This window comes from Calliphora vicina, chromosome 3, assembly GCF_958450345.1.
Source record: "Calliphora vicina chromosome 3, idCalVici1.1, whole genome shotgun sequence".
NCBI classification, from domain to species: domain Eukaryota; kingdom Metazoa; phylum Arthropoda; class Insecta; order Diptera; family Calliphoridae; genus Calliphora; species Calliphora vicina.
The window spans coordinates 64,196,288-64,474,472 of NC_088782.1; the positions used below are offsets into that span (position 1 = coordinate 64,196,288).

The 278,185-nt window shown below is 28.7% G+C and overlaps 3 protein-coding genes across 12 annotated transcripts; all 3 read left to right on the forward strand.

Moving 5' to 3' along the window:
- The first annotated feature begins 246 nt into the window (after nt 1-246).
- On the forward strand, nt 247-77,806 carry Pdp1 (PAR-domain protein 1). Of its 9 annotated transcripts, none has more exons than XM_065506402.1 (7): nt 247-450; nt 7,551-8,871; nt 54,105-54,146; nt 65,887-66,041; nt 70,437-70,662; nt 72,041-72,297; nt 72,364-77,806. In XM_065506402.1, exons 2-7 carry the CDS (start codon nt 7,872-7,874, stop codon nt 72,448-72,450), a joined length of 1,767 nt encoding a protein of 588 aa, XP_065362474.1. In that variant the 5' UTR covers nt 247-450; nt 7,551-7,871; the 3' UTR covers nt 72,451-77,806. The 9 variants fall into 9 exon arrangements, with proteins under 9 accessions (XP_065362474.1, XP_065362475.1, XP_065362479.1 ...); XM_065506403.1 differs by lacking the exon at nt 247-450 and adding an exon at nt 906-7,275 and having other exon boundaries at nt 65,887-66,032; XM_065506407.1 differs by lacking the exon at nt 247-450 and adding an exon at nt 913-7,275 and having other exon boundaries at nt 72,170-72,297.
- On the forward strand, nt 3,226-5,613 carry LOC135955503 (uncharacterized). Its single transcript, XM_065505852.1, has 2 exons — nt 3,226-4,012; nt 5,414-5,613. Exons 1-2 carry the CDS (start codon nt 3,226-3,228, stop codon nt 5,611-5,613), a joined length of 987 nt encoding a protein of 328 aa, XP_065361924.1.
- A 38,826-nt stretch (nt 77,807-116,632) lies between the features above and the next one.
- Nucleotides 116,633-209,820, forward strand: LOC135955916 (uncharacterized). Of its 2 annotated transcripts, none has more exons than XM_065506339.1 (7): nt 116,633-117,519; nt 141,471-143,716; nt 204,030-204,148; nt 204,213-204,350; nt 205,145-205,607; nt 205,683-206,578; nt 209,222-209,820. In XM_065506339.1, the coding sequence occupies exons 2-7, from the start codon at nt 141,868-141,870 to the stop codon at nt 209,795-209,797; spliced, it is 4,041 nt and encodes a 1,346-aa protein (XP_065362411.1). In that variant the 5' UTR covers nt 116,633-117,519; nt 141,471-141,867; the 3' UTR covers nt 209,798-209,820. The 2 variants fall into 2 exon arrangements, with proteins under 2 accessions (XP_065362411.1, XP_065362412.1); XM_065506340.1 differs by having other exon boundaries at nt 116,633-117,269.
- Nucleotides 209,821-278,185: the final 68,365 nt, after the last annotated feature.

Sequence of the window (278,185 nt, forward strand, 5' to 3'; positions counted from 1 at the left end):
AAAAAATAAATAATAAAAAATGCAACTAAAAAAAATGATTTAACAAAAAAATTAATTTAATATTATTAAAAAAAAACAAAGTGTTAGAAAGAAACAACACAACAAATAAAACAATAATAAATTAATTAAAAAAAACGGCGGTAGTTCAAAAAAAATATTACGCATTTAAAAAAAATAAAATATTTCATAAATAAATCAAATTAAATATAAAAATATTCTTAAATAACTAGTGAAATATCAAAATTATACTACTTTATGTGGTATAAGGTGTTTAATTAAATGAAATAATAGAAAAATAAATATTCAATTGCAAAAGTTTTGAAATTAATTATTAATTAATTAAACAAGAATTCAAATAAATGTGTTTGTTATTGCACAAACTAAACATATTGAAGTCATCATTAAAGCGGCCTAAGTTATGGAACTTAACACAAACACAAAATAATAATTGTTATCATTCATTATTAATTAAAAAATAATTTAATTAAATTCCCAATATTGAAAATTGAAAACAAAAACTATCTCATACTTCCTCTACATGTCATTTAATAATTTCTTCAACTAAATATTTTCACTTGCACAAAAACTCAACTCATTCATTTTAATAAAAAAGCAAAAAAAAAAATAAATTAAAAAAAAAACGGAAAAAATATTTTTAAATTTATATATTTGCATTATTATTAGACAAGTCATTTTATATACAAACACCACAACAACATCAACAACAAAATACTCACATTTATTTATTTATTTAGTTTTTTTTTTTTTTGTTTAACAAGAAAAGGTATTATTTGCAACGTGACCATTTAATGAAAATTTATAAAAAAAAATAAAACTGAAATAGTGTGCATTTGTTGGAAATTTTTCAAGTGTTTTAGTTTTTTTTCTGTTGTAATTGTATTTGTTGAATATTATAAACTTATCAGTTTAATGACGACTTTTGTTTTTATTTTTTTATAAATGTTAAACAAATTCAAAAAGAAATTTCGTTCTATATATTTAAACAAGTTGTAAAACTCATGTAAACTATATATTTTAAAACTATTCAAAGATTAGATTTCTTTTATATAAAAATTTCCCGACGGAAATCATGCACACTTTTATACGCATTGCGGGATCCACCTAACCGATTTATCAAAAAAAAAAATACAAGTGGACTTATGATAAAAAATTAAGCAGTAAAATCGGATTTTCGGCTTATCGACTACTACTGAAACCCTTAACCGATAATGGACAGTATTTGGATAAAAATAAATTAAAAACAATTGAACTATCCTTCATTGCCATAAAAAAGTCACAACTCGAAATCTACTATTTTTGAATTGATTACTACTGCGAAACATTTCTCTGACAAAATTATTGCAAAAATAAATTAGAGGCACCCATTTTTAATTTCCATCCAATTAATGATTTAATGTAATTTCGGGTAAGTGGCCGTCCTGGATAGCGCGCACATGGAAGCACTTACCCTTTACCTCTCAGTAATTCGGATTACTGTTCAATTCCGCCTATTTTTAAAATTTTTAGCTTTTCTGAAACATTTAATCAATATAAATGACCATTTCCGGAGGCAAAAGATCTGCTCATCTTTTGAGGCCAAAAACTAATCAAACCAATTACGGATAGTCTGTACTGAAGTGAAGCGTATACCAGAGAGAGCGTTAAGTATCGATCGAAAGAAATAGTAGACGGACTATAAGGTGGGATATATAACCACCAAGTAGTGCTTAGAAAGGGGGCTGACCATTAACCCAGCCAAGACAATTCTTGTACCATTTACGAAACGGAGAATTATTAGACTCATAGAACCTACATTGAATGGCTCATCTATACACAGAGAAAACAGATTCGTTGTTGCAACCGAATTTGTCGCCAATCGAATTTTGTCGGTTGCAAGTACTATCTCATAATTCGATTGGAATAACTGATTATATATGGTACTCGTAACCGTTTTCAAATACAATTCGGTTAAAGGGAAAGTACATATAAATGACTATTGTGAATTAATTGCAAAATAATTAGATTTTGTTTTTAATATAGTTTATTTAATTTGCACACAGTTAAACAAAGATACATCTGTATATATACATATAAATTATAATTGTTTTATGTATGATGTGAGTTAAATCCTCCATTCCAAATTGATGTAATTACATAGATAGAAACTTGGTCTTGCCTTGACAATCACAGGCTTTTTTCAGGAGTTTCATATAAACACGATGATTTTATCACAACCAGTTCAATAGCCGACAACCACCTGCAGCGGATCTGCAATAGAAAACTCTCTAATGTTATACATTCTCTGGTTTCAGTTTAGGCGCTGGTTTATAGTTACACGATTGTTCGTTTATAATTACAGGATTTTTATTCATATTAAAAGAACTAAAAGAATATAAAAAAGTCATTACCACAACAGACATAGATTTAGGGAAATAAATTCATTAAGATGTTACTTATCTTACCGTTACATAAACATTTGTTGATTAATGTTTATAATTCAATTTTTCCTGCCCAAAATTTGTACACAAATAAATTATTTCTGTTTCTCAATTTATTTTATTTTTTCATAAATGTCAATAAAACCAATAATTTCATTATTTTATGTCGGAACCGAATTTTTCGATTACAAACCCTAATAATATTGATTGTCTTTTCCGAATGAATAAAAATCATATTAGTAAAGACACAAACCGACGTTTTACAGTTATTGCAACCGTAATTCAATTACAAAAACGATTTTACAGTTTTAAACACCAAAAATCGATTAGATATATAGTTATTTAATGATTACAATAAAATCTTGATTAACTTAACTAAATTTTATTAATTACAACCGATTTTCAACCAATCTGTTTTCTGTGTGTAGGGTTTTCTAAGGAAGTAAAATATCTTGGGGTTACACTCGATAGGACTCTCACTAGGAATTCTCATTTATCCAACACTATCAAAAAGGCCACTAGGGCAGTATATGCCTGCCAGCGTCTTTTTGGTAGAACGTGGGGGTTAAAACCGAAGATGATTTACTAGTCTTTTATTACGGTAATTAGGCCAATAATTACTTATGCTGCATTGGCATGGTGGAAAAAGGTAGAACATGTGACTGCAAGAGCTTTACTTGATAAGGTTTATCGCCTCATCTGTGTCTCTATTACCGGGTCCATGAGGACCTGTACCACTCATGCTCTGGGTGCAATCCTACACATCCCACCCTTACATTTATTGGTAATGGAGGAGGCCTATAGGAGTGCATCCAGATTACCGGGAATATCCCATGTAATGTCGGGAGATCTGGTTGGGCATATGCGCATTCTAGGCATCTTTGAAAATTATCCTAGTATTGCAATATCTGACCATATGTCACCAACTCTGGTGTTAGATAGGAAGTTTAGGGTCCTTATACCTGAAAGGGACGTGTGGTTAAACCAAACATGGCGGCAAAATAATGCCGATCAAGTATGGTTTACTGATGGTTCCAAACAGGCTAATGGTGACACTGGGGCTGGTATCTATGGTCCCAATTTTCAAAGGTGTATCCCAATGGGTACATTTTCATCAATATTTCAGACGGAGATTTACGCCATCCTTATATGCTCCAATGAGTGCTTAAGAAGGAGACTAAGGAATAATATAATATTTGTTATGTCTGATAGTCAGGCTGCTCTTAGGGCATTATCATCATGTGAAGTGAGGTCTGGTGTGGTTATGAACTGCTGGACATCCTTGAATGAACTCAGCGCACACAATGAACTTACACTGTGCTGGGTACCTGGCCATGAAGGTCACGCTGGCAATGAACGTGCTGATTGTCTTGCTAACAGAGGCGCTCGACGCTCGTTTATAGGTCCTGAACCGTTCTTTGGCATCCCACGTGGATACACTATGGAACGTATTCGTTTTTGGGTTGAATCAGAATTTGCCCGTTTTTGGGGTAATCTACCAGGTCTAAAACAATCCCAACGATTCATCACCCTATCCAGACGTAGATCCCAGTCGATGCTTTCGCTAGGAAAGGGTGACTTGAGGATACTTACTGGGTTATTCACTGCACACTGTGGTTTAAAGTATCACCAATGTCTGTTAGGTAACGTTGAGAATGAACAGTGCAGGTTCTGCGGACTTCATGCCGAAACCTCTGAACATGTTCTATGCGGCTGCCCAATGCTGGCAATATGCAGAACTAAATGGCTCGGAAGGGCCTTAATGGCCCCGGGAGCCTAAATCTATTAGGATGAAATAAATATAGGCTGCACAAAAGATCATTTGGGTAGAGCCTCACTAATAATAATAATAATAATAAGTTGGGAGAGGCAAATATCCCCAACCATTGCATTCTTAATACTTTCGAAGAGGTATTGAAACATGTGGCCCAGCGTTATCATTATTGAATGTTTCATATCTGATAGCATTTTTTGGCGTTTTACGGAATGCTAGCTTCGAACGAATCAGTTGCGATCGGACAGGTTCCTTGTATTGGTCTTGTCAGATTTCAGTAGCTTATAATAGCTGGAACCCTTTTGCTAACACCAAATCCAGAGAATTACCTTAGCTCCAATGATATTTGACTTTGGTGTCGATTCGGCTGGTTGGCCGGCTTCACATACGATCCCTTACACTTCGGGTTATCGTAATGGATCCACTTTTTATCGCAAGTAATGATTCGGTACAAACATTTCAGCATTTCGGACATGCAAAATTGTATTTCAATGTCTCTCGGCTTAAATTCGTATTGTACCCAATTTCCCTGCTTTGAATCCTGAATGCTTGCAAACGTTTTTAAATTGCTGCTTGAATAGCTCCCAATAATTTTGCAAGCCCTTTTTTCAGTTTGACAACAATCTTCATAGAGTAATGCCTCCAATTCTTGGTCTTCAAACTTTTTTGGCTGGCCTGGGCGATCTTCAAAATCATCACACTTCTAAACCGCACAAACCATTTATCGCACGTTGAAACTGATAGAATACATTCACCATAAGCTTTGGTGAACAAACGGTGTGCTTCAGCGGTACTTTCTTTTAAATTAAAGAAGTAATGCCAAACTTCCCGTTTTGTTGGCACAAAATTGGACATTTTCGTGGCAAAAACAACTTTGTTTTTTATACAATAATATTCAGAATGACAGATATGTACCCTTCAAAATGACATATAATTAGTAACTTAAACAAGAACCGCATTCAAAAGATAGGTTATTGATGGAGAATTTAACTGTTTTTGGGATTAGTTCAAAATTAGGACTATTTGCACTTTGGCTTTCTCTATGAAAATGCAAACGCTGGCAAAGAAATTACTATATGTAGCTGCTATGTTCTTTCTGATTCCACATCTAAGTTTCTTGAGAGTTGTCCTAGCAGTGGAATTGTTGTTGCTATGATGAAATGTTCACATTTCCAAATGCTAATATGTTAAATTATTCTAGGCTTACAATCAGATTTCGAAACTAATGAATTTAATGAAGGGCCAACACAACACCTTCTACCTTTTCTAACTTCATACCCCGATAAGTATGAAGATGAAGCTTTTGTGCCTCTCAGTAGTTCGGATCACTGTATCATTTTCGCCTCCTTTTTGCTCTCCGTAAAGTTTCACGAACATCTACGAAACGTTTTATTAAGCTAGGGATCTAAACCTTCATTCCATCGTAGAAAAATTTCATTAAAACTAAGAAAAAGTCTTGGTTTCATCATAAGTGCAAAATTACAATCGGATCAAAATAGGAGCATTACGAATAATAACTAATATTACAAGTTTTGATATAAATTCACTTGGCAAAAGGCAGAGATCTTTGGTGCCAAAGAGCTGACTTGAGAAAGTCTCTAAGAGCTGAAGGGTTGTAAAACCTTCTGGTCATTTCTTAAAATAGTAAAAGGCAATGCTAGTTGCCTACCTCCTACTCCTTTAAGGAATGGTCAATCATTCACTGACCCAGATGATAAAGCAAACCTTAATTGAATTTAAATAATTCGAACTTATTGGAAAACAATGAAAATAGTATCAATAACTATACCGAAAATGTTGTAGCGGATCTCTCTCTACCCAAATAAGTCTCCTGATTTGGATGGAAAAACAATCCCTGGTCACGAGTTTGTCCATTAGCTCTATACCATGTCAGTGACTTCCATATACGGAAGATTTGATCGTTGTTTTGTTTCTGGCACTTTTATAGAATCTCATTGCCTTTGCTCTCGATTTAGCTAGAACTTTCTCAGATGTCGCAATATATGAATTGTTATAGATGTGATCTCATCAGAGGCTCTGTCTGATCCTTTGAGTTTATACGTAAATTTTTCAAACCCATCTATTATTTTTCAGACATTTGGCATAGAGCCCATAGAGTCGGAGATTAGGGAAATGTGGCAAAACATGAAGGACATTTTTAATCGACACAGATCATCATATTAAGGAATCAGCAGATGTAGATGTTCTGGACATGAGAATTCATTGTGGTGTCCGCTAGACTAAACACATTTTCAAATAAGCTAAAATAGTATACAATACAGAATACATTTCGATTTCACCACGTTGGAACTCAGGGTCTTAATTTTTTCAAGACTGTGCAGTGGAGTTTACCTAATTCCGAATGACAATTTAACGGTTCCACGCCCCAAATTGGCCAGTTCATGCTGTTTAGGATGGTGTTATGTCGAGTACGATATTCTGCTTCAATTCGTCTGACTCTTTGCCTCCTAGAGCCGGCTTAGCAGTAGTTTTTCTAATAAAAATTTCAATAATAATGATATTTCCACTATTATTGATTTGAGAAATACGAAATAAAAAAGTATGTTTTATCCTTTTTACACTGCTATCATATCCTGAAACCACATGAAGATAATTTCGGTCAAGTGGTTGTTTTTCATAGCACTTTCAAGCAATAACTTTTACGATAAGTTCTAACGCCATTGTCCCTTTCTGAGCTTCCAGTTGCATGACTTTGAAGAACCCAAAGAACAAAGTAAGAAATTTAATGAATTTAGAATTAAAATCAATCAGTCATTGTACTTAATCGGTCATTGGAGTACTTCACTACCATTTAATTGTGAATTGTAATGAAAAAGTGCAACTGTATTGAATTTGTCATTTCTGAAAAAGTAGAATTTCGGGTTTGTTACTACTCTATGGATGGGGTGGATGTGTACTTCGGAAAAGATATAGTGGAGTTGAAGGCAATTCGATAATAATCAAGTCATTACTACACTACTTCTATGTAATGCAGACGGTAGTTAGTAGTCATAGAACAGTATTTTGATAAGTAATTGCAAAGCATTACCAAGTTTTTGCTGGGTATGTATAAAATTCGTTATTAAAACTAGTTTGTATTTAAAATAAAACTTTTCTTGTTAAGACTAGCATAAAAACTTCTAAAGTCATACAGACATATTACAAAATCATTATCATTTTTCCAAATTAACGTTATGTTTTTAAAAAAGGAAAGAATAAATAGTAGAGAATTTTGTAAATTCCTTTCTTAAAAACTGCACATAAATGTAAGATCTAATGATCTTTAACAACGGCTTCAAATAATCTTAAACTAATATATTTTAACTTTGAAATAAAAGCAAACAATTTCTAGATAAGGCCATGGTAAACTTTGAATAAAGTTAACAAAATATAAAGAACAAACCAATATTTGTTAAATAAAAACTAAAATATTCACATTAACCATAATTTACAATGAAAACAAACCATTACAACTTTTTGCAACTATTGTGGAAACTGAAAAAATATAATTTTATAGAATTAAAGGTTTTGAATACCTAAAGAAAAACTCGCAAATAAATATAGAAATTGATTTGTATAAAGCAAAACAACAAAAGATTGCAAACAATATAAAAACAATTTATAAACTAGAAGTGAAACACTTAAAAATTAAGAACAACATGACTTCGGAAACCAGTTCGTGTGCTGGATTTTTCCAGGATCATGCAAATACAGCAGCCATTAATCAATATTTCCAGCAGTTGAATTCCCAGACAACAGCGGCCTCCTCTAACAATAATTTGGCCAATAGTAACAGTGACAGCGGAAATGATGGCAGCATAACGGGAAGAAGTACTTCATCGGGGGATAGCACACGCAGTAGTGTTAGTAGCAATGATTCCTCCAAGTCTGGCCGAAATAGTGGCAGTGGGGCAGCAAATGGAAATGTGATAACAGCGGGAAGTGGTAACAGTAATACTAATCAGTGGTTGAATATGCAACAGCAGCAGCAACAACAACAACAAAACCAACAGCATTTACAGCAGCAAACACATCATCAGCAGCAGCAGCAACATCAGCAGCAACATAATAACCAGCAGCAACAACAAAATCATAATCATCAACAGCATAATCATCAGCAACATCAACAACAGCATCAGCAACAACAACAACATCTGCATCATCAGTCTTTGCATCAAACGCATCACAGTAACAGCCAACACCAACAACAACTGCAACAACATCAGCAACAGCAACAACTGCAGCATCAGCAACAACAGCAGCATCAACAACTATCAGCCGCTCTTAGCCAATCTCTACAACAAAATTTAGCTGCCGCCAGTGCCTCAGCAGCTGCGGCGGCGGCTGCTGCATCGGTAACCACAAATCCTCATTCCATTTTTGGCTCAGGTAATTTCCACTACAAAACCAATAATTCCTGGTCCATACCATCGCTGTCCTGCTACCAACGTATCTACAATGAAAATGCTCATTACCAACGTAATTTTAACAATAATACTAACAACAACAACAACAATAATAATAACAATGACTCAGCCAATGTGGCACAAAATGTAGCCAATAATTCAAATAGCAACAATTCCAGTAGCAATAACAATAATAATAACAGCAGCAGCAACAACAATTCATCAAATAACAGCAACAACTCTAATAACAATGGTAATAATAATAATAACAATATTAATATATTAAATTTTGGTAATACTTCCTCGGCTGCTGCTGCTGCAGCATCAACGGTACAACATGTGGCAAATGCTGTAGCGGCTGCCGTTATTGCCAATGAACATCACAATCATTTCAATAACTTAAAGACTCGCTTTCAGCCATCAAGTTCAGGTGGGTTAGCTATAGAAACTGAGTTTTAGTTTTGAATTGATTTAGCCCAAAAAAATATAAAGGATTTGAAGTTTTAAAGGGGTGTAAATTTGAAAGCACAGTATGACATTTAACAATTTGAAATTGATTAGTCAATTAATTATTTTTTAACTGAATATTGGAAATTGGTAGCCTGCTATAAATAAATACAGAGATTTAAAATTCTGATATACAATTAGAACCTCTGAACTACAGTTTGGAAAACGTGTAAAAACAATTTTAATTTCCACATTTTCTTCTTAATTAAATCAATAATTACAACTAACTAGAATGAATTTTTCAATTAACTTAATCTCGTTGTTGCCCAGCAATTGTGACACGGTAAAATGATCCCTTTGTATATGAGGCAAACAAAAAAAAAAAATAATAATAATACAAAACTAATCACATTATAAGCAAAAATCCAATAATGAAAAACAAAAATATAAAAATGGAAAAATCTCAAACAAAATGATACATTTAGAGTATAGAGTATAGATAGAAATCAAATCATCATTCATCTGAATTGATAGAAACACTGAATATAATTTGAATAAAGAAACAATTAGTAAAGATATTTCAAAAATATATAAACTTTCCATCGTAATATAAGCAACTTAAAAACTGAATCTAATGGCGTTTTCTATTCCGGCATAAGTTATATCTGCCTTCTTACTTTTACCCTTCTTTGTGTTCTTTTCTGAAGAAATTTTGTTGAGTAGACGTAGAACGTGTTCTACTCAAATAATGTTGCCCTAAAACCCCTAATATATGCTACATGTTTCACCCTCAATAGTTAGAAAGGCACCACTTTTTAAACAGCTTTTCTTGTTATTGTTTTTGAAGTTCTAATTTTATATACTATTCACAAAGATAAATATTGTGTGAAAAAAGTCTTTGAAATGCCTATGATTGGATATCCATATTGGATATCCAATCATGACTTAGTAATTGAAATAAAAAAATCTGCTTAATCATGGTTTTTGCTAATATCTCAGCCCATTTTATTTGGGGTCATTGGATAGTTGATTTCAACAGATATCTCACTCCGCTATCTATAAAGATCCAAAATATATAACTTATCAGGTCGCAAATGAAAAGTGTGAAATTCGTGCCAAGTGAACCAGCTTTTGAAATCGATGTCTTCCGATCGGGATAAAATAGATAAAATAGCTTTCTTTTGAGCAAAAAAAAATTGTGGAAAAAAAGTTAGATTTTGCAAAAAAAAAAATCAAAAGTAACAAAATATTTATTTTAATAGATATCCCACTCGCATCCCACTAAGCGACCAAAAAGTTCATCAAGGAAAATATCTAAGCTTTCTTTTGAGCAAAAAAAAAAATAAAAAAGGTTCCATTTTGAAAAAAAAAGTCAACAAAGTTTTTGATTTTGCAAAAAAAAATCAAAAATTTTATGTTTTGAGTTACAAAACATTTATTTTGATAGATATCCAATTAAGCGACCGAATAGGTCTTCAAGGAAAATAACTAAGATTTCTTTTGAGAAAAAAGGGCCCATTTTGAAAAAAAAAAAATTAAAAAAGTTTTGCAACAGGTAATAAGTAAATGGATGAGAAAAAACACCTGCGTGGTCAAATTTTGACCCCCTATAACTCAGAGAGTTGTATGCTTTGAGTTACAAAACATTTATTTTGATAGATATCCAACTTGCATCCCACTAAGCGACCAAATAGGTCTTCTTGATTTCAAAAGTTGGTTTACTTATATATCCATAGTGTAGGTTATTACAAATGTTTCAAATTATAATTGATTTCATTAATTACAACTTTTAATTCTAGTCTTATTTTATTGATTGTAAGTATAAATGCATTGACATGCGATACCTATGACTGTGTTTAGATTACTGCAAAGAAAATTGGGTTGAAAAAAATAATGATATTGCCAGGAAAAAACAAAACAAACACAAACAAAAAACTTGGACAAATATTTTGGCCACATTCCGTTTACTGATACAAAACCTAAATACAAATAATTGAAACTTCACAAATTAATACAGAAATTTTTAGAATTTTAATTTAATATATAATTTTTATTTACTTCCAACAAAAAATAAGAACATAATTAAGTAAAATGAAAAAAAACAGTTTGCCAGTTTACGGCTACTTAAAATTCATTCTTGAACAATATTTCAAAATTAATGAACTGAGCAAAATCATCCTGTATGAAGAGAATTTTGGGCTGTAGGCATTTCCTCTCTCATTTTGGTGATCAGAACTCCTCGATAGTGTGATTTAACACCATGAACTGTATTTTATGGGGTTATTTGAAATCAAAAGTCTATGGCAATAAGCCCACAACTAACCGTGCTTTGAAGGAGAAAACTCAACGATTTCTTTTGGAAAATGATAATTGACAATTTGAACAAGTAAGAGAGCCGAATCTTATATACCCTTCACCAAATTATACTTCAAAATAAAAATTTTAATTATCTTTAGGTAAACAAAATTTTTTTTAATTTTTTGGAAAAAAAAAATTTAGAATTTTAAAAAGTTCAGAATCAATTGTTTACATAATTTGAAGCTAAAATATGAGCGAATATTTGGTGTAATTCGCGTGCTCCTCTCGTGAAAACGAAACGATATCTTAAAAATCAATGTGCTGTTTTTCTATAGCGAACGAGTACTTTGAGTGGAAATTTAACATGTGTTTTGTTATTGTAACAAAACCAAAATACATGTAAAACTTTCACTCAAAGCACTCGTTGGCTATAGAAAAACATCACATAAATATCTGCTATATAACTCGACTGCACTACTTGCACAATAACATTGTAACTCATTATTCAAACAATGGAATTTTTTCCCGGGAATTCCCGTTAGAAATATTCGGTCATTAAGACTGAATCATTAGATTTACAATATATACGGTCATCACAACCTAAACAGTTTTCTTCTTTGAATTTTGAACGGTTTGCTAACTATGGACCTCAACAGGAGAAAAAATGTAAAAAAATCGATTTTTTTTAAAGTTTTTTGCGATTTTGATTTTGAAGATTTTTATATGTTCTTTACGACAAGGGCTACAACTATGCCTCAGAGAGTAAATCAAAATTCCGAACTGTTTGCAAGATATGAGCCTGAGAAAATGAACACTTTTTTTTGCAAAAATGACACCGAGGCACCAAATCTTTGGGGGCTCATAAAAAAGTGCATGGCATGGTCTTTTATCTTTTTTGGTATCCGTATATGGTGATTTTTCCATGACTCAAAAAATTACTCACAGTGTAAGTCATTATTTGACTTCTCCTAAGTAATGCTGGCGGTATGTAGTAGTCATTGAAATGTATGTTTTCACTATTTGCTAGTCATAAAATGATTTTGTGTGATATATTTTTGTAAGCATAGTTTATTTTACAGAATATAAGTATTACAAAACAACTGAAACATTAAGTGGACTACACGAGGTATGCGTAATATTGTTCTAAACATTAAATTCCATTTATTGCAAAAACACGAGATGATGAAAACTGCCTTAAAATAATTTAAGAATATAAAAATTTCCCTATTTCAATGTCAATATAATGTTAATATAATTAAATTTTGTATTGATTTTAATAAGTGATTTTAAAATAATTTATTTTTTTTCTTTATTGTTGACAAAAGTCATAATTAATATTGATGTAGGTCTTAAAAAAAAAATTGTGAAAACGTCAGCAAAATTATATTCAAACATTTATTGAATTTAACCTTTAAATGCCTGCTTATGCAGGTACACAAACATGCACAAATATTTATTAATAACTATAAATACATATAAATATGCATTTAAAATATACTAAATATTATTTAAATTGTTTGCTAGTATTAGTTTATATAAATTTATAATATTGATAATGAACTTGACACTACATTATTTTTCTGGTTTAGTTTCTGGCTCTTTTGCGTTTTTTTATTATTAAGTTTGATTCTCAGCCATTTATATTTAATTCAAACTAGAGAAAATTTAATAAATACTCACCAATACCTTAACATATCATTGAATACTCATATTATTGTTATTATTTTAATGAGAAACTTTGAGATATTTGTATGTATTGAAATGGGGTTTCTAGTGTTTAGAATAAATTCTCAGAGAGTAAGGTACAGTTAATATAAATAATGCAATCTCAATAGTTATAAATAGGAGAGCTTTACAGATTGCTAAATGAGGGATCTAAAAAGAAAATTAGCAAGAAATTGTAGGTTTTATACAATTGGGGTCAAAAAGTATAATAAATTAAAGTAATTTAGATTTTATCTTTATTGAACCTTAAATTCAAATCCAGAGATCTGAAAAAATCAATTATTAATATTTAATAATAGAAAGACAGTTTGAAAAGTTTTCATTTAATTGTTTAAATTTACATTTAATACTGAAATTGTTTTAATTATATCTTAGTTTGCCATTCAGTCTGCAAAAAATTCAAATATGTTGCTTATAAATCAATACAGAATTTAACTAACCTAATTAGTCAGTTACAATTTCCCCCCTCTCCCTTACACCCTTTCTGCGTGTAATTGTTTTGTAAATAAATTTAAATGTTATTGTTATTTTTATTTTTAAAACTCATGTCATTTAATCCTCAGATTTTCCACACGTTTTATAAATAAATAAAACTACAACGGCTTAAACGAATTGCTTTGTTGTGGAATAGTTGTGGTCTTTGTTTTAAAGTAAATTTAGAGGAATTTTACAGTTTAGATCACTGTTTGCAGAACTTGAAATTGTAAAAAATAACAAGAAAATTTTAACTAAAAAAAAACTTTTTTGATTCGAAAGATCAATACATGGCACTAATATTTGAAAATGATTTCGGGCATAGCGCCATTGCTGTTGTTCTTAACGAAGCTCGTTCTGCTCGTCCAATTTTGGACCACTTACGAGCATTGCTGGCCGTATGTCACGATTAACATGAACAATGTTGGCCTCCAACGCGTCAATTCTTGTTGGTTTATCAGCATAAACCATTGACTCTATGTGGTCCCTCAAGAAATAATCGAGAGGTATCAAATCTCATGACCTTAGAGGTCAATTGACAGGTCCATTTCTCCATATCATGTTATCGCGAAATTTTGATTTCAATAAATCGATGGTTGTGGTTGCAGTTGGAAACAGACCTTGTCCGGTTCAATGTCATCTATATTTCAAACAATAAATCATTTATTGTAGTGCATTAACGATCTCCATTGACCGTAAGCTTGCTACGGCTTCAGTTTTGAAGAAATAAGGTCCGATGATGCCAGTAATCGCTGCATATCTCTGGATGTAATGGGGTGTATAGGGTGTGTTTTGGATTGGCCGCATTCCATATGAGGAAATTTTGTTTACTAAAATCCCGTTAAGCCAAAAATTTGCCTCATCGCTGAATACAATTTTGCCATTAAACAATCGTCTATAAGTTGCACGAATCGATGACTGAATTTCAAAGTAAATTTTGATAATTTTAAATATTTATAGGTAAACCAAATTTATCTTTTTTTTCCAAAGTTGGTTTTTTAATTTTTTGGAAACAAAAATTTTTCGAATTGTTATTTTAAATTTAATTTTTTTTTTTTAAATTTAAAAAAATTGTTTTTTGTTATTTCAATATTTTTTTTTTGGTGAACAAAATTTGGGGTAAAAAAAATATTTTTTCCGATTTTGACCCATTGTAGGTCCAACTTACTATGGTCTTATATACGTCGTTGCAAAGGTCTTTGAAATATCTATCATTAGATGTCCATATTGTCTATATTAATGACTTAGTAATCCAGATATAGGTCAAAAATAGGTAAAAAATCGAGGTTGTCCTGGTTTTTTCCTCATATCTCAGCCGTTTGTGGACCGATTTTGCAGATTTTAAATAGCAAATTTCTCGAAAGCATGTCTGACAGAATTATTGAAGATTTGGATCCCGAAGATATCAGGGGTCTTTAGAAAATTGATTTCAACAGACAGCCAGACGGACAGACAGACAGACGGACATGGCTTAATCGACTCCGCTATCTATAAGGATCTAGAATATATATACTTTATAGGTTCAAAAAATTATATTGTGGAAATTACAAACCGAATGATAAACTTCTCACGGAGGTGAAGGGTATAATAAATACGTAAATTCTAAACTGTAAGTCCGATTTGAATGAAATTTCACATGCACAATGAGTTTAAGTCTTGAACTTGTATCTCATGGTTACTCAAAGTAGGACACCTCGAGTATGTTACGATCCTATTTCAACGTTTGTGATCCGATTTCAAAAAAATTACATTCATAGAATCTCCAGTGGAGCAATATAAAAACCGTAGTCGTAGCTATCAATTATCTCTTATAACTTAGTAGATATTCACATTTGAAAAATAAATTCTCAACATTTTTACTCACCCTACTCCAGTTTTTTGATAACTGCGAATCCAAATATTTCCCGATTTTCTCCAATTTTCCTTCATTGGACTAACAACACATGTATGTGTTAAATAGGAAAAGAATTGTTTGAAAATAATGACTAAGTCCAAGGTTATACACATTTGAATTTAAAAATTTAAAAAAATTTGCTAGTTTTTTGGAAAAAAAGTACTTTTGTTCTTTTTAAGTTATCTAAAAAATGTCTAAGAAGATTTATAAGGAATTTATACTTTTTGAAAAGCTAATTTTATAACAAATATTTTAAATGAAAAACAAAAATAAAAATCAATGTTACCGAGGGGACCAGGTCCATCCAAAAAATTCCTATTTTTTATGTAAAATTCAACTTTAGAGCAAAAATTCTCAAATCCCATAGTCGATATCAAAATATAGTAACCCATTTTAGATGACCCAGTATGTTTTTAATTATCTTGTAAAGGGTTCCGTTAAGCCCGCTCCTGGTATGGATATTATAGCCAAAAAAAAACTATAAAAATCCGTTTTTTGGGATTTTTCAACAGGTTTTTAGGAATTGCGGTATTGCTGATTACAAATTTCAAAATATGTTATTGTTTTTCCATTTTCTATAGAAAAATCTATTTAACTGTAAAATTTTATTAGAACTATTCATAAATTAAAATTTAATTTCAATTTGAAAAATTTGTATCTCAATGAAAGGCATTTTTTGTCATATTTTTCTAAAAAGTATTCCATGAATTTTATAATTGTCAACAGTGATATATATTTTTGAAAAATATACAAAATTATCTATCCATTGATATATAGCATGTCCAGTATATGTTTTTACGTGGAAAATTAATCAGGGAAAACTTAACAACTCGCTCGCAACTGCGACCATAGAGAAACAACAAGAGCGGAAACTAGAAAAAAACCTCAAACAAAAATTTTACTCAACATAATCACATATACGAGTGTTGTTTTTGTTTTCTCACAGTTTTTTTTACTAATACATTCGCAGCACTTAGGTTTTTGACAACTGAGTTAGGTCTTTGATAGGAGAGTTTCTGCTTTATGTATATTTCTCTATGACTGCGGCTGTCAAACTTCTATTATTTCTTTCAGTTATGAAATTCAGTTAGTCTCTCTTGTAATGCTCCATTTTTAATAAACCTAATGTGTCAGCTGTCAAACTGTCTTTGTTGGCAACACTTTAGCGCACAAATGGCGACTGTCCGTCCGAAGGCTCTAGATATCTTACGGCCCCCAATTTTTGTATCAATGTATTAGAAAAACGTTCAAGAATTTTGGTTGACAACACATTACAACACAAATGACGGAATATGCAAATATACGATTGTTAAACAAGGCATATACTAAATCAGTGATCGGCACTCATTGCTTCCGGGCACCGAAGTTGATCGGTTATTTACCTGTTAACAAAATACATACAAAATATAAAAAAAACACAAAAAAAAGCTGGTCAGAGACAACTGATAAAGATAGATCGTTATTATAATCCATATTTCATGATCTCTTTATGCCGATCATTGAAGTAAATGGCAATTTTTCCCAAAAGAAGGAAATCATTACTAGTTCTATCTTACATGCAAATAAATAAAGCAACAACCATCAGTTACTCTTCAAATATCAAATTTTTAAATCTACAGTTACCAAAATGTATTCCAAAAAAAAAAAACTTCAGTCAAATATTTGATCTTTTAAAAAAAAGCAAACTTAAATGTGAAAAGTTGTTCGGCGTTAAATATAGAAACAAAAAAAAAAAGAAATGAAACAAAAAATGCTCATAAATAAAAATAAAAGAAAGAAAGACAAAAAGAAATGCTTTCGATTTCATTTCAAAAATTTAAACCTCCAAAAAAATATATACAAAAATAATAAAATAAAAACAGTTAAAACAAATACAAAAGAAATGGCCATAATAATAATAAAAAAAAGAAACACACACAAAAATTTATGTTTAAAATAAACTTGATTTTAATTTTATTTCTTTGTAGTTTTAGTAATTTTGTTGGTTGTGTTTAAAAAAAACCATTGAAGAATTATGATGTTTTTTTTTGTCTCAGACGTCATTTGTTGGTTTTTGTTCGAAATTTTGTTTTTTATTTTTATTGTTTTAAGACAAGTTTGAAATGGAGCTTTTCGGTTGGTGATTTAAATTTAAATATTTTTATTATTTCTTTCATCTATTTTTGAGCGAAATTAATGCAAATTATTTTCTTTTTCTTGATTTTTTTTTGTTTTTGTGGTGTGTGGGTGGTTTTTTGGTTGTAGTACTTGTAGCCAACACTAAACTTAATTTTGTTTTATTCATTATTACTGGCTTTAACTTGATGATAATGATGATTGTCATGTTGTAGGTAATGATCGTGATCATCGCCGTCATCATCATCATCATTATCAAAGTGATGATCAGTTTGTTGATGATGCCATCATTGAAGGTGAAATTCATGTTAATAGCAGGTTTATTTTTATTTTATTTTACAAAAAAAAAACTAACAAATTTAAATATTTTCCTTTTCTTTCTGGTATTCATCATCGCATTTAGTATATAGAAAATTACCATATTTGTTGAAAGTATTGAATTAAAATGGAAACAAAGAAATTTCTCTGGGGGTGTGTGTATTTTTGGAAATTGTGAAGAGAAAAATTAGAATAATATGTGGAAGAAATGAATTTAAAAATAACATATTTAGTTATTTCCTTAGACTCAGTGTAATTGTTTTCCTTCTTTAGCCTTAAAACTCGTACAACTCCCTATGAGTTTCATATAAAATTGGCTAAATGTTTTTTCCACTTGGTGACAGTTGACTCTCCAATATATCTCAAGTTCAATACAAACAAAATTTAAAGTGACTACATCTTTGATTACTTAGAGACACTAAAGTGACAATTGACTTCACGCTAGTTTACATGGGATATATAAAGTAATCACTTGATTTATAATTGCATTGCAAAGATCAAATATGTGACAAATGACCCAAAAATATATAATCTGGAGCCAGCCAGACATGAGTGGAAATGACTGTGGAAGAAATAAATTTAGATTGTAATCGAATTATTTATTTAGTGGCAAATAAAGTTTAAATTTAGTTATTTCCTAAGACTCAGTGTAATTGTTTTCCTACTTTATCCTTAAAACTCGTACAACTCCCTATGAGTTTCACATAATCAGCTTATGACAATTGACTCTCCAATATATTTCTTCTGGTAGGCACAATAACTTCATTCTCAAGTGCAGTACAAAAATGGTTTATAGTGACTACATCCTAGATTACTAGTGACAATAGACTTCACTCTAGTTTACTTGGATTATATAAAGTAACCAATTGCATTACAAACAGCACATGTATGACAAATGACCCAAAAATATATAATTTGTAGCAGGCGCGGATCCAGGTCAACCATTTGGAAAGAGGGGAAATTAAAATTTGTTGTACATTTTTATTATTCGTGAGAGGGGTATATATAAGTTTGTCATTCCGTTTGTAATTTCCACAATATAATTTTCCGACCCTATAAAGTATATATATTCAGGATGCTTATAGATAGCAGAGTTGATTAAGCCATGTCCGTCTGTCTGTCTGTTGAAATCAACTTTCCGAAGCCCCCAAATAACTTACATACATTATTCATATATCAATATCTCCGGAACTCTTCCGGCTCGGTTGATATTTAAAATCGAGAAATTCGGTCCACAAATGCCTGAGATACATATAAGGAAAAAACCAGGACAACCTTGATTTGTTTACCTATATCTGTATTACTAAGTCATTAATATAGACAATATGGATATATAATGATAGATATTTCAAAGACCTTTGCAACGACGTATATAATACCATAGTAATTTGGACCTACAATGGGTCAAAATCGGAAAAAATAATTATTAGCCCGAATTTTTTTTTCACAAAATTTTTTTTTCGCTAAATACTAAACAAAAAAAATTTTAAAATTTAAAAAAAATTTTAAATTTAAAAAATTTTAAAAAACAATTCAAAATTTTTTTTCCAAAAAATTAAAAAAACAACTTTGGAAAAAATTAATTTTTTTTAACAAAAAATATTTAAAAATTTTATTTTGAAGTATAACTTGGTGAAGGGTATAAGATTCGGCACAGCCGAATATAGCTCTCTTACATTGTTTTTTTATTTTTATATAAAAACTTTTCGTTTTTTTTTTGGGGGTGAATTCCTATTTCCTATGTAATTAGCCAATAACTAGAAATGTCAGTCTAAAAAAAGGAATTATTTGTAAAACTGCTGGAATATAACTTGAAATTGTTTAACGTCTCTTAAATTTGATTTATCTTAATCCATACAATCTATATTTTTTATTAAATTCTTTCTAAATCTCTTTCTTTTTATATCTTTGCAGGTAAGCATCTGTCTATGGCGCATTATCCTTAAAAAAAAATACACATATTATGTGCCTGGCTTCTATATGTTTCTCATTTGTTTCATCATTTGTAACATTGTGCTAAAAAAAAACAGAACAAATCGCGTTATTCTTTATTTTAAATCAATGAAATAATAAATTGTTATTTTAGGTAAGTGTTTCTTAAAATAAAGTTCACAAAAACTGGGCTCAATTAATAAGAAAACCAAAATTTTTAGTTAATAAAACCCTAAATAAAAGTAACTTAAATAGCAAAAAAACTAAATTATGATTTCAACATGGTAGACTTGGCAAAATGTTTGTAAACTCAACTAATAAAAAGCATTCTCTTAAAAAAGCTTTACGTTTTAAAGTTTAACAAAGCATTCCCCTAGCAAAGTTTCCCAACAAAAGTGAATATTACCTTAAAGAAAGCTCGTTAAATCCTGATAAAAGCTTAAACTAAAAAATGTTGCAAAAGCTACTTAAAAGACCTTATTTTGTGCTTGCATGAATAATTTGATATAAACTAAAAAAAAACTAAAAATAGTCTTATATTTCTTTGAAAATAAATTTGATGATTTCTAATTTACATTTTTTTTTAATTTCAAAACTTAATGAAATTCTTTATAATACAGTTAACTGTATGTATTATAACTTTTAATTAAATCTTTATGAAAAAAATAGCATAAATTTAAAAATAAATTATAATCAAGCAACAAAATTTCTAAACCTCAAAAAAAAAAACACCAGCTAATTATGAACTAATCAAACTTTAAAATTAGGATTTCTAAGATAAAACCCTCTTTAAATTAAAATAAAACTCAAAACCATTCCACTTTAACTCAAAATGCAAAAAATCACTCAATAAAGAAAGCTTTTCTTTACTGTTGCTAACAAAAACTTTCACTCACACCAACAGCTTAATGTAACAAAAAAGCAAAAACACAAATTACACTCACTCCCACTCTTAATAAGCACAAACCACTACAACAACAAACAATTTTAGCACAAAAAGCAAACAAAAAGAATCAAAAAGTAAAAACAAAACAAACTAAAAGTAACGTAATATGAATAAAACCAGAAAACACACACAACTCATACGAAAAAAAATAAACGCTTCCGCATGCTACGGCTGCTGTAATAATAGTTAGTAACGAATGGAAACAAAAGTTTCCCACAATGATTTTGTGTAAAGCACAGCCCCATGAAAACCATAAAGAAGAAGCATTTCAAAAAAAAGCTTTAAATTATTACGAGTTTTCTTGGGGATGTCGTTTGTGTTTGTGTGGGTAACATAAACAATCAAGAGAGAGAAAAAGCTTTGCTTACTAACCCATGCAGTTGGCGATAGTTATTTTAGCCACAAAGCAAAACACAGCAAAAGCAATAACATGAGTAAAAACAAACAATGTTTTTTGGTTTTGTTTGCGATCGCAGAGTGAAAGAAAAGAAATGCGCAACTAAGCTGGTTTCAAGCAGTAGTGGGAAGGAATGCAATCGTTATTTGTAAATATTTTATTTGTTTCACATTTATGAAAAAGTAAGAGAGCTATATTCGGCTGTGCCAAATCTTATATACCCTTCACCAAATTATACTTCAAATTAAAAATTTTAAATATTTTTAGGTAAACAAAATTTTTTTTTTTTCCAAAGTTGTTTTTTAATTTTTTGGAAAAAAAATTTTTCAAATTGTTTTTTTTAATTTTTTAAAATTTAAATTTTTTTTTAAATTTTAAAAAATGTTCTTTTGTTTATTAAATTTTTTTTTTAATGTTTAGCGAAAAAAAACTTTTGGTGAAAAAAAAATTCGAGTTAAAAAATATTTTTTCCGATTTTGACCCATTGTAGGTCCAACTTACTATGGTCTTATATACGTCATTACAAAGGTCTTTGAAATATCTATCATTAGATATCCATATAGTCTATATTAATGACTTAGTAATCCAGATATACATTAGAGTGACAGCCGATTTTTTTTTTTTAGATTTCAAAGAGTGCCGGGTGGAATATTGTGACACTAGGCCTAAATGTTAAGTGCTGAAAATTTGAGCCAAATCGGGCAACGATTTCTGGACGCGCATCGAGGTCAAAGTTCAGATATATGCAAAATTTTACTGTTAATATGGAATAAATAGGTGAAACTCGTTAACTTTCTGCATTTTTTTCTAGAAATATGTAGATTTATTTATATTAATGAATATTACATTAAAAAAAAAGTTTTGGAAATTAACCCTGTATCTCCTTTGGTTCAAAATGACCCAAAAACTGTATTATCGCCAAAATTAGAGAAAAATGCAAATTTTTCAGTTTTTGAAAAAAATTTGCTACTAAATAAATACTTTTGCAATTGAATGCAAAAGAATCGAAATATGTACGTAATTATCGTTGTAATGAGATATAAATGACAAAATTTGATTAAAAATTGTTAAAGTTATTACAAATTCGCCAGACCATTAACGTGTTTCAGGCCACTTGAACAAAAAATTTAGGAAAAAAATTAAGAAATTTCGAGAAAAATTAAAATAAAAGCTCATTTCTACTTAAAATATGTCCATATGTACTTGTATATGAATTTTTGTCTTCGTAGGATACCGTTAACCTATTCGCAGGTATGGTCAAAAAAAAAAATTTTTTTAACGGCTGTTTCAAAACTCCATTTTCAAATTTTTAAAAATTTTGTTAAACAAATTTCAGATTTTTTCGATCATCACATTGGGGTTTATTGAGATTAAAATAGGGAATAAAAATATGAAAAAATTATGTCAATACCTCTTACAGTTTTTCCGTACCTGCGATTTAAATTTTGCGTTTTTCAAGAAAAAATAATTTTTTGTCCATATTTAGGCGAATGAGTCCAATTTCCTTACTGTTATAAATTTTAAGTAAAACTTATTCATAGTATTATAACCCTGGTAATTTTAAATATGGTCTGAAAGTTTTACTAAAATCGGAAAACGTTAACCTTTAAATCGTGAAGGTCAAAGGTCAAATTTTTCAATATTTGGAATTTCTAATGAAAAGATAGCGAAATGTTATATATTTTTGGGCCGATTTTAATGTAACTTAAGGAAAATATAACATAAAGTCAAGAATTTAAAATAAAAGCACAAAAATGGAAATTAACCCTTAGCAGCACTTGGGGTCCAAATTACCCTCAACTTTTAAAATCACGCAAAACACAACCATTTTGACCCCAAGTCCTCTTAAAGGTTAAAATTAATTTTTGCACTGTTGTTGTAAATGCTAGACCCCAATATATATTTTCCTCAAGTTTCATGAAAATCGGCTTAAAAATATATAACATTTCGCTATCTTTTCATTAGCAATTCCAAATATTGAAAAATTTGACCTTTGACCTTCACGATTTAAAGGTTAACGTTTTCCGATTTTAGTAAAACTTTCAGACCATATTTAAAATTACCAGGGTTATAATACATGAAATTAAAATTTAATAAAATGTATAACAGTAAGGAAATTGGACTCATTCGCCTAAATATGGACAAAAAATTATTTTTTCTTGAAAAACGCAAAATTTAAATCGCAGGTACGGAAAAACTGTAAGAGGTATTGACATCATTTTTTCATATTTTTATTCCCTATTTTGATCTCAATAAACCCCAATGTGATGATCGAAAAAATCTGAAATTTGTTTAACAAAATTTTTAAAAAATTTGAAAATGGAGTTTTGAAACAGCCGTTAAAAAAAATTATTTTTTTGGCCATACCTGCGAATAGGTTAACGGTATCCTACGAAGACAAAAACTCATATACAAGTACATATGGACATATTTTAAGTAGAAATGAGCTTTTATTTTAATTTTTCTCGAAATTTCTTAATTTTTTTTCTAAATTTTTTGTTCAAGTGGCCTGAAACACGTTAATGGTCTGGCGAATTTGTAATAACTTTAAAATTTTTTAATCAAATTTTGTCATTTATATCTCATTACAACGATAATTACGTACATATTTCGATTCTTTTGCATTCAATTGCAAAAGTATTTATTTAGTAGCAAAATTTTGTCAAAAACTGAAAAATTTGCATTTTTCTCTAATTTTGGCGATAATACAGTTTTTGGGTCATTTTGAACCAAAGGAGATACAGGGTTAATTTCCAAAACTTTTTTTTTAATGTAATATTCATTAATATAAATAAATCTACATATTTCTAGAAAAAAATGCAGAAAGTTAACGAGTTTCACCTATTTATTTCATATAAATAGTAAAATTTTTCATATATCTGAACTTTGACCTCGATGCGCGTCCAGAAATCGTTGCCCGATTTGGCTCAAATTTTCAGCACTTAACATTTAGGCCTAGTGTCACAATATTCCACCCGGCACTCTTCAAAATTTTAACAAAAATTTTTTTCCATACAACTGATTGTCACTCTAATATACATAGGTAAAAAACTGGCAAAAAATATCTCAGTTATTTGTGAACCGATTTTCTCTATTTTAAATACCCAGCAATAATTTTGCGAATTTTTGTAATGACAACTAGTTATTTCATGCATTATTTTGTAATGAGTGGTGGTTACCCAGCACATTATTTTATTTACTAGATTAAGTACTTATTTTTATACAGGTTGGTAATGAACTTTTGCATTTAGCACAGCTATCTAGTGTGTTTTACTGGAAAACGGGTGGTTAGTGGTTCGCCACCTGTCAAAGCCATTAATTTTTTTGTTCATATCATATTCATTTATATGTTGATTCTAAAACTATTGTTAACTTACAATAAAATAACTCGTAAATGGAGCAGTGAGTTAGCAGCTTGACTATCAAACACAAGCAAATAATGTGACTGTTCGATTCCCACACAAGGTAATATTTTTTGTGTTTTTTTTTTTAGCTACATATTTATTTTTTTTTTACTACTTATTTCTTAGCTGATTGTAAGTACATTTGTAAGCTTGACTCATGAATTTTTTACAAATCTCGAACAAATGTATGTAGTGTTTCAGTCAAATAATAAGTAGTTATGCCTTGGCTCTAATATTACTTGCTGGCTTACTAAGTAAGTAAAGTTTTTTCTGGGTAGCAAAAGAGCCTGAAGATTTCCGGAGATATTGATGTATGAATCGTGTATGTAAGTTATTTGGGGGCTTCGGAAAGTTGATTTCAATAGACAGACGGACATGACTTAATCGACTCCGCTATCTATAAGGATCCAGAATATATATACTTTATAGGGTCGGAAATGAAAAATGTAGAAATTACAATGTCAAACTTATATATCGTCCCCTCATTGCATAATAAGAATCTACATAACTGATTCTATATGTGAACAAAATTTGATGAAATTCTACTTCCACAAAGTGGGTCAAAAGATCAATTGAAATATTACTTTTGTTCTAGATGTCTAGTAACACAAAAATTTTAAACTCAATTATTTCGAAATGGCAAAAAAATTATACACTATTGTTTTACTAAGGGGACGATATACCCTTCTCACGAAAGTGCCCAATAACTCAATTTTGGATTATTTATTGCTTGACTGGATTTTGAAATAAACGCTTAAATTCTGTTGAGTAAATTCAATTATTGAAATCAAAAATTTGTATTTTAATAATTTAAAACTACATATTTATAAAATAGCGGTTACTTCCAATTAAAGTTTTGAAAGAAAATGCTCCATCGAACACTAGAAGTAATAAAATTCTTCAGAAAGGAGCCATTTGCAAATTAATTTCTTAGATTTTTATAAAAAAAATCTAGCATATTATTGTTTATTCCCAATGAAAGTGTCGATACAATTTAATGCTAAAAGCGATATTTCCGAATTATCGCTTTTAGCATTAAATTGCTACACTTTTGATAGATCGATGTTCTAAGAACATGTTAACACGATCTTCGAGTGCAGTTCATTTACAGACTTGGAAATAAATCGTCTCAACCTCTCCTTCATACCAAGTGTTTATAGAGAAGTCATTGATTTTAAATGCTTCAGAATTTCAACATGTCTACCATATGTTTTTTGCGTGGCAAATTAATTAGTGAAAACTCACTCTCAGAAAATTTACCTAGAACTGTTATCTACATTCATAAAATACTTTTCATGAAATAATTTTTTGAAAAATATAACAAATAATTATTTTTATTGAGTTTTTGCGAAGATACAAATTTTGCAAATTGAAATTAAATGTTTATTTATGAATAGGTTTTCATGAAATTTTGTAGTTATATAGACTTTTCTATTGAAAATGGAAAAATAAAAACAAATTTTAAAATTTGTAATCAGGAATCTCACAATTCCCAAAAAATGTGTTGAAAAATCCCAAAATATATGATTTTTTTGTTTTTTGGATATAATATCCATACCAAGTGCAGGGTTATCGAAACCCTCTACAAAACAATTAAAAACATAATTGGCCATCTAAACTGGGTTACTACATTTTGATATCGACTATGCGATTTGAGAATATTTGCCCTAAAGTTGAATTTAAGATAAAAAATAGGGGTTTTTTGTATGGACCTGGTCCCCTCGGTATCGACAATTTTCAATTTTTTTTCATTTAAAATATTTAATGTAAAGCTAGCATTTAAAAAAGTATAAATTACTAATTCACCTTCTTAGAAAATTTTTTAGATAACTTAAAAAGGAAAAAAGTACTTTTTTCCCCAAAAACTAGCGAAAAATCGCATTTTTTTAAATTTTTAAATTCAAATGCTTACAACTTTGGAGTTAGTCACGATTTTTAAACAATTCTTTTTTCTTTGACATATTCATTTGTTGTTAGTAAAATCCAGAAATATTTGGACCCGCTGTTATCGAAAAACTGAAGTAGGATGGTTAAAAATATTGTAAATTTAATTTTCAAATGCGAATATTTCCTAAATAAAACAAGATAATTGATGAGGTTTTTTGTGCTGCACGAAGAGGAGATTCATTCTATATACATATTGTTACGTTTTAACCTTTTCAAAACGCTGGTTTATTTCCTTTAAATAAACCGGATACTTTTGATTGCAAATAAAAGCCGTTTAGTAGTTTGAAAATGGTAACAACTCTTTATTTATTTAAAATGTACAACAACAGAATTAAATAGTCACTCACTCAATGTTTTTTTATACACGTTTATAAATTCTCAGAAATACAGACACAATTTATAATGTACACGAATTTACTTGAAAATTACAGCACACTTTAAGGCACTCAGTTGATGTTTATTCGAAAAGCGTCTCTGATAAACTCACTAACAACTGCAACCTCTGCCACTATTTATAACACTGCCATCTGCACTCTAGATTGCTCTTTAACTGTCAAAGTTCGAATATTCTAGATCATACGCCATCTGTGGTGTACTTTCTACAATGTTCTCTAACTTAATATTCGAATTCAAACAGCGTTGCCAACTTACGATCAATGGTCAACTGAAAGCTTTTATTTAATAATGCCCACAGATATGTTGCTATTACAGCACTGTTATTTGAAAGCATTATGCTACTTTTAAATCAGCCCTTAAAATCGTTATATTTGAATTCAAGTACAATTTCGTAACAATATGTATTTTTTTTAAATTGGATTTCAGACTAAGAAATGGGATCGTTTTCAAAATTGAACATACCCGAGGTGTCCTACTTTGGGGATCCCTAGCCGCACCCCTGATGGTGCCATCCGCTCAAAGTTCAAAACATGAACTCGACAATACTTCATATTTGCGCATGTCAAATTTCATTCAATTCGGATTAAGGGTTTAAAAGTTAAAAGTTACAAAATCTTGTAGGGAACTGAAGACCTAATTTTTTTGGAAACTAAAACAAATAATTCAGAAAAATAACTCTCAATTATTTTAATTAGACTTATTTTCAAACTTCTAAACAAAAATTAACATTATTTTTTAACACTTTTCTGAAAGTTTCAAATTAAGATAGGCCTCCAGGTTTAGCATTTGAAATTGAGGAATTTTTAATGAAATTCTGGGACAGCAAATTCAATATGACATTTTCCATAACGATTATTTTTTTAACGAAAAGTTTTGTTCTGCAAAAGCTTTTTTCAAGTTTATATCCAATGAATTTATTCTTTTAAGCTACACTTTGGGCACACTAAAAGCGGGAGAAATAAAAGCAAAAACAAAAGAAAGAAGACATGACTTTTCAAAATAATAACAACACAATTGGGGAGTGAGTGTGTTTTATTTTTGTGTTTTTTCAGTGTGTGATGGCAGCGGTATTAATGAAGCGTTTGGTTTGGTGTGCGCTTTTTTCATACTAGTTGTTGTTTTTGTCTTTCTTTCTTTTACTTTTTGTTGTGCTTTTGTTTTTGTTTTGCGTTCAAGTTGGGTTTTCAAAGCGTATACCCTCTGCACACTATAGTGGGCTAAATGGCTCTGGCTGGCTGGCAGGCAGACTGGCTGTATGAAGAGCATTAAGCGTTTTTCGACAACATACGGACACTCACTCTTAAAGCGTTTAGCAACGTTACCGGTGTTATTAACGGACTGGGAATTTTTTAACCGCTTAAAAATAACGTTAACCCCAATATTAAAATTTGAACAAAAGAAATTTTAATAAAAAATTAAGAAAATAAAAGTAAAAAATATAAACGTGTGATTAGAAAAGTTTTTTTTTTTTAAATTTGATAAATTTTGATAAAATTTAAAATTTTAATAAAAGTGATATTTAATAGATTTTATTTTTAAACAAGAATTCAATTCAAATAGATAAAATCATGATCTCATTTAACATTAGAAATATTTTAAACAATCTGCAGCAAATTTTTTAAGCAAAATAAAAAATACATTAATCACGAATCATTTGACAAAATTAAAAGTGTTTAGAATTCTAAGAGCTGCAAAATAAAAATAAAAAAATTAAAATTCATAACCTGCTTGAGAGCCGAGTTGAACAAATAAAACCCGAATAAATGTTCTACTTAAAGTGATTTTTAAATATTGCTAAAAAATTTAACAAATCAAGGTTAAACTTTTGAAAAAAAAAGTTTAAAACATATTCAATCTGTGCTACATACATATTAAACTTGAACCAGAAACAAAAATTTTTGATAAATTATTTAAAAAATAAATACAAATTGTATAAGAAAGTTCTAAAGTGTAAAATTACATAAAAAGTTTGTTAAAGCTTAAAGCTTTATGTTTCATAGATCTGCAACTAAATAAGAAAAATTAACTTAAATGTACATGATTGAATTACAATTTACAATTTATTAAACAAAAAAAAAAGAAGAAAAAAAAATACACAGAAACCAGAATCTGTAATTGAACGTGTCTTTTATTTATGAATGAATTTTTTCATGTACGAGTTTTAACAAATTTATTTCCGAGTAATTTTATTAATGTTGAATGAATGTGCGTGATTTATCAATGAAAATGGATTATCAATTGCCACCGCAAACTTTACAATTGGCTAGCAATGCAGTGGTGGGCAGTCTAATGAACAGCAATGGCAACAATAATGCTCTAAGCCAGCAGCAACAGCAGCTAAATCAGCAACAAAATGCTCAACTACAACTGCTGCAACTCAATCACCAACAGCAGCAGCAGCAACAACAACAGCAACTTGTGAATAATCAACAGCAACAACAATTGCTGAATCACATGACTTCTGGGCAACAAACGTTGCCCTCTTTAAGTAGTCTACCCCTGCAAGTTGTCAACCAGCTGCCACATTTGCTGGCCAATAATGGTGTAACGCTAAACAACAACAATAGCAGCAACAACAACAACAACAACAATACAAATATAAATAATTTAAATATACTCAATAATAATTTAAACAACAATTCCTCCGCACTCAACAATAACAACAACAACTCTAATAATTCAACTGTCAATACAAATCTCACCTCCAATAACAATAACAACAGCAATAGCACGAACAATGTATTACTACGTAATACCATGCAACATGTGGCAAATGCTAATCAACAATTGCAACAAACCATTAATAGTTTAAGCAATAATTTGGTTTCCTCTTTGCCACCCAGTACACAATTGTTGCAGCATCATCTACAACATTTAGCCAATGTCAATAATGCGGTAGTACAGCTCAACAACAATAACAATACCAGCAGCAATAACAACAGCAACAGTTCGTCACCCAGCAACAATTCTGCCAACAATAATATGTTGTTAAATAATAACAACAACAATCCCTCCACACCAAATAATAATCTGGCCACACATTTAAGTGACAATGTGGTGGCCCACAATATTGTCAATGGTCTGGTGGGAGTTTTAAATAATGTCAACAACAACAACAATAGCAATAATAATAACAACAACAACAGCAATACGAATTTAAATAATAACATTTTAAACAATGGGGGCAACCAAAATTCTGCGGCATCTAACTTGGAGGACAACAGTCGCTGGACTCAGTTTCAAGTGCAACAATTGTGGAAACAACATGCATCGTATTTGAATGGTATGATTAGAATAGAGAAAGTGTTTAAAATGGATGGGATGAAATTCCAAAAATAAACTTTAATGATAACATATCCAAGGTGTTGAGAATGGACCGTTTTTCATTGAACAACTCCTCAATTCAAGTGTTACAAGTGCTTAATTTTATAATTAAAATAAATATTTTTATTAAAAACTTTACTTAATGAACAATTTTAAAAATATTTATAAACATGTTCTTATTCTAAATGATAAACATTTGGGAATAAAGTTATGTTCAATTAATAATATTGATTAAAAAATTCATTGCAATTACGAATTTATTTTTGCTGTGTAATGATAGATCTTTTTTTTTTAAAACATCAAAGATTTCTTCTTTTGTTTACAAATTGTTTTCAAAATTATCACAATATATATAGATTAGAGTTAATTTCAAAAATTTTATTTGCGGGTATCATCATTTTTCTGAAGATTGTTTCGTAAATAAAAATAATGGCGTCCTTTTTTTGGAAAATTTTCACTCCTTGTGGTGGTTCAACGCACCTCAAGACGCGGATTTTAAGCACATTTTTCTGTAGATCAAAATCGGTTGAATATATTGCAAATCTGATTTCACCAATGGATTCTGCATCAAAAATTAATACATTTGATGCTTTTTGAATAGTTACTCTAACCCACAACACACAGTGGTTTAGAAACTTTTTTTTTTGGAAATAATTCGGTATCTCGGGAACTATTGGAGATATATTAATTTCACATGGTTAGAGCTGAGGTGTTTTTGAGTTGAATTACATTTGTTCAGCTTCCTAGGGGTAATACTTGCCAGTTTGTGCCCCCTCAAAGTTGGTCACCTCGGGTCTCAAAATTTTTAAAAAAATCCCCAAAACTTCATTTATGATCCGAATGAGCCGAAATTTAAAATATAAATAGTCCTTGAGAAGATCTACAAAAAATACGCTTACATGTGTAGGTTATCTCCTTCAGTTGAAGAGATATTTAGGTTTATTTATTTTTTATTTTTTTAATTTTGCTCGATTTTTTTTTTGTTTTTTAGATATGGCGGCCCTACGGAGGGTCGAATTTTTTTTTCAAAATATCAGCTATATTGGCAATAAAATTCTAAATAAAATAAAAAAACTTGGTAATAGTTATATCGTCCGTGTAATAAGTTACACGCATCCAAAGTTGGAACATGTAAAATGGGCCTAATTTTTTACGATTTTTCCTAAAAAAGTCCCTATATTTTTTCTTTTGTAGAAACAAATTTTCTTTGGGACTATATACAATTTTTATATGTTCCGGAAAGAAAACTTAATGCAAAAGCATGTAAAGTAAAATTGGGCTCACTTAAGCGGACACAGTATCCCTCAGACCTATCCAAACTTGGACAATTTTAAAAAAAATATTTAGGTTTCAGTAAAAAATTCTAAAAAGGCAAAGCACCGATCCTCGAAAAAGTTCCGTATTTGTATAACCCTATATGTTGTTTAAATACTTAGAAAGTTGTTTTACTATCACACGGTAAATAGCGTCACAGTAGGCACTTTTCTAAAAAAACTCAGTTTTTGGAACACATTTTCCCCGTTTTAGGAATTTCGGTATTTGAAAATAAAAAATGTCAAAACTTATAATGTCATTAATTTAAGGACATTTGGATCTAAATTAGTTCCCAATTTTGTTATGATATCTTTAACCGTTAAAATTTTACATTAAATCAAATTTTATATTTTTATTCGTGGAAAATCACCATATGAAAGTTTTTTTAGTTTTTAAGGTAAATGAAGTCCCAAAATTTTATAAAATTATTTAATTTTACTAAAATATCAATCCTCAGGTCATAATGTTTTCAACAGTATCAAATACTTATATAAAAAGCCTTTATTTACTCCTCAGAAGTTCCACAAACCTTGCCCGCTTTGACAAATTTGTACATTTTTTCATATAATGCGTTCAAAAATCAGGGAGCGCAAATCTCATAAAAAAATAAAAAAAGGATTGAAAGGCATTTTAAGCTTATCAAAACGGTACCAATATTTCCTTTCTATGACAACCCATTAAAAAGTTACAAAAATTATTTTTTATATTTTTTATGAGATTTGTAGTTTTGTGAAACTATTGAAGTGGAATTGTCTAGAGCTAAAAAAAAGAAGTAAATGAATACTTCCTAACCAAATTTGCTACCGAAGGTAAAATAATAGAGATATTAGTGATTTTTAGTTAAATATTAACTATTTTTTTTTCATGCTAAATTTTTGCGGTACTTAAAAATAAAATTCTTAATAAATGCGAAATTAACCCTAAGCTCTCTTTTGTTGTGTCATATTTCTGACTTTCTGGTTGAATTTTTCGTTTTGGTGTATTCAGGGACTTATAGTAAAATTTCATGGTTAATATTTTTGCGGAACATTTTAACCCCTTAAATCCCTGTTTTAATGGTGTTTTTTGTTCTTTTTTAAAAGAAGGACAATAAAGACCCATGCCTTGAGGTTTTAGAGGGTTAATATATTCTACAAAAATGTTCTCTGTAACATTTTACATAAATTTTATGGTTTTTTATGACGATTAACAATAACAATGTGCCAGAGTTGGGAAACTTTAACCCCCCCTCAAATGAAATACAGATGTAAACTTTCAAAACGCCGATACACGTGTCTTTTTTTTTTGTCTCCTCTATCAAAATATATTGGTACAATCTTGTAACTTTGGAAAATATTTGATTTTGTTGTATAGTGTAATTTTTCTTTTAAACATTATTCAATCCCAATAAGCAGTTTTCCAGGAATTCAAGTTGAAAGCAAGTGTAATTCAAGCCTTGAATTATAGTCAAGCAATTGAATTACATTTATATTACACTTTATTTCAATAGCATTCTCCAGTAAAAAGGAAACATAAATTCAAGACTATGTTTTTTGTTTGAAAATTATTTATTGTTTTTACAAAATTATGTAATTACATTTGCATTCAAGCCAAATTCCAACAAAATGTTCAAGTGCTTGAATTTTTGTGACTATGGTGCTTATTGGGATATTATGCATTTTTAAATATTTTGTTAAGTAAACCTTCATATTTTGAGTTGAAAATTGATTTATGTTGACTTTATTAAATGCAGTTTTATTCTGAAAATGATTTAAAAAATACGAAAATTTTAATTTTTTTTTGTTTTAAATATTTTAAAAAAATATGTATTTGATTCGACTGAAGTAATTTTTAAGTATTATACTGGCAGGTTAAACCTCCTATATGCCACTACTATAGGCTGATATTCGAAAGATTCCGGGACTCTATGAAACAATCCTGGTGTAATAAGGCGGATTGGTTGGATGCAAAGGCAACCAGAATAGAAATTGTGTTGGGTACATAGGATGCATAGGCAGCCAGAATACTAATTGAGTTGGATAGGAAGCGTCTCAGGTCTTTAATAGGAGTGATAACCGGGTACTGCTCATTTGAAGCATTCATTTGTAAATGGGATCGCTAGGGGAGAGATTTCATGATGATTTGGGGTATATATAGATATGATCTAGGAAATATATAAGGTTTTATCAGGGAAATAGGCTGGCTATTTTAGGTAGAGGGACTCTGTGAACACCTGACATCTTTCTTTTTCTCTTCAATTTCATTTTTTCTCTTCACATCTAGTTCTCTCCTGGTTATATTTCAAAAGGGAATCACAATGGATTCTTTGGGTATCCGAGTGGAAGTGTACTTCTATAGTACACACCCCTTCAAAACCTTTTATATATCGAAGTATTGTATGCTTAAAATTTTCCGGTTTATAATTTCTTTTTTGGAAGTGGTTAAAAATAGCTTCCAAAATGCGTCAGAATATAGTAGTTGATGTTGGCTTTAAAAAAAAATTATATGCAATTCTGGAAGAAGTACTTCACTATTCCTAGAGGCTAAAGAAACTGACAATGAAACTAGTCATGTAACAGGTTCGTCGAGGATGGAGACCGGCTCGAGACTATATAATTTATAATAGGTCCTTTTGTCCATTATTATACCTTTAAATATATGTGTGTATAAATAAAATCGCTTTCCATAATTTGGACGAGATTTTAGATCATGGAGCTCTCTTGAGAACCATCAGGCACTCCTAAAGAATCTTACTTTCTTTAGACAGTCCAGATAATTATATGTTAGTCCGCAAAGTTAGCAGACCTATAAGAAGTTTGATCGACTTCCTACTAAAAAAGCCTTGGTATTTCTCGCGCTAAGAAGATCCAGAGCATTCTGGATATTCAGCAACAGGTACATCGTAGACCATTGGGATGCCAACTCTTTGAATTCCCAATGATCCTTCATTTGCGATATCGCAAAGAAACGGATGCGAATGTCGCTGTACGTCACATATTCTTCTAAGGACATCCATCCCGTTTGTTGCCAATTAGTGCCTTCATGTAACTATACCCTTCTTAGCTCACTGTGGCGATGTCCAAGCTGGTTTAGAGAATCTATATAATTCAGTAGAAAAATTCTTTGGAACAAACTGTTCACGTAGCTATAAAAAGTCTAACGACTCTAAATTGAAATTCTGTATCATTTTCGCAGCCGAAAAACGGTGCATATGTTTAGACAGTCTCTGCAGTGTGTCGATATACAAGAACCATGGTCTGGATCAAGTTCTAATACAGTATATGAAAGGAACCTGTCACTTGCTATTAAAGTGCTGACAATTTCATTAAAAATTGTGAAATCTTTAATTTTATTTTTCTGAATATTTACTTAAATTTAACTTAAAATGTGATACATTAACAGATATTGAATTGAAGTATATTCTAAGTATATTTAGATATGACCGTCTTTATGTGTGTGTAAAACATGGTCACGTCCAAACTAAACAACAGATATTATTGAGATTTACCCAAAGTATTTACAGTTGGCATAAGCAGCTTGGTATTGAAAATCCGCAGAATCGGTTTGGCAGAAACAATGTTATGGACCTAACTGTGAGACAACCTCCAAAACTGTGGAATATTTTCATAAAATAATTCCAACATTATACCGTTCGTTAGCTTATACTTTTTTTGTAGTATTAGTTTAGTATATGGTAGAGGGTAGTTTCGATTCGACACTAAATGTCGTTGGTAAAACTGTTTTTCATTGCACTAATATACCAAACTTTATAGAAAACAGCTGACATCTGTCAAACAAAAAGTGCTAAAAAAAATTCGGCCATATTTTCCCAATTTGTTAGCCTCATTAGCCTTTATAACTATTATTATTTGTTCAGATATTAATACAATTAAAATTTAAATCATTAATTTCCTATTAACTAGTCTTTCCTTAAATTTTATTTGAAACCTTTTAAAAAGAAATTGTTGACTTAACCGAACAATGTAACTAATACCGGGAAGTAAAACATGAATATAACAACAAAAACAACAACAGCAGCAGCAAAAAAAACCTTCACTACAACCCAAGTTAGTTAGATGTCAAAGTCAAAGACAAAACAGGCTTAAATTGATTTATTGGTAACAGAAAATCAAGCAACAGCAACAAAGCTAATAATAACAATAATGACAGCAAAAACAAAAGAAATGTTTTCAAATGTCTATTACCCAAAAATAACAACAACAAACAAAATGGATTAAACAAATGTTGAGACAATTTTTGAAGCAAGTAAGCAAGCAATCAGACAGACATATACTGAGGGACAGACTAAAAGTAGTTTATTACTTTTACAAGAAACAAGCCAAAGATTATCAAAAAAGAGAAAAACAAAACTAAAACAATCACCTTCACCATGACATGTTTTTTTTGTCATTATTTTTTTTGGTGGGTTTCTCTACTGCAAATTGTGTTTAAAGCCCCCAATAAAACTGAAATAAAATTTCAACCAAAATAAACCAATAAATGTCAACATTCACAATAAATGAAATAAAATACATACAACAAAAAACAAACACCCAGAAATTATTGTCTAAAAGAAATTTTAGCAACAACAGACAACCGAAAGTCATTCATTTCATTCATTCACTGATATAAAATTTAAAGGGTTCGACGTTAACAAAAATTCACTTCACATTTCTCCGCACAAAAAAAAATCAACTTTCGATTTTATTTCATGTTGAGCCAGTTTATTTAGTGTCAATAATTGTATGATCTTGTAGTTGTCATTAAATTTATAGTTTTTTCTCTCTCTATATTAAACGTCATTTTTGACATTTGTAACATTTTAACAACAAAAAAATAAAAATATTTTTATCACTAACAGTTTTTTTATATTTTTTGTTTTTATCTTTTTAAAACAATCATTTTATCATTTATTTTTAACATGAACTTCAACTTAACCTACCTAAATAAACGTCATTATTGTTGAGTTTGTGTTATTGTTGTTTGTTTTACCTGCCTGCTTGCCTGTCAGTTGATTACCAGTCAGTTGCTCCCATCGTAATTCGTCGTAATTCTCCCTTTTAAATGCCATTGAAAACGCTGTATGTTTATTTCTAAATGATGCTTAAGAAGAAATTTTCCTTAGCTTAAGTTTTTACTTTCATTGAGCTTAAATAAAACATTTCAAACAAACTGAAACTATGTAATATTAGTAACTAGCACCCAGCTAACAATTTTGTAGGAGAAAATTTGCTTACACAGAATCAAGCAGTTCCATGTAGTTTCAAAATAATAGAGAAATACCTAGGCTATCAATATAAATCACAAAAAAATCAGACAATATCGTTAGAAAGGCCAAACATATTTTCAAAAATAGGGATAGTTTTAGTTTTTTATCTCCGCTATTTATGAATCGATTTTGAGGATTTTCATTACCAAACTGTTGGAATGTTTATCTGATGTATTGATATAAAAGTTGGACCAGTCTACTGTAGCCTTCGGAAAATTGATTTAAACCAACTTATGGATATCGTTATGAGAGCTGTCCTATCTATAAAGATCCAGAATATAAGTATAAAGGGCCTAAAATTCGTATGGTACCCAATTTCCCTGCTTTTGGGTGAATGTTGCTGCTTGCAAACGTTCTGAAATTGCTGCTTGAGTAGCTACCAATGATTTTGCAAGCTTTTGTTGGGTTTTATGGAGTAATGCCTCCAATTCTTGCTCTTCAAACTTGTTCGGCTGGCCTGGGCGATCTTTGTGTTCCATGTCAAAGTCAACACTTCTGAACCTAACGAAATACCTCTCGCACGATGAAATGGATGGAACACATTCATTATAATCTTTGGTTAGCAATCGGTATGCTTCAGCGTCACATTTTTTTCAAATTAAAAAAAATTCCCACATACGACGCTTTGCTGGCACATAATTGGACATTTTCAAAGCAATGTACCCTTCAAAATGAGTTAAAAAGATACGCTATCTATTGCAAATCCCGCTTTTTAAGTCGTACACCCAATATTTAAAAGAGCTGTGATTGTAGCTTAAATTTGACTCTAAAAGTACTACGATTTCAACTTAAATTTCACTATAAAAAGAACTCCAAATGTATTTTAAATTTGACTTTAGAAATAGCTACAATTGTGTTTAAAAGTGACTTTGCAAAGTCCTCTGTTTGTAGCTTAAATTTGACTCTAAACAGAGCTACAATTTTAGCTTCTATTTGACCATAAAATTAGCTACGATTTTAGCTTAAATTCGACTCAAAAAAGAATTACATTTGTAGCGTAAATTTTACGCTAAAATGAGATACGATTATTGCTTAAGTTTTACACTAAAAATGGAAATGAATATTGCTTAAATTTGACATTAAAAATAGCTACGATTATAGCTAAATTTTACTTTCAAATTAGCAACGATTGTAGCTTAAATCAGACTCTTAAAAGATCTACGATGGTAGCTCAAATTTAACTCTAAAAAGACCTATGATTGTGCTTAAATTTGTATCCAAAAATAGCAGCCTAAATTATTTTAAAAAGAGCTTCTATTGTATCTTAATTTTGTCTATAAAAAGAGCTACATTTGTAGCTTAAATTTTCCTATAAAAACAACTGCGATTGTAGCTTAAATTTAAAACGGAATGAGAAACTTAAATATTTATATCCTGATGAAGACAAAATTCTGCTCATCCTAGAACTTTTTCTTAGAAACGAAACTTTGAAAATAAAGTTAATTTTTGGCAAAATTTAGTTCTTCCTTTATAGATCTCACTTCATAATATTGGCTTTTCTGATAATGTCAATAAGTCCCCTTTTACAAAGCGGAAATTGAAAGGTAGACAGACGAAGTTTGTTGGCGAGGGGTTGAGGAGGTAGAGTAGTAGTATATAGGTTAGTTCAAAAGAGAATAAGAAAAATGTCTGCCTTTAAATTTCTGCATTGTAAAAGGTGTTTAATTGAAAAATAGCCCTCATTTTCGGCGATCAATTTTGACATTGTGCAAAATCCTTTTGATCTCCTCTATACATTTTATTTATTATTTTTTCGTCAATTGTTATATTGAAGAATACCTCTTTAAAATCCATTTAATTTAATTTAAATCACACACAAAAACTTAAAACCAAACTTTGACACTAACCAAGAACACAAACAACGTGTTTGTGATTTTATAAATTCTTATCATAGAATAAATAAAACAAATTCGAAGCAAACTGGGTCAAGGTCTGAGAAAAAAAGTGTAAAAAAACATAAACGTTTATTCTAAATTATAATTCACACACACAAAACGGCAGGCTTTCACTATAAAATTAACACTTTGGTTTGCTGGGTTTCAAACAGCAACAACAATAACAACAAAAACAACACCAGTCAACACAAAACAACGTCATCGTCGTCTTCATCATCGGCTCACACACTCTCGTACGAACCTATAAAAACAATGTGAACGACGTAATATTGGTTGATCGTAATTTAAACATTGTTGTTGTTTTTGTTTTGTTTGTTTGTTTTTGTTGTAAATGCTGTTTCTGGTTTTTATTTTGCCGGCTTAGCAACTTTACCCCCCTCCACCCAAAACAAAAACAAAAAAATAAAACATTTATTTATGTTTGGTTATCTCGTCTGTCTGTCGGTCGGTCGGTGTGTGTCTTCTGTATGTTAAATTTTTGTTGTTTTGTTTGTTTATTTATTTATTCATACATTCAGTTGTCTATCTGACTGTCTGTCTGTCTGTCTTGCTGACTTTGTATCATTTTTTAAGTTGTATTTTTATGCTGCTCAAGAGTAACAAAAATTTAAAATAAATTTAAAAAAAAACTACGTAAAACTTTCACTTTTTTCGGCAATTTTTTGTGTGTACGTTTTTTATCAACTTTTTTTTATTATTACAACAACATTTTAAATACGTATATGTACATGTGTTTGTTGGTATTTTTATAGAAATATATAAAAAAAAATAATCATTTATTTGAAAGTAACTTATTAATGTTTATGACTATTTTTTGGCAAATTTTTATTTCTCATTTAATGTCTTTTATCTATAGATATTTTTACGAGGAATAACAAAATAAATTGAAATGGTGTAAGATTTATGACACCTCCTTTTCCGTGTTTCTTTACAGCTTTTGAGAGAAATGTCTGAAATTCCTTTTTTTGACTAAAAAATGCTGGATTTTTTTTTAATTTTTAACTTTTAGTACTGGCCATTGTTAGCTATGATCTTTTACTTTCATTCTGGTAACATATGGATTCCGAGCCAAAAGAACTGCTCATCTTTTGAAGCCAAGAACGAATCAAGCCAATATCGGATACTATATTCCAAAGTGAAGCGAATCCCAGAGAGCGCTTCGATCGAAACAAATAGTACTCGGGCAAGGCAAGGTCTGGTCTATAAAGCGGATGAGGCAAAACTTCCAAACGACTTCATTCTAAATAGTTTTTAACAGGTATTGCAACATGTGGCCGAGTGTTGTCTTAATGGAACATGTTTGACCGATGCTCGCTTCAAATGAATCAGTTGTGTTCGGTACCGATTCCCTCAGATGGTCTTTTGGTCCCACCAAATACAGAGTATTAACTTAGCGCCATGGATATTTGGCTTTGGTGTCGATTCGGCTGGTTGACCGGGCTTCACGTACGATCTCTTATGCTTCGGGTTATCGCAATCAATCCATTATAGCGTGTAAACATCATTTCGGACATGCAAAATCGTCTTTCAAGATCTCTCGACTTCAATACGTATGGTTCCAAATTTCCCTGCTTTTGGATAATCCTTGAGTAGCTCCCAATGATTTTGCTTGATCTGGCTGAGTTTGACAACAATCTTCATGGAGTAATGCCTCCAGTTCTTTATATTTATTTTTCGAAATAAATCAATATTTATAAAAATATCTATAATTTTATACTTTATATGTCCAGGTTCAATGACGAGTATTAAGAATTTTTTATAAAAAGAGGGCAGACAAATGGCATCATTCTTTGTATATCAACTTTTTCTGAAAGCTTAACAAAACATAGAGGAGTCTTACGTAACTATATTTTTAATTTGACCAACAGTTTATATGATTCAAATTCATGCATATATATATGTAATTCCCCCACTGTACCATGTTATAAAACAACTTTTCTTTCTCACTGCTTTTTGGCGCCATTTTTTTTCTCTCTTGTTGGCCATTAAGGAAATTACTATTAAATTTCCATGAGTGTAGCGAAATGTTACGTCATACATAATTTATTTACAATTTATAATAAATCGATCAAATTTTCAGCATTTTCCAAACTGCAAACTCGTAATACAAAGCAGACACAACATTTAATTCCTTAAAAGTGAAGAAGAAAATAATAAAAAAAACAGCAACATAAGAAACTTAATAACCCAGTTTTTAACAACAAAAAATAAAACAACCACCATAATTTGATTAAAACAACAACGAAAGCAACAAAAAAAAAACAACAATATAAATCAAAATAGAAAATGTAAAAGAAATCAAAACTGAAACAACTTACTAAACTAATTACGAGTATTAACAAAAAACAGAAAATAAGGAAGTGACCAATATATTTTTGAGCAAAAAAAAACGCAAAAAAACATAGTTTTCTTTTAGCAAAAAAAAAAAAGAAAAGAAAATTGGCTGCCAAATGGTGGCAACAACATGCAACTAAAGAAAATTGTTATTATAACATTAAAACGCTTTTAAAGTGGGCTTTTATTATGTTATTTTTTATAAATATTTATACTCCGTATGAGAGCATAAATATGTAACTACTACTACTTTATTATTAAATTTTGTTTTTCATAAAAATAAAAACAATGCAATTTTATCAAGCCTAGCTATCTCTTTCACAGTTCGTCTGTCTGTCTGTCCGTCCTTTTCATTATTAAATACTAAAAACCTATATTGCCTCAAATTTATTTATTTGTGATAAAAATTCATTTGAATTTTTTTTTTGTTTAAATACAAAAAATTTATGTATTTACGATCAAATTATATATAACGTGCTTTGTTTAATTTATAACATTTAATTTGTTTTAACTACAACAACAATATTAAAAAAAAAAAAACTTTATAAAATAACACTAGCATATTAAAATTCAGCTTAGATGGTACGTGTAGTGATTTTTTTAAACATCCCTGTGAATAGCTCATAAACAGTCGATGGTTTTAGCATTAGGAAAAAGCTTATCGTAAAGAAAAAGCCCTAGAAAAACTATAGAAGAAAGACTTAAACTTTGAAAGATTTTGTTTGAGAAAAAAAAATACTGTTACACACAAGATTTTCTGTATAACAGTATTTCCTATAGAAAATCTTGTGTATAACAGTATTTTCTATAGAAAATCTTCTGTATAACAGTATTTTCTATAGAAAATCTTCTGTATAACAGTATTTTCTATAGAAAATCTTCTGTATAACAGTATTTTCTATAGAAAATCTTCTGTATAACAGTATTTTCTATAGAAAATCTTCTGTATAACAGTATTTTCTATAGAAATCATGTGTGTAACAGTATTTTCTATAGAAAATCTTGTGTATAACAGTATTTTCTATAGAAAATCTTGTGTATAACAGTATTTTCTATAGAAAATCTTGTGTATAACAGTATTTTCTTTAGAAAATCTTGTGTATAACTGTATTTTCTATAGAAAATCTTGTATATAACAGTATTTTCTATAGAAAATCTTGTGTATAACAGTATTTTCTATAGAAAATCTTGTGTATAATAGTATTTTCTATAGAAAATCTTGTGTATAATAGTATTTTCTATAGAAAATCTTGTGTATGACAGTATTTTCTATAGAAAATCTTGTGTATGACAGTATTTTCTATAGAAAATCTTGTGTATCACAGAATTTCTTATAGAAAACCTTGTGTATCACAGAATTTCTTATAGAAAACCTTGTGTATAACCGTATTTTCTATGGAAAATCTTGAGTATAACCTTATTTTCTATGGAAAATCTTGAGTATAATAGTTTTTCGTTGGAAAATCTGGTATATAACAGTATTTTCTATAGAAAATCTTGAGTATAAAAGTTTTTCTTTGGAAAATCTTGTGTATAACAGTATTTTCTATAGAAAATCGTGTGTATAACAGTATTTTCTACAGGAAATCATGTGTGTAACAGTATTTTCTATAGAAAATCTTGTGTATAACAGTATTTTCTATAGAAAATCTTGTGTATAACAGTATTTTCTATAGAAAATCTTGTATATAACAGTATTTTCTATAGAAAATCTTGAGTATAACAGTTTTTCTTTGGAAAATCTTGTGTATAACAGTATTTTCTATAGAAAGTCGTGTGTATAACAGTATTTCTTATAGAAAATCTTGTGTATAACAGTATTTTCTATAGAAAATCTTGTGTATAACAGTATTTTCTATAGAAAATCTTGTGTATAACAGTATTTTCTATAGAAAATCTTGTGTATAACAGTATTTTCTATAGAAAATCTTGTGTATAACAGTATTTCTTATAGAAAACCTTGTGTATAACCGTATTTTCTATGGAAAATCTTGAGTATAACCGTATTTTCTATGGAAAATCTTGAGTATAATAGTTTTTCGTTGGAAAATCTTGTATATAACAGTATTTTCTATAGAAAATCTTGAGTATAAAAGTTTTTCTTTGGAAAATCTTGTGTATAACAGTATTTTCTATAGAAAATCGTGTGTATAACAGTATTTTCTACAGGAAATCATGTGTGTAACAGTATTTTCTATAGAAAATCTTGTGTATAACAGTATTTTCTATAGAAAATCTTGTGTATAACAGTATTTTCTATAGAAAATCTTGTGTATAACAGTATTTTCTATAGAAAATCTTGTGTATAACAGTATTTTCTTTAGAAAATCTAGTGTATAATAGAATTTCCTATAGAAAATCTTGTGTATAAAAGAATTTCCTATAGAAAATCTTGTGTATAAAAGTATTTCTTCTAGAAAATCTTGTGTATACCAGTATTTTCTATAGAAAGTCGTGTGTATAACGGTATTTCTTATAGAAGTTTTGTATGTAACAGTATTTTCTATAGAAAATCTTGTTTATAACAGTATTTCTGATAGAAAATCTTGTGTATAACAGAATTTTCTTTAAAAAATCTTGAGTATAACAGTTTGTCTTTGGAAAATCTTGTGTATAACAGTATTTCATATAGAAAATCTTGTGTATAACAAGATATAGTTTAACCGGCATTTAAACAACTCTTTAAACAATATGCTGAAATCATAAACTTTCCTTTAGTAATAACCCAATTTTTCTACCAATCCCCTTAATAGTTTAGAAGTTCTTTAATAATTAACATTTACACATTTTTTTCAAACGGCCTTGCTTTTTTTAAAACTACCCCAGCCACTCACTGTAACAGTTGTTGTTGTATTCCCCCAATGTTGTTGTTACAATCTGCATAATTGTGTTTTAATATTTCTTTCCTCTAAATAGTTGTTGTTGCATTTGGTTCGTATTCAATTCGTTTACTACATACATACATACTCGTGCATACGCGAGCACATAAATAGTTTGTGCTAAAAGACAACAACTACAAAAAAAAACAAATTATTACACTTTCACTGATTTTTTTTGTTTAGTTACTTTATACGTGTTTTTTTATTGCTGTTGCTTCTCTTTTCAAAACAACAACATAAAAATGTACCTGTTGTTGTTCTGCTCATGTATTTTAATGTTTTTTGCACGTTTCGTTGCATTTCTTTGGCGATTGCGCAACCGACTGAGTACTTGTTTGAAAATAAACTCGTCTGTCTGTCCGTCCATATTTGCTTCTGCCTGTCTGTCGGTCCGTTTTGATATGTGTGTTCGGCCAGTGGTAGTGATTTGTATGCAGTGTAACTTCCACTGTACACTGTTAAATGTGTATGAAATAATAATAATCATCATACTCATATGTACTTCTTTTGTTCACTTGTGGATTTTTTTTTATTATTATTTTTAGTTTATTTGTGAAAAAGTACCAATATTGGCTGCTCACACGTTTTTTGACCAATTTAGAAATTGAAGTAAGCTGTTTTTTTCGGTTAAAATTTACATACATCAAATATTTTTGTTTTACATAGAGTAGTAAGTATAGTAGTTCTGGTAATTTAGTTTTACTAAGTACTAGTGCGCTTTAGGGAAAAGGTGGAAAGGTGTTTTAAGCACGTATTTGTTTATTTTTTTAAAATTTGGTATATTTCTTATGAATAACTATTTCATGAGAAAATTTTATGTTTGAATGTTGTCTGCAAACTAGAATTATTTATTATTTAATAGTTTTTGTTTTAAAGAATTGGAATATCGTAATTTTAATAAATAAAGACAGATTTTAGTGATTCTTTTCTTTTGGCAAATAAGACATATGGGATAAACAAATAATATTTGCAGAATAATTCATTAAATGCCTTAGTATAAAAAATATTTAAATTAATTTGCTTTTATATTTTTTAAATAAATTATGAGTAATGGTTTTTTCTATAGACAATTTTGAATATAGCAATATTATCTATAGCATTTATATATAACAGTTTTTATTCTATAGAAAACTTTTTATATGACTGTTTTTTCTATATAATATTTTGTTTATAACAGTTTTTATCTATAGAAAATTTGTAAATAAAAGTTTTTTCTATAGAAAGTTTGTGTGTATAACAGTATTTTTTATAGAAAATTTTGTGTATAACAATTTTTTCTATCGAAAACTTTGTGTATAACATTTTTTTCTATCGAAATTTTGTGTATTACAGTTTTTTCTATCGAAAATTATGAGTATTTTCTATAAAAACTTTTGTGTATAACAGTATTTTATATAGAAAATCTTGTGTATAACAGTATTTTCTATAAAAAATCTTGTGTATAACAGTATTTTCTATAGAATATTTTGTGTGTAACGATATTTTCTACAGAAAATGTTGTGTATAACAGTATTTGCTATAGAAAATTTGGTGTATAACAGTATTTTCTATAGACAATTTTGTGTATAGTAGTATTTTTATAGAAAGTGTTGTGTATAACAGCATTTTTTGAAGAAAATTGTGTGAATAACAGTATTTTCTATAGAAAAATTTTAGTGTAACAGTTTTCTCTATAGAAAATGTTGCGTATAACAGTATTTTCTAAAGTAAATTGTGTGTATAACAGTATATTCTATAGACAATTATTTGTATAACAGTTTTTCTATAGAAAATTTGTGTATAACAGTTTTTTCTGTGCAACATACTATATAGAAAAATTTGTGTATAACAGAATTTTCTATCGAAAACTTTTTGTATAACAGCTTTTTCTATCAAAATGTTTATGTATTACAGTTTTCTCTATCGAAATAGCCGTATTTTCTACAGAAAATTTAGTGTATAACAGTTTTTCTATAGAAAATTTGTGTATAACAGTTTTTTCTGTACACAATTGTGTGTATAACACTATTTTCTATAGAAAATTTTGTGTGTAACTGTATTTTCTATAGAACATTTTGTGTATAACAGTTTTTTTCTGAAAATAATTAAATATTTAGATCTTAGTATGTGAGACTAAAAAAAGTACCTACTATTTGAATATTATATTGATACTGATCAAAAATTAAATTTTCAATCCCCATTCATATTCCCCCAAATCATATTTTCTCAAACATTCCCACATTAAATAAGGACCTTATGGAAAAATTTTAGTATTTTTTACCTACCTAATGCGGAATAATTACAATTTAATATTTTATTAACAATTTTGTGCCACCGAAAGCAGAAAATAGCAAAGACAACAAATAGAAGCGAAAGAAAAGAGACAAAAAACTATTTAACATGATTATAGCATTACTTTTTTTAATGGGAGAGTATGTGTATGGCATACTAAAATAAAACAGTAACAAAAACAACAAAGAAAAATCAAAACTGCATAATACTCCTCGTATAACAGTAACAATAACAGTAGCAGCAACAACAATAAACAAAACCACCAAAACAATAACAAATGAATGAAAGTGTAACACTTTCTGTTTGATAAATAAATAAACAATCAAACAAGTCAAGACAACCAAAGCAAACCAACCGAAACAAACAATAACAACAACACACATTCGCTCTCACAAACACAACAATGCATTAAAGTGCATGTTCGTATGTATGTCTGAATGAGAGCCTCAGACAGTGATGTATATGAATGAAAATTAATATAAAAGTAATGAAGTAATGCTAAAAATAGCAACTATAACAACAACAACATGCATAATATTATATTAAATTAAATCTGCTGAAAAATGTTTGTTGTTTCTTTCAGTTTTTTTAATTTATTACATAATAATTTCTTTTTGCACAATGCATTCATAAAAACAATGCAATTTTTTTATAAACAAAGAAAGAAATTAAATAAATAAAACAGAAAAAAATGTTACGCATACGCTGTGTATGGCAAACAATTGAAGTGCATTATTTGTTCGCACTCAACAGGGATGTAGGAGTGGGTACTTTTTTTAGGTACCATTGAAAATGGGGAAATAAGTACATGTTAAAATATAACATATAAACTTCTTAATAATAAAAAGTTTATATGTAAAAATATTTAATAATTTAGTTATTTCATGAGATCTTATAAACTAAATTTGATCAATTATTTTCAAGACTGAAAATATATGGGTACTTTTTCGAATTGCCCTGGTACAATTTTAATTTCTTTACCCAACCCTGTTATATTCGCATTATTTTGTCCAGCTGACTACAGTTTATGTTGTTGCTTGCTGGCTGCTTGTTTGTTTTCATTATTGTTTAGCTAATAATATTTTTTTCTTTGCCTTGATAGCAAACGAGGCTAAATCTGCTCACGTTTATTATGTACATTGCAAAACGTACGTGTGTAACAATGAACAGTGGCGGCCAACAGAATCAATTGTAAAATGTAGTTCATGTTTTTGCGCATGTGCACATGATGACTATACTACAGTGTGCTTTTTTGAATGTATTTCACTTTCCATTTTATTTGTAGACCAGTAGGTGCATTCTAGTGGGGTATTTCTATTACTTTTATTATGAATTACACAATTTCTGTGGAAATATGATGAGCTACAATATGTTAAGTGAATAATAGCGGTGTTCATGATACGATAAATGAGTAAATAGGAAATTTTGCAACTATACATTTTGAAATTGGAAATGTACCTTCTTAATATTATTAATTTTGCCTTACAGAACTTCAAGGTTTATAGATGGCAACAAAATCGAAAAAATTTTAAAGGCTTTTTAAACCACTACACAATCTTAAAATATTGTGGTTCCAGTAGTACAAATATGGTCCAAATTTTTAGTTCTATGGAGAGGATTTTTTTAAAAATAAAATTTTATGTAAAATTATAATTTTTTTTAAATGTTTCTCCAATTAATAACATCGGGTTAGTCCTCTCTAAAATTGAAGCAAAAACTATATTTTATACGTGAAAATAGCAATTTTTTTTGTTTTAAAAAAATTATGAAAAATCGAAAACGGCAAAATTGTTCAGGTTTATTACTTTATCGCAAAGCCACATGTACTAGGAACAAAATGAGAAATTAATCATAAAAATCGATTGATCCTTTTCGAATTTATTCACAATTAAGTGAATTCGCTCATTTTCACAAAATTTTAGTTTTTTGTTTGATATACATAAAATTGAGTAGTTAATGTTCTTCTTTCGATTGATTGAATTTTGAAAACATTTTATCCATGCTATATATAATTATTCACATATATATTGCGTTTCAATCGACTCAGTAGTTTCGGAGTTGTAATAACAAAATGAAGAAAAAAATATATTTTGTACATGAAAATATGAAATTTTTTTGTTTTAAAAAAATCATGAAAAATCGAAAACGGCAGAAATTGTTAATATTTATTACTTTATCATAAAGCCACATGTACTGGCAACAAAATGAGATATTAATCATAAAAATCGATTGATCCTATTCGAATTTATTCACAATTAAATGAATTCGCTAATTTTCACAAAATTTTAGTTTTTGTTTGATATATGTACATACAATTGGGTAGTTAATGTTCTTCATAAAATTGAATAGTTGATGTTCTTCTTTCGATTGACTGAATTTTGAAACATTTTCTCCATGCTATTTACAAATTTTCACATATATATTGTGTTTCAATCGGCTGAGTTGTTTCGGAGTTATAATAACAAATTCAAGCAAAAAATATATTATTTAAGCGAAAATAGCAATTTTTTTGTTTTAAAAAAATTATAAAAAATCGAAAACGTTAGAAATTATTTAGATTTGTTACTTTGGCGCATATCTACATGTAATAGGAACAAAATGAGATATCGATCTTAAAAATCTATGGATTATTTTTAAATTTATTCAAAATTAAGTGAATTCGCTCACTTTCACAAAATTTTATTTTTATTTTTAGATATACATAAAATTCAGTAGTTAATGTTCTTCTTTCGATTGGCTGAATTTTGAAACATTTTCTCCATGCTATCTACAAATTTTCACATATATGTTACGTTTCAATCGGCTCAGTTGTTTCGGAGTTATAATAACAACTTCAAGAAAAATATATATTTTTTACGCGAAAATAGCAAATTTTTTTGTTTTAAAAAAATTATGAAAAATCGAAAACGTCAGAAATTATTTAGATTTGTTACTTTAGCGCATATCTACATGTAATAGGAATAAAATGAGCTATCGATCTTAAAAATCTATGGATTATTTTTGAATTTATTCACAATTAAGTGAATTCGCTCATTTTCACAAAATTTTAGTTTTTTATTTGATATACATATATAAAATTGAGTAGTTAGCGATCTTTTTCGATTGATTTTATTTTGAAAACATTTTCCCCATGCTATGTATAATTATTTACATATATATTGCGTTTCAATCGACTCAGTAGTTTCGGAGTTGTATTAACAAATTGAAGAAAAAAATATATTTTGTACGTGAAAATAACAAATTTTTTTGTTTTCAAAAAATTATGAAAAATCGAAAACGACAGAAATTGTTCAGATTTATGGCTTTATCATAGATGCACATGTAATAGGAATAAAATGAGCTATCGATCATAAAAATCGATGGATTTTTTTCGAATTTATTTACAATTAGGTGAATTCGCTCATTTTCACAAAATTTTAGTTTTATGGTAAATAGTATCAAAATTTCGTTCAGAACGAATTAAACTAAGCATACAAATTATAAAAATATGCTAAATTACAACCTTAATTATTTAAAATTGAATGACGTCAAAAACACAAAATAAATTATAAATTAATTAGCAAAACAGTAGTAGTAGTAGTAGTATATATTTGAAACTGAAATTAATATACATACCAAATAAGTGAAAGTTTAATTCCGCATTCTTCTTTATTTCACTCAATTTTATACATATTTTTTTTGCCATGGTTCAGTTAAAATCAAATAACCAAAAAACTATACTAACGCAAAAAATATAGCTGAAAACTGTAAAGAAACAATGATTTAAACAAATGACCGAAAACAAAATCTAAACAAATACATGAAAATGTTAATGATGATTTGAAATTAAACATTAAAGGGGGAAAAATAACAATAATTACAGGCCAAAAGACATGAAACAATACTTTAAAAATTATATTTAAATGTTAAGGTAGTCCTCACAATCATTATCACGATTATAATGGTTAATGATCATTCATAATCGTTAAAAAAAAACATTTCCAGCCAAAAAGAAATAATGATTTACGGTTCTAGTCAATGAAAGTGAAAACTAATACCAGTTTTGAAATGAAATGAAAACAAAACAACCATAAAACCGGTAAAACAAAAGCAGGGCTTTAACAAAATTATGTAAATTATATTTAATTATTAACACAAAAAAAAAAAACAAAAGCTCTTTTATAGCTACAATTATAATTCAACCAGTTGTTGCCAGCTACCAAAAAAAAAAAATCGCTGCCAAAGTAAAAATTATAAAACACCATAAATTATTAAGATTCTTCTGAATCTGAAACTTCTTTTGAGTTTCTGTTTCATCTTGATATTTATTTCTTGTGGGTTTTGTATGAGATTTTTATTTTTATTTTTTTTTTTTGTTTCAAAGTAGTTGACCCAATTTTAACAAGTCTGTTTCAGTTTGTATGTATTTCTTTCGTAGGCTTTACTTTCTTTAAATGGTATTTTTATTGAATTCTTTTATGGTTTTTATTTGTATTTTCTTTTGCTGCCTGCGTCAGACTCTTATGGGATTCTTTGAATGCTAAAAATAAATTTGGTGTGTCATTTCAATAAAGTTAAGATACAGTGGAGGTTAAAAAGGAAGACAAATGTTCATTACTGGCATTAAAATTAATTCACAATAAGCTCCAGGGAACAGTTCCAGTTGCACTTTTGATATGAATACACTGTCGTTTTATTTCATTCAATATGTGTTTGAGATAACGGAAACATAATTTTATCGCTACATAAAGATTAGAGTCATTCAGCTTACAAGTATTAATAAAAATGGACATGAAAGACAGAACATTATTGTAAAAACCATCCGGATTTATTTTGTTATGTGTGAGGCCAATATATTCCCGGGAAAAAACGGAACTGTTTTTTACCATCATTGCAAAAGCCATATCAATAACATTGGACACCGAGTACTACATGCATTTAATGTCGAAAGAATCATTCGAATCATAAGAATATACTACTTAATTTTAAGTATATCAAATAAAAACTAAAATTTTATGAAAATGAGCGAATTCACTTAATTGTAAATAAATTCGAAAAGAATCATTCGATTTTTATGATCGATATTTCATTTTGTTCCTATTACCTCTGACTTTGCGGTGAATTAATAAATCTGAACACTTTCTGCCGTTTTCGATTTTTCATGATTTCTTTAAAACAAAAAAATTTGGTATTTTCACGTAAAAACTATATTTTTTGCTTAAATTTGTTATTATAACTCCGAAACTCCTGATTCCATTGAAACGCAATATATATATGAAAATTTGTACATGGCATGGGGAAATTGTTTTCAAAATTCAATCAATCGAAAGAAGAACAATAACTGCTGAATTTTATGTATGTCAAACAAAAAAATAAAATTTTGTGAACATGAGCGAATTCACTTAATTTTGAATAAATACGAAAATAATCCATCGATTTTTATGAACGATATATTATTTTGTTCCTATTATATGTGGCTTTGCGATAAGTAATAAATTTGAACAATTATTGTCGTTTTCAATTTTTCCTAATTTGTTTAAAACAAAAAAATTAGCTGTTTTCACGTAAAAAATATATTTTTTGATTCAATTTGTTATTATAACTCCGAAACTACTGAGCCGATTGAAACGCAATATATAAATGACAATTTATACATAGCATGGGGAAACTGTTTTCAAAAATCAATCAATCGAAAGAAGAACATTAACTACTCATTTTATGTATATCAAACAAAAAACTAAAATTTTGTGAAAATGAACGAATTCACTTAATTGTGAATAAATTCGAAAACAATCCATCGATTTTTATGACCAATATATCATTTTGTTCCTATTACATTTGGCTTTGCGATGATTTAATAAATCCAAACAATTTCTGCCGTTTTCGATTTTTCATGATTTTTTGAAAACAAAAAAAATTGCTATTTAACGTAAAAAACATATTTTTTGCTTCAATTTGTTATTATAACTCCGAAACTACTGAGCCGATAGAAACGTAATATATAAATGAAAATTTATACATTGCATGGGGAAAATATTTTCAAAATTCAAATGAATTTCAAACTAAAAACAAAAATTTTGTGAAAATGAGCGAATTCACTTAATTGTAAATAAATTCGAAAAGAATCATTCGATTTTTATGATCGATATCTCATTTTATTTTTAACATATGTGGCTTTGCGATAGGTTAATAAATCTAAAAAATATTTGCCGTTTTCAATTTTTCATAATTTTTTAAAACAAAAAAATTATATATTTTCAAGAAAAAATATCTTTTTTGCTTCAATTTGTTATTATAACTCCGAAGCTACAGAGTCGATATGTAGGTTATGTAAATCTCAATTTTTCTAAGTTTATTTTAATAACATCGGACTAAGATTTTATGAGTTATCATTAATTATGTGATGAAGAAAAGTCTAACAGACTTTTTTTTAAAAAAATTAAAAATACCTCTTCATAGAATTTTAAATTTTGGACCATATTTGTACTACTAGAACCACAATACAGCAAAATTGTGTAGTGGTTTAAAAAATCTTTAAAATTTTTTTTGATTTTGTTGCCTTGTATAACAGATAGGACCATTTTGCTCCCACCAAATACAGAGAGACCCTGAAAGCAAAATCGTCTTTCAGGGTCTCTCAGCTTCCAATTTCCCTGTTTTTGGGATGAATCCTGCTGCTTGCAAATGCTGGTTGAGTAGCTCCCAATGATTTTTCAAGCTGCTGTTGAGTTTTACAACAATATTCATGGAGTAATGCCTTCAATTCTTGGTTTACAAACGGCACAAACCATATCTCGCACATTGAAACCCATTGCGATGTGCTTCAGCGTTTTTTTTTTTTAAAAATTAATGAAATAAGCGAAACTTCCCGCATATGATGCTTTGTTGGCGCAAAATTCGACAATTTCGAAACAAAAAAAAAAAAAAACTTTTTTGTTTCCACTATAATGTTCACTAAATAAGTAAGAATAAATGACAGATATCCTTCAAAATAACATATAAATTATTAAAAACAAAAATTGCGTTCACAAGATACGCCATTTAGTGTAATATATAAAAAATATATTCGAAAATTGTCTCAAACACATTTATGCTCTACTGTATAATGATACAGCGTTAATACACCTTTATTACCATTACTTTTTTCTTGTCTTGCTAAGTAGAATGTAAAAACAATAATAAAAAGTAATTTTTTCTTAAGTTTATGGCAGATCCCTTTATAAGACTATTTCAATTTGTTGATCTTTTTTACAACACATTTCAGCATCTTTATCTTAAGAGATTTTTTATTAAAAAAACCAAATAAAGTAAAAAAGAATTCATAAGTTTTTTCTTAAATTTCTGAGTGAAAGTGTTATTAAAAGTAAAAGTATAACAAGGTTTTTTTTTTGATAAATTTACTACAGACATTTTACAAATGTGGTAGTAAAATGTGCGTGTATCTTTTAACCAATTTTATTTTTGGGGTATTTTGAGCATTATTTGCTTAAAATACTTAATTCATTTTGTTGCTGTGTATCTGTAAAACTATAGCTGTTTCATTTAAATGTATCTGTATCTGTGTTTTAAACCTAAAAAAAAAACTTTTGCATATTAATTTATATGTGTTTATTTGTGTGCTTTTGCTTTTTAACCTTTATTTTATTAAGTCTCAACAAAAAATCCCTTGTCATGCTTAATGTTTCATCTAAATAAAACAAAAAAAATTACTGCTTCTTTTTTTTCTACTTCATATTTTCTTTACACTGCTTTTGCTCATTAACGTTTCTTTTCCGTTACTTTTAATATTTTCTCTGTTTCTGTTTTTTTTCTCCCGTTATTTTTTTTCTGTTTGTTCGTTTTTTCGCCAAAAAAAATTCAAAATCACCAATTTTTAATTTCATCATTATATTTGATTTTGTTTTTCGTTACTTATCTTCTTTTTTTCAAATTCTTTTTTTGTTTTCCAGGCAGGAAATCTCCATTTTTGGGGTTCATTTGCAAAACAAACGGTAAATTTATCTTTTTTTTCTTACTTCAAATTCTTCTTGTGCTTGAGTTTCTATTACTTTATTGTTTCTTTGTGTTTTTTTAAAATTATTTTCTTTACATATTTCTTTTGTTTGTTTAATGATTTGCTATGCTGTTTTTTACAAAAATATAAAAAATAAGTTTATATGTGTTGTTGTTGTTTAAATTAATAGTTTTTGGATAAATTAATTAAAATTTGTAGTTTTTAAGTACATATATAGCCCTCAGGCTTGCCATCATCATTAATCAAAATTGGGGAAACTTCCAAATTGAGCCCTAGAAAGCAATTCAGAAGCTGTTAAAGTTTTTTTATTATTAATAATTTAAATTTAGTTATTTTTGGAATACCAGCCAATATATTGGTTGAATGACTTAAAAATGCGAGATTTTTTTAAGTTTTTAGCTTTTATTTTGAAACATTTGTACTTTGGCCATTGTTAGCCATGATTTTTATCCCATCTTTCTGCCAACATATGGATTCCGAGCCAAAAGAACTGCTCACCTTTTGAGGATAAGAACGAATCAGTCCAATTTCGGATACTCTATTCTGAAGTGAAGTGTGTCTCAGAGAGAATGTTCTGCATTGATCAAAATAAATAGTAGCAGGACAGAGCAAGGTCTGGATTATAAAGTGGGTGAGAGTTCCCAAACACTTCTCTCTAAATAGTTTTTAACAGGTATTGCAACATGTGTCCGAGCGTTGTCATGATGGAACATTACGGTCTGGGTGTTTTTCGGCAAATACGAATCAGCTGCGTTCGGTACAGATTCTCTATGATTCTGTCTGATCAGATCTCAGCAGCTCATAATAGACCCTTTTGCTGCCACCAAATACAGATAATTATCTAAGCGCCATGGATGTTTGGCAGTGGTGTCGATTCGGCTGGTTGGCCGGACTTCTCATACGATCTCTTACGCTTCGAGTTATCGTAATGAATCTATTTTTCATCGCAAGTAATGATACATTGCAAAATCATCTTTCAAGATCTCTCAGCTTCAATTCGTATGTTACCCAATTTCCCTGCTTTTGGATGAATACTGCTGCAAACGTTTTGAAATGCTGCTTAAGTAGTTCCCAATCATTTTGCAAGTTCTTGCTAAGTTTTACAACAATCTTCATTGAGTAATGCCTCCAAACTTTTTTGACTGGCCTGGGCGATCTTTGTCTTTTGAACCGAACAAACCATCTCTGGTACGGCGAAAACCATGAACACATTCACCTAAAGCTTTGGTGAGCAATCGGTGTGATTCAGCGGCACTTTTTCGAAATTAAAGAAGAAAGCAACACTTCCCGAATATGACGCTTTGTTGGTACACAATTCAACATTTTCAAAGCAAAAAATAACTTTGTTGTTTACACTATAATGTCAATAACTAAGTAAGAATAAATAACAGATATGTACCTTTCAAAAGATACGCCATCTATTGTAATTCCCGTATTATTAAGTCATACGCAAAATAATAAAACTTTTCAAATTATAACTATTCTCAGTTATTTGTGAAAAAGTACCTAACAAAGTAAATAATTGTTTGTTTTTCTTTAAACTACTTTTTAATCCAAGACCTCCAAATAAGTCCTCAAATAAATTATATTTCTAATTAGGGGCTTTGCTTAAAAGTACCTTTACAAAATAGTACTTTTAATTTAAAAGTTCAAATTGCAAAAATGTTAATTTTTGGACAAAAAAAAACTATTTCAAATGTACACAAGTATCAAAAAATTAGTACTTCATTTTTTCTTAAAAAAGTACTTTTTTACGCCATTATATAAAAAAAGCTATAAAAAGTCACAATTTACTTCACAAAAGTACCATTTTGATATAATTGTTTTTAAACGATTAAGCGAGTACTTTTATGTTAGCTTTCGCAAAATAAGTAGGAATAAAAATAAAGTACTTTTTTTAAAAAAAGTACTTTTCATGAACTTTTTACTAAAAACAATTAAAAAGGCCTCAAATTAGGTGATATTAGAGACACTAAACTTAAAATATTCATAATATTCTTTTGTAAATATATAAAGCCACAATTCATGTTATATTAAAGAATCTAAAAACTAATTTTACAAAGTGCTTTTTTAAAAAAGTACTTTTATTAGGTCATTATGTAAAAAAAGCTATATAAAGTCACAATTTGCGTCAAATAAGTACCTTTTTAATATTATTATTTTCATATGATTAAGCGAGTACATTATTGTTTGTGTTTTAATAAAATAAGAATGAATTATAATAAAGTATTTTTTTTCAAAAAAAGTACTTTTCCTGAACTGAGCTTAAAATATGAAAAAAGTACGTTTTTAAAAAACTAGTTTTTTTAATCAGTTTCAGAAAAAACTATATAAATTCAAAAAGTAAAACGTATTAAAGATTCTAAGCACAAATTAAAAAAAAGTACTTTTTTATAAAAGTACTTTCATAAGTCCGTTTAGTAAAAACAAAATAAGTTTACAATTTAAGCCATATTAAAGAATCCAAGTACGATATTTATGAAAAATATTACAAATTTCAAAAAAAGTACTTTCTTGAAAAAGTAATTTTATTACTAACTTTCTTAGAAACATGAATAGGCAACTCTATGTTGTATTAAAGAATCTAAAGGCCGGGACGCAATTATACTGAAATTAGAGAGACATTTCTTATGTAAATCACTTTGAAAGGAATCATTCCAATGTATATGATTTATATAATTGAATTGCTAGTGAAACCTGAGGTTGGGAAATCTCTTTTTGTAAATTTTTAGACATTAGGTGTCCACCAACAAAAGAAAAACGAGAAACATTTATTAAAGTTATATTTAGCAAATGTAATAAATAATACAAAATACGTTTTAAAATCGTAGAGAAATACTCAAATTCAAACAAATCTTTCTGGAAAGTACCTTTGTTAACACAAAATCCAAAACAAGAGTCATATTCCAAAATACCGCTCATATCTATTGAATACAACAAAACGTGTTGTTTAATGTTTATTCATGGAAATACAAGTACTCGTACATTTTTATGTTAGAACAAGAAAATTTAAATAAAAGAAATAATAATAAACAAAAAAACCATAATAAAAAAGTGTTAAAATGCCAAAAACAGAAGACGTCAATAAAAATCGTAACATTTGCCTAAAATAAAAAAAAAACAACCGTAGTAGACAAAACAAGTCCTCATTTCTAAGCAACAACACAACACAACAAAAGTGTTACTTCACCTCAAACACGTTCCACTGAAAAATACTGATTATTACTCAATTGTTGGTTAAAGGCAGCAACACAGTCAGTCAATTCTGCACAAACGTTTTTTAACGCAAAAGAAAACATAAACGTAAAAAGAAATTTTAGCCAAAGAAATGTTAATGGTGGTAGCAACAAAGACAAACAGCAAAAACAAGCAACAACATAAATTTATGTCATATGGATATAAAAAAAAGCTAAATTTCGCAATAGTTTGTAACTAAAGAAGAAAGCATTTTTTTAAATCATAGATACACACACACTTATGCTAAACTCATACATAGATACGAATACTAGTTACAGACTTAGTACGAGTATTATTGTGGTATGAAGCAGTGGTAAAAGTAAATACATAGCTGCTTTTTAGCAAGAGTTTGTGAATCATTTTATACCCTATATTTACAGTTTTACAACTCTTGGAAGACCTCGATTTCCCTGAAAAACAAAATCACGTTTTCAATAACTGCCACAAAATTAGGACTAATTCATTTTCGATACATTTTAAGGCTGTAGGACCATAGGATAGGATCAGCAATGATGGTACAATTGAGCCATTTTTATGCACTTTTTGTAAATTATTCGAAAATAGTACTTCTATTAATCCATTATCAAAAAAAGCTATATATGAAAGTCCCAAATTATGACATGTTGGAGAATCTAAGCTGAGGATAGTGATTTTCTAGTGTATTTCGTTTTTTATCATACGCAATGTAGAAAAGTACTTTTATTACACAGTTTAGTAAATGAATATAATTAATGACACAATTTAAGTTGTTTTAGAGAATCTAAGCATAAATTTTATAAAAAGTACTTTTGTTAACTTTTATTAGATTGCTAATGAAAAAATCTATCCACATAAAGTCACAATTTAAGTCGTATTAAAGAATCCTAACCCAAATTGTACAAAAAAGTACTTTCAATAGTCCGTTATATAAAGTTACAATTTATGTAAGCTGAAAAAAAGTAAGATTTTCACACAATGTAGCGACTAAAATAATAATTTCTTATTTTAGCAAATTAAAAAAAGTACTTTTATTAGCTTGTTTAGTAAAATGATAAATTAGACCACAATTTAAGCTGTATTTCTTGATAAAAAGTCCTTTTATTAGTCCGTTATGGAAAATGTCTATATAAATTCTCAATTAATGTCGTATTAAAGAATCCAAATTATGCAAAAAGTTCTTTTTATAGAAATTAATTTCAATAGTCCTTTATATAAAGTTACAATTTATGAAAGCTGAAAAAAGTACCTTGATAGTCTAATGATTTTCACACAATGCATACTTTGTAAAAAAGTACTTTTATTAGCTTGTTCAGTAACATGATAAATTAGGCCATATTTTAAGCTGTATTAGACAATTTAAGCACACATTTTATAAAAAGTACTTTTTTGAAAAGGTACTCTTAATAGTCCGTTAGGTAAAATGTCTATATAAATTCTCAATTCGTATTAAAGAATCTAAACACAAAATATACAAAAAGTACTTTTTTGACAAAAGTTCCATAATCACAATTTTTTTGGCAAAATAAGTAAGAATTATTATAAAGTACTTTTTAAATAAGTACTTTTATTGGCTGTTTTAGTAAAACAAATAACAAGGCCACAATTTAAGTTGTTTTAGAGAAAATTAGAAACTAATTTTGCACAAAGTACTTTTTTGAAAAAGTAGTTTTATCATTCTGTTTTTGAAAAAACCTATATAAGATCAGATTTTAAGCCGTATTAAAGATTCTATGCGAAAAATTTACAAAAAGTACTTTTTTGAAAAAGTACTTTTAGTAGTCGGTCACATAAAATCACAATTTAGATCATGTTAGTCTTATTGTTTTCATACTTTTAAGCAACTACATTATACCAGAGAAATTTTACAAAAAGTACTTTAAAATTTCACAAAAAGTACTTTTATAAGTTCCTTATATAAAAAATCTATATAAAGTCATTATTAAAGTCGTATTAAACATCTTAAGCACTATTTATATAAAAAAATACTTTTTTAAAAAAGTACTTTTAATACATTCGGTACATAAATTCACAAATTATGTCATGGTAAAGAATCTATGCTAAAAAAAAGTACTTTTTCAGTCTAATAAACATGCACTTTTATTAACCTGTTTAGCAAAAAGACAAATAAGGTCACAATTTAAGCTATATTAGAGAATCTTAGGATATATTTTACAAAAAGTACTTTTTGAAAAACTCAAGATAAAAAGTTAAGTGACTTTATAAAAGGTTTATAAAACAGAATTTCCATACAAAATTTGTTTTATAAACCTGTAATTGATTTAAAAATTGATTATGAATAAGGCCATAGAGAATCAACATAGAGCGGAAACTCTCCTGTCAAAGACCTAACTCAGTTGTCAGAAACCTAAAAGTGATGAGAATGTATTAGTAGAAAAAACTATATAAAAACAACATAACACGTATATCTGATTATTTTGAATAATTTTTTGTTTGAGTTTTTTTTTCTAGTTTCCGCTCTATGTTGTTTCTCTATGAATAAGGCCTTTAAAAATTAATCAATTAATTTTGAACAAATTTGCTAAAAAAAATATCAATTAATTTCAATCCAATTTTGACAATAGGAAAAGCAAAAATACTTCATTTGGATTAGTTCAGTGACTCGTAACAGAATGAGAAAGGTATTAATTTACCAATTTCTAGGCCAAAAGTAGGTCTCTTTCATATAAAGTTTTACAACTAGAACCGGTCCCTACCACCGAGGAACCAATCACTGAATCTGTTTTGTATGGGATCCCTTACGTCTAGGGTTATATAAAATTTAAGCTACAAAATCATATCTATATATCCAAAATTTTTTACCCCAAAAACTCAACTAATCTTAAAAACAAATGCACCTATTGTACAGACCTAAAAATTCACATAATTTATCCCTGCAAAAACCAAAAACAAACAAACTCTTCAACAAGTCTTAAGAAAACTTCAAAACAAAGAAGTGCAAAAAACACACAAAAAAAACAACAATAAATATTACAAAAAGAGGAAGACAAAATCACAACAACAGTTTAGTTTGAAAGTGAGAGTGAATAAGAAAGCGGAAACTTTCAAAAAGATCTCAGCGAGATACTAAAATTACATGAAAGCTGCTGCCATGACTTAAGTCATTTTTCTTATTTACTATTTTTGTTGTGGTTGTTATTGTTGTTGTCGTTGTTAAGTCTGACTTGACTGGCTGCATGACTGAGCTCAGGTTAGGTTATCATCGTCGTCGTCGTCATCATCATCATTAGCATGGTATGAGAAAACAACAGATCTAAACACAGACACACACACATACATAGCTATTTGGTTTTTAAAGAAAAACTGGTTAAATGTTTTGGTGGTTAACAGAGTTGCAAAGGAATAAGTTCTTTAAAAGGAGGTGGATTTTTATAATAAAATAACTTTAAATATATAACCGTGACCTGCAATTTATCCCTCCCACTTTCAAATTTAACAAAGTTGTTAGAAAATGAGTTGTTAGATTTTAAGCATGTTGTAAAATTGGTTGAGATTTTCATATTTTTCTATACCCCAAAAAAAAGTTCCATACTATGGATTTTTACAATCGATATACATCAATGATAGCTGATTTTATTTAGAATAAATATGGCTTTTAGTTTTGAAATTATTTAGCTTCAAAATTGCAAAACTTAGATACAAATTTTAACATTTTTCTATTTATAAAAAGATATTCTTATACTTTTCGAAATTATATACAAATGATCATATTTGTAAGAAGTTCTATTGATTTTCTAAATTCGTAAAACCTCAATATTTAATTATAACTCAAAATTCCACATATTAGTCATATATTGAGTAACTTGGTTTCAACCGAAACTTCCAAGTCACTGTGATGGGTTCTGGCTCTATCTTTGAATGTCGCATTATGCATTATTTATTTCTTATTCACAAACTATTTGCTACGAGACGCCCAATTGACATCGCCAAGCAGCTCTTCTCCTAAAGGGAATGTAACTAATGCAGAACTAGTAACAAGTCTGTTTTATTGGGAATATGGACATAGGCGAAACACTTTATTAATTGTTAAAAATTGAATAATTGTTACAAATTTCTCCCAGCTCAATTCCTTTCAGATTTTTATGCTAATGCATAGTAATTATCATTTTGTAAACTGTAACAAATCAACTGTAGGGTATTTAATAAACAGGTTTCCTTAGCTATTTCCTTTTTCTGCAAGTTAAGCATTAGTTTTTTTTACCAGTCCATTCAATTGGTCATACATTCAAGTGATGGGAAGATAAGAAGTAGCCAATGCCGACACAAAATGTAAATGTTGCTTTTGTTATTTTAACTATTTGTTTCTTCTGCTTCTTCTTCTTGTTTTTTTTAACATAAAAATTAACGAAAAATTTTCCTTTTGCCCTCTGCTGCTGGCAGACAGCATGAATCAGTTAAAAAGAACTATGCAGCAATACAATACAAGTCAAAAGAGATGGCCAAACAAATAACCAGACTTACAATGAACAAAAAAAAAACATAAAATTTCACTTTCGCTTTTATATACAAGTTTCTTTTTTTTCTTGTGTTTATTCTTCTTTTTTTCTTTAAAAAATATCTTTAGACGATGACTTAACTTTTAGTTTTCTTAAAGTGTTTATTGTTGTAGTTGCGGGTTTTTTCAGTTTGTTTTTGTAAAATACATGAGATATTATGTTATTTTTACACACTCAAATAAACCAACAACAAAAATCAACCGAAAATTTATTCGTAAATGCTCGTATGCATGAGAGCGTATGAGAGATTTTATTTGGTTTGTTTGTTTGAATGTTTGTTTGTTTACATATTTACATTTACAATGGTGGGGTTTTGCATGTGCCTGAGTGTAATGCTTTCTTTACCTTCCTTTTGATAAGCAACAACAACAACAACTACACTTTGTATGCACAACAAATAACTGGTTTTCTTAGGTTTATTGCATTGTTGTTGTTGCTAGTTTGTTTGTTGTATGTCTGATTTTGTTTTTTTTGTAAAACACGGAAATAATGTGCAAAAATTTCATGACTTTTGTACCTTTTTTTTGTGTGTGACTTTTCTATGACTTTGCATGTGTAAGTTTTGGATTTTTAAATGAATTGATTATGTATTTCATTACAAGAGGCGTAAGAGAGGAGGGTAAAAAAATATGGAGGAGTGTCGGATTGTAAGCCATATTTATAAACATGTTTGTAAATATGGATTATTATTTACACTTCCAAGCACAATTTAGTTATGAAAAACTAGTAAAATATTGTTAAAATATTATAGTGAGAAACAAAGAATTTACAAAGCTGTTTTCAAAATTAATCTCTTAAAATCTCTTTAACTCCAAAATTATAACAAAGTGAAAATTGCTAATTCTTTTTTTATATTAAATTGTTGCTACAATTGTCATTCTCATAAATTTCAAAATTTATATGATAAATTTAATATCACCAAATATTGTACACATTTCCCTAAGTTTCCATCTCTGTTTAAAAACTATTTTTACTTAGTATGTACTATAAAAATATATGTTTGTGAATTGTTATTGTTTTACAGTTTTATTATTATTTATAACTCAGACTTTGCGTGTTGCGATTTATTTAATTTTTTTACATTTTTTTTTTTGCAAAAACATCTTTTTTTATAGTCAATTGTTTTTATAGCGTTTTTTGCTATTGTTTTTTTTTACACTTATCTATTTGTTTTACTGTTACTGTTTTATTAAACTAGGAAAACTTTTTAACCCAATTTTTAGTATGTATTACAATTTTCCATAGTTTTTTTAAACATTATAAATTTTAGCAATTATGTCTAGTCTAATTTAACAACTTTGTATTGTTTGGAAAGTATTTAAATTATTTATAATGGCATATTAAATACATACTATTTATGTATGCATACACAGTGTGTTTTTACAGTTTTTTTTTTTGCAATAATTCAGGAATTATTAATTTTTGTTAAGTTTCAGAATAATATTGTAATTTTTTGGTGTTTTTACAAGATTTGAGAATTTAGTTTAGAATGTGAAATTTTTAAACTTATGTAGATCGGCACTCATAGCCAGCATGGGGCGAACGAAATCGCTCATGTTCTCTTTATGCCGACCATCTGGGAGCAAAATGATATTTATAATATTTTAACTCTTACAATTGAGGCCATCAGTGCAAAAGTGGTGTAAGCCACAATTTTTATTTGTTGCTGTTCTGGTGTTACATACTTACCTTACATTACCAACTATCAATATAAAGTGGAGTAAGCCACATTTTGGTATTCAAAAGCAGATGTAGCTAAAAAAAATCGTTTTTGCAAAGAGCATAGAGCAAAAGAGGTGTAAGTTACCCCTAAGTAAATAGGTTGGTATTATACCACTTTTGTGCTGATAGCCTCAATTATGAACACAGTGTAATTTTTATTTTTGGACTTAAAATATTAGTTACGCGTTTTAAAGGCCTCTCAAATGTGACTTAATTCACTAAAATTTAATAACAACTTATCATGCATAATCATGCATAAAGTTACACATTTACCAAAAAAGCTCAAGGTTTATTTTTTAAAGAAAGCTTTTTTGGAGGAATCGATTTTACATCTTTTAATCTATTTTATTCGATGTTGCCTTCGTGTTTATATTTATTTATATAAGGTCAGATTTATATACACAATGTAGTAGCAAAATATCGGAAATAAATATGAAATAAAAATTTTCATAATTTTGAAAAATGGTTTATTTTTTGGAAATTAATGACTGGTTTCTGGACCTCGAACGAAAATTAGTTACTTGAAGTCGATTGAAATTGGACTCCTTCCAGAAATCTGGCCGACCATATTTCACGTCGGCGACTTGAAATTGGCGTCAGTCGGCAAAGAGAGTCGACAAAGACAAAAAATTACTCAAACTTTTAAACATTTAATGAAATTACGAAGGAACTAATACCGAAAATTTGTTATTTTTAAGAATAAAAAATTGTCTGCTTTCAAAATGTGTTCATCGCCAGATTCAGTCGTTCTATACTGGTATTTGATGACAAATTTACGTTTCCGTTAGACTTGACGTTCCATTCATCGTTCGCAAAGAAATGGAGTTAATGGAACCATATCAGAATTCGTTCGCTTAGAAAGAGTACGAATTAGTTCGAATAAGCGATTTATTCATTAAATCCAATAATTTAGAAAATCTAACAAAAGCATTTGAAAGATATAAGAAATGAGAAAGTGAAAGTGAAAAAAGCATTTGAAAGATATAAGAAATTGTTTGTAAAAAATATTTGATTTTAATAAAGAATGTTTATTTTGTGAAGAAAACTTGTTTTAAAAATCCCTTTCTGTGAATAACCGTTCCTTTATGGAGGATTTGTTGCCAATAGAATGATGGATTTAACAAAAAATCAAGCAACTGAAAATCAGTTGATAAAGAAGAATTTCGGTTGAAGCATTCGAAATTTTGTTAACCTTTCTAAAATTTTGTGGCCACAACTGTAAAATTCGGCAACTACAATAGAATTCTTCGATTGGCAACTATGTAATTAATTCGGTTGCTAGACAATATTTCCAATTATTAAAATGTCAGTGAATTATTTTCTAATTGATTTCCCATTTGATTAAATAATGCACAGTGCCAGAACATGATATCTAAGAAGTATGCCTTTGTATTTGGATTCACAGATAGTCGCTTCCCTTGATCAGCTCACATATACAGCAGATCCGTTTGCATGACCTCTTTGGGCTGCCTGAAGGTCATTTTGAGTAGTTAAGAATTATATATTTTTTTAAGTTTTAAGGAAATTCCCTTCTATGAAATTAATTTTAAAGTTCGTTGCCTGCTTGTTTAAGTAATTCAACATTATTTGTAGTTTATTTTGCGCTTGTCACATGCTTTGCAAATAAATTGTCTGTTTTTCAGTATTTATTTGTTTGTTTATTAAAATAATTAAATTAGTTTTTACAAAAAAATATTTAATCAAGTGCAACGCCAAATATGTTATCAAGGCGCCTGCACTTGGGAATAATTAAATTAAATAAAAAAATAACTAACTGCATTTTACAATAGTCGCATAAAATTGCTAAAGGAATGATTTGTATAAAGACATAAATAATAATGATAAGAAAATAATAGGGCTAGTTACAGATTTAGCAGAAAATTCAATTTAATTACCAAAATAAAATTTGAAAAAAAAAATTACTTGAACTTGAATTATATTTAATAACTATAAATAAAATGTATGACATGTCCCTTAATTTTCTTACAAACTGTTAATAGCCTTACTAAACACGTGTCAATAACTTAAAGTGTGTAAATTCTGGCAAAATAAAAAAATAAACTTAAGGAATTGTCGCTGTTTAAATAAAACTAAACAAGAAACAATAACAAAAATAATAAGTATTTTTTAACAAACAATAAACTATTAAATAAATAAAGCTATTTTTAACACAAACAATATACTGCAGCAGATAAATAAATAAATAAATTCAAATGTTTCATTAAAATACTAATATTTATTTTTTCCCCTTTTTTCAATTTCCAGGTAAATCCACATCGAATAGCAAAGAAGTAATTTGTCCTGATGACAAATACAAAGAAGAAGGTGATCTCTGGAATGTTGAGGCTCAAACGGCCTTTTTGGGTCCCAATCTATGGGAAAAAACCCTGCCGTATGATGCTGACCTTAAGGTAACACAAGTTAGTATCACATCATCTCGCTATGTAGTGGCTGCGTCAAAATAAAAAAAAACTACATAAACCAAACAACAAATTATTGTTAACAATTTAAACACAAAATGTCATTTTAATAGTCTACAAACAAACACCCAATACACCCACCCACCCACACTCCCTCCCTCTCTCTCAAAATCCAATTAAAAAACAAAACAAAATGTTTTTCAGTGTAAACAATACAAAGTATGTCTGTGTGCGTGTGTTTCATTGGAAAATCATAATATTTTTTCTCAGTGTATCAATATTTTATTAAAATTGTTGGAAATTTATTTTACACAAATTTTACTAAAACTTCTCTCATTGTTGAAACTCTTTTTTTAATTTCGGTGCTTTTTGTAGTGGCAAAACCATTGAGCTGTCATAATTTTTGTTTCTTTGATTTAAGTTTTAATGCTTTCAATTACTAATTCTATTAGTTTATAATATAAAATACTTGGATTTCAAAATTATCAGCCTAACCATAAAAGAAATTTTTGTATAAAAGTCTACTTTGTTTTAAAATAGAACTTTTGTTTTTTTCGTACCATAAGAATTATTTTTAAAAAGCTTTCAAAACTTTTTCAAATAAATGAAAACATTTTTTAATAATCTATATAAATAAAAATCAAATGTCGTTCGTTGGTAATTACATCAGTAGAGAGCGGCCGGACCGCTTTAGACAAATTTTTTTTTAAAAATGTTGGTCATAGCCCAACTTAGGTTTTTACGGAATGAAAAATGTACCACGCCTACTTTTACGCCCACTTTTTTCGATTTATCTAAAATTGGAAAACGGCTACGATTTGGCTAATTTTTTGTTTAAATGATCATAGTAATCCAATTTAAGTTTTTAATGAAAGAAAAATTTACCACACCAATTTTTTTTCGATATATTTAAAATCGCAGGACGCCTGGACCGATTTAACTATTTTTGTTTTTAATGTTCGCAATACATAGTCCGCAAAAGTTTTTACATAAATAAAAACCAAAATTCGATTACTAATATAAAAATCACAATAGCTTAAATCGATAATAACTTGGCCAAAAAGCGTTTAATCAAGAAAAAGAGCTCGACCTGTGATCACTCAAATTTCTGACCAAAATTCTATTTTTTATATAAAAACTCAAAATATCTAAATTCGCCAAATTGGCCAAGTTTTTAGCGAATTTAGATATTTTGAGTTTTTATATAAAAAATCGATTTTTGTTCAGAAATATGAGTGATCACAGATCGATTTTTTATATAAAAACTCAAAATATCTAAATTCGCTAAAAACTTGGCCAATAAGATTTTTTATATAAAAACTCAAAATATCTAAAATCGCTAATGACATGGACAGGACAACGTCTGTCGGGTCAGCTAGTTGTAAATAAAAAAAAAAATTTCACAGAATTAAAGAAAAACAAAATAAAACGACAAATTAAATAATATTTGAAATTTATTTAATGGTACGAAATTTAAAATAATAGTCAACTTTATGGGACTTAAAATCGACTTTAAGGCTTTTGTGGTTAGGCTGTATGTGTTAAGGAAATAAAATAATTTTAGTCATTTGTATCTAAATAAAACAATATTAATGTTAAATTAATCTTTTATAAGAGAAACATAATATTTGTGTTATAACGAAGTTTTAAATTGCGGGATTTTTTCCAATTTTTAGCATTTATTTTGAAACATTTGTACAATAGAAATTTATTCAAGGTATTGGCCATTGTTAGCTATGACCTTTTCCCATCTTTGTGACAACATATGGATTCCGAGCCAAAAGAACAGCTCATCTTTAGAGGTCAAAAACGAATCAAGACAATTTCGGATGCTCAGTTCTGAAGTGCAGCGTATCCCAGAGAGAGCGTTCTGCTTCAATCGAAACAAATAGTCGGACAGGGCACAATCTGGAATATAAATGGGATGAGGCAAAACTTCTCAACCACTTCTTTCAAAATACATGTGGCCAAGAGTTATAATATGGAATATTACGGTCTTGCCTCGTTTTCTGGGCGTTCTTCGGTCTATGCTCGCTTCATACGAATCAGTTGCGTTGGATACAGGTTCCCTGTGATGGTCTGGTTAGATATGACCCTTTGCTGCCACCAAATACAGAGCATTACCTTAGATCTGAGGATATTTGGCTATGGTGTCGATTCGGTTGGTTGTCAGGGCTTCACGCACAGAAAAAAACTATTTCTTAAACCGTTTCAATTCAAATATTTGTCACATATTGAACTGGTTTCAATTATTTCATAATTAAATCAAGTATTCATTTGCTCAAAAACAAAATTTCTTGATATTTTCTATTGAATTTTGAGATTTGAATTTGATTATTTTGACAATTGAATAAACAATTTTCGTTATTGGTTGAATTTCAAATATTTAAATTTTTGTATTTGAAATTCAACCAATAACGAAAATTGTTTATTCAATCGTCAAAATAATCAAATTCAAAACTCAAAATTCAATAGAAAATATCAAAAAATTTTGTTTTTGAGCAAATGAATACTTGATTTAATTATGAAATAATTGAAACCAGTTCAATATAGGATAAATGTTTGAATTGAAATATAATTTTTTCTGTGCGTACGATGACTTATGCTTCGGGTTATCGTAATGGATCCATTTTTTTCATTGCAAGTAATGATTCGGAGCAAAACTGATTTTCTTTAATAGCGTTCAAGTATTATTTCGAACATGCAAAATCGTTTTCCAAGGTCTCTCGGTTTTAATTCGTATGGTACCCAATTTTCCTGATTTTTGATGAATCCTGCTGCTTTTGAAATTTCTGCTTGGGTATTTTCCAATTATTTTGCAAGCTCTTGCTGAGTTTGACAACAATCTTCATGGAATACTCACTCCAAAATTATGTTGGCTTTAGTGTCAAAATCACCACTTCTGAACTGTACAATCCATCTTTCGCAATTTGAAACCGATGGAACACATTCACCATAAGCATTGGTGTGCTTCAGGTGCACTTTCAAATTAAAGAAGTAATGCTAAACTTCCCGCATATGACGCTTTGTTGGTACAAAATTAGACATTTTCGACAAAATGTTCAATAACTAAGTGAGGATAAATGACAGATATGTACCCTTCAAATGACATACAAATTATTAAAAATAAAAACCGCAATCAGAAGATACACCATCTATTGTAAATCTCATAGATGGACTATATCTATATTTTATTTATATTTGTACTGAAAAAGATAACAAAATCTTCAACATTATAGCAAATCTATACTTGGAATTTGATCTCTAAAGATTATTTTATACAAATTTTGAAACTTCCATAACACAGTTTCGAATTCAATAGATTCTAATTATCGAGAAGAGTTTTGTTCATCACATACCCTCTTGCAAACTTAGAAAAAAGCCAACTCCAGGAAACTGTCATTATATCTGAGTCTTTAGCACGGCAGATTCATATGTATATCTCAGCTAATGTCAGTGATAACTGGACCCTGTCTCCTTGGTCCTTCCATCAGGGTTGAACCTTGATTTTTTTCTGCTTCAAAAAATATATTCTTGTTTACAGTGAGAGCCAAACAAAGGATGTTTAAGTTGAACAATTGTTTTTATACGCTCGAGGTTTTCAACATTTACGTCCTGTTTTCAAATCACAAGATTACTTATAAATTTAGAATATGGTGGATCCAACAACTGCGGAAAGATCCAGCAGATCCAAATAGTTGGATCTGAACTCGGCGGTCCATGTCACTAATGCTGTGTTTTTTTAATGAGATGACGGGACATATGATGTGGTTTTCTCGAGATTGGCTGCGGGTTCTTTTAGCTGTGATATGTGAGTGTATCTACATTTTAATGATTTGTACAGAAGTTGTCATGATGAGGAGGAATATGTGAAACATCTCTTCTGTTCATGAGAAATATTCATTGATGCTTATGAAATTCTAAATCGATTTAGTTGCCTTCGTCTTTATGTTTGTGTAAATCACGCTCACGTCAAAAATAAACAACAGAAATTAATGAGATTTGCCCAGAAGTGTTTATCATTGTCATAAGTACTTTGGTTTTGAAAATCAGTAAAACCGATTCAGTAGAAAAAAAGTTATATGCGAAAATGTGAGACGTCCTCGAAAAAATGTGAAGAATTTTGTTTTAATTAGACTTATAAATCAATAAAATTTAAACCATATTATTAAAAACATGTAGTGAAATAATGAATATTTGAATATTTGAAAGAATTTTACAAAAATAAATATCCAAGAATTTTATAAAATCCACATTGAATTTACACAACCAGCAGCATGCTTTGATTTACACTTAGATTCATTTATTTCTTACAATAAATGACTATAGACATATTTGTGGCAACATATCATTAGAATTGAAACTAATTTCATATTTTGTTTTTCTTCCGCACAGTATGCCGATTTAGATGAATTTTTATCGGAAAATAATATACCTGATGGCTTGCCGGGTACCCATTTGGGTCATTCAAGTAGTTTGGGTCATCGTTCAGATTCCCTGAGTCATGCAGCTGGTCTGTCACTGGGACTTGGACATATAACAACAAAACGCGAACGATCACCATCACCTTCAGATTGTATTAGTCCGGATACCTTGAATCCACCATCACCAGCTGAATCAAGTGAGTAGAAAAGACAACAAATAAAAAAATAAATAAAAAAGAATTAACAACATTTAAGCAAAAAAAGAAACAACATTTGTTTAACAAGAAAAAGTCATATAGAAATACACTCACCTAACTCAGTTGCAAACAAACTATGTGGAAATAATAACAAAACTCATATGTGTGATTATTTTGAGTAATTTTTTAGATTGAGTTTTGTTTCTAGTTTCCACTCTATGTGTATTTCTCTATGTTTAAAGTTTTTATTAAATCTAACATATTGTTTATTCTTTTTTTAAATTCTGTTGTTTTTTAACTTAAATTTATTTGAATTAAATTAGAAAAATTAACCCTTATTATAGTAATTTAATTACATTATCTATAAAAAAACATGATTGGTATGGACACAATTAATACAAACTCTTTTTTTAATTTATTTTTTTTATATAATTTAGAAAATTTTATTTTTTTTTGGTTTCTTTTAATGTAAATTTCCAAAATAAATCTGTAGTTTAAATAAATTTATATTAGTTTTGTTTGTTTTGTTTTTTTAATATAACTATTTATCTAACTATTCTATTCTATTATTAAACATTTTATACATATTTGTGTTCTTAAGTTCTAACAATCATTATAAAAATTTTGTTGACAAGAATCATACTGAATTAATCAAATGCTAAATGTTAAAGAAAAAGACGAGAAACATAAAAAATATTTAATTGAATGAAAAGAAAGAACTGTTTTTTTAATAAATTTTATTTGGATATACAACATACAAAGATTTGTGTCCATATCATTTAATATATATCTTAAATAAAATATTAAACATGTTGCTGCAACATTTAAACAAAACAAATGCTGCTAGCAACAGCCAGCAACATTTGTTTAGATGTGTTTAAATTTAAATATTTTGTTAATAATACAGTTGTTGTCTTTGCAAAAATAAGAGCGGAGATATTGGTATTGAAATGAGAATATCTCCCATAATTGCTACAAATACTGTCCATTTATTATAGTTTTAGAGAGAATTTTTTTAATGAAATTTTTGTAAACTTATTAAATTTGCTTTGTGTTTAGCAACATGTTGCAGCAACATTTTTGAAAATTTAAACTCGCCTAATTATTGAATTTTTAAGCTTTTCTTTTTTGATTTTCAACACAGAAATGTTTAAAAAATCAATTTTGCTAACAAAATTTTATTTTTCCAATTCATTTATTTCTCTTTTTTGGGTTGTTTTTTTGCCATTTTTTTAATGTGTAATAATTCTTATACTTTTTCCTTTCTCATGATTTGTTCAGTTGTTTTTCTTTTACGATATCTTCTTTTTTTTTTGCATTAAGTTGAAAATTATTTTAGTTTTAAATGGACAGTTTGTGAAACATTGTTAACATTTAGTATTTGATATTCCAGCATTTTCCTTTGCATCATCGGGGCGGGATTTCGATCCGCGCACTAGAGCATTTTCCGATGAAGAGCTCAAACCGCAACCCATGATAAAAAAATCACGCAAACAATTTGTTCCAGATGAACTTAAGGATGACAAATACTGGGCCCGTCGACGAAAGAACAACATTGCTGCCAAACGTTCACGAGATGCCAGACGACAAAAAGAGAATCAAATCGCCATGAGGGCGCGATATTTGGAAAAAGAAGTAGGTTTTCGTCTTATATTCTCTAAGATTCCTAATTAACTTGTTATTTTTTTTTTGTCTTGCCAGAATGCTACATTACACCAAGAGGTAGAGCAGCTAAAACAGGAGAACATGGACTTACGTGCACGTCTCTCAAAATTCCAGGATGTGTAATGCTAAATAATTCTTCTTCACACTTTGTTACTAAATAATTAATACTTCGTTTAAACATGATTTATAATTCGCCAACCAGAAAAACAACACACCTCCTAAAATTTGTTAAATTTAAAACAAAGTTTTATTTTTTTTAAAAAAGAAAAAACACACACAAACACATAATTGTTAATAATAATTTTTAAACACATACAAACATACATTTACATATATAAATTTATGTAATCTAAAACTTAAATTTAATTTCCCTTTTCAAAACCCTGTAAACTTAACCCCTCCCCCTCCTACACATCTCTGTAAAATACCAGCTACACAACAAAACAAAAACTCAATTTTAACTTTAGTTTATATTTAAAACAGCAATAGTCTTTTTGTTCTAAACACTCTCCTTCCCTCCCCCTTTACAAAAAAAATATTAAAAATCTAACTTAAAGAAATTTTGAAAAACAAAAATAAATAAGTAAAACCTAAATAAATAAACAATGCAAGTTTCATTAAAATGAATTCTAAAATATTATTAATTATTACAATACAAAAAAAAAGCATAAAAATTATATTATAAACAAACAAAAGGTTATTGGAAACATTAAAGGTTTTATATAGAGTTGAAAATAAACAAAAACTTGCATTAATTAAAAGTTAATTGGAGTTTTTAATTATTATTATACAAATAATGAAATAAATTTATTTAAAAATCTTGCAAACATAAAACTGAACTACTGATTGATATAAATATGAAATATGTTTAACAAAAACAAAGAAATAAGAAATTATTATTAAAAACAAAAACAAAAAAAAACATAAAATTTAATACTTAAGAGACATAACTACAGCAACATTATTTAGTTATTTAGTGTAATAAATAAACAAACAAACAAAAAAACCAAACAAAACCAGAAAAAATAAATGAAAAAATTAAAAAAAAAATACTGAAAAATTATTTAGAAATAAAAAAAAATACAAAATAAATGTTGCAGCAACATGTGTTACTTAATATACAAAGTATATAAACATAAGTGTATTTATTATAAATAACAAACATAAGGAACAAAGAAAACAGTTTTAAAAATGTTTACCAAGGCTTTAAATTCAATGGCAACATTGTTGCTAAACATTTTTTGAAGAAATAAGTTTTTAGAAACATGTTTTATTAATAAAGTTTTCGAAAGTTAAACAAATCTGATTACATGGCATAAAAACATAGCAACATTGTTGCTAAACATTTATAAAGCAAAATTCTGTAAATGTTTTAATTGAAATTACACGTTAAGGTTTCGAAATTGTTAGAAAGTTTTTAAATAATTGACAACATTGTGGCTCAAAATGTCTAACAAACTGCTGCAACATGTTTCTATAAATGTTAAACTATAATTAATATTTTTAACTTGAAACAGGTAAAGTTTTTCATTAGTGTTTAACGTATAATGTGTTTTTTGCGACAAAGTTGCTAAACATTTCATAAGAAAAAATTTCTCAATATTTTTAGAAGAGTTTGAGCCAAAAGGCAACATTGTGTAGCTCCTCTGATTTATATGATTTTCATTATTGTCTAGAGGAAAATTTGTCAGTGCAACTTTGTTGCAGAGCAAAATAAATCTTATAGTCAATTTCATTATTTTCTATGAAACTATTTTTCAACATTTTTTCTAAACACATAGGAAACATATTTCCATGTGTTTCAAAATAATATTTAATTACCTTTTATTTAATAAAGAATTTTTTGATTAACGATTGTTGGCCAAGTTGTATAAATATTTCATAATATTCCTTAAATGAATGCGTTTCTAAAAATGTTGCTACAGTTTCCAAGCCACTTTGTTTCCTAAGAGCTATGAATTCAAAAATGTTTAGCAACATACCAATGATAAAATTCATAACAATTAAAATGTTTACATCTTGTTTAAGGAGGCTTTTAAATATTTAGCAACATTGTTGCTAAACTAAGAAATATTTAAAATGCTTCATCTAGAAACTAAGCTTAAATTCCATTTCCAAATTAAGCATTTTAATATTGCTTAGAGAACCTAAAAATATTCAGCAACATTGCGAGCAAAAATATTCAAATAATTTCTATATTTTGCTATAAATGAAGCTAAAAAGTTTCACATTTCAAATATTTCAATATTTATAGATATCTGAAATATATTTAGATGACTTGTGATAGAAAAAGCTTTCATTAAACTTAATTTTATAAAAATGTATGTTTGCAGAGCTTCAAAATATGTTTAAACTGCATTTTGCTAGATGCTTAAATATAAATTTAGAATTTCACGATTTCATGCAACATAGTTGCTAAACACATATACGAATATTTTAATAGTTATCTATCTATCTATTTATAAAAAATTTCAAATTAAATTATCTAGCAACAATGTTGCCAAACACTTAGGTAATGAATATTTAAGATTAAAGGGAAGAATAAGGCGTAACATATTTGAAAGCAAATGCAATGAAAGCCAGCAACATTGTTAAGATAAGAACCAGGCCTTTAAACTATTGCTAAATAAGACAGCTACACAACTTTTTGTGTCAAAATGAACCAAATAACTGAGAAATGAATTACATACTTTTTTGGGTTCCAGCAACAATTGGATAGTTCCTAAAACGATTTTCACAAAAGCAAAAAGGTATTTTTGGTAAAATTAATCATTTATAAAAAATGTTACTTGGGAAAAGCAAACACTGACCTTAAACTGCAGCAATAAATAATATATTAACAAGAACATGTCCCTACGAATTTATTTTTCATAATGTTTCGCAACATTGTTGCCCAAAACAAAATGTTCCTTAGAGTTTTTAAAACAGATCTTATAGATTAAAAATTTACTTACTTCTATTAAAACATTTGAAAAATTAATAAATTTTAGATTTTTCAATATTCAGCAACTTGTTGCTAATGTTAAATTTCTTTGTTAAGGTCTTCCAATGTTTAAGTTTCATTTAGGACTTGAATTTTACTTATTCTTTGTGATATCTTTAAACAGCTGTTGTGTTGGCATTAAGGATTGTTTTTATTACAGAAAAATATTTAAAATAAGTTCTTTACCATAATAAAAAAATCTAAAAGAAGTTCCAAATTTAAATAAAGTACATAATTAGTAAACAAATACAATAGTTTTGTTGAAACTACAACATATGAAACTAGCAATACAGTAAAGAGTTTAGCAATATTTAAAGCATATACACTTTGTTGTCAACGTTTATTTATAAACAAGTATTGGAACATTATTAGAAAAGTTGGAAACTTGTAATATAATGTTTAGTTAGAAATAATATTGCAACATTAGTAATATAAGTTTCTTAATGTTTCAATAGTTTTATTTAAAGCAATATGTAACAACATGTTGCTACAGTACTTGACTATAAATATTTGATTATTAATATTACTGTCTATTTTACAAAAAAGAAAACCTATTTTCATGTTAGTTATTAATATTTAATTATCACCAAGAATTTAAAGATTAACATGTGTTAGCAACAATGTTGTAGTGGTGCAAAGATTTAAAATGTTTAGCAACATTTATGATTAATCCATATACAAACTTCTGCAACATGTTTATTTAAACCATTCATTTATGTATATAAACATGTTGTTTATTATTATGTTGCCAGCAATTAAGAGAATAAATATTATCTTTTTTAATAAATTTCGAAAGCTTTAACTTTAGATGTAATGTTGCACATAGTCTAGATTTTAATATGGAATTTTCAGCCAAATTTTATGAAAATATGTCTTAAATTAAACAAATAAATTTAGATTTTAGATCTCAATTATATTTTACTTTTTATTGGCCAAAATATTTTAGATTATATACAAATATATTGAAATGTTTTAAAGGCAATGAATCTTGGAAATCTTTAGGATAGCATAAATACTAAATGATCTTTTTTACATCCCCACAAGCCTTTGAAAAGCCTAAGAACTAAAGTCTTAACACCATTGAAATTACAATATATTATTTAATATTTCAAGAAAGAAGTGGATCAATCAGTCGGCAACAAAGTAATTTGAGACTCTTACGCAACATGTTGTCTTTTACAATAAGATTTTAAAACAAACATGTTTAATAATATATTAACAGCAACATGTTGTTGCTGGCCACAAAAGTTGAATAAACATCAGATTTTTTCTTAAAATTTCAGTTGTTTGGAAAGTTGCTAACACTTTTAACAGCATTATCCTATAAAATGTTTTTATTTATTTGAAATAAGACACTATCTAACAAGTTTTCTTATCATAAAACAAATTTAATTCAATTTAAATATGTTTAAAACCGTTTTCTTTGAAACACAATGCTGCAACATTTATTGACAAAAAAAAATAAAATAAAATTAATAAATAAACAGCAATACTTAACAAGAAAAGAAAATACAAACCAGCTTATATAAAATTTAATTTCATTAAATAAAAAAATTAACTAAATTAATAATATAAAAAAAACACACACACATACACAACGCCTAGCAGTGTAGAGGACCTCATTACTAAACAACAACAAAATAAATGTTTAGCAACATTTTGCAAACAGAAAGAAAGAAAACATGTTAAACTAAAACTAAAAACAAAAACAATATTATTAAAAAAGTACCTTAGTTATTACAACAATACGATACAATACAATACAAGAAACATAAAATGTTGCAAATATATTTTTTTTTATTATTATTAATATTTAATTTTCTTTTTAAATTTTATTTTTAAATAAATATTAATTAAAACTTAGTTTACCTATTTCATGAGCAGAAGCTGAAGAAATTGAAAACTAAACTTTATTTGTAGTAGAATTTGTTAATAGTTTTAACATGAATTGAAATTATTTTTAAAATATTGTTTCATCTAATTTTTATTTTATTTTTTAACTTTTTTTAAAAACAAAAAAAAAAACTTTTAATTTTAATGGATTTCCTTAAGAAAACAAAAAAGCAAAACAATTAAATCAATAAATAAATATGTATATTGTTTATAAACAATAATAAAAAATATTATAAAAACGGAATAATTTACATAAATAAATTAATTAATTAAATATTTAATTAAGCCTAATCAAAGTAGTGAGTAGTAGTGCAAGTGTTTGTTGTTAGTTTGTATTTTAGAAAAGTTTTATTTTTCAATTAATTGTTTTTATTAATTATTATTATTATATTATTATTATTTTTATTTAGTTAAACTACAAAAACAAAACAAAAACCCAACATGTTTTTTTTCATCAAAACTATTTTTAATTATTATTATTATTTTGTTTAAATATTATTAAGTAACTATTATTATTTCTTTTTTGTTAAATAGTAAAACCGAACAGAAAATAATAAAAAAAATATTGTAATTTGAACAAAAAAAAAAAAAAACTCCCGAAAATTGTGTTTTTGTATTCTTTATTAATAAAAATACATCCAAATCCATATGAGTCAGCAGCATGTTGCTAAACACTCTTAAATACGACCAGTAAAATGTAAGATAATTTAGTCGGCAAGGCCATATATGGATCTGTATTCACCATATTTGGTTGTGTGAATTTTATTACTTTTAGAACAATTTGCACAGAATTTTGTCTAAGTTTTATTTTCGGAAATTGATCTAATATGAGAGCTATCGTCAATATTGTTTCGATATCAGAAAGTTTTATGCAGTTTTTTTTATAAGTGAAACGTTTAAAAAATTTTGTGGACTTTTCAAATAAGATGTGTTCACTTATAGAATGTTCCGAATAAATTTTGGTCATCTAATTTATATACCCACCATCAGCAAATATGGGGGTATAATGATTTTTTATTTAGTTTGTAACACATCGAAATATTCATTGCAGAAACACTAATAAAACCTACATTATTAGTAGCTGTTTAATTATAATGTTAGAAATTTATAATATTTAGCAACATTCCTCTAAACAAACCGTACTAAACAGTTTAAATAGTCACACTCTTTTTTTAAACACACTTATATTACATACATACTTAAAAAATACACTGGTACTAAGGTTGATGTTAACTCGAACAGCGTTTACGATATACAGACTCCTTAGCAACTGGCAGTTACTATTTATATACGCACATCAATCTTCGAGTAGTTTCATGAATTATTTAACCAAAAAACGAGAATATTCTATTTCCACAATGATCACCTGAAGCTATTAAAGCTGCTTTACAGTTAATGTTGTCATACTTTTGAACAATGTTGATAAGATGCTGTTATCAATATTGTTTAGTAGAAGTTTCTACTGATGGAAATGTTTATAAATATGTTGAGTGTTGCAAGCAGCCGTTAAATTCAGCAACATTCTCTTAACCCTTAAATGCATGATTTTTACTTTTATTTTTCTATAAATTATCAAATGTTTATTTGATTTTTATTTATTATATAATTTGTTTTATAATTTCTTTAGCAGAGACTTATCGTACTCCATTTGATTTTACTGAAGGAGAATCTGAATTAGTATTAACACATTGACTGCCACGTCGGACACATATGTGTGACACTGCACTATGCGGTTTACGCCATGTTGTCTGGAAGTTTCTCATCAAAACTGTAATCTTCACATTCTTCATCACTTTCAGAACTTGTACTGAGTATTTTTTCTAACTCAGTATCCCATAAAAAATTCCTTTTCGCCATTTGGTAAGACCCATAAAAAAAATCTGTTTCTAAACAGTAAATATTACTGACAGTAGTCTAAATTCGAATATTGACGTTTTCGAAGAGATTACGCAAAGAAAATGCTGTGGCCCCCAGCATCTTATTTGCTGAAAGTCCCTTGGCAGTCAATGTGTTAAGCTTATATTCGTCTAAAATTAAGTGGAACTGGAATGTAGACAATTGGCAACAATATGTATTTAAGGGTTAATAGCAATGTGGTGTTTCTGCTAAAATTAATAATGTTTAAACAATATTGCTTGTAAACACAAGAACTGACTCTAAGGGTAATTTTTTCAATAAAATATCTTTAAAAAAAACGATTAGCTCTATTATTTATCCTATTTTTCACCAAACTTTTTATTTTATAAATTTTTTATTTCACCATTTTTTTCAAAATTATCAAAGTATTCTTTGGTGAGTGCTTTTTTAATGAAAACAATAAAAATGTTCCTCTGTCACTATAGACTATAATGTAAACCAAACCAAAAATTTTACATTTTTTTCGATATATAAATATTGTACTAAGAAGAACTTTATTATGTGGCCTAAGCGAAAAAATAGACCGATTTCGTTGTCACAAACAGTTCCGTTGTGTCAACCGAATTTGTTGCCAAACGAATGGTTCAGACTTCTTCAACGAATTTTCCATTTTTAAATCTCCATGAACCGACTTTCAGTTGACAAGACAGCAAAAACTGTGTACGCAATCCAATCATTAGATTGGTAACACATTTGCGAAATCCACTACGAATCTGTTTTTTCAATGTTAGTATTTTTTGTTGCAGCATTTTTTATATGAGAATCACATAGATAAGTTTCTTCTACATATATTCTAAACTAATTAGCTAAAATGTAGAGTATATGTAAGACCAGTAATAGAGAACTATCGAATTTGGTGGAATTAATGTTTAATAATTTTTTATGTAGAGGTGTAAGCTATATGAAAAATGTGTCAATGACATTTTAGAACTGAGATATAAAATATGTTGACAATGGCGAATATTACCATTGAATGTAGTCAATGTGAATTATACCGCGTGCGTCCCAAAAGGGTCACCATGATATTATTCGCTGACAAACCCACCTTGGCCTTCTTTCGCGACGCGCCGACTTTTTGCCCAAAAGTTCTTTGAAGTACACTATCACCTATGGAATAAAATTTTTTTTTGCCTATTGGCAAACTCGCTTACCCAGAATAACGATGAATTATTTCATGTTTTCATTCTGGCGTTTATTTATATTGTAATGACAAAAAATTGAATCATAATAGAAAATGTTATAAAAGTTGCAAAACCAATACATATTAATAAAATGTAAACAAAAATCTATGAGTTTTTTTATCTTTTGGCTGATGCTGACCCAACGGTACCAGGTACCTTGCAGGTCCTCCACAAAGTTAAAATTTTGTAAATAACTTCCTGATGTCCTTATTTTCAATATTTCACAAAAAAAAAAAAAAAACCTTTTCAACGATTTAAAGCCTTGGTCCACAAGGGGTTAATTGATGTTTGTTCTCTGGTGTATTGTGGTGGATCCATGTTTCGTCCATGGCTGCGAAGCGGCACAAAATCTCATTCATATTGCGGTTGAACAACGCCAAACACTCCTGCGAAGTTGTCACACGATTGCGTTTGAGGTCGATTGTTAACAAACGTGAAAAGCTTTCTCATACCCAAGAGATCATTCAAAATGGAAACCACTGAGCCATATGTGATGCCTATAACATCCACATTCTCTCGCACTTTCAATCTCTGATCGCCCAATACAATATCGTGATCAACTGGGCATCCATAACGTTCGGCATCTTCCGTACTTGTACAGCCACAACGAAATTTAGTATCCACTATTTGAATATTAAAATTTATGGTGCAGAGTTCCCATAATATTTATCAGGCTTAGCTTTGGTTTAAGTGAAATTCACTTTTTAAATTTTCTCCTCAAGTCACTTAGTAGTCTGCTATCAATGGTTGTCAAACACAAACAAAATGACGCAGCTGGTTAATATTTTGAGAGGAGTCAACGACAGATGCCTGTTCGCAGCAGCAGAGACAGGAAATTCAAAAAGTCACGGACTTAATAAAAAATCTTCCTTAGTGTTATAATTTTAAGTTCGATATAACATTAGCCAGTTTTTCTATGGGATTGAGAACTGGCATACCTTATAGGACCGAGTAGTTACACGGTTACAACCCTAGATGTGGTGAGTTTGGGGTCAGTGGACTGGATTCATCGTATGTATACATAACATAGATCTGCATCCAATTCCAGTTATAGTTTATTTTATGATATGAATTGAATTGAAGCCTTAACATCATAATATTGCCACCTTCAAACTTGACTGTCTTTTTTGTGTAATTGGCGTCCAGTATCTTTTCCTACGGCTGCCTTTAAATGTTCTTCCGTCATTGTTTTTTTTAGAAAGAACAAGATTTTTTATGGGGCTATAGCAACCAAGACCAGCTAACAGTTGGAGAACTAATTTTGAATTTGAGATTATAGATAACCTCCGGAGTGTAATTTTTTTTATATTTTTTGAAACTTCTGATTTAGCACTAAAATCGTTTGTTATTTTGGTATTTGATTTTCACAAGTTTTGACTTTATCCCTTTTTGCTATATTTTTATTCATATATTTTAGAAATCTTCATATAGTATGTTTGGTAAAAGATCAGGTTTTTGTTAACTGAAATTAAGGAATATACAATAGTTTACAATAGAAGTTTCCATTGTATTGTTACTCTCTATATATTTGCATATCAGCTAATTTAGAAAAGTTACTTAACTATAGAGTGAAGTTTAATCTGATAAATTCGATTGTGTTTGGGAACTAAGATGATTTAAAATCAATTTTTCCAATATTAAACTCCGATCTAAACTCATATGTAGATACTAATTTATGTACTTCAATTGTTTTTGGTGAAATAGTGCCTGGGGAAAATTTTGTTTTATTATTATTCACAATGTCTATTACAAGGTTTTGTAAATCTTCATTATTGTTATATAAAAATATTTAAATTAAATTATAAAATATATGATTTCAAAAGTTTTGATTTTATTTAACAAACTAACAGCTTACTAAAACACATACAACTTGATCTCATGATATAATAACAAATTTAATTTTAAACGCCCACAATTAACAAAAAAAAATATTCCCTTTACCCAACTGAAAAAAATTAAAACAAAATATTGAAAAACCAAAAATTACAACGAACTACATTTATTTAGAATTAAAAAAATAATTTCAGCTTTTTCCCAAAACAAACCAAAATTAAAAAAATAGAAAAAACACTGCAAAATAAAACCAAAATATAAAAAAAAATAGACCACCTAATAAATAGTATGAGAAGAAAAACTTTAAATAATAGAGTCTGTCAATGTTTGAGCTTTGGTTGTTAATAAAAAAACACAAAAACATCTATTAAAAACCATAATATTAACAACAATTATAAAAACAAAATCAACTTACGTTTTACAATTACAAGCAATTGTAGTAAAATATCAATATTTTTAAGAAAAAAACCAGCAAAAATATAACAAAACAATAAACATTATTATAGAAATGTACATTATTATTATTATTATTATTATAGTATTTACAGTTAATTGTTATTAGTGTTTACAACAGAAAAAAATACTAAAAAAAAGTAGAAGATAAAGTTTAACATTTTTAAAATTAAATTTAAGTTTATTTAGTTTGAATTTTAATTTTGTTTAAATTTATAACGTTTTTTTTAGTTATTCGCTTTGTTTTTATAGCATTAGTAATTAAAGGTTACTAAACTGTTGCATGTTTTTAGGCTGTTCATTTTATTTTTGTTAACAGGGTGACACGTTGCGTTGCCAACTTTTTAAAGAGAAATACTATGGTATTTGAAAATGATTAATAAATTTTGTGCGATCTTTACACATTTGAGGTTTCCTTGAATTTGAAAAATTTTATTTTGCTCTTTAAAGACTTTTCAAAATAACATTATTTTTTTTTAAAAAAATACAAGAAATTACTGAAAATGTTTCCTAAATATTTTAATAAAAAGTTTAACAATGTTATTGTATTATTTTACCAGCATTTTACCAGTCATACTCTTAAGAAATAACTTGTCAACTAGACCTTGTTTAATTTGTCTTTCTTTTTACAAATATTTGTTTGGCTTTAATTCAAAAAGAATGATTTGTTATTTGTTAAAATGCATTCTTTTTTTAAAAACTAGTTACATATTTTTTTGAATACGTTTGCAATCGAAAAGATTTAAAATTAAAATAAAATGTTCCATAAACTAGACTATAGCATTAAATATGTATTAAACAAATATTTATAAAACCAAAAATTTAAATAAAATTATATAAAAAACAACAACAAGAAAATTAAGAAAACACCTAAAAATACTACATAAACATACAAAAGCATATTTTTAAAACACAAACAATAATTAGTGAAAAAAAGTAATAAAAAAAATCAAGAATATGCATGCATTAATTTTTAGTTAAATAACAATATTTAAAAAAATAACAACAACAACAATTCTTTCATATTAAATATGTAGTTATCGAAATGAAAATTGTAGATGTTTCCTTATTTTTAATTTCAATTATTTAAATAAATAAAAAATACATATTGTAGAAGATAAAAACCACAACAAATTTAAGAAAAAAAAAGAATAGTAATTAAATAAAAGCAGGAATGAAACCAAAAAAAGTCTTAAAAGTTTAAACATTTAAAACCAAAATTAATAATATTTTTAGTAAGCAAATGAAGAAAACATAACATTGTAGTTGTTGAATATTAAATTTAAATAAAATATAAACAAATTTAAACACTAAATCATAATACAAATTAAGAAAATCTATCATACACTACTCGACACATTTTCAATTTAACATATTACAAACAAAATATTCGACCAATTTTTATATTGGACCAATATAGCAGGCATTTTAAACATGTTTACTTCAATAACGGCAATTAGGTTCGATGGTGTTAGTAAAGTTTGGAATTTTTTAAGGATTTAGTGTAGTCGAGCGTTAGTTAGTTATTATTAGTAAAATAGTTACTTGTAGTTCAGTAGTTTGGCGACATTATTTGAAATATTTATTTATATGGATCCGGTAAATATCTGAGAACAGTCAGAAGGAATGGGGATGCACAGCGGTGCAGTATAAAAAATATTTTAATAATAAATCTTCCATTTCTAACTGGCTGATCCGATTGACATGCAAAGGAGTAATTGAATATACAACGGACCCCACAGAACCCTTAGAACTGGAGCTGTGGGGTCACAAATTATGGCACCTCAGACATGCAAAATTTTTGAACTCTTGCGAATTTGTGGTTTTTCTAACATTAAAGATTTAATATACTTCTAAAACCCTCAATTAGACTATAGAAACATGTGGCGTGTGCTATTTATCTCTTACAGTTATTGAGTTATACGCTTTTGAATATTTAAATCTGCCCAAAGCTTGGCATAGTTTTTTCATAATATCGAACATAATATATATACGACCGATTTCAATAAGAATGTTTGTTATTAATCAATAAATAATGAAATAATATTTTTCAAAGCAATATATCGTCCCCTCAATAAAAGAATAGTATATAAGGATATACACCAATTTGGTATAATTCAACTCCACAAAGTGGGTCAAAAGATCAATTGAATTATTACTTTTGTTCTAGATGTCTACTAAAAATATACACTATTGTTTTATTAAGGGGGCGATATTTTACAAATCCAAAAATAATAGATTGAGAATTTAAAAAAAGATAAAAAGTTGAATTTTTTTATATTTTTTCACTTGTACTTATAGTCTTACGATGTTGCCATTAGATCCAGTGTTATTGTTATTTTTGTATCAGTTTCGGTTGTTGTTCCAGCTAAGTAGATGATTGGTCTGCTGTAGCTGGTCCTGCGATACATGTACGATGTTGCCATAAGATCCAGTCTGTTGTTATTTTTGCCTTGTATCAGTTTCGTTAATCGGTTGTTGTTCTAGCTAAGTACATGATTGGTCTGCTGTAGCTGGTCTAGGATAATGGAGCTGCCATTTGCCGTTGCCTATAAACAACGCCCTACCTTCTATAGGGAGTGGTGGCGGTGTGTCTGACCTTTACCATGATTTTATCCTCTTTTCCAGGTGGAGGTGTGATCAGGGGGCTTCTTGGAAGGATTGTTTAGAGGTAGGTTAATTTTTAAAAACTCGAAAACCATAATGAAAATTTATCTTCCACTACCTGAGATCGAACCTGGGTTGCTTGGTTTTGTAGGCAAGTAGTGGTTAATACACCATACCGCCACATTCTTAATGGACTTATAATGCTTTTATATATTTTGAAAGGTATCTCAACAATGATAGCTTGTCTAAATATGTCAGAGGTTTTTTTATGAATTTTTTTTTTTAATTTATGCTATAAAGTTCAAAATAGGGAAAAATTCCAGTGAATATTTATTTAGAAATTTCTGTATTTATTTCCGCACAGATTCATTTTGATTTGTTTTCCGATTGCATGATTTGATCCATTACTTAATACTCGAATTGTTCTCGCGACTGTATCAATGGTGTAGATAACAGAGCAGGTATCATCAGAGAAGTAAAGAACCAGTGCCCGTTTCGCTCTTTGAACCGTCACTGTTGACTGGAATCTCTGCAACCCAGAACACATTGTTTAATGGTTCTGCTCTTCAGCATATCAGGAGACTTATGCTACATTCTCGCAGCCATTTGAACATAAAATGTTCCTTTTAGCTTAGATCGCTATCAAAACATTAACAGGATAGGCTGAAGCAGTGATTTTTAGCGTTTGATGCCAAAGCTGATCTGCAGTGTTTCTTTATTGACAAAATGGTTAATACTAAAAGCCCAAAATCAAGATGAGTTTTTGGACAAAATTCGCATTAACACTCAGACTTAATAACATTTAAATTTTCGCATTTTAATGCAGATAAATAACATGTTTGTGGTAAACATAATCTAAGAGCAACATATTATGATAATATTTAGGATTGTAGTTTAAATATATTATGATCATTATTAGTATCCTAAAATATCATATTCTGATCAATTATAGTCGTAATATAATGGTTGTCATACATGATACATGTTTTTAAGTAACATGATAATATGACCATGTTCATACATGTTTTTAAGTAACATGATAATATGACCCAAAGTAATCATATTATGACCCAATGAAAATTTATTATGATCCAACATAATCATGTTTATTGTTTTAAATTACAGTAATTAAAATATTGTTGAAATTAAATTAAGAATTTTTTGTGTACCACAGTATAATTGTCGTCATCATTGCGAACCAAGTTTTTTCTCTGCGTGTGGATTGTTGCTATTGAATTATCCTGATGTTCAAGAAATCGTAGTGTATATCGTATGTATAAGAAATTTGTCAAAACGCAATTAGATAGTCAGCAAAATAATATTTTTGGAAACAAAATATTCATTCTAGTAAGTTTTAGTTATTAAACGAGTTTTTTTTCCCAGTTATAAATTTTATTTGGATAAATACTCTGAAATTTATTGTTGGGGTATAAGCTAGTTATATGTGCATTTTACTGGTTGCTTAGCCCAGAGTATCGGGAAACCTTTTCAGAAAGAATTTAAGAAAGCTAAAGATGTTATATACGAATAAAACTATAGCGCCGAATAAAACTATAAAAATATCAAAGCTTAGTTACTGTACTTTGTAACTGGGTAAAGAAAAATTATGTTGGGAGTCAAAATATTCATAGTTCCACTACTGTCTCAGCAAGAAGTAATTTCATAGCTTCTGGAGGTTATTTCGCACTAATTTTCATAAGTTTATCTGTTCTACTTAAAATAATTTAATGGCCGCATCCTCTTACCTTTCGATTTTGTTGAGTGCACTTGCGTTATGGGTAGGGTGATTCGGCTCGGTTTTTAACAACCGGTTATAACCGGTTTTTTTTTGTCAGGTTGGTTTCGGTTTTTTTGAAAAGCTCACATTTCGAATATCGAAGAAACTTAGTTATTCTCCTCGAATAGTCGGTTTTTTCTAAAAGTTTGTTTTCATGAGTTTTAGTGTATTAAAAACTTAAAAAACATTCAAAATTCATAAAACTTTTTTAAAATAAATACTCTAACTATTTAAGAAGACTTTTTATATTTAGACAAATGTCACAAGTGATCTGGAAGGCCTGAAAACTTGCTCAATGCATTGTTATGTATATGTTCTACAAGTACACTGAGTGAAAGATCATTTTCAATGTCTAGTTTTATAAAAACAAAAGAAAAAATGTGTTTTATTACTAAGAGATTATTTTAACCTTCATAAGTTCTTCAAATGTATTGACGTTAACGATCTTCTGGTCAAATTTGACCCAAATAGAAAATAAATTTTTTTTGCGAATTTAAACAAAAAAAACCTGAAGAAGTTGTTGCCATTTCAAATTAAATAAATTAAATTTTTAGAAAAAAATTAAATTTTAAATTCAAAATGTGTAAAATTGGGAAGAACTTATGAAGGATAAGAAAAACATAGCTTTGGTATAATGTACAGCAAGTATGATGAAAAATTCAAGAGTTTTGCTCCAGGCCAAATATGCCCAAAGACTTTAAGTCCAAAGATGTTTATAGATATTTTTTGCCAATTTGAACCGAATACCTTGTGAAGGTTAATAGAAGTAACCAAAATTGTTTTTATCACTATTATTTTAATAAATAGAACTGTTTTTCTTGTTATTTCTAGGCGTTTTAATATTTTACCAAAAAACCGGTTAATTATTAAAAAACCGAAACCGGTTTATATTAAATTGCAATTTTTCGAAGAAACCGAAAACCGGTTTCTAAAAAATGTCGAAGAATCGTTCACCCTAGTTATGGGTTAGAATAGACTATCATACGTGACAGCAAACCTTAATACCAATGGTTATTTCAACATTTTAGGTTTACGTACTCTTCTCGTTCCGATAAGTTTGAGACATGATTACATTGATTTTAAAATTATCCCTATAAGTTTATTATTAAATATCATCTCATTTTTCATTTAGATATGGATCCTAATCTCAATACCCAACCAGTAACTTCAATTTTCAACTTTAAATTGCAAGAGTTTTTTAAAGCTAGTCTGCTTTTACACAGGGCAAGTTTTCTTGCGCAAGTCTAGAGTTTATAGGAGAGAGAGGCAAGAAGAAAGAAGAGGGGTACACACTTGCTTGCACTGGCAAGTCTCTTCAATTCTCTTTTGTTTTCTCATTTTCACTATGGCGTCTATTAGGTTTTGACATACAAAATTGAACACAGACTTGCTGTGTGTAAACAGTCGAGCAAGTTTAAAAGGGAATCGAAGAGACTTGCTTCAAGTAAACTTGCTGTGTGTAAAAGCTGACCTACAGTTTTAAATTTATGAAAATAATTTATTCTTAAGTCAAATATTAATAGAAATGGCGAGATTATCCCACCTTATTTTTATTGTAAAGCATGTCCCAGAATTAACTTAAGTAGCTATTTGGTTAGAACACATAGGTTTTTAACTATGAATAGATCTAAAAGCCAACACAAAAGCCCACCAAATTATTTTGATGTTGATTTTTTATATTTCCGATATTTTTTTTCAGTATAAATAGCTCTCCACCTTACAAGTCCTGAAATCTGCCAAAAGAGTACAAATTTAAATTGTAAAACATAATTAATATTTGTTTTTATATTTTTTTTATGATCAGTTTCATTATTATTCTATCTCAACTTTGGATAAAAAAATATATAATCTTATAATGTGTGGTGAAATATGAAACAGTTAATTATTTCTCAGTTAAACGGCTATAGTTCCGCTACCATATCGAGTCTTTATCAGCCTTAGTTTAGCGTCCGCCGATCTTTAAGTGATCAAGAGCAGATCAGTAGTTAGGGAGTTCAAGTACTGTATTCTCATTTTCATTCTGATTTCTTCTTATATCGAAGCCGTTGGAACTTTATAAAATGAGTGTTAAGGCCAGGATGTTCATGATTCTATGCTCATAGGGTCTAGTAATTCCAATATCAGTCACCTGATTGTTTAAATGTACACGATTGCCCATCTCGTGAAATGCACATACAACATGCTTATGAATTCCAGATAAATGTACTTACTTGAGTGTCACTGTTGAATATTTTCCTATTTTATTCAGGAATGTACATCCATTTTTAAAGACACTGTTGCCACTATTAACATACAACTTATCAGAATAAAATTCATCCAAGAAACAGATGTGTCTGGAGATTTCCTAGCAAAATCCTAGTCTGAGTAACAACAAATGCACAAGTAGCCAATGTAGCTTTGGGCAGTGTGACTATAAGAGTTCCTGTTGTCAAGAATACATTCATAGGACATTCTCAAGATGTGATCGGTTGATAGTATTCTGTAGTATCAAGTTCTAATAGACAGTAACTCCTTAAATAAATATTAATTTGATACAAGACTTATTAACAAAGAGTCAATCCGTATTTACGAATTTGATACAGACATACATAGATCTTCTTTCGAAGTACCTCACAATATTCATTCAAGTTATACGATGGTTTTCTTCACAGTTTGATTCCTAGAAATTTGCAAAATCCCTTTAGTATTACGATCTTGTGTTTTACCTGAATTCATTTCAGTATACCCTCCAGTTTTTGGAACAGTGATTTCAAATCAATCCCAGATATATCCAAAGGTTCTCAGTGTAGATGAGAGTTTTGTAATGTGTTAAGTTCTGTGGTGTTTTCAGTTAAATCGAATTTAACTGAAATTTAAATTTGCCAAAATAATTTTAAACCGAATAATTGCATATTAATTAAATAGTTTCTCCACTTCCCCTACTACCAGGGGCCTATTTCACTAAGCTACAAGTTCACAATTACAAGTGTTTTTGTCTGTAAAATTGTGAACTTGTGAATAATTGTGTTTCATCAAAATACAATTACAAGTTTGTAGTTACAAGTGAATTTTACAAGTCACAAGTCTACAAGTCATACTTCTACAAGTGGTTTTGTTTCACTAAACTAAATTTGCACTTGTACACTTGTAGAATTGTAGAAAAAAGCTTAGGGTCGACGGAGACCCTCAGAAAAATTTTCCAAGTTACAAGTGAATGATAAATTGAAATAAAATTAGATTTTTAACTATTTTTCAATAAAAATTAGTTAAAATAAACAAAAAATCCAAAAATTTTAATATTAATTAGGATGTGGTTACATTAATATAGAAAGGCCCTAATTCGTGTTTTTTTAAGTCGATTTTTTTTTGCTAAATATGATATATGAAATAATGAAATAATAAATCTGGGCTTATAAAAACAGGTTTTTTTTTAAATAACAGAAGTCCACCTAATTTTAAGGCGATTGATGTAGGGATTCAACGACTATACTTTATTACTTGTTTTTTTTTTTTGCTTTTGGGAATAGCCACTTTGGAAATCTAAACATATATAGACAATTCTAAATTAGTACCCAAAATTGCAAAAGTATTTATTTTTATCAGTCCCCGCATATTTTCCGATAGATTGGGTATAAACAAGTAGAGAGCTATATTCGGCAGTGCCGAATCTTATATACCCTTCACCAAATTATACTTCAAAGTACAAATTTTAAATATTTTTAGGTAAACAAAATTTGTTGTTTTATTTAATTTTTTGGACAAAATATTTTTCAAATTTTTTTGTTTTTTAAATTTTAAAAAAAAATTTTTTTGGTGAAAAAAAATTCGGGTTAAAAAACATTTTTTTATAAAAGAAATATTATTGAAATATGTTATATTGCGTTTTTATAGGATATTTTATCATTTTGAGTAATAATAAATAAGAATTTTAAAATTAATATCACAATATACATATATGAACAAGAACTTGTAATTGTAGAAATTGTAGTTTACAAGTGCAAAAAGCTACAAGTGTTGTGCAAATCTTAATGAAACACAATTCATCAGCACTTGTAAGAATTAGACTTGTAATTGTAACTTGTAAACTTGTAGAATTGTATTTTAGTGAAATAGGCCCCAGTTCTACTAAGATATTTGATATTACTAACACACGGTTGAGTGCAACCCAAACAGCCATTTAGAAGTATAAACTTATGGATTCGTATACCTTTGATTCTTTGGAGCGTTAAAATTAAAGCTTGATGATAAGATATAGTGGTAATACTTTAACTGTTGATAGCTATTGATGTCTCCCGATCAGTAAATTTTTACTGGTGTTTTTCATTGTCACACAATATCTTCTGATTTCATTTCTCGCATTTATCTAAAAGATAAAGATCTTGATTGACAACTTATTATTTTATTCAACTTATAAAAAAAGCTGTAATAAATAAGTATGAAATCAGTTTAAAGATGTTGAAAAACTGAAGACAGTTTTATTTTTATACCCTTCAACTTCGTGGGAAGGGTAGATATATATAAGTTTGTCATTCCATTTGTAATTTCCACAATATAATTTTCCGACCCTATAAAGTATATACATATGTATATTCTGGATCCTTATAGATAGCGGTGTCGATTAAGCTATGTCCGTCTGTCTGTTGAAATCAATTTTCTGAGGATCCCTGATATCTTCAGACATGCTTTCGAGAAGTTTCCTATTTAAAATCAGAAAAATCGGTCCCAAATGGCTGAGATATGAGGAAAAAACCAAAACAACCTCAATTTTTGACCTATATCTGGATTACTAAGTCATTAATATAGACAATATGGATATCTAAAGATAAATATTTCAGAGACCTTTGCAACGACGTATATAAGACCATAGTAAGTTGGACCTACAAAATCGGAAAAATTATTTTTTAACCCGAATTTTTTTTTCTCCAAAAATTAACAAACCAAATTTTTTTTTAAAATTTAAAGAAAATATTTAAAATTAAAAAAAATCGAAAAAAAAAATTTTCAAAAAAATTAAAAAAACAACTGGAAAAAATAAAATAAATTTTGTTTACCTAAAAATATTTAAAATTGGTATTTTGAAGTATAATTTGGTGAAAGGTATATAAGATTCGACACAGCCGAATATAGCTCTCTTACTTTTAGTTTTTATTCTTTTTGAATGTTCGGCTCATTGTGTAACATGCAAAGGGCTATATTAGGTATAGGTATTGAATGGTCATATTAGGTATCTCAATCAAATAAACAACGTATATATTGTTACATCATGAGCCGTATATAGTGTGTATGAAAAACTGTCCAAGGTCCCAGGAGTTGCGACAATAGCTACAGAAAAGCAACCATGTTTAAATGTTAGCGACCCAATAAGCGACATTTATTCTCAGCTCTTTCAGGTGTCTAAAGATTTCAGTGTTACGTGTCGCTGTAGCGGTAAAAATGATGGATCATCTCAATTTATTATTACCATTTATGCGCTCATTACCATTTATGCGCAGAGACCCAAACTAGGGTACTGATAAATAAACGGCCCAGTTTTTATAATACTGAAACTTGAAATTATGTCTTTGAACTAAAATGTCTAGTAAAGTATTTGACTGTTTTCCATACAAACTTGTTTGACTCACTATTCTTTCAACATCAGAAAATAGGAAGTAGGTTTTGTGAAATATGTTCAAATGCATTTCAGAAGTCTGATCTTTGTCTGAAGACTTATCATTTATATAAATGGAACCAGAGTATTACAACAAACAAAAGTTTGTTTCAAATGATTTAATCCATTTGAATATGATACCATCTTAACCTCCAATTATGATTGTCCCTCATTCATTAATCCACTAGGGATACATTTAAAAATAAGTTGAGTAGTGTTAGAATTTAATAAAATAAAAGAAGCAAGGCACTTAAAAACTGCATAAATATTTATATAAATATAAAATGAAATGAAATAAAAAATCATAAATATTTTGGAGTCTTTATTTTTAAAGAATTTTGAACAAAAGCGTAAACAATTATTTAAATTTGTTTTGCTAATAAAAATAAAAAAATATATATTATATTAATCCGATAATAAAAATATAAATTATACAATAATTCTTAAAAACTAATAAAATAAATGAGAAAACAAAATATAAAAAATACACCCCTGAAAATGCATGCCTAATACAGCTGAAAATAAATAGTACGAAAATAAATTTATATGATTTATTACTAAATAAATATTAAACAAAAAGAAATATTATTAAAAAAAAATGATTATACAAATTGCAAAGATGTAAATTAGCTAAAACGTCTAAACATTTTGTTTAAATTGCTAAAACAAAACAAAGACAAGTTTAATTATACAAGATTAAGAAGAAGAAGAGAAAGATTAAAACAAAAACAACAAAATAAATATGTACCTAGAAAACAAAGACAGAGTTGTCTGCAAATAAATGTAAACAAACCTAAAAGACAGAGATGTAAAGACAATTTGAAATATTTGATGCGTAATTTATTGTGTGTAAAAATGAAATGATTAAAATATTAAAATAAAAATAAAAAAGAGCTGCTGCAAATTGCTGCAAAAATTCAATAATTTTTGATATGACTAAATGAATAAACAGGATAATATTATTTATAAATAAAATATAAAAAAATAACAATAAGAAATTTAGCCTAAAAATATTTTATAATTTCATTATTTAAAAATGCCCCTTTTGGCTTGTTCCTGTTTCCGTTACAATTTCAAAACCCACATTCATGTCGATCATAATATTATTCACTTAATTTGACACATTTTGTTAACATGAATGAAAATGATTTGAAATCATTTAATTTATACTTGTTCAAAAGTATTTTAAGTATATTTTTTAAAATGAATACAATTATGTTAAAAACAAATTATTGTTAAATACTGTCATCGTCTTAATTTATTATTAAAACCGACAAAAGAAAAATATAAGTATATATATTCTATTGTACATTATGCATAAATAATTATTGTATTTAAAAAAGAAATGGAAAAATAAACAGAAAATGAAAACAGAATTAAGAACACAATAATAAACAATAATTAATAAAAAATTATTAAATAAACTAAACATGATTATTGAATTAAATAGTAATAAAGGTTTAGATACAAATTTTAAAAATGAAAGTTAAAACAAAAGATATTGGCTAAAATGTGTTTTATTTGATAGGTATGGAATTTGCTAAATTATTGAAGGCAGAAAGCAGGAGTTGCTCACTGAACTTAATAGAAAGAATATAAGGAAACATGTATCCTGAAAACTACCGACCTTTTGGAAAAACATTGTCAAACGTGTTTGTATAAAACGTAAGTTACAGGTTTTAAAATTTGCCCCCATCGAGTGCGATCACTATGATAAATTATGTATTCAATGAGAAGACGTTTATTTATTTTTAATAATTCAATGAATACGTGGAAAAGTAATTTAGACACCTAGCCGACCGGCATGCTGCAAGCGTCCTCAGCCATCTTCAGTCGTCCACGATCTTCTGTAAACATTATTTTACTCACCTTTACAGACAAAATTAGAATTCGTTATAGATTTCTGCTTCATATTTTAAAAATTTTTGCAACTTAGGGAGGAAGACAAAGAAAAACAAAAAGTACCCAGCAGTTCTAGCGAAGTGTCATGTAATTTTACCCGTCATTGTAGTCAATATTAATTACATATGCGTACCTTAGGCGAAAGTCAAATGACCATACATAAACTACAAAGAGTAAACTCTGCATATCAAAAGAATACCCTCCAATAGACTTTACAGTGATTACATCCTACTTAGAGACACTAAAATGACGACTGACTTGCCAAATTATCAAAAAATATATAAATTGGATTCAGACAAGTAATTAGACACGGAAAATTACTCAATGCAGAACTGTTGGGTAATAATAATAATGAGAAGAATAAACAAACATATTGTAAATCTCGAATTCTGTTTCTGTGAGTTAAATATATGTATGATATTTACAAGAGATCTTGTAAATAAGATTGAAGATTGCTGAGGATGCACCTAGAGGGGCAGAAAATTCACTCCAATCTGCTAAGTGCCAAACCCTCTTTTTCGAAGTGTTCTTGGAATTATTCAAACAAATAAGCAATGATCAAAGATAAAATCTACTATAATTAAGAAGAAACTTAGACTCGAGAGGTCATTCGATTGGACTTATGCCAACAATTGAAGTTTATCTTACAACCTGATTACTATTGGGACCGATGCCGACAAGCGACTGTCGATGGACATAGCTAGATCTTTTTAGAATTATACAAGGACCATTTTGGGTCGACGCACTGTGGCTCATATCTCAATTTCATTGGCCAAATGTCCAACTTTTTGTTAACTCCGATTTCAAAAATGTTAATGCCATTTAATAGTAAACACATTGAAACTAAAGTAGCCAAAAAATTAGATAAAAATATTGTCAATTGTGTGCGTGGCATGCCGTTAAAGTCAAATATTTTATGTCATTTTTTAAAAAATGTGATTTTTGAAAATATGTTCAGAAGTAAATTATCATTACTCGCAAACTATTATAGATAATTGGATGAGTTTTTTTTGTTATGTTGGTAAGATAATAGTCTTTAAGAACTGTACCGTTTACACCTGCTGTATTATTAAATTTTTTCCCAGGTACTATTATTTAGTCAAATTTGAATTTCAGTGGAATAAAAGAGCTTAGGGTCAAAAGGGGTTAAAAAATTTTACTACCAGTAGAAAGGCCAAAGTATCCTCTTTAAGCCGATATATACTTGTTGACCTGTTTGTTGAACACTTTTTTCATTTGAATGAAATTACTACCAAATTTTTTTTCTATTTTTATTTTACCTGTTCATATGACTGGCGCAAAGTACAAATCGCAATTTTGAAGATATTTCGATAAAATTTGGTACATACATTTTTTTTGTCCGAGGACAAAGGCTATTGAAAGTGACTGAAATCGGTTCATTATTTCATCTAGCACCCATACAAATGTTCTCCCTAAATTATACTTTATCGGTCGTAAATGGTTAATTTATATAGGTATCTACACAAATTTTGCTCTAAATAAGTTTTATATAAACTGTATTAATGTCACCTAATTTTATGATAATCGGTATATAAATCACTTTAACGATCATAAATCTCTTAAAAATGTTGGTATAAACACAAAATTCACCACAAATATATTCCATATAGACATAAATCACACGACCTAATTTCATGGCGATTAGTCCGTAATTAGTCATAGCTCCCATATAATGCCCTCTTCCGAAAATCATTCAAGAAAATAAATTATACTGTAGGGTATTATATGTTCGAGCTTGACCGAACATACTTCCTTACTTGTTTTTATCTGCTTACAACTTTTTTATAAGTAAAGCTGATACAAAAAATATAAAAAAATCCGCTTTTTCATACTAAATGCTATAAAAAATTAAAAGTTCAACTTTAACCTTAAATTGCTCAACAACTGCTGAACCGATTTTAATGAAATTAAAACTGGAGAAAAATTCAAGAAGTTATCGGTGCAAAAGTTACAGAGTTTTGGCAGATGAAAAACGATAATGAGCCACTGTGCGACGGCCGATATTTCGATATGTTCCAAACGGATTTACAAAATCACTATATCTCCATCTTTTTGGTGGTGGGTCTAAAAAATTACAATTGAAGCATGTTAAACATGAACTACAAACATTAATACGATCTAATAAAACCTACTTTGGAGCTACATTTTGAAATGCTATAGCTGAAGAAAAAATACAATTAATGCTAAATTCGGACCCATAGTTAAATCAAAATTGAGGCTGTAAACAGATCCATGATTAAATCTAATTTTGGACTCCAAAAAGATCTACGATTGGTGCCAAAATTTGAAATACAAAAAGTGGACTACACCACAGCGACGATACATTGAACCTTTCAAATATTTTTGCATTCCCTTATATATGATTCCCTTTTTATATGATTGAGAATGACGATTAAAAATATGTAAAATATGTAAAATAAGCCTGTCTGGGGTCATTGTCATGCTTGCATAAATACATAACATCGTTTAAAATGGATCTGTATCCAATTCCAGTTATAGTATATTTTATGATATAAATAGAATCCATACTTGCCTTGATAAACAGCCCCACACAATAATATTTGTGTACTTTGGGTCCAGTTTCTCTTCCTTCGGCCGGCTTACAATTTGAGAACTAATTTTAATTTTATATTATTGAAAACCTCTCGGAGATCTTCTTGTCTTGTAGTGGTTTTACGAGGTATTCCTCCCAAATGTTTTAGTTTTACAGTACCTACCTCACAACTTTTTTTTATCATTTTTGAGACTGATTTATTAACCCCGCCAATGGTGACCTATATGTCTGTGAGACCGGGTGTGTTAAAAAATTCGAATAATTTTATTCACCGTTATTGTTTTTAAAAAATTGTGTGAATTTTAAAATTGAAGGAAAATAACTTAACTTGAATAAATATCTTTGTTTTATTCTCAAAAAGCAAACATTTAAACAAAAAGTTTACTTTAATGCGTTAGACCAGGGTCATCATTTATGAAAGTACAACTTGCATCACCACTGGCGGGTTAATTGAATATTTATCATATCGCACACCCAGTTCAAAAGTGACACAACTCAAAATTTTAATTTTTCAGAAATCGAAAATAAATATATACCAATTGAAACATAATGAAAGACATTAGTGTTTTTTTTAGCCACAGTTAACAACAACAGAATACACTGATATCTTTTGTATAGATAAACAAGAGTATTGTGCATAGTTTAAGCGTAAAATTCATTTTTCGGGTTTATATTAATTTTGAGTTGTGTCACTTTTGAACTGTGTGTGCGACATATAGCACACACAGTTGTGTAAATCATGACTCTAGTCAGTTTGACTAACTATTATGTGAAAAAATGTGAAAAAAATTAAAAAAACAAGTAAGAGATCTATATTCGGCTGTCCCGAAACTTATATACCCTTCACCAAATTATACTTCAAAATAAAAATTTTAAATATTTTTAGGTAAACAAAATTAATTTTTTTCCCAAAGTTTTTTTTTTTCATTTTCTGGAAAAAAAAATTTTCCAATTGTTTTTTAAAATTTTTTAAATTTAAATTTTTTTTTTTTAGTTTTTAAATTTTTTTTAATATTTAGCGAAAAAAAGTTTTGGTGAAAAATTAGTTTTCCATATTGTCTATATTAATGACTTAGAGGTTGTCCTGTTTTTTTTCCTTATATCTCAGCCTTTTGTGGACTGATTTTCTCGATTTTAAATAGCAACCGGAAGAATTCCTGAGATATTGATGTACATATGAATCATGTATGTAAGTTATTTGGGGACTTCAGAAAGTTGATTTCAACAGGCAGACTGACGGTCATGGCTTAATCGACTCCGCTAACTATAAGGATCGAGAATGTATATACTTTATAGGGTCGGAAAATTATATTGTGGAAATTACAAACGGAATGACAAACTTATATATACCCTTCTCACGAAGGTAAAGGGTATATATATCAAAATAGATTTGCAACATATTCAAGGTTTGCATGGGTAGTTTGTTACGAATAATGATTTCCGCTAATATTTGACAACTGACATCAATTTAAAGTAAAGCATTAAAAATAACCTACAATTTCAAGACATGCGGCATCGTGCAACTTGTCCTATCTCGTTTGCTTCTGTACGCATCTAGCTCACAAACAAAAAATTTGCTGCACTTTATCGCACGAAAAGTTACCAGTGTAAATATGTAGGCTATACTACCAAAATATTTGTTATATGCAGTGTTCATAGCTGTTAAATTTGCATTCAATGTTGTGAAAATGTTATCAAGCACTAAATTTATAAAATGAAAAGTTTCAAAATACTAGACATTTTTATGAAGAATACGGGGAATTTTTTTTTAATTTGAATTTTTTACACAAACATTTGTTCAAACATGAAAGGCGAAGTTCGCTAAAATAATATCGTCACATCCATACTTTAGGGACTATAATGTTAATCCTTGGAGGACGAATGCCAACTTTTGGATTAAATAAGCCATAGGTATATAAGTACAATTAAATAATAATATTTTTTAGGAAAATTAAATCCAACACTATTTTGTTTGTAGTATACAAGCCATAATATGAACAAATACAAAAATATAAAATATTGAAAATTGTTTGTAACCCTGTGTAATTTACAAAATGCAGGTAAAATATAATTGAAATCAGAAATGGCAATTGAATGCTTTGCACTTTTACATTAATGCTACCTATTATTTTGTTCAATGTTGTTGTGTATGTGTGTCTTAAGAAACCAAAACGTTACGTATATTTTACGTCGACCCACTTTTACGCATAAAAACTATAAAATACAATAAAATGACAAGCACTCAGGTTATGACGTTACTTAACACATACACAATTACATGAACGTATACGTATTATTATTTATTCATATATGCAAATGTATGTACACAAATTAACCTCTTATTTCACACGATATAACTGTAACTTAAATTTTACTTGCAGATACAAACATATGTATCTATGGGTGTGTGTGGACCCGTATGTGTAAGTGCGTTTGAGTTGTCGTTAGTGTCATACATACTTAGATACGCATTAATTCTATAACATTTCATTTACATACTCGTACCTGATTTCCGGCTTTTTTCTCCTTTTCTTCTCTTTCTTTTCAAAATGAAAACAAAGACACTTTAAGATGCTCTTTTATATTCACAGACGTTTTAAACACCTAACAAAAAATGATGACAACAACAACAGCAACAACGCAAAAAAATACTAGGGTATTCAAATTATTAGATTTTTCTCTAGTTCGAATAATTCGATTAAGAGATTTTAACTTTCTCGAATAATTCGATCATACGTTTAAAATTAATCGAATTATTCGAATAATTGTTTTTTTTTTAAAGTAAAAATAACTATAAAGTTAACAATACAAATATTGATAATGTTAAAAAAACATTCGAAAACAAAGTCCATTAATTAATTGTCATCAGAAATATTCTGATCAGATTACCTCCCGAACAATCTAAAAAATTGTTTTATATGAAAGACAAATTATGTATAAAGTAATCCTTTGTGATAACTTAGATGGAGAATATTTTTTTAAAATAAATTTTTTTTTCAAAGTTAACGAAAATGGCTAAAGTTAAGATTTGTCAAGACTTAAAAAATAAAATAATTAACGATTTAAAAACTGGTTTAAAACAAAAAAGTATCTGTGACAAATATTCAATAAATAAATCAGCAGTTTTAAAAATTATAAAGAAATTTCGTTAGACCGGTTCTGTAAAAACTCAACATTTAGGTGGAAGACCTCGTAAGACAACTCCTAGACAAGATAATTTAATAGCGAGAGAGTTCAAGAAATTCCCAAAAATAACTCCTCGAGAGGTTGTTAATAGCCTAAAATTACAAATAAGTACCCGAACAGTTAGTCGCAGGGCACATGAGGCTGGTCTTGGTTGCTATCGTCCTGTGAAAAAATCATTAATTTCTAAAAAGAACCGTTCTGCTCGTCTACAATTTGCCAGGGATCATTTAAACTAGTCGATACAGAAATGTTTTTTCAGGGCAAGGTATGGGCCCAATTCATATTAAAAAAGATACCATGACGGGTATAGGATACATAACCATATTAAAAGATGTTATGTATCCATACGCTGAGAAAAATATGCCTCTAGTTTGGAGATTCCAACACGACAACGACCCGAAACACACCTCTAGGGTTGTAACCTAGTGGTTACAATTCAACGAAGTACGTGTTTTGAAGTAGTCTGCCCCATCGCCAGATCTCAATCCCATAGAAAATCTATGGGAAATTGTAGATCGTATAATAAGAAACCAAAATTACACCAGGAAGGAAGATTTATCGGAGGCGGTTATAAGGGAATGGCAAAATATTTCAAAGAAGACCATTGACTCTTATAAAAAATAAGGGATACCCAACAAAATATTGAGTTATTGCAAAGTTTAGACCATATTTGTTAAAATAATACCTAAGTTTCCATTGTTTTGTCAATGCTATAATAAATAAATCTTTTAATTTTGTTTTCTCATTTTTAGAATTTAATTAATTATGTCCTTTGTTTTTTGTTAAATTAAGTGTTAAGTGTAGTATTTTATTTGTATACTTTTATACAAATAAAATACTAGAAAAATGTTAAAATTTTTTAAAAAATTATTTCAGATTTTAGGCCACTTATGAAATATTTGGAAAAGTTTCCATTGTTTTGTCAACCACTGTAGGTCTTAAAGTATATAAATATATAAGCTTTATTTTGAGGAAAAGAGGCCCATTTTGAAAAAAAGTCAAAAACGTTTTTCATTTCGGAATAAAATGTAAACATTTTTTTATTTTTTTAATTTATTTTTTTCGAAAGATTGAAGAAATAGCTATCTAAACTACACACATTTTGCTAAAAACAATAGGTAATAATTTACATGGATGAGAAAAAACACCAGCTTGACCGGAATGTCAAATTTTGACCCCCTCTAACTCAGACCACCGATCTTGGTGGCTTGTTTTTAGAATTGTAACTTTTTGCAGTAATATTTATATATTTATAGAATAATCTATCGGACAAGTGATCGAAAGACTCCCTTCATCTTTAGTTATTTGTCGAATTTCAGAAACAATACAATTATTGTAAGCCATTATTACATATTAAAATTTGGAATTATGACGAATTTTAAGCAATTTAATAAATTTAAATATATTAATCGTTTTATTCGATTATTCTACATAAATTTGTTTGAATTATTCGTTATTCGAAAATGGTAATTTTTAGATTGTTCGAATAATTACTCGTAAGAGATTATTCGATTAATCGAACGATCATTACTCGAATGAATGCCCTACAAAATAAAATACTCTACGTACGAGGTAAACAGTAAAAATATGCTACTTACATTGTTGTTATGTCAGTGGTAATGAGTTTGTATTTCATGTTGTTATTTTTGCTTTTGTAATTTAACTCTTACGTATGTAAGTTTGATTGTATGTAACAACAACTTGAGAAAGAAAGCATGAAAGCTTTTCTCTTTGATATTGTACTTATACAATTGTTTACATACATAAATAATAATTATGCATGTATGAATGTATGTATGTATGCATTTACACTGTTTGTCTGTCTGTCTTTCGGTGGACTCGTTTTTATGTTTGAATGTTATTCGCACTCGTATTTTAAAAGATGTACGAGTATTTCTTGTTTTCTCATTTACGAGTACAAGTTAATTTCCCGTTAGGTTTCAAGCTCAAGTTCAACACATCCAGTTTGACAGCAAGAAATCAACAGCCATGATGATGAGGTTTTTGATTCATAAATTCATGTATGGTTTTTATTTTCGTTTGTTATGTGAATACAGTGTACACATGTGTGTTTACTTTTATGTAAGAGTTACTTACATACATAGTTTTGTGTTATTGGATTTTACATAAATTTATCTATGTACCTATATACATATGTTTGTTAATGTAAGGAGAAGATGGTAAACATCATATTTGTCTTTGGAATTTGTTAGTTGTTCACTCGTAATGAAGTTGTTAACATTTTAATGTGAAATAATTGAAGCAGGTTAATGCAACATAGGAAAACACTGAAACAAGAAAACATAACGGAAAAACATTAGACTTGCCCTTAAATATAGATTTGCATTGGAAGGGTATTTTGTTCAATTTTGTTCAGCAGCAAAAACTACTAACCATTGGTAAATATAAGTGCAATCGGATAACTAGAATCCGTGTCGAAAATCAATTAAAAATTGGGAAAATTATGGTACTGTTTTTGATTTATTAAAAAATGTATTGGGTGTATTTTTAAAATTTTTTACTTTTATTTTGTAGAATATAAATAAGGACTGATATCGAAAAACCCAAGTATTATTTGATTTTTATTTTTGATCAAGCAATATGCATTTGGGGCACAAGAAGCTAAACATTTATTACAAGAGATTTTTAAAATCCGAGATTTTTATCAAAGAGTGTATACAAAAGAGGATGTTCCATTCATAAGACTTCTTAATGTGTCCTCTTATTTTTGGCCTGATTTGGCATCCTGTCACTATAGTAAGCAAGGTATTGAGTGGTACAAGAATAGTAATGTGGTATTTGTACAAATAGAGGAAAATTCTCCAAACTGCCTGGAGCTAAGGCCAGAGGATCTAGTTAAAAGAGAATTGTATAGCATAAAAAAGGTGTCCAAAAGTGTGGTAGATTTTAAACGGAGGTGGACGAACAAAGTGAACGAAAGCTCAATAATAACCTTAATGTATGGGTTTCCGGAAAAGGTTCATAAATTCATCATTATTGATTAGAGCTATAGAAATAATATTTTTTGTAAATTGTAGTAATAATTTCAATTAAATATAAAAAATCAAATCTGTAAGTTTAGTGGTTCAATTTTTATTAACATATACTATGTATGTTAAGATTTTTCGATATCAGTCCTTTATTCAAATTATTGGTCATTGATAGCTTTGACCTTTTCCCATCTTTCTGGCAAGATTTGAATTCCGATCCAAAAGAACTGCTCATCTTTTGAGGCCAAGAACGAATCAAGCCAATATCGGCTACTCTGTTCCAAAGTGAAACGTATCCCAGAGAGCGTACTGCATCGATCGAAACAAATATTAGTTGGACTGGCATGGTTTGGACTATATGACGAGTGAGGTAAAACTTCCCAACTGTTCATTTTAAATACTTTTTAACAGATATTGCAACATGTGGCCGATCGATGTCATGATGGACTATTATGGTTTCATATCTGGCTGCATTTTCTGGGCATCTTTCGGACAATGCTCGCTTCAAACGAATCAGATGCATTCCGTAAAGGTTCCCTGTGATGGTCTGGTTAGATTGCAGCAGCTCATAATAAATAGGATCATTTTGCTCCCACTAAAAAAGAGAATTACCTTTGCGCCATGAATATTTGGCTTTGTTGTCTATTCGACTGGTTGGTCGGGCCTCCTCTACGATCTCTTACGCTTCGGGTTATCTAATGGGTCAATTCTGCATCGCAAGTAATGATTCGGTGCAAAAATTATTTTCTCTTATATAGCATTCAAGCATCATTTCGGACATGCAAAATCATCTTTCAAGGTCTCTCGGCTACAATTGGAATGGTACCCAATTTCCCTGCTTTTGAATGAATCCTGCTGCTCGCAAACGTTTTGAAATTGCTGCCTGAATAGCTCCCAATGATTTTGAAAGCTCTTTTTGAGTTCTACAACAATCTTCATGGAGTAATGCCCCAATTCTAAGTCTTCAAACTTTTTTGGCTGACATGGGCGATCTTTGTCTTCCGTGTTAAAATCACCACTTCTGAACCGCACAAACCATCTCTCGCACTTTGAAACCGATGAAACACATACACAATAAGCTTCGGTGAACAATCGGTGAGCTTTAGCGGCACTTTTCTTCAAATTAAATGAGTAAAGCAACACTTCCTGCATATGAAGCTGTGTTGGTTCAAAATTCGACATTTTCGAAGCCAAAAAAAAAACTTTTTTGTTTACACTGTAATGTTCAATAACTAAGTTATAATTAATGAATGATATGTACCCTTAAAAATGACATATAAGTTATTAAAACCAAATACTGTGTTCAAAAGATACGTCATCTATTGTAAATCCCGCAAATCAAAGAGCGAAACGTGCACTGGAATTCTCTGATGATCTTAAACTATTATCTTAGACAGGGTTCCCAGATTTTTTTTCGAGACTTATCCCCAAATTAAAATTTTTCATCCCCGAAATACCCCAAAAAACAGTTTGTGATATCCCCAAAAATCCCCAGTGAAAATACTAGTTTAATTTTAATTCATACATATTTATATGTACTTTATATGTTCTACAATTCTTTTTATTTAAGTTGTATGTATGTATAATAATTTAAAAAATATAATTTATAATACATATACATGTAAAGGTTACTTATTTCAAAAAAAAAAAAATAAAAATTACACAAAAAGTTGTATTTTTAACAAACTATAACCAATTTTAAGAACTCAGTGTAATTTTCCATTTAATTTTGAAATGAATACCTTTCTTTATATACATTTAAATTTCAGATTTTATTCCATAAGAAATACCTTGAGACCAATATTTCAATTTGCAGTTTTATTTTTTGCCATTTTTAACGTTACAAATTCTTCTTCTAAAACAAACATTCACGTTTATTGATAACACATAATATCAAGGATTGCCAGTATAAAATGTCAAATAGCATATTGTTGAAATTTTACGACTTATCAGACTTAAAGTTCAATGTTTTCTTTCGATTTTAAAATAAACTCTTGCATAAATTAAATAAAACAATTCAGTAAATACGAAAACTAAAATGAAAAAATAAAAATCCCCAAAAATATTCCAAAAATCCCCAAAACATACAATATTTCCCCAACTGTTCCCCATATCCCCAAACCAAATTATTTATCCCCATTTACAAAATAAAATCCCCAATTTGGGGAAAAATCCCCTAATCAGACAACACTGATCTTAGATTTCATGATAAATGCTCTGTTTTCCACACTATCGATACTGCCGCGAGAGCAATTCTAGTATTAAAACTTGAGATGTCGACCACTAGTATCTATCTATATCAGTGATGTTCAAAAATAAAAATTAAGATGTATTGGTGAGAGAGCTACCCAGCAAACATAATGTCAAACACTTAAAATAATAACAAAATGAAGAAAGTTTAGATTTAGAATTTTTGTCAAATAAAACCAATTTATTAAATGAATGTAATTTAAATTTTAAGGAAATGAAAAAATAAACATTGTAAGTCCGAAATTCTCTTAAATTTTGTATTTATTTTTGACTTTATTTTATTGTGTTCAATTGTAATTGAAACGCGTATGTTGGCTATGTTCCGTCTAAAAACCAACCAACAACAATGCTTAATGAATTTCTTAAAAAAATTAGACATTTGTTATGCTCTTTTAAAGAGAATAAGAATATGTGTGTTGTTACTCAGCGCGAAAGCACAATGAAATGAACATCATTGATCTATATACACGGCTCTCAACCTCAATTTAATACGGTTGAAATGTCTTCCATTTATTCCCTTGCCCAGCTCAGACAACACATTGTTCCGTTGTTTATATATGGGCATTTCCCCTGAATGGCCTACCAGGATCGAAAAATAAAATGTCGATAATCATCGTGTTTTATTTTTTATAATTATGGTTTTTATAATAGAATGGTTTCATAGCATATCTCAGCTGTTTTAATTGAGAAATTTCGGCTGGAAACTGGAAAATTTTATATTTTCTTTTTAAGCTAGTTCTAAAGACAATTTTATATTTAATTATTTTACATGTAAAAAATATATTATGTTTGCACTCTTTCTTCAAAATCACTCTATTACAATCAATTAAGAAGAGAAAAGTGTAAGGAGAACAACAAAAGTTCGATTAACGGTTGATTTTTACTTTGTTTCTTATCTATGTTTTAATCGTACGTTCGCGACCGAAAACATCATTTTATTGTAATTGCTTTGCATTAAACGTCAACTGGAGCCAGACAGAACACATTTTAATTAAGTTCGGTGTCACTAATTTGTAAATAAAAAAAAAATTCTCGGTTACAATTAAATAAAGTTTTTTTTATTTGCAAAATTTCGTACGTTCGTGACCGTAAGTAAATTTTTTTCATAAAGAATGCATTTATTTTCTTAACACGTATCAGAATGATGAATTCGATCTTCTGTGATTTTCTGTGACTCAGAATAACTTTCTGAGTCGATCTGAAACGATATTCGTCCGTCCGTCTGTCTGGCTGTCCATGTAAGCATTGTGCGCACAGTACAGGTCGCAATTTTGAAGATATTTCGATAAAATTTGGTATATATAATTTTTTTGACCCAAGAACGAAGGCTGTTGAAGCTGGCTGAAATCGGTCCATTATTTCACATACAAAATTACACTTTATCGGTCATAAATGTTTAATTTATATACATAGGTATATACACAAATATCGTTCCAAATAAGTTTTATATATACCGAATTCATGTCACCAAATTTTGTTACGATCGGTCCATAAATAGTCATAGATCCCGTTAATTTAAGTGCATTGTTCATACCTGCATATTTAAGATAAGTGCATAATACTTTTGGAAGCTATAACTGGTTTTCATGAAAAAAATTTAATTTAGCTGCCTAATACAAAATTAAATCAAAACAAATAAGAAAAATACGATTTTGAATGAAAAATATATTGTAAACTTCTTAATAATTTTAAAAGTAGCTAAAATATCAATTTGACGTTATTTTTAGACGGAAAAATCACAAAGCTTCATGTAAATTATTTGCCGTTAGCTGCTTTTTTGGGCAGTAAACTGTAAATGCACTTAGCAGCATCAATGAGCAGGTAAGTGCATTGAGGTTAACTGCATTTTTAACTTACCTGCACAAAATATCGTGCAAAGTTGATTGAGCAGGTAAGTCAAAATTACTGTTCCATTTTTCATCGTAATTTCTTTTGAGTAGCTCCCAATAATTTTGCAAGCTCTTGTTGAGTTTTACAACAATCGTCATGGAGTAATGCTTCCAATTCTTAGTCTTCTTTGGCTGGCCTGGACGCTCTTTGTCTTCGTGCCAAAATCACCACTTCTTAATCGCTCAAACTATATCTCGCAAGTTGAAACCGATGCAAAACATTCGCTATAAGCTTTGGTGAATAATCGGTGTGCTTCAGACGCACTTTCTTGAAATTAAAGAAGTTAAGCAAAAGTTCCCGCATATGACGCTTTGTTGGTACAAATATTCGACTTTTTCGAAGCAAAAAAAAACTTTATAATATTCAATAACTAATTGAGAATAAATGACTGATATGGAATCATCAAAATGTTATATAAGTTATTAAAAAGAAAAACCGCTTTTAAAAGGTACGTCATCTATTGTAAATCCTGCATTTATAAGTCATACATCAAATCAAATTTGTTTATTGAAAATTTGTTTAAACACCCAAAGTTTTAAGCTATTATCAACAAGCTACTTTTTGTGGATGAATAATCGCTGCTGAACATCGTGTTAGTTGACGTAGCTAAGTATGATTTTTCTGCCAAAATTGGAGTCCTATTGCATACGTTCATTTGGGATTATCAATCATTTACTTTTCCATGGTGTCAGATTTGACAGATGCCGCCAAAATACCAAGGCACGCCCTTATTGAAAAACACTTTAGAAGCATAGTCACGATATATTCGTTTATTGACCCCGAGATCATGTCACATGTTCACAGAGAAACCTATTTTGGATAACCGAATTTGTAGCTAATCGAATCATTCAGTCTTAATGACCAAATTTGTCTGTTCTGGCTCACAAATTAAGTTGGGGTGACAAAAATTAGGATATTTCAACTCTCTCTTGCAAGAACCGAAAAATATGTAAATATTATCGATTCATTTGATTGGCTATAAATTTGGCCATGACAATGAATCTGTTTTCTCTGTGTAGCTATTACTCAAGCACTGCATAGAAAGGGTGTTTTGGATATTAGAAGGAACTGGATATGCTATCATCTGAAGTTACGAAGTTGGAGTTGTGTGGATCATCAAAGACCATACCAGCAACCAGGGGTGTCTATAAGATGTTGAAGTTGTACACAATCCCTCGTGAACTGCTGGAATGAGATAAGAATTTTGGCTTCCTAATAATATCGTTAATGATGTCGCAATGAAAAGAATGCAGCTTGTTCTGAATATAATTACCAAGTGATGCGGGGAAACCTATTACTGTGCCATTAACCAGACATAGAGTTCTAAGACACATCGAACCAACGTTGAATGGTTCACTTATTGTGTTCTCGAATTAGGTAAACTTTCTTGGCGTTTACTCTTGTAAGGATCATCACTTGAAATACTTAGTCATATTTCCAACACTACCAATCTAGGTCTAGCAGCGTCTATTTTGTAGAAGATTACCTATACTTACATATATATTCCGAATTAGTATTGTGGGATATTTGTATCACTTCATTTGTATATTAATCCTTTCAGTAATTTGGTAAATGCACTCTTTGTATTTAGACTACCAGTTATATCAGTAGACAAATTGGGCGACCTAGTTGGACATATTCAAATTCTCTAGATGTTTGAGACCGACCTTTGCATAGTGATAGGTGGTCAAGCTTTGTGGAATATTAATATCTATCAGTTGTTACGAAACGCGTGACACTGGGGACGGAGTTTATGACACCAACACTCAAACGGTATTACTATGGGCTGTCAACGTCAATCTTTCCTCAATGATGCCGGCGGATGTATTAGGTCTTTCATTAAACTGGATTATTTGCTTCATATGATTTAGGGCTTCACAAAATATCAAATTCGCAGTGCATAAAGTCTCACTAGTTGTTACACTATTCTAATTTTACAAAATTATAAGGTCCGACCAATAAATTTTGACAGATGAGACTTTCTGACTTTCTGGTGGAATTTTCCGTTTTGGTATTCAGGGACTTATAATAAAATTAAATTTCCTTCCTTAAATTCCTGTTTAATGGTGTATTTTGCTAATTTTTAAAAGAAGTACAAAAAAGACCCATGCCTTGAGGATTTAGAGGGTTAAAATATTCTACAAAAATGTTCTCCGTAACATTTTACATAAATTTGCTGAATACATTTTATACCTAAAATGTAAGTATCAAATGGTTACTTATGCCGATTAACAATAAGAATGTGGCAAAGTTGGGAAACTTAAACCTCAAATGAAATTCAGATGTAAACTTTCAAAACGCCGAGGCGCGCCGATACGCTTGACTTTTTTTATCTCCTCTATCAAAATTTATTGGTCGGACCCGGTAATTTTTTTTGTATTATACAGTGTAATTATAGTTATGATAATGTCTCACTTTAAACTAATTTTTGAAACTAACTCTATTTTTATAAAAAAAAGCTGCCTTTGACAGGTATTCACAATATTTATCAGATAAAATATGGAGAAGCTTTCGATTTTTATTCTCTAAGCAACTCCGCAGTCTACACTGATGGCGTCTGAAATTGAAATTGGCGTCTTTGGTTTGGAGAATTGAATCTGGAGACATCGATCATTGATATCTAAGTACGTGAAAAGTTTTGCATCAATCACTGATCTCCACTACAATGTATTAACGAAGAAAGGTCTTCTCAATAGCATTAATGCATTGGTCCAACTTGGACAATACCTAGTCGAGTTAGTTGGTGTTCCATATTCTGGAACACCCACTAATACTGCATTCATATGAACTTTGTTGCGGTATCGATTATGTTGGATAAAGGGGCATTGGAAGAGAAGGAAATTAGGTAGGGACAATTAGTGTCTTATATATTGGTTGGAACTCGACTCGACACTGTATGATTTGAAATATATCAAAACGTTTGGATTATCCAAGTAATTGTTGTCTGTATGACGAAGAGAAGGAAACGATATACTGGTTTGGACTAAAATATCTTGGTATAAGCCTCCTTCGTGATCTGGACTGTCTCAGGGTCAAATTTGTCAGAAATATCGGGTGGTTCTCACAGTACTACAATATTAGTGTGAGAGACTTTTATGGACCTGCAAGCTTTGTTTTCAACATAGTAAAATTTGATTTTAAATTCCTATTGTCAAACTTCAATGTATCATATCTATTGATTGACCATGTTTTGTATTATATTTGAAACCGTATATAATTAAAATATTTATATTACTTAGTAACGAAATTTTTATCGGATCGAAATTGTAAATGTTTGGGTGCAATTAGTTTTTATTATTATTATTTGTGGCAAGTATACAAATACTTTAAAGAATGCATTTAAATGAACATTTAATCTAAATAAAAATTTATGTGAGATTTCGTTGGCTCTATATACAAACAAATGAACTGCAAATTTTATTGAAAATATTTAACAAATTTGTGGATGAGTGAGTGGGTGCACAAACGAATATCTACTAGTATTTTATCAATAATTTTTAAAACAAGAAGAATACTATATGTATAAAGACCCCAACATGGGTGATGAGTAAGAGTAAATTCAATTAAAACAAAATGATGACTGTGTCAAATAATTGCAAATAATTCTTTAAGATTTGCAAACTCACTGATTTTGTCATTGGGTCCACACAGAAAACGTGTCGACATGATAATCTCATACTGACACCAACGCCACCACATCACCCTCATTCAATCATAACAAAATTTGTATAGTACGAGTACGAGTAATTGTGTGATTTCTTCCCACCACGATATAATCAAAATCAAACTCAAGTTTGTTTTCTTGGCCAACATGAAAAAGAAAAAAAATAAAGAAAGAAAATAAATAAATTAAATAAACCACAACAAAAATATCTCACACAAACAAATAACTTTTTTTGTTTATGATGCCGACCGAAAATTTAGCCGGTAAAATTAACAAACAGTTAATGTGGGAAACAAAAGTGAAAGAGCTAAAATGTTAAGTCAACACAGAGAAAAATGTATCTAACAGATTCACAGAGACCAAGAGTTAGACTATTTCAAAGAGAATTTTAAACACACAGTTATGGAGCTGCTTTGAATTAGAGAATTTTCAAAGTTGAACGAAATAAAATATGTTGTTTTTTTTTCCTATGTTTTCTTTGAATTTCACAATACTCTTTACACAACAAATATTAAAATTTAAATACAAAAAAATAAAACATCAAGCGGTTTATGTGTGACGTAACATACAACCAACAAATAAAACACAACTTAAATAGCGAGCTGCCATATGGTGGCTGCTTCGAACTTTACAAATATCATTCGAACTAAAATTCAAATTTTTCAAAAAATAACGTTCAATTTATTAAATATTTACCTATTCTAATGAAGGATGTACAACTTTTAAGCACATGCGGCACTAAGTCGGACGAAATTTGGTCAACTTATATTGAAAAAAAGGCTTGAAAAATAAGGAAATACAAAAAAGAGCAGTTTCACGTTAAGTTTTCCAACTATTTTTATGATTCGTGAAACAGTTTCAAAAAATCTGGTGATTATCATTTATTTTGTATTAGTTATAGACACTAGATCGTTCAATATGTCAAAGTTCCCATAAGGAATAGTTGCCATTTTACAAAGCAGGACAGTGGAATATTCTGTATTCTCTACTTCATTATAATTTCCATAGCCACTGTAGATGTCCTTATATTAAGCGTGTCGATCAATTCAAGTCTGTGCAATTACCACATACGATAACACAATTATACATCCCCTGGCCATCGAAAGTGATAAGTAAATTGTGATATGGTAAATTGTTTAACCAAAATCCGAGTTACATACCAGATCTTGTGGAACTATTAAAGTAATATCAAATATTGTCAGTTCATTTACGCTAATATTCCCTTGTAGGTTCCTGTATTCAGGGAGACAAATAACCCTAATGTTGGGTTCAGTCACCTGTTTGAGAGATGTCCTGCAGTCGAAGTGAATTTTTATTTCTTATATTTATATGTACGATGTCAAGTACATTGAACACAGGTAGTGTTTAATATCACATACGCTCCTCATCATGGTCGTCCACGATTACATACCTTATATGACTTTGTACCCATCACGCATTCAATGAGAAATGTTCGTTGAAAGCCTGAAGTTCTCTGCGACTACGACTGACTACTCAGATCTAATATTCGTGTACCTCTGTAGCTTGACTATATGTATGTATATTGTGATATACCTCCTAAATAGTGGTTTCGCATTTGCTTCAGCCACAACTTATCATTGTTTCTGAGACTTTATCTAATACCAAACTTTTCCACAAACAAGACCACTGCTTAAGCCATCATATTATTCATATTGTGATTTTTGTTCTCCAGTTATCTCTCGGTAATATGATTTCCTCATCCCGAAAATTTTTAGATAACTGGTGATAATGAAAGTCTGTAATTAATAATGAGTGTCCAGGTTCACTGATTCTCAATTATCTATTCTGGCTAACATAATTTGAATTCATATGAAGATGAATCCCACACATTGTCCCAGTAGCAGTAGATCTTCGTAAAATAAGACATGTATTAATGCGAGTTTGCATTAATGATAAGTTTCTCAAATGTGTAAATAACAGCATACGCATTCTTTGCTATTTTCTTTAGATTCGCCATTTAGATTTCCCCAAAAGTTTATCAAAGGAGTAAATAGCAACATACGCTTTCATTTAGATTCCGTGTTCATTTTCATTTATAATCGAATATTAATCCAAAAAATGTTTCCATTTATACCCCATTTTTGAGTGGTTAAATGTGTGAAAAGCGCCATATGTTTTTGATAATGGTTAATGCCAAGTTCACATGTAGCGACCCATTGATTCAGTAACTTCAGATCAGATTCCATCATCTCCTTAATCGTATTTGGAAACTTTCCCCTTATTACTATCAATACATTACAACTCGTAAGCTCGAGTTATATTAGAATTTTATTCAGATCAAGAACTACCAGTTCCCACGGCATTCATGAGTACACCAGCCTAAATATGGAATTATGTGAATACCTTAATAATCCAAGCGCTTACCTCTTTGTTAGTTTCAATGCCTTCACAACTCAGACTTGATATTGTTAAAAGCGAAAGTTGATATATCAAGGATACAAGTGCATATTCTCCTCGGTCAAGAGATTTGTCTATTCTCGATATTAATGAAGTGTAGTTTCAATAGATTTGCCTTTAATTTATGCATAATTAAAGGGAGATAATTATTTAACCATATATATGGTTGATACAATCATGTGAATCGTAAATTAACCATATTATGGTTACCACAATCATGTAAATAGTTACTGTGACTATAATATTGTTAAAAAAAACTTTTAACAATATTGAAATGGTTACAGTAAATATGCACAACTATATTATTTCTCTGCGTTACTTTACACACAACAAAAACGATCAGTTGTTGCGTTCCGTTAAAGATACACTACGTTACAGTCGGCTAACCCATCCTTTATTTGTATTTTTTACGCTCTTGCTGTGTGTTTTTTGTTTACATTCGGATTGTGTACGTGATTGAAGAAAATCTTCGTAATCTGAACAATATGAACGCGCATCGCTGATCTAAAATCCTCTCCACAGACTTCATCTGGAAAGATGACAAAATGATTGGTATGTAGTCCTTTGTTTCACAATGATACATTTTACCTAGAATTTTTTGACATACATATATGTATATATTTTATAAAATTTTTTTGGCAAAAACAGAAAAAATAAATTTTTCCCATTTCTTAACGCGGGTTTATATAATCCTATTTTACTCAAATAGGTGTCACGATATAACAAACGATTCCCGTCAGAGAATCTAGGAGTATCGGCAGATATGCCAAAAACTTGGTAAAAAAATTATCATGGGAGCCAAACTTTAACCATAATCAATGACTTTCTTACAGTAGTAAGTTTCGACTGTAGGCATATTAATCCGTTGCTTACTATCACGAATAATACTAACAGGCCAAGTGATCCTTACTTATTCGTAAAGTAGACAAGGACTAACCCTCCGTTAGTCGCAACTGATCTGGTTGATATAGGCAAAAAATGTTATATTGTACATTTTTTTAAACACCATAAATTTTAAGCTATTTGTCGATAAAAATATATTTTTACTGCAATTTTACTTTTATCACTCTTTTAAATACTTTTTTTTTAATATTATTTTTATGTTTTCGAAATAAAAAGTGAAGAGATTATTTTCAAACGCGCCTTTTTTTATTGATATCAGTTTGATACATTGCGACTAATCTCGATTGAAAATTATTGACGTATTAAAGACATATAGATAGATTTCTCTAAAATATTTTTTAATTAAGTTTCAAATGATATCTTTCAGATATTTCAGCTGTTGCGGCGGTAAGGGAATTTTTGTGTTGAATTTTGTTGGGATATTTATATAATTAAGATATTTTTGAGAGCTTAACTTAATATTGCAAACCCTTAGAGAGCATAGTTAGTGGAGATAATAAATTCTCACACCTAAAAGATCAAATTGTAGAAGCAAGAAACATATTACTTAACATTTTATAGATCAGCTTTCTGATTAAAAAACTTAATTCATACCTCAAAGTTTTTTATTTGTCTGGAATACTGTCTGAGTTTATTTTTTTTTTGATAGCCCCATCTTAAAATGTATTTTTTTTTTATTATCTTTAAATTTCTGTCTTTATACGAGCATTGACCCCTAATCTATTGCAATACAGTTTGCGAATTTAATGTTAATTAGACGATTACATAGCTCTCTCAATCGCGAAAATATTTGCAAATTTCTCTGACACTTTGACAGCTGCCCGTTATATAGTTGGTATGATAATAAACAGATGAAAAAAGAGTAACTGCTATATTCCGCAGTGCCGAATCTTATATACACTTCATCAAAGTACACTTTAAGATAAAAATCAAAGCAGTTTTTGGTAAAAAAATTTTGGTGAACAAAATTCGGGTAAAAAAAAATTCTCCCAAGGTGATTTTGGCGGTTCGAATTTATAAGGCGAAATGGCTTTAATTTGGTGTCCATATTGTCAGTGTACATTCCTGAATTCGGAATAAGAATATCCTTTAGACTCCCAAATGGATGCAGCATCCTTCAGGCCGAGATATTGCTGATTACTTGATGGGAAGAGGAGCCTTGATGTCGGATAGACTTCCTCTGTGGAATCCCGCTGTCAACCTGCAAGGAACTGATACATGACACATATTACGAACTTGCCCAAGCAAGATGGGGTTCTGAATACACCTGTGCCACCACGAGGATGATATGGCCTGCGTTGGACTGTAAACGCACGTCGTATCTACTTCGGTTTCAACGAATACGACTGAGCAACATGGTGGCAATGATCACCGGGCATTGCACCCATGCTGCGACTTCAGTAGAAGTTGTCAGAATAAGGAAGAGGAAGAGACCATCCTACACTTCTTCTGTAACTTCACGTGCCAGGCTTTTAGATGAGTTCTTTAGTACCCTCTCCGGGTTATCTGTGAAGGACGCCTTTATCAGGGAAAGCGGATAGTTGATAAGACCGGACATGCAAATTTTACCTCTTGGGGACCCAGCAACCATCCCATGATGATCTGCGTTATTCGAATTCTTTGAATTCTCAACCCCTCTCCTACTTTTCTATTTTTATCTACACTCTACTCTTGAAAATTTCACTATAACTTAATCTTTAGATTTCCATTTTCTTTTACTTCTATTTCCCTTTTCCTTATTTCTGTTTTCATTTTTCTTCTTCAGGTATCACTAAGGGAACGTTTATTGGACCCAAGTAAGCTCTACCAGACGAAGGTTTTGGACGGCTGCCTGAATACCATACCATAATGAAATGAAAAATGTGGAAATTGCAAACGGAATGAATGGCAAATATATACCCTTACCACTCATGCTGAAGGGTATAACAATGGTTACGTCAAAATTCCATATTTTCTGGCAACACTTTTTGTCTCAAACGATACAAAAAGCCAAGAAAGCTAAGGCAAAAAAACAGAAAACAGAAAAATGTGTTATAAGCACTCTCTACTGTTTAACACACACTGAGCTGTTTCGAAACTCATTTTGTGTTGTAGTGACATAATCGGCAATCAACAGTCACTGTACAAATGTAAACACAATGACGACTCTTGGAACGCACACACAGATACTCACGCATACATTGAGTCTAATGAAAAAATAAGAGAATTGTTTGGGGACCACGCTAGAGCCAAGCACAGCACACATTATTATTGTGCTCAGACAATTTCAAATTGAACGAACAATTTCATTCGCTTTTTAACAGCGGCGGTGACTTGAAGCTAAAAATTATTGTATATTTTGCTTCGCGCGCTAAACTTTTGAACACATTGAAAATAAATGAAAAAAAATTCAAAAAAGAAATAGAAAAAACACGTCTCGCCGTTGATTTTATAATAATTGTGGAGATACAAAAATCTCGTACGCGTTGTGTTTTAGTGCTAAAAAATAAGAAATGCTAGAAAAAAAAATTTGAGAATAAAAACACAAAATCTATTGTATGTATTTTGTCAGAAAAAAATCAAGCAAATAAATAATATTGCAAAAAAATCCATGTTTTTTGTAAAATTTCTAAGAAATTGAAAAAATTTCAACAAATTTTAAGTGCAAAAAAATAAAACGACATCAATCTTCAATGAATTGTTAAATAAATGTCGCAAAAATTCAACAACAAAAAAAATTTCAAAGTAGTTACGTAAAAAAGTATCTTACAAAACAAGTTACGCCCAAAAGTGTTTCACTCAGAATCGCCACAATTTAAGGCCTGTTCATTAGAGAATTCACTTTAAACAACAAAATCATAAAAATTGTGACAAAAAAACACAGATTTAACCAGAAAACTTCTAATAAAAACAAGGTAATTTCAAAGAAAAACTTTGTTTTAAAAACTCATCATCAAATATCAATGTGAAAGAAACACGAAACAAAAAATTATGCAAGTGTTTTGGTGGTACAAAAAAAAATTCTGATTGGATTGCGTGAAACAAAAAACAGTTACAAAATCACTACGCGCTCACACAACACATAACACACACAGATACTCACTCACACACACTCCGTGTCAGCGCTCACTCACACACATTTAGTGTAAACTGTTGATTTTTTGGGTAAGAGGTGAAGCGAAGTAGGCTGAAGGGTTCATACCAGTGTTGCCAGTAAATTTTATTGCAAAAAGATTTTTAAGTTGTTCTAAGGCCAATTAAAGTACTTGTGCTAAATTTATTTATAAATTAATTAGTTTTTTCATTGAGGTTGTTGTGTATTAGTTTGGGTCTATACTCAGCAAAACCAAAGTCAAATGTAATTTCAAACCCCTCATCAAAAGTTTAATAGAATTTGAGAAAAAACATTGCCAATTGTTCAGAAAACCTAAACGTTGTTAAAGAAAGTTTTTTTTAAATAATTCTCAAGTTAACACAAAGGGACCTACTGTATGGAGCCAAGTGAGCTGTTCTTTCTTGCTTCGACGGCTGCCTATATCACTGGATATCACTATGAGATAATTTTACATTTGAGAAAGGCTTTGATTTCAAATCATTCTCAATTTGAGAACGAACCTCAATGTTTACTAGATATCACTATGAATAATCAAAACCACCAACAAACACAAAGTCAGAAGCTTGAAAAATTATGACTTTTTATGCCGTCACTCGTTATTTCAAACCCTTTATCAAATCTTTAAGAAAATTTGATAACAAAAAACAACCCCTAATGGTTGAGTTTGTATTTGGATATCTCTAAGAATAATCTGAACAACCAACATACACAAAGTGAAATTGTATGACTTTCATTTGATATCAAACATAACTCTCAAAGGTTTCTCAAACCTTAGAAGACAGGTTTGAATTTCGAATTGATGTTATTAAACAATTTTAGAATAAATCTATTTTTTAAAATTTGGGGTAAACCATCCTTTTGTTGAGAAGCTTATTATTGTCAAATGTTTTTCAAATCGATCACAAAATATTAAAAATATTTTATAGATTTTGAGACTTGCCGTGTGAATTTATATGGGTTTATCATTAGACAACCATACTGTCTATGTTAAAGACTTAGTAATTCAGATGAGGCTGCTGTGGCTTAATTGGTTATCGCGTTTGATAATGCGCCTACTCACCACTGGAGGCGCTGCAAACTGTACTAATAACAAACATAACGAGCGATTACAGAGTTGTCAAATAAAAAATTTTCTCCTCCTTTCACCCCCTTTCCTTCTCCAATCTATCCCCAAAAGAAAGTAACACAAGTAATAATTAATACCTATAATTGCCTAAGGTATATATCAACCATTTGTAGGCAGATTTTCCCGGATTTAAATAGAAACCGAACCAGTACCTCGTTTCTGTAACTTGTGAGAAGTTTTCGCATCGAAAAAAATTTTTAAATTCTAGTAGTCATTCAGTTTTTAACAGGATGACTTAGGTAATGTTTAAATTGAATACATCAAAAGTACAGACACAGTTAACGATTTACTAATACCCGCCCTGTGTTTAACAGGAAGTTTATAAATGTTTCGAATGAAAAGTTTCTCACATACAATACAGAAACGAGGTACAGGACTATGTGAAATAAGTATATTGATGTATCAATCAGTATGTAAGTTATTTGGGGGCTTCGGAGAGTTGATTTTAACAGACAGATGGCACATGATGATGGGTATATACAGAAATATAACAGCAATTTTTAGTAAATCCAAAAAAAACCTTTTCTTTTTTATATTAAAGTGTTAGATCCTTTGTGATAACATCGGAATCTGTAGAGTTAATCTGAATCTTTAAAATAATCTTTCCCATAAAATATTTCTGGATTTTGAAAATAATCGGGGAAAGGTTTTTAGATGACTTTACCTACAACTTAAAGTGAAGCTTATTGAGTCTAAAATCAAATCCATTTAACCGAATTGAAACAAAATTTAAACGTTGATAGACACGTAAATGGTAACACTGGTTCCCACAATACAATCATGAAAAACTAAAACAATTCATACAGAATCAGAGAGTAAGAGGTAAATACTACATAACAGTACTCTGTTGAGTTAAATGTGAGCTCAAATTGTTGCCATTTTGTATAGCGAAATGTGGGATTCTCTATTCTGTTATTTGGAACGGAATTTTATTTAAGCTAACACAAACTTTTGAAACCTCTGAAAACATTATTTTGGCTTGTCTGCAGTAAAACCCAGAGTTTTTGGCGGGAATCGAAACTGATAGTCCAGCACACTCGGACTAGATCACTCTATCATTTACACCCTGAAGTAGATGTAGACGAACAGCTGATCAAAGTTTATCTCCCCAACAATCTTTTAAATTCTAAGTCTAAAAACATAATTATGCTGGAAATGGAAGTTTCAATTAAATCGAGAGGTTGTTTTAATCAAAAGTATAAAATATTGAGAGGAATCATTCAGTTTAAGGCGTAATAATAAAAACTTATATAAAAAAATTGGAAGTCTTCGTCGTGTAAAATAATGAGGCAAGAGGAAACACGAACACCCTGCTCGTAGTCCTCAGTAAAAGCTCCTCTTGTTATTAAAATGCTAACCTTCGAACTCTAACTTTTCTAAAGAATTATATTTTATGTATTTGATGCAGTTACCTTTCAATTGAATTATCGTATTTCCTTGACATTCTGGGCATTATAATTCAGAGCAATGCTCATTGGAATAACATGCACTCAGAATATGTTATTCATCACTGCATCCATTTAGGGATTGTAACTTCAAAGTTTATTTTGGAGGTACATGCCAGATATTGCAAAGATTCTTTCGCCAACAATATGAAATCCAAAACTACTGATTCATTCATAAGAGCAGCGAGCTAATGTGGAAAGATTTTAGCTATTCTATCGATACATCATAGGAAAGATTCCCGATTTCCAATGATTCAAATGATTTCTATGTTTATCAAACATATTTATGTTAATTTAGTTAACACTACATCTAAATAATTATGAACCGATCATCATACATTTTAGTAACACGATCTCTAATATGTATGTACTTGTAAAAAATTTATGTTCGTTGAATGATTTTCTTAAGTAGAAATTGTATAAGAGAAACTAATCGGGATTTAATTCTCCCAGAATACGAAGAATTATGACCCCTTTCACATTACTTGCTTGCATCTTGTGTTTGCTGATGTCAGAGGTAAGATCGGGTTAAGGAGAAGAACATTTAGGATGTTGTTTTGTTGTTAAGCAAAGGTCTTGCTCAACTAAGTTGCCTAATATCAAAGGGTTCTATAAAGATTTGTGAGCGGTTAACCAATTTAGTAATTGTCCGATCCGTATACAGTTTTACTTTAAATTGGCTTTTAGGCCAATACTTTTGGGCATCATATCTATTTCTTATTTGGCAACACTATAGACTACATAACATTGTCGTTTTGTTGTTTTTATTTGATTATTTTTTTTAAACGTTACCAAATCAAATTCAAACATTCAAAATCAAAAAAGAGTACAACAAATTCAAAGAGTACGAAAAAATTCACAAGTACTTTGCATGCAAAAGTATTAGTGATTATGAAACAACTAAGAGAAACAAATTTTTGCATTGCGCAAAAATAATAAGAGAAAATGACACCAAAAAAATCATCGTGGGAGCCCAATATTTTATATTAGCAGTTCAACGTAATATCTTTAAGATACTCGCAGTCGTTCGTACATTATCAAAAAAAAAAAAAAGAAATGAAAACATTAAACAATTATTCATATTTAGTTGTTGCTGTTGGTTTTTTTACGTTTTCATTCAGAAAATCCCAAAAGTGTTGATTACGATGATTAACATGATAATTATGACGAGGTTGATAATGATTGTGTGAAAAATAAATAGAAACAAATCAGAACCAAACCAAACCACCAACCAACCCACCCAGCCAATGAACAGTCAGACTCTCCTCACTCACTCAATCACTTACGTGTTGCTGTATTTATAAACATATTACTAACAACAATAACATCAACAACAACAACAAATAGTGCACAATAGTGCATACTTCAAAAAGCAAAACAAAAAAACAAACAACAACGACAGCAACAGCGATTTAGTGTCATGTAAATTTACGTATTTAATTTTTGTGTTTTTGTTGTGCCTTTAGTGGTTGTATAATTTTTTTATTTTGTTTAAACAAAAATTTTACAATGAAAATTTAAGAATTCTTAGAAAATACTGCTAATAAACAAGAGTACACTTGAATATTTGCAAAAGACAGAAACTAGAAATAAAAAATTACATGAGTGCCTGCTGGGAATTATTGGAAACGATCTAAATAAATAAACAGTTCAACAATGTATAGAGTAGTTAGTGGATTAAAATGATCTTGAGGATAAAGAATACTTCTTGGATTGTTAATTAGTCTACTTATAATTAAAAGGCTATATATACATCTCAGGGTCAAAGGTCGTTCTTCACTGTAAGGCCTCATATCTCAAAAACCAATATGTTTTTAAGATTTAAACAAAATGTGTGATAGTAATTGAAGTCTCTGCTACATTTGTGTAAAGTTTCAAGTTGGTCTTTACTTACGTTTTGGAATACTGGAGCAAATATTTTTTTGGTTTTCAGAGATTTTAGGTGAAATGTTGTATTACAAACTAATACATTGAACTGCCAAAATTATTATTTATTAGTATTTTAATACCCCGTTAGTCGCAACTGGTCTGGTTGATACATTGCGACTAGTCTCAATTGAGAATGATTGCAATTAACGGAGGGTTAAATCTTTTGTTTTAACCGGATTATAACATTGGAGGCAATAACTTGCTTTGTTGTCACTAAAATAATAAGTTAAAGACTAGATCAATCACTTTAAAGTATGTACTTAAAGCTGGATTTTCCGACTGTAACTTTTTTCCTTTACCAAATGGACCTACTAGTCTATTTTGTTATGTCTAAATTAGTTAGATTTTCTATGTGTAAAATAGTCTTAACTACATGAGAATTCCTTAGAAGTTATACAAAATAATTGTGAACGTCGAAAAAACTATCAAGCTTTACTGAACGATGGGCTAATCGCAAACTGCTCTCATGTCTTGGACCAACATAAATCTACACATCAAAACAAAGTAAGGAGTGAGATCGAAAAAACCCTAACACACATTTCCCAAGTATTATATGATTTTTTTGATCAAGTTACCTTTGAAAAGTATTATGTTTAATGTCATTTATTGTTAATCTGAAATGAGTCACGAGAAAAAAGTGCGTACTAAAATTTTTAAATATTTTCAACAAAACCCAACTTAGTCCAACAAAAAGTTGGCCAAATAATCAAAGGTGTGCCGTCATACTGATTCCAATGTTAATAAACGGTATCGGGAGAACTTGTCCGTTGATAGAAAACCTGGTTCAGGTAGAAGGAATGATCCACATGATGTTTCTGAATCCAATAATCAGAAAGGTTTTTCAAAAGAGCTCCCAACACTTCAGGTAGGAATACAGTCCGGTTAGCTCGGTACTCGGACTATTTGGTAGGAAAAGTTAAAGCCTATGCAGGTTTAAAAACATTCAAGGCTCTGCTAAGCAATATGCAGTTGCGGCAAAAGAAGCTAAACATTTGTTACAAAGGGCTCTATAAATACCGAAATGTTTAAAAAAGAGGATCATTCCATTCATTAACTTCTTAATATGTCCACTTAATTTTGGCCTTATTTGGCATCCTGTCACTATGGTAAACAAGGTCTTGAGTGGTACAGAAACAATAATGTGCTGGAGCTAAGGCCAGTAGAGAGATATTGGGTTCTTGTTAAAAAAGAGAATTGAAGAGGACAAAAAAGGTGTCTACAAGTGTGGTAGATTTTAAACGGTGACAGCAAGCACTATAAAAACCTTAATGGAAGGGTTTCCGGAAAAGGTTCATAAATTCATCACTATTGATTAGAACTACATATATAATTGATTTTCACTGTTTACTCAGTAGCATTTTAACCCATTATTTTAACAAGCTAATGTATTTAGAGGTCAATACTCACCACAAACGCTAACAAATTGAGGGTGCATGACTTAAAAATGCTGAATTTTGATGTTTTCTCATATTTCTGGCAACATATGGATTCCGAGCCAAAAGAACTGACCATCTGTTCCATAGTGAATTGTATCCCAAAGAGTGCAGTATGCATCGATCTAAACAACTAGTCTACACTATAGAGCGGGTGAGGCAAAACTTCCCAACAACATGTAGACGAGCATATTCTGGGCGTTTTTCGGAAAATGCTCGTTTCAAACGAATCATTTGCATTCGGTACAGGTTCACTGTGATGTTCTGGTCAGATTTCAGCAGCCCATAATAGATAGGATTCTCTTGCTCCCACCCCATACAGAGAAATATCTTGCCACCATGGATATTTGGATTTGGTGTCAATTCGGCTGGACATCACATACGATCTATTACGCTTCGGGTTATTGCAATGGATCAATTTTTCATTTCAGACATGCAAAATCAGCTTTAATTCTTATGGTAACTAATTTCCCTGCTTTTGGAGGAATCCTGCTACATGCAAATATTTTGAAATTGCCGCTTGAGTAGCTCCCATTAACTTAGCAAGCTCTTGTTGAGTTTTAGAACCATGTTCATGGAGTAATGACTCCAATTTTTGGTCTTCAAACTTTTTTGGCTGGTCGATCTTTATCTTCCGTATCAAAAAACCGCACAAATCGATGGAAAACAATCCCCATAACATTTGGTGAGCAATCAGTGCGCTTCAGAGGCACTTTTTTTCAAATTAGATAAGTAAAGCTAAACTTCCCGCACATAACATTTACTGTCTGGTGGCCTTTTCAAAAATGGAACTACATGTGCGTAAATCGATTTAACAGAGAGATGTTTAATTCTTATTTAAAATGAAATAATTAACAAATTATTGCAAACATTTTTTGAAGTATTTTGAGAAAATTAAAACTTTAGTGAATTTCATTCTACTTAAATTGCATGAATAATGTCTTTATTGCATTTCAATTTACTTATAGTTTAGTTGATAGAGCTTGACAAATTTTATGTGTATAAAATTGAAATAGAAAATCAACACATTTCAATGCAAAAACTTAAAATTAAAAATAAATTAATAAAACTATTTATATGTATGTATATAAAAACATTTTAGATGTCTATGAAATAAATACCAAAACAATGTTCAGACATGGCTAGCAGACACATGAAGGAATAGAATCAAGAAAAAAATTTATATTTTGAGAAAAAACTACTACGAAAGTCGAAAACTGGCTAAAACTAAATAAAAATTACAAAATATATACGTTTTGTTAATTATTTAGCTTAAAATAATAATTTCTAGGATATTTTCAATTTTCGAAATTAAGTTCGAATTTTCGAAAATGCTGCAAAATTATAATATATCATTAAAATACCAATAAAAAATATATATTTGGAGAGAAAACTAATTAAATATATAATAAAATTTAGTTTTAATAGTTTATAAGCCATGAAAATTAATTTCGAAATTCGAAAACTGGCTAATAATAAATAAGTCTTAAAGAATATATAAGTTTTCTTAATTAAACTGCTTAAAATAGTAATTTGTTGCATATTTTCAAATTTCGAAATTAAGTTCGAATTTTCGAAAATGCTGCAAAATTACAAAAATTGGTTGTAATATATAACTTAATAAAAGACAATACATTTAAGCTACTTGAAATAATCAACAATTTAAATTTTAACAGATTAGATTACAGCCAGTACTAAACTACTTCCAAGTAATGCATTTGGTTGCAGAAGTCATTGAAAAGTTAATTCATCAATAATTGCTTGGCATTACCTTATTTAATGCAACATTATCACATTTTTAATTATGTTTACAACTAATATTTTGAATTAATACTTTAACAAACTGTTGAAATTGTATTTTTGCATATATTTAAATACAAAATTTACACATTTTGACACAGGCATTTGTAAGTACTATTACATGCTGCTGCTGCTGTTGTTTGTATTTATTTATTCTTGTTGTTGTTATAACAGCAATGATAATATTATAGTTGGCAATTGTTGTATAATGTTCTATATTACAAAAATAACCTTGTTACAAGTAGAAATAATAGATATTAGATACGTACTACTGCTACACATTACACACATTCCCATATGTGTATATTCGTACTTGTAATAACAATAATAGATATTGCATATTTATTGTATGTAGATTGTTTTTCTTCTCTCTGTAAGAAATTTTCAGTATCTTTAAGTTATGTCAATGCAAAAAAAAAAATATTGTAATTCAGATAAACAGATGAATGTATAGTTATATGAATATAAAAATATACTATATAAGATCTATTTAAATACATAGATTACTTATATTATGAGTATTAAATATATTTATGTATTTTTATAGTTAGATTTCTATCTACTTACATGTATAAATATTTATTTAGTATATAGGAAAATACTTTAAAATATACTGTTACATTCATTTTTAGTGCGGTGAGAAAAAGGCCAACAAGTTACGCATGTTGTGGGAGGTTTTTCTAAAGCTTCCCAGCAAACATTTGATACTGAATAGCTTTTTCCATGACTTCTAAAGACTTGCAATAATGAAACAACTTACTTTTCAATGACTTCCAACTGCATTACTTATAAGTAGTTCAGTAATAACTGACATTTAATCTTATATATAAGAAATTGTTTATGAAATTCAGAATTAATTCATAATAAAAAACATTGAATTAATCCGGATTGATTTAAAATATTTTGTCTTCATTTAATTTGTTTTTTTTGATATTGTTACATTTTTACCTTTTAAAAACGGTGGTTTGATTGCAAATAAAAGCAGTTAAGTAGTTTCAAAATTATAACAACTCTTTATTTATACAAATTTATACAACAACAGTTTAAATACTTAGTGACTCAGTGTTTTCCATGTACAAGACACTTTATAATGTACAAGACAGTTGATGTTAACTCTAACAGCGCCTATGATAAACTCACTCACTACTGCAACCGCAGACACTATTTATAGATAGTGCCATCTTCATTCGAGTAGCCTCGATTGTTCTTAACGGACAAAACTAGAATACTCGAATTCAAGAGCTTTCAATGTTAATGTCAGCAGCTTAAATGTTTAGTGCTGCCATACTTACAAACAATGCTAATAATAATAGTTGATAAGTAGAAGCTTCTACTGATGGATATGCTTATAAACATAATGACTGTTATTTTCGAATCGCTAATGCAAAATCGTAACCATATCTTAGAAAATAAATGAAGAACAATTTTTGTAAGCCAATTTGTAATAGACTTAATAGTAATAACTTATTTAACTGCCTCTTTGTAAGCGTTTGGGTAAGTACTTGCCTTCAGTGTAATGAGTTAAGATCCCGATGTATAGGTAGTGAAGTGTAATTTTAACTCATTACAATGCAATGCAAGTTTTTGCTGGGATACTTTTGAATGACTACATTATACATATACTACATAGCCTTACTAGAATTAGTCTTAAAATTACTTATTTATTAACTGAATATTTAAGTACTTAGTTCTGTTTTTGCCAAAGGATTGAGAACCGTTTGCTGAAACTTCCAAAGGAAAATGAGCGAATTCACTTAATTGCGAATAAATTCGAAAAGAATCCTTCGATTTTTATGATCGATATCTCATTTTGTTCCTATTACATGTAGCTTTGCAATAAAGCAATAAATCTGAACAATTTCTGCCGTTTTCGAGTTTTCATGATTGTTTTAAAACAAAACAAAAAATTGCTATTTTCAAGTATAAAATATATTTTTTGCTACAATTTGCTGTTATAACTCCGAAACTGCTGAGCCGATTGAAACGCAATAATGTGCAAAAATTTGTACATAGTATGGAGAAAATGTTTTTAAAATTCAATCAATCGAAATAAGAACATTAACTACTCAATTTTATGTAAATCAAACAAAAAAACTAAAATTTTGTGAAAATGAGCAAATTCACTTAATTGTGAATAAATTCGAAAAGAATCCATCGATTTATGACCGATATCTCATTTTGTTCCTATTACATGTAGCTTTGCAATAAAGCAATAAATCTGAACAATTTCTGCCGTTTTCGATTTTTCATGATTTTTTTAAAACCAAAAAAAAATTGCTATTTTCAAGTAAAAAATATATTTTTTGCTTCAATTTGTTATTATAACTCCGAAACTTCTGAGCCGATTGAAACGTAAGATATATATGAAGATTTGTACATAGTACGGGGAAAATGTTTTTAAAATCCAATCAATCGAAATAAGAACATTACTACTCAATTTTATGTAAATCAAACAAAAAAACTAAAATTTTGTGAAAATGAGCGAATTCACTTAATTGTGAATAAATTCGAAAATAATTACTCGATTTTTATTATTGATATCTCATTTTATTTCTATTACATGTGGCTTTGCGACAAAGCAATAAATCTGAACAATTTTTGCAGTTTTCGATTTTTCATGATTTTTTTAAAACAAAAAAATTTGCTATTTTCTTGTAAAAAATATATTTTTTGCTTCAATTTGTTATTATAACTCCGAAACTACTGAGCCGATCGAAATGCATAATATATGTGAAGTTTTGTATATAGCATGGGCAAAATGTTTTCAAAATTCAATAATTCAAAAGAAGAACATTTACTACTCAATTTTATATATATCAAACAAAAAACTGAAATTTTGTGAAAATGAGCGAATTCACTTAATTGTGCATAAATTCGAAAATTATCAATCGATTTTTATGCTCAATATATCATTTTGTTGCTATTATATGTGGCTTTGCGATAAAGCAATAAATCTAAACAATTTCTGCCGTTTTAGATTTTTCATGATTTTTTTAAAACAAAAAAATTTTGTTATTTTCACGTAATTTCAATTTGTTATTATAACTCCGAACTACTGAGCCGGTTGAAACTCAATATATAAACGGATTAAAGGCTATGTAAATCTCAACTTTTCTAAGTTTATTTTAATAACAACGGACTGACTTTTTTTGAGAAATCAGTAATTAGGTGGAGAAAAGTTTAAAAAAATCACAATTTTACTTAAATTTTTTTAAAAAACCTCTTAATAGTGCTGGAACCACAAATCATAAAAATTGAGTAATTTTTTAAATTTTGTTGCCCTGTTAAATCAATTTTTCTGTACACTTTCGAAAACTAGCTACAATTTCCTTTCAGCTGATATACAATATGTCAACATTATTATTACATTGTCTCGGCTGCCTGTAACCATAAAAATGCTCTTAATAAATAAACGCAGCCAGCAAGCAGCATACACACAATTTCAATGAAATCAAATTGAAATTAAAATTTAAAACAAAATGTATAAAAATTTGTTTTTGTTTTATAAAATATTATTTTGTTGCTGGTTGATTTTTGCTATTTTGCATTTCAAAAAATGAATAAGAAAAAAAAAAACAAAAACTAAAACACATAATCATTATGGCATTCATTGGGTTGAGTTGAGAAATTGATTTGAATTTTATTGAGAATATTTTGTTTTGCTGTCGCAGCAACTCATACGTAATTGAAAGTGTTATGAAATCGCAAAATAAAATACAAATTTTATGAGTATAAAAACAAACTTAAATATGATTTTAATTAACTGAAATAAAAATACTTAGTTGAAAGTCATAAATCTAAAATAAATAAAAATAATAATACTTTCCAAAAAGGTGCTTGCTTATCTGCTCAACAAATAAAAAAAAGGCTATATAAATAAATTGTCATTATTTCTAGTGTTTTTAATAAAAAAATTATGCAATAATTATTTGTTTGCATGATATAATCAAATTTTAGTTTTTTGTTTTTGTTTTTATAAACACCACTACATTTAAAGCACTTCTCTGCTGTTAGTAATTCCCCGGAAAAATCTTTAGAATATTGTTGTTGGTGTTGTGGTTGCAAACATCTATTTCCCCGTCTTTTATTATACAAGATATAACAACAACAAAAACAGCTACAAAAAAATAGAAATAAAAAATAGAATTGAATTGAATAATGCACTTATAAACTCATACGTACAAACGTTCAAACACTTAAAGAAATTCTCGTAGTAGATTTTTTTTATTATTATTATTTAATTGTTGTGTTATCGTGAAATTTCTAGTAAACTGGAGAAAACAGTGGGAGCCATAAAAGAAAAAAATAATAATTTTGGAATGAAAATTTCAGAATTCCATTAAAAATTGCTTCCTTTCAAAGCCCTACTGAGAAGAATAGAATAACAATCATTATCTTTCTTTGCTATAAAACTGGTTTCAGTCATCTTAATCATAAATGCATAAACCTATAATTCTGTTATATTGATAAGACTTTAGACATCTGTTATCTATCTGTCAATGTCTGATATCAAAGACAGTTTAAGAACATCTCAACTAAAATTTACACTACAAAGTAATGAGTTGAAATGCTATATACTTGGGTAATTCCATCGATTAACCGATTAATAAATTGCCGATTTTCAAATAACAAAGAAACCGAATAATTTTTCAGTTTCAAATTTAAATAGAAATATTCGGTTAATCGAATAATTTAAAATTAACCGATTAAATCTAAACCCCGATTAAATATTTGCTCGATTAACCAATTAAACCAGAAATCCGATTAATTGAATACTCTTCACTACTTATACATTTGCTTTTTAACTCATTACTTTAAGACAACGATGCATCTCGGGAACTATTGAAGATATCGTAACGAAATTTCACAAAATTGAAGCTGAGTTGATGGTCACCTCGGGTCACATATTTAAAAAAAAAAATTCCAAAAATCCATTTATGATACGAAAGAGAAAAAAATTTAAAATGTAAATAGGCTACGGAGGGTCGAACATTTTTTTTAAATTATAAGCTATATTTGCAATATAATTCTGAATAAAATAAAAGAACTTGCTAAATTTATTTTATCTCGTCCCTATGAAAAGATACTCGCATCCAAAAGATACTCGCATCTTTGGGAATACATATTGTTACATTTTAACCTTTTCAAAACGCTGATTTATTTCCTTTAAATAAACTGGATACTTTTGATTGCAAATAAAAGCCGTTTAGTAGTTTCAAAATTGTAACAACTCTTTATTTCTTTAAAATGTACAACAACAGAATTAAATAGCCACTCAATATTTTTTTATACACGTTTATAACTTCTGAGAAATACAGACACAATTTATAATGTACACGAATTTACTTGAAAAACACAACACACTTTAAGGCACTCAGTTGATGTTTATTCGAAAAGCGTCTCTGATAAACTCACTCACGACTGCAACCTCTGCCACTATTTATAACACTGCATTACCATCTAGAAAGCTCTATTTCTACAATGTTCTTTAACTGAATATTCGAATTCGACAGCGTTGCCAACTTACGATCAATGGTCAACTGAAAGCTTTTATTTAATAATGCCCACAGATATGTTACAGTTTGCTATTACAGCACTGTTATTTGAAAGCATTATGCTACTTTTAAATCAGCCCTTAAAATCGTTATATTTGAATTCAAGTACAATTTCGTAACAATATATTATATTTATATGATCCAAAAAGAGAACTTAATGCATAAAACATTTACATAGACCCCATCCCTCTTCTAAAAACGCTAAGAAACGATCCTTGCAGATGCTCCCCATTTATTTAACCTTATATTTTACTTAAATACTTACAAAGCTTTTTTACTAGCACACGGTAAATAACATCACAGTGGGCACTTAAAAAAAAACAGAATTTTTGGAACACATTTTCCCCGTTTTAGGAATTTCGATATTTGAAAACTAAAAAAGGCAAAAAATATAATACTGTTGATTTAACGATATTTGGATCTATATTAGTTTCAAATTTTGTTATGATATCATTAACCGTTAAAATTGTATATTTCTTCATGGAAAATCATATGAGGAGCCGCAGAACAAAAGATACTTTTTTGAAAATTTAAAAATTTTGGGAAATTGATTTTTTCTTAAAGATTTCAACCCAAATATTATGATAATATCAAAAATTAAATTTGTAAAAAAACCTTTTGTTCTGCGGCTCCTCACATATTCCATAATATTTTATTTAAGTTAAATGAAGTCCGAAAAATTTATAAAATTATTTAATTTCACTAAAATATCAATCTTCAAGTCCTAAGTGTTTCACCAATATCAAATACTTATATAATAAGCATAAATTTACTCTTCAGATGTTCCACAAACCTTGCTCCCATTTCCAAAATTTTCACATTTTTTTATTTATTTATTTTTTTCTTAGAAAAAATATTTTTACTTTGGATTAGATTTGAATTAACAAAAATTTAATCATTCAAAGGTAGAATAAATTTAATTTTGAATTTATTCTGAATTTCATAAATCAGCTCATAAGGAAGAACTTATATATCAGATTATTTTTGTATCAGTTCTCTTCACTCTTGAGAAGTTAATGCATGTATAAAAGTAATTTTAAAAGATTTTGGGGAATATTTTTGAGTATAGAATCTAATATCAACACAGATATAACTTTTTGTTATTAAAAATATTATTAAATTAAATAATTTAATTAATTTATTAAAAGCAAAGGCAACATATCGTTTAATATTTGTTTTACACTGTACATACTTGCATCTAGAACAGTGGGCTGATTTAAACAACAAAAATTTTTCGAATCTTATATAACTTTTTTTGGGCACAAAATTAAGTTTGAGTTTAATTAATTGATTAAAAATAGTAGATATTTTTTACTTATGGCGAAGGATATATAATATTTGTAAAAATTGTAGCCTTTGAAATTTTACCACCTCAAGTGTGCAAAAACTTTTAGAACTTGAAATTTTTACAATTGTAAATAGATTTCTTTGGATTTTTGTACTGAATTTGCTCCACTGTACTGATTTAGGAAGCAATTTTAAAAAAATCGTCCTAAATATATGGATGTCTCAAAAGTTAAAAGGCCTAACTGAACTTTTCGAAAATTTCTCAATTTTGTTATATTACTTTCTAATTAGTTGTGAACTCTTTGAAAAGTATTTTGTTCTTCTATTATGTGACACAACGATTTGTTCCGTTTTATTATTTTCATAAATTTTGGAAATAAAATTTTCAAACATCACTATTTACTCTAATTTTTAGTTTGTGGAGTTAAGCCTTTTAGCTTCCATATCTTAATAAAATATTTTGTATTCATTAGAATTTCGGTAATCGACTGTGATAACCTGTGGATCTTTCTGCTTTCAAGAAGAATGTTTACAAGTTTAATTAGCTTAAGTCCCTTTATATAATCATTATTATAACATTTATTTTTATAACTTTTTTTTTACGTTTAAACCCACTGTTTTTAGTTACACTTACTTATACTCCCTACAACCCACTCACAAAAATGCTCTTCTTAACCGCCAACTAAGTAATTGTTTATTACAATTAAAACAAATGAATAATTTGTTGGTCGTGTGTTTGGCTGGTTGGTTGGTTGGTTGACTGGCTGATTATACAAGCCACCCGACAACCAACCAACTTACAAATACCTCTTGAAACTGTTTAACAAAATATTCATGGTTACGTAGGGAAATATTTTATTTAGCAAACAAGTGACTAATTACTAAAGAAAAGACGAGTAATGAAAATTCACTTACAAGACGATAAGAGTGTTTGAGTAATTTTATTATAATTTTATAAAGCGCAGTTTATTTATCAAAATTTTAACCATATTTAATGGCTTAATTATAGACAGAATGATTTGTTTTCAAGCTTATCAAAATCTAAACCAAAGTTAGGGTTTTACCACAAACAAATAATATTTAGTTTTACTTATACAATAAATAAATTTTATCTAAGGTTAAACCAAAAGCTGTGGTTGAAATGTTGTTAATTAAACAGTGTTCTTTTAATTATCCTGATCATTTATTGATAATTTAAGCCCTAACTGCATTACTTTGCAGAAGTTTAGTAATAGCTGGCTTTATATCTGTAAAAATTCTTATATTTTTGCCCAGAATATCTATTACCCTGTTAAAAATATTAAAATACCTATTATCGAATCACATTTTCATCATTAAATATGATATTGTCAGCACCTTCGAATGATACCATTATTTAATTTCTTAACAAAAGTTCTAGATTTATTACTTTTAAATAAATATAAGGCAAAGACTTTAGTCACTAATGAGACACTTTTTTAAAATAAATATTTTACTTCTTATGCAAATTCTTTAACTAACATTTCACTCATGTCATTAGGGATTACATTGAGACCCACATCATTGAAAGGCGTTGTGTTTACATGTTCTCACAGTGTCTCGATAACTGTCTCCCTGAACTAATTTGGCAAAATTTGTTGTAAACAAATATTTGGGTCAATGCTAAATATTCAAAAGTACTTGATAATACGAATGTAAATATATTTTAAATACAAATGACGCAAATTTTATATTAACACAAAATTTACTTCCTTTGCTTAGTGTTAAATAAAGAAATATTTAAGAAATAAAACCTGTATATCGGCTTTCTTTCTGTACAATATGTAAATTATATTCATAATTCTTAAGATATGAACAGGTATTGTTTTTGTTCTATTTGAATTTCACAAACAAAATAGAAAAAAATCAAATGTTTACATAACAAACATTGGCGAAAAAGAAAAAAAATATAACCACAGCCAAATTCTAAAAACAATCGGCTGTTCAAGAGGTGGTAGGTAGATAGCATGGGCATGGTTGATGGCATGGCATCATAATCATACACGTATTTTTATCTATTTCTAATGCCGGCAAAACAATATACAACTATTTTTGTTAATTTATTTTTGTTTTTTTTTATCATTTAACAAAAAAACGTGCGCATTGTGTCAAAACAATAATTTGTTTTTATTTGTATTTTTTTCTATTTCTTCTACTTAGTTTGTTAGTTTACACAAACAGAGAGCTATTTTGAATTGAAATTGAAAATTCCCCTATAAGATAAGATACTCATAGAGTGTGCTATTTAAGAGTAACAACAATTGTTTTTGTATTCAAGTAAATACGAAACTGAAAGCGAATGTTTTAAAGAAAAAAAAATATATTAAAAGAGCATTTGTATCTAATCAGAATGTTAAAAAAAATCTACTCATACAAACATGTTTTCTGGCACGTACACAGCTATTCTTATTTAACAGTCAAACAAACATACAAACAAACTAGCAATGTGGGTTAGGTCAGGGATTTAAAAGTATGAAATCTAAGAACTTTTCTAATTAAAACTTATATTGAATGTTATATTTACAAAGAAATAAATCCAAATAATCTACCATCTAGGGCAATACGATCTGATATCAATATCATATAATTGTATAACAGTTTTTTTTATGTTGAAACATTTGTGCGTAACAGTTTTTTTCAATAGAAAAATTTGTGTTTATCAGTATTATCTATAGAAACATTTATGTATAGATGTTGTTTTCTATAGAAACTTTGGGTGTGGCAGTTTTTTCATAGACAAATTTGTGTACAACAGTTTGTTCTTGAAACCAATTTGTTTATAACGGTATTTTTAGACATATTTGTATTTATACAATGTGTGTATAACAGTATTTTCTATAGAAAATTGTGTGTATATAAGTTTTTTCTATAGAAAAATGTGTAAATAACAGTTTTTTTTAAATATCTGTATAACAGTTACAATTTATGTATAAAATTTTTTTTCTATACACAAATGTGTGTATAACTGTTTTTTCTATAGAAAAATTTGTGTATAACATTTTTTTTCATAGAAAAATGTGTTTATAACAGTTTTTTCTATAGAAAAATGTCCGAATAACAGTCTTTTCTACAGAAAAATGTGTGTATAACAGTATTTTTTGTATAAAAGTATGGGTATAACAGTTTTTTCAAAAGAAAAAAATGTGTATAACAGCTGTTAGTGAAAACAAATTTATGTATAACAGTTTTTCGTAGAGAAAAATTTGTGTATAATAGTTTTTTCTATAGAAAAATACGTGTATAACAGTTTTTTCTTTGGAAAGAAGGTGTATAAAAATTTTTTTTATAGAAAAATGTTTGTATAACTGTTTTTTCAAAAGATAAATGTGCGTAAAACAGTTTCTTCTATAGAGAAATGTGTGCATAACAGTTTTTATAGAGAAAAACGTTTGTACAACAGTTTTTTCTATAGAAAGATTTGTGTATAACAGTTTTTTTCTGGAGAAAAATGCTGTGTAATAGTTTTTTCTATAAAACAATTTGTGTATAAAAGTTTTATCTATAGAATAATGTGTGTATAACAGCTTTGTTTATAGAAAAATTTTTGTATAACAGTTTTTTTATAGAAAATTGTGAGTATAACAGTTTTTTGTATAGAAAAATATGGGTATAACAGTTTTTTCTAGAGAAAATTTAATGTATAACAGTTTTTTCTATAGAAAAATGTCTGCACAACAGTTTTTTCTATAGAAAGATATGGGTATAACAGTTTTTCCTATAGAAAAGTATGTGTATAACAGTTTTTTCTAAAGAAAAACATGTGTATAACAGTTTTTTCTAGAGAAAAGTATGTGTATAACAGTTTTTTCTAAAGAAAAAGGTGTGTATAACAGTTTTTTCTAAAGAAAAAGGTGGGTATAGCAGTTTTTTCTAAAGAAAAAGGTGGGTATAACAGTTTTTTATATAGAAAAATGTGTGTACAACAGTTTTTTCTATAGAAAAATATGGGTATAACAGTTTTTTCTATAGAAAAGTATGTGTATAACAGTTTTTTCTAAAGAAAAAGGTGTGTATAACAGTTTTTTTCTAAAGAAAAAGGTGGCTAGAAAAGTTTTTTATATAGAAAAATGTGTGCATAAAAGTTTTTTCTATAGAAAAATGTGTGTATAATATTTTTTTTAGAAAAATTTTTGTATAACAGTTTTTTATGTGTTATACAAAATTTTTTCTATAGGAATATTACTTTATAACACTTTTCTATAGAACAATTTTTTGTCACAGTTTTTTCTTTATAAAAATTTGATACATAACTAAAATTGAATTTTCCATCCGTGAGTATATTCGTATTATTGTTGCGTATACTTGTTATAATTCATCCATATTACACATACGTTGAGATGGTTCATGCGAATAATAGTAGAGACTTGTGCAAAATATCCATAATTTTTAACTGAAACACAATATGAATTCATTCTTTCAACTATTGCCTTAACTAAAGTATTTTAGATTTGTTCCTTTCTGTTATTATTCTCGTTCTCATTCTCTGTTTATTTTGTTCACAGTTTAGTTGAGGTTGTTTTGGTTTGATATCAAACCTAAACAAAATCAAACTAAACCCCAACCTCAAACACCAACCATTGTGACTGAAGTACAACACCAGCAACAAATACATGATGAGTGTTTGATTGTCGGTTTGATTGAATTGTTTTTGTTTTCATTAAATATACTTTGTTGTTGTTTGGATTTAATTTGAATTGTATTTGTTTTAGTTGTTTCATTGTTTTTGTTTTTATTGTCTCGTCTACGTGATTCAGTGTTAATTTTCATATTAATATTATGCAATACTAGATGGGACGGATAGCTGTGATTATATGAAATATGTATTTATGTATGTATGTATATGACAGTGATTGCTGTCCGTCTATCTCTGCTGTGGCAGTTCACTGTCATAAAGAGAATATTTAATGACCGTATTCCAGAATCATTATGGTGTTTTTTTTTTTTTTTGGTTCGCAACATATCTCTAAATGGGGCAGTGTTAGGGGTTTGATGTACGCGTTCATGTGTGTTTGCGAGTGCGTTCTTATTTTTTGAATACTTTTCCTGGAATACGTTACGAAACATTTAAACAAATTCTATTTTTTTTTTGCCAGCATTTTTGCTTTAAATGTGTTGTTTTACGTAACTATTTTTTTTATTTAAATTCGTTATGGAAGAGACAACAATTATATAGATTTTTTATATGTGTGTTCATTGCTGATTTCGTTTTCTAGCTTGAAGTAAATGTTGTTGTATTTTAAAGCTGAAGTAGAACTTAGTTTAAGTTTATTTATATACAAATCCATTTTGTTAACTTAACGCCTTAAAGGCCGGATGGAATGTAAATATTATACAAATAATTTTTTAAACATATCATAGCAGGACAGATAGTGAAACATATAAGTTTAAAAATAATTACAAAGTAACTAAACTGTTGAATACAGAATGTACTGCAGGATTTCAAAATAGACACAATTTTGTCTAAAATTAAATATTTTGCGGATGAGGCATACAATTCACATGCCACTTTTAACATGTTTTTTCTAAGTACACATAATTTCCTATCCGGCGATATAACAAATGTCTTATTTTTCTTTATCACATTTCAAATAAATAGTACCAAACTTTAAGTAAGTTGTATCAATCGTGGCCAAATTGGTTATTCGGTATAACAGCCAGTTCCCAATTGTGTGATATCCAGTTTAATTTTTTTGTAATTTTTAAATTCCATATAAAACGTATTCCCCACAACAAATTATAATTCCTTCCAGACATATCACCAGCCACCTATCTGGTCACCTCATCGTTTCTAGTTTTTTTTATTACCTACTTTATTAGTCATTGAAAGAAATAAAAAAATGAATATTAAACAACAAAAAAAAAAAATACAATAATAATAAAATAAATAATATAAACAGTAACAAAATAGAAACATTTCTAATAAAGTGTTAAATAACCCCCCACAATCAAAGTTTAGGCGCACGCACCCGATATTTTTATCATTTATTTACTCTGGTGAACGAATAATTTACACAAGCAACAACAACTACAAAAAAATACTAAAATTACTAAAAAATTTAACAGCGGCGTCAAGATAAAATGTGCGAGTTTCTAATTGAACGCGCCAAACGGCCAACAACAACATTTGAAATGAGAAAATTACTGAAAATCATGTCAGAAATATGTCCAAAAAAAAAATCAAATATTAACACTATATACAGCATGATAAAAAAAATATAGGAACTACAAAAAACCCCGACAATATCAAAATAATCCAAAGAAAAAACAACAACTTAAAAATCTTTTTGTTTACATAAAAAAACACTGAATCAGTCTAGAAAAAATAAGAGAATTATAGAGAAAAGTAAACGGAAATTTTTCAAAGAGATTTTCTTTAAAATGAGAATTATTGTGAAACTAAAGAGCCAGAGAACTTAGCAGGAGAATAATATTTAACGGTAATTGGGGTTGCCAGAATGTCTGTATTATTTTTGATATTAATCTATTTTGGATTTTGAAAAAGTTTTTAAAATATTAACTATTGCTTGTTCAAAGTTTTAGGAAGTTTTATAATTCCGACTGGACAGAGTTGTTCATTTGAGCTATTCACTGTTATTTCAAGAACTGACACTTATATCTTTCGGAATTCCGTAACAGCATTCTGTTCTACAGACTGAGATATCAGCCAGGAATAGGAATGAAAATTATATAAGGTTTTATCGGTGATTGTTAAATTTTATTCAGTTACTTAATCAGTATTAACTGCCTAGGCCTTTACAATAAATATTAAAATCGTGTAACTAAAATTAACAGGGTGGTTGGACTGCTGTACGAAGCCTTGTTCGAGTTCATGAATCTCTCATAAATTTTTGCTAAATTTTTCGTTTACCAATGTTACTTCTAAGTCTCTACAGACGTTCTCAATTCTTATATACCATGGTTTTCGTCTCGATTAGGATCAATAAAAACAGCTTCTACTTTCCGTTTCCCATAATTGGCTTCTGTATGTCCAAATCGGTTTAAAAACAATCTTATAGTGGATGACTTTGTAGTCTCAGCTTAATATCGATTGGTCGTTGACTAGCCAGTAGAGATTAAAGAGAAGCTCGTATCTAACCAACAAAAATTCGAGTCCATTCGGTCAAAAGTCCGACCTATATTTTTAAAAAAGGGGACCAAGGTATTGGCTAAATTTTAAAATTTAAATTTTGAAATGCCTCTAACTCGGATATTATAAGAGATAATAGCACACGCAAGCATGCTTTTTCAAGACCTAGCCGAGCGCTTTCCAAAAATATAAAAAACTTTGAAATCGGAAACAAAAAAATTTAACGTGTTTAAAAATTTTACATGTCGAAGGTACCCTACTTTGAGCACCCATAGTGTCGCCCCTGGATCATTTGTAGGGCTAATTTTAATAATTTACTCTCGAATACTCCTTACCTACGCTCACGTCAAATTTTATCCGGATCAGACTAGCCGTTTAGAAATGACAGATTTATTTCCAAAAAAAAATTTATTCTCCTAAAAGATGTCTAAAATTTATCAAATGTTTGAACAGGAACCGATCGCTATCCTCTAGGAACCAATCTTACAATTAGTTCTATGAGATTTGAGTATCTTATCCCACTTTTGTACTTATGTATGGACTGTATGTAACATATGCAGAATAGAAACAAAACAAAATTCTGAGTTACACCACTTTTGCGCTGATGGCATCATAATTCTTTGCGAGATGTTAAGTTTTCCCTAATTAATTTGCCACGTAAACACCATAAAGTAGACATGTTATATATCAATGGATAGGGAATTTTGTCTATTTTTCAATAAGGTATATAACGTTTGACAATTATATTAATATTTTGATAAATATGACAGAAAATGCTTTTTATTGAGTTTTTGCAAAAATACACATTTTTAAAATAGAAATTAAATTTTTATTTATTAACATTTTTTAATGAAATTCCGCAGTTATATATGGATTTTTCTATTGAAAATACAAAAGTGAAAACAAGTTTTGAAATTTTTTTATCAGGAATGCCGAAATTTCCCAAAAAAAAATTTAAAAAACCCAAAAATGGGATATTTTAGTTTTTTGGCTATAATATCCATACTAGACACAAGTTAATCGGAATTCTTTACAAAGTAATTAAGAACATATTGTGCTATCTAAAATGGGTTACTATTTTGGGATAGATACTATGCGATTTGAGAATGTTTGCCCTAAAATAGAATTTCAAATAAAAAAAGCCGTTTTTTAGATGAACAAAATCCTCTCCGTATTAAAAATTTTTAATTTTTTTCATTTAAAATACTTTGTGTAAAGGTAGCTTTTCAAAAAGTATAAATGCCTTATACATCTTCTTAGAAATTTGTTAGAAATTTCAAAAATACTGGGAAAAATCGTCATTTTTACATTTTTTTAAATTCAAATGCATATAACTTAGGAGTCGGTCAAGATTTTGTAACAATTCTTGTTTTATTTGAAATATACATATGTTTTTAGTCTATATTTGGACCCGCTGTTATCAAAAAAACTGGATGGAGTAGGGTGGGTAAAAATGTGGAAAATTTAATTTTCAAATGCGAATATCTTCTAAGCTATAAGAAATAATTGATTGCTCTCGATGAGAACATTTTTTTATTGAAAATTTTATATACCCAAGATGTCCTAGTTTGAGGACCCCTGGCCGAGCCCCTTATGGGCCCATGAGTTCCAAATTCAAAACCTAAACTCGACAACTCTTTCTCTTTGCCAAATCTCATTCAAATCGGACTAACCGTTTAGAAGTTACGGATTTATTTCCCTCTTTTTTTCTATACCACTGTGCAGCAGCTATTATATTCCTAAAACAATATATGTACATACCAATCTACTGGCAACACTTAAATGTCACTAACAGAATCTTAGACAATTCTAAACACTGTTAAATAAAACATGATGTAACTAACATAACATGGCTCTCCTGTTGATGTAATAAATATCAGTGTATAAATATTCGAGTTAGTGTTATGATTTGCTGATTAGAGAAAATCAGAAATCTCCAAATGCTACTGTTAATGAAATCACAATCAAATACACACCAACACAAGCATGCTCCACTCTTAAAACTCTGTTTGAAAAATTACTCTTCCATGTTTTTTTTGTGTTTTTTTTTTTTAATAAACACAAACAAATCTACAGACAGACATGTACTATTGTCAATGTATGTACAAATTTATGTACTAAATAGACATCCATCCGTACATACTCGTATAAATTTATTCAATCTAATGTTACGTAAAGTGTGTGTTTTTTTTTGTTATTTGCTGTTGATATAATTTTTTGTTTTTGTGTTTTCCAAACAAAATACAATGTTGTTTTTTCTGTGTGTGCTTTTTTTTGAGTTCATTCTTTTCATTATTGTTGTATTTTTTTTTGTTTTTCAGATAATCAACAACATATAACACCTAAACGGAACAAAGACGGTTTCAATGTGAATGCAGTCGTACAACGGATATGAATCGTAAGGGAGCAACCATTTTTATTTCTTTTTGAAATTTAACGGATAAAATAAAATGAAATTATAGCTACGTAATACAATAAAATAAAAGTGAAATAAATAAAATCAAAAGTGTACCGTCAAAAATTAATGAAAATTTTCTTTTAAATACAAGAAATTAAAAAAAAGTTATATAATTTTTGTAACAAAAAATAAAGAAAAAAAAAATAAATATAAATCAATGTGGTTTTAAGCAAGAGTTTAATTTAAAAATTTATTTTTTTAAATTATAGTGAAAAATAAGTGAGGAAAAATAAAATAAATTTCGGGGAAATTTGTGTATAATGTCTAAAAGTGCTACTGAGCAATTTCAAATTAAAAAGAAAAGAAAACATCCGTTAAGTGTAAACACCACTACACCCCTAAATCAGTCAAACAAACGTTACGTACTCTCAGTGACGCCGACGCCGGACTTGTTAATTAAAGAAAATTACTCAGAATTTCAAATTGATGATAAAGAATCAAAATTCAATTCTCTGCTACAAATCAAATCTATAGCCGGAACAGCAGCAACGGCAAACACAGCAGCTGCTGTCTACAAGTTTAGTGACTCAAAAAAGTGCATAACCACATCTACAACAAATAACATATTAACAACAAAATCGGCTGTAGTCGCGGCAGCAGCATTAGGCGCAACAAGAACAAACAATTGCTTACGTGATCAAACGCAGGTATTACGCCACGCCACCACTATGCCACTCTCACACGGATTCTATGTCAAGGGGGCTTTGGCCAGCAAACGAGGCCTCAAGTCTATGAAAACGAATGGTGCCTCGGGCTCTTCCTCGTCCACACAGCAGTCTCATGAGGAGGCCAAAAGACCGCGCCGTAGCAATGAAAATATAAAACTGCGCTCACCGGCTTTAATGGGCGGCCAAACGGCCAATAATTTACAACTTTCCTATTTGTTGGGTGAGTCTTTGGCCCGACATGGTCGTTTGCAGGAGGCCTTCGATATTTATGCCCTCATAGCCAGTGAACAGCCTGAAGGTTTCATACCTTTGGAAAAGTTAAATATATTGGCCACCGCTCTGTTAGAACACATACGCATTTTAAGCTCAAATTCCAAAAAAATCCCAGACTCAATAGACTCCGAAATGGATGCTCTAAAGGCCACCATAACCTCCTCGGGTTTAGCCACCAAAGGAGTTAGCAATGACCAACACAAGCTTATAACACCACTGAGAAATAAATATGCCTCTTCAACGGCCGCCAATGCCCTTAGCTGGCAATTGGTGGCCTCGGGTCTAGGCTCAAATGCAACAATATTAAAAGATTTGGGCACAGATTTCCTGGCAACAGCTGTGGGTGGCAATTTGGATTTACATGCGCCCTCACGAGAACTAGCAGCAGTCAACAATACGCATATGTCAGACGAGTTTGATCTTTTATTGTGTCCTTTGTGTCGTGATGTGTTGCGTTGTCCGGTGACCACCAATTGTGGTCATACGTTTTGTCGCCAGTGTTGTGAAACCATAACCATGTGTAATATTTGTCATGTTAAATTTCCACGCTGGCAAAAGGACGACTACAGCATCAATGACTCAGCCAACATAAACCTAAACATCAATGGCTTTCAAAGCCAAAGCAATAACAACAAAGCTATAGGATTTTCCACACCTTTGGCTACACTCTCCACGGCGACCACAACCACTACCAGTATGGATTTAAATATCAATAGCTTGGCCCACAATAACAACCAACAACAGCAACATTTATATTCTTCAGCAACTTCCTCTTACTCTACCTCATTGTCTGCCACAACATCATCCTCCATGTCATCATCATCGTCCTCATCTTTAGTCTCTACCCTCAACGATTTGCCACGCCTACAAATCATCGCCACCCCTTTGGCCTCGCCCACTACCGTTACAACTACAACTATAGCCTGTACCACAGATACGGCCACCACTACCATGGCTTCCACCGCCTCTACCAGCGGTGTTGCCCTGCGCTCCACCAGCTCCAATGATAACATGAAATTCATGCCCGATGTTTTGGTCAGACGGCTGGTGGAGAAATGGTGGGGTTCAGATTTGCAGGCGAAAAAAATCAATGAGACTGCTACCAGTTACATGCATTTAAATCTACTCGATGATGCTTTGAAATTTTGTAATGCCAGTTTGGAGAAATGTAAGTGGAAAGCAAATATTTTATCTACTACATAGTATTTATTTTAAAATTAAAAAAAAAACAAAAGAAATTTCTAAAAAGCCTTGACATTTTTCTGTTCATGCCTTTGCAACCAGTCAACACACACTTTATTTTCCTTTTTTTTTTGCATTACGGTCAAACGCTTAACTAGTTGTTGTGTTCTATTGAATATCCTTGATGGTGGCAAAACCTTCAAATGCTATAGATGACTTTCATCATCCTTGTTTATATAGAAAAACAATGCTTTGGCTTTAGTTGTAATATTTTGTGTGGTAATTAGAATTTGTTGTCTGAGCTGTAATCTCTTATGTTCGCCAATTTGTCTTATAAGATTAATTAGAGTCAATTACATTTGTCTGGAATTTGGTTGGTGTGGTTTTCATAAGAATTTTACAAGGTTAATTGAATAAATATTGTATAAATGGTAATCGAGTTTATTTCATCTTTTTATATTAAATGAAATATGTACAAAAACTCTTTTCATTTAATTATTGTTTGACATTTATTTCTTAAATATTAGAAATGATTGCTACTTTAACTCTTTGCGGTTTAGTGGTCACTTTACTAACCACCTTTTCCATGGTCTTTAAAACATAGTTTATTAGCATTTTGCTAAACAATTAAATTTTTTGAAGTCATCGATTAGGTTTTTTATTCATATTTGTTCATGTTTTGTATAATAAACTAACCTTGATTAAAATAAAATACAATTGTTTTGATTTTAAACTTTTTCGACCTGAACAAAAAAACAGTTTCGGTCGTTCTTTCGATACATTAAATAGCGAAGAATGATCAAAGAATATTCATAAAAATCATCTTTCATAATTGAACATTTCACTTCCTGGTAATAAAATGTTCAACTGTATTCAAGGAGCTCGTTATATTTTGGCCTATTAATTAATTTTCATTACCAAATACGATTGAATATTATTTTTAATTTTATGTTTATGTAATATTCTGATGATATTTCACTTATAAACGTAACCATTTTGAAAATGACTCATTTCTAATGCAAATTTGTTTTAAATTACTACATATGCAACTTTTTAGAAATTATGAAATATTAAACGGGTAATCGTAAACATTTGCGGGAGTAACTGGTAATTCAATTTAAAATTTTAATGAGTAACCGTTTAAATTTGTACTTCGTAACCAGTATTTGTGCCTAATTACAAACCCAACTTACTTTAAAAATTGTAAGAAATGTAATGCTTCTAAAATTTTCCCCTGAAAATCCATATTGACTAAAAGTAACCACTTTGAAAATTGCTCGTTACTGGATTTAATATGTATAATTTATGAAATTTTACAAGAGTAACCTCTTAAACTTTTACTTGGTAACAGTTTTTTAAAATATTGCTTTAGAAATATTTAGATAAAAATCCACATTGACTAAAAGTAACCACTTTGAAAATTGCTCATCACTTGAGCTAATATCTATAAATTAAAAAAATTTAAACGAGTAACCGCTTAAATTTGTGCTTGGTAACATTTTAGAAAATTATTACTTTATAAATATTTAGCTAAAAGTCCATATTGACTGAAAGTAACCACTTCGAAAATTACTCGTTACTTGGTTTAAACTATACAAAATTTAATGTATATTTTATCACATGCACTACAATCTCGAATTTATCAATTTTTAAGCGAGTAACCACTTAAAATTGTTTTAAGTAATCGGTATTTGCACCAACATTTATATTCAATATACTTTGAAAGATATTAGAAAACTGTTGCTTATACAATTTTTAGCTAAAACTGAAAATTTAAAAAAAGTAACCATTTCGAACATTACTGGTTACTTAAGCAAATATATTTTAAATTAACTGTAGATTACATTACATAAACTAATTATAAAAATTATTAAATTTTAGGAGAGTAACCGTTGCAATTTATCATATTGACTAAAGTAACCACTTTGAAAATTTCGCGTTACTTGGGTTAATATGTTATAAATTGAATTGAAATTATATCAAATACACTAGAATCTTTAGTTTATAAATTTTTAAGCGAGTGACGACTTTAATTGGTTTTAAGTAATCGGTATTTGCATCATGATTTATACGCAATATACTTTGCAAGATATTAGAAAACTATTGCTACATTTTTAGCTAAAACTCAATTTAAAAAAAGTAATCATTTCGAAAATCACTTTTTTTAAATTTATACCCATTATTTTCATTAAATTTAAGGTTACTATTCATCTTTAAAAATCATTATAAAGCAAAAGTAACCACTTTCAAAATTACCCGTTACATATGTAAAACTACTTTAAACTGACTATTAGAACCACTTCAAAATGTAACTTGTTCTTAAGAATCACATTTTTAGTAAGTATTTCAAAGGTAAAATCAATTACTTATTTTGTTGTTATTTAAAATGTATTTTATTTAAAAAAGTTTTTATTTCTTTAGTTTAATGCCTATTCAATAACTTCTTCCATATACCTTAACTTTTTTTTTACAAATTTCTTATTTATCTTCTTGGGAAAAGTATTTTCTTTTATTATTAAACACGAACAAATTTATTTAAATATTCCCTGTGAGAGAAAAAATTCCACAAATGAATAGGAATGTGTGTTTGGAGGTATTTAATGGAAATTTCTTTTTTGCCTTTAACCATTTTTTTTATACTTCAAACATTCTTACTTTTCAATAAATCAATAAACAAGAAGTAATAAATTGGAAGGAAGAAATAAAAGCAAATGATATTTGCATAAAATAAAATCTACCCAAGTCATACCAAATTCATTACAGCACTCAACCAACACTCACTAACTAACTAAATATTTATAAATACGTACTGTCATGTATAAATGTTTTGATATCATAGTGTTATAAAAGGATTTCTTTTACTGCTTCGTAACAGGATATCTAATATTATTATTATTATTAATATTAAAAACAACAACTAGAAAAACACCATAATATGTATTTAAATTAGGTTGGTCTATATTTTGCAATTTTGAGATTTTCGATGCTCCCAATATCTAAAATTGTTCTTCGTCAACTAAAAATTATATGAATATTTGAGCAAAATCGGATAACGTTTAGATTAGAAGTTGAAGTTTCGTGTTTTGGAACAATGTGATTAAAAATTAAATGTTTAAACAAAATTCAAATAAAAATTTGAATTTTCGGACATCGATAAACCATTATAAGTTGATACCAAAAAAAATCACAAATCCCAAATTTTACATTTTCAAAGTCTTATTTAAATTGCAAAAGAACTAAACGAGGGCCTACCTAATATACATACATGTGTTAGTGTAATAAGGACATGGAATGTTGTCTTAGATCCTATTACAACAACTGCATAGTTTCTACTTGTTTTGCGTTGTTAGAAACAACATCTAGCACATCATTATTATATATTATTTACACAGGTCAACAGCAAAAAATGGCGTAATTAATGATAACTCAAAAACGGTTAATTCAATGTTATTAAAATTATTATATATTTTTGAAATGAAAATATATTTGTGAAAATTAGCGTATTTACTTAAATGTGAATAAATTCGTAAAGAATCCATCGATTTTTATGATTAATATCTCATTTTGTTGCTATTACATGTGGCTCTGCGATAAAGCAGTAAATTAGAACTATTTCTGCAGTTTTCGATTTTTCATAATTTTTTTAAAACAAAAAAAATGCTATTTTCTCGTAAAAATTTATATTTTGCTTCAATTTGCTATTATAACTCCAGAACTACTGAGCCGATTGAAACGCAACATATGTGTGAAATTTTGTATATAGCATGGGGAAAATATTTTCAGAATTCCACCAATCGAAAGAAGAACATTAACTACTCAATTTTATGTATATCAAACAAAAAACTGAAATTTTGTGAAAATGAGCGAATTCACTTAATTGTGAATAAATTCGTAAAGAATCCATCGATTTTTATAATCAGTATCTCATTTTGTTGTTATTATATGTGGCTATGCGATAAAGCAGTAAATCAGAACTATTTCTGCAGTTTTCGATTTTTTATGATTTTTTTAAAACAAAAAATGCTATTTTCACGTAAAAATTTATATTTTGCTTCAATTTGCTATTATAACTCCGAAACTACTGAGCCGATTGAAAAGCAATATATATGTGAAAAATTTTTCTTACAATGGGAAAATTGTTTTCAAAACTCAATCAATCGAAAGAAGAACAATAACTACTCAATTTTATGTATATCAAACAAAAAACTGAAATTTTGTGAAAATGAGCGAATTCACTTAATTGTGAATAAACTCGAAAAGAATATATCGATTTTTATTATCAATATGTCAGTTTGTTGCTAATATATGTGGCTCTACGATAAAGCAGTAAATCATAACAATTTCTGCCGTTTTCGATTTTTCATGATTTTTTGAAAACAAAAAAAAATACTATTTTCACGTAAAAAATATATTTTTGCATAAATATTTTATTATAACTCCGAAACTACTGAGCCGATTGAAACGCAATATATATGTGAAAAACTTTTCTTACAATGGGGAAATTGTTTTCAAAACTCAATCAATCGAAAGAAGAACATTAACTACTCAATTTTATGTATATCAAACAAAAAACTAAAATTTTATGAAAATGAGCGAATTCACTTAATTGTGCATAAATTCGAAAATAATCAATCGATTTTTATGCTCAATATCTAATTTTGTTGCTATTATATGTGGCTTTGCAATAAAGTAATAATCCTGTACAATTTCTGTCGTTTTCGATTTTTTATGATTTTTTTAAAACAAAAAATATTGCTATTTTCTCGTAAAAAATATAATTTTTTGTTCAATTTGTTATTATAACTCCGAAACTACTGAGCCGATTGAAACGCAATATATATGTGAAAATTTGTACTTACAATGGGAAAAATGTTTTCAAAATTCAATCAATCGAAAGAAGAACATTATCTATTCAATTTTATGTATATCCAACAAAAAAACTAAAATTTTGTGAAAATGAGCCGTTCACTTAATTGTGAATAAATTCGAAAAGAATCCTTCGATTTTTATGATCTATATCTCATTTTGTTGCCATTACATGTGGCTTTGCAATAAATCTGAACATTTTCCGCCATTTTCGATTTTTCATGATTTTTTAAAACAAAAAATATTGCTATTTTCACATAAAAAATATATTTTGTTCTTCAATTTGTTATTATAACTCAGAAACTACTGAGGCGATTGAAACGTAATATATAAACAGATTAAAGGCTATGTAAGTTTCAATATTTCTAAATTTATTTCAATAATATCGGACTATTCATTTTTGAGTTATCATTAATTATGTGGAGAAACGTCTAAAAAAATGTTAGTTAAATTTTTTTTAAAACAATCTCTTCATAGAATTTAAAATTTGGACCATATTTCTACTACTGCAACCACAATACATCAAAATTGTGTAGTAGTTTAAAAAGCCTCTAATTTTTTTCGATTTTGTTGCCCTGTGTTATTTATGGTATGTAAGTTCATGTGTAATATAGTTCATGCAACAAGTTGTAAGTCTAAATAAAAATTGTACTATATCTGTATGTATGTATTTATATCTGTTTGATTTTATAAATATCCCTCTAACATGTCATGTACAAGTTTTCCTATGGTTTAATATGACATTATGTTGGTGTGGGTTATTTATTTTAGTTGTACATACAAAATTTAAGTTATTATATGTGTTTTTGTATCTAAGCAAATACTACGCCTTTTGACATTCTTCAATGTCCTTTCATCTAGTTTTATATTATTTTATGTATAAGAAACATATACATACATACATACATAAATTTTTCTTCTATTTATGTGTGTCGATGAATTTCCTTGTATCTGCTGCTGTATGTTATATCATGTGTCTGGTTACTAAGGGCAACTTATGAAAAAAAAAGAGAAAAAAAAACAGAAGATGTATGAATTTTAACGAACTTCTCTGCATTAGTATGAAATTATATAGCATAATAAAAGCAAATATTAAACAAAAAAAGAAAAATAATGTACAGAAAATATAAGCAAAAAGAAATGAAATTTGTGCACTGACCCAATTGGAAAATTTCTTAAAAGGTTTAGAAAATTACAAACGTTTCCAAAAAAGTCCACCCATCGCTTTATTTGTGATAACATAACTTTCAATAGTCTTTATTAGCAATATATCGTTACCTTAATATAGAAAGGGCATAACTCGTGTTTTTTAAGACTAGATTTTTTGGCTAAATATGATATATGAGCGGACCATTTATCGAAATAAACGGAAATCTGGGCTTATTAAAAAAACACGAGTTAGGGCCTTTCTATATTAAGGTAACGATATGTAGATCGCGATCCATTTACTATCTCAAAATTATACATAAAGTAGCCAGCAAGGCTTGACTAACCTCTATATATAGATTTGATGTACAATGGCTGCCTAAGTACTACCTAAAATGGTAAAATTTTTCAATTCTATGGATAGATTTTTTTTAAGTAAAATTATAAATTTTGTTAGACGTTTCTCAACATAACGAATTATAATTCCAAAAGGGTTAGTCCGATGTTATTAAGATAAGCTTAAGAAAATTGAGATTTACCTAACCTTTAATCCGTTTATATATTGCATTTCAATCGGCTCAGTATTTTCGGAGTTATAATACCAAATTGAAGTGAAAAATATTTTTTTTTTCGTGAAAATAGAAAATTTTATTGTTTTAAAAAACTCATGAAAAATCGAAAACGGCAGAAATTTTTCAAGTTTATTGCTTTATCGAATACCCACATATAATAGCAACAAAATGAGATATGGATTATTAAAAGCGATTGATTATTTTCGAATTTATTCACAATTATGTGAATTCGCTCATTTTCACAAAATTTTAGTTTTTTGTTTGATATACATAAAATTGAGTAGTTAATGTTCTTCTTTCGATTGATTGAATTTTGAAAAAAATTTCCCCATGCTTTTTACAAATTTCCACATATAGATTGCGTTTCATTCGGCTCAGTAGTTTCGGAGTTATAATAACAAATTGAAGCAAAAAATATATTTTTTTCGTGAAAATAGTAATTTTTTGTTTTTTAAAAAAATCATGAAAAATCGAAAACGGCAAAAATTGTTCAGATTTATTGCATTATCGCAAAGCCGCATATAATAGCAGCAATATGAGATATTGATCATAAAAATCGATGAATTCTTTTCGAATTTATTCACAATTATGTGAATTCGCTCATTTTCACAAAATTGTATTTGGTTACATTTTACATGTGTTTTGTTATTGTAACGAAAATAAAACACATGTAAAATTTCCACTCAAAGTACACGCTTGTACAACTATAGTTGTAAATGACAGGTAAAATCACCAGTTCGGAATTGTCTCCTAAAACTGCTGGGTACTTGTATATAAAATAATATAATAAATATAAAGATTTTTTCTAGTTTGTGAAATTTTTATTTGAACTTACTTGACTAATCGGTATTACAAACATGACGTATAAAAATGTCACGCTGTCAAACAAAAACCAATGCAAACATTTCAACATGATAACTCGCAATTGATCGCTACATTATTCCATATTAATTTAAAACAAATTTCTTTAATACAATATGTTCCAATTCGCGGATTTTTTAATTTTAGAGGCAGTCGTAAACGAGTTCTATTTTTAGAGTAATTCGGGATACCATATTTATCACGAATATATTGAATGCTTCTCTGCTTTTGGAGAAACATAACTTATATTTTTGCTATAATCTTAACTAAATGAGAATTATATTGATTCTTCGTATGTCCATTAAAAATATATTCGTGCACAGACCTATAAATAAGTACTTTTCTTTCAGATTATATGCTAAGCATTACTAAACTACTTCTGAGTAATATAGGCGGTAATCAGTATTAGTTTCTATGTAGCAACAGTAGTGTAAACGGTGGCTGTTTTCTCATTCTTTGGATGAGTTGTTAAAACACCTAGATTTTTCGTGATATTGATTTGCAACTGTTCAGTTTAATAAGAAAATATCAACTTATATAGTAGTTGTAGAAGGGTTCCTTTTAAAACAAGTTGGTCAAAGTTCAGTTTGCAACTGGTAATACCTATAAAAATTAACATAGTGTAAAGGAGTGCACTATTTCCAATTGAAACCACACAATATATAAAAATCTGTTCCTTTTCCCCAAAATTTCAGTGGAAAAAGTGTTTGCTATAAAAAATTTATACAGAAAATATTTCTGATTTTTTCTTCTGAAATTTTCTGTTTGAAAATACCTTTCAATTATTTGCTTTAATATAGTATATATTGTACTTACATGGTATTTTTAAAGTACATATTTATAAATGTTTATTCTAACCTCGTTCTATGTATATTTCCTAACATATTCTGCGTCACATACCACATACATAATGGCATTTTTGCATCAATATAAATAAATTGTAATGAATATGGTCTTTATACATGGTATACTGGATTTGTTTCTACCCAGCAAACATAAATTTTACTATGATATTATTCAGAGTAAAGTTTCCAGTTCGATTGCAATAAACATTGTTTTTGTCTTAGGCCAAACTCAACCCCAAACCTTACGCCCCATAATTGTTGCAACAACTGATTAAAATTTACATATGAGAAGCCGCAGAACAAAAGCTACTTTTCCTAATTTTTTTACAAATTGATTTTTTGGTATTTTCATAATATTTGGGTTGAAATCTTCTAGAAAAAATCAATTTCCCAAAATTTTTAAATTTTCAAAAAAGTACCTTTTGTTCTTCGGCTTCTCATATATGTATGTATAAGGTAAATATCACTTACCTATCCGACACTCAAGATGTTGATAGTCATTCGTCATAGTTCAAAATTTTATTTTACTTGCCCATTATATTTTGTGAAAATAACTTATGTGTAGTTTTCTTCAACTCAAACCAAAATACTTGCTGGCTTAGCTTAAGATGGTCGTTTAGCCTTTTTAGTGTTTATTTGAATTTTATACGCATAGTTTCATTTATAACTTTGCAAATACAAAACTGTAAAACATCATATTTTTGTAGCGTTCTCTTCATTTTTCATTCGCTAGTTAGTAGCGCGTTGTGTTCATAGTTCAAGGATAAATATTTACATAAGTTTTGCATGAAGCAAATGTGATTTATCTTATTTGAAATTAAGCTTGAAAATAAGACAAAGATAAAATAAGGAAAATTAATAAAAACAAATTGAGATTTCTTTTGATTGCATGAATAAAGAGAAAATTATTAAGAACAATAGTACAATTTTGACAGTTTTTTTAATTAATTCAATAGGGCATAATTGATTAAAAAATTACTATTTTTGAGAAGTATTAAAATAATATTTACTTTGGAAATTTTAATAATTGTACTTAAATGTTAGAAATATTCGTTCCAACCAATAAGAACATTTTCTTTCTTACTTTTTTTAACAACCAAAAATTGCAAAGCATTTTGCTTGTCTGCAGATACACCCCAAGGCTCTGGCGGGAATTGAACCCACAACCCTCAGATTAATAGTCCAGCACACTATGGTCTAGTCTATCAGGGCACAAATATGTATTAGAACTTGCAAATACCAAGTAATTTTAGTACTTTTTGAAAAATTTAGAACTTGGCACTTTTTTGTAAAATTATACAGGTTAGAAATTTTTCCAATAAAATAAAAAAGTGACATTTTCGTACTTTTTTAGAAGAATAAAAGTACTTTGGTACTATCTAAATTAATGTAACTATTAGAATATGAGACATTTTTTTCAAATAAAGTAAAAACACTACCATTTGCAATTTAATTACAACATAGAAGTACTATTTGGGAAGCACTAAATATGTACTTTGGTACTTTTCACAAAATTACACTGACAGTTGAGGTAAATTTGCTAATAATGTAGGAAGTACTACATTATTAGCAAATTTAGTACTCTGGTACTTTTTGTAAAATTATACTAAAAACATTAAAACATGAGTGTTTACTAAATACTAAGTGCTCTTTTTATGTCACTAAATAAGTACTAAATATGTACTTTAGTACTTTTTGTAATAATATGCGAAAATATTAGGCCCTCGTCTATATTTTATAGCTTTGTCTATAGTGACGCCTATAGTCTCGTCTATAAGCTTGTCTCATCTACGGTCTCGCATATAGTTTCGTCTCTAGTCTCGTCTATTGTCTCTCATATAGTATCGTTTATATTTTCGTCTCTATTCTTTTCCCTCTATATTCTCTAAAGTATCGTCTCTAGTCTCGTCTCGTGTCTCGTCTATAGTTTCGCCTCTAGACTCTCATATAGTCTGTCCTATAGTCTTTATATATTCTTCTCTATAGCCTCGTTTATAGTCTAGTCTCATCTAAAAGTCTTGTATCTAGTCTCGTATATGGTCTCGCATATAGTCTCGTCTCTAGTTAGTATCATCTATAATCTCGCCAATAGTCTAGTTTATAATATCGTCTACAGACTCCTCTATAGTCTCGTCGAAAGTATCGTCTATAGTCTCGTCTACATTCCGATATACAGTCTCTCATCTATTATATCTCGTCTCGTTTATTGTTTCGTCTATAGACTCCTCTCTAATCTCGTCTAAAGTCTCTTCTGTAGATCTCGACCGGAGACTAGAATATATAATTGATCAATTCACAAGGTCACTTATCATGTCATATTGTCATATTGTCATAATGTCCTAATATTTCACAATGGTTTTTATTGTTTTTCAAGCAAAAAATTTCCTAAAATATTACTACTCTGTATGTTATGTTTATTGCGTTATCGTAACCAACCAGCAGAGACCTGCGCCGAATTCCTAAGAGTCGGTTAAGCCGAGTCGAGATATATTAGGACAATATGACTGATTAGAGACCTTGTGCATTGACCAAATATGTTTATAAAATGTTGGTACTTTTGAAAAGTAAGAAAAAAGTAATTTGGTACTTTTTGAAAATGTGTACTTATAAGTTCAAAGCGAAGTAAAACTACAGTAAAAAACAGAAGTACCATTTCGGAAATAATTAAGTACTTTGGTAACTTTTGTATGATTATACTAAAATGTTAGAAAAATGTGTACGTTTATCTAAAAATACTTTGAGAAAGTACTAAAAGTGCAAATTTGCTTTAAAATTTCATTATTATATCCCCAATTTTGTTTTTGAAAGATATAAATATATCATAAATATAAATTTTCATAATTTTTCCATTTTCAAACAGTTTAGTTAATGATTTGTGTCAGAGAATCTTATAATAAAGTATGTATAAATACACAAAAAATAAATACTCTTTAATCTTTTCAAACTGATTATAATGGCTCATATTTTTGTCATCTGGTTGTCATAAATTTTGACAGTTTTAAACATTTTAGATTTGCTTTTTATATTGTAGTTTTGAATTTTATGCTACGTTTGACAATATTATTTATTAAACATTTGAAATGTTAAGAATGACAAAAATTTAATGAGCATTTTAGTAATTAGAAAAAACAGAAAATAGATAATAAAAAGTAGAGATAAAATATAAAATACATATTTAAACCATAAACCCAATTAGATATAAATATGGCATTGTTTTATATAAAACATAAATTAATCAAAATTAAATGTTGTAAACTGTAATAAATTCTTAAAAAAAATATGTTTTACTTTACATTATTATAAATCAATTGTCTAGTTCACTTTAAAGCCCAATATTTTGACAGTTTATGGCTAAAACATTTCAAAATTTTTCTCTATTTTAAAATATTTATGTTCAGACAGTTTCCATTCCCTTGTTGTATATACAACATGGAACATCTGCTGGCTGCAGCCACAGGTTGATTGACTTCATTTTGTTGCCTTTTGTTTTATTTATTCCCATTTCCCCCTCTTTATTTTATTTATAACGTAAATTCTCCCTTTTGTCTTTTACGATCCAAAAACATTATTTTTAAATTGCTATTAATGTTCTTGATGCCCGTGATTGTGTAATTAAGTTATTTTACAGATTTTCTAAAATCACAATCACAAACAAGTACTTTTAAGCAATTTTGTATAATTTTTGAATAAACTTTTGGCAGCGCCAAAGATTAAATGACTTACATAATCATCAATCAATTCATCAAGAGTTTGAAGGAGAAGAAAATTAGCGTAAAGAAAAACTGTATTTTCAAGTATACAATTTAAATAATTTGATAATGGAAAAAGGGGGTAAAAGCCAATTTTTAAAAATGGAAAAATATTGGTATTAAATGAACATAAATATTTAAGTTAAATTTTCAAATAAAAATATAATTTTTTTTTATTTTTTAGTACTTCATAAAAAGTACTATTAAATTATTTTTGGCTAATTTTTCCAAATAGTACCAAATTATTGAAAATCAATAAAATTTTAAAACATAATCTCTGGTATTTATTTATGTTAGTTTAATTTTCCCAAACAAAATGATTTTTTAGTACTTCCTAAAAAGTACTATTTAATTATTTTTGGTACTTTTTCCAAAAAGTATTAAATAATTGAAAATCAATAAAATTTTAAAACTTAATCTCTGGTACATATTTAATTAAGTTAAATTTTCAAAAAATTTTAGTACTTCATAAAAGTACTATTAAACTATTTTTGGGTACTTTTTCCAAAAAGTACCAAATTATTGAAAATGATCAAAAATTTACCAAAAATACCTTAAAATATGTTTGTGTACAGTAATTAGTTACATCTTCAAAATAAACATTACTTTTAGCTCATTATTAAATTTTGTACTTTAAGGCTTTTAATCCCCCTTAATGACATTATGTATTTTATGTAGATTTCAGTATGTGTATGTGTACTGAAACATCTACTTACAAACATTAACAGATAATTTATTTTAGAATGGTAAGAGGGGGAGCCCTATTTGCAGACACAGCATACAATTACTTAATCTCCCAGTCAAATACCCCTACATAACCAAACAAATAAAGGAGCCACCACACGCGTTTGACTCGGTAAATACACAGATGTGTGTTTTCTTTGTTTTTTTTTTGGTTCATCTTTTTATGCGGGCTAAATCTTTAAATGGAGCATAAATATGTATGAATATGTTTATTTTAGGGGCATGTGAATGTGTGTATTTTTATTTGACTACGTGTTGGTTACTTAAACATGTGTACAATTTTATTCATACAGCTCTCCTCCTAATTACCGAAACAATTTGTTGTTGTTTTTTTTAATGGAACATATGGCTGGGTTATATTTTCTTTTATGTTTCAAGGGGGGATATACATAAATTTATGTAACATTAAATTTTATGTATATATTTTAAGCTATATATCCGATATTTTATAGCTCAATTTTGAGAAAAGAATTTTAATCTGACACCAAATAAAATTTACATTTTTGTTTTAAAGAAATAACATTTTATAGGTTTTAATGCTGACAATTTAACCTTTTACACTTTGACTTTAGCAAGCAAAAGCTATTATTAACAATCTGAGGTAAAGCAGTGATCGGCACTCATATCCCTTCAGATATACACAACATAAAATTTTGTGAAAATGAGCGAATTTACTTAATTGTGAATAGATTCGAAAATAATCTATTGATTTTTATGATAGATATCTCGTTTTGTTGCTATTTTATGTGGCTTTGCGACAAAATAATAAATCTAAACAATTTCTGACGTTTTCGATTTTTCATGATTTTTTTAAGACAAAAAATTGCTATTTTCACTTCAAAAATATATTTTTTGCTTCAATTTGTTATTATAACTACGATACTACTGAGCCGATTGAAACGCAATATATATGTGAAAATTTGTACAAAGCATGGGGAAAATGTTTTCAAAATTCAATCAATCGAAAGAAGAACATTAACTACTCAATTTTATGTAAATCAAACAAAAAATTAAAATTTTGTGAAAATGAGCGAATTCACTTAATTGTGAATAAATTCGAAAATAATTAATCGATTTTTTTGATCAATATCTCATTTTGTTGATATTATATGTGACTTTGCTATAGTGTAATAAATCTGAACAATTTCTGCCGTTTTTGATTTTTCATGATTTTTTTAAAACAAAAAAATTAGCTATTTTCACATAAAAAATATATTTATTGCTTAAATTTGTTATTATAACTCCGAAATTACTGAGCCGATTAAAATGTAATATATAAACGGATTAAAGGTTATGTACATTTAAATTTTTTTAAGTTTTTTTTTAATAAAATTGGACTAATCATTTCCGAGTTATCATTAATTATTTGTTGAAACGTCCAACAAAATTTTACTTAATTTTTTTTTAAAAACTCTCTATAGAATTAAAAATTTGGACCATATTTGTACTACTGGAATCACAATACATCAAAATTGTGTAGTGGTTTAAAAAGCCTCTAATTTTTTTTCGATTTTGTTGCCCTGTGTTATCAAAAGCAAAACAAATCTCGATTGTGCATCAAAAACACAAGCAGAAATTTTTTTTCATATTAAATTACAATACATTTATGTACTAATGTGTGTAAAGATACATGTCGTGCATGATTAATATCTCAAAAATTTTGCAAATCATCTAACAAAGTAACCAAAAATTTCTGACTTATCCTTGTCATTAGACATGTGTGATGGCCATAATAATTTAGATTAAATACTTTGTTTAACACATTATTAATACAACAATCTCGAACCCAAATACTTACAATAATATTCAATTCAATTCCACAGTATTTGGGCAAAACCGAAATAATTTCTCTAAATATCCACTAAACCCATTGACGGACATTAAGAATATGTACGGATATGCTCTGGTAGTAAATCTTCCAATTGACTTAATAAATTTCCTGGTATTATTAAGAAAACATTTTATAGGGTTTTTCCTTTATTTTTGCTTCTCATTTAACAACTATTCTTAGATGAGATCTTTGTTATGTTTGCCTTGTTACAAAAAATGCTTTGTGCATGCTGATGAAAATGTCAAATAAAGTTCTTTTTAATATTCTATTGGTGTATATTTTTCATGTTATTTTACTCTGCTAAACACTTCCGTTTCCGTTTTCCTGCTTGTGGTAGTAAACTACACAGTACGAGTAACTTTATAACAAATAAACACATTTTATTTATACACTGCGTACATATAGTTTTAGTTTTACTCTGGCTGTTTTATTTTTTACTGTATTTTACATTATTTGTGGAACAATTGAGCAGACAACAGTAAATAATAATAATAACAAAAGTTACAACGACTATAGTTTCAGAGACTGAATGAAGGAAAGAACGAACCAACGAACGACTAGAGGCAACAACTAAGTATGCAGTATATTAAACGTACGTCCGTCCGTCCATCCGTCTGTCTTTTACACCCCAGACAATGACAGCAGTAACTGTTACAGCCCCTGCCTCAACAGCAGCAACACAACTAAATTACTTGTGGCATGAAAAATCATGATGTTGCTGCTGCTTTAAATGTTGACGATGAACATGTTGATGATGATAACGATTTTAAATATACTGAAGATGCTGTTGAGTTGAGGGTTCGCTTTTTTTTGTATTATTGTTTCAAAGCTGAATGAATGAAGAACAGTAACATTAAAATGCTTTTGGCTTTATTATGCATAATTTATATGGCCACAAATATTCTGACAGACACCCACCCAACATATATTTATTTAGTGCTGCATATTTAAAGTTTTTCTTGGGAAAAAATATGGAAATATTTAAAAAAAAATGGACAATTTATATTTTTTATATGGCACCCAAAAGGCAAAAGTGTAAATTGCAGCACTTATGTTAGCAACGTTTTATAAACTATGGCCAATATCATAGACATAGGGAAAACTAAAAGTCATATGTAAAACTTTGCAGGGATCACAGCTGGAAATTGTGTGACAAAAATAAAGTGACTTATTTTTACTGTAAAGCAATTTGAAGACACTCAATCAAATTAAGCCGTAGGTCTTTATGTATTCTAAGTTGAGCTTCAATCATAGGTCTTTATGTTGTCTAAGTTGAACTGCAATAGCAGGTCTTTATGTAGCCTAAGTTTTGTTACAATCGTAGATCCTTATGTAGTCTAAGTTGAACTTCAATCCTAGATCTTTATGAAGTTTAAGTTTAGCTTAAATCCTAGATCCATGTGTGGTCTAAATTGAGCTTCAATCGTAGGTCTTTATGTAATCTTAGTTGAGCTCCAATCGTAAGTCTTTATGTAGTCTAAGTTGAGCTTCAATCGTGGTCTAAGTTGAGCTTCAATCGTAGTCGAAGTTGAACTTCAATCTTAGATCTAAATGAGGTCTAAGCTGAGCTTCAATCGTAGGTCTAAATGTAATCTAAGTTGATCTTTAATCGTAGGTCTAAATTAAGTCTTAGTTGAGCTTCAATCGTAGGTCTAAATGAAGTCTTAGTTGAGCATCGATCGTAGGTCTAAATGTGGTCTAAGTTGAACATCAATCATAGTACTTCATACAGTCTATATTGAACTTCAATCGTAGGTCTAAATAAAGTCTAAGTTGTGCTTCAATCGTAGGTCTAAGTCAAGTCATAGTTGAGCTCAATCATAGGTCTAAATGAAGTCTAAGCTTAGCTTCAGTGAGGTCTTAGTTGAGCTTCAATCGTAGATCTAAGTGAAGTCTAAGTTGAGCTTCAATCGTAGGTCTAAATGTAGTCCAAATTGAGCTTCAATCGTAGGTGATTATGTAGTCCAAGTTGAGCTTCAACTTAGGTCTTTATGTAGTCCAAGCTGAGCTTCAATCGTAGGTCTTTATATAGTCTAAGTTCAGTTTCAATCGTTGATCTTTATGTAGTCCAAGTTGAGCTTCAATCGTAGGTCTCAATGTAGTATAAGTTCAGCTTCAACTTAGGCTACATGAAGTAGTCCATGTTGCGCTTCAATCGTAGGCCTTTATGTAGTCCAAGTTGAGCTTCAATCATAGGTCTAATTGTAGTCCAAGTTGAGCTTCAATTGTAGATCTTTATTTAGCCTAAGTTAAGCTTGAATCGTAGGTCTTTATTTAGCCTAAGTTGAGCTTCAATCGTAGGTCTTTATGTAGTCCTAGTTGAACTTAAATTGTAGGTTTTTATGTAGTCCAAGTTGAACTTAAATCGTAGGTCTTTATTTAGCCTAAGTTGAGCTTCAATCTTAGGTCTTTATATAGTCCTAAATAACCTGTCAAGGAAAACAACTGTTATTCTGGCACAATTGAGGTCGGCATGTAGTTATGCCTACTGGCTCCTCATAGACCATGCCGTCTCCTCCTCCGTCCAGTAAAATCTAATGCAATTATTTAAATCTAAACAAAGTTTTATCTTTAAAACCAATTTCCTACCTGGTTTATCTAAATAATAAACATCAATTTATTTCCATATACCTAACTATTGCAGTTATAATTTTCTTTTTTGGATTTATGATTATCAAGAGATTTGTTTGACAATTATAATTACAACCTTTCCATAATGTTGGCCAAAGTTCAATTTGCTTTTAGCAAATAATCGATTTTCATAGTTGTCTGTTTGTTTGTTGATTTTGTGTATCAGCACTTCAGATAAAATGTTGATTAAATTAAGTGTATATAATCTGTTTAAATACCTGACCATGAAATCCAATATATGTTTTTGCTAATACACTCAATGTTAAAATGTCAATGCAAAAAAAAAATCAGGAATAAATAAAGCAGAAATGTTTGATTTGGTTAAATATTTGCCAAAAGAGAATTTGATATTTTATTAAAATTAAAATGTGGGTCATAAAGAGGACTCTCTCTCTGTTGTTATCTGACCAGCTATTGATTTATAAGTTGTATGAACTTTGTTGACATTCGTAAAGATTACAGGCAAATAAACGAATTCGTTCGTCCCTTGGAGGCTATGAGTGCCTACCACTGGTTTATATGAAATATGTGGTTATTCCGATTTCAGCAAATGTCATAGAAAGAAAGTTAATAGGTTGTCAGTAGCAGTAAACTGTCACAAAATTCATGGATATTGCTCGGTTTTCAATAGTAGAGATATCATATAAAAATTGTCCTGCTAATTGTCTAACATTTCATTGTAATAGTTTGATTATTACTAAGAAATTTCTCTGAGTGTCCCCATTTAAATAATTAGTATGTTTAACAATCATCATCTTTTTAAAAACATTAATATACCATTAAATAAAATAAACAAAAAAAAAACACTTGAAATTTTATTGATATTTAAACTTTTTAAAAATACTCATTTAAAAGCTTCATTAATTTGTGCAGTAAATTAAATTTCAGAAATTCTCAAAATCATTAAATATATACTCAGTAATATTATGCTCTTTTTATTTTTATTTTTTATTTGTGGGGCAAAAACCTCTTGACAAATTTACAGTAAAATTAAATACTTGCTGCTCTTTAAGGGGGATTTTTAAATAACACACATACATACCTACTAACTGTTTAAATCAAAAAGTTCTGAAATAAATTTTTAGCCTTATCGTCTAATTTTGAAACTTCTCTGTCATAAAAATAGAAACAATTAAAATAAATGTTTTAAAAATACACTTGTTTACGTGACTCAAAAGATAATAAACAATAAATAAAAACAAATCATAAATTCTTGTCTAGAAAAACAATACAAATGTATTTTTTGTTAAAAGAAATTTAAAATACATACGTCAGCTTAAAGATACCAGCAAATTAAAAGAAATCTTATGTAAATGAAAATTAAATATAATAAAAGACAAAACGGAAATCCTAGAATTTAAACGTTTAAAATAATACTCATTGTTTTACATTGTAATTATTAATACAGTTAGAAACAAAAACAAACTGAAAATCAGCAAAATGTCAGCAGTTTGTCCATAGTAATAACACATTTCAATACTTTTAATCAGGTGCGGATGCAAGAGCGGGGGAGAAAAAGAAATTGAAAACCCCCCACCCCTCTAAATCGAAAAAAAGTTCATATAGGAAAGAAAACAAATATAAAATAGGCACAGATCGCCTGCTTTAACAAATTTAAGATTTTGTCCTGCTGACATGTAGTCCCCAAAGATTTTATAGAATTTTATTAATTTATTTTTCACTTCATTTAAACAAAGTTATTTTTTTTCCAAAAGTTCCTTCCATTTTTGCCTTTCACAGTTGTTTCAGAAGTTTTTATGTAGTATACATGCAGTTGCAAATAACATCAATGACTACTAAAAGTTTCTGTGTTATAAAATGATAATGGAAATTAAATGCAATGAACTTTTCAATATCAAACATTTCTAATTAATGTTCATTTCCAACCATTAACATTTATTGCCACAAAATGTTACTGCTGCTGTTGCTCTTGCTGCAGCAACTTAACGACAACAAAAAGGAAATTTAAACAAGATAACAAAAGTTCATCTGGTTGTTTAACAAGAACAAGTAAAAAATAATTAATTGCCAACAGAGATGGAATATTTCAAACACGAAACTGTAGCAATGAAAGATTTTTATGAATTTTGAAATTATTTAATACAAAAAAGTATCATTTATTTAATTTGAATTGGAAAATAGTAATTATGAAGAATACAAGAATAATTTGACATAAAAACGAACTTAAATAGTAAATTTTGTCCAATTAATTATTCTCCAAGAAATCGACTTTCCTATTAATATTATAGACGGCTATTTTCTTTCAAAAAATCCCCCAAAAAAATAAAAAGTACCATAGCTCTATTTTTAATTGAATTTTTATTATTAGGCAAATCCGATATAAGACTAATTATACCCTTCACCTTCGTGAGAAGGGTATATATAAGTTTGTCATTCCGTTTGTAATTTCTACATTTTTCATTTCCGAGCCTATAAAGTATATATATTCTGGATCCTTATAGATGTCCAGAATATATCTACTTTATAGTATATATGGGGTCTTCAGGAAATCTTAAATTTTCTGAAGACCCCAGATATCTTCGGGATCCAAGTCTTCAATAATTCTGTCAGACATGCTTTCGAGAAGTTTGCTATTTAAAATCAGCAAAATCCGTCCATAAATAACTGAGATATGAGCAAAAAACCGGGACAACCTCGATTTTTGACCTATTTTTGATATATATGTATATGGATTACTAAGTCATTAATATAGACAATATGGATTTCTAATGATAGATATTTCAAAGTCCATTGCAACCATGTAGATAAGGCTACAGTAAGTTGGACCTACAATGAGTCAAAATCGAGAAAAATATTTTTTGACCCGAATTTTTTTTCATCAAAAATTTTTTTTTTAAAAAAAAAAAATTTAAAAAAACTCTTTTTAAAAAAACTTAAAAAACAATTTCGAAAAAAAAAATTTGAAAAACAATTAAAAAAATTCAATTTTGTTTACCTAAAAATATTTATTTTAAAGTATAATTTGGTGAAGGGTATATAAGATTCGGCACAGCCGAATATAGCTCTCTTACTTGTTTTTATTAAAAATGTACCAAAATTATAAATTGCAATTCATGTACCAAAAGTACATATTTATAAAAGTACCAAAAATCTACCATGTTATGTATGTTTAATTGTAAAATACTTTAAAACTATTTTCTTGCTAAATTTTATGTTATTTAAAGAAAGTACAAAATTAGGTACTAATTGAAACTTTTTGAATTAGGCATTTATGTAAAAAAATTATGAAAAATTCATTTAAATTTTGATGATATAAAACAAATTTAAAATTGTTTACAAAAGTACCAAAAATCCAAAAGGTACAAAATTTTTTTTTACCTTAAAATACTTTATAATTAGCTAAAGTACCAAAATTTTATATTATTTAAAGAAAGTGACCAAAAGGAAAAAGGTACCAAATATTTAATTATTTGACATTTTTCTTTCCAATTCATATTTTGGTAAAAGAAAACATTGTTTTCTAAAATGTTCCTTACAAAAAAGTACTCTTGTTTTAAATTTTAAAATTTTAAATAGTTTGGAAAAAATGTTCAGAACAAAATTGTGACTTTTAAAGATTTTAATAAAAAGTACAAATACAAAAAATATTTCAGAAATAGTACCAAATATATCAAGGCTCATTGCTTAACTTTAAATTAAATTAATGTTTTTTTAAAAAAAATTTGGGGCCAAATAAAAAGTACCAAAAGTTATTAAGGTGCAGTTTATATTTTATAAACATCTAAGCTAAATTTCATTTCAGCTAAATTTTTCATTTAAAAAAATGCCTCAATTTAAATTTCTTTTAATTTTTTTTTTATGATTTCTTAACTTTTCTTAACTTTAAATCAACAATTTAATTAAAAAAATTTCGCACACAACATTTTCCTTCAAGTTTATTCACATAACTTTTTAAATATATTTCATTTAACATGCTATTTTATGATTTACAAATAAATACTACATGATTTTAACATATGCAAACAAATTCAATTTAAACAATAAAATGCAAATTCAAGATATGTAATATAAAAAAATAAAAGTTTTTCATTTTCTTCGACACAGCAAAATAAATTTGCTTTTTAGTGTTTGCTCTCGCTACGAGTAATTTACACGACCAACTTGCAAATAGTCTCGATTGGTATTTCAAATATTTTACGTATTTTACAGTAAGAAAATGACAAAAAAAAAAAAACAAAAATAATCAAGAAAATATTTTCATGCTAGAAAGCCAAGAGAAGCTGCTAAGAAATTTCAATGCAAATGTACATTTAACGAAGTTGAAACAAGAATTTACAAGACTATGAAGACAGAAAAAAAAATAAAGAAAAATTAATGAAAATGCTAAATATTTCATTTGAAGAGTTAAACCCAGCAAAAGTATTTCGTATAAATTTGTATAATTAAATAAATTTATGTTAGATCATGTTTTGTTATTTAAATCTGGAGTTTAAAGTTTGTTTGTAAATTTATTTAAAGTTTAAATAAAATCTGTAGTATTTTTTTTAATTTAGATTAAAATAAAAAAATCTAATTTAAGCTAATTTTTTGTTTGTATATGTGTTTAATGAGTTTTTTGTATTTATTTCACCATTTCCATTGAAATTCATGTTAAAATGCTGTTAAAACTAAATTTGGCTTAATCACCATTAATTGGTTTATTTATGCCCCTATGTTTGTGTTAATTTAAACGCCTACAAAAAGCAATAATAACTAATGTTCATAAATAAATATAATTGAGTTTATACAGAAAAAAAAGTTAAACAATATTAAGAGTCCTTGTTAATAACCAGGCAACTTTTCTTTTTCACTATTTTTTTTTTTGTATATTTATGAGTATTTTGAATGAAATGTTTTTCTTTACTTTGGTAAATTTGGTTTGGCAAATAATGTAGGTTTTTTACTGCTGCTTTTGTAGTTTTTTATATTAAATTGCCTGAATAATAGACTTTTATACGCCTGTAAAAGTTTCTGTGCTAAAGTATATAATAAATATTATTTTTTTTTCCAAGTTCTTTGGAAAAACTCAGGCAAATAAACAAACGGTGGGCCATGTTTAGGTAAAAGAAGATAGTTTTGAAGTTTTGAAGTAAATAAAATATCAGTTTAAGCTGTTAAATCGCTAAGAAAATCCTAAAAAATTAATGATATTTTAATATAATTAATAAAAATTGCTAATATTAAACATTATGTAGAAAGGTTTAATTTTGTAAGAATTCTAGTAAATTTTTAAATTTTGATATGGTTTATAACTTTTGTTTGAAAATATCCCATTTTAAATTTTACTTTTTTATTACTTTAACCTCACTGTAGTGAAAATAACTCTTGTTCACAGGATTCTGGTAATGCTGGCTTTATTAGTTTTTTTTGCGCCTTTTAGTTCTACTTTTTATGATTTTTTCTTTATTGTGCATTTTATTCTCGCTGTTGTGGTAGACATTTTGAATATTTCATGGTAATTTTATGTTGTTGAAGATGAAGGGCCAATTCAACAACAAAAAAGGAACAAATTTAAAGGAATAAATTACAAAATACAACAACAACTAAAGCAATCATAAAGAAAATGTGCATTTAATATAACAGGGTAGAGGGAGAAAAACATTTAATCATAAAAATGGCGCTTTTAAGCAGAAAGAAATAATAATAACAAGGAGTGATTGCATGTGTTGTTGTTGTGTAGGGGCATGAGAGTGGGATATTTTGTACTCTTTGTGGAATTTATTGTTTATGGCGATGGTTTTTCACACAAACAAACACACACACACACACACTTTTAGTTCATTGCCCTGTTTGGTTTGGGGTTTATTGTTGTTGTTATTTTTTCTTTGTCTTTAGAATATGAGAGTAAATTTTATTGTTATGGCGAAATGAGGGAAAGAGTGGGGTTTGTTGTTATGAGCACATAATTATGGTTATGGTTATATTCCTGGCATTATAACCGTATTTTCCTTATTGTTTTTCATTAAATATGAAGTGTCGTATAACAGTTGATTATTACAAATGGCTGCATGTAACAAAATGGTTATAATTAAATGATATAAGTCTTTATTAAAGGAAATTTAAGGAAATTAATTAATAATAATAAGCTATTTATGAGTAGGGTATTTCTCTTAAAGAGTTTACCGGAAATTTTATGTGTTTTTTTTTGTTAAATTCTTAGTTTTCTATTACAAAACACATTTGCATGCATTTTATTTCTAATTAAAACTCAAAGCCATGTATGTCAATGCCTTAGCAAAAGTTTTATTTCTATGTACAATATATTTTTTTTTATAGCAATTTGCTCTTTTTTTTAAACGTTTTTTCCATTTCATGTCACAAAGAAAACTTTTTATTATTCTTATGCTTTTCCCAAAAGCCAAAAGGGATATACTAATAAAACTGCAAATAAAATGAGTTCTTTTATTATACTATGTTGCTTTTTTCCTATGAATAAAACCAAATGCTAATGAAGAAATATAACGACATGTTGCTGAAAGTATACTTTCCTTAGAAAGACCCCAAAAAAAGTATAAATAAATAAATTATATAACATTTTTTCACCCCGAAATTAGATTTATTTTAATATGTAGTTAAGTGACCAAACGAAGAAGAGTTCTTTCTCCACAAAACAGAAAACAGCAAAAAGTTGTATAAAACTTTATAATGATGAAATAAAATTTCATCATAAATTCCCCATAAAAACGAAAAGAAAACATAAGGAAAGAATTTAAAAAACGTTAGCATGAGTAACCTAATTAGAAAAATAAATTAAAATTTTGTTATTCATAAAGTCCATTTTTTATAGCCTAAAACCAGCTTTTTTATGTACATATATTTACTCTTTACACAAATTCCTAAAATTAACTTTTTTATTTTCAAAAATAATTTCTTGCTTTATAAACAAATGACCCAATATTTGTGTGGAAAAATAGACAAACAAGAAAAATTATTTTGCAAAATGTTGCAAAATCTAAATTTTGCAACTGTTGCAGCAATAGCTTTACAAAAACCATACAGCTCACTACAGCTTGGCTTTGCAACAGCCAAGCCAATGCTGGTTGTTCATAAAGCTGGCCCACTTTTATTTATTTTTTTGTTTTTTGGTTTGTTTTTTGTGTGTGAAAAAAAGTGAGCTGTAAACTTTTGTCCTCATTTAGTTTTGCTTTTTTTTCTGTTTGGCTCATTATGTATGAGTAACTGTAATAAAGATAAAATAGCTGTAAATTTTTAAGCAATAAAAGCTGATTTTTATTAAAAATAAACAGCAGAAAAATACTATAATGCAACAGCATGTGGCTTAACTTTAGAAATCATTATTGAGCAATACATAAATGTAAATTTGTTTAATTTTCTTGAGTGCTTTAAATTGGATTTTTTTCTTAAATACTTTTAATTTCTGTTTAAAAAAATAAACAATTTTGCAATAGTGTTAATAAAATTAAAGCAGGCTGTTAGAGAGTTAAATAAATTATTAAGCAATCAAAAGTATTCCATTAAAGTCTAAACTGTGAAGCCATTTGGTAAATGGTTTTAGTTACTTACAACTATATTACTTATGATAAAATTATATTGATTTTTAATACCATTTTTTAAGTATAGATTTGTTTAGACAAGCTTTTCTAAAATATTCTTATCTCTGAGAAATATTGATTTCAACATACAAGTATTTGAAAGGACTTTTCTTTTGAAAAATTTCCATCAATTTCATTAGAGCGACTTTTCCTTTAGGTTTCTTTATAACTTATTGTGTAATATTTTAAATTGTTTTAAATAGAATATTAAAGTAAGGACTTGTGTTTCCATTTATGAAAAATCTTATATTTTAATACAATACAGATCAGTCTATAAATTCGTATTTCACAAAACAATTAATTAAACTTTTTCTTTTTTATTTTCAGGTAAGTGTTTGATTAAATTATAAATAAAACTTTATAAATGTAAGTATTATTATTATATTAACCTAACTCAACAACTGTGATAAAAATATATCTAGCTAAAATGAAGCGTTTATTTCAAAAACAAGACAAGCAACAAATTATTGATTTCGAGAAAATCAAACCTACATAAAAATTACTTTTAAAAAATTGTAATTTTTTGCTAAGAAAGTTATCCATTTGTGTAACTTTTTGAGAAACATAAAATTTGTTTATCTATATAAACACATATTTAATAAATAATATAAAGTTTGCACTTAATTGGCTTCTGAAATAAACCATCCTTGAAAATTGCATACGAAATATTCTAATTTATTAGGAACTACAAAAGTAAAATGACAAATGAACTTTTTAAAGAGTTGAAGATCATATTCATGTCTTCAAACACTCGTTCTGCTGTACATTCTGCTTACGTTGTAGGCAATAAAATCCTTCATATCCAACCAAGTAGGATTTTTGAGCTTGTAAATCTTTTATGTTTTTCACATTTATTGAGACCTACAATATTTATGAACCCTGTCACTTGATTTCTTTCTGCACTAAACACGAATTTCTCGGCTTTTCATACTCATAATAGGGGGCAGTATTTAATTTATTTTGCATTAATCGTTCCATATACCTTTACCTAACAGTAAACGCCCAATAACTCTATTTTTGAATTTTTTGTTGCTTGACTGGTTTTTGAAATAAACTATTCAATTAAGATGATCTACCTCTGACTCTGTAGAAGAAGTAATGCTATTTGACCAAACGATTATCTCAAGAAGAAATGGAATTGATAACATAACTGGTTTATGGATGGTAGGGACAGGTTATAGTTCTAACAATTTGTAAGATTCCATAAACTTTATTTAGAATTGATATTTATTATAATCGAAATTTCATTAATTTCTTTTTAAATTCGTTTAAAAAATATAAATATTGTGTGGTTTTGGTATCAAGTTATAATGGGTTATCATGGATGTTAGAAAATGTTTATATTTTATACTTAACCCTCATATTACCTTTGTGTGGAAAACCACACATTATTTATAATTTTTTTTGGTATCAAGTTATAATGGCTTATCGATATTAGAAAAAGTTTTTATTTTATACTTAACTCTCATCTAACCGTTGTGTGGAAATTCGCACAATATTTAGACATTTAAAAAAGAAGTTAAGCGATGTTAATGAAATTTCTTGATTTTTCCTGACGCATTCATGTAAAAATCTTACCTTAAGATATCTTTGTAAATAAGGAAACAAATAAATGGGTCCCTAAAGAGACCAGTTTTGCAATTTAAAATCGATTTCGAGAATTCTTAAATTTAAATCTAATTTCTTTTCTGTTAGTGTATTTTTAGTTACATTCAAATTACACAACATTATTTTATTTACATTTTTATTTTGTTATAACAGCAACTTAATTTTGTTTGTTATATTTAATCATATTATTTACAACATTATATCACTTTATTAATAAGTATTAATATTATTGTTTTTCGTTGTTAATTATAGAACGTAACGTAAATTAGTCATTAAAAAAATATAGATCGACAATTAATATAGCAGCAAATATAAAAAACACAAAATTATATATACATATATCACGTATAAATGTTTTCATTGCTAAATCTATTAGTTTTTGTTATAATTAAAATAATACTACTGAGAATTTTATCAGTAAAAAAATAATATTGCATAAGGGCTTTATAATGACACACTTACAAACTCGTGTTTAAACAAAAATTTATAATTGCAGCCCTTGTAACTAATATCGCTGGCACTTATTATTTGGTAAACCACTTGCTAGGCTTTCATGTGACTAATGTCACTATGCTAAATTTTAAGTGAGAGAAGTATTTACAATGATCATAAGTTTGATAATAGATCTACTTAACAATGACATGATTTAGAGCCTGAAGAATATATTTACTTCACATTAATATTTCCCTGCAATATATATTTTTTGCTATTTTCCCTTTATATACATTTGTTTACAGCTGACATTTAAACATAAAAACATCCTCATTATTTATGTAAAATGTATTTCAGCTTTGCTAAATATGCCCTCAAAGATCAGCTATTGACATTTAAACACAATAGTCTTAAACTAAGTTTAGTTCTGGCTTTTTCTTATCTATTTTTCCAATACATTTTTAATATTATGAAATATCAAACACACTGTTGTAATAATAAAAGCAAATCACAATAAAAAGAAAAAACAACACAAGTAACTTAAACGTCATTGATTGTCTAACTGACAGAAAGTGTCTGGGTTTCTGTCGTCTAACGCTGCCGGTTTAACTTATAATGCAACTCAACTTGCTAAAGGTGTGGCGCAGTTAATACTAATTCTACCACTACAACTACTTAAATATTACAAAATTTATTTATAAAAAATAAACGTAATAAATATTAAATTGCAATATCATGTTTGTAAGTGTTAGATTAAATCGAACGTCTAACATTTCATAATAGTTTTCAAGTGGAGAACCAAACAAACATCATACTCAATATAGTAACGGGGTATAACAAAAAGAGGCACTTGAGAGAAACTGTTTATTTTTTATAAGTAATGTATGTAAATAAGCATGTGATCCTTTGTAATATTAATAGGAATTTTAGTGGTAATTGAGTAAATGATGAATAAGGCCTTAATGGTCAATAATAAGAACCCAGACTATTTCTTTCGATTTATGTACTCCTTTTATATGATTGAAAAATTAGCCGAATAATGAATAAAAAATCGAATATCAAAAAAATTTATTATTTTTATTTTTAATTATCATTAAAATGCAGTTTTTTATTAAATATATGTATAATTTTACGAATAAAAGCCGGATATTATTCGAATAAAAATCCGGATAATCGAATAGATTTCTGAAAAAATAGTTTTTCTGTTCATATTTTTCAATATCATTATAATACAGTTTTTTTTTCAAAATATCTGGATAATTTTATAAATAACAACCGAATATTATTCGAATGAAAAACCTAATAATAGAATATATTTCGTAAAAAGTTATTTTCTTAATTTTATTTTCCAATATCATTATTTTTATTTTTAAATATCAATAAAATGCATTTTTTATGAAAATATCTCTATAATTTTATGAATGCAAACCGGATATTAATCGAATAAAAAAAAACAATTCGAAATAGAACATTTTTTTTTCTGTTTTTATTTATTAATACCGTTTTTTCATGAAATACCTGAATAATTTAACGAATAAAAACCGAATATTATTCGAATAGAAAACTAAATAATCGAATAAATTTCCTAAAAAATTATTTTCTTTATATTATTTTCTAATATCATTATTTTTATTTTCAAATATCATTAAAATACAGTTTTTTATGAAAATATTTGTATAATTTTCGAATAAAAGCCGGATATTATTCGAATAAAAAAAAACAATCAGAAATATTTCCTAAAAAATTGTTTATCTGTATTTGTTTTTCAAAAAACCTGAATAATTTTAAGAATAAAAACCGAATATTATTCGAATAAAACGACAAGTAATCGAATATATTTGCCAAAAATTGTTCATACGTTATTTAAGATATCATTATAATATAGTTATTTTAATCAAAATATTGGTATAATTTTACGAATAAAAACCGAATATTATTCGAATAGAAACTAAATATTCGAATATATTTTCTAAAACATTTTTTTCTGTTTTTATTATCCAATATCATTATAATACAGTTTTTTTAATCAAAATATTCGAATAATTTTACGAATAGAAACCGTATATTATTCGAATAAAAAACCAAATAATCAGTTATGTTTATTAAAAAATATTTTTTCTGTTTTTATTTTCCAATATCATTATAAGACAGGTTTTTTAATCAAAATATTCGGATAATTTTTCGAAACAACCGTATATTATTCGAATAAAAAACCGAATAATCGAATATATTTCCTAAAAAATTGCTTTCTTATTTTTATGTTTAAATATCAATATTATACAGTTTTAATCAAAATAGTAGGATAATTTTACGAATAAAAACCGGATATTATTCGAATAAAAAACCGAATAATCGAATATACATATTTCCTAAAAAAAATGGTTTTCTTATTTTAGTGTTTAAATGTCAGTATTATACAGTTTTTTTTATAATAATATTCGGATAATTTAACGAATAAAAATTTAAATCTGGCATAATAGGTTTCCTGGCTACATTTGTTTGGTTCTATTGTTTGCACACTAGCTACTCTATATTGGAACACTATGACGCGTGTGACCATCTGTTTAATTCTGTCATTCTGGCGCATATTCTGTTGCAAATTTGGCAGTTGTTGGGAAATTATAGAAATATTAATATTTTTGTATTTGATTCTGGAATAGTGTTAATTCTCCTTATGATTTAAAGAATGTTTTTTTAAATTTTTGAAATTCGTTCAATAAAAAAACATTTTTTTGCTGAGATTTGATGTATATCTTGTTATTTTTATTAGCTAAATGTGTGTTTGTCATTTCCGTCCCATTTAAAACATTTAAAATGTTATTTATTTAATTAAACAGTTGCCTACGTAAAAGCGCTAGATATTTGAGAAGCTTTTAATTCATTTATTTATTTTTATTTGTTTCATTATTATTTATTATTGTTTAATTCAGATTACCTCATTGTAATTGGCGTATGTTAAAAATAAACTTTAACTACGTGCCTTAAAACATACAAACACTTTTATTTGTAATATTATTTTCTATTTAAATTTTGTATTAATTTCTTAATGTAGTTGTTGTTGTTGTGGTTGTAAACAATTTTACACCAAAAATACTTATTGATTAAATAACAAAATCGTAATGGCTTAAGCAACAAAGTAATGAAATAATAAAAACAATTAAATAATTGAATAAATAAAAAGTATGTACACACAAATTTTACAAAACAATCTGGTTGAAAGGAGAAAAAGAGACAGTAAATGAAAAAAAAAACCCACAAAAATAATACAAAACTGTAATGAAATGAATTAAATTACAAATTGCAATTTAATTTTGGGTTTCTTTCTAAACAACAACAAAATCGGTTTTAATAAATAAAGCTATAAAACCACAGCAACAACATTTGAACACAGACAAAAAAATAAAAATAAATTAAATGAAAGACATTTGTTTAATACACAATTTGTACTGAAACGGCAACAGCCAGCACAAGAGAAAAAATACCATTAAGTTAGTTTTTTTTGGACTAAATTTGGCTTTAAATAAATCTGCTGTAACCCACGCTTCGATTATGTGTAACGTGCAACAACAACGATAACAATAATACACAAAAGCCAACACAATTTTATAAAGATTATTTCCAAACACAAACAGTTGTACGAGTATTACAAAATACATATTTTGTATCTGCAATTATTTATATATGTTGGCTGTTGGTTGTCTGATAATGTCTGTGTGTGTGTATGTGTTTGCATCTGTCTGTCAAACCATCTATAAATGTTTGTTGGTTTGTGTAGCATTTGGTATCTGTTAAATGTTTTATGCTTTAACTAACTGAAAATTATGTAACAACTACTTACGCTGTTTGTTCGTTTGTTTGTTGCTACGTTTCAAGCCCTCTCAACTCTGGCAAAAGCGTACATATTTAAGTATTGTATGATGACGCGTTTTATGTTTTTTTTTTATTTTAATAATATTGAATCATATTGTAAATTTAAAAGCAAACCACATCTTGGCAGAGGGGAAAAGGAGTTAATTGTGTAAATAAAAATTATTATTCTATAAAAAATAAAGCTATCAGACTCTTTTGCTGCCTTATGTTTTTGAAGATTAAAAATACTCTGATAATTATTCGAATAAAAAACCAAGAGATTTTCAAATAAAAACCCGAATAATCCAACAAATTTCCCAAAAAATGCTTTTCTTATTATTATTTTTAAATATAATTATAATACAGTATTCATTTTATGATTAAAAACCGGGTATTATTTGAATAAAAAGTTAAATAATCGAATAAATAGTTTTCTTATTTTTATTTTAAAATAAAATTCATTTATAGATTTTTTTTGCAATTTTATCCGAATAATTATAAAAATAAAAACCGGATATTATTCGGATAAAAACCGGATAATTTAAAAATTTTTTTCCCAAAAATTAATTTGTTATTTTTGTTTTTAAATATTATTATCATACAGATTTTTTTTAATAACCGGATGCATTTACGAATAAAATATTATATTTATTATTCGAATAAAACACCGAATAATCGCAAATATCTCATTAAAAGGTTATTCTTACTTTTTTAAATTTTGTTATTTTACAGTATTACATAAAAATATTCGATTAATTTTACGAATAGAAACCGAATATTATTCGAATAAAAAACGAACAATCAAAAAAATATCCTAAAAATTTAATATTTTTATACATATTGAAATAAAATTATACATCATATTATGATACAGATTTGTTTTAATTTCCGGATGTTTTTACGAATAAAATATTGTATTAATTAATCGAATAAAACATCCAATACTCGCAAATGTCTCCTTAAAAGATTATTCTTATTTATATTTTTAAATATACAGTTTTACAGATTTTTTTTAAATATTCGGATAATTTTACGAATATTATTCGAATAATCGAAGAAATATCCTAAAAAAATCAAAATCTTACAGATTTCTTTAAAAAAATCCGCATTTTTCTAATAAAAAACCGAATAATCGCAGATATGTATTACTTTTATTTTTCGAATAAAAAATCGCAAATTCGCAGATATTATTTTTATTTTTTTTTATATATAGTTATTATACAGTTTTTTATAAAAATATTCGGATAATTTTATGCATAAAAACCGAATAATATTCGAATAATCGAATAAATATCCAAAATAATAATTTCTTATTTTTATTTTCAAATAGCATTATACATTATATTATGATACAGTTTTTTTAATAACCGGATGCATTTACGAATAAAATATTATGTTTTTTATTCGAATAAAACTCCGAATAATCGCAAATATCTACTTCAAAGGTTATTCTTACTTTTATTTTTAAATATACAGTTTTTTTTATAAAAATATTCGGATAATTTTACGAATAGAAACCGAATATTATTCGAATAATCGAACAAATATCCTAAAAAAATCATTTCTTATTTTTTTTTCAAATATGAAAATCTTACAGATTTCTTTAAAAAAAATCCGTATATTTTTCGAATAAAAAACCGAATAATCGCAGATATTATTTTTATTTTTCGAATAAAAAACCGAATAATCGCTGAAATTATTTTTATTTTTAAATATAGTTATTATACAATTTTTCATAAAAATATTCGGATAATTTTACGAATAGACACAGAAAATTATTCGAATAACTACCGAATAATCGAAAAAATATCCTAAAAAATTATTTCTTATATTAATTTTCAAATATCATTATCTTATTTTTTTTTAAAAAGTCCTGATATTTTTTGAATAAAAAATCGGATAATCGAAAAAATTTTCTTAAAAACTTTATTAATTAATAGTTTTTTATTAAAATATTGCGGTAGTTTCCTATTTATTAAAACAGTTTTTCAATTACAAAAATTTTTTAAACTTCTAAAATGAACATGTTCGAAATATTTTGCTGAAACATGAATTTTCTCTAACGAGTATTTAAATCATAAAAAATTTATAATTTTTAAGTATTTTGAAATTTAACGAAAATTAAAACCTTCGAATGAACATACTGTTTCTAATTGTAAAAAACTTTCATCTTTTGGGTCATATAAAAACATAACGAAACTTTATTTTTAGAACTAAAAACAGTTAAGTAAAAATTATTCGTTAAATATTTATGGAAAAACTTTTATATTAATGTGAGATTATGTAATACTTTTGACAATTTTTTTAACTTAACGAAACTTTAACTTCTTAAAATATCCTATTTTAATTATTGTTTATATTGATACCTATGTGCTTAAATTTGTTAAAATTGTTTTAATCCCAATGAAATTTTATATTTTTGACAATTTACAACACCTAGCGAAACTTTATTTTCCAAACCACAAGTTTTAACAAGAACTTTTATTATATGTATTCTTTTAATATTGAATAGTCTAGAGAAAAATCAGGAGAAAAATATTTTTTACCATTTAAAAAATAACAAAACCAGAAAGTATTCCTTTCAATTTAACTTAGTTAAAGTTATTTATATCTAAAATAATTTCTTATTTTAGCTCCTTTATAAAACTTAACGAAACTTTATTTTACAAACCATTAACATTTAACTAGAAATTTGATATTATACATGTAACAAAGAAAAACCATTATTAAAACTTAGAAAACTTACATGTTTTTATCTATTTAAAAAAACGTAACAAAATTTTATTTTCTGTAGCTTTCTGCTTTTTTTATAAACACATTTAAACTACTATTTTGCATAAACAAATATGATGTCCAAATAAAAATATTTTCCCTTAAAAAAATTAAATTTTAATGAATACATTTATTTAAAAAAATAAAACTCCATAAATAGCATAACATTAACAAATGTTTAATAATAATTTTATTATATAATAAATTATTTAATACATTCTCTTAAAATCTGCCTAACTATGTATAAACATTATAAAAAGCCAGCCAGCCATGCTTTCGTTAAGTAATAATTTAGCAGCAGCAACAGCTTTTGTTTTATTTTTATTTATTTTTTTGTTTTTTTTGCAGTTGTTGATATTTGAGATATTTTTGGACAACTTTTTTATGTAGTTCAAACCAAAAACAGCAAAAGACAATAACAACAACAAAAAAAGCAATAACTATAACGTCATCGTTTTTTTATTTGACTTTGACATACTTTTTAAAGCTTCACAAAAACAAAACAAAAAAACATGAAAGATAAAGGCAACAAAAAAAAAATAACATAACTAAAAGATACTAAACAAATTACAAGAGAAATAAAAACCAAAACAAGCCAATTGTAAGTTTGCTCTTACAGCTTAAATTTCACAGTAAAAGAGAGGTTTAGTTTAAATAAAGAGAGTTTAAAACGCAAGCGCAGTTTTAAAATAAATTGTATAATCGTTTTAATTTCCAGAGTGTGAAGAGCTTCAATTTCTGAAAGCCGGTTTGTTTGAGATTTTTTATGGTTGTTGTTGTTGTTTTTATTGTGCTTTTGGTACAATTACATAAGTACCAGACGACAAATACTTAGTGTTGTACTGGTGCTGGCTTTAAGAGTGGAATATCTGACACCAATGACGCGAATTATATACAAACTTTTGTATATATTTTTACATACAAAATACATCCACATATTTTGTATTATGTTGTTGTTTTTGTAGTACAAGTATTTGTTATACATGGTTAGATAATAGAACCATTGAATTTTATTCATATGGAAGTAATTTATACAAAAGAAACAAAACAAAAAAAAATACATAAACTAAATTTAATTTTTGTGTTTATTGTTTTTTGTCAAACAAAGTTTTAAATTTATTTATAGCATTTTTAATTATACAATGTTACACATATTTACATATATATATTAGTATGTAAGTTCATACATATTTGTGGCATTTAAAAATAAATTTAGTAGTTAGTATTTTTAAAAAGAGCTTTTGCAGTTACTTTGAATTTATAAAAAGTAGTTTTTCTTACGGTATAATTCGTAACAATTATTTTAGCTTTAACAATAGTTATCAAACAGTTATTGTCTTATAAATTACTAATTATAAATCTTATTCATAAACGTTCAATAAGATTGCATTACACAGGGCAACAAAATCGAAACAATTTTCGAGGCTTATTAAACCACCACACAATTTTGGTGTATTGTGCTTCCAGTAGTACAAATATGGTCCAAATTTTAAATTCTAAAATTGTGATTTTTTAGAAGTTTCTCCACATAATTAATGATTATTCCAAAACGGTTAGTGCGATGTTATTAACATAAACTTAAAAAGATTTAGATTTATATATCATTTAATTCGTGTAGTTTCGATGTTATAATAACAAATTTAAGCAAAAATATTTTTTTTTATAAAATAGCTAATTTTTTTTGTTTTAAAAAAACTCATGAAAAATCGAAAAGGGCAGACATTTTTCAGGTTTATTATTTAATCGCAAAGCTACATATAATAGCATCAAAATGAGATATCGACTATAATAATCGGTTGATTCTTTTCGCATTTATTCACAATTAACTAAATTAGCTCATTTTCTCAAAATTTTAGTTTATTGTTTGATATACTTAAAATTGAGTGGTTAATGTTCTTCTTTTGAATGATTCAATTTTGAAAATATTTTCCCCACGCTATGTACAAATATTCACACATATATTGCCTCTTAATCGGCTCAGTAGTTTCGGAGTTATAATAACAAATTGAATCAAAAAATATATTTTGTATGTGAAAATAGCAATTTTGTTTGTTTTAAAAAAATCATAAAAAATCGAAAACGGCAGAAATTGTTCAAGTTTATTACATTATCGCAAAGCCACATATAATAGCAACAAAATGGGGTATCCATCATACAAATCGATGGATTCTTTTCGAATTTATTCACAATTAAGTGAATTCGCTCATTTTCAGAAAATTGTATATGCTTACAAGCGTGTTCTTTGAGTGTAAATTTTACGTGTGTTTTGTCATTGTAACAAATGTTTGTGAGCAGTAGGATTCAACCATAAAAGACATTGAAAGACGCTTCTGCATGTCCGAAATGATGCTTGAATGCTACAAAAGAAAATCATTTTTGAACTGAATCATTACTTGCGATTAAAATGGATCCGTTGCGATAGGCCGAAGCGTAAGAGAATTGTGCTAAATTAATTCTCTGTATTTGATGGGAGCAGAAGGGTCCTATTTATTATGAGCTGCTGAAATCCGATCACACCAACACAGGGAACCTTTACCGAACGCAACAGTATCGTTTGAAGCAAGCATTGGAACCGTAATACCCCAACGATCGGCCACATGTTCCAATACCTGTTAAAAAGTGTCCAGAGCGACTACTATTTGCTTCGAGCGATACAGAACGCTCTCTCTTGAATACACTTTACTTTGTAACAGAGTATCCGATATTGGCTTGATTCGTTTTTCGCCTTAAAAGATGAGCAGTTCTTTTGGCTCGAAATCCATATTGTTACATTTTAACCTTTTTAAAACGTTGGTTTATTTCATTTAAATAAACCGTATACTTTTAGTTTTTATGCACGTTTATAAATTCGCAGGAATACAGACACACTTTATAATGTACAAGACATTTGATGTTAACTCCAACAGCGCTTATAAAAAAACTCATCCACGACTGCAACCTCTACCACTATTTATACACACGCCATCTTTCGTGAACCTTCCACAATGATCTTAACATTTATATCATGATAAACGTCAAAATGGTTGTCAATATAAAAAATTATCAGGTATAGTCTCCATTTATTAGTATTATTGTTTCGTTATGACAAAATTTTTAGTTCTTTTGCTAAGACAACATTGTCTTGACAACACATGTCATTTATTGTTATGATAAATATTTGTTAAGTATAGACAGGGGGTAACGGACAACTACTATGTTAAACATTCAGTGTTGCCATACTTTCAAACAATGCAATGCTAACAACCGCATGCTATCAACATTTTTGATATGGAAATGTTTATAAACACTATGAATGTTGCTGGCAGTTGCTACAGACCGTTAAATTCAAATCGCTAGTGCAAATTCGTAACAATATGTTGACAGAAAAATGAGAAAAGCTAAACATTTTAAAAAATCCCGCATTTTTAAGCCATACACCCAATATTGTTGAAATTGCCATATGGGAAATGATATCAGCCGGTGCTGGCACATTAAGAAAAAACAATAATTTAATGTAAAATACTTGTAAACTAATTAAAATGTCAATATACGAGTATTAAAAGTTTAAAGTAGAAGTAGAAGTAGAAGCTATAACCATATGAAATGAAACAGTCTCTCCTATTTCTAAATGCTTCAAAAATTATAACTAACATGAGATTTTCCTTTGTATCACCTAAAGGTCATTTAAGTTTTACTCTTGTGTGATATGATACTTCTATGTAAGAAATAATACATTTAATTATAAAGTTTACGTACAAGCTACCTTCAACCCCTTTTTATTATATTACAAAATAAAAATCCCTTAACATTTGGTCACGTTACGTATGAGTGATATTTAATTTAACAAATACGTGTTTGTAATTTCTTAAATATTATTTTCCATCTACCAACAGAAAAAGAAAATAAAATGAAGAAAAAATAATAGTCTTAAAGTGCTGCTGATATTTTTCTAAAATACTTTTGCAATTTGGTGCGATAAATAATTTACACCATAGAATTTCAAATATTTTGTACAGAAAGAACTTAAAAAAAGCCTTTGAGGACATTTTGCTTTTGCAGCTAAATAATACAACGTATACGTAATATATAGAGTTAAAAAGAAACATGTCCAAGAGTGTCTTTAAAACAACTAAAAAAATAAAAGATTTTAAGATTTTAAGAATTAAAGTGGGGTTGTTTAAGAAATACTATGTGAAAACTTTTAAATTGACAAGTGTTGGGTTCAAAAGCATGTATTATTGCTTGTAAAGTTTTAATTTTTTGCCGAAATTTTCAGCATTTGGATTTTAGATAAATTTTACACCATGGGAACGTTCAAATAGTGTAAAATTAGGGCCAGCGTAGTGGTAAGCAACCTTAGAGAATTATTGTATTGATATTTTAAATGTTGTTTCCCTCGACTTAACAGAGCTTTAATGTTTTCTATTTGTTGATCTTAAATGAATTGTATTTTCTTTATAAGGCCTGTTTTGCTTCAAATTAACTTTGATATATTTTTTTTGCAGTGAAAATAAAAGAAACTTTTAAATTCAGAAATAAATAAAGAATAAAATCAACAAAATTTAATGTTTAAAGCAAAAGCAAATATATAAGCTGCTACATTCTCTCACGTAAACATACACACACTCATAGACTTTGTTATCATATGAGTATAAACAAAAAAAAAGAAAAACAAAAACAAAATAATAAAAATACTAAAAGATACCATGCACTCAATAACAATAACAACAAGTAGAAAAAATTATGAGAGGGAGGAAGAAGAGCCTGAGCAAAATAATAAGGTGATCGACCTAAACATACACGCAAACAAACAAACAATCAACAATAAAAATAAAATCATGCATTTGCATGAATGTTTGTTTGTTTGTTTTTTTTTTATTGTTGTTAACTGCGTGTTTGTATAAGAATAAAGCCAAACGTATGTGTTTGTTGTTCATTTTGTATGCATTTCGTTTTCATTTAGAATAATGTCTGTCGGCCTGTGTGTTTGTTTTTGTTTTTGTAGCTCGTTGGCTTAGGTTTTTTTGTTATTGTTTCATATTTTTTCACTCTCTCTCGCTAAATAAAAAAAATTTTATACAAACACGACTGTTTTTTTTTTGTTGTTCTTCCATTTCATTCTTTTACAATTTTTCGCCATTATTATTGTTGTTATTTTCTAGCTTTTATGACGCACAACATTGAATTTATCTAGTGGAAAAAAGAGATATTATTTCGTAGAATTATTATTATTAATATTTTTCCTTTTATGTTTACTAAAATCGTTTTTTTTTTGTTGTGTTTAACAATAAAAGTGTAGTGAAGAGTAACAAATAAAGATACAATATAGTAGATAAAATGCATGAATTTATGAATATTTTATTTATCTAAGTTTGTTATTTGTTGTAATCAGTTATAGAATTAATGGATTGTTGGGTAGATTTAGAATGTTTAAGGCAATTGTTATAAATATGGAAAGAAATTAATGTTTAAAAAACTTTTTTCAGCTGACTTAGTACAGTTTTAAATATTAATAAAGTTTTTAACTAAATTGCCAAAAATAATCAATCGCCAAAAATAATCATCTTCAAGACTATTATAATTTCTAATTTATCTTTAATTTGTATACAGTGAAACAGATCTAACTGTTAGCATTTGTTTAATTTACTTAATACTTATTTTTTAAATTAAATATCACTCATACGTAACGTGATCAAAAGATTATTGATTTTTTTGTAGAGAAATATCTTTAGGGGTAGATCCTTTTTTATCTACTTGTTGTGTTTAGAACAGGCGCGGATCTAGGGGGGGATATTCCTATTTCACCCCCTCTGGATTCGCGCCTGGTTTAGAAACTAACAACTAAAATTACACCTTAATAAAAAACATTTAAAGTAAACCTGTATTATTTGCACAACTATTAATTTATAAAAGATTTGTTCGTCAATCGTGGTTGTAACCAATCATTTAACCAACATATATAATTATTTTGAACAGCTCTTGAACCATAGAGAATATTACATAGAGACGAAACACTACGTTTTGTCAAACAAAAATAATACAAATGATATTTCTGATACAAAAATAAAATACATTGAACAGCATGTATTTTGTTGTTGCGAGAGTTAGGTTTTTGATAACAGACTTAGGTTTTTGCCAATTATGTCTCGTCTCTATATTACCCTATGTTTTGAACTATTTAATAGCCTTTGAGAAATCAATCAGTTATAAAAATAAACGGAAATTGATTTCTTTAGTTCTGGCTCAAAAGTTTTTGTATTTAAAATTTGTCTCTTATGGAAAAAAATTACCTTAAATGTAACTCTTTCTATATTAGAAATTTTAGATCTTTTGGTTGTGGCAATGTATCTTAAATGTGGCTATTTTTATAGTGGGAAATATATATTAACTAAGGATTCTTATATAGTGGAAAATGTAATTTAAATATTGGAATAGTGGAAATTTGATCTATAATATGGCTCCTTTTTAGTGAAATATGTGCTCTACTCGTGAATATTTCTATAATAAATAATTTACATTAAAGGTGGCTCTTTCTGTTGTGGAGAAATCAGCTTTTAATGCGTTTAGTTTTAGTGAAAAATTCACCATAAATATGGCTCCTTTTATAGTCGAAAATGTGCCTTAATCGTGAATCTTTCTATAACTTGCAATGTACCTTAAGTAAGTTTCTCTATAGTGGAAAATGTACCTTAAATATGGCTCATTCGATAGAGGAAAATAATGATGGATCTATCTATAGTGGAAAGTATATTAAATATAATTTTTTTATTGTGCAAAATGTACATTATTTGTGGATCTTACTGCAGCGGAAGATGAACCCTAATTGTGGTTCCTTCCATAGTGAAAATTGTAACTTCAATGTTGCACTTTCTATAGTGGAAAATGTGCCTTAACCGTAAATATGGCTCTCTATAGAGTGAAAAATGTACTAAAATCATGGCTCTTTAAAAAGTGGATAATGTAACTTAATGATGACTATATCCTTAGGGGAAAATGTACATTAATCGTAGATAATTTCATAGTAGAAAATATTGTTTAATCGACAATTATTCTATGGTATAAAAGTAGTTTATTGTGAAATTTGACTTATTTGTGGATTTTGTTATATTGGAAAATGTACCTTCTGTAGTTGATAATATAACTTCTTCGTGAATCCCTTTATACAGTAAAATGTAAATTAATCGCGATTTATTCTATAGTGTAATGCTACTTTACGCGATGAAGTTTCCACAGTGGAAAAAATAAATTTGTCTATAGTGGAACATGTACTTTAATATGGCTCTTTCTATGTACTTTAATCGCGAATCATTCGATAATACAAAATGTACATTAATCATGACTTTTTCTATTGTGAAAAATTTACCTTTAATACACCAAATTACAAAAATAACACTTTTCGGTCATTTATCTCAAAAAAATGTACCAAAATATAAAGATTTTTTTTTGAAATAAATTTTACCATTTCAATATTTGGAATTAACTTTCTTTATCAATTTAAATGTTTTGTAAAAAGTACTAAATTTTAAAAAAGTAGTTAAAATGGTACCTATTTACAAAAGGTTTTACTACTGTACTTTAAAGACAAACAAATTAAAAAAAGCTTGAAATAGATTTTATATATTTAAGTTCAAGTTTAAAAAAAAGTACTATTATGCTAAACGTATTCAATTATAAAAAAATAGTACCCTAACTGGTACAAAACAAAATACAAAATAGAACCGTAGTATATTTGAAACACAAAAAGTTTTTAAAAACTCTTGAAATAAATTGTATATTATTAATTTTAAATCTATTTATGTTTTTTAAAAAAAACCCTCATTAAATAATGAAAAAGTACCAAATTTTAAACTGAATTTTAAAACATGTTTACAAATATTCCTGTCATTTTTGTTATTAAGTTCAACAAAAAGTACTAAAAGTAAAAAGTACCTAAGAACCAAAAGTACTTAAAAAGTACCAAAAATATTAAAAATTTATTTCATTAAATTTCAATATATTTAAAAAAGCGGCTAGAAGACTATTTATATAATTTATTTAAAAAACTAAGCAAATGTAACAATGTTGAAAATTGTTTTTAAAATACTTGAAAATTAGTTTGAGGTTGTCTCACATTTTGGTTCATAACTTTTGTTCTACTAAAACGATTTTGCTTATTTTTAATAAGAAAAATCTTAAGTCATTATTAAACATTTTTGGGCATATCTCATTAATTGGGATAGTGTAGTTTGAATGTGAGCGTGTTTTACACAGACATACAGTCATAGCTAAGTCGATGATAAGTAATAAATACAACAACATAAATAAAAAGTTTTTTAAAATGTTACCACATTTTCTATTCCAATTTTAAAGATTTTAAACACATTCATTATGCTTATTTACAATCCTATAAACGAAACCCATATTAGGTAATTTTGATAAAACAAAAAAAAATAAATAAAAGCCACCAGCATTATAATTAAATTTCTTGGTATTTAAGCAATAAAACCAAACCAAAAATAGCCATCATGTTTAAGTAACAATAACAAAAATAGCAAACAATAACAATTGCTGTTGTTTTGTTGTTGTTTTGTAATTATAATTTAAACATTTACTTACGTTTGAATGAACTAAATGCTGTAAATAATATATATTTTAAGCACAAAACTAAGACTATTCGTAACCAAAATACATACGTTTAAGTAGGCTTAGGTCACTGGTACATAAGAACTAAACAATATTGATTAGTAATTGGGTTTTTGTTTCTTTTGAAACTAAATACTTTAGTCAAGTCATCAATAATAACCGTGACATTATAGGCGATAGATAATTGAATACAAATAGTACTACGACGTATTTATTTTTTTTTTATTTTGTACATTTCACATAGTGGTGTTTAAAATTATAGTTTGTATAATAATAGGAAATATTTAAGTTTTCTATGTATCCAGCTAAAACTTGGTAATGGCTTGGTATTTGCAGATTTAACTAACAACAATAATTGAAGCCGCAATATACATGTTGAAAATTGTTTTAGCAAAAACATAAAACTTTTTTGAGGATGTCTTAATGTTTGGTTCATAACTTTTTTTCTACAAAACCAATTTTAATTATTTTCAATACCAAACTACCTAGAACTGTGCCTAACATTATAGGATAATCTCATTAATTTTGGTTTTCTATTTAGGACTCTAGCATGTTTTACACACACATACAAAAGGACAGAGTTTGAATTTTGCAAGGACCCAAAATTTACTACTTAATTGAATATTGCATGAATATTTTGAAATTTTACACATTGAATTTAACTCCAAATATCACTGTCTTCTAAATCCTATCAAAGTTTAAAAAAGAAGTTATGAAACATAACATTTTTGTGGGTTGTCTTACATTTTGGTTTATAACTTTTTTCCTACTCAATCTATTTAGTTGATTTTCAATAACAAATAACTTAGGACAATGATAAACACTGTAGGTGACTGTCATTAATTTCAAGTGTGTAGTTTGTATGCGAAAGTGTTTTACACAGACATACACAAGTCAAAAATTAAATCGATATTGAATTTTTTATTTTCAAATAATGAAAATACTTTGTGGAGTCCTAGATGGCTAGGATTAAAGTCTACACAGGAATTTTAACAACTTTTAAGAAGGTCTGCTACCTTAGAATTCTTGTTTAATATTTTTCCTTAATGGTGATAAACACCAAACATGACTGAATTCTAAAGGCTCTCAAAAAAGTACTTAAAATCATCTCTTAAAATTTCAGCTTTTTATGGTTAACATAAATAAATGCTTTATTTATTTCTCCCATTTATTTTTCTCACACTTTCAGGGTCAATAATACATAATAATAAAAATTTAGTCAACGTACCAAAATTTGCCACAAAGACTAAATGCTTTCACACCCAACATGACCACCACAATAATGATACACGTATCCAAAATACAAATAAAAGTATGTACTAAATAAACCAAAAAGCTGTAAGGAAAAAAATACATATACTCAAAAGAAGTCAAGGCCGCCAACAAAAACGAAAAAAAAAATAAAAATGTTGGATGTTGTTTGTCTACTTACTCACTCGTACTTGTTGGATACTTTTCTTTGTAAACTTTTGGACGATTTGGATCTTTTGCAAACAAAAAAAAACTCATTCCATTCCCAGCAGTTAATCAAGTAGTCACGTCAATGTATCCCTTATAGACAGTAATTGTCACTAATGTATTATCACTTTGCTAATTCCAATATATATTTTGGGTCATTTGACATGTATGTGCTCTTGGTAGTGCAGAGAGAAGACAATTGGTTACTTTATACATCCCAGGTAATCTAGTGTGAAGACAATTGTCATTCAAGTGTTTCCAAGTAATCTAGAGTGTAGTCACTTTAAACGTTTTGTAAGTGATTCGTATAGACTTGTTCTATACAAATTGTGTTGATATAATTCTCATACAGTTTATTTTTATTATTGTTTAAGTATACTGATATACCATGTAATATAGCGTGAAGTAGTCACTTTAGTGTCTCTTAGTAACCTATAGTGAATTCATTTTAAACGTTTATTTTGTACTGCACAGGAAGTAGTTACTTTAGCCACCAGAAGCAATCTATTGGAGAGTTATTGGTGGAAGGTTGGTCTACAAGCAATCGTTTATTGGACTGTCTGTGATATGTATTTTTATATGCCTATTTGTGGTCAATTACCATCCGTACATGTTAAAATAACTAGTTATGTAGCTGATCAAGTAACCAGTTTGGTAGCTAGTAAAGTATTTGACGCTATGTAACCAGTATGTGAATTCAATGCGTTGACTACTTTGGACCAGCTATCGGATAGTCTTACTGTAATCAAAAAGGGTCAATTGACCCCCGGCTTAGGACATGCACGTGTTAAAATAACTAGTCACGTAGCTATTGAAGTAACTAGCTCCCACCCAAAATGATTTGCAAAGTCACTAATTCGGGACTGTCTCCTAGAACTGCTGGGTTATTTAATGTGTGAGGAGGGGAATGAAATGTTTATGTACCTTTTTTTCTGGTGTGTAATAAATTTAATTCAAAATGTTGTTGGTGTTTTATTTCATGTTCGTTTTTATGACTGAATTTAAAAACCTTGGTTCTTTGGCTCTGCCCGAATTTAACACAAAGAAATTTAATGCAAAAATTTTATTTATTTCTGTTACTACTCATGTGTGTGGAAATAATAAAAAAAAAATATTATTTATAAAGTTTATGAGATTGTTATCATTTCATTAAAACAAATTATGTATGTATAAGAACTGGCACAAAAAACGCCATGTAACTTAAGTAATTTTATGTGATAAATTACCACCTTTTTTTGGGTTAAAGAAACACAAACTGGGAAGCATTTTGCTTGTCTGCAGCTAAAAGCACAGTCTATGGCTGGAATCGAACCAGCAAGCCACCTATTGATAGTCCAGCACACTATCGTTTAGCCTATCGGGTACCCCTTTTTTATCCTACTTATATGAGTTATCGGGGGTACCTTAGATCAAACCTAAACTTTCAGAATATTTTTTCACAAAAATGTATATTATTATAAAAATTGTATTGTAATAGATTAAGCTGCCACCAGCCCAAATAAGCCCCACAGGGTGTAAAGTGTATCCTGACTTAAAGGGTTAGTAATATAATTTAAATAAAAATTTTATTGTTTTTATGGTTATTTTTGCAACTCATATTGTGGATATGAATGAACCACAAAACACTTATGAATATTTAAGTATTTGTTAATTTTTTTGTTATTGTTTTGTTTTTATTTTTTTTGTATCAGTATATGTGTGCTTAAGAATTCAAGGTCACTGTGTGCATTCACCATTTACTCATACAATTAATATATTTAATAAAATAATCTACAACAAAGCCATCAAAACAACAAAAAAAACACAAAACTTTATATACAAAAACAATTATACAATAAATTTATTTATGCAGATTGTATGCATTGTATATACATACACTTTAGTACTTTTGTATGTGGGTACTACTTTATTTGTGTATAAATATTTTTTTTTGTACATAAACAATTCATTTTGTTTGTTTTTTAATACGAAAGTTTAACAAAAAAGAAATCATGTATTTATATAACACAAATAAACTTATTGATTAATAAATTATTATAATGTAGGTAGTCATTTATTTTAACTTCATGTTTTTAGAGTGTTAAACAAAAGAGAGAAACAGAAAGAGCGAGAGAGAGAACAAAATGTTAATAATTTCAGGGTCATAAACAATAACAAAACAAAGAACACTTTCCTTATGTAATCAACAGGTATCATAGCGAAATTAATTATGATTAACCTTTTAAGTGGGGGCAAAATATTTATTAAAAAAAAATTATACGGAATGAATGTGATGAATCTTAAATACATTCTACTCTTATATATAATTACATTTCTTTTCCATATTGACGACGATTCATAAATATAGAAACCTTCTCTTGGGTTGACAAGCGATTTCCGGAACGAAAATCCAATTTTTGTGGGATTTTATGGGTTCTTTACAAAGCGAGGTTAGGTCAAGAGACTTCAGGTACTCTCCTGAAGTAATCTATTCATACTCAATTGCCTCCTTTCCTCCTAGGAAATTCTAAAGTTAAAATAGCCAATTCGTTAAACAGGAAGACCCTAAATGGTATGTAGAATCACTAGTTGGAGGCCACTCACCAGAACAGCTGGGAAATAGCTTAAAAACTGCAGAAAAACATGGTTGTGAACTTTAACTCAAGCTAAACATTACAACAACAAGTTAAACAATAACATTTATGTTGAAATGTGCTATGTTATCAAACATTAAATTTGTGTGATGAGTTCTTATATTTTGGCTCATAACTTTTTTTCGCATCAACTGATTTAGTTGGTTTTTAATAACAAACTGCTTAGGACAATAATATATATTGTAGGTGAATCTAATTAATTTCGGTTATGTATTTTAAACGTGAGCGTGTTTTACACACACATACAAACCAAAAGACAAATAAACTCAATATATAATTTATTAAGTTCTAGTACTGGAAATACTTTTTAGAGTCCTAGATCACTTGATATCTAAAGTCTGCACATGAAATAACTATTTTAATAACTTCTAAACAGGCAGAGAATAATTCCCTTCAGATGATTTTCCTCAAAAAGATTGGGATTCACAAATATGCATTAGAAAATATACACTAGAACCCAGGAATATTTTTAGAAGTTAACCTGAAACAACTAGTACTAAAATGAGTTAATTTAGTACCATTTTAGATTATTTAATGGCTGCCCTGGAACACTATTATTATTCTAAAAAACCGTGGTTGTCATAGTCTTGTGAAATCGAGAGTAAACGATTTTATATTCGATCAAGAATTAAATTCTTTATAGATTAAACAAAAAATTGCATTGGATTTCATAAGACAAATGTACCTTTTTTGTCGTTTTCAAAACCGATTCCGACAATGATTGGTTTCTATGACAACCCCGACTTTTATAGAGCTTTCCAAGAACAGATACTTTGGAACTCGTTTTGGTTATAGAATTATTCTTGGAATCGATTTAAAAACTTTTATTTTTTTGGAAAACAATTAATTTAGGGTAATAAACAATTTGACTCAAATATAAAGTAATGGATTTTCAATATTGACCAGATAATAACAAAAAAAAATTGGTCAATATTCAATAGATTGTCTCTGATTTTAAGAATTTTTCACTCATATTGTCGTAAAATATTTTTGAATAAAGACAACTTTTAGTAAATAAAATGTAAAACAAAAAATTTTCAATAAAATTGAAGAAAATGTGAGTATTTTACATTTTAAAAGGAATAAAATAAGAAAATTGTGTGTATAAAACCATTGTAGAATAAGCAAGGTACAATTATTAAAAAGTACGTTCTCAATTATACATTCCCTATAACGTCAAACAAAAGAAAATTAAAAAAATTAGAAAAAAAAAACAAAACGAAATGTCTAAGACAAAAATAAATAAATTAAACAAATTTTTGTGTATTTACTTTTTTTGTGAAATATTCAATTCAAATTAAATTTTTTCCAAATAAATATGTGTTAGTTTTAATATAACGTGCAAAACATTGCGAAAACAAAATAAAAAGTGATGAGAGTAAATGTGTTATTTGACGTTGTAGGGGTAAATATTGAAAACTCTCCCTAATAATTGTACCTGGTTGGTTCTACCATGTATAAAACAATTGTTACTGGAAAAGCGTTCATTTACTTTTTACTATTTTTGAGAATTTAAGAGAGTAATTTTGTAAATTTTGATTTTATTCTCTCGTTGCAAGTATTTACTGGGAAAGTAAATGAACAGACCTAATAATTAAGACTTTGTCCTCTGCTTTTTAATATAAGATCACATTCAATACTCGGTCACTTATTTAACCATCAACTGTGTTTGAAATTGGAAAATATTCAGATTGACCAGATCGGTCAGTTAGTTTTCAATAGAGTTGATAAGAGTCAACATTTAAGACTTTGTCATCCTAAATGTTTTCGTAGATATTTATAGAGGACATCATGCAATACATTGCCATTTATCATTTCATCATGTGCCTTTCATATTTAGTGTTAGAGCTGAAATTGGCCTTATTCCCACGAAAACAATTACAGTACAGCTCTTTGTCGGTTCCGAATCACAGAGTTTGTCATATTGTTACAAAATGTTGACAATCTATCTACTAGGTGCACCGCTAGACTAGACGCTAATGTGCTGCACTATCAATCTGAGGGTTGCGGGTTCAAATTCCGCCAAAGAATCTGGGTATATCTGTGGACAAGACAAAAGTCTTCGCAGTAAGTTGTAATTTATAAAAAACTAAATAAAAATAATTGGAAACAAATTTGGTAATATTATAAAATAATTTGTATTTAATTATATGACCAGATTGTTACATATCCTGTATATTTACTCTCTCCTAGTCTCTCTCCTTAAAGTGGCAGATCCTTGTTAAAACTAGAACGATCTCTACTCCAGAGAAACCAGTCACATATCTATATCTGTGTCAGTTTCCTTTCAACGATTTTTTGTTGAGACACTAAATAATCCATCTAATGGATTTATGAAGGAAATTGATTAAAGAAGTTTAAGATTTTTTTTTGTTTAATTTTTATATAAAATATTAAATTCTTTTTAATTTTTCTATTTTTATTTTATTAACATTTTTATTTATTTCAAAGCAATTGTTTTTTTCATCTTTATTTATTCATTATTTTTTTAATTACATTGAATTCACTTGAGCATAAAAATCATTTTGTCTTCGAAGAAGTATGTATGTTAGTAACAATGAATTTCCTATTGGGTTTTTTGGCACACTGACAACAATGTACCATCAAAATTTTCTTGAAAAATTGGCAAAAAAAAAAAATATACGAATTTTTTGCAAAACAAACAAAAAATTCGAAAAGAAATTTAGTTTTGAAAAGAATATTTAAATGAATTGTAAAATTCATTGTAATTTTCATTTGTCAAATATACGTTTTTCTAATGTCATAATTGTGTAAATAAATCATATTGAATGTTAACAAGTAGATGGTTAATATAATAACCCAGTGAAAGTTTGAGAGGCTAGAAGTAAAAAAATATACTTTTGATATGATTAGTTTGTTTTATTAATACATTCTCAGCATTTAGGTTTTTGACAACTGAGTTAGGTCTCTGATAAGAGAGTTTTAGATCTATGTCTATTTATCTATGTTTTAATTCCTCTAGAAATTATTTATTTGAACATAATATTTTATTATATTAGAAGACAATTTACAATCTAGGTGCCAGCTTTTCCTAACGAATATTTTTCTAAATAAAATTTCTTATTTAATAATTGAATTTCCCCAGAAATTTTGCCTCCCATTATTATTTATTGTCCGCTTGGCCCCATCTAAACAATTACCTATTTATAGCTTTTCAGTTTAAAAACTTTTGACACATTTTTTCATGAGTCATTTGGCTAATTAGGCATGCAATACAATTTATGATGTCTATGTATATAAATTTAATTTTTTTTCCTATTACAAAACAATTATTTAATTTAAAGCTCTGTATTATGTTTACATTACAAATTGAAACGAAAATGTCTTATATTTTGCATCACTTTATTTATTATTTAAATTGTTTTACATAATTGTACATCTCGAAATTTATGATGCCATAAATAATAAATTAAATTTTATGTAGGTGAATTTATTTCGACAGCTTCTAACATTTGTGTAGTGGAAAATTTATTCGAAATTTCTGGTTTAATTTTTAATGAAAGAAATGAATGAATTTCAATAAAATTTTGATGTAAATGGAGAAGTTTCATTAACAATACATTATTAATTAATTGGCAGCCTAAGGGTATGCTTTACAATTTGAAATTTACTGTTTGTGTGCAGTTAATGAGAAAGAGAGTAGTGGTTAACAGTAATAGGGTTCATTTAAGTTTGATTTTCGTTGTTAATGAGGAGTGATGGGAGAATTTCTAAATTGGTAACTCAATCTGTATGAAACTTGAGAAATTTAGCATATTTTCTGCGGAGATGTAAAATTTTAACACAGAAGGCATTAGAAACTTGTAAATTGTTCAACTGTTAAAAATATTAACTTAAATTACGAATTTTGTAACGATTATATTTTTTGACTGGCCCCCTAAAATCATTGTCAAATGATAATTCACCTTCATAATACTATGTTTCACAATTGAAAATTATAAATTCATAAATATGTCAGCCACAAATTAAGGCTATTTATAGCCTTTCAACAGCCAACAGCTAAAGATTAAATGAAAATTACTCAACATTATATGCTTAAACAATAACAATCATGTATTTTTAATGTAGTTTATGACATTTTCTTCATGAACAACTATAATAAAAGGCAAATTATTTCTTCACAGAAAAAAACAAAAAAATTTTGCCTTTATGAATAATAAATTTGCAAACATTTTATTTTGCTAAATTATTTTCAATTCACTCATGTTTCATTTTATAAATTGCATAAACATTAAATTGAAAAAAAATCTTAATTTCTGTGCTGTATTATGAATATTTATTAGCTTGAAATTGTATTTTGTATATCAAAAACTGTGTGTATTTTTTGTTCAAACTCATCATATTCTCAAATCTAGTCAGACCATAAAACATGATAATCATCACATTGTAAAAATGTGTAGTTTTTGTAGATATATTTAAGTATTTTTTTTTTCGATGAATACAAGTGTAAATTTCTTGTTGCATGATGTTATGATTTCATATAAAATTTATTACCTGTCATATAGTTTTACAGTTATGACATGTTACGCTCAGGCTAATAAATATATACCAATGTGTGCATACATAATGCAAGGCAGTCGTGATTAACTAATTAGCACTGAACTTAAAGGAAATTCTTGCTGGTTTTAGCAAAAATAATTTAAACTGAAATTATTAAACAAATTTTAGATTCTAAATTTTGCATTATTATATATTTTCATTTCATAACGCATTTCTCTCAAAAGAATATTTTGACAGCTTCCCATTATATTCCCCAGAAAGAAAATCTGTAAAATATTCCTTTAAAAAACACACATAATTGTCATGTAGAAATTAGAATTTTTGATTAATTTCAAAGTCATTTTTGCATTTGAAACAAATGTCTATTTGTTGAAATAAATATACATATTTTCTTTTTGAAGTAAACATTTAAAAAATACAAGTAAATAAATACTTAAATATATATTTAAACATTTATTTATAAAATAACACATTTATTATGCACTTTGGTGACAATCAAATTTCAAAGCATATAAATTAAACACATAATACAAATATAAATATTCAAGAAAAATATCTTTCAAATGACTATTGTTTATAATAAATAATTTCATTAAAGCTTTATTATGTAATAAACAAACAATAACAATAAAATGCTTGAGTGTTTATCGAGAACATAGAAAAAATACCATAGAACAAAATAAAATAATATAAATTTAATTTATTAAGATTTTGTGAGAAAAATAAATTTTTGGGCCGATAAAATATTCTTGCAGATTTGTTGTGTTGTTTTTTTTACTACTAGGAATAATAAATTTAAATTGTGCAAAAACTGACAATAGGGAAGTGTTTAAGTGTTAGCGAAATATTTTTGAAATTTTTATTTTGATATAATAAATATTTTTTATAAATAAAACATTTTAATAAAAATAGAAATAAAGAAATTAATTTAGTATGATATGCAATGTTTCCAGCTATATTTAGATCCTATGTTTTTTATTTGTCTGTATATATTCGTTAAATTGAGGCTATTAGTGCAAAAATGGTGTAACCCCAAAACTGTTTATTTAGTGGTATATTCAACTTACACCACTTTTGCTATATTACTTTGTTATATTATGCTCTGTTCAAAAGCGATTTTTTTCAACTCCATCTGCTTTTGAATACCAAAAGTTAGCTTAACCCACTTATGTATTCATATTGGTAATGTAAGGGCTGTATGTAACACAAAGTTGTGGGTTACACCACTTTCGCGCTGATGGCCTCAATTTATGTTACTTTTTAAAACCTCTTGAAAATAGGCTTTTTTCCAAGTTATTTTTAGATTTATTAAATAATGGAATTTTTAATAAATATATCTGTGGCACCATTTGTCGCAGATATATAAAATGTGTTTAGAATTAACTTTAGAGTGAAGTCTACAAAAAATTTGCTTAATTCTGAAAAAGTATTGAATTTTATTTATCAAGTTTTTGTATTGATCATGAATTGTATAAATGTTTTGTTATTTAACGGTATTTTAACTGTTACTAAATTAAAACCACCTTAAAGTATGCTTTGCTTTTTACAAGTTACTACAAAATTTATTGAATAATGGATTTGTGATAATGATTTGTTTAAATTAATATATATTTGGAACCATTTGTCGCAGATATATAAAATTTGGTTATAATAGAGCTTAGAGTGTAATCTTTAAGAAAATTATAAGAAGACTATATGGATCAATATTAAAAATTTCCTTAATTCTAAAAAAGAAATGAACTAAATTCTTTAGGGATTTTTGTCAAAGTTTTGTTGGCTTATCACGAAAGCAACATAATGTTGATTTCATAGGCTTAAAATTTCATAGCAAAATTAGCATGTCAGCAACAAACTCCTTGCCTTCTTATCCTAAAACATGTTCCAAAAATCATAGTGTGTGTTAAAATATTAAAATCTTATTGAACTATTACAATTTAGCAACAATCTCCTTTTCTTCTAACCCTAAAATATAGGCAGCTGACAATATTTTTAAAAATACTTAAAACTTAAAGAACGATTATCAATTTAGCACCAACTCCCTTCCTCTTGACCCTTAAACATGGACCTATTAGAAAATTGTGTGAAATTGCTCTAACCTCATGGAACGATAAATAATTTAGAACAAATCACATTTCCTCCTGATCCTAAAACATGGACAGAGGAGCAGATTGTGTGAATATACTCAAAATTTATAGTTCGTTTAAGAATTTAGTACCAATCTCTTTTCCTTCAGCATTTTAAACATGAACCGAATAGCAGATTGTGTGAAAATAATTAAAATTTTTTAAAAAAATATTCAAAACTCCTTTTCTTTTGACCCTATAACATGGACTGAAGAGCAGAATATTTAAAATTATTTAAAATTGATAGAACGATTAACAATTTACCCCTAAACTCCTTTCATATTGCCGCTAAAACATGGATCGAGAAGCAGATTGTGTTAAAATACTCATAATTCATAGATCGATTAATAATTTCTCAGCAAAACCTTTTTATCCTGACCCTAAAACATGGACAAAAGCGAAAATTTTGTAAAAGTACTACATATTCATAGAATTGTAATCATCAAGCTCTTTTTCTCCCAACCATAAAACATGGGCTGCGGTCCAGAATGTGTGAAATTATTCAAGAAAAAGTGACACATTTTTGAACAAATATAAGGTTATCAAGGCAAAGCAAAGGTGGTCCATTGGTACGTCCTGGTGAGTTACCATGTATATCAATATCGTACTTCCTGATTCAGCAGCCGCCGACCCTGTCCTCTATCTAGCTGTTGAGCATATGATGTTCACACTCATGCTTTTTATATCAGTGAGTATACACAACCAAAAAAACAAATGAGAGTTACTGATGAATCTATCGCTGTCTCTTCAGGAGACATCCGACATTTGTAAACAATTTTCGAAGTGATCTCTAAAGAGCGAATGGTAGTCTTACCATTAGTCACTAATAGGGGCCGGATTTTCATGCATTTATAAATAAAAGTATGCCCCTAAAAATAGGCAAGAGATTTGTTAAACAAAACAGGTAAAAAACGAAAGACAATAACAAGACATATCAATTCTCGTTCTCTTTGGTGGTTTTCACTCTTGAATAATGTTTATTTTTACTAAAGCATTTTTAGGCGCATAATTATATTTATATATGCATTAAAATCCGCCCCCCTAATACCAGTATTGTTGCTTGCCTGATATCAAACTTAGTAGTTACCACCTCCCGCTCTTTCTTGGGACCTTAAAACGTCAGTAAATATATGGATGTCATTATTCGATTCCTGTCAGTCACTTATCTATCCATTGAAAATCCCAGATCTATATAAACAGAAATTAGTCCCAAATGGTCTTTAGTGAATTATGATGAATTTCAAATTGGAAACTTCTTCAAAACTAAATCACTTTCCATTTCGGTATATATAAAAATAGGCTTCATAACTAATTAGACATGTGCCAAAACAAATTTTGTTTGTTTCTCTATACTTAAAATATACCAACTAAAAGAAAAACCAAAACAAATGTGACATTGAAATGTCATCAATATGACATTAACTCGTTTCGGTCATTTATTTTGTGTATTAGAGCGAGGGATAGTCTAGGAAACTAAAACATTTTCTAGGCCCATTAGCCATTATTAAAATTAATGTAGGGGTGCTACAAACAAGTGTAAGATAAACTAAATAAAAGTTTTCTTTGTTATGCATTATTACTTGTTTTCAATGTTAATTCCTATTTGGTAGTCAAACAAAAATACACAGTTTTCTCATACACAAACAAAACGACCAAATGAGCGACCGACATAAGCGGTCATATCAAGGTTTTCAACATATGTATGTATGTCTGTTTATAAAAATGTAGACAATAAATTATTTTTATTAAAAAAATATTTGAAAAAAAAACTAAACATACATTATTTGTTATTTGAAATACAAGTACATACAAACTTGCAAAAATTTTAAAATTTCAGTATTTGGTTTTTTTTTTTGCATAATGAAATTTTACTTGTGTGAGAAAAACTATTATTTTTCTTTTGACATTCATACTGGCAGAAAATTTCAAAATTAGGCCTGTTTTATATAAAAACATGTTGCGTAATGCTAATTTTTTTTTGCTGCTGTTCATGTCGTTTTTTTATATACTATTGAACGCAAAAAAAAAATACAATTCTTAAGTAATTATGATTTGTTTATAAACGTAACATTTAAAGAGTGAAAATATACAGAGAAGAGGCTTTTTGTTTGGCTGCAAACAAGAAATACTCTTAGTTTATGAAAATTTAAAAGAGTCTTGGAAACAGTTAAAGAGTAGCAAACATTAAAGGAGAATATTACCTGATATTACAAAAGCTCTCCCTTAAAATGTTTTATTAAAGGAGATTAACATTGAAGAATAACCGCTTGAGAATCGGGGTTTAATAAAAATGCTTAATGTGTTCGTTTATAAAGCAGTTAAAGCTGTTTATAAAACATTTATTTGGAAGCATGAAGATGTTGAATTACATGCAAAATACGTAGTTTGTATCTAATTTTCTTTTTAAAAAATCTGAAGTTAACCCAAAAATGTTCATCCTAAATTTAACTCAAAAAAACTTGTCAATAAAAAAATGAAAAAAATTTTCAAAATTTGTTTCACTGCACAGCTTTTAGAGTTAAAAGTTTACATCTCTTTAAATAATATTCTAAAAGCTTAACCGTCTATTACTATTACAATTTTTGAACAGCAGAAAGCAGTAATTACAAAGTTCTTGTTTTTAATTCTCACCTATTTTTTATCATACGTAGCGTATGATTTATATTAATTTAAACTATGTTCCATAATACATAGCGAATGATTGATATTAATTTAATTCAAATTAATTATAATGTATACGCTCTGTTAGATACCCTTAATATTACTGTTCACTTATTTTTTGTTTTAATCACTTTGATTAATTTCATAACACAACCCCTTTATAGCCACAACAGATTTTTCTTTAATTGCTGTTAAGCCTTTTTAAGTACTTTTGAAGCACTTCAGTCAGACCTCTCCAACTATAATTTGTCTTTGTGCTTTTTAAAAAGACTCTGTTGATCATGGCGCTTGAAGCGTAAAAATGTGTAAATACAAATATTTAACGTAGAATGTGCTGCGTATGTGTTTACACTGTAATATTAATGTTAAACTAATACGGTACATTGAACTTTAATATGCACTGCTAAGTTTCGAACTACGACAGAAAAAAATATTTATTTAGAAAATAAAAGAAAAAAACAACGTCTTTTCAGTTTCTTTATATTTGTTAGTAAACATACTTTTAAATATTTCTTCTCTATATGTTTAAGGGAAAATAAAATAAACGTATTGCATGCATATTAGAGTGACAATCAGTTGTATGGAAAAAAATTTTTGTTAAAATTTTGAAGAGTGCCGGGTGGAATATTGTGACACTAGGCCTAAATGTTAAGTGCTGAAAATTTGAGCCAAATCGGACAACGATTTCTGGACGCGCATCGAGGTCAAAGTTCAGATATATGCAAAATTTTACTGTTAATATGGAATAAATAGGTGAAACTCGTTAACTTTCTGCATTGTTTTCTAGAAATATGTAGATTTATTTATATTAATGAATATTACATTAAAAAAAAGTTTTGGAAATTAACCCTGTATCTCCTTTGGTTCAAAATGACCCAAAAACTGTATTATCGCCAAAATTAGAGAAAAATGCAAATTTTTCACTTTTTGAAAAAAATTTGCTACTAAATAAATACTTTTGCAATTGAATGCAAAAGAATCGAAATATGTACGTAATTATCGTTGTAATGAGATATAAATGACAAAATTTTATTAAAAAATTTTAAAGTTATTACAAATTCGCCAGACCATTACCGTGTTTCAGACCACTTGAACAAAAAATTTAGAAAAAAAATTTAGATATTTCGAGAAAAATTAAAATAAAAGCTCATTTTTACTTAAAATATGTCCATATTTACTTGTATATGAGCTTTTGTCTTCGTAGGATACCGTTAACCTATTCGCAGGTATGGCCAAAAAAAATAATTTTTTTTAACGGCTGTTTCAAAACTCCATTTTCAAATTATTAAAAATTTTGTTAAACAAATTTCAGATTTTTTCGATCATCACATTGGGGTTTATTGAGATCAAAATAGGGAATAAAAATATGAAAAAATTATGTCAATACCTCTTACAGTTTGTCCGTACCTGCGATTGAAATTTTGCGTTTTTCAAGAAAAACTAATTTTTTGTCCATATTTAGGCGAATGAGTCCAATTTCCTTACTGTTATAAATTTTAAGTAAAACCTATTCATAATATTATAGTCCTTGTAATTTTAAATATGTTCTGAAAGTTTTACTAAAATCGGAAAACGATAACCTTTGAATCGTGAAGGTCAAAGGTCAAATTTTTCAATATTTGGAATTTCTAACGAAAAGATAGCGAAATGTTACATATTTTTGGGCCGATTTTCATGAAACTTGAGGAAAATATATATTGGGGTCTAGCATTTACAACAACAGTGCAAAAATGAATTTTAACCTTTAAGAGGACTTGGGGTCAAAATGGTTGTGTTTTTCTTGATTTTAAAAGTTGAGAATAATTTGGACCCCAAGTGCTGCTAAGGGTTAATTTCCATTTTTGTGCTGTTATTTTAAATTCTGGACTTTATGTTATATTTTTCTCAATTTTAATGAAAATCGGCCCAAAAATATGTAACATTTCGCTATCTTTTCATTAGAAATTCCAAATATTGAAAAATTTGACCTTTGACCTTCACGATTCAAAGGTTATCGTTTTCCGATTTTAGTAAAACTTTCAGAACATATTTAAAATTACAAGGACTATAATATTGTGAATAGGTTTTACTTAAAATTTATAACAGTGAGGAAATTGGACTCATTCGCCTAAATATGGACAAAAAATTAGTTTTTCTTGAAAAACGCAAAATTTAAATCGCAGGTACGGAAAAACTGTAAGAGGTATTGACATAATTTTTTAATATTTTTATTCCCTATTTTGAAGTCAATAAACCCCAATATGATGATCGAAAAAATCTGAAATTTGTTTAACAAAATTTTTAAAAATTTGAAAATAAAGTTTTGAAACAGCCGTTAAAAAAAATTATTTTTTTGGCAATACCTGCGAATAGGTTAACGGTATCCTACGAAGACAAAAGCTCATATACAAGTAAATATGGACATATTTTAAGTAAAAATGAGCTTTTATTTTAATTTTTCTCGAAATATCTAAATTTTTTTTCTAAATTTTTTGTTCAAGTGGTCTGAAACACGGTAATGGTCTGGCGAATTTGTAATAACTTTAACATTTTTTAATCAAATTTTGTCATTTATATCTCATTTCAACGATAATTACGTACATATTTCGATTCTTTTGCATTCAATTGCAAAAGTATTTATTTAGTAGCAAATTTTTTTCAAAAAGTGAAAAATTTGCATTTTTCTCTAATTTTGGCGATAATACAGTTTTTGGGTCATTTTGAACCAAAGGAGATACATGGTTAATTTCCAAAACTTTTTTTTTAATGTAATATTCATTAATATAAATAAATCTACATATTTCTAGAAAACAATGCAGAAAGCTAACGAGTTTCACCTATTTATTCCATATTAACAGTACAATTTTGCATATATCTGAACTTTGACCTCGATGCGCGTCCAGAAATCGTTGCCCGATTTGGCTCAAATTTTCAGCACTTAACATTTAGGCCTAGTGTCACAATATTCCACCCGGCACTCTTTGAAATCTAAAAAAAAAAAATCGGCTGTCACTCTAATGCATATGTATGAAAAGCTGAAAAAAAATATTGGCACTTTTTCAAAAGAAATGAGCGTGAAATTTTGAAAATTTAAATTAAAAAGAAATTTGGTTTGGAAACATAAATTGGCATAATTATTGAACAAAATAAATTGAAAGTAAGTGGCTAAAATTGTATGGTTACAGGCAGATTAATAAAGTAAAAAAAATAATCCCAAAATAGTTTCTTAAGAAATCAAAAATTTTTGTAAAGTTTTGTCAATTTGAATTCATTAGTAAAGAAGTTTGATTAAGTTATAAGTTATTTTTTTTAATAATTTTGAAAATACAATATTTTCTGAGGTTTTCAAAAAGCTTTAATTAGAATGTTTCTAAAGTTATTTACTAAGAAAACTTTCTTTTAAAATTATTTAAATTTTATTAAAAATGCATTGCTTTTGAATCTGACTGAAGATTTTTTAATAGCTTTTATCAATATATTTTCCAAAAAGCTTTAGAAAATGTAGTTTCTCTTAAATTAATATTATAAACGCTTATTAAAAACTTTTCATTTAATCAGATTCAAGATTTTTAAAAGCTATTATAAAGATTTTTTTCTAAAAAGTTTTAGATTTGGCTTTACTAGTTTTAATATATCAAGACAAGCTTTTGAACATTTTTATTTAATGCAAAAAAGCCTTTATTATGCCATTTGAATACTGCGAAAGCTTTCTAATGCTTTTTGTTTAACAGTATTTGAGGTTTCTTTTAAATTTGTAATAACTTGAAAATTTTTTATTAAAACCTTTGAATTGAAGTCTAAATATTGGATTTATCAATAATAAAAATTTTAATTGAGAGCTTTTATTGTTGAAAACACATTTTATAAGCTTTTGTTACGAACTTATTTAAAGTTTTATCGAACTATATTATTATATTAAACAATTTGATTTAAGAGCTTTGAAAAGGCTTTTTAAAAGCTTTTGTTACGAACTTATTTAAAGTTATATCGAAAGTTTTTAATCAGATATTTAAATAACAGTTTTTTAATAGCTTTTATTTCTAACTTATTTAAAGCTTTATCGAATGCTTTTAAAAAGCTTTAATTCAAACGCTGTTATGTAATATCTCTTCATAACAAAGCTTTCCTATAAAACAATTTTTATAGGAATTTTAAAATCCCAGTAAGAACTTTTAGTTTAAAAACTAAACGATTTCAGAAGCTTTTGGATTTATTTAAATACTTTGAAACAATTCTACAAATAAACATTGAAAACACTAAACCAATCATTGTTCCTCTATTTATGCATTTCTATCTAGAACACTCTACTCTAAAACTGATTCAAATTATATTTAAAAAATCTGAAATTTAAAAAAAAGATTGACTAAAAATAAAATTTGTCATTAACAAAAATGTTTTCTTAAGAGCACAGGTGGTGGCTAGTGACGATGACTTTGGTGTGTATTGCAGTCATTGAAAAACAAAAAACATTACTCATGCTAAATATTGAAATATTTATTTATTTTTTCAAATACACATACAAACGCCCATACTTTATGGTTGGCAACATACTGTCAGTTTTAAAATTTTATGAAAATAAATGGAAATTTAAGTTTTCTAATCATTTAATTTAATAATCATAAGAAAAAGAAAAGCTACAAAAAAAAAACAAAAGAAGTGTGTGGCTGTCAATCATTACTAAATATTTGACAGCTTATTTGACAACTACAATAAAAACAAATACTTGTACGTTCTCTTAAGTGTAGAAACATATACTTTTTATTTTTTAATATTTTTATTTGATTTATATAGTGTTAAGTATTTTAAAAATGTTTATGCAATAATTTTTAACGTTAGTTTTTATATTTTTTTTGTTTAATTTTAGCTCCCACAAATTTCAAAAGTCTTTTGTTGCGTGCCGAAGTTTTAAGGAAAATGAATCATTATCAAAGCTCATTAGCTGATGTGGATAATGCATTGAAAGCTCGTTACACTTCAGCTAAGGTAAGTAGTAAATTGGATTTTTTTAATAAATTTAATCAAAATAATTATTTTTTTTTTATTAAAGGCCCATTATTTGCGTGCCTTGGCCTTAAGCGATTTAAGTCGTTATGAGGAGGCTTTATATGAAATATGTTTGGCTATTGGCATGGACAAATCATCAAATCTCAGCAACACGGAATTATTTCAACATGATCTCACTAAGGTAAAGAAAAATCTAATCTTAAATATTATTTTATGTAAAAGGTATTTTAACTGAGATTCACCACAATTTAGGATTTAAATTAGAACTCAAGAGCTTTTTTTAAAAAAAGGATATGAAGCTCTTTTAATCAAAACTTAAATCAAAAGCTTTAAATACTAATTAAATTCAGCAACAATTTAATTGAAAATCTTCATAAATTAATTAAATATTTAGAAAATGTTTTACTTTTAATTACTCAAATTGCTATTCCAAAAGCTTTTAAGTTTAAAGTCAAAAGAGTCAAAACTTTACAAGCTTTATGGTAAATATAAAAAAAAACATTTTTAATAACTTTGCATTTAATCAAGCTTTTGTAGACATTTATTGTAAAAGCTTTAAACAATTTTTTTAAAAGCTATTGTTAAGGGATTTTACAAGATTTATCGAGAGCTTCTTTAAAAACATTTATTCAGATTTTTCATTCATTATTTACTAAGAAAGCTTTCAATAGAACTATTTATTTAATCAGTATTTTAAACTTTTATTAAATGACTTGCATTATTTTATTAAGAGCTTTTCAAAATAAGTTTAGAAGAGGTTTTTGTAAGAGCTTTATAAACTAATTAACTTAAATGGAACAAAATTTTAATTGGAAAGTTGTATAAATTAATGAAATACTTGGAAAATGTGTCAAATGAATAACATATCATTCAAGTAAAGCTTTAAAGCTGTTTAGGATTTTTAAAATTATACAACACAAAAAAAAAACCATTAAGTTTATAATCTTAATTTTGAAAACTTTATTTCAAATATAGATTCTCCAAAAACTCCTTTCCCAAACACCCAAATGTCTCAAGGTCGACCTCTCATCATTGCGTTCCAAAGCACCCTACAGTGTTTACTCTGAGCACAGATTGAGACGCAAAAACATTTCGCTACTCAGCAATGCTGTACAGGATGAAGAATCCATAAATCTTTACGAAGACGATGATTTTCTGTCGGCCAACTATGGCAAAGAGTGCGATATATTGGCCGATGAAGATGTATTAGCCTGTACGGATTTTCTGAATTGCGCTGATAAACGTTCAACATATGCAAGCATGGATAAGAAATATGAATTGGAATTGAAGCGACAAACCACACGAAAGCATTTTAGACGGAAATGGATACAAAAAGAAACGGAACTATTGCCCAGCATCGATGTGGAGAGCGCAAGGTGTAGCAGTCAATTTCGTAATGTATTGGAGCGTATGCAACAGGAAATTGTGAGACTGAAAAGTGAGTGTTTTTCTTTATGAAACAAATTAAAAATAATAATAATTTAATTATATCTCTTTAATATCTCTTTTTTAGAAGTAGAATCCTCTCCCGAATATTTCCAAAGACAATTAGTAGCTGTTAATCCTTCACTTATAGATGCCAGTGATTTTGATTGTGTGCTGTGTTGTCGCACATTCTGGAAACCTGTGGTAACACCCTGTGGCCATACCTATTGTTTGGTATGCCTGGATAGATGCATGGACTATACATCATCGTGTCCTTTGTGCATGTCACCCTTAGTGGAGCCCAGCCTGAATATGTATCAGGGTGCTTCATCGCCGGTACCTTTAATGCTGACCAAGCGACCGGTCACCAAGTTTCTCGAAGCCGCCATGAAACGTTTCATTCCAGAAAGTTACAACAAACGTTTTCGCCAAGAAATGGTCATGGAACCCTCGGTACCCATATTCATTTGCACCACAGCCTTTCCCTATGTACCTTGTCCCCTGTTTGTTTATGAGCCTCGTTATCGCTTAATGGTGCGTCGAGCCGTTGAGTCCGGGGAGAAACAATTTGGCATTGTTCAGCCTCATAGTGGAAAATCTCGTTATTATGACTATGGTTGCATATTGGATATAAGGGATTGTGTCTTACTGGGTGATGGCTGTTCCATTTTGAGCACTATTGGCTGCAAACGTTTTAAGATTTTGGCTCGCAACGAAAAGGATGGCTATGAGACGGCCAAGGTGGAGTATATACATGATGAGACTATACCAGATGAGCATTTATCGTATGTTAGTAATATGCATGATGTTGTGTTGTCCAAGGCTATACAGTGGTACAAAAGTTTAGGAGAGGATCTGAAGCATGAGATTTTGCAGAGTTATGGTGAAATGCCCATGGTAGAGGAGAACTGGGAGACAATAGCCGATGGTCCAGCCTGGGCTTGGTGGATAATTGCTTTGTTGCCATTGAGGCCGCAATTAAAGGTGGGTGTTTAATGATAATTAAAACTTTGATTTCTTAAAAAAAACCTTTATAAAGGAAAATTGATTTACAAATAAAGCTCTCTATGAAAGCTGAGAATACTATTAATAGATAGGCAAAATTTTTTCACATATCAAAGCTTCCGTTTGTGTAAATAAAAGCCTTTTAATAATAAAAAGGCGAATAAATTACCTCATAGATTGCTTCCATAGTATTTATTCGCAATAACTAGTTGTTAGCTAACCGAGAGCCAAAGCATTTTTTCATCGACCTTTATTCATTAGCTATTCTTTATCAATAACTAGCCGATTGAGAGCCGAGAATTTATCTTATCGGATTAAGTCCATAGTTATTATCCTCATAAAACTATTCGTTAGCCAACCGAGAGCCGAAGCATTTTTCTCTTAGATAGTCTTAGCTAATAAACCATACATTGCGTATTGTGGATTGCATCCACAAGATATAATTGATCGGGAATCGAACTATTGATTTCGTCGGACTCCTCCTTCGCTTATCTCTAGTCATAAATAGTTATGAATTAAGAGACTAATAACTGGATTGCATAGCCCTGTAATGACCCAATCAAGAATACACAAGGCAGCTCTTTGGTAAAGTAGATTTAAAAGCAAAAATACCTTTGAAGAACCTAGACTGGGTGGAAAAAATATGACTCCTGTCTATGTGTCTACTGTATGAAACTTTATTGTTTATAATTTAAGGGAGATTTTTGGGATAGAACGAATATTCATTTATTCATTCAAGTTCATTTTTTAAAAGCCAAATATCAGTTTTTCAAAGCATTTGCAAAAAATAAATATGACAAAAACTTTTAACTTCGTCCCTTTAAATACAAAATTAAGCTTTTCAAAGCTTGTTGAATTAAATAAATGTTTAAAAATTTGAAAGAAAAAACATTACGTAGTTATAAATAACTTACTATTTTATCTAAAATTAATTAGCAGCATGTTGCCAAGGTCATAATTCAACAACAAACTAGTCCCTCAAAATACACACCAATTTAATGAGTGAAGACAGCATTACCATTAATAAAATCAAATCCACAATTGAAAAACTGTTTAAAAACTGCAAAAGTTAAGCTTAAAATATTGAAGTCTACAAAATACGTATCAAAACTGAAATAAAGTTTCCAAATTAAAGCATAATGGTTCAACTTATAATTAACCAACATGTTGCTGAGACCATAACGCCAAAATAAACTTAGACTATTAAAGTTTTCCAAAATATTACAGATAATTTAAATAAAACTCTAACCTTTTTAATGAAATTTCAAAAATAATATTTAAGCAACATGTTGCTGAGGCCTTAACTCTGAGCTAAACTTAGACTTTAAAGTATTCCAAAATTTAGATATATATTTTAAATGAACAACATAGAATATTATAAACATTACACATTTTTAGTGAAATTTCTGAATTATCTAAATTAGCAACATGTTGCTAAGGTTTTAAATCAAACTAAAGAATATCAAGTTTCTTTAATGTTTTTAAACGCTCTACATTTTAAATAATGTTTCAATGTTAAAGGAAACAAGTTTGAATTTTATTTAAGTAGCAACATGTTGCTAAGAACTTAATTTAAACAAAAAGTTCATTTATATAACCATAGTCTTTTTATGCTTTTAAAATGATGAGAGAATATCTAAGAAACAAATAAAAAAACAAAACATAAGCTAGCACAAACTAGCAACATGTTGCAAAGTTTTTAAGTCTATAAACCTATAGCGTGTTGGACAATATACATATGTTTCTCCAAACTGTATCTATTTAAACAGAAGATGTTTCCAAATTAAAGAATATTGGTTTAAGTTGTAATTAAGCGACATGTTACAGAGAGTTATTAGAGATAATTTAAATAAAAATCTGACATTTTTAATGAAATTTCAAAATTAATAACAAAGCAACATGTACCATAACTCTGAACTAAGCTTAGACTATCAAAGTTTTCCAAAATATTAGATATAATTTAAATAAAAATTTAAGATTTTATATTAAGAAATGACCATTTAAGTACTTTAAATAAGTTACAACATTAATAAATGGTACTTAAACTTAATAAGCAACATGTTGCTAATGTCATAATCCAACAAAATTTGTTTAAAATCTATGTTTCATCTTTAGATAAAGTATTTGAACTTAAATGAAGAAAATATTTAATAAGCAACACATTTCTAAGACCAGTACTATAACAAAAAGCTTAAAAAACTCTATAAACAAATTATGTTTATAACCTTAGCAACTTGTTGCCTCAATTAAATTAATTTTCTGTTTTTTGCCAGAACATTTAGCTAAAACATTTAACTTAAACTTACTGCAATTACAGATAAATAAATAAAACTAATCAAAAAAAGCCGGTTTATTAGCTAACACTATAAACAATTTAGGTGTATGGCCCTTAGCAACATGTTGCCTCAATTAAGTGAATTCTCTATTAGTTACTCAATTATTTAGGTTAAATATTTAACCTAAATTAACTACAATTATTTAAAATATACATACAAATTATAAACTAATACAGTTTATAACAAGATTTATTAGCCAACAATTAAATATAAAAGCTTTTTTTATTATAAATGTTTCCATTTATTCTAACCAATGCAATTTACTATTATTTGTCTATTCAAATAGGTGGATATCTTGGCAACAACCTCTTTAGAAAAACGCTTGCGTGCTATTGAAAAAACCATACACTCTATGCCCGGCAACTATCACTATCAGCGTGTATCGCAGAATTGTGATGTTGCCGTGGTGGTGGTGCACAATCAGCAACTTCACTCGCATCACGATGTAGACGATGACGAAGATGTCGACGAAGAGGGAGAAGTTGATGTTCATCATGTGCATGTGGACGATGAAGATGATCTCACGCATGATGGCGTCGACGAGGAGGAGGAAGATGATCAGCAACAGGCCTCTCTGCAACATCACATAGAAAATGTGGCTCTTGATCAGCCACATGCGGCACACACAGCTTTAGAGCAACAGCAACAAATGCATCAACAACAGTGTGAAAATGTGACCACAGTTGATGAGTGTTGTCAGCGCACAACAACAGCTGCCCTGGTGCATGGTCAACTGGAGGTAGCTGATGAAACTCTAGCAACAACAAATGATCACCATCATCATCAGCAGCATCATCATCATCATCATCATACGCATCATCGGCATCATCGCTCAGGTCATGCCCATTCTTTGTTGTTATAAAATTATTCCCTGTCTAAAGTCTAAGGAATTTTTTAAGGGAAAAACAAAAGAACAACAGTCTTAACAAATAAAATTTTATTTTCTCATTCTTACTACATAATATTATTATTAAATACTATATTTTGTAAAACTATGACTGTTAGAAATGTTCTATTTCTAATTTTTTAGAATAACTATATGTGTTTGTATACTTTAGTCTGTATGTTTGTTTATATGTATGTATGAATGTTTAGTAGGTGTATGTATGTGTAGCTGATAATTATTTATTTATAACTATGTATATGTATAGGTGTACATATATATTTAAACTTTTTACTAAATAATTATTTAGTTAATTAAATTAAAATGGAAAAAAATATATGTCTACTATGTGATAATTACAGAAAATAGCTTAAAATAAATTTATAAATTAAACGGAAATAATAAACAGAAAATTACTAGAAATTTATAACAAAATAACAAAGTAAATTTATCAAAATCATTAAATAAAAAGCCATTAAAAAAAGCTGGCAACGTGTTAACGTTGATAACAATTCTAACTAAATTTGCAATAAATTAAAAAAAAATCAACATGTTGCTGGCAACATTTTATAACTATGTAGTTCTTTCAACAAGTTGCTGGCTTTAATTTTTCAGTTTACTTTTAATTTTTCTTTTGTTTTCTAAATTTCCAAAAAAATCTTTGAACCATTTGGTTTAAAATGAAACAAATGAATGTGAATGTTAAATTTATTATTAGTAAAAACATAAATATTATTATCTAGGGGCCAATATACCGTAGCTGAACCAGTAGTTTAACTCTCTCAAATCATTACAACCTAAACTTAACCTAAACTAAACTAAATTTTAATCCAAAATTTAAAAGGAAATCTAAATTATAAAGTAATTGGAGTAATTTCAATTAAATACTTAATTATTAAACAGAAATCAATGTATATGTTAGAGATTAATAAAAACAAAACTCTTAAATTTGTATAAACAAATATTACAAATTTAGTAAAATTTTTACAGTAAACAAGCAATTCAATAATATTTTTTGGTAAATAAAACAAAATTATTAAGGGTCTGATTTTATAAAACTAAACATTTTGAAACAGAAGAAATTTTTTATAAAGAATACTTGTAAACGTTTTGACATTCTTTCCATACAAATTATTTTAAATGTTTGTTTCGGTTTATAAAATGTGAATAAATCAAATCCACAATTGCAAACCCGTTTAAAAACAACCAAACATAAACTAACATAAACCAGCAACATGTTGCTATGATATAGAAGTCTACAAAATATGTATCAAAATTGAAATAAAGTTTCCAAATTAAAGTATAGTGGTTCAACTTACAATTAAGCAAAATGTTGCTGACTCCATAACACTGAAATAAACTATTAAAGTTTACAAATAATTTAAATAAAAATCTCAAATTTTCAATAAAATTTCAAAAATAATAATTAAGCAACATGTTGCTGAACTAAAATATTACCGTTTGGCAATATATTAGAGATATTTTAAATAAAAATCATAAATTTTAAATGAAATTTCTGCATTATCTCAATTAGCAACATGTTGCTAAGTTGTAAATCAAGCCAAAATGCTGCAAAATTTCTTTAACGTTTTTGTCAAGGTTTAACTTTTCAAATAAGCAACTAAACATAAATAATGTTTCAATATTAAAGAAAATAACTTTTACTTAATTTAAACAAAAAGTTCATTTAAATAACCATTTAAAAGATGAGGGAAAATCTAAGAAACTTTACGTTACTTACAAACTTAATAGAACTACTTTCACCTAATTAGCAACATGTTGATAAGGTCAACTCAACAATTTGTTTATATTTTGTATATAAAATTAGATATATTTTGTATATAAAATTAAATGAGATGAAAGAAAATATCTTTAACCCTTTCACAAATTATATTATTTTTCAATTAACAAAAAAAAACTTTGGACGCACGGCAAACATTTTTTTTGTATGGGGACCGGTAAAGGGTTAATTTTCTTTAACATATAAAGCTACATGTTGAGGACATCACAATTCAAACACTTAAACAGCAACATGTTGCTAAGACCTTTGATTAAACAAAAATTCATTTATATAAAAAATAAGCTAGTTTTTTATTTGTTTAAAATATAAATGAAAATAAAAGAAAATTATAAGAGAACTTGAAATAGAATATATAATAAAAGTATATGCTTTAACTTAATCAGCAACATGTTGCTAAAATAACAAATCAACAAAAATGTATAAATATTTTTTGTTAATTTTACTTAAAATTAGTTAGTAACATGTTGCTAAGTGTTTAAATCCTTTAAAATGTAACAAGTATTTTAAGAATTGAAATACTTTTGCTTATTTCAAGTATTAAATTTAAAGCAAATTTATTATTGATCCCTTAAAAATTTTGTTTAAGAAAAATTAACTTAAAACCAGAAATTTGCATTTTTGGCATGGCATTTTTTCGTGTGTTTAGTTCATAACTTTTTTCAGTATAAAATCTAAAAAAATGTTTAAGAATAGTTGAAAATTTTCTATATAAATAATTAGATTATTTAAATTATTATCATCAAAACATTGTTCAAGCAACATGTTGCTAAGAAAAGCCTATAAACATTTCTTAATTTGTCAACTTTCAATATAGACATTTATTCTTATTCATGTTGGTAACAAAATAATTTTGTTTCACAACCAAAACATCAGATTGAATTGTTTAAAAAAAATATTGAAAATTATATTGAATTAATTACAACATATTTGTTCTATTGTAAAACAAATTTTAAGCATTCCACACTTGTTTTTCATTAAATAAAAATCTACAAAACAAAAAAGTTAATAAAAAATTTTAAATAAACAAATTTTCTTAAATGAATAAATTATTTTAACAAAACAATAAATATGCCAAAATTTTTAAGCTTCAAATTTTTTAAATAAAAATTTTTAAAAACAAAATTTTCACAAAAAAATTATTTCAATAAAATTTTGTTAATTTAAAATAAAATTCAATTAAACACATCATTAATAACAACAACAAAAAAGGTTTCTTAAATAAAAAACACAAACAAAAAAATATTTAAAAATAAAATTCAAAATGACACAAAATTCAAAATCAAAACAAGTGTGAATATTACAAAAAATACAACAATTTAATACAAAAAACAAAAAAACCAAGAAAATACTTAAAATAAAATTAATATTCAATTAATTCAAGTACATAAAATGCTGAAACTAAATGACAATCTGCATAATTTATAAAAATAAAAAACAAAATAACAATAAATAAATTAAAAATCCCCTTTAAATAAACAGAAATGAATATGTAAATGATGAAAATTTCTTAGAAATTATTTTTTTATAACTAAACTAAAACTAAATAAACTATATACATATAATAACTGAATAACTAACTTATAAACAAATTAACTAACTACAATAAATATATAATTTTCTAAATAATTCTCCTCTAAACTCTCTCTCTCTCTATCCCTCTCTAAAACTTAAACAAAACTTCAGTGTAAACCACAAAACTTTAATAATAATAATAAACAAATTTATAATACAAACCATTATTTATACTTCCCTGTAACCTAAATAAACACTTAACTGTTAAATTGGTTTTAATTTTATTTAAATTTAAATTCTATCTTAAAAAATTGTTATAAATATCTTTATAAAGAAATTTTTATCAACTTTTATTCTTGATCTTATATTGTAAAAAACAAAATACTTTTAAATCTATTACTTTCATTCCTAATTTTTTTTCTATACAATTTATTTATTTCTATTTTTTCTGTCTTCAACTCGAAATTTATTATTTTAAGTTTTATTTTTCTACTTTAAGTTTTAAGAATTTCAAACTAAAATATAAATGCTGTGAATATTTTAAGTACGTTTTTTTTTTTAAAAATAATTAATTCTAATTTTGTTTTAAGCTTATGTATAATTTTATATTGTATATTTATAAACGAATTTGTTTATAATTTTATGTTTATAGTTTCGTAATTTAATGTTAAAATTTGTTTTATTTTTTTAAATATCTTACGAGTATTTTTTCTATTTAATCTTAAACAAACAAAATAAAACAAATTAAATGTTTCCTCAATACAACTTTTTTTTACTTTATTTTGAAATAAAATTTATTATAATAAAATCTCTTTAAAACAAAAATACAAAAAAGGTTTTTTATTGAAATAATTATATTGGAAGGCTGGAAGGCCTGATACTAGTCATTCAATTAATAACTAGTTACTTATAACGACTATAATAACTCATTAATCGTAAGGACAGAAATCATTATCAGTAAAATGGTACAATACCGTAACGGACCAGATGACGCATAGTAGGATAAATCGCAAAATATTGGTAATAAATCTTAATAATCTAAACTACTAGTCCAATAGCAAAATCATGTATGAACGAATCATAGAGGAAAAATGAAGCCGTAGCTCGCGTAACGGTTAATGGAGAGAAGTGAAGTCACTGATTTATGCTGATAAACCAGCAATAATAAATGCTTTGAAGGCCATCATTGTACGTGTTATTCATGACAATTTTACGAAATTTGTAGTTAAAAATATAAAAAGTCCTTGAGAAGATATACAAAATGCAATTCATATATGAATAAAACGCAAACATTTTTCGGAATTCATTTTTTGTTGGAACTTTTGAGGAGTAAATGAAGGCTTTTTGTATAAGTGTTTGGTATTGGTGAAAACCTCAGATATTTTTTTTTTTTTTATTTCATATTTCATTTATTGTATCTTCACAAAATAATGTGAACTATCAATAATTTATTCAAATCTTAAATCTAAATATTATTTTTTATTTACGTCCCACCACAGTTGGACGAAAAATTATGTTTAATTTATAGATCCTATCATCAGCGCAGGTCTGTTGGATTCCTTCTTCTTAGTCGGATGTAGCCATTACTTCTCATTAACTTTTTCAAATATGACTCCGCTTGTTTTTTTATTTCATTTTTCACCAGGGAGACACCTTAGGTCCTTATGAATGTTAATATTTCTCACATACCAAGGCGCTGCTGTTATCATTCGTAATATTGTATTTTGGAATCTTTGAATTTTTTCAATATTAGAAGCTGAGGCCGTGCCTCAAATTGAATTCCATAGCACCAAACCTCAGATATTGATTGATATTTTAGTCAAATTAAATAATTTTATAAAATTGTGGAACGTTATTTACCTTAAAAACTAAAAAAAATATAATATGGTGATTTTCCACGAAGAAAAATATAATATTTGAGTTAATGTAAAATTTTAATGGTTAAAGATATCATAACAAATTTTGGAACTAATAGAGACTCAAATGTGTTTAAATCAACGACATTATAAATTTTGACATTTTTTATTTTAAAATACCGAAATTCCTAAAACGGGAAAAATGTGTTCATAATCTGAGTTTTATTTAGAAAAGAGGTTACTGTGACGTTATTTGCTGTGTGGTATTAAAAGGACTTTGTATGTATACAAATATGGAGCTTTTTTGACGATCGGTGAATTGCCTTTTCAGAACTTTTTACTCAAACCGAACATTTTTTTAAAATTTGCCAAATTTGGAGGGTGTTGTGTCCGCCTAAGTGAGCCAAATTTTATTTCACACGCTTTTGCATTAACTTCTCTTTCCGGAAAATTTGTTTCTACAAAAGTAAAAATATATGGGCTTTTTTGGGAAAAAACTTAAAAAATACGGCCCTTTTTAAATGTTACAATTTTGGATGCTTGTAACTTTTTTTAAGGACGAGGTAACTGTTGGCAAGTTTTTTTATTTTATTTAGAATTTGATCGCCAATATAACTGATATTTTAAACATACATTTCGACTCTCCGCAGGCCCACCATTTCGAAAAAAAACATAAAAAGATCGAGCAAAATTAAAAAATAAATGCGTTTGTGCAGATGTTTGTAAATATTAGTCTAACACCCAACTTAAAGTATAACGATCGACTTAGAATCACTTTCTGAGTCGATTAAACGATGTCTGTCGGCTGGCTGGCTGACTGTCCATGTAAACCTTGTGCGCATTATTTCACCTAGCCCCCATACAAATGTCCTCCCGAAATTGGACTTTATCGGTCATAAATGTTTAATTTATATATGTATCACCACAAATTCCGCTCCAAATAAGTTTTATATACACAAAATTCATGTCACCAAATTTTGTTACGATCGGTCCATAATTAGTCATAGCTCCCATATAGACCCGCTTCCGAAAATCACTTTAACGTGCATAAATCGCTTAAAAATGTTGGTATACTCACAAAATTCAACATAGTTAACTTTAATATAGTATATCACACGACATAATTTTGTGGTGATCGGTCCATAATTGGTCATAGCCGACCATACTTTCTTACTTGTTTTATATTGACTTTTTTCGGAAATATTTTCGGTAATGGATTTCCCACTATTTTTCTAAAAACGTCATCTTATTTGTAATATTTTCTTACTTCCAGGGACCCGAAATAACTGTTATTTTTTTTAAATAAGCAATTGGTTATAGAAAAAATAACTGCAAAAAAATAGGTCCCGTAATAACAATTATAAATAACTCAAACAAATTTTAGTCTATGATAACCATTATGAAAAATTTTAATTTTTTTAGGTCTTTGATAACCGTTATGAAAGATTTTTATTTTTTTTGGTCTTCAATAATCATAATGAAAGATTTTTATTTATTTCGGTCTCTGATAACCATTATGAAAGATTTTTATTTTTTTTTTTGGTCTTCAATAACCATTATGAATGATTTTTAATTTTTTGGTCTTTGATAACCATTATAAAAAAATTTTATTTTTTTGGTGTTCGATAGACTACAGCCATTACAAATATTTATACCCTACACCACCATAGTGATATACCGTATAGCGCCCCAAGGACGAAGTCTATTGAATTTAGTTAGAATCGGTCTATTATTTCTCCTAGCCCCCATACGATTGTCCTATTTGAAAATAGATAAACCCTCATAAATATCTTATATATATCATAAATATCAAAACCAAATTCAGCACAAATAAGTTATATATAAGCCGAACTCTCACTACTAAATTTTGTGACGATTGGTCCATAATAAGAAAACCAGGTCCATGCGACCAAAAAAACTTTGTTGGTACTCATAATGTTTACGGAAGACCAAAAAAAAATAAAAATCTTTAATAATAGTTATCAAAGACCTAAAAAAATAAAAATATTTTATAATGGTTATTGAAAACCAAAAAAAAAATAAAAATCTTTTATAATAGTTATTAAAGACCTAAAAAAATAAAAATATTTCATAATGGTTATTGAAGACCAAATAAAATAAAAATCGTTTATAATGGTTACCAAAGACCAAAATAATATTGGTTATTTTTAACTGTTATCCAGGGACCATTTTTAAAAATTCTTGATAAACAATTATTTCAGGATTTTTTCCAATATTGGTTATAACAGTTATGTCCCTGCTTACTTCATATGCAAAAATTTGTTTAACAATAGCTCAATCCAACTAGTCGTGAAAAATAATAAAGTCGAAATTTGAAAATGTGTTTAAGAAATGAAATGAAGCTTGATTGTTTTATTGTAATCAAAATGTTATAGCTAAAATATCTGATATCTTTAAAAAAAATTTAAAAAATTTAAATCTAAAAAAGCAAAAAAAATATCGAGCAGAATTAAAAAAAAACTAAATAAATAAACCTGAACCTCTTGAACTGAAAGAGATAACTTACATAAGTATACATTTTTTGTATATCTCTTAAGGAATGTTTATATTTTATATTTCAGCTCATTCAGATATGGATTTTTGGCGATTTTTTTAAAAAATGTGAGACCCGATATGGCGTATAATTTTGCTAATTAATCGTAAAGAGCTTTATTTGGTATCTTTGTTGATCCGACTAAAATTTTCCGTCAAACATTTTTGTAGAATATTTTAATCCTTAAATGTCCTTTTTGAAATGACTTTTTTTGATTTTCTCTAAAAAAGGGTCAAATTGACCCCTAAAGAGAGGAGCTAGAGGGTTAAAATCTTCTACAAAAATGATCCCCATAAACATCCACAATATAACTCTGGCAATTCTTTCAGGCATTAATTTACAATATTTTATTCATTTAGTATAATGCTCCCTTCGAAAAACTTAAAAAACTTTGACCCACTGTAAAAAAAATTCAGACCAGCTGGACTATAAGTTTGTTCTACAAAAATGATCTACTCAACATGCCCTTTCAGAATAATAGGGTCGCTAAACAGTATTCCGGGGGGACATTTGTATCGCTAGATCCATGACTAGAAAATGGATCGATATTTCTAATTTTCAATACCTATCAAACTTTAGAAACAGAGATTTGTGGAAGACTTCAGTCAGCTAGCTTCTTTCGTTTGGGCCCTATCGTGTTTTCAACAGACAGACGGATGGAAATAGCTAGATCGTCTTAGAATCTTATGAGGATACAGGTAGTGTTTATAAAAAACCGACTTTTTAAAAAACCATTTTGTCGGTTAACCGAAAATTGGCCTTTTTTAAAAAACCGGTTTTTCGGTTAACCGACATTGAAAAAACCGGTTAAACCAGTTAACCGTCATATATACTTAAAATGTCCAATAAGCTCTTGTGGACCAAGGCTTTACATCGTTTTGTTTTTTTATGAAATTTTGAAAATAAGTACTTCAGAAAATTATTTACATAATTTAAACTTTATGGAGGACCTACAAGGATCCGAAAGGGACCCGCTACCGTTGGGTCAGCATCAGACAAAAGATAAAAAAACTTATCGATTTTTTTTTACATTTTATTTATATATTGATTAGTTTTGTAAATTTTATAAAATTTTCTATTACAAGTAGGGTTCCTAATTTCCCGGACTTTTTTCATTCCCGGAAGGAAACTAAAAAATCTTTTCATTTCCGGGAATTTTTTACCACTAAATTAAACCAATAACCAGAAATTTTTTTGGATAAATTGACTTATAATTGTATAATGGTTTTAAAAGGTATAAAATAACTATTTTTGGTTGTACAATGTTGGTCCAGGCTTTAAAAGGGTTTCTAATTTAATAGTGGCATTTTATCGGTCGTAGTTTTAATCAGTATAAAATCAATCAAATTAAATCAATTCTTTTTTTAATAAAAAAACTTATGAATTTCGACTAAGTTAAATATATGGGGCATTTCATGTCAAGTGAACCAACTTTTGAAATCGATGTCTTCAAGGTTAGCTCTATTGGATAGTAACTCAGACACAATTTTTCTACAAGATCGGTCAAGAACTCTCTGAGTTATAGGGGGTCAAATTTTGACATTTTGGTCAAACAGGGGTTTTTTCTTATCCATGTAACTTATTACCTATTGTTCTTAGCAAAATGTGTCCCAAATAGTTTAGATAGCTCTTTCTTCAATCTTTCGAAAAAAAAATATTTAAAAAAAATATAAAAAATTTTTAATATTTTTTTTCCGAAATCAAAAACTTTTTTGACTTTTTTTTTTAAAATGGGCCCTTATTTTGTAACTCAAAACATACAAATTTAGACTTTTTTTGCAAAATCAAAAACTTTGTTGACTTTTTTTTTCAAATTGGACCTGCTCAAAAGAAAGCTTAGTTCTTTACCTTTAAGACCTATTTGGTCGCATAGTGGGATACGAGTGGGATATCTATCAAAATAAATATTTTTTAACTCAAGACTTACAATTTTTGACTATTTTTTTGCAAATACGAATTTTTTTCAATAAATGTTTTCGAAGCAATTAGTTGCATATGTTTTGGCCAATGAAATATCAACCCATACGTAGTTTTTTTTAATTTTTTTTCTTTTCAATGCAAAAAATTCTGAATTAAACTTCATATTCTTATTTTTAAAGCATTAATAAAAAAATATTATAAGCAAATGAATATTTTTGTTTACCTTTAAAACTAATTTAAATAACTTTTGTAAAATTCTGTTGCTAGTTGCATATGTTTTGGCCACGACTGTAGGCCCATAATTGATCAAACAATTTCGATATCGAACCAAAATTTTACACAGATCAGTTAAATTTATACAAAAACCATATTACTAGTTTTTCTGTTGATCATTTTCACATAAGATCCACTTCCGCGAATAACATACAACTCTTGTAAATATCGTTATTATGCTATCGAACTGGTGTTGGTAATACAAAGCGAACTAAGTAATACCGTTTGCATAGCTTTAAATTAAAGAAGTAGCTAGTGCAAATGGTCATCAGCAACAAATCTACTTAAGATCAAACTAAGCAACGCTAAATCTAGTGCTGATGGTGATGTCTCGGATCTATAATATTTAGTGCACCATTAATTCTAATATATTTTATATTTACACTATAAAAGCTAATGAACTCACTGTTCAGAAATCCTTCGAAATTTAAAATTTTTGCATTTATTTACATATAAAATTTCTAAAAATATCGATCTACAGCAAAGGATCATTGATCTGTATTTAGAACATTTGTGGAATATTTAACAATCGATTTGCATTAGCTGTCTATTTTGCAATTATAAAAAGCAAAAACATGTTTTGTTGTTTTCATTTTTAAACTATTTTTATATTTTACTTCGAACAACACATCTTTTATGCATTTTGTTTAGATAATTATTTAAGTGACAAAACGTCATCGTCAGAAGTCAGTAGTAGCTCAAGTAACAGAAGGCAGGCACTTAAGAAATCATTTGTTATTTATATTGTTGTCGTTTTTTTTCGAAAAGTTTCTTCTAGTTTTGGCAACCTACTCTCTGATGTTTCTTTCTATCTTATCTTGGAGTGACTGACTGTTTTGTTTGCATATTTTCTAGCTTTGTTTGTGTTAATTGGTGGGTATATTATATTTTACAAGTGGTTTGAAACATAGGAAACCTTTTATTGATTGAAGTTATTAAGGCATCTAGGGGTCTTCATATTTCCTGACGTTTACGATTTTCGGGTCAAATTTGATACAAACTGAAAATAGATATTTTCTTGGCAATTTTTTTTTTAATAATAAATAAAAGTTATAAAATTTCAACCACTCACTTTAGAAAAAATTCAATTATATTTTCAAAATGGGTCAAATTTGACCCGAAGACCCTATGAAGATTAAGGCGTCGTCAATGTTGACCTGTTGTTTATTATTCAGTCACAGATGACTCATTACCATGACAAGTGATTATGACAAGTCCAAGAGATATACATTTTATGGAAATGAGTGTTTGAAATTCGCCAAGTTAAAGTCTGAGAAAATCCGAGTCTAGTGAACGGTGAGGATTCGGGTCCTCTTAAACACCTTCACTGACGTCCGAAATATTTTTTTGAAGGAAAATGATTTTACAGGAAAATCAGGCAAATTCATCAGGATTTGTTTAGAGAAGAGTGTATTAAATCCAGCTTGACCGATTTTATTTATAAACCATTTAACATTTATTTGATATTTTTGATGCATCTGTTTATTTTCCATTCATTTGTTTTACAAATTTATACATTTTAAAAGAAACTAAAAAATCGCGGATTTTGTTCATTTTTATATTTATGTAATTTGATTTCATTACGTATAGTTTTTTTTTAGAATATTTTTGAAGTAAGAAGATCTATCCTCCACACTGATTCATCATTGCACAATAGAAATGCATAAATGTGGGACCTTTAAATTTGAACAGCCAAATAGATCTACAATGAAGGGTTTTTAGAGATATCAAATACAATGAGGGAGATATAAACAAAACCTTTTAAGTATTACTAAGTACAGAATATTAAGACATTTCACTACTAATTTATCTCAATATGTTACGATAACAATATCATTGGAAGTAAAGTATTTCATTCATTTACCATATTGTGGTACTTTCCTGGTTGCAGGGTCATGCTGGAATTTCAATAAAAGACATTGTCACTACGGTGAACACCATCGATCCATATAAATCACTGAGTCTCGATCGGGTCTATTTTCTCACCTTTATAGAGGTGATTAGTGGGCCAAACTAATTAGGCAGAACTTGTTCTCTTCAACAGATGATTAAAAATGGGGCGTTTCACACCGTTGAAACTCGGAGGATTAACTATTACTAGCTGTTGTTGTGAAATGCCTAGGATTGTTCCAGATAGCTGACGAGAGAGACTCAAGAAAGGACCCAATATCTTTAAAGCCTGCAGCAATTCTATAGGTAAAAATTGAGGAGTACGATCGAACGTACTACACTAAATTAAGACTCGGTTGTGAGATGAATTCCATGTATGATCGGCTAAAACTTAAAAATATCTCTCACTTGGCGTTATCACCGCAATAAGATGCACATAATAGGTGACCATGGATGTCATTCTACACCTGCTAGACATTGGGCGGATTTTAGTGTCAACGAGTCTATGCTCCTTATATCACATTGGTTTCTGAATATGGACGGAATTTGTATTCGGAAAGAAAATCCTTGGGAGAGAGACAAAAAGTAATTTAATGGCAGATTATAATAATTTTGGGTCTCCGAGTGTAAACTACATTACAATCTTAACTAAACTACGATAGTAGTTAAGATATTTTAGCAACTCCAGCCTGTGAATTGGGGAGGTTGGGGAGAATATCCAAACCGGCTTCGCTTAATCAGGTTTTCTGTTGACATCTAATAGCAATCCGTGCTGTTTGTAAACTATCTCTTGGATATTAAGCTACCTTTTATGGTTTGATAACGTTTGGAGCTTTTGAAATATCTTTATTAGTTCCGTATAGTAAATTATTCCCGAAATGCTGTTAGAAAACGTATATACCCAATCATAGGCGCATTAATGACTTGACTATAGACTGGCTATAGATGGCGAGTTTATCTAAAGATGAAAAATAACAATACTATGTAGAATCCAGGCAGACGAACGACTCAGAAAATGATGCAGAGGCGATTGTAATAAATTAATGTTACAGCCATTTTCACAAACCCAATATACCTTTTCCAGCTTTGTATTGCAAACATCATCGGAGATCAAGCCCGACCATATAATACCCTATATTGAATAAATCCACAAACATATTTTTTTTTTTAAATTTCGTGAGGTATTTACGGAAGTGGGCCTTATATGGAGCTATGAGCCGATCGTCATGAAATTAGGCTTTGTTTTTTTGGTTAAATCATATTTGGATTCCAATATTTTTTAGAGTGATTTTCGGAAGTGGGCATTATATGAGAGCTATGACCAATTATGAACCGATCGCCATGAAATTAGATTGTGTGATTTATGTCCATTTGAAAGTTATTTCTGTAGAATTCCATGTGGATTAAGGTGGACCTTATTTTTTTATTTTCGATTTTCCAAAAACGAAGGGCAATTTTGTGTGAGGTTAGGATAGAAAAAAATTTTAAAAAAATTTGATCTCGATCGGTTCAAAATTGGCGTGCCGCACGTGTTCGTGAGAACATTTATAAGGGGAAAAAATGCTATTTTTTCAGTTTTTGTAAAAATTTTGCAATGAAGTAATTACTTTTGCAATTTAATATAAAAGAATCGAAATGTGTACATAATTGTCGTTGTAATGAAATATAAAAGACAAAAATTGGTTAAAAAATTTTAAAGTTATTAAAAATTCCCCAGGCCATTAACGTGTCTCAGGCCACTGGAACAAGAAATGTATGATCAAAATTAACATATTTTGAGAAATATTAAAATAAAAGCACATTTTTACTTAAAATATATTCGTATATATTTGTATATGAGTTTTTGGATTCGTAGCATACCTCTAACCTATTCGCAGGTATGACCAAAAAAATTTAATTTTTTTAACGGCAGTTTCAAAACTCCATATTCAAATTTATAAAAATTTTATGAAACAAATTTCAGAATTTTTTTATCAACACACAGGGATTTATTAAGATATAATAGGAAATAACAATATGCAAAAAATATGTCCATACCTCCTACAGTTTTTCCGTACTTGCGGCTTAAATTTTGCGATTTTTGGGAAAAACTAATTTTTTGGCCATATTTTGGCGAATGATATCAAATCCCTTACTGTTATGAATTTTAAGTAAAACCTATACAGAATATTATAGGTCTGATAATTCTAAATATACTCTGAAAGTTTTACTAAAACCGGACTACGTTAACCCTTAAATCGTGAAGGTCAAATGTAAAATTTTACAATAATTGGAATTCCTAAATGAATGATAGAGAAATATTATATATTTGTGTGCCGATTTTAATGAAAGTTGCGAAAAATATAGCTTAAGGTCTTAGATTTACAATAACAGTGCAAAAATTTAAATTAACCCAAATCCAAATGACCCTCAACTTTTAAAATCACGAAAAACACAGTCAAATTGAGGTTAATTTTGACCACTAGTACTTTTAAGGGTTAATTACCATTTTTCACTGTAATTGTAAATCTAACCTCTTAGGGTATATTTTTAGCAACTTTCATTAAAATCGGCACAAAAATATTTAATATTTCTCTATCATTCATTCAGAAATTCCAAATATTGTAAAATTTTACCTTTGACCTTCACGATTTAAATGTTAAAGTTGCCCAGTTTTAGTAAAACTTTCAGAGTATATTTAGAATTATCTCACCTATAATATTCTGTATAGGTTTTACTTAAAATTCATAACAGTAACGGATTTGATATCATTCGCCAAAATATGGTCAAAAAATTAGTTTTTCCCGATAATCGCAAAATTTAAGCCGCAGGTACGGAAAAACTGTAGGAGGTTGGACATATTTTTTGCACATTTGTATTCCCTATTATATTCTTAATAAATTCCTGTGTGCTGATCAAAAAATTGAAATTTGTTTAATAAAATTTTTAAAAATTTGAAAAGTGGAGTTTTGAAACTGCCGTTAAAAAAATTAATTTTTTTTGGTCATACCTGCGAATAGGTTAGCGGTATCCAACGAAGCCAAAAACTCATATACAAATAAATATAGATATATTTTAAGTAAGAATAAACTTTTGTTTTAATATTTCTCAAAATATGTTAATTTTGTTCCTACATTTCTTGTTCTAGTGGCCTGAGACATGTTAATGGATAAAAATTTGTGTAGATAACTGTATAAATTAAACTTTTATGACCGATAAAGTCCTAATTCGGGAGGATATTTGTATGGGGGCTAGGTGAAATAATGAACCGATTGCAGATAATTTCACTGGGTCGAAAATAATACATGTGCCAAATTTGATCGAAATATTTTCAAAATTGCAATCTTAACTTTCCACACAAAGTTTACCTGTACAGGAGTCAGCCAGACTCAGAAAGTTATTCTTAGTCGATCGGTACTATAAGGTGGGTGTGAGAATAATATTGATGGGCGTTACAAACATCAGCACAAACGAATGATATCGTCCCCACTATGATGGTGTAGGGTATAAAAATGCTATTATATGATCTAATCTATTTTAGACCAAAAAACTAGTAAAAGAGCTATATTCAGCTGTGTGGAGTCTTATATACCCTTTACCAAATTACACTTTAAAATAAAATTTTTATTTTTTTGTTTTTTAAATTTTTGTTTTATTTATCATTGAAAAATATTTTAACCATTGTAGGTCCGACTTACTATGGCGTTATATACGTCGTTGTAAAGGTCTTTAAAATTTCTATCATTTGATGTCCATTTTCTCTATATTAATAATTTAGTAATACAGATATCGAGGTTCTCCTGGGTTTTTCCTTATATCTCAGCCATTTATGGGCCGATTTTGTCGATTTTAAATAGCAACCGATCCGGAGGAATTCCCGATATATTCATATATGAGTCATGTATGTATGTTATTTGGGGCTACGGAAAGTTGATTTCAAGATACAGATGGATAGGGGGACATGGCTATATCGACTCCTAACGATCTAGAATATATATACTTTGTGGAGTCGGAAATGAAAAATGTAGAAATTAAAAACGGAATAATGAACTTACACTTGCCAATCATGGCGAAGGGCATCAGAAAATCAACATCTGAGAAATCAAGCTTTCAGAATATTGTCTGTAGAAAAGTTAAATTTAAATACATGGGCCAAAGAACATTTTCATTACTGGACTAAGCCACCTAAAAAGGATTTTAAAATTCAATCGAAATCTCTTACACATGTTGCTGGCAATATGTTGCTAAAGAAATGTTCAAGGTTACTAACTGTATACGTCTACACATTTGTAAGTCACCCATTTAAGCCCAATTAAAGGCATTTAATTGTTAATTACGATTGGCATTTTAATAGTACAACAGGTTTGTTGTTATTATTATTGTTGTTGCTGTTTTTGTTGTTGTTGTTGGTACTAACAAGTAATTCACAATTGAATCTGAAAGTGAGAATATTAAATTACTAACTACTTAGAGCAACAACAGCAACGAAACTAAAGAAATTACTGAACCCATATTAAAGCATTTATTAGATAAAAGCACAACAAAACAAAACAAAAATTATCTAATACAAATTTTGAAAAAAAAAAAATAAGAAAAAATACGAATACGTATTGAAACAAACAAATTTACAACCCCTTGTAGTAGATGGTAGGTAATGCACACGAGTGCTCTCCAAAGAAGAATAATAACTATTGGACGGGAACTATATAGTTTTTGTTTTCCGAACATTCTTACAGGTATTCTTGGGAACTTAAGTATGTATGTATGTGTGTTTATTTATTTGTTTGTTTGTAATTTCAAATATTAGTAAATAAGTATGTATGTATGTAGTTAGATTGAGTAATTGCGAGACTATTGAGAACTTGTTGTGGAAGTTTAGATGTGATCATTTACTGTTTTTTTTTAATATTTTTTTATTTTTTTGTAAAGAACTCGTAAAAGCTTCAGTGCTTTCTTATTTGATTTGTTAGTTTACATGCAAACGCGTGCATTCTCAACTTGTTGCATTTATTTTGGTTCGTCATAGAATTAAAACTAATCGAATCGTTAGAGTGACTGCATATGTTCACAACTACAGCCATAGATATTCTCAGCACCCTTAATGTGAGTAGTGTTGACAATCATAGTTTTAAGGAATTTAAAGGAATTAATTCATTTTTGGAAATGACTGTTTTGCTTATGTATTTCCCAGACATTAAAAATCAATGTATGTAAATGTACTAGACATGAAAGCTTGTAGTTGGAAAACGTTTATATTTATTTACACAACTTACAAAGAAGTCATCTTTGTTTCTCCACAAGAACATCCTTGATACATAGGATTCCTCAGAAAATACGGACATTCAGATGGATATTACGCGATCATTACCGGGTTTTATAAAATTGCAGAAGAAATATATGCTGTAAGCTATCATTTTAACATTTTTAAAATATTTTCTAGAAATACCTTTCTTATGAAAACAGAATAAAGTCTAGAAATCGTTCTTGAATAAGAATATAAAGAATATCTCAAAAAAATCATATGATCTTGTACACGATTAAAATAATATATATAAAATTCAGAAAGGTTATCGAGGTAATTGAAATTTTGTGATATATTTACCAAAATGTATTTACATTTATGTGTATATTTTTATAACTAATTGTCCAGTTTTTATAAACTTAGTATTATATTAATGCTTTAACGTTTTTTATTCTAATGAATTACTCCAAATAACATATATATCCCATACTAGTTGTCCCGGCAAACGTTGTTCTGCCATAGCTCACACAAAGTTTGAAGACTCCCACTATAATAGTACCCCATATATGCAATAATTAATTTTTTCTTTGTATGGGAGGTGCCATGCCCATTGTTCCTATATAGGTCAATTGTGAATCTAAACCATCCACAGACCCACTCAATCACACACAACAAATTTCATCGAAATCGTCCCAGCCGTTAAGAAGGAGTGCAATTACTAACACACGTACAGAAGAATTATATATATAAAGATAGGATAATTAGTATAATTAGTCCTTTGATGAAATTCGTGTCCTTAATTTTTGTATTTTATTTACCTAAGAAGGATATTTTTATTCAATATTTAAAATATATTACAATATTTTGATATAGTATAACAAAATAAGAATAAAAAAAGAACCAATAATGCCATTAACTTGAACAAATAGATATCTATGTTGTAAAATACCCAGCACATGAATTTACCTATACGATAACTACACCATTTTTCATTAAAATTGAGAACATTATACATGATATTGAGAAAATTCCAAATGAAATTGAGAATTTCCATTTTAAATTGAGAAAATTCCAAATGAAATTGAGAATTTCCATTTCAAATTGAGAAAATTCCAAATGAAATTGAGAAATTCCATTTAAAATTGAGAAAATTCCAAATGAAATTGGGAAAATTCTAATTGAAATTAAGAACATTCCAAATGAAATTGAGAAGATTTTATTTTACTCTACATAAATAAATATTATAATATAAATTAAACAAAACACATATGTACACAGTCTTATTGACCAACAGGCATATCTTGCAATTTCAAAGCGCTTTGGTGGAATGATGTTGTATGTTGTATAGCTTTACTTCAATCTACAGTACATAGTTATATAGGACTTGGAATCGTTAATTAATTTTTGAAGATATAAAATCCTCATTTGAAGTATTTACGGTTGGTATATTCATCTTTGACTTCACAATATTTTTGATTTTGGACCAAATTATTTCAATAGGGTTAAGCATTGGAGAATAGGGACTCAACGGTAAAAGTGTTGCTGGAGAGTAGTCGAAAATTTCACATAAACGACTGTGGCAAGAGGCATTGTCACATACCAAAACGAGTTCAGATAACTGATTACCCACCTCTTGCTATCAACACTTTTGACCCATTCGCTTTGGGCTTTCGGCAGTGAATGAACCTCTGCGACTATCCATTTGAATAATGCCTGCAGTCAATTGCACCTATCAGGTGGATGTCGGGCCCACGGGAAGTAGGTATCAAAAGAACTGTTCGGGATGCAACACAAGACCAACCATGTTTTCTACGACAAAATAAAGTGAAATTGGTCGCTCTACCCAGACCACCACATCTTTCCACATCTGATATAATCGTTAATTTTGTTCTTTTTAGTTTCAAATAATTTATATAATATTTCTCAATTTTATTTAGAATTTTCCCAATTTCATTTGGAATTTTCTCAATTTCAATTGGAATTTTCCCAATTTCATTTGTAATTTTCTAAATTTCAATTTGAATTTCTCAATTTCATTTGGAATTTTCTCAATTTAAAATGGAAATTCTCAATTTCATTTGGAATTTTCTCAATTTCAATTTGAAATTCTCAATTTCATTTGGAATTTTCTCAATTTCAATGAAAAATGGTGTAGACATTAACTTCACTCAATATCTACGGGGTGTAAAAATTACAAAATATTTTTACTCCATAAGTAACTAGGCACTGATACTTAGATATCTATTTGTTGAAATTACGGGCATATGTTAAGTTGGGTTTAGCGGTTTTCCCTGACCCACGATAGTATAATGCTAAGGGCTGATTCCATGAGTTCACTTATTGTGGGGAGAAACTTCCTTTTAATAAGAAGCACATGGTCGTGAACTTATGCGAATACGTTTGTGAATATCCAACTATCCCAAATAGGATTTTAATTACATCAAAGCTCCACAGAAGTGGAGATATGACACCATCTTATGGTGTGCACCTTGTCACAACTTTGTTTGTCCTAACAATACCCATATCCAAGTTTATGGCCCTATTAATAAACATATTTCCTCTAGATCTTTATCCGCTGATCAATACATAAGTTACCTAGATCAGCGACCGTCTCCACCGACCTCCCTTAAAAAGAAATTTTCAGGCATTCTTGGCATGGGTATCAATCAGTGTTTTCAGTAAAATACAGGAGAGATCATATTTCTGATATGGACATCAACAAGCTTTTCAGCATTTTAAGTAAAAATGATGACGGATTGATCTGCCTATGCAGTAATGTGGTTAATCTTTCCCACTATTGGAACGCATCCTAAAGATCTATATAACATGGCTTACATGATAGCTGATACCGATTGCTGGAATAATGATGGTAATATGGCATTTGGGCCTGGATATTTATAGGGCTTGAAAGATGATACCGACCACGAAATTTTCTCTCCGTTAATAATACAGCTTACTTAATCATCTATGTGAATTTGAGAAGATTCAAGATGCTCGGAACCGAGGAACTCTTGTTCATCATACCAACAACTAGGAAAGTGTCTTTAATTAAAGTTACTATACGGTTTCATCAGAAATCCTGTCGTACCGGGATCTTTGCATAGTACTTTCCGAACATGCGATGTCTTCGTGGTACTTTCCAAATCTTAGCAGAAATGCTCCCATGATTTCCTCTTTGCCCAGATTTAATTTTTAGAAAAAATTAAGTTTTGGCTGAACCGAGGAACTTCGTCTAGTTTTCTTTAAATAATACATTACTTTTGAATTCCCGACACACCACTACACTTTTTTAAATTTTTAGGTTTTATTTTAAAAAATTTTTACAATATAAATTTGTACAAAGTATTGACAATTGTTAGCTATGAACTTTTTCCATCTTTCTGGCAAGATAAGTTGCCTGAGCCAAAAGATCTGCTCATCTTTTGAGGCCAAGAACGAATCAAACCAATATCGGATACTCTGTTACAAAGTGAGGTGTGTCCCAGAGAGAGCGTTCTGCATCTAATCGGACGGGGCAAGGTCTGGAATATAAGGCGGGTGAGGAAAAACTTCCCAACCACTTCGTTGTAAATACTTTTTAACAAGTACTGCAACATATGCACGAGCATTGTCATGATGGAATATTACGGTTTCATGTCTGGCCGAATATTCTGGGCGTTTTTCGGCCAAGGCTCTCTTCAAACGAATCAGTTGCGTTCGATACAGGTTCCCTGTGATGGTCTGATTTCAGCAGCTCGTAATACACATGACCCTTTTGCTCCTATCAAATTCAGAGAATTACCTTAGTGCCATGGATATTTGGCTTTAGTATCGATTCGGTTAGCTGGCTGTCCGGGCTTCTCTTACAATATTTTACGCTTCGGGCTTTCGTAATGGATCCAGCATCATTTCCAACATACAAAGACGTCTTTAAAAGTCTCTCGGCTACATCGTATGGTGCCAAATTGCCCTGCTTTTAGCTGAATCCTGCTAAATACTCGCAAATATTTTTAAATGGCTTCTTGAATACCTCCCAATGATTTTGCAAGTTCTTGTTGAGCTTTACGACAATCTTCGTGGATTCATGGTCTTAAAATTTTTTGGGCTGGCCTACGCGATCTTCATCTTTAACTTCCGTGTTAAAATCTCCACTACTGAACAAAATAAACCATCTCACGCACGTTCAAACCGACGGAACTTCGGCGTGCTTCAGCTGCATTTTTTTCAAATTAAAGAAGTAAAGCAAAACTTCGCGCATATGACGCTTTGTTGGTACACAATTCGGTACAAAAAAAAACATTGTTGTTTACAATATAATGTTCACTAACTAAGTGAAAATAAATGACAATACCCTTCAAAATGACATTAAAGTTATTAAAAATAAAAACCGCGTTCAAACGATACACCATGCTACCACATTTTTAGGTCATACACCAATATATAATTTAAAAATTCTCTAGGAAAGGGACATATTATATATACAGCTCGATTATAAAGTTAAATAAGCTTAAATAAATGAATTCATTGAAAGCTCTGCATTTTCTCCGTATTTTCATTTGTTTTTATTTGCATGTAAAAGTGAGAACGAATAGAACAGAATTCAATAGTTCCACCAACCACTGACTGCACTTTATGGGAAATAAAGCAATAACAACAACGAAAAGTCGTTTAAAGCTTAGAATGAAAAAAAGTTGACTGACTGACTTAGTTCTCAGTTCAGTGTTATTTGATAATTTGGCGCGACTGACCGAAAAAGAATTTCACGAGCTTGTCTGGGAAGACCAGTCAATATTTAAGGAAATACATTTTAGAAAACTCAAAACAACAATACTCGCAATAAATTAATAGCTTTTTTACGGTTACAAATGAAACAAAAATATATAAATTTAAAACGTCATAACAAAAACGTCATGTTAACCAAAGAAAAGAGTTTTAAAAGTGTGTCTTAAATTAAAAATACAGCAGAAATATCAAATATTTTTTTCAAAATACACATAAAAATATATAAATTAATTAAATTGAAATGTGGCAATTATAGGTAAATTACCTGCATATAATAACAAATAATTGTAATATTGAAAACAAAAAAAACAAATAAAAATAATTAAAAAAGCTCTATCTATTGTACATATTAATTTCTTTATTTTAATTGTGTTTAAAAATATTTAAAGAAAACTTGGGGAAAATACTAAATATTATATACTTACTCGTAATTAAATAAAAAATAAATTACATATTAATAAAAATATAAAATTCACGGGAAATAAAATGCAACAAGTGTAATTCTATAAAGCTTTTATATTATAAGAAAAAAATTAATTGAAAAAACCAACAACAAATAATAACAAATAAAAGTGCAGCGCATTGTCGTCTCAAATATCTTCTCTGCCTTTTTAAAAAAATAGTATAAAAATTAAATAAAACAAAACTAAAATGACACAATAATTGTCACAATTTTCATGCTTCATTGTCAAAGTCGTTTATTGTCGTCAAAATACGCTGAAAACGTCATCAAAATCATTTGTTAAATACGAATGAAAAAAAAAATTTTATTTAAACAAATTCTTATCAAATGTTTATTATGAAATAAAAGTGTAATAAAATATTACATTATATACTATAGATACTATACCATGTATTACCCGTAGTATTCTAAGTAAAATTACAAACAATAGAAAATAAATTAATAACATTTTATACTGGCATAATATTATTTTCTTGTAATTGATTTTGGTTTATTTGAGAATTTTATTATGAAATAATTTTTAGAGTTACAAATCTTAATAAAATAGTGATTCTAAATGCTTTACGGGGAAACATTTTACATATGCCATATTTATTATAATTGTAGGTGAGCAACTCTTCATTTAAATGTAAATAAAATAATAATATAGTTCATAGAAATTATGAAAGGACATTTAATAACATAGGGTAATATAGAGACGAGACGTAATTGTCAAAACCTAAGTCTGTTCGAAAACCTAACTCTTGCAACAACAAAATATAGTTGCTTTTCAATGTATTTTGTTGTGGTATCAGACATATGATTTGTTGTATTTTCGTCTTTATTTATCGAGCCCTTAGCGCAAAATTATCGTAAGCGACATTTTTAAAATTTTTGTTTTATTGCTGAAATTAAAATTTTTTGGACCGACTGATGTTTTAGCGTTCTCAGAACATCAAAATTGTTAAGAACATCAAAAATATAGGGGATAAGATTTTATCGTAAGTCAATGTTTATATTTTACAGTAAACTAATTTTATCGTAAGCGACACACAGTGGTATAGATAAAAAATAGGGAAATAAATCTGTAACCTCTAAATGGTTAGATTGGTTTGAATGAAATTTCACGTGCGCAAAGAAGAAGTGTTGTCGAGTTTAAGTTTTGAACGTGGACCTCATTGTCCCACCAGGGGCGCGACCAAGGGCCCTCAAAGTAGGACACATCGTAGCTATCAATTATCTATTATAGCTTAGGAGATATTCGCATATTCGCAATATTAAATTTTCAACATTTTTACCCACCCTACTCCAGTTTTTTGATAACAGCTTATACAAATATTTCCCGATTCTCTCCAGTTTTCCTTTATTGGACTAACAACGTATGTATGTGTCAAATGGAAAAAGAACTGTTTAAAAATAATGACTAAGTCCAAAGTTATATGCATTTGAATTTAAAAATTTTTTTAAAAGCAATTTTTCGCTATTTTTTTGGGAAAAAAGAACTTTTTTCTTTTTAAATTATCGCTAAAAATTTTTAAGAGGATGTATAAGGAATTTCTACTTTCTAATTTTGTTGTTACCGAGGGGACCAGGTACTTTCAAAAAACACCTATTTTTAATATAAAATAAAATTTTAGGCCAAAAAATTCTCAAATCGCGTATCTGATATCAAAATATAGTAACCGATTATAGGTGGCTCAATATGTTTGTAATTATTTTGTAAAAGGTCCCGATAACTCCGACCCTGGTATGGACATTATAGCCAAAAAACTAAAATTTACCATTTTTGGAATTTTTCAACACTTTTTTGGGAACTGCGGGATTACTGATAATAAATTTCAAAATTCGTTTTTATTTTTCCATTTTAAATAGAAGAATCTACATAACTGTGAAATTTCATAACAACTAATCATAAATAAAAATTTAATTTCAATTCGAAAAATTTGTATCTATGCAAAAATTCAATAAAAAACATTTTTTGTAACGAAAAACCTGTCATTTGGGGCCGGAACGAAAACAACTTCAAGTAGGTTGTTTTCGGTGCTGTAGGAACGAAATTGTTTTAATTATTTTTTTATATCAAATTTAATGAAAATCAAAATGAATAAAAAAATTAATTTTCTTTATTGGAAGTGGAAAAAATAATAGATTTTGTCAAAAATAATGAAATTCTATTTAATGTGCGACATTCACAATTAAAAAAATAATTTCGTTTCTGTTTTATGCCGCAACGCACCCAACTGAAACGAAAACAATTCAGAAACGAGACTGTGACGAACACAAACGTTTTTCAGTTTTCGTTATCGTCGCCGATTACGGTGTATGCGGAAACCCAGCTTAAGAAAGTTTAGTCGGTAGAGCCCGACCGAAAACATTTTTCTTTTAAAATTTTATTTTCGTAAATGATTCTCGGAAGTGGGTCTGATATGGGAGTTATGACTAATTATGGACCGATTGCCATGAAATTAGGTCGCTAGATTTTCTTCCATACGAAATTTAATTTTGTCAAATTTTATTTGGATTCCAACATTTAAATGAGCTCGATGAAGTGATTTTCGAAAGTGGGCCTTATATGCGAACTATGGACAATTACTACCGATTATCATTAAAGTAGGTTGTTTAATTTACTAGGTGCATAACTTAAAAATGCGGGATTTACAATAGATCTTGTATCTATTAAACGCGGTTTTTGATTTTAATAATGTCATTTTGGAGAGTACATGTCTTTCATGCGGTAAGATTTGTTTTACTTCTTTAATTTAAAAAAAAAACGAAGATTTGGAGGCATTACTCCAAGAAGATTGATGTCAAACTCAACAAGAGCTTGCAAAATCATTGGGAGCTACTCAATTTCAATTTCCATACGAATTGAAGCTGAGAGACCTTGAAAGACGATTTTGTATGTCTGAAATGCAGCTTCAACCCTATAAAAGAAAATCATTTTTGCACCGAATCATTATTTACGATGAAAAATGGATACATTACGATAATCCGATAAAATAAAAGGATCCTATCTATTATAAGCTGCTGAGATCTGGCTGGATCCAGTGGTTTATTCGTGACGAAGCTAATTAGCAATGTCATAGTGGCAAGGATTTTGAAGTGGCCGTTTAAGGGAAGATTGTTGTAAAAAGGTTGTTATAAAACTCAACAAGAAGTTGCAAACTCATTGAGAGTTAGCCAAGCAGAAAAAATATGCGAGCAGCAGATCCGATAGTAGGGAAATTGGGTACCATTCGAATTTAAGCCAAAAGATCTTGAAATACGATTTTGCATGTCATTTTTGCACCAAATCTTTACTTGCGATGAAAAATTGATTCTTTACGATAACCCGAAGCGTAAGATCGGGTTATCGCCAGGGCAACCAGCCGAATCGACAGCAAAATTAAATATCCTTTGCGAGAAGAGTCCAATCTATTGCTACTGTAATCTGACCAGACCATCACAGGGAACCTGTGCAGAACACAACTGATTCGTTTCGTTTCGAAATCGGCTGTTATATAAATCTATATATGTATATATAAATTAAATGGTCCATGTATGTAATGACATCACGTGAGAACGGCTGGAGCGATTTGGCTTATTTTTTTTTATGCAATTCGAAATTTTCAGAAGATGGTTTGAGTCCAGTCAACTGAAATAAAAAAGGCCCCTAAAGTATGCAGTACAAATTTAGATATTTTATTTGCAAATAAGTAAGTACAGGCAGGTGTATGTGGGTTGGATAAACTTGAAGAGCTAACATTAGTAAATAGCTACCGGGCGAAGCCGGGGCGGTCAACTAGTATTTAATAAAATGAATATTTAATATTTCTGACTATTTGAATGTACTGGTAATGTAATGTAAGGCACCCGGAGAAGATTCAATGTTGGATATGAAAACATAAGTTTATAGCTGTTCTAAGTTAAAGGTGACATATTCATGAACATACATACATATTACATATTTTTATAGAAATCGCTATACCGAACCAAAACAATTTGTGAAAATGCTGAACTCCTTTCCGGTACACAACTTCAATTGTTTTAAGTGGTTTTATATGTAAGTTGTTGTATGAGTTGAATTTGAACAAACTTTGGCAAATCCGGCAGCTTATTGGTGGATGGTAGCTGTAAATTACACTGTACAACACCAAACAAAAATTACAAGGTCCAAGCACTAAATTTTGATAGAGGGACAAAAAAAAAGACACGTGTATCGGCGTTTTGAAAGTTTACATCAGAATTTCATTTGAGGGGCGGTTAAAGTTTCCCAGCTCTGGCACATTCTTATTGTTAATCGGCATAAGAAACCATGTGATACTTACACTTTAGCTATAAAACGTGTTCATTAATTTTATGTAAAATATTACGGAGAACATTTTTGTGGAATATGTTTACCCTCTAAATCCTCAAGGCATGGGTCTTTTTTGCCCTTGTTTTAAAAAAGAGCAAAAAATACCATTAAAACAGGGATTTATGGGGTTAAAATGTTCCGCAAAAATATTAACCGTGAAATTTTACTATAAGTCCCTGAATACACCAAAACGGAAAATTCAACCAGAAAGTCAGAAATAAGACACAACAAAAGAGAGCCTAGGCTTAATTTCGCATTTATTAAGAATTTTATTTTAAAGTACCCCAAAAATTTAGTAGATATGAAAAAAAAAATAGTTCAAATTTAACTAATATCTCTATTATTTTACCTTCGATAGCAAATTTGTATAGGAAGTATTCATTAATTCAATTTTGTTAGCTCTAGGCAATTCAACTTCATTACCATACAATGTCCAGCATATTTCAGCGATAAGCGAATGAATGCTTTTAAATTTATAGCGTTCTTCAATGGGTGCGCATGTCTGATGAAATTGTTGACCAAAATTCAACACAAATTTATTTTTTACATTCCCATATGGATTACTTTGAGAACCAGTTGTCAACAGAATCTGTTGAGCATAGTGAACAATTTCATTAGACATGCGCACCCATTGAAGAACGCTATAAATTTAAAAGCATTCATTCGCTTATCGCTGAAATATGCTGGACATTGTATGGTAATGAAGTTGAATTGCCTAGAGCTAAAAAAAATTTAATTAATGAAGACTTCCCATCCAAATTTGCTATCGAAGGTAAAATAATAGAGATATTAGTGATTTTTAGTTAAATTTGAACTATTCATGCTAAATTTTTGGGGTATTTTAATATAAAATTCTTAATAAATGAGAAATTAACCCTAAGCTCTCTTTTGTTGTGTCATATTTCTGACTTTCTGGATGAATTTTCCGTTTTGGTGTATTCAGGGACTTATAGTAAAATTTCATGATTAATATTTTTGCGGAACATTTTAACCCCTTAAATCACAGTTTTAAGGGTGTTTTTTGCACTTTTTTAAAAGATATGTCAACTAAAAAATCAGCTATAAGAAATAAAATTTTAAGTAACTACAATCGATTGTACATGGGAATGAAACAAGTCGCTTGCAATAATGAATCTGTTTTCTCTGTGTGTGTATAAATTTAAAATATCATTATCCATGATACTATTTTTAAAATGCATTGTATTGTGATCCAATAAGTAATAAGTGTAATTGTATTTCATTAAAGTTTCCCAGACAAATTTATATGTATTTTCATTAACTGTCTTTTTTAAAATGACTGTCAAATGCAAACAAAATGACGCAGCTGTCTAAAAATTTGACATTAATTGTTTCAGTTAGAGATCAAGAAGTGTTGACATTATTTATTACATATAGAGAGTACTCAATATATAGCCCTCGCATTGAATTCTAACTAGTTTCAATGATTAAAATAAGCACAAGTAAGAAATGGTATTGGAAATATAATGTTTCCAATACCATTTCAATATCCATATGTTAAGTAATTTTATTATGCGTGATAGCTAGACCGATCTTAAATAAATTGAAATGCATAGTATGTGTGTAATTTTTAAAAACATTGTTAAGTTTAGAAAAGTTTATAAAAGTTATTTTCCACTTAAAACTGATTTTGTATTTATTTTTGACAGCCACTGCATTTTAATCTAAACTTGATCCGGCTTACGATCTTAAAGTCTCAAAGAATTTAAAACTCAATTTTCACCATTTGAAATTAACATATCTTAAGTTGAGTTGTTAACGGATATTGTTAGTTGGAACTACATATTTCGAAAGTTAACTTAATTTGTTGGTTATAAATACAAGCTACTACAACTTGTTGGTGTTGACAACTTTTTGTTTAATTAATTGTTTTAAATGTTGAATAAAATAATCACTTTGCAGACGCCGGTAAATAAACATAAAAATTTATTATGCAAAATACCTTTATGCTTATTGACATTTAAATAGTTAAGTACTTGAGCGAGCTTTTAAATTACATACAACCCAATATACAATTGAGTAGTTGAAAATATCACTAGAATTTTAGAATAAATAAAATATATCGACGTCGAGTTAGGCTCAAATTGTAATTGCTGCAAAACTCATCATCAGAGTTTAAAGATCATCCTCTAGAATTGGAATATTATGTTTGCATATAATCGCCCCAATAGCTAAAATATCATCATCAACTTAAATTGCAATCAAATAACTAAAATTGTTCACTGGGTTACTTTTAACTTTAAATGCAATTGTGTGCTCTCTAGTATATTGTATTAAACAATTAATAAGTTTAATTCGTACACATACACAATACAACTAGGGATTGCATTTAATGATGATTTTTCCTAATTGCGATTACGTTTTTTAATCGTAATTATCGATTAATCGCAGATTTATTTTTCACATTTTTATTAAAAAAAATATAATTTATTGCAACCCTTAAAAAAAAAATTTAAATATTTTTTTAAATTTAAAAAATAAAATTTTTGGAGAAACTTTTGTTGAAAAAATTTCATTATTGAAAAAATATTAGTTTGTTAAAAAAATTCGGAATAAAAAAATATTTCTCCCGATTTTGACCTCTTTTCTCGATTTTAAATAGCATAGGACTATATCAGATATATTGATTAGAGTGTCCAAAAAACCGGAAAATTTAAAAAACCGGTGTGTTTTTGAAAAAACCGGTTTAGATTATTGTCTTTTTACAAAACCGGTTAAACGGTTTCGGTTTTTTTCTTCAAAAAAATCGGTTAACCGCTTAATATTAAATTTTTATTAAATATGAAAAAGGTCTCCTTAAATTTATTTGTTAACGTTAATAGGAAATGTGTTAAGAATTGTGTACTAAATCTTTGAAAATTTAGCGTTTTAGAATACTTAAGGATCTATATTTATGAAATTATTTTATATCTTTTACGAAATATTGTCAAATGCTATAATTTTCTATAAAATAAATCAAAATTTTAAAAAAATGGTATCAAAGTTTTTCATAAATATGTTAGAATGAGCTTTAGAAAATATATTTCATTAAAACCGGTTAACTGTCTTACAAAAACCGGTTTGTCAAAAAAAAAAAGTTAAAAAAACCGAAACCGGTGGAGTTTACAAAGATGAAAAAACCGGTTGACCTCTAATATTGATGTATAAATCATTAATTGGTCATATGACTTAAAAATGCGGGATGTTTTAAACATTTTTGATTTTATTTGGCCATTGTTAGCTATGACCTTTTCCCATCATTCTGGCAACATATGAATTCCGCGCAAAAAGAACTGCTCATATTTTGACGACAAGAAGGAATCAAGTCAATCTCGGTTACTCTGTTCTAAGGCGAAGCGTATCCCAGAGAAAGCGTTCTGCATCGATCAAAACAAATAGTAGTCGGACAGGGCAAGATCTGGACTATAAGGCGGGTGAGGCAACCACTTCTCTATAAATAGTTTTTAACAGGTAATGTGGCCTAGCGTTGTCATGATGAAATATTACGATTTCATGTCTGGCCGCTTATTCTAGGTGTTTTTCGGGGAATGCCCGCTTCCACCGAATCAGTTGCGATCAGTACAGATAATTGTCTGCTCCGATTTCAGCAGCTCATAATTGCCTGGTGCAAAAATGATTTTCTGTTATAACGTTCAAGCAGCATTTCAGATGTCTTTCCAGGTCTCTCAGCTTCAATTCGTATGGTTCACAATTTCCCAGTTTTTGGATGAATCCTGCTGCTTGAAAACGTTTTGAAATTGCTGATTGAGTAGCTCCCAAAGATTTAACAAGCTCATGTTGAGTTTTGCAACAATATTAATGGAGTATGCCTCCAATTGTTGGTGTTCAAACTTTTTTTGGCTGGCCTGTCTTCCGTGTCAAAATGACCACTTTTAAACCACACAAATTATCTCTCGCACGATGAAACTGATGAAACACATTCACCATAAGCTTTGGTGAGCAATCGGTGTGCTTCAGCGGCACTTTTTTATACCCTACACCACCATAGTGGGGAGGGTATTATGCGTTTGTGCAGATGTTTGTAACGCCCAAAAATATTAGTCTAACACCCACCTTAAAGTATACCGATCGACTTTGAATCACTTTCTGAGTCGATTAAGCGATGTCCATCCGTCCGTTTGTCTGGTCGGCTGTCTGGCTGGTTGTCCATGTAAACTTTGTGCGCAGAGTACAGGTCGCAATTTTGAAGATATTTCGATCAAATTTGGTACATATTATTTTTTCGGCTCAAGGACCAAGCCTATTGAAACTGGCTGAAATCGGTCCACTATTTCACCTAGCCCCCATACAAATGTCCTCCCGAAATTGGACTTTATCGGTCATAAATGTTTAATTTATATATGTATCTCCACAAATTCCGCTCCAAATAAGTTTTATATACACAAAATTCATGTCACCAAATTTTGTTACGATCGGTCCATAATTAGTCATAGCTCCCATATAGGCCCGCTTCCGAAAATCACTTTAACGTGCATAAATCGCTTAAAAATGTTGGTAAACACACAAAATTCAACATAGTTAACTTTAATATACACATAAATCACACGACCTAATTTCATGGTGATCGGTCCATAATTGGTCATAGCCCCCATATAAGGCCCACTTCCGAAAATCACTCACGAATATAAATTATTGAAATTTTAAAAGAAATTTTTTTTTTGCTCTTTTACTTAGTGTAGGGTATTATATGGTCGGGCTTGACCGACCATACTTTCTTACTTGTTTTCAAATTAAAGAAGTAAAGAATGACGCTTTGTGGGCACAAATAACGACATTTGTGAAGCAATCTAACTAAGTTATAATAAATAAAATATAAATATATAATATATTCAATGACAGAGATTCAAAATGACATATAAGTTATTAAAAAAAACCGCGTCATAAAGATACGTCGTCTATTGTAAATCCCTCATTTTTAAGCCAATAGTTGTCAAATTTTACTGCTTACGGAAGATTTATAAAAAAAATTAACTTCTTTTAGTACAGCATCTAAGCAGTAATCGATATTAAATTTGTTAGTTCTTTATCATGTTCCGAATCATTTTCCGATTAATTTGAATATAACAAACATGACTACGAGATGAATTCCAAATAGTTGATGGGTTTTTTTGTACAAGGCATAAGTGTATGTCGGTCGGACTTTCATATAAAACTGACCTTTTCATTTATTTATTGTATAATAAAATTTAAATATCTTCATCCACAAGTAATATTTTTCTCGATGAAAGTAATAAAACATAAGAATTAAGTTTCGCGTTTATTATAAAAGTTAATTTATAGGGACATATTTGAACATAAATTTATAATTATAACTGGATCCTTCAAGTGTTGTTTTTTTTAATCGCAATATTAATGTGCGAATAATTCCGATTACGATTAAAATCGATTTGCAATCCCTACAACTACAATACACAAGTAAACTTAGTTAATTGTTTATTGTAAATTTACATCCGAGTATTTGCAAGATCATTAACATGAGAAATATTAAATAAAAATACACATGATTCAAATAAAATTAGAATACACACAATTACAAATAAGAATAATAAATAATAGTACTTCAAAAGCAACAACTATAAAAACAATAATACAATAATATTTAATAATAAAAGCTTGATAATGAAATTTATGCAATAATTTCTATAAGCCGTTACCAAGTTGAAACGTGTACACTTATTGGACTCTCTTTAATATTTATACAATAAATAAATTATTATTGTGTATTTTGTAATAATTACACGGGGAAAAATATATGAACAACACAAGCGTTTAAGTTTCCGATTTTAAATTTCTACAAACTTTGTATGATTTCAAAAACATGACAGAATTGTGGTGAAGACTACTTATTCACCGTTTTTTGAAAGAGTAGTCTCCATGGACTTTATCAGACGTTAAAAAAGTAAATTTCAATCAAAACATTTTTATACCCTACACCACCATAGTGGGGAGGGTATATTGGATTTGTGCAGATGTTTGTAACGCCCAAAAGTATTAGTCTAACACCCATCTTAAAGTATACCGATCGAGAATCACTTTCTGAGTCGATTAAACGATGTCCGTCCGTCTGTCTGTCCATGTAAACCTTGTACGCAAAGTACAGATCGCAATTTTGAAGATATTTCGATTAAATTTGGCATGTATAATTTTTTAAGTGCCAAATTTTTTCTATTATTTCACCTAGCCCCCATACAAATGTCCTCCCGAAATTGGACTTTATCGGTCATATATGTTTAAGTTATATGGGTATCTACACATGTTTTTCTCCAAATAAGTATTATATATACGGAATTCATAATCGGTCCATAGTGGTTCAATTAATCATAGCTCCCACACAACTTCCGAAAATCTCTTTAACGAGCATAAATATCATAAAAATTTTAGAATCCACATACAATTTATTGGGGCTTAAAAATGCGAGATTTACAATAGAAGGCGTATCTTTTGAACGCTTTTTATACCCTACACCACCATAGTGGGGAGGGTATTATGCGTTTGTGCAGATGTTTGTAACGCCCAAAAATATTAGTCTAACACCCACCATAAAGTATACCGATTGACTTAGAATCACTTTCTGAGTCGATTAAACGATGTCCGTCCGTCCGTCCGTCTGGTTGGCTGGCTGGCTGTCCATGTAAACCTTGTGCGCAGAGTACAGGTCGCAATTTTGAAGATATTTCGATCAAATTTTGTACATATTACTTTTTCGGCCCAAGGACCAAGCCTATTGAAACTGGCTGAAATCGGTCCATTATTTCACCTAGCCCCCATACAAATGTCCCCTCGAAATTGGACTTTATCGGTAATAAATGTTTAATTTATCAATGTATCTACACAAATTTCGCTCCAAATAAGTTTTATATATACAAAATTCATGTCACCAAATTTTGTTACGATCGGTCCATAATTAGTCATAGCTCCCATATAGACCCGCTTCCGAAAATCACTTTAACGTGCATAAATCGCTTAAAAATGTTGGTATACACATAAAATTCAACATAGTTAACTTTAATATAGACATAAATCATACGACCTAATTTTATGGTGATCGGTCCATAATTGGTCATAGCTCCCATATAAGGCCCACTTCCGAAAATCACTCACGAATATAAATTATTGATATTTTAAAAGAAAAATATTTTTACTCATTTACTTGGTGTAGGGTATTATATGGTCGGGCTTGACCGACCATACTTTCTTACTTGTTTTTAATAATTTTATGTCATTTTGCAGCGTACATATACAACAAAGTTTTGTTTGCTTCGAAAATTTCTAATTTTGTACCAATGATTCGTCATATGCGGGAGTTTTGCTTTACTTTTTAATTTGAAAAAAGTTCCACTGAAGCACACCGATTGCTCACCCAAGATTATGGTGAATGTGTTCCATCGGTTTCAATGTGAGACAGATGGTTTGTGCGGTTCAGAAGTGGTGATTTTGACACGGAAGTCAAAGATCGCACATGCCAGCCAAAACAGTTTGAAGACCAAGAATTAGAGGCGTTACTTCATGGAGGTTGTTGTAAAACTCAAGAAGAGCTTGCAAAGTCTTTGGGTGCTACTCAGCGTGCTGGGAAATTGGGTACCATACGAATTGAAACCGAGAGACCCTGAAAGACGATTTGGTATGTCTGAAATGCTGCTTCAATGCTATAAAAGAAAATAATTTTTGCACCGAACCATTACTTGCGATGAAAAATGGATCCATTACTATAACCCAAAGCATAAGAGATCGTATGTGAAGACCGGCCAACCAGGCGAATCGTCACCAAAGCCAAAAATCCATGGCGATAAGGTAATTCTCTGAATTTGGTGGGAGCAAAAGCGGTCTATATATTATGAGCAGCTGAAATCTGGCCAGACCATCACACGGAACCTGTACTTGTTTCGATCCATGCATAATGCTCTCTCTGGAATACGCTTCACCTTAGGCAACACGTTGCAATACCTGTTAAAAACTATTTGGATAGAAGTGGTTAGGAAGTTTTACCTCAACCACCTTATAGTCCAGTCCTTGGCCCGTCGGACTAACATTTGTTACGATTCAAGCAGAATGCTCTCGCTGGGATACGCTTTACCGTAGAACAGAGTATCCGAAATTGGCTTGATGCGCTTTTGTCCTCAAAATATGAGCAATTCATTTAAGAATGCCCGCATTTTTAAGTCATACACCCAATAAAAGAAATAAGTGACGATCCGTATTTAATTGACGGATTAATTAATAGCTCCCATGAATGATTTTCGAAAGTTGGCATTGTATTGGACTATGACTTATTATGGACCGATCTCCATGAAATTAGGTCATGTGATTTATGTCTATATGAAACTTATTTCTGTTGAATTTATTGTGGATACAAACATTTTTAAGATATTTATGTTATTTTCGGATATTAAACTACAGTGACGATCATTCAAGGATTAACATTGTCCGATTTGATTAAAAATTTCAGTGCTGGAGTGAAAAAGTGGATAATATATACCCAAACGTTACCATTTTTTGCACAATGGCACAGAATTAGAATTTGTTACAAATATATGTGTCCGAATGACATGAAAATTCAGATTAGTATTAGAGTTTAAGTTTTTATGACATAATTCATCTACCTTTCTGTAGTGGCGATATGTGGTCTCAAAGTAGGGTATCTCGTTCAAGTTCTTGTTACCTAGCGTTTATACCGAATCTCACCAATTATACTTCAAAATAAAAATTTAAAATATTTTTATTTAAACAAAAATTTTTTTTTCCAAAGTTGTTTTTTTCATTTTTTGGAAAAAAAAATTGTTTTGAATTGTTTTTTTTTAATTTAGATTTTTTTTTGTTTTTTAAATTTTTTTTTAATATTTAGCAAAAAAAAACTTTTAGTGAAAAAAAAAATCGGGTTAAAAAATATTTTTTATCGGTTTTGACCCATTGTAGGTCCAACTTACTATGGTCTTATATACGTCGTTGCAAAGGTCATAGAAATATGTATCATTATCATTATTAATGACTTAGTAATCCAGATATATGTAGCTCTAAAATAGGTCAAAAATCGACGTTGTCTTGGTATTTTCCTTATATCTCAGCCATTTGTGGACCGATTTTAAATAGCAACCGAGCCGGAAGAATTCCGGAGATATTGATGTATGATTTCAACAGACAGACGGACATGGCTTAATCGACTCCGCTATCTATAAGGATCCAGAATATATATACTCTATAGGGTCGGAAAATTTTATTGTGGATATTACAAACGGAATGACAAACTTATACGTACCCTTCCCACGAAGGTGAAGGGTATAAAAACATTATAAGATTTATTGCGGTTTTTAGCCTTTTTTAGCTTTGCAGAAGATATTGCCTAGAAAATTCTGTACGATTTGCAATTTTACTGATTAACTAACAAGGACATTTTCAGTTAAAAATTACAGATTTATTTCCAATATATTATTATTCTGCGCCACGGTGCACAGTGGTTCAGAAACGTATTTTTTTTGTCAATAATTCGGTATCTCGGGAACTATTAGAGATATTATTACGAAATTTCAAATGATTGGAGCTGAGGTGGTTTCGAGTTGATTTGCAGCTTCCTATGGGTAATGGGGGCCAGTACGTGGCCCCTCAAATTTGGTCACCTCGGGTCTTAAATTTTTTAAAAAATCGCCAAAAATCCATTTATGATCCGAATGAGCTGAAATTTAAAATATAAATAGCCCTTGAGAAGGTCTACTAAAAATACGCTTACACGTGTAGGTTATCTCTAATAGTTGAAGAGATATTTAGGTTTATTGATTTATTTTTTTTAATTTTGTTCGACCTTTTTTTGGTTTTTTAGTTATGGCGGGCCAACGGGCGGGCCAAAATCAGCTATATTGGCGATAAAATTCTAAATAAAATACAAACAACTTGCTACGAGTCATGTCTTCCCTATAAAAACTTACACTCATCCAAATTTGGAACATGTAAAAAGTCCGTATTTTTTACGTTTTTTACCACGTTTTTTTTACTTTTGTAGAAAAAAATTTTCTTCGGAACTATATACAACTTGTATATGATCCGGAAAGATAACTTAATGGAAAATCGTGTAAACTAAAATTTGGCTCACATAAGCGGACATAACATTCCCTAGATCTATCCAAACTTGGCCAATTTAAAAAAAAAAAAATTTGGTTTGAGTAAAAATTTTTAAAAAGGCAAAGCATCGATCCTCAAAATAGCCCCCTATTTGTATACTATCACACGGTAAATAACGTCACAGTAGGCAGTTTTCTAAAAAAAACTGAGTTTTTGGAACACATTTTCCCCGTTTCAGGAATTTCGGTATTTGAAAATAAAAAATGTCAAAACTTATAATGCCATTGATTTAAGGACATTTGAGTCTATATCAGTTCCAAATTTTGTTATGATATCTTTAACCGTTAAAATTTTACATTAATTCAAATTTTATATTTTTCTTCATGGAAAATCACCATATTATAATTTTTTTTTAGTTTTTACATTTTCTAACTTTGGATGCATGTAACTTTTTATAGGGACGACATAACTGTCTCCAAGTTGTTTTTATTTTATGTAGAATTTTATCGCCAATACGTTGGCCCGCCATATCTAAAAAACCAAAACAAGGTCGAGCAAAATAAAAAAAAATAAATCAATAAACCTAAATATCTCTTCAACTAATAAAGATAATCTACAAATCTAATAGTATTTTTAGTAGATCTTCTCAAGTACTATTTATATTTTAAATTTCAGCTCATTCGGATAATGAATGGATTTTTGGCGATTTTTTTAAAAATTTTAGACCAGAGGTGACCAAATTTGAGGGGCCACGTACTGGTCCCCATTACCCGTAGGAAGCTGAACAACTACGAATCATATAAATACATAAAAATCACATAAAAATATTTTATGACAATCGAATCATAATAGGTCATAGCTCCCATATAAGTCCCACAACCAAATATTTTTAAATTTGTCTAAATATATTTGTATACCCTTTTTTATACTCTGTTTCTTCACTTGATGTTAAAAGGGAAAAATGTTGATCCAAACGTATTAACTAATTATTAAGTATATAAATTGTTAAATTTCATACGTTCTAATAGGAATTTCAGTTATAAATTGCTGAATTAGATACAATTTTTTGTACATTTGAAATAAAATATCTTCTGCGTAAACTAGTCTTTCTAACAATTGTTATATTATTTCAGTTGTTATGCCATCATATTTAGGTGGAGGGTATTTAAAATTCGGCACTGCCGAATATAGTACTCTTACTTGTTTTTTGTTACACTTGTTTTAAGCTACGTACACACGGTTGTCAGATTGTCAGGAACATGCTCAGAAAATGGTTAACACAACCATGAGAACTTATGTTGAAACATATGGGTGTTAACCATTTATTGAACATTTTCTGACAATATTGTAAGAATATGACAACCGTGTATACGTAGCTTTAGTTCATGTTATTTTTGTTTATTTTATGTTACTTTATCTTTTTAGAAATGAATTGTATTGATTTTTTTAAATAAAAGTATATTTTTTGGTTAAAAATGATGTAAAAGTTTGTTTTTTTAAGACCATATTTTTTAAATTTTAAGGGCATATTTTAAAGTGTTTACTGCATATTTAAAGCGCTTAAAACGCTTTTTTAGAGCATATTTCCGGTTTCCCTGTTTATTACAAACTGTAAAAAAAATCAGGTAGATCAGAAGACATAAAAAAAATTTATTAATGCCGCCCTTGAACCAGTGTGCGGTGCAGTGTTATGATTTTCTCTAATATATTGTTAATATTAATTTTCTGGGAATATTCTTGCAATTTGAAACTAAAAACTTTCATTTCTAGTAAGATCGGCTCAATAATATTGTTGTCCAGCGATTATTGCCAAACACAATATAAACCCCTGAAAAGTATGCAATACAAAAATCCTTTACTACAAAATCGAATCCTGACCGACCTCAATATATTTTTCTCCCAGTGTAAAACTATATTGTTTATAATTCTATCAGAGTTGTTGCTGTTGTTGTTTTTTGTCATTTTGGTTTTGCACTATTACGTTATAAAACTAAAGCTTTCAAATATTATTTAATTTTCTTTTATATTCATTCTAACCGCTGCTCGTACTGTGCATTTAAAGTATTTTATTACAACATCGCAAGATTTTGTATCGAATATAATTGTATATGTTGTAATGCGAGCGTGAATGGGTGAAGGTGTGGGTAAGAGAGAGAGAGAGAATTAGTAATTTGCAATTAGTTTTACTCACTAATGCACATACATATGTAAGTGGTTGTTGCTGTTGTTGATTTCTATTTATTTGTTTTTGTATTTTACTGATAATGAATGCAATCGTATAAGCGCCGAACTAAAACTAATGTTCAATAAGTTGTCGTGTGCTAGTATAAAATTCTACGAGCACAATAATGAGTAGTTACCGCTTATTTGTAGCTTTTTTTGTGATTCTGCTTCTAGTTTGTTTTGTATAGTTGTTGTTATTTTTATTTAAACAATAGTTTGATTTGTTGTTTTTTTATGACTGTTGCAGTTTGTTTTTCTTATACTCTTCGTTTCAATTACGAGAGTAAAATTGCAATAGTAATAGTAATGAGCTCTTGTAATAGTTCTTGTTGTTGGTTTTTTTTGCATTTATTTGCACATGTTTTTCCTATTTGTCTAATTCCTGCATTTGACCTTAAACTTCCACATGAATGTCTGTTTATTTGAATATGTATTTTTTATTATTGTTGTTGTTTTTTGTATGCATTTCTGGTTGTTTGTTGCATTTTCTTGTTGTTATTGTTATTGCTTTGCTAAACTTGACTCAATTTAAATCTTTATTGATTGTTTTAAACCAGTATTTTGTTTGGATCTTTAGCTACATTCTTTTTATTTTGTTTTTTTCTTTCGGTCTTTTTTCTAAGCTTATTGATTTTCATTAGATTTTTTGTTGTTGCTGCTCCTACAATAAATTGCATACATATTATGTACTTACACATGTGTACATATGTATTTTTAAAATGTCTGTAAGTGGTCTATTGAATTGTATGGTGTAATTCTAACTGCCCTGGTAATGTAATGAAAAATTCTTTAAGTTTCGATGGTGATTAGAGTATTGCAAAGACTTAAAGCGGAGATTATTTCTTGATTTGTATCTTCTACAAGAATTTTTAAAACTTTATAATACAATGTAGGTATGTACCTATTGAAAATGTTGTAAGATTTATAAATTTTTAATTATCCCTAAAGCTTAAATTAATAAAGCGGTTTACATCACAAGACAGGACCAATAAAAATCAAATGGTAATAAATATGTATGTATATCTGTGGCAGTTTTAATATATACCAGAAATATCTAGTAGTTTATTCTTCTGCTACATGTTTTAAAAGCGGATTTGAGTAAAAACAAAACCACTTCAGATTCTCTGAACTTCTAGATCCCTTTCTGTGGAACAATATTGTAAAGCTTAAGTACTTTGATCGTATATGATGGATTTGTAATGGATTATATATATATATGTACATTAGAGCGTACGTAATGTATTTCTGCAAGGCAGTTACGAAAAAAAATTTTTATGTTTTTTGTCGAATGTAGGGGTCGCCTTTTTATATTTGTCGTTATATCTTTGGCATTTACAGTCGGATCTTAAAGTATGATATATCAATGTTTTTGTCTAGAAAATACCAATATTTTGCCCTAAGGGCAATTGACCTCAAGTATCCCGTTTTACTTTTTATCCACCAGATCTGTGTTCCCACTACCATAATGTACCACGCTAATGTCAGAAAATTAAAGCTCGCAAGAAATCATTAAACTTTTGCTAACAAAGTAATTTGACTTGATCATCATGCTCATTCAAGGCCGTATGGCAAATCTAGTTGGAAGAATTTACTGAGAATATTTTGCAAAATGCAATACTAGAGATTCTGAGATCGCGGAACTATAGAATTCGCCACGTATTAATGAGATAGTACTTTTTGAAATACTTGTTTCGGTAATGCAATGCTTTAAATCAGCAAAGCACTGATGAAATGTAAATTATCATACCAAGCCACCTAACCAACAGATATAACTTTTATATTTCAGGTTATTAATTATGCCAGCAACCTGTATTCTCAACTTTCAAATTTATCGATTACAACAACCAAAATCGAAATGAGATGTAACCAAAAGCAAATGAAAGTTGACGTTTCCCATAACATACCCCTAAATGCTTTTTTTTAGTTAGATTTTACACCAATTTGAAGTGGTGATTTTGGAAGACTGTCTAATAAGAAAAAATCATTACAAATTTGATTAAATAATGCTTATTTATTTTTATTATCCTGGAAAGTTGTGGCATCCTACTGTTTTTAGGGTCGAATCCATTTTTGATATTTATTTTTACCTAAAACGCACGCTAATGGTATTGAAAAAAATGAAAATAAATCTGTAACTTCTAAATGGCTAGTCAAGTTTGAATGAAATTTCACACGCACAAAGAGGAAGTGTCATCGAGTTTAAGTTTTGAATTTGGACTACATTGGCCCTTCAAGGGTGCGGCCAGGGCTCCCACCTCGGTTATGTTATGTTTTTAAAACGATACTATATTTTCGTTTGTTTTCCAATCTCCTAGTCGAGCACAATAAAAAACCTGGTAGCAGCTATGAATTATCTCTTATAGATTAGAAGATATTCGCATTTGAAAATTAAATTTTTACACACCCTACTCCAGTTATTTGATAACACCGGATCCAAATGTTTCCCAATTTTCTCCATTTTTCCCTTATTGAACTAACAACAAATGTGTCAAATATAAAAAGAATGCTAAAAATCAAGTATCCAAATTTGCTAGTTTTTTTGAAAAAAAAAAAAACTTTTTTTCTTTTTAACTGACCTAAAAAATTTCTAGGAATTTATACTTTTTAAAAAGGTAACTTTAAACTAATATTTGATATGAAAATAATCTAAAATTTTTGATTCCGAACTAGGGTTCCTACGCGGGAAAAATTTCCCTGGAATTCCCAGGAATATTTTTTTTTTTGTTAATTTTCGGGAAATGTTTGTCGAGAATTTTCGGGAATTTCTTCATAAGTTTTCTTCTAAAAGTTACTATATTCATATACGTTTCGATGGCCAAATTTGTTGCTAATTTTGATTTTTTTTTGGTTCTAACAACTGACTATCTGTTGACAAAGAAGTATTACTATTGAAATAACCGATTTTTTTTCACTCAACTCAAGCCACAGCAGAAAAATTTGGTTATTAACCATTTGTCCCGGTGTCCCAAATGTTTAACATTGGATATTTTCAAATTAAACTTCTTTTTGTAATCAATTGCAATACAAACCGACTATTTATAAACAAAACTTTATTTTCTCTGAAGTTTGGTACCTCTGATCAGGAAAAGTGAAACTAATAATTCAACTTTATTTTTGATAATTTTGAAGTTTTTTTAAAAAGTCATTTATAATACATTAGTGCTGTTTCAAAACAGTTTTTCGATTGATTTAGTTGATTTTTGCTAAAAAGAATATTTTGAACTGTCCGCAATACGAGATTTCTTCTAAGGGACACCGGTGTCCCAATATGCACGAAAGGTCGAGAGTGTGGAAATTTTTCCTTCAATGTTTTATGATTTTTTTTTTTATATTTAGGCCTATACAACTACTAGAATACTCCGAAGCTACTGGTCCACTGCACCTGATATGGAGGTACCATGTACAGCTTCTGCTATGCCTCTTTCACGGTTTGAGGAACTAAGAAAAAATTTACATTTCTCTAACAATAGTCGCAATTATTAACTTATCTTGAATTTAGACAAGTTTTAGTACGCCTTACCATCAACATTCATAACAAAAAAGGGTAATGGAAAAAAACTTCAAGTAAACGATGCCTTCAATGTGCTAAGAATGCAATATGTAATGTGCATTTATGCTTCATATCAATCAGAAATTGTTTTGTAGCTTTCTAATCCTCAAAATAAGCAATAAAATCTGCGTGTCTAATTAAAATCAATGTTTTATTTCAGTTTGAAAATGTATTTATTACCTCCTGATACTAATTTCATAGTTCAGGGATAGTTGGCCCTTAATACATATTGGGACACATTTGTCCCAAGAGATTTTCAGTAATCTACCTACATTTTTTATTTTTTCATTTTATATATGGGGGATTTCATGTCAAGTGAACCAACTTTTGAAATCGATGTCTTCCGATCGGGATGAAATTTGCACCAAGGTTAGCTCTATTGGATAGTAACTCAGACACAATTTTTCAACAACATCGGTCGAGAACTCTCTGAGTTATAGGGGGTAAAATTTTGACAATTTGGTCAAACAGGGGTTTTTTCTTATCCATGTAACTTATTACCTATTGTTCTTAGCAAAATGTGTTCCAAATAGTATAGATAGCTATTTCTTCGATCTTTCGAAAAAAAATATTTAAAAAAAATAATAAAAAATTTTTAATATTTTTTTTCCGAAATCAAAAACTTTTTTGACTTTTTTTTAAAATACGCTATTTTTTTTTATTTTTTTTTTTTCTTAAAATAAAGTTTAGATATTTTCCTTGAACACCTACTTGGTCGCTTAGTGGGATGCGAGTGGGATATCTATCAAAATAAATATTTTGTAACTCAAAACATAACATTTTTGACTTTTTTTGCAAAATCAAAAACTTTGTTGACTTTTTTTTTCAAAATGGACCCTTTTTTAATCTTTTTTTTTAGGTCAAACAAAAGCTTAGATATTATCCTTGAAGACCCTTTTGGTCGCTTAGTGGGATGCGAGTGGGATATCTATCAAAATAAATATTTTTTAACTCAAGACTTACAATTTTTGACTTTTTTTTTTGCAAATACGATTTTTTTTTCCAAATGGGCCCTTTTTTTAAAATTTTTTTTGTAGTCAAAAGAAAGCTTAGGTCCATTCCTTTAAGATATTTTTAGTCCCTTAGTGGGATGCGAGTGGGATATCTATCAAAATAAATATTTTGTAACGCAAGACATACAATTTTTTAATTTGTTTTTGCAAAATCAAAATTTTTTTCCAATATGGGCCCTTTTTTAATTTTTTTTTTTGCTCAAAAGAAAGCCTAGGTCCATTCCTTTAAGATATTTTTAGTCCCTTAGTGGGATGCGAGTGGGATATCTATCAAAATAAATGTTTTAACACAAAAATTGTATGTCTTGAGTTACAAAACATTTATTTTGATATATATCCCACTCGCATCCCACTAAGCGATCAAAACCATCTTAAAGGAATAGGCCCATATTGGAAAAAAATTTTGATTTTGCAAAAAAAAATTAAAAAATTGTATGTCTTGCGTTACAAAATATTTATTTTGATAGATATCCTACTCGCATCCCACTTTTTTGTAGTCAAAAGAAAGCTTAGGTCCATTCCTTTAAGATATTTTTAGTCCCTTAGTGGGATGCGAGTGGGATATCTATCAAAATAAATATTTTGTAACGCAAGACATACAATTTTTTAATTTGTTTTTGCAAAATCAAAATTTTTTTCCAATATGGGCCCTTTTTTAATTTTTTTTTTTGCTCAAAAGAAAGCCTAGGTCCATTCCTTTAAGATATTTTTAGTCCCTTAGTGGGATGCGAGTGGGATATCTATCAAAATAAATGTTTTAACACAAAAATTGTATGTCTTGAGTTACAAAACATTTATTTTGATATATATCCCACTCGCATCCCACTAAGCGATCAAAACCATCTTAAAGGAATAGGCCCATATTGGAAAAAAATTTTGATTTTGCAAAAAAAAATTAAAAAATTGTATGTCTTGCGTTACAAAATATTTATTTTGATAGATATCCTACTCGCATCCCACTAAGGGACTAAAAATATCTTAAAGGAATGGACCTAAGCTTTCTTTTGACTACAAAAAAAATTTTAAAAAAAGGGCCCATTTGGAAAAAAAATCGTATTTGCAAAAAAAAAAGTCAAAAATTGTAAGTCTTGAGTTAAAAAATATTTATTTTGATAGATATCCCACTCGCATCCCACTAAGCGACCAAAAGGGTCTTCAAGGATAATATCTAAGCTTTTGTTTGACCTAAAAAAAAAGATTAAAAAAGGGTCCATTTTGAAAAAAAAAAGTCAACAAAGTTTTTGATTTTGCAAAAAAAGTCAAAAATGTTATGTTTTGAGTTACAAAATATTTATTTTGATAGATATCCCACTCGCATCCCACTAAGCGACCAAGTAGGTGTTCAAGGAAAATATCTAAACTTTATTTTAAGAAAAAAAAAAAATAAAAAAAATAGCGTATTTTAAAAAAAAGTCAAAAAAGTTTTTGATTTCGGAAAAAAAATATTAAAAATTTTTTATTATTTTTTTTAAATATTTTTTTTCGAAAGATCGAAGAAATAGCTATCTATACTATTTGGAACACATTTTGCTAAGAACAATAGGTAATAAGTTACATGGATAAGAAAAAACCCCTGTTTGACCAAATTGTCAAAATTTTACCCCCTATAACTCAGAGAGTTCTCGACCGATGTTGTTGAAAAATTGTGTCTGAGTTACTATCCAATAGAGCTAACCTTGGTGCAAATTTCATCCCGATCGGAAGACATCGATTTCAAAAGTTGGTTCACTTGACATGAAATCCCCCATATGTTTAAAATAGTTCTTAATACCTCACAAAGTGCACTCAGATTCTCAAAAACTTTTGCGTAGATGTTTTGTGCGTGAAAGGGTTATAATGAATCAAATTTAAAGATTATGCTCTAAACGAATTATTAAGATGCCTAACATTACATCTTTTAGGGATATTTAATGATATTTATTCATATTTAGCGAAAAAATAACAATAATAGTGGTTCAAATTTGTTTATCTATGTTTTATAGATTTAACATGGTCGAAATTCTTAAGTTTTTTAAGTAAACAATGAATTTATTTATTTCATACTGATAAAAACTACGACTGTGACAATACTGATCGAATGCCACTATTAAATCAGCAACCTTTATAAAGGCAGTACACAGTTATTTTACACTTCTTTTAAAATCCTGGTAAAATTATTAAGTAAATTTATTAGAATAAATTTGTCTGGTTTTTGGTTTAATTTAGTGTTAAAAAATTCCCGGGAATTCCCGGGAATAAAACGATTTTTAAATTTCCTTCCGGGAAGAAAAAAGTCCGGGAAATTAGGAACCCTATTCCGAACGGACCAGGTTCAACCAAAAAACGCCTATTTTTTATGCTAAATTCGAATTTAGTGCAAACATTCTCAAATTGCATAATCGGTATCAAAAAATAGTAACCGATTTTATATGGCCCAATATGTTTCTAATTATTTTGTGAAGGGTTTCGATAACTTCTGCCCTGGTATGGATATTATAGTCAAAAAAACTAAAAAATCCAATTCTTTTGCGGGATTCCCGATAACACCGTACGGCACTCAATATTAGACACGAACCGGATGATATACGTCTGAAACAATAAATTAAATGGAGAAAAACTGCGTTTTCAGTTTTTCATTTCGTGATCCTGTTTCCTTTTAAAAGCACTTAAAATTTTTAGAGGAGTACATTTTTAAAAAATGTTTTAAAATACTGATCATCCTACTATGTCAAATTTGGTGTCAACTGATGAAGAAGAGTTGTAAAATATTTCGTATTATTTTTATTTTATCCTGTAAGGATCAAAAGATGTCAAAAATGTCCTTTAAAATTTTTATCCTTGAATATCCTTTTAGATTTCCAATATTTTGTTTTTTTTTTTTTAAATAGTGAGTTAAAGATTCAAATATTGAATAACACATGCCAAAATTTCATCCTTCTATCTTAACTACTTAAGTGTTAAAAAATATTTTAAATTTGAATTATTTTATTTTAATATTTCATTCGAAAAAAATATAACAAAATCCGTTGTGAAAAGCAACGAAGAAGACTTTTTAATAAACAAGTAAAATGGTATAGTCGGACAAGCCCGACCTTATCATACCCTACACCGGGTATATGATTATAAAGAGTTTTCTTTTGATATGAATTTTATTTGAATAGAGACATTTTCGGTAGTGGGCCTTATATAGGAGCTATGACTAATTATGGATCAATCGTTAAAAAATTTGGTGGGATGAATTGCGAATATATGAAACATATTTGTGTTGAATTTTGTTTGGATACTGCCATATTTCAGAGATTTATGTATATTAATGACATTTTCGAGAATGTTGCTTATATGGGAGCTATGGAATATTGTTGACCGATCGTCACGAAATTTGGTCGTGAGAGTTCGGCTTACATAAAACTTAATTGTGCTGAATTTGTTTTGAATATATTTATAATTAAGATATTTATGAGAGCTTAACTATTTTCAAATAGGCCAATTGTATGGGGGCTAGGATAAATAATGGGCTGATTCTAACCAAATTCAATAGCCTTTCTCCTTGGGGCAATATAAAGGTTTGTGCCAAATTTTTGCCGAATTATCTTTAAACCTGCGACCTGTAGTTTGATTACAAGGTTTACATGGATGGACAGACAGACGGACGGACATCGCTTAGTCGACTCAGAAAGTGATCCTGAGCAGATTGGTATACTTTAAGGTGAATGTTGGGACAATATTTTTGTATGTTGCAAACAACAGCCCTAACCCATTATACCTTCCCCACTATGGTGTTATACTAATAAATTTTATTTTTATATTTTAATTTGACCTTTAAAGCATAGCTGTAAATTGTGAATATTTTTATTCAAAATATTTCCAAAAACTTAATTATTTTTGAATTTTAGTTATATTTAAAAAAATAAATTTATATTGAAATCATTCTATATAATTCAAAATAGGATACTAATTAGTATATATCTATTTAGAATATAAAGCATTAAATATTATTTGATTTCAATAGAATACGATATTAAATAAATTATACTTAAAAGTTTTTAATAAACATTTATAAAATTATACTAATAGTATTTGTATTTTAGTAACAATAAGTTGTATTTTATTTATTATATAATGAATAGATTTTAAAATATTCTAATCAATATGAAAACATGTAATTATTTTCAAATTATATTTTTATAGTAAAAATGAAATATTAATTTAGTTTATTCAACTAGTTATGAATAAAATATTATTTTACTTATTCGAAAATTTGTTGATAGATTTTATTCGAAGCAATTTTCTTTGAATAATTTTATTTCTCCAAAAAAAAGAAAAATATTTAAATATTCAACAAAAAATTTTAGAATACTTTTTTATTCATAGAAATTTTCTTTGAATAATTTTATTTGTGAAAATAAAGTCAAATATTTTAACAACAAATTTTTGAACAATTTTATAAAAAAATATTTTTGTTTGTGAAAATGAGCTCGGACGATAAAGATTTTTCTTCCGAGGATTATGAAAAAGATCCTTCGTTTGCTATAAATAAACAAAAACAATGCTCAAAAATAATTCAACGATATTTTGAACGTCTAATTTCACTTGCAGGGTTATTAAATAGTCCTACGAGGAATGCCATGTAAGACGATCATTTTGAACAACTAGTTACTTTAAAAACAGTTTTTAAAAATAATTCATGAATTTTGTTCTTCACAATTTAAATTAATAATAAACCTCCAATTGAAACCATTAATCTGTGTCCATATTCTAGTGATAATCAATGATTAAGTAATAGTTTTTAAAAATAAAATATTAGATATCAGAGAACTAGGGTTCCAATTACCCGGAATTTTTCCATTCCTAAACTAAGAAAAAACAAGTTAAATCTGAAAAAAATTTGTAATTCGTTTCGAAAATAACTTTTTCAACTCAGAATGCAATCAGAAGATATTTTACAGCAGTATTATTGTGAAATAAATATATTCTTTAACATTTATTAGAATTATTTCTATTCAGTAATTTTTGGAAAAATAAATTTATTTGTTTCAAATTTGTGAAAAATAAAAATATTTCTAAAGTTTTATTAGAATTATTTCTATTCAATCATTTTTTGTTTGAATAATTTTAGTTTTTTGTGTTTTGTTTGAATAAATATTCCAAAGAAATTAGTTGATTTTATTTGTATCTAAATGAAATAAATTTAAATTTTATTCAACTTTGTTTTATTTGAATATATAAAATTTTACTATTTTCTAAAAAAAATATCAATATAATTTAATTAAACTAATATAAAATGATTTTATTTATAATTTATTCGGTTTTAAAAGATATAAATATGCATAAATTTAACTGTAAATATTATTAATAAATTAGACAAATACTTTATTTAACTAATAAATAATTTGGAAAATAAATATTTATAATTGTAAACAAAAACTAAAATAATATAAAAAATATTTATATTTTGTATTTTATTCACAAGTTACAGCTATGCTTTAAAGGAATGAAATTTTGACATTTAGTATATTTGGGTCTTTGACGCGCTATTTTTTTAAAAGGAATTTATTGGCAATATTAAAGGATATTAAAGGATATTAAAGGATAAACATTTTAAAGGACATTTTTGACATCTTTTGATCATTACAGGATAAACTAAAGATAACACAAAATATTTTACAACTCTTCTTGTTCTTTTGACATACAATTTGTCATTGTTGGAATAGCAGGAGTATTTTTAAATATTTTTTGAAAAATGTACTTCTTTGAAACTTTGAAGTCCTTAAAAAAGGACACAGGATCACGAAATGACAAACTGAAAACACAGTTTTTCTCCATTAAATTTATAGTTTCAGACGTATATCGTCCGGTTCGTGTCTAACGAATTTTTTCTCTATTTGTCGGACGGTGCGCAGTCGTATGAGAATAAAAAAAGAGGGAAATAAATCTGTAACTTCTAAACCCTTACGCCGATTTGAATGAAATTTCAAATGCGCAAAGAGGACCAGGGGTTCCCAAAGTAGGACACCTCGGGTATGTTCAATTTTTAAAATGATCCTATTTCGTCGTAGCTATCAATTGTCTCTTATAGCTTAGGAGATATTCGCATTTGAAAATTTAATTTTCAACATTTTTACCCACCCTACTCCAGTTTTTTGGTGACCGCGGTTCCAAATATTCCCCGATTTTATCCATTTTTCTTTTATAGGATTAACAATAGATCTATATATCAAATAAAGAAAAAAGACTGAGTCCAAAGTTACATGCATTTGAATTTAAAAAAAATTAAAAAAGGCGATTTTTCGCAATTTTATTGGGAAAAAAGTACTTTTATTCTTTTTAAGTTATCAAAAAAATTTCTAAGAGGATGTATAATGAGTTTATACTTTTTGAAAATCTAACTTTACGCCAAATATTTTAAATGAAAAAAATATTTATAATTTTTCATACCGACGGGAGCAGGTCCATTCAAAAAATGCCTATTTTTATGTAAAATTCTACTTTAGGGCAAAAATTCTCAAATCGCATACTCGATATCAAAATATAGTAACCTATTTTAGATGGCCCAATAAGTTCTTAATTATTTTGTAAATGGTTCCGATAACCCCGCCCCTGGTATGGATATTATAGCCAAAAAACGAAAAAATACCATTTTTGGTATTTTTCAAGATTTTTTTGGGAATTGCGGGATACTTGATAACAAATTTAAAAATTTGTTTTTATTTTTCCATTTTAAATAGAAAAATCTACATAACTGTGAAATTTCATTAAAAAACATTCATAACTAAAAATTTTATTTCAATTTAAAAAATGTGTATCTATCCAAAATTCAATAAAAAGCATTTTTTGTCATATTTTTCAAAAAAGTATTCCATTAATTTTTTAATTGTCAACAGGATTATACATTTCTGAAAAGTAGACAAAATCCTCTATCCATTGATATATAACATGTCTACCTCATATTTTTTACGTGTCAAATAAATTAGGGAAAACTTAACAACTAGCTGAGAATTTACCTGAAAATGCGGGATTGTTTATAATGTTGAGCTTTTATTTTTGAAACATTTGTACAATATAAATTTGTTCAAAATATTGGCCATTGTTAGCTATGACTTTTTTCCATCTTTCTGGTAACATATGGATTGAGGCCAAGAACGAATCAAGCCGATATGGGCTACTTTGTTCCAAAGTGTAGCGTATCCCAGAGAGAGCCTTCTGAATCGATCGAAACAAATAGTAGTCGGATGGAACAATGTCTGGACTATAAAGCGGGTTAACCAACCACTTCATTCTAAATAGTTTTTAAAAGGTATTGCAACATGTGGCCGAGTGTTATCATGATGAATTATTACAGTTTCATGTTTGGCCTCATATTCTGGTGAATGCTCACTTCAAACGAATCAGTTGTGTTAGGTACAGGTTCCCTGTGATGGTCTGGCCAGATTTTAGCAGCTCCATGAATATTTGACTTTGGTGTCGATTCGGCTGGTTGGCCGGGCTTCACGTACGATCTCTTATGCTTCGGGTTATACATTTTTCTTTGCAAGTAATGATTTGGTGCAAAAATTATTTTCTTTTACAGCATTGAAGCAGCATTTCACTTCTAGAACCCGTTCTAAAGAACAATATTGTGATTCTAAATAAATTCTATAGATTTTAATATGAATTATTTACTCATTGGTGTTAGACTAGTTCTATAGAATATAAAGTAGTTCCGAAAGAACTTCAGGGAACCAGTAAACTAACTTTTAATTATGATTCGGAAAAAATAAATATTATTGTCAAAAAAAATAAAAAATAATTGAAGCAAATGCAATATAAAATATTGTTCTTTAAAAACGGTGAACAAAAATGGAACATTAGATCGATTTGGACTGATCTGATAATTAAAGATATGTTTAACGAATGCGACAAACGTTAAATAGATAAAAGAATGGATAGTTTTACAGTATCTGTTGAACTACTTCCGAGGATGACAATTTCAAGCAAAAATCATTTAGAGAACTGGTTCCAGAATCGGTCAATGGAAGGACTACTGGCATCGTAAGCATCCATAGAACGTACTCCGAAGGTGACAATTTCATGTTTTTGAAAAAAAAAAATGTTTTTCTTTATTTCCGATATACCAAATCGTCTTTCAAGGTGTCTCAGCTTCAATTCCAATGGTACACAATTTTGGATGAATCCTGCTGCTGGAAAACGTTTTCAAATTGTTGATTGAGTAGCTTCCAATGATTCTGCAAGCTTTTGTTGAGTTTGACAACAATTTTCATGGAGTAATGCCTCCAATTTTTGCTCTTCAAACTTTTTTGGCTGGCATGAACGAAATTTATCTTCCGTGTCAAAATCACCACTTCTGAACCGCACAAACAATCTCTTTGATGTTTAAACTTTAAACCGATGAAACACATCCACCATATGCTTTGGTGAGTAATCTGTGTGTTTCAGCGGCACTTGTTTTTCAAAGTAAAGAAGTAAAGCAAAACTTGCCGCATTGTTTATACACAATTCGACCTTTTCTAAGAAAAAAAAACTTTTCAAAAAAATTTAACAATAATTGCGAGTTCTACAAAATTTTAAAATTTAAATTTATGTCCAAAAAATTAATAAAAACTGAAGAGTCAAAGTAAATTTTTGAAAATGATTATTTCAAAATTGTTATTTTATTTCTTTAGAGTCATTGAACTAAGACCATCATTTCCTTCTTATTTTCAATTGGCTTTCTCTATTAAGTTAATACTACTTAAATAATTTCCTTAAAGTTCATCTTACATAATACTCATTTTAAACTCTGCAAAGCAAATGCAATTCCACCTAAAGCTCATACAACATTTCTTCATCGAATTGTTTTAATAAATTTCAACCCAACACCTTAAAAAGTGTCAAAGAAAGTAAAAAGTTTATTTTAATTGCATAACATTGAAATGGTTTCTTTCCTATTTCTTCGAAGTTAAACGAAACACAAGTTTTTCCTAAACCAATAACTTATTTCTTAAACATTTGCAAATGTTTTTGCATTTGAAATAATATTTTATTGTGACTTGTAATTTCTTTGACGTCTACTGAAGGTTTTCATTTCATTGGCACAAAAAATATACATAAATCTACTTTTTAAAAGAAATTGTCAGGGAAATGAAAGGGTAATAAAAGCAATGAGTACAGAGTTAGTGGGAATAGGATTTCTGAGAAAATTTAATGATGTAAAATTTTGAAAACTAGTTACTTCTTATATTTTGCAATTATGCAAAAAACGGAAATTTACCGATTTTTATACCCTACACCACCATAGTGGGGAGGGTATTATGCGTTTGTGCAGATGTTTGTAACGCCCAAAAATATTAGTCTAACACCCATTTTAAAGTATACCGATAGACTTAGAATCACTTTCTGAGTCGACTAAACGATGTCCGTCCGTCCGTCTGGTTGGCTGGCTGGCTGTCCATGTAAACCTTGTGCGCAGAGTACAGGTCGCAATTTTGAAGATATTTCGATCAAATTTGGTACATATTACTTTTTCGGTCCAAGCCTATTGAAACTGGCTGAAATCGGTCCATTATTTCACCTAGCCCCCATACAAATGTCCCCTCGAAATTGGACTTTATCGGTAATAAATGTTTAATTTATCAATGTATCTACACAAATTTAGCTCCAAATAAGTTCTATATACACAAAATTCATGTCACCAAATTTTGTTATGATCGGTCCATAATTAGTCATAGCTCCCATATAGACCCGCTTCCGAAAATCACTTTAACGTGCATAAATCGCTTAAATATGTTGGTATACACACAAAATTCAACATAGTTAACTTTAATATAGACATAAATCACACGACCTAATTTTATGGTGATCGGTCCATAATTGGTCATAGCTCCCATATAAGGCCCACTTCCGAAAATCACTCACGAATATAAATTATTGATATTTTAAAAGAAAAATATTTTTACTCATTTACTTGGTGTAGGGTATTATATGGTCGGGCTTGACCGACCATACTTTTTTACTTGTTTCCATTGCAAATGTATAATAAAAATCAAAAGTTTACAAAAGAAACTCAATTTTTGAAAAATCTCTATTACAAAAAAAATTAAACGCTTTTCATATGTTTGTTTAATCTAATCGAATTTATTTTAACATTTCTTACAATGAGTGGGAAGCGTCCACTTAAATTATAATTAAACTTGTGGACATGTATACATTTTAAGGACTTAACATTTATTTTTGGTTTCTGTTTCTGGTTTAAATCTTCGCATAAATATTTAACGGTTAACCAAGCAACACTTCATTCAAAATCCTCAAACATTGAAGTGGGATATCCACCACCATAAATACTTCTCCTGCACTTAAATACGTATGTACATTAGGGTGGTCTTTATTTTGCGTTTTTTGGGTTTTAGATGCTTCCAAGTTCTAAAATAGTTTTCCTTCATTTATAAACGAAATTCTAAAAATTTTAGCAAAATCAGATCAGAAATTTCGAGTTTTGGCTCAAGGTAGCAATATTTAAAAAGAAAATAAATTATTGAATAAATAATCCAACCCAGAAATCACTATTCTAAATCACGGCTATAAAGAGAACCTCTTCAGATACTTTGATAACATCTGTAGAACTAGTGATATCTAAACTACTTCTAGAACCCGTTCTAAAGAACAATATTGTGATTCTAATTAAATTCTATAGATTTTAATATGAATTATTTACTCATTGGTGTTAAACTAGTTCTATAGAACATAAAGTAGTTCCGAAAGAACTTCAGGGAACCAGTAAACTAACTTTTAATTATGATTCGGAAAAAAATAAATATAAGGTCTGTTCATTTACTTTCCCAGTAAATACTTGCAACGAGAGAATAAAATCAAAATTTACAAAATTACTCTCTTAAATAGTAAAAAGTAAATGAACGCTTTTTCAGTAACAATTATTTTATACACACAATTTTCTTATTTTGTTTCTTTTAAAATGTATAAATACTCACATTTTCTTCAATTTTATTGAAAATTCTTTTGTTTTGAAATTTTTTCACCACAAAAATATAATTTTAAATAAATAAAGAATAACACAAAACATATGAAATAACTATTACGAGTTCAAAATAGAACTTGTAATAGTTTGCAACGAGAGAACACTCTATACAATTTATACGCTCTTGATTTTTTCTCTACTTGCAAGTTTTTGAGTTAATGAACGCTTTTCCAGTAACAATTGTTACTAACTAGTAACAACTATTAGTTATTGAACATAGCTATTATTGTCAAAAAAAAAAAAAAATAAAAAATAATTGAAGCAAATGCAATATAAAATATTGTTTTTTAAAAACGGTGCACAGTGGTATGAGAAAAAAAAAGATGGAAATAAATCTGTAACTTCTAAACCCTTGCACGGTGGCCAATTCCGGCCAAAAATCCACAACTTCTTTATTTCTTCATAAAAATGTTTGAAATTTGTTATTTGTATTAAGAATAACATAACCAATCGATCGATAAATATTTCGATGTTCAAGTACAGGGTTTGGTCAAAAAAGCATGGACGTTCTAAAAGTATCAAAAAATTGCATGTAAGCGGCTGAAATTTATTCCAAAAATAAAGAATAAAATATGTGATCGAAACAAAATCGGTAATTCAAATTTCGGATTACATATAGAGGGTTTGTCCAAACAATCATGGACTTTTTAAAAGCATCGAAAAAATAGGTTATTCATGTAAATTCCTGAAATTTAGTCCAAAAATGAAGAATAGCATAAGTTTGAAAAAAATGGTCGTACAAATTTCGGAATACATATACAGGGTTTGGCCAAACAAATGTGGACGTATTGAAATAATCGAAAAAGTTAGGTTATTCATGTAAAATCTGAAATTTGGTGTACATTTAAGAAAAACAGACTTGATCCATCGCAAAAAATATTATAAATTGCATATATGAGTTGGAAAATTAACATTGACGTTATAAAAGTATTGAAAAAAGTATGTAATTTTTGTAAATGGCTTCAATTAGGTTTAAAATTAAAAATGACATAAATGATCCGGTAAAGTGAAATAACTCCCCACGAAAAGATGAAATAACACCCAACGAATTTTTCATACAACTTAGGACTTATTTCATTGTGAAACAACTCCCAACGCATAGGGAGTTATTCCATAATTTTTTGTTGGGATTTATTTCATAATGCAATAACTCCCAATGAAACAACTCCCAATAAAATTTTTGTTGGGTTTTATTTCATTTTATTTTGTTAATTAGGAGTTATTTCACTGTATTGGGAGTTATTTAATTTTTGTTAGGTTCTACTTTGCAAAAGCAGAACCCCTAAATATCAAAAACTGGCTTCACTCAGAAAAGTTTTTTGTATTTCCGCTAATGTTTTCTCCTCTGGAGTGTATCAAAAACTGACATCACTAAGAAGAGTTTTTGCTTCGCTCATAGGCCCGCAATGCAAAAAATGTTTGGTAAGCGATGAATAATTTCATTTTTGTAGTTCCTTTTTTTAGATTACATAAATAAATTGCTTCGGATTGGGAATTATTTCATTTCTATTGGGAGTTATTTCGCTTTTTTGTGAGTAGTATTTTTAAAATTATGAAACCGCCGATTATTGGGAGTAATTTCATTTTACCTTTTGGTAGTTATTTCATTTTTCAAGTTTGGGAATTATTTCATTTTTGATGGGAATTATTTCATAGGGAGTTATTTCATTGGGAGTTATTTCATTTGGGAGCTATTTCACGGTACCAAATGATCCATTGAAAAAATGTCGACATACAAATACATGGTGTGGCCAATTCAGCATAGACGTAAATAACTCTCAAACTTACATAATTTTTGAAATTGACCAAAAAAAAAAATACCCAAAAAATGTGTAAAATATGTAGGCACTGAAATCGTTCTGGTTATTAGAATGGCAGATAATTGCAGCTGAAATGTATAGTACTTATTCTTGATACTTTACAGTATTAGATGTAATTTACACTTAACCTCTACTAGCCCCATTTAATTTGTTCTGGCCTTTCAAACTTTTTTTTTAATTTAGTTTCTATAGATTTAGAACTAGTTCCTAATCACTTCACTTTTATATAAAACGAACACGCAAAAACTGCTTAATAACTACTTGGAATGGTTAACTTCTAACTGTTTTATAAACACATATGCTAATTTGCGAAAAAAAAACTTTAAAGAAAAAAGCACAGGCTACTTCAATTCAAAAGTAAAAAAATTACATTTTTCTAATATTAAAATGAGAAGAAAAAACCTTTGACTTTACAGCCATAGAGAAAACACATAGAGCGGAAACTCTCCTTTCAAAGACCTAACTCAGTTGTCAAAAACCTAAGTGGTGAGAATGTATTAGTAAAAAAAACCATATGAAAACAAAAACAACACTCGTATGTGTAACTTTTTTGAGTAATTTTTTTGTTTGAGTTTTTTTCGAGTTTCCGCTCTATGTTCTCTATGTTTACAGCTCTATAAATAGGGAAACAAAGAAATGGCACGTGTTTAAAAATTTTACATGTCGAAGGTGCCCCACTTTGAGCGCCCATAGCGCCGCTCCTGGAGCTTTTGTAGGGTCAATTTTAATAACTTAATAACTTCAATAACTACGACCACGTCAAATTTTATCCCGATCGGACCAGCCGTTTAGAAATGCCAGATTTATTTCCAAAAAATTTTGATTCTGCCCCACAGTGTAATGTAAGATAAGATGAGATAAGATTAATTTGCCTAAATTACACATCAGGTAGGGACTTGAAGGAAGGACAAACTGGATAAAACTGGTCTATTTTTTTACTTTCTTTCAAGAAATGTAACAGATTTGAGTACAGAAAAACTGAAAGCTGTTATTTTTGATAGCCCACAAATAAGACTTTTAATGAAAGACAACGATTTCAAACATTCAATTTATGATTTCGAATCACTTGTTTGGAAATCTTTTAATGGCGTTGAGAAAAATTGTTCAGGAAATCATAAGGCTGAAAATTATGGTGAATTAGTTGCTTTAAAAACATTTGATGTAATATACATATACAAAAAAATACACTTTCTGAAATGTCATTTAGACAAGTTTCCTGAAAATTTTGTATCGTATAGTGAAAAACAAGGATAACATTTCCATTGCGATTTAAAAGTGATGGAAGATAGGTACCAATATCGCTGGGATGAACATACGAAGGCAAAATGAAAAAGCAGAAACGTCTAACCTATAAAACAGTTTAATAAAATGTTGTAAAATCGTTCAGCCTAACCACAAAAGCCTTAAAGTCGATTTTAAGTCCATAAAGTTGAATATTATATTAAATTTCGTACCATAAAACCAATTTCAAATATAATTTAAAATGTTGCTTTATTGTAAAATAAAATTCTTAATAAATGCGAAATTAACCCTAAGCTCTCTTTTGTTGTGTCTTATTTCTGACTATCTGGTTGAATTTTCCGTTTTGATGTATTCAGGGACTTATAGTAAAATTTCACGTATAATTTTTTTGTAGAACAGTTTAACCCTTTAAATCCGTTTTAATGTTGGTTTTTGCACTTTTTTAAAAGAAGGACAAAAAAGACCCATGAATTGAGAACTTAGAGGGTTAACATATTCTACAAAAATATTCTCCGTAACATTTTACATAGCTCTGCTGAACAGATTTTATACCTAAAATGTAAGAATCATATGGTTTCTTATGAAGATTAACAATAAGAATGTGCCAGAGTTGGGAAACTTTAACCCGCCCTCAAATGAAATTCAGATGTAAACTTTCAAAACGCCGATACACGTTTCTTTTTTTTTGTCTCCTCTATCAAAATTTATTGGTCGGACCTCGTAATTTTTTTTGGTGTTGTATAGTGTAATTTATTAAATTTGTTTACAAATGTTTCTAGAATGTGCTAAACCTTAACCGATTTGCTCGACTTTTCAGCATTTAATTTTTAGATGACGGAGAACAATTTTAGTGCCAAATAAGCTTCAACCTAATGTACATAAATGTTGTTAAAATGATTTTCTTTGATCTCATACTAATTACACACACACGGGGAAACGCACAGATATAAATTCTCATAAATGCAACATGAATGTGTGAGCATACAAGCACAAATGTACTTATTTTCCAATACCAACCAAACAACCTTTGGGGAATTAAACAGCTTATTAAATGCTTGACTTGTCCAAAGGATTGAAAGTCCATCCTGTTCACTGTTGCCAGATTTGCCGATTTATTGGCATTTTGAAACGGAAGACAAAGATCGCCAAGGCAAACCAGAAATGTTATAAGAGCATGAAAGAATTGGAGCTATTACTCCATAAAGATTGTTGTCAAACTCAATAAGAGCTCGCAGCAATTTTAAACCTTTTGCGAGCAGCAGGATTCACCCAAACTAAGGAGAATTGGGTAACCAGCAGAATCGATACCAAATCCAAATATCCATGGCGCTAAGGTAGTGAGTCGAGCATTGGCCGCAAAACGCTCAGAATATGCGGCCAGACATGAAACCGTAATATTTCATCATGACAATGCTCGGCCACACTTTGCAATAACTGTTAAAAAGTATTTAGAATGAAGTGGTTGAGAAGTTTTACCTCACCCACCTTATAGTCCTTGTTATACCCTTCACCTTCGTGAGAAGGGTATATATAAATTTGTCATTCTGTTTGTAATTTCCACAATATTATTTTCCGACCCTATAAAGTATATATATTCTGGATCCTCTCGATTAAGCCATGTATGTCTGTCTGTCTGTCTGTTGAAATCAATTTTCTGAAGACCCCAGATATCTTCGGGATCCAAATCTCCAATAATTCCGGATTACTACTAAGTCATTAATATAGACAATATGGATATCTAATGATAGATATTTCAAAGACCTTTGCAACGACGTATATAAGACCATAGTAAGTTGGACCTACAATGGGTCAAAATCGGAAACAAAATTTAACCCGCATTTTTTTTACCAAAAATTTTTTTTTTCAAATTAGAAAAAAAAAAATTCAAAAATTTAAAACAAAAAAATTTAAAAAAAAGAAATTTTTTTAAATTAAAAAGAAATTTTTAAAAAAATAACAAGTCGAAAAAAAAATTTTACAAAAAATTAAAAAAAAAACATTTTTTTTTTTCAAATTAGAAAAAAAAAATCGAAAATTTAAAAAAAAGAAATTTTTTTAAAATAAAAAGGATTTTTAAATTTTTAAAAAAATTAAAATTCGAAAAAAAAACATTTGTTTACCTAAAAATATTTAAAGATTTTATTTTGAAGTATAAGTTGGTGAAGGGTATATAAGATTCGGCACAGCCGATTATAGCTCTCTTACTTGTTTTTTATAATAAAACCTACAAATTTCACCAAAAATTTGCTATTTTATTTCAAAACTACTTTTAGTTAAATTTTGACGATTTTACACCAAAATTATCTGGCAACAGTTATCCTGCTGCACAGTATGATATTGTATTTTCACAGGAATGTATAAATAAATAAATGAAACATATGTATGAATGTGTCAGTCATGTCATCATCATCATTCCAACACATATTCTCGTTTACATTTATTTCTGACCATCTTTTGCTGAAAATAGTTAGTTGCCAGTAGAGTGTATTTAATCCGATTGACTTGAAATGTTTTTCGTTTGTGTTTTTTTTTTTTTTAAAAATAATATTTATAATGCTATTATCAGCGTACAGGTATGAGAGTATTTATCTGAGTTCAAATGTAAGTCTGTTTGTGAGAGACAGAGTATGTGTTTAATCTGCATTTTGCTGCCAATCAAAATCTATAGATGATGACAATTACGGTTATTGAAACGTTTAATTAGTTTTAATTAAAAATAATATAAATCTGATTGCAACTGTTCGATAAAATATTGTGAAAATCTATTTATAAAAATATTAATTGGCTTGATTTTATGTACTTTTTATATACATACAATACAAATTATTGAAATTAGTAGCATTTAAAAATAATGGAATCAAATGTATAAAAATAACTAAATAATAAGTGATACCCTACATCAATTAAGATTATATACATTACATATGAAAATAAAAAAGCTGTTTCTTCAAATTGTTCAAATTTATTTTGAAAATCATGGTTAAATTTGATAAACTCATCGGGCATTACTTGCATTTGATCGAGCTCATAATCGTCCATCAGAGCTATTAATTCGAGAAACTATAAATCGTTTTCGCAATACGTTTAATCTTAACGAAAATACGCATCCCGTAAAGGGGCTATTAGGCGATGAAGCGCGACATGTCATCATGCCTGTGTAATAATATAAAATATCGGGTTGTCTCATGAATCATGAGTCATGATGGCTTTCTAAAATATTTGATAGTTTATGTTTGTCGTCAGTGCAAATTTCATTTGTATTTCATTTGTAATCAAAATGTGAAGATGACTTGGCTAGATGCTGTATTTTTAAAAGAATATATTGAAATATATGAAAGTCTGCCGGAATTGTCGCAGATAAGATGTGAAGTTTTTCATATGAAACAAAAAGCTTCCAAAAAACTTCTGGAATAATAACAAGAAGTTGAAGCACAGGCAAACAATTGAAGTTGTTAAGACCAAAATAAATGCATATATTGCGTTGTAGCTAAAGAAGTGAATTCAAAATAATAAAATTTATTGATATTTTACATTAGTTCATTATTAGCTGCAACAAACTCAAGCGTCAGGCGCGGATCCAGAGGGGTTAAAATAGGAAATCCCCCAAAAAAAGAAAAATGTAAAATAAAGTTTACTTTATATCGCCCAAATAGTTCACCTGGTGCTTGAATACACTACACTAAAGAAATGAGCAAAAACATTTTTCTTTTAAAATTTTAATAATTTATATTCGTGAGTGATTTTCGAAATGGGTCTTATATGACTAATTATGGACCAATCGCCATGAAATTAGGTCATGATATTTATTCGTGTTGAATATTTTTAAAAAAAATTTTGCTCATTAAAGTAATTTTTGGAAGTGGGAGATATGACTAATTGTGGGCCGATCATCACAAAATTTTGTGAGACGAGTTTAACTTATTCTTGCTATTAATTATCTATAGAATTAAGATATTTATGAGAGCTTAACTATTTTCAGATATGGCAATTGTATGGGGGCTAGGAGAAATAATGAGCCGATTCTATTCAAATTCAAGAAACTTCGTTCTTGTGGCAATATAAGAGCTTGTACCAAATTTAGTCGATCTTTGAAATTGCAACATGTAGTTGGATTACAAGGTTTACATGGACTGACGGACGGACATCGCTAAATCGAAATTCAATCGAGAAAGTGATCCTGAGCAGATTGGTACATTTTGCACATTACAAACATCAGCACTAACCCAATATACCCTCCCCACTATGGTGGTGTAGGGTATAAAAATTTGTATAAATTTTCATAATACTGTTTTATACAACAACAAGTCAATGGTTCTGACTTAAAAAATACATCCATTTTTACATGTTCTAAATTTTGATGCATGTAACATTTTATATGTACGAGATAACTGTAAGCAAGATGTTTTGATTTTATTCAGAATTTTATAGCAAAAATAGCTGATATTTTTAAAACAAATTTCAACCTTCCATAGGTCCGCCATATCTAAAAAACCAAAAAAAAAGATCGAGCGAAATTAAAATAAATAAATATCCTAAATATCTATTGAACTAAAAGAGATTACTTACGATTATGCCTGTTAGATCTCCTTAAGGACTATTTACATTTTAAATTTCAGCTCATTCGGATCATACTTTGATTTTTGGCGATTTTTTTAAAAAATGTTAGACCGAGGAGGCGAGTGATTTTGCTAATTAAGCTTATAGAGCTTTATTTACAACTTTTGTATCATTGGTGACCCCCACTGAAATTTTCCGGCAAAAATTTGCGTAGAATATTTTAATCCTTTTTGAAAGGACTTCTTTTGATTTTCTCGAAAAAAGGACCAAATTGACCCCTAAAGAGAGGAGATAGATGGTTAAGATCTTCCACAAAAATGATTCCCATAAAATTCCACAATATAACTCTGGCAATAATTAGTCTCTCAGACATTAATTTACAACATTTTTTGCAGTTAGTATATTGCTCCCTTCGATCAAAAAACTAAAACTTTGACACACTACATAATGGTTTTGAAAAGCTTTTTTGGAAATAATTCGGTTTATTGGGAACTATTGGAGATATTGTTACGAAATTTCATATGGTTGGAGCTGACATCGAGCTGATTTGCACTTGCCCCCAACGGTGGTCACAAAGTTTTTTAAAAAAGTTATCCGAATTAGCTGAAATTTAAGATCTACAAAACATACTCTTATATATGTAGGTTATTCTATTTTTCTTTTTATGGTTTTTTAGATGTGGCTAGCCTACGGAGGGTCGAATTTTTTTTTAAATATCACATAAATTGACAATAAAATTCTAAATAAAATAAAATTTACTGGCTTACTGTTATCTTGTCTCGATAAAAAGTTAAATGCATCCAAAGTTGGAACATTTTATATTTTTCTTCATGGAAAATCACCATATTATAATTTTTTAAGTTTTTAAGTTAAATTGACGTCCCAAAAATGTATAAAATTATTTAATTTAACTAAAACCTAAGATTTTCAACAATATCAAATATTTATATAAAGACTCTTTATTTACTCCTTAGCAGTACCACAAACCATGCCCACTTTGAAAAATGTGTACGTTGTTTCATATTGTTACGAAATTGTACTTGAATTCAAATCTAACGATATTAACGGCTGATTTAAAAGTAGCATAATGCTTTCAAATAGCAGTGCTGTAATAGCAAACTGTAACATATCTGTGGGCATTATTAACATTGAATAAAAGCTGTAAGTATGGCAACGCTGTTTGCTGCGACCTTATATTTGAATTCGAATATTCAGTTAAAGAACATTGTAGAAAGTACACCACAAATGGCGTATGTATTAGAAAGCTCTAGACAATTAAAGAGCAATCTAGAGTGCAGATGGCAGTGTTATAAATAGTGGCAGAGGTTGCAGTCGTTAGTGAGTTTATCAGAGAAGCTATTTGAAGAAACATCAACTGAGTGCCTTAAAGTGTGCTGTGTCTGTATTTCTGCGAATTTATAAACGTGTATAAAAACATTGAGTGACTATTTAATTCTGTTGTTGTACATTTTAAATAAATAAAGAGTTGTTACAATTTTTAAACTATAAACGGCTTTTATTTGCAATCAAAAGTATCCGGTTTATTTAAAGGAAATAAACCAACGTTTTGAAAAGGTTAAAACGTAACAATATATTGCATGCAAATCAAAGATATGTACATCAAATTCAATTTAACCGAGTTAGTCGAGAGATATAAATCGGACAAAAGGTTAACCGAAAATCAATATTTTAAATTAACCGGTTCGCAAAAGAACGGATTTTCGATTAACCGGTTTATAAACACTAATTCAGATGTATTATCACTTGACGTGAGATTGACCCCACTGTGCGTTCTTGGGGTAAAACTGTTGAAAAATAAATTTTTAATGAAAACTTTCGATTTTTAAATTGTTGCCATATTTTGCACGCGAAGCATTTCTCAAAAATTTTACATTGTATAGTGGTGTTATCGAAGTCGAAAATTTTTATATCTAAATATCTATGGGTACTTGAAAATTAAAAACAAAGCATATTTGAATTTGATTTTTTTTTCAACATTTACTGTTTTTTAATTTAAATGATTTGACCCCAAACTCGAAACTTCAAAAAAAAAAAAATGTGAAACTCAAAAAATGTTACTAGTTATCAATGAATTCCCATTTAAATGTTTTACTATTATAACGCACTGTAGAAACAAATTTAATTGTTCAAGCATAAATGGTCAGGGCACCAGCTGGTTGAAGAAATTTTGTAACAAATTATTATTATACTTGTACAATGTTGTAGTTTTCCATGTTATTTTTTCACAATACTGCAGTCGAACAATGGGCGTAAGTATACAGATGTATGTACAATACAATACACTGTATCTATATACAAGCAGACAAATAAAACAACAATGTACATGCAAAAATGCTATACATATGTATGAGTTTATTATGACATTGTAATTGGTATTTACGCAATAATACATAGATACACTCAAACTCACTCACACTCATACATGTGAGAAAGAACCTTTTGATGTTTCATAGAAAAAAATTCAAATGGAACAAAAACAAGCGAAACTTATTTTAAGGGATGAAATTGCATTCCAGTCGTACAACACACCAACACATTCGAACACAGTGTGGGTGAATAGGTAAGTGAGTGTGTGTGTATTGTAGAGTATCTGTGTATTATAGTGCAGTTATAAAACCATAACAACCAATCCAGATTGAAAGATTTCCTATGGGGTCGTTGTCACACGGCTGTTGTTATTGTAGGAGCAATTGGGAGGTGAGTGTGCGCAGTAGCGACAAATAATGCATAATTTGCACAAACGTGGCATAAAAGGAAACGGAACCACACACATTCACATCATTTAACATTCACACATACATACAACAGCAAAACACACACGTATTTATACAGTAGTGTATCTGGCTTGTATGCAACACTAGGTTGGCCCTTATTTTCCACTTTTCGATGCTCCGAACAAAAATTGAATTCATATTTCTAAACCCCAATTTTATATTTTGAAATATTTTTTTTAAGAAATTTCAAAAAAATTAAATTATTTTCTTTCGATTATAATATACACTATATGAGGATTAACAAGTAAGAGAGGTATATAAGGCTGTGCTGAATCTTATATACCCTTCACCAAATTATACTTCAAAATAAAATTTTTAAATATTTTTAGGTAAACAAAATTTTTTTCCAAAGTTGTTTTTTTAAATTTTAGAAAAAAAATTTCGAATTTGTTTTTTTTATTTTTTTTTATTTTTTTTAAATTTTTTTAAATTATTTAAATTTTTTTCCGAATTTGACTCATTGTAGGTCGAACTTACTATGGTCTTATATACGTTGTTGCAAAGGTCTTTGAAATATCTATCATTAGATATCCATATTGTCTATATTAATGACTTATTAATCCAGATATAGGTCAAAATTCGAGGTTGTCTTGTTTTTTCCTTATATCTCAGCCATTTGTGGACCGATTTGATTTCAACCGACATACGGACATGGCTTAATCAACTCCGCTATCTATAAGGATCCAGAATATATATACTTTATAGGGTCGAAAATTATATTGTGGAAAAGGGTATAAAAACGGAAATTGCAGCAAATTGGCGTATGACTTAAAAATTCTGGATTTTTTTTAAATTTTTAAACATTTGTACAGTTTAAATTTATTGTTTGCTATGACATTTTTCCATCTTTCTGGCAATCCACAGTGGGGCAGAATTTAAATTTGGAAATGCATTTCTAAAATATGATCACGTTCCATTTTTTTTGTTTCCCAACCTATTTCAAAGATTTTTATATATTTAGAAAGCGCTCGTTTAGATCTTGTAATTTCCTAACTATAGGCATTTCCAAATTGAAATTTTAAAATTTTTCCATACCTTGGTCCGCTTTTTTAAAAATATAGGTCGTACTTTTGGACCAAATGGACAAGCATCTCATTTGTTAGTTAGACAACTAAATTGCCAATAATATACAAAAGAGTTCAGAGCAATACCAATTAAGAATCCAGAAATAAACGATTTTCAATTTAAAAATTAAAAAAATTGTAGAATTTTGCTGTTTTTTGGGTGAAAAATAGACTTAACTCTTTCTTTGTTAAAAAAAACTGTATTTAAGAATATACAGTAATTTTGACTTACCTGCACAACCAACATTGCACGATATTTTGTGCAGGTAAGATAAACATTCAGTTAACCTTAATACACCTACGTGCTCATTGATGCTGGTAAGTGCATTTAAGTTTACTGCCCAAATAAGCAGCTAACGGCAAATAATTTACATGAAGCTTTGTGATTTTTCGGTCTAAACATAATGACAAATTTGTTATTTTAGCTACGATTCAAATTATTAAAAAGTTGCAAACTTCTCATTTTTTCAAAATCGTATTTTCCTTATTTTGTTTTGATTTAATTTTGTATTAGGCAGCTAAATGAAATTTTTTCATGAAAACCAGTTATAGCTTCCAAAAGTATTATGCACTTATCTTAAATATGCAGGTATGAACAATGCACTTAAATTAATGAATTTATATGGAGGTTGGTAAATAAATATACAAAGCACAAGTTTTGTGCACTTATAAGCAAAATGCTCTTAAGTGAAAGGCAGGTAAGTCAAAACTACTGTATAACAATTTTATTTTATTCTGTAAGGTATCTTTTCGAAGAACGTTTTTATACCAAACCTATTTTTAAAATATGTCGACCCTACGACCTTTGGGATTTGACCTATTTTTTTTTTATCAAAATTTCAACTTTGGGCCACATGTTCCAAAATCCCAAAGCTGGAATCAGAAAACAGAAAACAGCTTTGGAAACCCTGATGTGTTCCCTATTTATCGCCAAAGTACTTTCCCAGCCCCAAAGGAAATGTAAACCCTATGGGCAAAATTGTAAAAAATACCATTTTTGGGATTTTCGCTCCAATGTTTAGGAATTTACCTTTGACTTTTTAACAGGTTTTTTTACACTTATTTAGAATGACAAATTTAAAAAATTATAAACATTTCATTGAGTTTTGTTAAAAAAGAAAGTTTTTTGGGCTAAAAGGGGCGTTAACTCTTTCTTTGTTGAAAAAAAAAACTGTCTTTAAGAATTTTATGTTTATCTGTAAGGTATCTTTACGGAGAACACTTTGTTATTAAAAGCTTGACCTATTTTTAAAATATATTGAACCTATGCCATTTGGAATTTGACCTATTTTTTTTATCAAAATTATAACTTTGGGCCACATGTTCCAAAATCCCAAAGCTGGAATCAGAAAACCGAAAGTAGCTTTGGAAACCCTGATGTATTCCCTATTTATCGCCCAGTATTTTCCCAGTCCCAAAACCCTATGGGCAAAATTGTAAAAAATATTGGGATTTTCGGATTTTTTGGGATTTTCGCTCCAATTTTTAGGAATTTTCGCTCCAATTTTTAGGAATTGCGGGATTTCCTTTAATTTTTTTGGCAAGTTTTTTTACATTTTTTTTAGAATGACTAATTTAACACATTGACTGCCACGTCGGACACATATGTGTGACATTGCACTATGCGGTTTACGCCACGTTGGACACATATGTCGGACATGACTTTTATTCTCTCTAGCCATGTCAGACAATAGTACTGGATTTTAAGAATTTTTTCGATGTTGTCTGGAAGTTCCTCATCAAAACTGTAATCTTCACATTCTTCATCACTTTCTGAACTTGTACTGAGTATTTGTTCTAACTCAGTTTCCCATAAAAAAAATCCTTTTCGCCATTTCGTAAGACCCACTTATTTATAAAAAAAAACATCTGTTTCTAAGCAGTAAATATTACTTACTGACAGTAGCCTAAATTCCAATATTGAAATTTTCGAGGAGATTACGCAAAGAAAATGCTGTGGCCCCAGCTCTTATTTGCTGAAAGTGCCTTGGCAGTCAATGTGTTAAAAAATGTTGAAAATTTCATTGAGATTTGTTAAGAAATAAAGATTTTACTACATATTACATATTTATTGAGTTTCTAAAACCAAAATTTGGGAACACATGAAGGTTTCGAAAGCTGCTTTCCGTTTTCTGATCCCAGCATTTGTAGGCATTTTAATAACTTAAATTCGAATGCTTCTTGGCTACGCCCCCGTCTAATTTTATCCCGATTGGACCAGTCGTTAAGAAATGCCAGATTTATTTCCAAAAAATTTTGATTCTGCCCCACTGTGCAACCTATGTATTCTAAGTCAAAAGAACTGTTCATCTTCTGAGGCCAAAGTGAAGCATATCCCAGAAACAAAAGTAGTCGGATGGGACACGGCTTTGTTATGATGGAATGTTACGGTTTCATATCTGGCCGCATAGCCTGGACGTTTTTGGCCAATGCTCACCTCCGACGAATCAGTTGTGTTCACTACAGGTTCCCTGTGATGGTC

Bases quoted from the DNA above. Each gene is read 5' to 3' on its own strand.
- LOC135955503 (XM_065505852.1), top strand. From the start codon at position 3,226: ATGGAGGAGGCCTATAGGAGTGCATCCAGATTACCGGGAATATCCCAT. The intron at 4,013-5,413 runs GTGACTTGAGGA...AAATTATTCTAG, and splicing joins GATGCTTTCGCTAGGAAAGG to GCTTACAATCAGATTTCGAA.
- Pdp1 (XM_065506408.1), top strand. From the start codon at position 29,111: ATGAATGTGCGTGATTTATCAATGAAAATGGATTATCAATTGCCACCG. The intron at 54,147-65,886 runs GTAAATTTATCT...TTCAATTTCCAG, and splicing joins GTTCATTTGCAAAACAAACG to GTAAATCCACATCGAATAGC. The intron at 72,298-72,363 runs GTAGGTTTTCGT...TTGTCTTGCCAG, and splicing joins CGCGATATTTGGAAAAAGAA to AATGCTACATTACACCAAGA.
- LOC135955916 (XM_065506339.1), top strand. From the start codon at position 141,868: ATGTCTAAAAGTGCTACTGAGCAATTTCAAATTAAAAAGAAAAGAAAA. The intron at 205,608-205,682 runs GTGAGTGTTTTT...TCTCTTTTTTAG, and splicing joins GGAAATTGTGAGACTGAAAA to AAGTAGAATCCTCTCCCGAA. The intron at 206,579-209,221 runs GTGGGTGTTTAA...CTATTCAAATAG, and splicing joins CATTGAGGCCGCAATTAAAG to GTGGATATCTTGGCAACAAC.